The sequence below is a fragment of the Rutilus rutilus genome, assembly GCF_951802725.1.
Source record: "Rutilus rutilus genome assembly, chromosome: 21".
Classification (NCBI taxonomy): Eukaryota; Metazoa; Chordata; class Actinopteri; order Cypriniformes; family Leuciscidae; genus Rutilus; species Rutilus rutilus.
Window position 1 is genome coordinate 6,945,604 of NC_140226.1, and position 288,358 is coordinate 7,233,961.

Consider the following 288,358-nt stretch of genomic DNA (forward strand, 5'->3'; position numbering starts at 1 on the left):
GACTCTTCTAGCAGGCCCTCTGTGGCAAATCCCGATCAGGAGGGACCTTCTTTCTCAGGCTGAGGGCACAATATTTCACCCTCGGCAGGAGCTGTGGAAGCTGTGGGTCTGGCCCCTGAGGGGGACCAACCCGTAAATGCTGGTCTCTCAAGTGAGGTTGTTGAGACCATCCTAAACTCTAGAGCCCCCTCCACGAGGAAACTGTATGCATTAAAATGGAATGTATTCAACTTATGGTGCAGAGAACATCAGTTGGACCCAGTTAACTGCCCAGTGGCTTCAGTACTGGAGTTCCTCCAGAGTCGTTTCTCTGACGGGCTCTCCCCATCCACGCTTAAGGTCTATGTGGCGGCCATAGCTGCCTTCCACACGCCTTTAGGGGTGGGCACCCTGGGGATGACCCTGGGGAACTTATAGTACGTTTCCTTCGTGGAGCTAGGAGGATGAGGCCTGTCGTCCAATACAGGGTCCCCACGTGGGACCTGGCTGTGGTTCTTGAGGGGTTATCCCTGGCACCCTTCGAACCTTTGGACGAGGTGTCTGAGAAGTTTTTATCTTTAAAAGTAGCTTTCTTGCTCGCTATTACTACCCTGAAAAAAGGGTGTCCCTCTTGCCTCGAGTTCGCTCCTGGCAGAGTGAGAGCCATTCTCCACCCTAGACCCGGCTATGTGCCTAAGGTGCCTACAAATGTGGCACGGTCTATAATTCTTCAGGCATTTCACCCTCCACCGCATGTGTCGGATGAGCAAGCTAAGCTATATCTATGATGCCCAGTCCGAGCCCAGTCTACGTTCAAAGAACCTCGGGCTGGAGGAAGTCGGATTTGTGTGCTTTAGGTCACCTAAGAAGGGTTTCCCTGTTTCTAAGCAAACTATCAGCAGGTGGATAGTAGAAGCTATTTCTTCAGCTTACGAGCCACGCAGTTTGCCTTCGCCTCTTCTAATAAGAGCCCACTCAACCAGAGGAGTGGTATCCTCTAAAGCTCTCTTAGCAGGAGTTTCCCTTCAAGAGGTCTGTGATGCCGCAGGCTGGGCCTCCCCACACACAATAAGACATTACAGTCTGGATCTGCCCTCTACACCAGGTTCACAAGTTCTCTCGTCTTGAGTGTGCCAGATTGCTTCACACCAGGGCGTATATCTCTCAGTGTGGCGCAGTGGGCATTTCGTTCCCCAGTGTGTCGATTCTCGACGCAGCGCAAGTTCCCTCGAAAGGGAACGTCTCGGGTTACGACTGTAAACCTCGTTCCCTGAGAAGGGAACGCTGCGTCCCTCGGCCACACTTCTCATGCTCCGGAGAACGACTTGCTTCGACCAATCAGAAGTTGACGATGTTATGTTCCGGCGTCCTTTTATAGCTTCCGAATCACCGTCACGAGTGACATCATTACGCAACACCAATCAAGATCAGACTTCAGACACGTCACGCTGAAGGCGTTCCCCAATGTGTCGATTCTCGACGCAGCGTCTCGTTCCCATCTCAGGGAACGAGGGTTACAGTCGTAACCCGAGACGTTTACAAGCAAATCTCAGTTTACAAGCAAATGTGCAAACAAAGGTTTCCAAAATCTCCACTCTGGCCGGAGTTTTTGAAAAGAAACTTTTTCAGAGGTGAATTCTCCGTTTGCGTGTAAAGGGCACAAACGAAGGGAAATGTCTCCGGTTTTCTAAATAACCATGTACGTGTAAACGGGGCCTGAAGACAGAGTCACCATATTTAGGTGTTTGCTTTAGTTGGACCCTTGACTTTTTAACATTACTTTTTTTTGGCTGCTTTAATTGTGTGTTTAGAAAACACATTTGTAATGGCCAAAGAAGCACAGAGAAAAATATTTTTACATGTTTTGTTTTCATAGTAACAATCACCACGTAGTTTCCTGATGAACTGACATCATTCTGAGTCCAATCTCTGATTTTACGGGTGATGCTGATTTTACATTTTTGATTACAGCAGCCCTGTGATGTTACATCATGAGATTCTGCACAATAAAAGATTGCAGCTACTTTATTTTTAGAGACACAAACACACACACACGTGACACAAACACACACACACGTCACACAAACACACACACGTCACACACACACACACACACACACACATCAAGATTCAGCGTATGAATCTCAACAACGGTCACAAACAGCATATTCAGAAAAACAGATCAACTCTGAACATAAAATAAGCTACTAGAAAATCACATAAAACAGCAAAAATAAAAGGAAATAGTAAGAATAAAAGAAATTACTAAGACAGTTCAGCTCACAATTTATTCATGCCGGAATGCATTTTGGGAGCCATGGAAGAGTTTTGATTGGTACAACCAGAATACACTGCATCATGCTTTTTGTTGGTCACTGTTGTTGAGATTCATACGCTGATTCATGATGGCTGTGTGTGTCTAAATGACAGAGAGATTCAAACCTTTTTGATTAGACCAACTTTTAAAAATTCCTCTGATTACTTTGAAAATGGCAGATCTTATGCTGTAGATTCACAGTGCTGCTGTACTCAATAAAGTAAATTTAACTCAGAGATTAGGTCTCTAATTGAGTTTAGCGATTCAGCTCATGATGATTACATCAAAACATAATCAACAACATCTGATCACAGTTTTTCTTGTCTTGTCTTACTTGGTTAACTTGGTTACAGCAGCCAGATAAAATATAATGTTATAAAATCAAGGGTGGAAGAGCCCAACAAAAAAACAAACACCGACCACCATAATGGTGACTTGATACTGTGGCACTTAAAAAATGGTTACTCTTTCCTTCAGTGATTCTGCTCGTTATCATCAGGCGTCTTCACTGATGGTCAATCACCACTCAATTAATCACTTAATTATATAATTAACTTTAATGCTGCTTCAGCGTTAATTTGAACACTCTTGAGTGTGGACTCTGAGGAGAGTTATTTTAACACTGGGGTAGGTCTGAGGGTTTGGTTAAGGGATCTTACATTTATCTATAATTATTTATTTTTTATTTTTTTTCATTTTAAGGCTGTTAACATCTAGACATAGAATACAATCGAATTATATTTTATATAATATCATACAATTATACTGATATATCTTTATGATATGAAAGATTCATAAATATTTAACGTTTTGTAGCTGTAAAAAACTTAATAATGCTACATTTAGATGTTGCAGATACGTCCATATTATATGTTTCAGCATCTATCCAAACATACAAAAAAGTATGTTTTGTGTCTTTGAAAGTTACATATTAATACCTACATATTAACAATGAGAACAGGCTGCCTTTTCATGATGGGCAATACATTTTCAATAAGAGACAGATCTGGACAGCAGTCAGGCACATCAGCTCTACAGTGCAGAGTGTCTAGAAACCACTCTGTTGTAGCACGTGCAGAATGAGGCCTGGTAATGTCCTGCTTCCCAGGAAATTTGTCATCTTGATGGCAGTTTATGACTTCCCACATGACTTTGGTACAATCCCAATATACACCTCCACATCAATGATACCTTCACACATATGCAAGTCACCCATGCCGTTTGCACTGATTCACCCCAATACCATGACAGATGTTTGCTTTTGCACCTGTCGCTGATTAAAGTTTGGATGGTCCTTTTCCTGTCTGGGACTGAGAACTTAAGGTCAGTTTTTCCCCAAAACATGCTGAAACATGGACTCATCTGACCACAGCACACATTTCAACTGTCTTTTAGACCATCTGAGATGAGCTCGGACCCAGAGAACTCGGCAGCATCTCTGCATTGAACTGATGTATAGCTTTCTCCTTCCATAACAGAGATGCAAGTGGCATTTCTTGATGCAGCAGCACACAGTCTGTGTTAAGTGGCAACAGTTTTGCAAAGTACTCCCGAGCATATGTGGCTGTATTTAACACTGTATGTTAACACATTCAACTGAGGTCTCCTGCCTTGCCTTACATGTACTGAGATTTATCTGGATTCCCTGAATCTTTTCACAATATAATATATGGTATGTACTTTGCAAGCTTGCATTTAGAAATGTGATTATTGAATTATTTGACAATTGTCATGAAATTTGGTTCAAAATGGTGAACCATGACCCATCTTTGCAAAGACAGAGTGAATGCTTGATGAATGCTCCTTTTATACCCAAACACGATACCTTCCCCTTTTATCAGTTCACCTGCTAATTGTGGATTGTTTCAAAACAGTTTAACTTGGATGTTCTATAGTCTTTTCACTTTTATTTTACAAAATACAATTTGGCTAGTGAAATCATAGTTTTTTTTTTTTTTTGTCAGTTAAATAAAGGTTAAAGAGAATTTTGGAGGTTGGGGTTGTACAAATTTAACCCAAATCGGGGCTTCAATAATAACCAGAAGACATTTTAATGACACAAATAATTGTAATACTTATTATTCAACAATAGTATTGATCTGACTGCACTGAAACTATTGTATGAGACCTGAATTGAGCTGGATGATGACATCATTCTCATTTCATAATTGATGAACTTTACACAGTTACCAAAATGAATCAACACTAAATAATGACTGTTTACTATTGTCTTTTCTGCTTTACAGCAGAGCTGAATTATTTTTGCGTCATTGAATCATCATATTTTTTTGTTCATTTAAAACTACTTTGAAACAATCTGTATTGTATAACGGCCTTGAAATAAGGGTGACTTGATAAACATTTTTATAAAATCAGGCTTCTGGAACACTTATACTTTTGTTCTGATTTGGGAAAATAAAATTTGGTTAAATTTCTGTTAACCTTATTTTAATAAATGCTCAAATTCTTGCTGAGGAAATGTTGAAGGAACAAATGCCCTTATTATCAACTCACTCTTCCTGTAATGTGATGTTTCTATGCATGATGTTTCTGTGAGTTGAATGCATAAACCAGGTAAAAAAAAATCTCTTCAGGTGTCTTGGATCTGTTTCTCATTCACAAACCAGTGAGGGCAGAGACTCAGAAATGCAGTGAGTGTGTTTGTGTAGACTCTGATACGCGATTGAAGGATGCAGTCGAATCACTGGGTGCTTAAGCTGGTCTGTCAGGAGGAATTAAAGCCTGATGTTCAGGAGCAGGACAGGTGGAATGCAAGAATGGTGATATCTTAATCTGTCTCTTTGAGAAACAGCCACTCTGCTGAACGGTCAGAGGGATCGCAGGTTACACAGGTGACCCGTAACCTCCGCATATACGAGTGTGTGGCAGACATTCAGGACAGGTCCAGACTCCTCACCCTCCTTTTCTGCTGTTTGCAGTGTTTTTAAAAGCAAGCCCGGAGCCATCATCATCATTACGCTGAGAGCTTGAGGTGGGCCAGCGTAATGTGTGTGCAGAGTTGCTCCGTCTGTTTGTAAGGCCCTCAGCAGAAGTGTGGCGGCTGTTGACATACTCCATATAATATTGTTTGAATTTTTCATCAAGATCCCGGTCTGCGTTACAAGAGCCCTTTTGTTTCCATGTTATTTGTACATTCTTTGTATGTGTGTACCTAGCTCTTCCTTCGTTTGTTTGTCTATGTGTCTTATTTTGAACTCCCAGTCCATTTTTTATCGTGCCCTGCTCAGTCCGGGTGGCGTTTGTGGGGTCATGAGCAGCGGTCAGCCTCACACCCCCATCCGCCGGCACCTTTTGTGCAGGGGACCCTGACGTGACTGTGAATGCAGGTCACCACAGGTTACTGACAAAGGCCTGTGAAAGGCTGTTCTGTGCTCCGCTGAATGGGCCGATGTGCACCGTTAAATACGGCCTGCCTCCTGTCAATGTTGCTGCCATTAAAAAGGGCTTGGCTTGATACCCTCTCCTTTTCATACACGTGAAAGTTAGTTTTCTCTTTGTTTCTCCCGTTGTGTCGGGGCGTTCGGCGGCTTTGTCACACTGTCAATGTCGTGGCAGTAAAATGAGTTCATCTTAGATTCAGAGCCTGTTCTGTTGTGTGTTTGCATCCATAAATAAAGCAGTAATTATTGTCCTCGCTGGTCACTTCTGCTCTTAAATCTGGACCTCAGTTTAAATCCCTCTTCATTGGTAAAGACGTTAAATACTCAAAAAGACAATGGTAATACCATGTTTTTTAGACATGTACCACACTGAAAAAAAGGCAGCATCTAAAATACCTGGTTTTATTCAAGTTAAAAAATAGTACGAACCAATCAGTTTATACCAACAATACAAATATCGGATAAATCAGGTAGAAAAAGCTATTTATGGTAATAATTACAGTACATTTAAAAATAATGGTTCACTGATGTAATTATTCAGCTGTAATTTCTTGCGTATTTGTTTTCATTTTAAAAGCACTGCTAAGCCACGTTGACATATCCACTGCACCGGTATGTTGGCATTATCAGGCACAGCCGTCTCACTTTGTGTGTTAATGAATTTGTAGTGTGCGTGCACTCAATGAGGTTAATGGAAGGGATCTCTGAGGCTCATCTTGCCGGCCCAGCCCACTCTTTCAAGCCTGCTCTCCATGCATGTTTCCGGAAACGATTCTTTAGTCAGCTCGTTGCCTCTCCGCCTCCCCCTATTGTTCTCTGCCCTCTAGGGGCCCTTCTCGCTTTATCTGATGCCAATTCTGCATCGCACTCCTCCTGCCCCCTATCTGAATGTCTCCTATATGGCTGTGTTATCTTATCCGCAGTGTCATCTCTTTATCAGCCCTATCCCGACCCCCGGCCGATCAGGCAGACTGCATCAGAACCGGCACATGAGCACAGCTCTGCTTACACATAATCCGCTTGCAGGATTCTTCAATTTGCTCTATCGAGACAGACAAATCCCTTCAGAACGGGAGAAATAAAAAGCAGCAGACTTTATTTTTTCAAGTATATAATATTATATAATATAATATCCCATGACCCTACAGAAGATTTAGAATAGAATAGAATAGAATAGAATAGAATAGAATAGAATAGAATAGAATAGAATAGAATAGAATAGAATAGAATAGAATTAAGCATGTGTAAAAAAACCTTTAGAAAAAAAATCGGATGTAAATAGAAAATAAAATTGAGGTAAATAATGAGCAATAACTATTTTACAGTGTCTGTGTTACACATTACTTGTACTTACTATTGTAATAACAGTAAATTATGCATTTACGTGTGTATAATATAATAGAATATAATTAACATAATAGAATATAATTAACATAATAGAATAGAATAGAATAGAATAGAATAGAATAGAATAGAATAGAATAGAATAGAATTTAATTTATAAGCTTGTGTAAAAAAAACGTACAAAACAAAATCTGATTTAAATGGAAAAATAAAATTGAGGTAAAATAATGAGTAGTAACTATTTATTTTACAGTGTCTGTCACACGTTACTTGTACTTACTATAGTAATAACAGTAAATTATGCATTTGCATGTGTATAATATAATGTAATATAATATAAACTCATGTGAAAATATCTGATTTAAATATAAAATTAAAACAGGTCAAATGAAGGTTAAATGTCATTTTTTTCATATGGTGCTAACCCTAAACCTAATACTGTAAAAAAAAAACACACACACAAAAACACACATTTAATTCAAGTTGTTTCTTTGTGTATTTTTTTTATTTATTATTATTTACTTCTGAGTGAAAATTGTAAAAGTAAGGTGTCCTACACCACATTGTTTCGCAGAGCATGGTAATATTACTGTTACTATTATTACAATTACTATTACTGGGTTCTTACTTGTATAATTACACTATAACAAACCACATTGAAATAAAATGTAATATAATACAATATAATAAAGTCATGTGAATAACCTTACAAAAAAGTCTGAAATAGAAAAAAAAAATTAAGCCACATTCAGCTGCTGATATTAAATTAATAACTTGGTAATAATAAATGAATAATAATGTAACTAAACAACCTTAATTAGATATCCCTGGAATCTTTCTGTTTCCGTTAAATGTCTTTATAGGACAGCATGTGTGGTGGTCGATAAAATGGATAACAGTCTAGAGTTTTTCTTCTCTTCCTCTGTCATTCATGGTAACTGCCTTCTACCTTTGTTTCTGTTTCTTTCTCGGATCCCCGCTGAATGAACACAAGGCTTTTCCTCGTGGTCGGCGCTGATGGACGGGATTGGATCTGCGTGACAGGTGAGTCGGCCCAGCTGCTACCTGTAGCAGACAGCAGCTGTCTCACACTCACTCACACTCGCTCGCAAACAGTCAGTCACGCATCCAGTCACACTCATTCAAAAACATAAATGCATACACTCCCACACAGCCATTCACCCTAAACAATCAGCTCTGCTCAGATGCCCAGCTAAAGGAGCAGCTCTGACACACAGTCTTAGAGCTATTCTTTTATCACTGGACTCAACCAAAACACATTTTACTGTGTGTATTTACTTTCAGTGCATTTTTAATTAAGATTCATCAAACCAAAAATGATTCAGACACCAATTTAGAATTTTTTATATTGTTTTAACTAGTGGGTGCAGGACACTATAGTTCATTTATGTAAGTGAGGATAGCAAAATAAAGTAAACGGTGACATATTATACCCAAAAATTCTTCATACAGTGACTACCAGTAACTACCAGTGGACTACCACTACTACAGTGTTTTTTTCTTTCATTGCTAATGCAACCTTTTTACACCACAGACTGAACAAATTTAAGCATTGCTTTTGCTTGGTAATTTGTTGACCTAAATTGGTATTTTCTAATTGTGTACTTAAATTTAACAACTGACAGCTATTATTCAACCTAATTCATTTGTGAGACAGTCTAACAGAAGGATGGCCAAAACCAGTGAAATATCAACTGATTTAATAACTTTATTTTTTTTATTTAAAATAAATGAGTTCTTGTCATATTGTATTACCATTTTCTAAACTATAGCAAATAAACTGTGATAATGTGATAAATGTTGAAGGTGTATAATGTATAAATTTTGGTTTGACTGTATTTTCTGTTGTTCTAATTTATTGATTGATTAAAAACGAACCAGACACAGAATTCAAAACTATACACTCCTAAAAATAAAGGTTCCAAATATGATTTTATTTATTTATTTATTTATTTATTTATTTATTTATTTATTTATTTATTTATTTATTTATTTATTTATTTATTTATTTATTTATTTATTTATTTATTTATTTATTTATTTATTTTTTGCATTGCCATAAAAGAAAAATGTTTGGTTCCAAAAATAAATATTTGATTTCCTTTGATGTTAAAATAATTTACTTTTAAGAGTGTTCATCGATTCAATATACACTGGGCAACATTACGATGCAACTGACAAGCTGAATGAGCATTTAAGAGGTTTTTGTTTGTGTCGTCCCTGTAGTCCCATCCAGCCTTGACAGCATCACACACTCTTTGTCTCAGTATTATGATGGCAATGAATGTACTCTAATGGCCTCTGTCTGTTCCCTTTACATGCGTCTGAGAGAGGGCAAAAGCTTCCAGCTTTCCACACTTCCGCTCAGATACACCTGTCACCAGTCGGCCACCTCTCCTCTCCTCTCCTCTCCTCTCCTCTCCTCTCCTCTCCTCTCCTCTCCTCTCCTCTCCTCTCCTCTCCTCTCCTCTCCTCTCCTCTCCTCTCCTCTCCCATCCCCCTCTCTTTCCTCTGTAGTTGAATAAAGGAGATCAAACAGTGGTCACATTGTCAAAGCCCACATCACATGCTCTCCATCATACAGTTAAGCCACCTGGACTAAAACTGTACCTAATCATTTGTATTGCTGTGACAAATCTATGTAAAAGTGAAATTTCTTTTCTTGAGGAGTTTTGAGGGAAATTTAGGTTAAAAACCGTCATCTGGGATTGCCCGAACTTTTGAAAAATACAGCGAAATTTTTTTTTTTTTACCGAACTGATCTTAAATTTACTCTGTTTTGTACTTTATACTGATAACTATAATAATGTATTAAAAGAGACACATGAGTATCACCAGTAGCTTTTCAACAAGCTGAGGTAAATGCTAATATATATACAAGGTGCAGTGTCATGCACACAAACACAAAACACCATCATCATAACACACATGCCACTAAAATAATGCAATAAACATTACTTAAACAGCATAAGATATAACATAAACCCAAATGTACATAAATGATAACAAAAACTAACACAAAGCAATTGTTTAAACAAATACCATTATATGCAAAGTCTCGTGCAGGGAACTGTGGGAATATATGTGGGAATGTTTTCTCTGCAAATTATAAAATGACTGCGTTTTCTTCTGTACATTTCACAAATTCGTTTTTTACTGTAAAATGACTTAAAATGTTTTCACTGTATACAGTAAGGGAACTTGCCGTGCTCTGAACCTTTGTAAAAAAAAATGAAGGATTGCATTATCAAAATATAAAAGTGAAACAGGAATAAAGCAGATGCTACAAAAACAAGAGGACTTGATGATGTCAGCCATAAAGAGGAGCAATTGTTATGACTCATTCCAAAGACAAACATTTTGTAATTTCCACCCCCGGGGTAATTAAAAAAGATCCTACTTCAACGTTGCTTTGTCTAATGCTGTTATATTAATTCTGCACTTCTGTAGTGAAGGCTGCAGGTTAATATGAGAAGTTCACTGGTTCAACTCCTTAAGAGCTTCTCTGGATAGTGGGCTTGTGGTGACCCATGCATCACGCACCTGGCCTCTGCATTGCTACCTGAAGAGCATTGCAATTAAGCTTTTACCACCCTTAATTAAAACACAAACACACTCTCACACACACACACGCATGCTTGAATCGTCCCAGAACCTTTGAGGCCTAAATCTTGTCTAAAAAGACTTTAGTGGAAAACGCTCTTTCTGGTCTCTCTTTAGTTATGGGATTTAGCAGGTAAGATTTTCACTGAACAGACTTAAATTCCCCCTTTTTTCTAAGTTTGTGTATTAGTGGCATCTTTTAACGTGGGAATGAATACACTAGACAGCTTTACCGCAGGCTGCCGTGTGACCTCATTATAGGTGTGGAGCCAGACAAAAAAAGCTTCTTAGGACACTTGCTCTTTTCACATGTTGCATTGTGTCTGCAACATCAAAAGCTCAATTGAGCAAAGCGCCGTTCATCTTCAGCTTATCGCTGCCGGCTCACTTTGATTAGCTCACTTTCAGCTCACAATGGACACATATCTTGGTGGAGTGAGACAATGCCTACAAAGCTGATGCTTCAAATCCTGGTTTAGCATGTGTGCCTTCATCTGCTTCAAAATACAGTACAGATTGGCCCATGGTTGAATATTTGTACCTAGCATTATTTTACTGCATAGAGGACTATTAGGCAGTTCCAAAGATATCTTAAAAAGTTCAATTATGTGTTGTATATGTTTTGACAATCATAACCCCCAAAAAAAGCATTTTGACAAGTCCATAAACTAAAAGTCTGAGACCACATTGAAGATCTGGGATTCAAAACCTAATTTAAAACTTGATTTTTTTTTATTTTTTGGGGGGGATTTAGTCACTGATAAAATGTAAGCAAATTAGTGACATGTTATCCACAAAAACTGGCCTATATTTATTTAGATTAAAGTTAATCATTATTTTCTGTTAGAGTGTCTCAGAATTTGCCCATTTAAAATAGATATCTCATTTAAATACCCAGTTATATTTCTCATATATCGAAAATCCATTAGTCTTTTGTAATCTTTCTTACTGGTTTTGTCTGTCTTTTACACCCCATCCACTTTCAAGTGTTTACTTGACTGACAAATGTTAATAGTATTAATCTACGCAAAACAGTCTGCCATATAAAGCAGCATGCAGAAAATGAAAAATGAAGTGAAGTGTAACCACAATAGTGACGTTCTATGCCCCAAGAGCCACGTATTCAGCCACTTACTGCACTGGATCCTGAGCACCGGGGTCGGGGTGGGGGTTGGTTGGTGGCATACACAGTAAAGCTATAGTTCACTGCTCCCTAAACATATCTGTTTAAGTGCACTTCACTTGACAAATTGCAAAATGCATTCATTGAAACTTAATATCAATTTCATTAATATAATCTGTCATATTTAAAAGCCCTAAACTGAGTGATAAATGTATGTTTGTAATGTTTAACATGAAAATAAAGGGAATTTTGAGATTTTAGATGTGTCTTATTTTAACTGTAACCCTTAATCATTAGTTAAGTTTCCATCCACTTGTCAATCCAATTATCTGAAGTTCGGTAAAAAAAAACTCGTGCGAATAAAGCTGGTGAAAGTGTGTTTCCATCCAACGGCTTTAAAGCGAATAAAAACCTGTTCGTAATGACGTCACATGCTGTTTTGCGATCAAATTGGTATATCGAATTGATTTGAGACATTTTAAGGTGTTTCCATTCATTTTCACACTGAATCGCACAACATTCAAGCAAACATTTGCGAACAAAGTTTTGCTAGACAGAATGGATCGCGCCAACTACCAACAAATGATCAATATTGCACAAGTTGTAATAGTGCTTGCCAGCTGATAGCGACATATATAATATGTCTATAATAAGATATAATACGTCCCACGGCTTGTCGTAACCTTTGTTGGCCATCTCCTTCGCGAGTTCCTGATAAATTATGGCATTTCTTAGATTTTGCTATCTAAAATAGCCGTTATATTTTTCTGGTAAATTAAATTCAAAAAGTATCTCGTCTCCTCGTTTGTCCACTTACATCTGTCTTTGTTGACACCCGCCATGTGTGCAAACCATAGACAGTATATAAGAGGTGCAAACAGAGCGGAAATACTGGGCGGAAATGAACAAAATTTCTTCTTCTTCTATGTTTTGTGGCGGGTTGCAACCATAAAATGACCTAAAACTTAATCGCAATTCATTATTTATTCGGCAAATAACGTCAGCGTTTATCGCATAAGCCGTATATCGATCAAGATAAAATCCGATGAGACCGAACGTATTTCATTTGAGTCGATATTCATTCAATTCAATCGAATTTTACTGTTTCCATAAGGCATTTTTCATTCGATATCACTTAATTCGGATAAAAACGTGTGGATGGAAACATAGCTATTGGCTTTAATCTGACTAATAGTAACGGCAGAGCCTCATTTTCCCTGCTTTTATTCTAGTCAAACTTGCAGTACTGTGGCCATGCGCAATGACAAGTAAGTAGCATACATTTCCCTCTCCACATCCTGTGAAGTGATGGAATTGCACTTAAGGGGCAAATTACAAACGGAAGTGAGCATCCCTGTGCCCTACTCCCTTCGAAGGGCAGAGCCCTTGAAGTGGGGACTTTGGAGTGAGCAGGGCACTTGCGTGCCATTATGAAGCCATTTGGAACGCACTTGGCAAAGGGAGCAACGAAAGACGACGTAATTTCCTCATTATCTTCACTTGACAACGCAGCTGATTAGCTGTTCTTACAACAGGAATTTCTTATTATTATTGTTGTTAGCATAACTGTTGCAAATAAATATACATTTTATATAAAAAAAAAAAATTGTTATATATGTGTGTGTGTGAGTGTATTTCTCTGCTCTCAACTTTAAAATTTGCCGTCTCATCTTTGGACCCTGCATTACCAAAGACATTTCTTACCTTTGAAACTTATTTAAACATAACATGACAAAAATGTGTGAAATATAACACAAACAAAACAAAACAACTTGAATTGCTCTGTCAACTTGAACTCTCCCGCCATCTAGCTTAAAAACGGATCACGAGTATTCGCTGGCTCACATGACCATACATAATAAAATTACTTCCTTGGAGTGACTACATTGCATGTACCCATTGCTAATGGCCTTGTGGAAGGGCCCTTCGTGAAGGGATCCAGTTATTCATTTTCGTTTGGAACACCCCAATGGCATCCCGTTCCCGAAGTGCCTTACAAGGGTTCAAAAACGCTGTTTGGAATTTGCCCCAGATACGGAATACACTGTGAAGTTCACTTTGTAGCGCACTTCCGGTCGATCGGAAAATATTAATAAAATCATTACAAATCACACTGTACGACATGGATCTAATAAACTTGGGTACGACATGTATGTAGACTGTACAATGATTACCCCTATTGAATCGTAGGGTACGACACAAGTTAGTATAGAAGAATACTATTAGCAATTAATTTGCTTTAGCAAATTGTGGTTTAAATGTGCGCTGAAAAAAAGAGGAGGAAGCGAAAGAGGAGAATATGGACTAGGGAAAATAGGCCAACTTGGCATGTCAATTTTGCAAATGGAGCTTGAGGAAAGTAGTTTTAAGTTTTAGCGCATGTCGCGTTGATCAATACGCCATTTCATGTAGCATTTTTATTGGCTAGTCAGTAGACATCGTGAATTATCACTGGCTATCTTTGGTCACAAGACCGTGACAACGGCCATCTTTAAGCTTCTCTCCCTGTATGATGTAGACCACCGTTCAGGAGCCACGACAACAGAAGTCGCCACGATCGGACATCTTTCATCTAGGACAGACCAAAAACATACAATGTATACAGCGAGCATTAGTTCATTCATGGGCCCTGTCGACATTCATCAAAGACTACGATCATTATGCTAAGTAAGTCTGCTCAATTTTCAAGTAAAATTCATAGGTGGTCTTCCCCTGACCACATGAATTCCATTACCAGCTCCGAATAATGCTGGTCTCGGATCGTTTTAACACCTCAAGTCCAAAATAATTAAGCTACTATTAGAAAGGAAATGCTGCATGCTGCCTCAGCTTCATTACTGCACCCGCAGCGAACATGTCAACTTCCATTCTAAACAAAAAAAAAAAAAAAAAAATTAAATCCAAATTATAATTTTGGGGATTTCAACGTATTTATTATTTCGTTAACAACAAGTTCATCCAAGTAAATTACAACCATATATTAACATTTAAAACAACAAGCGACCGCCATTCTCAATCAACTCTAAACTATACGAGTTGACCTTTTAGATTAACTTATCTCTTGTAAACAATGCACTTTTCACTTGATTCTATATGAATTTCAAAACGATGACATTATCAGTGGTGACCTCATACCAGGTTTAGTCTCTTTTTTTCCATATTTTGCTGCATCATTTTTACAGTAGCCTATGTTAGCAGCCATGGCAATGGCAAAACAAATCACACATAGGCCTACTTGATTTTGAGTCCCTTTATTAATATAGGTTTTTATTGCTACTGGTATATGTGCTCATGTGTGAATGACAAAATTAAATCAACAAATTATTATTATTATGTTTTAATGGTTTTAGATGGCTGAACATCTTTTTTATAAAAGCATTGTATTTTTCCATTTATGTTTATGCCTATTTATGATGCTTAATTAAGAATCCATAGCTCCTTAGGTCAAACTGTAATAAAACAGCAGACTTTAATAGGCCAATGAAGAGCCTTAATTGTGAAGCGAACAGTCAGGCAGAGGCCGTCAGCGTTGAGTCAGTGACTCCGGTTGGCTGTCTTGTTGGTGTGGGCGGGCGTCACTTCTCCAGGCATGGCAGCCTGTGTTTGCAGTTGTCCCTAACAGCACCGACCAGCTCCAGCCCAAACACCTGTGTTTGCTTTTGCGCTCACTCCCCAATCTTCTCGGTGCAGGTCACATGATCGGCAGATAGCCCCGGCACCATGGGAATACAAAAGCAGGGGCTTTTAGCGCTGTTAATCATTAACGTCAGGCTTCCTTGTGCCCCTCTCTCTTGACGTTGCAGATGTGAATGTTATCTTGCTCATGCATCCAGGTCAGACGTGACTGTGGGTATAGCTGCAGGTGAACGTGGTTGATGGAACGGGCTGAACCAGCAGTTGCCATATAATGAAGAGGCATGGCATGACGGTGAAGACGGCTGCTGATTGGTTCTAAAAAGAAAAACATACTCAACATGATTACAGCGTAAAATGATTGCACACATTGAACACATTGAAATGAAATCTTAAAAATATAACAGCAACCATCGGGGTTATTGTTTGACATGGAGACTGAGAACTTGGAAGTGATAATAAGTGATTAAAAGTGATTTGTGCTAACATGGACCACATTTATCTTTAAAGAATTAAGTTGACAAACACAATCCTGTACTGAAAAATAAATAAATAAATAAAGGCTCCAAAAAAGATGTTATTTTTATTTATTTTTGTGGCAAATGTAGATAAGTGAACAATTCTTATAAGAACCATTTTGTCTTAGTGTAAAGAACCTTTTAATAATCTAAAGAACCTTTTTGTGTTTAAGGTTCTTCATGGAAGCATATAAATAAATAACGTTGTTTTAGGAGTGTAGAAATGGGGTTTATGGGTACAGCTTTGCAGAAATATTTATTCCCAGAAAACGAATGAGCACTTTATCAGCAAGGCTTCAGTTGTAGTATGTCTGTAGTTAATCATTCCTGACAACAAAGTCATATATTGATCAAAAAATTTTAGGAAGAGGCTGAAAAACGAAGTCAGCAAAGTTCAAATACCTTGGCTATATAAATGTAGGTCTGAGGTTCAATTTTGTATCTGTGTTTGCATTGCCATATTCTAGTTATAGCTTTTAAACAAATATCGTTTATTCATTATTTGATATTGCAATATGGGCAATCTAATGAAATAGCAAACCTGTAAAAATACAGGTTGTGTTAAATATAATTTAACTTTAAGAAACATGACTGAACCCACAATGTTCAGACATCCCGCCAGATTTACACCACACACTGTTTGTTTGTTCACCCTGGACGCTAATGATAAGAGCCTGGAACAGGAGTTCACCACGAAAATCACTAGTTGACCAGACGACGTGCCCCTGATGAAACTCCCACCCACACACACACATGCATTACCACACTGCTCCTGTCAGAGAAATAAAAAGCGGATTATAAAGTTGCCTATTTCCTGAGCCCGGGCCAATGGGGAAATAAATAGTTCATCTGTTGAGTCAGAGCAGGCCCTAACCGTAGTGAGCTTTAAACAAAGGTGCCTGTTTACCGGCAGCAGGTAGAAGATGGATAGCTGGTTAAACATTGCTGGCATACCTGGCCGGTGCCATGGGCCGGTCAATGAGACCTACTGAGGGGACATTGTGTGGCCGTGTCTTATCTCTGCTGTTCTCTTTGAGACCAGACCTGTGAGTGAGAGCGAAAGGAACGTTTGAAGAGAAACAGATTATAATCTTTGGCCTTTTTGTTGGTCTTTTTTTTTTTTTAGACTGTTAAAAGTTTGCATTTCTCAAAATAATGACATTTTATTTAAAAAATGTCTTGTAAATATATATATAATTGTAAAGAGAAGTGGGTATATAGTGGGTATAAAACTTTTTTTATTTTTTTTAGTGTTACATTAAGAGGATAACTAGTGGTCTCCTTTTTACCTAGTTTACTTTATATATCTATATAGTGTCTATCTCTCTCTCTCTCTCTCTAATATATATATATAGAGAGAGAGAGACTATATATAAAGTAAACTATAGGTAAAAAGGAGACCACTAGTTAAATATATATATAAAGAGAGAGAGAGAGAATATATATATATATATATATATATTAAATAATCTGAGAAAACATTGCACTTCCATTTAAGATGTATTTATAATATATTTATAATATTGATTTTTCTTTACATGTAAAAGCCTCACAAATGCAATTTAATACATGAATCCATCACCATATCAAATAATTGGCAGAATTCAACAGAAATCATTTTATTAATTTTATACTCTTGTCTTGGGACATACTATTTTTTTCTTCATTTCTCATAGCATAATTCCTAAATAAACTTATTACTCACACCTTTCACAGCTCATGGACTCTCAGTTAATGCATGAACAAAATACTGTATCCCTGCTGCGCTTCACTCCGGTATACGCAACAGCCCTTCAACAGGGTGTGTTTTTATTCGTGTGTGTTCCCATAGCCGTATCCTCGGCATGTTCCGGTACTTGCTAATCACCCAGATTTTGTGTGTTTCATCTTATATGAGTCAGTCATTCTCAGCTATTTCTGTGCAGTGGAGATCTGCGTCATGTTTCAACACAGCGATTCTCAGCACCCATAAATTACACAGTGGTGGCAACTTAAAGAAGTGCTGAAAAGCCATGAACAGAGCTTTACTTTACTATCACTGAAGCGTAAGACTGCACCATCCCACACACGACCTGTTCACACACACTCACACAAATGTGCATGCGTACATACTTGCACTCACATGCTTGCAAATGAAAAAGAAAAAAAAAACACAAAACACAAACAAATCTTTGTACTCTTTCTTTTTTAAGTCACAAACTGTTTTTGGTTCCATGAAAATCCAACATCCTTCTGACAAAGCAGTAAAATCTGTCGATCCCATCTCTTAAACCGCATTATGCATTAGATTAGTCTATGAGTAAAATATGAGAATAAAACTGACTCTTCTTAGAATCAGTTATCTTGCTGCCTAAGATGTCCAAGTTCTGATTTGGTCCTGAACTAAAATAAAACTTATATCAGAGGTCAACTTTAATTTAAACTAACTAAAGGCTGTTTTGTGTGAGGTACAGATGACTTTTTAGGAGAAAACCCAAACCCATATAGTCAAAAAGGTTTCATAATGCATGCAGTGTAAAAATATGTGGTTAGTTAACCTAAAAATGATGCTTTAATTTATGACTAAAACAGACTAGGTGGCTTTTTAAGGGTTAAATCGGACAGAAATGGAGCTTAATGGTAACAGTTATTTGGGTAACACTTTACAATAATGTTAGTTAACATAAAAACACAATGAACAATTCTTCTAGAGCATTTTTTAAATCTTAATTTCAACATTTGCTAATACATTTTGAACCATTATGAGTAACTACTTTTTACACTGTGCAATCAATCCAAGTTCTTTTTCTGATTTGATCATGAACAAAAAACTTATCAGAGGTCAACTTACTTTAATCTAAACTGACTAAAGGCTGTTGTGTGTGAGGTACATACTGCAGTGTAAAAAAAATATATGTGGTTAGTTAACCTAAAAATTATGCCTAAATTTATGACTGAAACAAACTGACTAAGGGTTTAATCAGACAGAAATGGAGCTTAATGGTAACAGTTATTTGGGTAACACTTTACAATAATGTTAGTTAACATGAACTAACAATGACCAATTCTTCTAGAGCATTTTTTAATCTTAATTTCAACATTTGTTAATACATTTTTAACCGTGTAACTACTTTTTGCAGAGTGCAATCACAACAAAGAAACACGTGAAGGCTTTCTCTTTCCGAGTAGCCATTGGATTGTCATCCCTCCTTCTTTTTTACTTTCTGATCAAAGGAGTCATGTAAATTTCATATTGTTTTCTTTTGCCACCACTCATTTGTGAAACAAATTCTAGATCAGAGAGCTGGTGTATCATTAGCACATGGGGTTTGTGATCAGAACCCTTATACTTGACAAGATGAGGCATTGTCCTCAAATCTCAAATCTCTTGACCCCCTTTTAGCCTCAGCCGTCCCGTGCACATGCAGAGGTGAAGCCCAGATATATGCACAACATGTAGCATGAGCGTGTTTGTTCCCGAAATTGTGAAAAGCCACGCTAAAGTATCTAAATGACCATACAGTACAACATACAATGAGAGTTAAACACATGGGGCAGCTGGACTCTTATCTGAACGAAACCCAGCAACAAAGGACCCCTAAGACTAAGAGGCTTGATGCATGGGAAAGCTATGGGCCAGCTATTGTGACTGCCCTTCTGCTGAGCAAATAGTCCAAACTGTTCATTCCCCGTCTTCCATTCTCTCGCCGGCACATTGTTTGTGTCCTTGCATTTCATTCGGCAAGGAAGATTGCTCTCAGGCCCAGTGAGCAAACAGTCCAGAAAAGAGCCGGCTATCTTCTGCTGTTCCCAGGAGAACTAGCATTTTGATTTGGGCTCCAAGCTGTCAGAGGATTGGAGAGTTGATGTCAGGGTGCCTGAATTAATTGCTTTAAGCCGAGGAGGGGGCTGACTACGTTTATCGCCAACTGTTCAGTAAGATGTTTCCTAGCAATTACGCCCTCGACTTCGGCCGTGAGTTCCTCGATTGTCGGCTTTTATATTTTAGAAACATGCCGCAGATGAGGCATGAGCATATTCATACTGTTGGATATTACACTGGCAGAACTGTTTGATTGACATTTCATTATGGGTCAAACTTTTTCCACCCTTTTCCTTTGCAAAGTCTGTTTTGAGTTGCGTGCAACATTTTTCCAAGCCAAACAACAATTCCTAAATGTCACTAAGGACATAGCTGTTTCGTCAAGCACCATTTAACATCTGAAATTAATTGTAAACCCTATTGTTGTTCTTGTCCGTTACCATCAAAGGGCACGGCAAATGCTAAATAATTCATCTTCCCTATTCCCATTTTTCCCTTTTTCTATAGCTTCAACAGAGAGAGCATTTGCATTGTAAAGGCAATATGAGCCTCAGCCTATCGCATGAAAGGCCTCTTATATATGTCTCCCTGCTCATATCCATCATCTGATTTGCTTTAAATGTGGCATCATTGCAAGGCATCCTCCAACAATGCTTTGTTTTGCATGTAAAAATGGCTCTGTGGATGATTTGCATGGGTATAGGTTTGCATTGGTTGTAGAACGGTCTATGGGAAGAGTGACCTCAACGATGGTTGAGCCTTTTAAACTTCCTAATTCACAGTTATGGTAACGGTTGTTGCTAGTGATAGCCTACCAAACAAAGCCTTGTCAAATTTAAAAGCGACAGTTTTCTCTTTGAATTATTTTAGTTTTTTAATTCCATACATTTTTTCATAGGGAAATTGATTTTTAATGATAACTTATTATAAACTTTTTGTGTGCTCAGAGGTTGTTTATCAGTGTTATATGTTTATGTTAAAGCCATCTGTTTGCATTATTTCAACTCATTTTTTAACAATCGTTCAACTGTGGAATTTGTGGTGAAACTGCATTACCCAGCATATTATACAGTATCATGCTGCACAGAAAATTCCACCAATCAGAGAGTTGCGCGAGCAAATAACACCAAAAGAGCTCTGCAGGGAACGCTTTCCCATGAAGCAACGGGAATGATGGAATTGCCTCCCTATATGCTCTCAAAATACTTAATTATATATTTGAATGTATTTTAAACTTAAAATATATTTCTTCTAGGTATCATAATCTACGAGCCCCTAAAGGGACATGCTGCTGGAAAAAAAAGTTGATGGAGGAAAACGTATTTGTCAATGCTTTTACATTCTCTTGCAAATGTTTTGCTTTCCGCCGAGAAACTTTGTGTTCGCTCACAAAGAGCTCAAAGGGTTTTGCAGTGAATGCAAAGTTTCTCGGCGGACGAAAAAAAACATTTGCGAGAGAACGCAAAAGCATTAACTTATTATTTTTCCTCCAATCTCTTATTTTTTTCCACCACCATGTCCCTTTAGAGGCTCTGTAATAAGCCTTTGTAATAAATCTTTCCCTCCCTAAAGACATGAAGTACACAGTCTTGTACATTTGTCTTTTTGTGTGATTTTCAAATATTGTTTTGCTTCAAATAAAAGTGTTGTGATTTAAATAAAATGGTTGTGGCTTCATTCAGTGCTAATAAAAAAATCCCTGTGGGTTGGGAAACCCACAGCCCTGAAAAAGTGGATGAGCAATAATGCACTCTATTTCATGGAAATAGATTTGTACGTGCTTCACAACTACTGATATGCTATTCATGGGAATCATCAATTCACAATTGCTTTTGTATTGCTGTTAAAACATACACTTCAGATGCTTATTATAGCTTTAAATGTGGCTAAGGGGCCTTGTTAACGTTCTCACTAATTGATGCTATTGTCGTCGCTTCTGTAAATCGGAAAACAAAGACATGCTCGCCGATAATAAATCAGCCGCAACAAAGCAGGAAGCTCTTGATCTGACAGGAAATTGAATTAAACTGTCTGCTATGCGGCTGTCAGCGTGAGGAGAGGGGTTAAACATTGTGTGTCAGGGGACCACTACTGTGTAGCATCTGAGAGTAATCTGTTCTAACCTACCAGAGGCTCTTTAACAGCCAACACCCAGACATTAATCTCTTTGTGATAAATGCATTTATACTGGATTAAATTGAAGATTGCCTTTAGTTTGAGAAAGGGTTGGTGAATTATTTAGGCCTGAGTTGGGGGGATTTACTTTAAGAGCTCTTGCTATAGAGTCTCTGGGGACACTGTGGAGTTGTTGCGTATGTATTTACTAGCAGGTTAAATTTGCCCGTGGCCGAGAACAGCATCCAGAGATATTTGATCAAATGAAAGAACATCAGCTGGAATTTGCTCTCCCATCACGTTTGCTCATGTCTGCTTTTGTTAAGTGGCTTACCAGACAAATGATTTGAATGCAGAAGTGAAATAAATGAGCTTTATAGACTGCCATCTTCATCAAGTATCACATTGCAGACGCTGTAATAAACATAAGGAGGCATCACCACAAAACTCATAAATCCAGATTATTTTTGTGTGTGCGTTTCCCATGAATGCTTGAGGGAAAAGATTCTCATGAATGTTGAATGAGTATGTCCATCACCCTCTAAACTACAAGCTTCTCAATGTTGAATTTTTTTTTGTGCAGAAATCACCTTTGTGACATACCACTCTCACGCACAATAAATTGGACAAGCTCTATCTTAGAATAACCTATCGCCTTTACCATTTCGGCACTGGGAACACATGCAGGACACAATCTGATTCGCTTTTGTTATGCAGGGAATCACGCCGGGGCATCTGGGCTTGTTTGCCTTTGGTGAGAAATGGAGATTGGTTTGGAGGTCTGAATGAATTGCTGGCGTCTGTGTTTATTGCTTTCATTAAGATTTAATGAGTCAAGTGTCCTTCCAGTGACTTAGATTTTGTCATTTGACCGCAAGAAACGTCAGGCAAGTCTGTGAACTATTGGCATCCATACCATGTACATATGTATGTTAATGTACGTGAGACGGCTAAGAGCCTCTCGCTGTCATTTCTTATTTAATATCCTACTTATTTTAGCCATAAAACAGATTCTGGCATTTATCCAGGTAATTTTATCCCTAAAAGATGCTTATGTTTAAGCAGTGAATCGGGCGAATGGGTTTGTTGAATGGACATGTGGTTTGGCCTGTACGTCTCAGCAAGAATTTCACACCAAGCTGTTGGATGTGTGTGAACACAGGCCTGACCCGTCACTCTCTTGCACTATTTCCGCTGCATTCGGCCAGATTCTCCGACCACAACACCCTGACAGCATGCAGGCCATTTAACAACAGCTTCCATATGATAACGCTAAAGAATAACAGACAATGTTCCTATTCAGAGTTTGAAGGGTTGGGCATGTACATGACATTAAAAGCAATGTGGCACACACATAAAAGAAAAAAACATCTGGTGATGATTCATATCAAAACAATGCCACCTACTCATCCTTTAATTACCTAATCTGCATGATAGTAAATTGCTCAATAAATGCTCATGAGTGTTTTATTTAGAAAATAAATCAGCTCATATCATATTGATAAAGTAATCTCCAACAATGTATTTATGCACTGCATCAAATGTCAGAAAATATGCATAACTCCAGCCAATGAAATGTGGTGAATTAGAGCTCAAGATTAATGAGATTTTTTTTTTACTCTGTGGAATGAATCTTAAATGTACATTTGATCAGGTTATTGACTTATAGATAATAGATAATATTATTTTATATTTGAAAATATCATTTTATTTATTATCTTAGAATAAATGTATGTAATATATCTATGTAATATAAAAGCATACTCCACATTTTATGATATATATTAAATAAGTTATTTTGGGGGAAGGGGGAGGGGGACATTTCATTTCACTCAGCGGGCTACATAACGTAGAAATATTCATGGAAATATTAGCATACTTTGATATATTATTAGTCTTATTTTTGTTGTGATGACTGTTGTTGTTTATGTGCATTATAACTATTTTTTCATAATCTGTTTTGGGGGGGATATTTTGACTAGTTTTACATGTAATCGCATTGCGCAGCGTTTAAAATGCCTTAAAGACTATTACAAAGACTAATCTAATCCTATTCGGCATATTGCAGTGAAACTGCCTTTCTAACTTTAGGGCGTAGATTAGGCGTCTGTGTTGAGCATTAATGTAGTGTGGGACAGCAGCAGGATTAAGAGTATTTGGTCTTAAATCGGGTAGTGTGAACGGTCCCTCCCCAGCAATGGGTTAAAGCGGCATTACAGCTTGTAAGATGGGTGTCCCGCAGATCTCCCTGGAGACCAGCTCCACTTGGGTGTTCCAGCACTGAGTATAGAGCAAAACACGGGCTAAAACCATTAGATGAACCGATGTACTAATTTAAATGCCACCATATACACGTTCATCCAATTAACTATTTCATTTTATCTATTTGAATTTTTGTTTCCATTCCAAAATTAGCTAGCACTAAATGTATAGTTTATGTAACAATATCAGGAGTTCATGTGTATTCAAATGAGGAAATATAAAGTTTTATTTCCATTGATTTAAGTGTACAATAACTAACGATTTGTTACCCATATTAGGCCTGCGTTATAAAGTATGTTTGTATGTGGCGCACTTAAAAGTTTAGGTGATGATGCCCATTGCTCTCCTTGAGAAACTTCATACTCTTAATGAGAATTTTGAGGATCAGTTGTTTACATTCTGGCTTTCATTTGCAGTATGATATGCAAATTGGACGACTCCAATTAAACAGGGTTACCTAAATGAGAAGGGGAAAACACACTAGGGAAAAAACTGATCTCGCTGCTATAACAACAGACATAGGCTAGTTTGTTTTAATTCTTTTTAAATTATAGCTTTTTAAAAATGCCAAAAAATAAACAAATTATATTTGGTATTACCAATCGAAATAGAACTATTTTTAGATCTCTCTTTTATATTGTATATCCTTGAAAGTATACCCTAAAAGCATCTAGGAGTTTTTCATTCCAGGCCTCCTGTTTTAAATAATCACTAATATAATAATAATAATAATAATTATTATTATTATTATTATTATTATTATTATTATTATATTATTATTAGCGTTGTTGTTAATAATGATGCTTATTTTGTTAGAATTGTGCAGAACCATAAGGTAAACAGTTTGAGTAGCTACCATTGTTTTTTAGCTTTTTATTAAACCTGGGGCCAGTAGCATATAACCATTATATTAAGACTGTGTCTTAAGAACTAGTCTGACCAACTAGCAGTTAGTTAGAGGTAATCGGTCTTACTTTTCTGTTTCAAATTAGACCAATCTACGGTTTTATGTAAATTACTTAAAAAAGTAATGAACAGTATAAAAAATAAAAAAAAATCTGTCACTCATCTGTCTGTAGATTGTCATGTTAACACTTATTTTGTCTTTTGTCAAGCATGAAGTGCACCTAGGGTGTTGCTAAATGTTATCCTCACGTTTATGTCTGCTGTCATTTGTGTCTCTAACGCACCAGAAATTCGTCTGAAAAATTTGCGTCTTGGTTGGCGGAAATAATTGAATACGTCGAACTTTTCTCTTTCGTAAAATGCGAATAAGCGTAAAATCATTTATCCGCGCTGATAATTTCGTGGCATTGCCTGCGCGTTCATCCCGACAGCAAGTTTGCCGGAGGAAAAACATCATTGCTATGTACCTGAACTCCATTTGATGGGCATCAGTTATTGGCACGGCGAAACCAATGCATTTCTTCTCCAGTATCATTGGCATCAATCAGCTGGAATAGGCATCTGACAGTCGGCTGAAAGAGCCCCTTCACATCAGCACTTGAGTTGTGTCTGTTCAAGCGTCCAACGCTATTGCCGTGAAATCGAAGTTGCGCGCAGAAATCCCCATTACGCGAAACACACAGCATGCATCGAAAGCATTCAGCAGCAGCAGAAGCGAGCTGGATTTAATCATGAAAATGTTCGTACCTGTCCTGGAGTCTCTCCCGCTGCCTTCTGCACAGGGCTGGAAGCCTCACGGCATTTATTTGAGCTCAAACTCTGTCACTGTTGACTTTAGCAACAAAGCAAAGATTTCACTGCCCCGCTAGTTTAAAAAAATGATTATTTTACCAAGATATCGATCAGTGCGCTATAAAAATTCAGCCTAGCATTATGTCTAAAACGAGGGGCGCCGAAATTTAATTTCTGTGTAAATTTGCCTAGAAGTGACGTGCTCTTATTCAAAGTTTACACTCGTGTGATTTGATTGCTCATGTACACATCCTATATGTATTAATACCGCCTTTTTCATTGTTTACCAGTTTGTGTTTATTCGCAGATCATGGGGGTTTGAAATACAATGGAATGGACTGAGAACTAAAAACACAGAGGTAACGAAACCAGGCCTTCTTTGACATTATTCAGGTCGAGGGATAATTCTGTCCGCGCGCGCACTCGTGATGATCTGTTTCACACAGGTGACTTCTTGATCTGCAAGTTTACTATTAAATGGGGAAAGCCTGTAACACAGCTTCCTTATTTGTGCTTGTCTAATATATACCCCTCCACTCAAATATGTATTTTTCTATTTTTAATTAATATGGCGTATTTTTCCAGTGTTTACATCAAATGGGTCTCACGTCTTTATTCATATGTTGGAAAGAAACGAGAGACTTCATAACCATGACAGAAGATGTTTCTCAGTTCAGAAGTTTTCAGAGTTTTATTTATGTCTGTTATATGCCTCATTTTGTTAAATGATGCTCATCTTATATTTGTTGCAATTACCGCCATTAGAGATGTGAGAGATAGAGCTTTACAAATACACACACACACACATATATATATATATATATATATATATATATATATATATAATTGCACATATATATATTATAAATTGCATATATATATATATATATATATATATATATATATATATATATATATATATATATATATATATTATAAATTGCTTATATATGTGTGTGTGTGTGTGTGTGTGTGTGTGTGTGTGTGTGTGTGTGTGTGTGTGTGTGTGTGTGTGTAAACGGAACCTCCCTTGTCTGTCGTTATATGTATATATATATATTGTAACGACATATATTGTAACGACAGACAAGGGAGGTTCCGTATATATATGGATTCGCAAATGATTTGCATATAAAATATACAAGAGCTATAATAAACAGTACACATTTATACATAGTCAGTATATATAAAAATGTGTAGGCCATATTATATTTATATTATATGCGAAGCCATATATGATTTTTAAAATGGGTTTATGAACACAACACTATTGTCGTGATGGGGGGAAATATATTTCAAAGGCTAGTTACCGCTTTTTTACGTAAAATGCAACACATCTTTCAAGAACTTAATAGCATAATTTGTAAGTAGTTTACAGCTGAATATTTAGGGCATTGATGAATGTTTCGAAATATTAAACGCATTTCATCTTATTTCATTTATAAAAAAAAAATAATAATTTCATGGTCTATTTTTCTGTTTTTTATTGTTGATATTAATTTAGGTCAGGGTTGAAATGCAAACAAATTCAAAAACAGTTCAATCAAATTAATTCGATCTATATAATTTATCTGTGGCATGATTCGATATAAATGTGTAGCTTCACAAGTAACAAGTGGTTCGTATATGTGCAAATGCATTGATAATCAGTTGAGCAAAATGACACTTATTATTATTATTATTGTCGTTGTTGACAACACAGTAACACAAAAGAGAGAAAATCAGAATTGAGAAAAAAATCCAAATAACACTTTAATATAGATTCTGTTCTTGTCATCAACTACAAGAATACACATTTACAAGCCATAAATAAGTTTACACAAGTGATTGAAGAAGTTCAATCCGTCCGCAGTCCTTCGGTGTGATTTTGGTCCATTTTCAAAAGCCGCCTCGAAGAGTTCGTCACATTGTCAACATTTCTTTTACAAAATAATTACTAATGAACATCTAAATGAACGGGAAACGTCAAAAAATCATCAGAATACATATACACAACCATTTTACAAATGTACAAATTGTCACAAGGTCCGTGCGGGTTTAGGAAGAGTTCAGGATGGGCCTGGAGTACACACCTTGGTAATAGGATGTGTCCGGGGAATCCAGGCCCGCTTTGCTGGCCATGGAGCCCATGGATAGCGCGCCGGCCATCGGAGAGCCGTAACCGTAATGCATCACTTGCTCATATGTCTTTAGGTCCATTTTGTGATGCTGTTGCTCCGAGGACATGAGGTTGTTGATGGAGAAGGGGTGATTGAAGGAATAGTGGTGTTCTGGCTTCAGGTGTCCTTCATGCGCCAAAACAGAGTGATGTTGCGCCAGGAGATGCTGCGCCTGGGAGGTCGGAGAGGCTGTGTGCTCCGGGCTCAGACCCTGACCCGACTTCATGTCAGACAGGGATCTTTTGTGCTCGTTGCTAGACGAGTTGGAATGAGGAGACTCGTTCCCGTTGCAGCTCTCGGAGCTGCTGTTCGATCCGCCCTCCGATGTTTTCCGACCCGGCTCCTTGCTAAGTTTCTTAACGTCGCACTTGAAGCGCTTTTGCCTTCTCAGATAGCAGCCGTTTTCGAACATGTTCCCGGAGTCGGGATGAAGGGTCCAGAACGAACCTTTGCCTGGCTTATCCGGGGAGCGCGGGACTTTCAGGAAACAGTCGTTGAAGGACAGCGAGTGGCGGATAGAGTTCTGCCAGCGCTGCTGGTTCTGTCGGTAAAAAGGGAAAAGGTCCATTATCCACTGGTAGATCTCGCTGAGGGTCAGCATCTTACTGGGGGACTGCTGGATGGCCATGGTTATTAGGGAAATGTACGAGTAGGGTGGCTTGGCGTGCGTGTAGCTCCTCCGGTAGGTCTTCGGGTCCCTCGATCTGTTTATGTTCGACTGGCCGTACATGGGGCTCATAGCGTTCATGTTGCTGTACGAGGTTAAGGCGTTCATGGAGGGTGCTTGCGCTGCCATTGGGCTCATGGTCGGGCTCAGGGCTGCACTCATGCCCGTCATACCCGCACCCATGCCGGCCATCGCTCCCGCACCGGGGGACATGCCTGTCATTGAAGGACTCATACCCGTGTTGACATAGGACATGTTCATGGTGTTTGCTGCTGTCATGTTCGCAGTCGAACTCATTCCAGACATAGTCATGTAAGTGTTCATGGAGTTCATTCCCAGTCCAGTGTTCATGTTGCTGACCGATGTGTAACACTGCGAAGGAAATCAGATAATGCGATTAATTAATGCAACTCCAAGTTGTATACGTTTAAAATTCATTTGGCTTGGCTAACATAAAAATAAAAAACATTAAAGTAACTTAAAAATAACGAGGTTCCCTAATGGTTCTTTAATCATAGTCAAATCAGAACTGTTTTTATTAAATAGCTCGTTTAGTTGGGGTTTTAAAAAACTATAAAACTGCTAGATATTTGGAACCATGCGTAAGGATAAAGTGAAAGTTTGTTTTCAGGAGGATATTTACTTTTCTTTTTTTGGTCAGTTTTAGGTTTCCAACATATTGCAGCAAAACGCTGCTGTTGAGTCGATATTACCGCCGCTCAGTAATTAAAAACCAATAATAGTAGCCTAGATCTGTTCAAAAGTCAAACGCCCGCGGTTATTTTCGCTTCTGGACGCGATGTTGTTGAATAATAAAACCCATGTATTCGTCGGTATCCATAATTGGAAATGAAAAGTTTGCATTGCATGTCAAGCACAACTTTGTTAGGATAGTGCAGGGCGTCGAGATGATGGGGGAGGATTTGGAGGCGCCTCAAGTCAATATTTGATCTCAAAGTTAATATTATCTCAGGGCTAATATTGAGTTGTATAAAACCGGATCGGATTTCGACGAGGAGAAAAAAAATACATATATATTTATTTAGGTGAGTTACCCACCTCGGGCTCTCCGTAGTAAGCGCTCCAGTCTGCTGCGTGTTCGTGTCCCTCCATTTTGACAGCACCGAGCATCCTGGAAAAAACTCCTTCTACTTTTCAAAACGCTTCCCCACACGAGAAATGCTGGTATTGTGTGTCCTTTGGCAGCCAAAGGTGGTACAACCACGGGATACACTCGTGTCGTCGTTGTGCTCTCCTCCTGTCAAGAGCTGGCGCATGTGTGTATGTGTGTGTGTGTGTGTTTCTGGTTGAAATGACGCCTGCTGCTGGCTCTTAGCGCTGTGATATAGCTCTGTGCGCCCGGGCGAGCCTCCAATCCCTACTGCTTCACTCGGCCCCTATTTGAATAATCTGCTCACACCTAGGCGTGAGACTTCTCCATTTGCCCCCCTATTGTACACCTGCGCAGCTTGAAAAGAGCAGCCCCATTTGAAAAGATTCATTATATCCTAATCTTATTGTATTCCAGCGGGAGAAAGGGGGGAATAGAAGTTTGGACTACCGTGAGAGGAGTGGTTTGAAATCACATCCAGATAAAATTGAGGAGAACGCCAAAAGCTCTGGGTTCAAGTATATAGTCTTCATTCAGATGAATCATCTGCCTACATGTCTTGTTTTAGTTTAGTTTTGTTTTTCATAATTCACAAGCAGCGTTTATTATGCACAGCCAATGGTAATTGATGTTAAATGCAAGACATAAGCAAATCAATCTCACTTTGTTTTATTATTATTATTTTCATTTAGTTATTTTTCTTTTAAAGCCCAACCATTTCCATTAAACTAAATGTTTAACTGGTCATTAAATATTTAAAAGTAGCCTAATTGAAAAAGGACAGCTGGCTGTTTTAAAAAATATAGCCTTTAATTCTGTAATAAGATTAAATATGAGAGAAAGGATGGCAATGATACAGGGATAGATCAAAACGCGTAAATGTTTTCGGCTGTTTTGAATTAATTTGTTTGCCTGCGCTCTAGTTTATGTAACTAATAGCGGTACACAGTTTGCTGATGTAAGAGCAGGTCATCGGTGTTGATTCTGCAAAGCTCAGTGGCAAGATTTGATTGCCTTCATTAAACAAAGTATCCTAACATTTATTCACTTTGTTTGACTCTCCACGATATTTAGCTGGTGGTGGCTTGGTGCACAGGCTGAAGACAACGAAATAACAGTTTATACTTTATACAACTTTACTGCTTAGATACTTTTTAAGCCTACATTTCATATCCTTCTTTTGGCCTTTGATGGTATGCGATTTGGTTTAAAAAAAAAAAAAAAAATGAGTGCGCCCTCTCTTGGTATACAAATTGATTTTTCCACAGAAATAGCCTACGTGGATGCGCTCAGGTGTAATCACCTTAAAATAACGTTCATGATTATTTACTTTTTTATCACCGTATTACATTATGTAATGTTTATGAAAAATCCAATATATGCAATATATGCAATTTTTCTAATGAAAAATGCAATATATAAATGATCAAAACCATAAACGTTACAGTTTGGTTTCAATTTATTTGATATATTTAGATCTTAGCTAATTTTGCAGACTGAGCATTCCTTATAGGCAATCATTTTAATCAAACAATTTCTTTAAATAATCAGCGATACATCAACTCTTATTCGACGTGACACGTGCCTCACCAGCATCGTAATGAGATCAGATATAGTGTGTATTTGCTTATAACAGGGATAACCATTTGCAAATATAATCACGGAGTTTATTTGGACCTGTGTGTATTGTGTAAACGGTGTAAGTTTGACGTGCTCACAGACACCGCTAAACGTCGCCGAAGAAAAAAACTTCTGCAAATTCGTCGCAGTTTCTTATTGTGGATTGTCATGTTGTATGGTATTGGCATCTTATAAGATGGTACTGTTATGAAGGCAAACCTTCTTTCACAACGGTCGATGAAATATTGTAACAGTAGGCTAGCCTACAAACTCGTACTCAATTAAAACTGGGTCATTACTGGAAATTTAGGCTTTATATTTGCTGAATACCTTGTTTGGAGAACTCGTTGAGTATTAAGAAACTGTATTCCTTCTGTTTAAATGAAAATGGCCTGTCATTAAAATATTTCTGTTTAGTTGCCGTTAGTTGGCAGTTAAATTATTAGAGGCAGAAAAGTTTGACATTGCTGCCATTAGTCGTCCATTTTATTGATCATTTTCATTAAGTACGTTCATTCTATGTTTCTATAATTTATTTTATGATTTAAAATAAACTAATAAAAACAGCCCTATCATTTCAGCAAGCTGCTACATCTTCAAATAATGACACTGAAGCGTGTGTGTGTCCTGGTAAACCCTACATTATGGGGACAAAACAAAGATGGCAATATCTGAAATCCTTGTCCTTGTGGGGACATTTTTAGGGGTAGTGAAAGGGGACAGAATATACAGTTTGTACAGTATAAAAATCATTGTGTCTATGGAAAGTCCCCATAAAACATAACAACACAAGTGCTAACTATTAATTTAGGTCATAAAATATACAAATAGCATCATAACAGTAATTCCAATAACAGCGATGGCACTTTTTCATTATCAGTCTCTGGTAGAAAGCATAGGTCATCTCACAATTTGAGACAAATGGTCAGACCAGTTGTCTTAATACAAAGAATCCTCATATGACTAGATAAATATCTATACAGTCCCTACAGCATTGTCCAGCTGTCCAAATCTAAATCACACAATTTACATGAATATGCATTGACATTTTTTTATCCAGTTTTGCCAATCCAGACTAAACTAAGTACTAGGGTTACATTTGAGAAAACGATGTAACTACTTTTTAAATTACATGACACAGTGTGCTCCTGGATTATTTTGAAGTTAATTATTAATAGACAAGGGACAGACTGTGAACGCATTCTGTGTAGAAGGTCACTATCTTGTATTTGGTGAAAATGCAAAAGGACCATGTCTTTGAGTAAACACACCACGTTGGAGCATTGGTATAAACTTTGATCGCCTCTGAACTTAGGTTGGCATATGTCACGTTTTTCGAAAGATTGAGCTCTCAACCAATAGATGGCAAAACTTTTTGGTTTTATTGAGGAGCACTGTCTTTCTCTATAGCTTCAGGATTTTCGCTGCTTCTCTGCTCGATCATTCATCATGCGGTTCAGCTCGCTCTATGTGTTGCAATGTACTGTCACTGTGGGTGGCGCCTTGGTGATCCTCCTGAATCTGATACATTAGGGCATGTATTCTCAGTAAATATTGCCACGGAATCTCCAAACACTGACCTCCATTCTCCTTTTTGTCACCAGGAATTCATGTTCGAGATCATAGAGAGGTCAGGATATTTTTACATTTCTAGAACCTGTCTAGATAGATAGATAGATAGATAGATAGATAGATAGATAGATAGATAGATAGATAGATAGATAGATAGATAGATAGATAGATAGATAGATAGATAGATAGATAGATAGATAGATAGATAGATAGATAGATAGAAACTCGGTTGTCAGTAAATGAGGAAGCAGGATTTCAGTTAATTCCCTGCTGCTGTTTGCAGGAATGTGTTACTTGGAACTCCTCTTTCAAAGCTTTTAAACCACAAAAGAGGTCTTTAAACAAAAGTGTGTTTGTTCTAATTTCGTCTTCTTTTTTTGGGGGCATTTGCACTTTTACCCCTTCATTTATCTGCTGAAGTAAAAAAGGGCCAACAGGTTAAGCTTATGACTCATCTGTGTGAAACTGATAACTGGATCTCTTTCTTTCCAAATAAAAGATGCAAAAATGTCTGTGGTGACAGTAAACATTCCGGAGCGAGGCAGGAGTTTGTTCTGGCTATTATCTGGCACAGCTGTGACAACCCCTGTTGGCTGCAGGTTTGCGGCCAACCAAAGCATGTTTACCTGGAAATGAATCTCTAAAGTATTGCGACGGGGAACGCACACAACGCTGGTTGGATGCAGAGGGGGGGTGGGGGGGATGCAGACCCGCCATTGAAATGCCATTCAAAGCCAAAGGGGTGGTACGGAAGATATTGCACAGGGGCCTGGGGCGCAAACAGTGGCGTAAATGGGCTAAAGGACTTCCTCAAATACGCACATTTTGATATTGAGAAGCATTCGCAGAGGGCTGCCCCGTAGTGCACTTCTGTTTGGTCTGTAACCAAGGCCCACTGCAATACACTTCTCTTGTAATGCAAAAAGACCACAGCACAATCATGCATACCTCAAACAAGGTGCCAATCCACGTCCTGCGAGGGTCTGAATGCACAAAATCAAACATCTCTTAATTTCAGCTAAATGGCAGAAGTTAAACGGGGTGACAGAGGGAACAAAACAAAGGCTATCGAAAGGCTTGAGATGGTAAATCTCTTAATTGATCAGATTAATGCATTATAATGCTTTGGCATGTCTGACAAACTATTACCCCGTTGAGGACAAAAAGGTTCGGATTAAATCTGTTATTTTAATCCTTCCATTTTAATGTATGCCACAGCAAAAATGTAATATCACATAACCCTCCATTGCTATTCATCAGTGAGGGAACTGCAAAGTCAACACACGTTTTAATTACAAGCCAAAAGCAATTAAACGTGAGGACAAGCGTCAGTATGCTAATTAAATGGCAGGCTCCCGTGGGAAGAGAAGCTCTTAAATATCACTGCTATCAGTCCAGATTGAGCACTACGAGCTGCCATCGTTCACACTCACCTGACACATTTTCACCTCCGAGCTGCGGTAAAGTAAACTCAGGCTTGACTGAAATCAATTCATTAGGGAAAGTTATTAAAGAGGTGACAGCATGTGTAAAGTGAAGTTAGCAAGAGATTAGAGTTTCCTGTGTTTCCTTGCCATCTCTTTCTCTCGTTTCATTAGTATGCTTTAGTTTAAGACCAGCAGCGGTAGATTTTTAGATATAAGAATGTGTATCTAGAAAGCCCACACAATTTCTTAATTGGTAGATTCAGTAAATCAATGCCAGTCATTACCAGTGTTTCCATTGCTTGAACTGACCGATGCAGGCGTTCAGACCCCCTTAAGAAAACAGACACGTATCTCGTTTTACATCAGTCAGAAGGCATTTGACTGTTCCCATTTTCCATTATTCCCGTGTCTGCCAGAGGACAGTCTTATCTGTATTCCGGGCTGATAGTGAGTTTGGGATTAATGTAGCTGGAATGAAGGCTGACCCAAGACAACCATCACCAAGAGCTTTACTCTCTTTTCAGCTTCACGTATTCATATACTAACTTCTTTAACACATTCTATATGCCTAATAAATATACTGATTGTTGCAAAATTCATTTAAGCTTTATGTAGGTTTTATCCCCAGTATCATAATTTGATACCTACATTTTTAAGACCTCTAAATTATCTCCATAAGAAAAACTGAAAAACCTATTGTACACATGCCTTTTATCATCTGATTGATGGTTTATACTTTTGAAAGGTCTTTTAGTATAATTGTACAAACGTCCCTCTTCATGTCATGGTTCACGTGTCTTTTTTTGCTGTGAAATCTGATTTTATCATTCAAACACATAAGAATAACTTTTACATTGTTTTTAATAATTCAATATGACCATATACACATATGATACGTCAGGCTTTTGATGAAGGTTTGTTTATCTCTCAGTCCTTATTATATTGTATTGCATTATGTTTTAAAACAGCTTTGATTATTAAACTATCTTACTAAGACATATTATTGAAATATATAGAGTGACATCTGATATTTATATGCATTTTATGTAAGTATTCTGCTATAAAGATCTCACTGGTTTACATTATCAGAATTTCATCTTACTTTTTCCTTGAGTACAAGATCCATATTCTCCCATATATGGGCCAAATGTATCAAATATGATACAAAACATAAAAGACAGACCTTTTTTTTATTTTATTTTTTTAAATAATTTCTCTAAAGGTTCAATAAACTGTTCCCTTTCATAAAATTAGATTTTTCTGACTATAATTGCAGGGTAAATCGTAAGTATGAATGCTTAGATTTTGGGCTATAAAAGTGTAAACACTGATGTGTGCTGATATCTACTCAGTCACCTGTCAGACTCATGAGAGAATGTTATTAGAATTCTGCCCTGCCATTCCTTCCTGCCTCACCTGAAGATCCATCCATATGCAGATGGCTAATTTGTAATGTTTACTGAAAAACAGCATGGGGGAACCGGGGAAACTCAATCTTTTTGTCATCCCAGCCGTTCATTCAAAGGTCCTCCAGACACCACCGCCCCAACATCAGTGCCCAATCTGTGTTTGCTTACCCATGAACAGTGGCAGAATTCAGGGAGGGAAGCCCATAAATTCAAGCTCTGTTTTACAGGCCCGGATAGCTAACAAGCTAGCCCGCTAACAAGGAGACTCCAATGGCAAGCCCCTCAACAGATTAGCACCTCATCAGCCTCCCGTGGCTAAGGACAAATATAGCCTTCCCTCCCGTAAAATACAATGGGACTGCCGGCGATAAACAACACCCCAGCGGGGGTCCGATTCCCCCTCACTAAACTTCCTGACCTTCCCCTTCTCTCTGCCTCACAGCTGCCTGAGCCACCAAGCCCTGCTCCAGCCCTGTGGCCCAATTGAAGAGTTGTGTGTATTTCAGGTGAGCAAATATTGCCACTTGCTTGAGAGTTCAATGGTTGCCCCCTTCAGAGGTTGCGTATTGCAGTCACTCGCTTGCAGGAAGTAGGTGTGAAGCTCTGGGAATTCCTCTCAGCACAGCTGGAGTCATCCAATCAGTCCATTCTTGGATTGGCCCTTAGATTTCAGCCTCTTTGTGGATTCTATCGGGCTCATTTAACTCTGACGTATGGACCGCTGGAAAGGGAAAGTGTCATTTCTTTGAAACGGACACTCTTTGGATGGTCGATTCCATAGCTCCCAGTAACAGAGGATTGACCTAATCAAGCACCTGCTGTTTCTGAGACACATTTGTCCTCAGTAAGCATTAATAAAAGTGGCAACTGGCTATTAGCTCCTAACTTAAGACATTTGAAGTGACTGAGCTGAATAGGCACTGAATAAGGAGCTTAATCGTGCGAGTTTTCAGTGAACAGAGAAAAACTTACTTTAGTTCTCTCTTCAAACCAAATCAAGTCACAAATCACAAGCAAAACAATCTACACACTTTTACAGACAGTATACACACACAGAACAGTTTCAAAGAGAACTTAAAACAGTTCCAGTTGCAGTGACGAACAAATGGAATGCATTAGTTCTCTTTAGTTACAACATTATAATGTGAAAGATTATTATTTATTATATTACAACATTATAATGTGAAAGATTATTATTTATTTATTTTTCATATTAGAAAGTCTGGTTGTGACCTCAAGCATTTCCAAAGGCCTTCACACTCACTGTTCCTTGGTGGTGAAACAAACTCCCAACCTTCAACTGAATAATAGTCTTTGATCCCAAACCCTGCTGGGAGAACGTGATAAACTATCTAGCATTTTAGCACAAAAAAAAAACCCTAATAAATTAATAAAGAAATACATTTGCGCTTATACTTCACAGTAGCGCTGTACTACTGGTGCTTGCAGAATCTTGATATGGTAACATTAGCTACTGTATGTTTCCATCCAAAGTTATGAATTTAAACATTATAAACCTAAATAGGAACATAGAAATAAAGTGCTAAAATAATATATATAAATATATATATATATAGGTCATTTTTGCCTTTATCTTTTAGGGTTCAACAGCTTGTCAACTGGGTCCCTTGTAAAAAAATCATTTTAAGTATATTACTATCGATGTACTAGTAGTATACTTGTAAGTGTGCTATTTCAATACTACTTGGGACTAATTTGGTCCAGTTTTTAGTGTATAAAAGTATACTTTTAAATATACTGTAAGTGTAACAGTAGTAAACTTTGAGTACACAACGAGTGTAGGTTTTTTATTTGTACTGCAACTACACTACAAGTGAACTTATAGGTATACTGATAGTTTACTAGATAAATACTTATAGCACATTTTCTTAGTTTATAAAAGTACTCTTTGAAGTATACTCTCAGTAAACTACTAGTTTAGTAGGTTTTTAATGCAAGTTTACATGTAAGTTTTCTTGAAGTGAACTTAACATTGAACTTATATATTTAATTTTTTTTACACTTTACGTAGGCCTATACTACTATGTTTCTATTTAGGTATTCATTTTTATACTTGAAATACCTTTAACTGTACTTTAACTCTTTCCCCGTAAGCGTTTTTTTTTTACGTTTCCAGCCGGCACCAGCATTTTGATCATTTTCACAAAACTTTCTTGGCCCCCAGAATATTTTGTTGTATGAATATCTGACCATGCAATATTACCCACAAAATGACGTGTTTCATATATGCTGTTTCATGTCTGATGATCACATTAGATTACATGCACGTAAGCAATGCTTATATCACTTGTAGTGATGAGGAGTCAATTCCTCAACTCTGAATAGCCCTAGAGAGTCGGAGTCGATTCCAGCACAGGAATCAACTCTCATTGTCGACTCTGTTGCTGTGTCCGAAATCGCTCACTTGTTCACTGCTAATCTAATCCCTATATAACCTATGTATGCGTGGCCGTTGGGTGCACTATATCAGCAAGGAGTGAACGAGGAATTTGGAAACTGATGTATTACACACAGTGCTGTCGCAGAAACAACTTTTTTTTTCACATATTCTATCCTAAAATAGCTTATTTTAGAAATAAATAACAGTCATTGTCATTTTAATTTGTAATTATACATTCCTTCGTAGTTTTATTTATGCTAATGCAATAAATAAATTGAATTGAAATTGAAATTTATACTATGCTAGTATATATACTACTAAATATTGTTCATTTCATTAAAACTAATCATAAATCATTAAAAAATCATATTAAGAATAAACACATCAATACGTGTATTTTTTGTATGTAATTTTTTATGTACAGTATTGTATTAATTTTAAATTTTTAACTCTCCTGTTCAAGCTTTTTTAAGACAATAATCGTGTGCGTTTAGCGTCATCACTTGATCATTATAATGAGATGAATTCATTTAAAAATACCTTCTTTCTAAACCACGTCTGTTTTTCATGACATTTCCCTCTGTAAAATTTGCTATCAGCAACAGCTTGGTAAATGACGTTGATAGCTACTCATCATTTCAAGGAAATGTCATCACTAAATTGGACTAATTTGGACAGTCACGCTAAAAGTATTTTGTTTTAATAAGGGAATTTAAGGCTTAGTGTAAAAAAAAATCATGAAGTGTGTAATAACAACTGCAAAATGAATTACAAATAGCAGATCAATAAAGGTGGAGGGTGGAGGGTTTCTGAAAGCGAGCCCCAACTGCCACAGCAAATGCTTACCAAGAATTTGAAGGTTGAGCAGCAAGCTCATTGGATACTGATACAGCAGGAACCAATCAGCTGTGCCCTAAAGAGAATGATGTGATTGTGAGCACTATCTAGATTTTCACGGCAGAAATTATACACTCAAGGCACTATGACAGTATTTATATTTCTACATACAACACACGTAAAGGTACACATAGTGAAATATTTACAGGACAAGAATGAAATCTGATAAAAGATTACCATAAAAAAACATAAAAGTGCCCATAGTTTACGAAACACCAGTCAGTTGGCTTTATATTCAGCGTTGGACCCTCCAAAATAAAGGCTCTTTATTGGCATTGAGTGTTACATGAAGAACATCTTTCCATTGCACAAAAAGTTCTTTAAGTCAAGTCACCTTCATTTATATATCGCTTTTTACAATACAGATTGTTTCAAAGCAGCTTTACAGTGATAACAGGAAAATAATGCACCAAAGTTTGTTTCAGTTGTACAGCAGATCTAGAAGAAAATAGCGTTATAGTCCAGCTTAAGTAAGTTAAGAGATGGTTCATTTTTGTTGTAAAAAAATTATATATAGAGCCGCTCTGGAGAAAACAGTGATGCCATCATCCAGCTCAGTTCAGTTCTCATATAATGGTGTCAATGCAGGCAGAATATTGTTGAATATTAAGTGTCCCCCCGACTAAGTAAGCCAGAAGACAAAGGCGACAGTGGTATGGAACCAAAACTCAATCAGGTGACAGAATGGAGAAAATAAACTTTCAAGATTATGGCAAGTAAGAATCAATCAATTAACAAAAACAGAATTTATGTTCACATTAGATCCATCTATACCGACATCCACAGCCAAATGTCGACCTGTCAACAAAACCAGCAGCATGTCACGTGAGAACGGCAGCGCTCAGACAATGCATTCCAACAAGACGTAACGTCAAAGACACACAGCTGGAGAGAGCTATACCTCTGTGTTCAATCTAAGACAGGCTACTCTAGAGGGGGTGTCCATGAAAAAGACCGTTCTCTACTGTAATCAGCTCTCTCACACCTCAAATGAATCTGCTCCTGATCCTGTTTACTCTTTGTGTGTTTGCTTGTTTGTTGGTTTGTTTGTTTGCTATAATGCCTGTCGATGCCTTGCATTGTGAAGGCAGACAGCAGCTAGACGACGCTCCACATGGACCACCCTTGGAGTTGGCTGAGGAATGCTGATGCTAGACTGAATTATACTTAGATCATGGTGGTTTATATGCATTTATGCCTGATCAGAAGCAGAGTTCTGGAATGGAAAGAAAGTTATGTTTATCAGCAGATAAAATTAATTGCATACACTGAGAAACTCACAGATCCCATACTTCAAGACAGACATATTTTGTCGGCAAGCTTCCGGTCCCTCTATTGAAGCCGACGCGGAAGTGACTTAAACTGCAATTCATCGATTGGCCAATAGAGACAGGCTCCAAAAGAGAGTCAATGCCATGTTAAAACGGCAACTTTTAACTTTACAGAAAAAAATTGTTTACAGCCTGGTGTGGCTAATGATCTTTGCAACGGAAGTGAATCAATCAATCAAAACTAACTCTAGCTGGACAATAACTTTATTCTAGAGCTGCTGTAAAGCCAAAACAATCTCTGTTACTGTAATTTCCTATTATCACTGTAAAGCTGCTCTGAAACAATCTATATTGTTAAAAGCACTTTATAAATGAAGCTGACTTGACTTGACTTGACTTGGTACAAAAAGTGGTTTTGGTCTATATAGCTAATTTTGCCCTTCATGACAACTGTGGTGATATATACTGGGGTGATTTTTTTATAACTCCTCCGTTTAAATTATATTAAAGTTCTGCATAATTAAGGGCGTGGCCAGTTGAGTGACAGGTGGATTGCCGCTGCTGTCACTACTAGTCGCTTGTCTGCTGTCTGTTAGCGTCACGTCACCTCAGCTAATGGCCTTCAAAAATGCTCTTCAGAAACCTACGGGTGATGTCACGAACACAACGTCCATTGTTACAGTATATACAGTCTATGTTTCAGACTGCAGCTTTAAGCAATCAAGCAATAATTAAACAATTGTTAATTAATCATTTACTGACATAAAATGTACCACTGTGGCTGCGTCCGAAATCGCATACTCTCTTGAGTAGACACTTATTTTGAATAAGTACTTACTTTGCGACTGCTAAAAGAGTATGTTCTATATAATATGAGTGTGTGTAGTAGGCTATGTAATCTGGACGTACTATATTCGCCATGTTGTCATTATCATGTGACTTACGTCGCATCACTGCCATTCACAAATCCTCTCCCGTGCGGCCTCATGGGAAAACAAAGTGTCAATTGTATGCGCACTTCAGAATCTCAGCAGAAGTAGTAGGTCAGTGAATTCAGACAGACTTCTTTTGTCACATACTGTTTTTTTCTTTCTATATAGTAGGGAATTATACAATTTTGGATGCAGCTGGTTTTAACATAGGGGGATTTGTAACACCATCAGTTAAGCTTATGAGAAATGAGCTACAGGGGTGAAAGAACTATCATACAGTACATAACCACATCCGTCCGCAACGATCATTACTTAGGGGCCGCTAACATGACACTGTTCTAACAGAAAACCCTTAAGTTCTCTCTGCGCAAACTTTAAAAACGAGAACCTGTGAGAACGCTGATGGCGTGCATGTGCGTATAATGTGTTTAGTCTATAGCTTTGCACGTTTGAATATAATATATGTGCGCAGGCGTGTAGTCCTTCCCTGCAAATCAACCCTCAACATACTACTTGTCTGGCCTTAAAATTTATAATACAGAATTTTTATCACTTCCGCGTAGCCACGCGAACCAAAATTATCCCAACAACGTCGTATCTGTATAGAGGTAAAGGGAAGGAAAGGAGGCCTTCACAGGGGAGAGACTAGTTGACACTTCAGGACTGCGTTGTCATCGCGTCCAGGCGCAGGTCCTCCATCAGATCTGGATACAGCCTGGATTCGGCGGACTGCGGTAAACCTCGGGATAAACAGAGAGACTAATATTAGCGTAGATGCCATTCTTCTTATGACGTAATGAGTACATCAGGATTTATGGGAAGTGTTCCCGGTTCTGGCTGACCTAATCTATGCAGCCTAACATTGAATTATAGAAGTCTATGTGTTATGTGTATGCTAGGTCAAAGAGATGTGACTTTAGTCTAGATTTGAACTGACAGAGTGTGTCTGCTTCCCGGACAATGTTAGAAAGACTGTTCCAGAGTTTTGGTGCTAAATAGGAAAAGGATCTACCACCAGCAGTCGATTTTGATATTGTAGGTATTATCAACTGGCCGGAATTTTGAGATTGCAATAGACGTGAAGGACTATAATGCGTTAAGAGCTCGCTCAAGTACTGGGGAGCGAAACCATTTAGTACTTTGTGAGTAATCAGCAATATTTAAAAATGTATATGATGTTTAATAGGGAGCCAATACAGTGTTGACAGAACTGGGCTAATATGGTCATACTTCCTGGTTCTGGTAAGAACATCTCGGTTACGTATGTAACCCTCGTTCCCTGAGTAGGGAACGGAGACGTTACGTCAGATGACGACGAATGGGGTTTCGCTTAGAAATCCTATCATCTTCGAGTATATAAAACGAGCCAATGGCAAAGAAATGCCATGGGTCTGCGGAATTTGCATAGCGTAACTCCGCCCCACCCTGGGAGTATATAAGGAAGTACGCTGGCAACATGCAGATATGTCTTCGCTGAGGAGCCGAGACTGAACTCAGGCGTTTCCAGCGGTACAGCGGAAGTGGCAGGGAGACGTAACGTCTCCGTTCCCTACTCAGGGAACGAGGGTTACATACGTAACCGAGACGTTCCCTTTCGTTGTCACTCCGAGTTACGTCGGATGACGACGAATGGGGTTCCCAGTGTAATCACGCCACCTCTCGACTGTCTTCCAGTGCCCTGCGTAAGTCTGAGCTCCCTGTCGTGAGACTAGCACGGACGAAGGAGTCCTACTTAACACAGGAATACCAAGGTACACTGGGAAGCATATCTCAGTGGAAATATGCAATCATGCCCAACCCGAAGGGGGGGACTTGGAATACACATATGACCCCGAAGGGCTGCATACGGAATAACACTGGGGTGTCCAGCCGCAGGTGGAATATTTCAACCCCAGGGGTGGCAAGGTGGCTTGCCAAGGGAAAGACACATGCTCAAAGAGGCTTACAGTGGAATACACATGTGGGGGTCACCCGGAGGGGGAACCATGCACATGGAGGCACCTGGCCAAGCGCGAAAGCTGCCGGTGGCATAACTCTGGCGTTGACGTCGTCAGTGCTGGAGGAGACTCAGGGCTTATTAGGCTCACCTGAGGAGAATATCGTACGTATCCCGTCCGTGGAGAGGAATGGCGAGCAAGCGAAGACACCTGAGCAGAATCTATTACCGGCTAGTTGAAGCGAGTACATGAGAAGAAACTGGCTCCACTCGGAGATTGTAGAATCTCGTGAATGTGTTAGGTGTCGCCCAGCCTGCAGCTCTGCAGATGTCTGTTAGCGAGGCGCCATGCGCTAGAGCCCAAGAGGATGCCACACTCCGAGTGGAGTGGGCCGTCACACCAAGGGGGCACGGTCGACCTTGCTGCTGGTATGCCAAAGCAATGGCGTCCACTATCCAGTGAGACAACCTTTGCTTGGAGAGAGCCTTTCCCTTCAGCTTCCCACCATGACAGACAAAGAGCTGGTCTGAGGTCCTGAAACACTGCGTTCTGTCGACGTAGGCACGGAGTGCGCGTACTGGACAGAGCAGTGCCAAGGCTGGGTCTGCCTCCTCCGAGGGCAGCGCTTGCAGGTTCACCACCTGGTCTCGAAAGGGAGTGGTGGGAACCTTGGGCACATATCCAGGCCGGGGTCTCAGGATCACGTGAGAGTTAGCCGGCCCGAATTCCAGGCACGCTTCGTCAACCGAAAATGCCTGCAGGTCCCTCTACCCTCTTGATGGAGGCCAATGCAACCAGGAGCGCTGTCTTCATTGACAGGAACTTAAGCTCCACTGATTGCAGAGGCTCAAAGGGAGCACTCTGCAGGGCAGTTAAAACCACTGAGAGGTCCCAAGAGGGTACGAGGGGAGGACGAGGAGGATTCAGTCTCCTGGCTCCCCTCAGGAACCTGACGATCAGGTCGTGCTTTCCCAAGGACTTACCATCAACTGCATCGTGATGTGCGGCAATGGCGGCAACATACACTTTCAGGGTGGAGGGAGACAGCCTTCGCTCCAACCTTTCTTGCAGGAAGGAAAGCACGACACTGATGGGGCATTTCGTGGGTTCTAGATTTTTAGAAGAACACCAGTTGACGAAGAGGTTCCACTTCAACGCATAGGCATGTCTCGTGGACGATGCTCTAGCGGAAGTAATGGTAGCCACCACCGCTGGTGGTAGGGTACTCAAACCTGCCTCGTCCCATCCAGGAGCCACACGTGGAGGTTCCAAAGATCGAGACGAGGGTGCCATAAGGTGCCCCGTCCCTGAGAAAGCAGGTCCTTCCTCAGAGGAATTGGCCAGGGAGGTGCTGTCGCGAGGAGAACTAGTTCGGAGAACCAGGTGCGGTTGGGCCAATACGGGGCATCAGAGTCAGAAATGAGAAGACCGCAACCAGAAGTGCACGGGCGAGGCATCTTTAAAAAGACGTGCCGCATGCAAGCTCTTTTAGAAAGGAGATTTCTCCACAAATGCTGAAGCGACCAGGGAGAGAACACACAAACACTGGCAAATCACTGCACAGATAAGCAGGGAATGTGCACTCGCTGGAACTCGCTGTCACACCAACACTTGGAGAGAGGCTCGTCTCGAAGAGAAATGAAGAGATGAATCTCAGGATTGGCTGTGGAGTGAAGTACATCAACTTGGCTCCGAAGCGAAAACATATCTGCATGTTGCCAGCGTACTTCCTTATATACTCCCAGGGTGGGGCGGAGTTACGCTATGCAAATTCCGCAGACCCATGGCATTTCTTTGCCATTGGCTCGTTTTATATACTCGAAGATGATAGGATTTCTAAGCGAAACCCCATTCGTCGTCATCCGACGTAACTCGGAGTGACAACGAAAGGGAACTCGAGCTGCTGTGTTTTGGACCAGCTGTAGTTTGTTTATTAAGCGTGCAGGGCAACCACCCAGTAGAGCATTACAATAATCTAGCCTTGATGTCATGAACGCATGAACTAATTGTTCCGCATTTGTCATTGAGAGCATATGACATCAGATATATATATATTAGATATATTTTTAAGATGCGGTTTTACAGATACTAGACACGTGACTTTCAAATGACAAATTGGTATCAAAGAGCACACCCAATATCCTAACCGATTACGTGAGGAAGTTTTTTGTCCAATAATTAAAATCTTTGTCATTTGTCATTCAAAATGAATGAATCTTTTCAGAGTTAAGTAGGAAATTACTAGTCATCCAATTTTTTATATCAGCTATGCATTCCGTTAATTTTGTGAAATGGTAAGTTTCATCAGGGCGTGAAGAAATATAGAGCTGAGTATCATCAGCATAACAGTGAAAAGTAATGCCATGCTTCCTAATGATATTTCCTAAGAGTAGCATGTACAGAGTGAACAGCAACGGTCCTAGTACTGAGAATTGTGGTACGCCATATACTGAACTTTTGATTGATAAGACATCTCTTAATTTACTGCTACAAACTGATAACTGTCAGCTGATTTAAACCATGCTAATTTAATTCCACTAATGCCAACATAATTTTCGAATCTATTTAAAAGAATGTTGTGGTCAATAGTATCAAGTGCAGCACTTAGATCGAGTAACACTAATAGCGAGATACAACCACGATCGGATGATAAGAGCAAATCATTTGTGACTCTAATGAGAGCTGGTACGGTCTAAATCCTGGCTGAAAATCCTCACTGATATCATTTCTTTCTAAAAAGGAACATAGTTGTGAGGATATTGAATGAATTAATGATAGTAAGAAGAGGATGTATGACCACTGGAAGCATCTCTTTCAATAGCGTAGTCAGTATAGGGTCAAACATACATGTTGTCAATTTAGATTATTTAACGAGTTTAGAAAATTCTTCCTCTCCTATAGCAATGAATGAATGGAATTTCATTGCTATTGGATAGTGATAATAAATGTTGAAATGAAGTGTTATTTTATGTGTTTTAAAGCTGTTATGTTTGACATTTAAAAGAGTTTCCGCTATGCTGAAGTTTACCATTGTGCTGAAGAGTAGAGTTTGTTAGGTTAAGTTGTGGGTGGCTACATGATGGTATGTAGCCACCACTCATGGGGCATCGTCACTTATTAATGACGCAAAGAAAAAAATTTAAATACAGAAATAATATCCAACCAAAATGTTTTTACATGTTAGTATTATCATATGACATCCCCTCCAGCCAATAAAATAAAAATATTTGTGCCATGTACTTGACATTTTTGGCAACAAGAAAGTGAATGAGACATTATAGCACACAGGCTGTTAGGTCACATGCTGCCCAGGCACCACAGGTGAGTTAATTTTAGAGTAAAATATATCATTGTACATGTAAATTTCTAAAGTTTCTGAAGTTTTTGGTAATTTTTCATGCACACTTTGTAAAATCAACAACTCAAAGACCAAAACACCTGTGCATGATGCATAAATGACAAAATCCTTTTAGGGGATACATATTTTCTGTACCTTTTCCAGAGAGTCCACTTCTTGGCAACTTTAAAAAAGGGGCAAAGGTCAGATGTATAAAAAACAAATTTGGAAAATGATTTTAGCCTTAAACTAGCTGTGCATTTTCTAGACCCATAGAGGGTTAAGGTTATTTACAACTTTTTTTTAATAATCTACTTACAAATTTGTGTTTATGCTATTGTCAGTTGAACATGATTTCATTAGAAGTTGTCAGTTCAAAAAGAATGATGCAAACTGCAGTGTTACATTTTTTTTTTTTTTTTTTGTCAAAACATTTGTTTTTAGAGTATATTGTGCAATAATTTGATTTGTGATCATCTTAATGAATATTAAATGAAAGAAACTGCACTAGACAGAACTAATCTAAATCAGCAGGTTATCTTGTTTTAATTTGACCAAAAAATCTGGCTGTTTGACCTAAAATGTTACACTCCAGGAATTCCTCAATTAAGGTGTCTGATCATGGGAACTATTTGAACATATAGTGTTTTTTTTTTTTTTTTTTTTTTTGTGGAAATATAGAACATATAGTGATTTTTAATTTAATTTAATTTTTTGCATCACTAGCCCTAATGTACATTTGTGGGTCATATACATCTTAAATGAAACCAGAGCCAAAAAGCAGATAGAGGGAGAAGGTATAGGATTGCAACATTACAAAGTCCGGATTCTAACCTGAGCACAATGACTTTGGCGAAATGAACATTTTAATGATAGGCATATACACCACAAAGACGCTCTGCCCACAAAAAGTTTTCTCTGAATTCTATGAGCAGAATGCCCTCTAGTGGCGAGAAAATGAAATGAGGTCTGTCCAACCCTTCCAAAAAGAATAGATGAGAGGTTGCAGAAAAACGAGTTTGGTTATATTCCTCTGGGGTTTAACTATATACTGATTGGCTTCATCACTCTGTCTCCTCTCCACCAGTAAGCTGGTGTGTGGTGGGCGTTCTGGCGCAATATGGCTGCCGTCGCATCATCCAAGTGGATGCTGCACATTGGTGGTGGTTGAGGAGATTGCCCCTTCTATGTAAAAGCGCTTTGAGTGCCGAGAAAAGCGCTATATAAATGTAATGAATTATTATTAATTATTATATCCGTATATTTGGTAATTATTAGCTTTATCAACCGCATAAATTATAAATATGATATATATGGTGCATTGGTTCACTTTCAAATGATCAAATTACAGTAAAACGGTTTTTTTTTTAAAGAGTTCATGCACACATGATCACGAATAATTAAAAAAATATATCATTTTATTATATGTTAATATAATATATATGTAATCCTTTTAAAAGATTACTGCAGATCTCAACTCTACATTTACAAAATAATCGTTTCTCGTATGCTAACATAACCAGCACACATATGCCTTCATGTGATGCCATTAATCAAGATTAATGGGCTGTGATTTAACCAGCACACATATGCAAATTTGTTATCATGTTGTCTCATAATTGACTGAATGAGCTTTTAAATCCCTCAATGGCATCTATAACAAATGTGTCTAGAAAGATCTTAGGTAATGCAGATGAGAATGAATAAGACCTCCAGGCTCCCCTTTAACTCTGCTTCCCCTTCTGGAGCAGCATCTGGAGTTCATTAACCCATATTTACACAATATGTGCATTTAAGCACTTTTTGATCTCTACGTTTTCCCTCAATCTTTCCAGCATTTAATGGACTGCCAAGCCTTACATCTAGATTGAGGCTGAATCTACTGCAATAAATCTTTCCTCACGACCGCAAGCGCAGAGCTCTGCTTCTCAGTGCCTCATGGTTTGTGTGGCATTGGATGGGTGTACTTTTCCTAAAGGACTGGTCAAAGCAGCGCTGTCTGGGGCCGTGCCAAGCCCTGTGGCTGCAGTCTGCATGGTAAATATGGTATATTCCAGGCTTTATGGAAAGTGAGACCACATGTGTGTGTGTTCCTGTGCAGTAAAAATGAAGTGAACATTCAATCATTCATGATGACTGTGAGCAGGTTGGGATGGATGAATGATGATGATAGAACCAGGGGCATCGATGGACCTTTTTAAATGGCGAAACTGCTGTGCATGTTGTGAAATGGTACAAAATCTATCCCTGTGGCAGTACCCTTTCGAATGGTACATGTTTATACCTTATATACCCCCTAAGTGCACATATTAGTACCTTAAAGGTATCCTACATTTGTACCTAAAGTTGACATATTAGTACCTCAATGGTATATTATTAGGCTACATTTTAAAAGGGTTTGGCCCCTGTGACAGATTTTGTGCCTTTTTTTTTTTTTTTTAAGGATCAGCACCAAACTATCTCTCTGACCTTCTGAGTGCAAATACACCTGTTAGATGTCTGAGGTCATCTGAGCAGAAATTATTGACTGACTTCAGATCTAGGCTAAAGTTGAGGGGTGACGGTGCTTTTTTCATTGCTGAGCCAAAACTGTGGAATAGTCTTCTGGTTTCCCTCTATTTTAGTTTAACTGTAGCAACAGTACAGCAGTCAACTACTATTACTTTATAAATACCATTTGTTCCCTTTCGATTGGGAACTCACACTGCATCCTCTAGAGGACACTATGGGGGAATGCCTCTGGCATGACCGGTGTCTTAAAGAGGTCATCTGATGCCCATTTTCCACAAGTTGGTATGATTCTTTGGGGTCTTCATGTAAAGTTTGTAACATACTTTAATTCCTCAATGGTTGTGTAAAACAACACCCTTTTTACCTCCTCAAAAACAGCTCTGTTCACAGCGACCCGTTTCGGTGCATGTCTCTTTAAATGATAATGAGCAACTGCTCACCCCACCCCTCTCTTCCATGGGGGGTGTCGACACAAGACACATAAAGTGTTGCCTTGGCGGACAGTATACAAATGGCTGAGGGCAGAAATATGTTAATACGGGACAGTCCTTCAGTGGTCCTGGGCGAAGCATGAGCAATATGACATCATATTGCTCAGAAAATCCAAACAGCTTGATTATTGAGAGTGTTTAGACTTTTTGAGGATAAAAAAAAAGGAGTGAATGTTTTTTTTCCATTGTATGGTGGTTGTGTCCACACACTGCAAAGACACATTTATATGCAAACACCATATAAAAGTGAATTTTGCATCCGATGACCCCTTTAAGCATTTCTCGAAACATGACAATTGTATTGGCCAGTAACAGCCTATGGCGTCATTACCGGTGCGACTGTGAGTATCAAAGGGTGCCTGAGGAACACGTTGTCCTCTTCTTTGTCTTCAGGGATCGTTTGTTGTGATCGATATCAGTTTGTAGCAGTAAATGAAAAGATCACAAGTTCAGTATGGAGTACTGCAAGGCTCAGTACTAGGACCATTGCTGTTCACTCTGTACATGCTACCCTTGGGAGATATAATTAGGAAGCATTGCATTAGCTTTTTCTTTGTGCCCTGACGAAACTTACCAATTCACAAACTTAACGGAATAAAAAAGTGGATGACTAGTAACCAAAATCCTCTGCATGTAATAACCTAGAATACTATTTAAGACTTAATGGCTGCTCTGTCAAGTCGTCGTCATCAGTAAGGAACCTGGGTGTGCTCTTAGATACCAATCTTTCATGTGAAAGTGCACCAGTTTCACCTTCGGAGTTGTTCGGCACATCCACGGTGGTCTGTAAATTCAAGGAGGGAAGGTGCCTTAGCATCTTTTAAACATTCATACCACGCAGTCCATGCACAAACCAGTGGGGAGACCTGGCCCCTCTCAGTTTGCGGATCAGAAACAGGGCCAGAAAGCAGGTGTGGCTACCCGTGGCCCTCCTCCTCCAAGGAGGAGGCGCGAGTCGAGGAAGAAAATACGAGAGCTCATCCAGTGGATCACTTCCCGCAGTCAGCACTCCAGAGCTGGTAGGGGTAAATAACATCCACCCTCTTTCCCTGTTCGAAGACTATAACATCGCTTTCATCCTCCTGCCCCCCTCCCCCTGTTGGCATGACAGTGTTTTAGCAAGGTGGGGTGAAAGATGAGCCTCTTTGAAAAGATTGTCTCTGACATAGAGTGTAGTTAGGCCTCCTCTCTTTGAGCTCTGTTTAGCGAGTATGGTTGAGCACAGTAGGTCTCCCCTCGCTCTTGAGGGTCGTTAAGCAGAGTACTTCGCTCCCAAGAGCTCTGTTCGACGGTTATATCAAGTTGATTGGCTCTGTGAGCCTCATTGATAAGCTGTTCTCCCTCACTTTAGAGGGTAGTTAGGCAGAGTATTCCGCTCCCTAGAGTTCTGCGTACTTACAGTAACAAGTTGTTAGGCTCTCTGAGAGCCTCCTTGATGTATAGATCTCTGGGCAAAATGAAAATGAGTAGAGGCTCTACTTTCCAGGACTGTTGTCTCTGGGTTCTGGTGTGAAGTGGCATTGTCTCTAAAAATGCAATCCCTTTTCATTGGGGTTCTCTGTGAGAATGCTAAATCTAGAGTTTCTGCTTAGGCAGACAGGTCATAAGCTTTTTCTGCCAAGTGGAACTAGCCTCCCTGGTGGTTTCAGGGGTGACGCTGTTATCCCCCTGAGGTGACAGGCTGGTTAATGTAATTTTGGCCCTGACCATATTCCCTGTAAAGTTGCACTGTGTAATATTTAGGAGGATCTGTTGACAGAAATGCAATATCATATACATAACTATGTTTTCAGTGGTGTATAAAGACATTACATAATGAACCGTTATAATGAACCTTAGAATGAGCCATTTCTATCTACATACACAACGGGTCCCCTTACTTTGAAATGCGCCAACATGTTTCTACAGGAGCCCTAAACGGACAAACGCGTATCGTCACTATGTTGTTCTTTGTGCAAAGAAACTAGCTAAAGTCAGCAAATAAAACACTGACACAATGATGAACAAGTAACAATAATATTCGCAATAACATTTAGTTTTACTGAATAATTAAGTAAACATAATTTCTTACTTCATCTTTGTAAAGAAACCTCATTGCTTAACTGGCAACTCTCTGCTGTCTCAGACGACGACATCTTTTCCTGTCGGCCACTGTAACCTTTGTTGGTTGCAAATCGCAATCTCACCTCTAGATGTCGCTAAAAATCACACACTGCACCTTTAAGGAATGTCTTTTTTTAAGTATGATTCCAAGCTTTTGAGCTGCACCCTTGGACCAAGCCTTTTATGGCCCTGCGAGTGAGGGAGCAAGGAACTGTATCTTCCTTGCCGTAGGGAATAGTGTCACTGACAGCTAGCTGGTGCATCCTTTAAGGAAATTTTGACTCCCTCAGGTTGGTACTGTAGATTCAATGTTGAGTGCTTATGTCACAAAGGCATGCAATCCCCTCAGCATGGTGGAGTGGGTATTTGTTCCCCATTGTGTCCTCTAGAGGATGCAGTGCAAGTTCCCATTCGAAAGGGAATGTCTCAGTTACGCATGTAAACATGGTTCCCTGAGAAGGGGAATGAGACACTGCGTCCTCTAGAGGACACTATGGGAATAGCTCCGACATGACATATGTCAGAAGCACGTGTCTAAATGCACGTATCTGAGATGCCTGCTATGTCTCCTTCAGACAAAGTGGATGACTTGTTTCTCAGGCACCCTTTTGTACTTACAGTCGCACCAGTAATGACGTCATAGGCTGTCGCTGGCCAATGCAATTGTCGCATTTAGATACATGCTTCAGACATCGGTCAAGCCGGAGCCATTCCCATAGTATCCTCTAGAGGATGCAGTGTATGACGATATGACTTATCAGTGGTTTAGAATCAGAACTAGTGATTTGTGAATTAATTAATATAATTGGTCCTTCAGGTTTATTAAGACGTTTGCGATTCAATTTGATTCATCCGGACAGTTCAGTTCACTCACGCATTGAATCGTTTGTAGCGGTTTCACACACCCCAGACAGCAACATAGTGTTGGCCCAGGTCCGGCCCACATCTGGGCCATGTGGAATCCACTATGTTGTTGTCTGGGAGCGTAACAGGACACTTTAAGACAGAAAACAAAACTAGCGCTGGATTAGGTGATATTTACTTACAATCCATTGTTTGAAACAAAACTCACAAATGTATTATATCGGTTGTGTGCCTGCGATGAAGCAGCTCTTTAATGAGCGTGCAGCTTCTTAAGTAATAACATGCTCTGTACTGCAGGTAAAGTCAATTTATATCCACATATCCAAACCAGTATCTTAAAGGGGTCATATAATGCCATTTTTGTACAAGCTAATATGATTCTTTAGGGTCTAAATTAAAAGTTTGTAATATACTTTAATTAAAAATTCTCATTAGTATTGTAAGAAAACACTAATTTTACCTGGTCAAAAACAGCTCTGTTTTCAGCACGCCGTTTCAGTGCATGTGTCTTTAAATGATAATGAGCTTTGCTCACCCCGCCCCTCTGTTCTGTGGGTACACCGTATTAGACATTCTCTGACCGTATCTAACACAATAACCACGTGTTATTCGTTATAAACGTGGGATTATGAATTATATTGAGAACGTCGTACATAGAAAACATGCCATAATGTACCCTGAGTGTAAACCTTAGACGCATTCATAGTGAAGCCTGCAGCAAGGTTTGCAAATTTCGCAAAGATTAATATAAATACTAATATAAAGGTTAATAAAACATTACACTCACATCTTCTGGAGGTTCAGCAGGAACACGTTGGTACCGATCCGTTTTTTCTCGTTTGTGAAGCTGTCTGGTGTGAAATGATTCGCGCAAACATGAAAGCACAGATGATCGTGGGGAATCCCCGTGAGGGAATCCCCGCGTCAATCCTTTGGGCATATCCAAAAACAAAACTCAGCCACTGCTTCTTCAACGGCTCGGATTTAGGAACATCCAAATGACTGCTGTGTTCCTTATTACATCTAAGAACAGAACACCACAATCGCTTAGACGCCATTCTACTCCAGCATATCAACAATGGCGGACTACTATGACGACGGCTGTCACAGCTTGCTCAGGGCGGGTCTTGTGTTGAAACACGGCTGTCAATCACAATAGCGGGAGGGGCGTACGATCTTATGACGTCACAATATCGAACGGCTTGATTTCAGAGATGGTCAAACATATAAGGAGATTAAAACAAAACCACTGGATGGATTTTTATCATGATAGGATGGTTGTGTACAGGCACTGCCAACAGACATTTCAGTGCAATCAACTTGTAAAAGTGCATGTACCATTATATGACCCCTTTAAAAAAGGAGTATCAAAATATGTGGAAATGTTTTTTTTATTTATTTTTTATGAGGGCTTGTGGCCCAGTACTTATGAAAGGCTAGAAACGCTCTCTTGGAGTACAGGCAGGTACTGTACGGACCTACTGATTTTCATATGCAGTGTCACAGTCACCCTCATACCATTCCAAACCTGCTTGCCTTTTCTCTTTATCCACAAAAGAAGATATTTTGAAGAATGTTTGTAACCAGACAGTTTTGGTTGACATTGAGCATTGTATTGTAAAAACAAAAAAACAATGAGACATTTCTTGAAATATCTTTATGTTCCATAGAAGAAGAAAAAAAACAAAAAACAAGCATTGTTATTTTACTGTTGTTGAGTCTTTATCAATAAATAAAAAAGTCTAGTTTTATGTTAGCTCATATTATTCTAAGAATGATTGTCTTATTTCCGATCTCAGGCCTGTAGGTCCCTTATCTAAACCAGTTTATGATAAAACCAAATGTATACTTGGTTTGCAAGGTCTGGTCATGAAATAAAATTTATCTGCCCCGTTTTCCTGTCTCTCGAAGATGAACACTTATCAGTCAGCCATGTGGCACGCCGCACATCTTTAAGCCATTTGCGGAGAGAGGAGATAAAGAAGCTCATTCAGGGTCCCTTCATCTCAGGGGAAGTGGATGAGACTCACTCTTAAGAGACTGACTGACAGCAGACCTCTGTGTGCGCTGTCTTCAGTACGCTTTAGTTCTGACTCTTTTAACATGTTTTGATAGATCTTAAATACCTGCATATAGCTGCTGAACCATTCAAGCTTTTTAATTAAAGAAATAGTTGACCCAAAAATTCCCATCCTGTAATTCATGCAATTCCAAAACAGGTCATTCACTAATAGCCAGTGGGGTTCAGTGTTGCTTAGACTGCAATGTTTTTCTACACAGAGGTTTGGAACCACATGGAGTAATTTTTTTTTTTTTTTTTTTTTGGTGAACTATCCCTTTAAATCCTTGTAAAACATCTCTGCATATTACACTACTGTTCAGAAGTTTGGAGTCTCATGCTCAGCAATGCTGCATTTATTTGATAAAGAATAATGATAGTGAAAACAGTAATATTGTGAAATATATTTACAATTTTAAATAGCTGTTTTCTATTTGAATATAATGGAAAATGTAATTTATTCCTGTGATGGAAAAGCTGAATTTTCAGCATCATTACTCCAGTCTTCAGTGTCACATGATCCTTCAGAAATCATTAAATTATCAACACCAAATTATTGTTATCAGTGATGAAAACTGTTTTTACTGCATCTTTTTAGGATTATTTGATGAATAGAAAGTCCAAAAGAATAGCATTTATTTAAAAGAAATGTTCAATCTTTTGTAACATTATAAATGTCTTTACTGTCACTTTTGAACATTCTAATGCATCCTTGCTGAATACAAGTATTAATTTCTTTCTTTCTTTCTTACTGACCACAAGCTTTTGAACGGTATAGTATATGTTCAATATTTGTATTTACTTACAGTGTTTTATTTTCTCATAGTTTAATCAGCATGGCATTATGGATTTCATGCAATATAAACTCAGTCCCTTTCTGTATTTTAAAGATAATTTAGTAAAATCTAAATAAGCGTTACAGATCTTTATTGGAAAGGGGTTCGTGCTTGCAGCTTGTTCAATGAACCATAAACAATTGCATATGCTCCTATGGAACAGTCCTTAAGATACTAACCGTTAACAGGCAGTAGACAATTAAGGTCACAGTTCCAATAACTTAGGACTGCAGATGTAGCAAATGTCCATAACGTAAGATGCCAGACGTGTTCGAGAACTTGCAGTGACTTGATGTAAGAGTGGAATAAAATCTCACAGCAAGAACGGGCAAATCTGTCTCAGTCCATGAAGATGAGATGCACTGTAGTGCTTAAATCAGCCGATGGAACCAGATCCTGACTGCTACTTGCGCCATTGACCCCCACTCCGTTCGGGGACTCATTATTCCATTACTGTTCATTAAATGTCTTTGAAACTTGTTTATGTCTCAGTTGTTGAATCTTGTTATGCCCATACATACACGGTAATACATTTGCTGGAAATAAAAGCAGTTGAAAGTGAGAGGACATTTCTTTTTTTGTTGAGTTTATGTGCTAATCTCTGAGTAACATGAAGACATACCAGCACATTTAAATATGAAAGTAAACTAAGCCAGTCCTCTTCTGTTTCATAAATGTGAGTGTTGTGAGGAAAGCTACAGTGCCTGATCTCAGCGGGTACATAACTGCATCCAGCTGCTGTTGACTGGAGCTGATTTGTGGTGTGGAGAACTGCTATGGAGGACGCACACACTGATAAAGGCTGGCCCGCACTAAAAGATTTTTAAAATCTTATCAGATTTACAAAATGTGAGAGACCACAAACATGACGCTAAAAAAAGAAAAAATCATTCCACGTTTATGGGGTGCTACGATGTGACCGAGACAGCACACCATACACTAACTGTGTCCCTTCACAAACAACCAGAGTCCCGACTGTGAACAAGGGAAATCTGGCAAAATCTCTTGCCTTCAAACGAGACTTTAGACTAGAGTAAACAAACATGGTGGAGGAGAGGCAAGAAGAAATGGTGATAATAGATTTTAGACTGTTTTTTACAGAAAATTCGCGGAAAAAAAGAATAAAGTTTGGATGATGTCGTGTTATGCCTCCGACAGCGTTCCCCCCACACAACAGGATTTCTCATCATAAATATTCAACATGTTGGATATTTACACTTTGAAATAAGTGCGGCCCCAACGTTGTTCTGAGTAGTTTCGGTCACTCTCAACACACCTCACACCACAGGGAAATCTGATTAGATAATCTGTAGAACCGTCAAGATAATCAGGATTTTACCTAGGATTGTTGGAATGGTTGACTTGGGCACGAAATCGGCCTGATTATCTTGAAGTGTGTGGGTGCCTTAAAATCCCCCAGTAGTCAAAAAAAAATTATATATATTTTTTTCCCCTTGAAATAAAATTATTCATGCCTTAAAATAGCTTGAATGTAACTCTACACCCTTGCCTCATTTAGCATACACAGTTCTATAAATATGCAAATGAACCCCGCCTCCACTCACTCAGAGCAGCTCAGAGATCCACTGGTTGACGATCACACGTTGACCTGATTGGTTACAAGGTAGTTTGTGATGTCAGAAACACCAGCGATTTCAAATCGCGTTTTTGAGACTGTCTTTGGTTCACTGCAGTTTTAAGGAGAAAACGCATTTGCACATGCTTAAAGCATATTGAAAACACCACTTTAGCCCTATCCGGATAGTTTCACAGGGGGACGTTAGAGAAATTTCTGTTTCACAGACGTACTTTGAGATTTTAATCCTGTCCGAATCTGCCATGTCTGTCTTTTTCTCACACGACCTCTGTAAAAATTCCAGAGCAAATTACCTACTGGTTTTCGTCAAACTCGGAGAAATCTATTCCTCAGAGAAATCTAATCCTGTCCGAATGCGAATGTCTGTGATTGCCGTGTTTTTCTTGTGTATTTTGGTCAACGTGAACTACCGTACAATCTCTCGCTATCGCGCCGGTATTCAAGTTTCTGCTTTTTGCGCACCGATAATGGATGTAGATGTGTTCGGTACACTGCAAAGAAATAAAAAAATGAAATCAACAAGAAGAGCCAAATCACGTAAACTGTTAAGACTGGCTACTGTAATATCAGTTTCAGGTAAGATTACTTTCATTTCTGCACTTAATTACATAACGTGTAAATTATATAAGTTAAAACTTTTTATTCCAGTGGGTTTATTATAAGAACCCAGTTCTATAAAATCATGATGATAAATGTATGTTTAGTTTTTTTATAGGCTACTACAATTTTAATAAAATGTTTACAAAACACTAAATACGTTAGGACGGTTTACTTTATATTTCAAAGTGCTTAATTTTAAAAGTACTTAATTTCAAAATACATTTGATCAAATTTCATACGCAATCCACGCATTCTGAACACGTGATCTTCTGCAACGCCCACATGTAAAACACAGACACTCCTACCTCGGTAATAAGGTAGACGTAGGCAGTGTTGCCAGATTGGGCGGGTTCCCGCCCAATTGGGCGGTTTTGAATTTGATTGTGCGGGTAAAAAAGGATTTGGGCGGGTGGACAAAATTTGGGCTGGTTTGGGGTCAGTTCGGCGGTTTTCAAACATCTACATTTTAAAGTCTAATTGATTAAAAAACTAAACTAAAGTGTGCATGTAGTCCATAAAATCAGTCATCATTCATGACATTACTGTACACACACGCGCGCCCATGCAGAGTCAGCTGGCGTTAGTGCATGCGTTAGTGTTGACATCACCGACGAGCACGCACTTCTAGCCAATCAGTGATCAGCAGGCAGATGCGATTGAGCGCGATAAGTTGTAGCTGTATATTCAAGTGATCGCTAATGCCAAAGTTTTATCTACACAGTAAAGAGTAAGATAGTGAGCAACTCTAAAAACGTACACCTGGTGGGATAGATGGTGAATATAACTCTGAGGAGAGCACAGTTGAATGACTTGAAATTAAATGAAATATGGGACGTGAAATATGTCCATGGCCATGTGCACACTAACCTAACCTTACCAGAGACATCGGCAACTTTTACACCGTCCAGATTGCACTATACTCGACCCTGACAGCTGCTGAAAAAGGTTTGAATCAACGATGAATGAGTTTGACTGCTAAATTCTGCGTTATGTTCTGCAATGTGTACTTCCGAGGGTTAAAGTAATCGGTTCATTTCTTGATTGCCGTTTTGACAGTGTCCATCTGGACATTTTAGTCATATTGGCTATAATTCTCCTTTATTATTGCCCTGTTTTGATCTGTTTTCCTGGAATTTTATTTTTTATTTTATTTTATCATTGTTATTTTGTTTTAAGAAGATAAAAATTGTGCTTATCAACCTTGAATGACATGGTAATGAATTTATATCATATTATTTTGGCGGCAGTAAAATTTTGGGCGGTTTTTTCTTGTAGTGGGCGGGTTTTGGTGAGCTTTTGGGCTGGAAATCACCGTCCCAATCTGGCAACACTGGACGTAGGTTGATAAGAATTGTAACTCAAACGTCGTTTGGAAAACTAGTCCCGTCCGAATAGGGCTATAGACGTATAAACACCATTACAAACGTGATTTTCACCATGGGGGGACTTTAAGATCACCAACACAGAAGCAGAGACCACCCTCCAAAAACAGGCTCCTTAACAAAGTGTATAAACAGTGATGCCATGATGTTTAAACGTGTGCCCTGGTGGTAAATGTGGTCGGAGATTAGCTCATCTTTCCACTGAACACAGTTCTGTCGTGAACCTCTAGATGGCGCAGTCTGATCGGTCCTTAACTTAATCTGCTTGCTATCACATTGTTCTCTATAGGGCACCGCTGATTTGTACTCCAGTAGCATTCTTTTTATATATTCATATTATTCAGAAACCCTTCAACTTCCCCAGCTCCACCTATATAGATCGTCTACAGATCTGGTAATACAGTTATGTACAACAGCAACATGCGTTACTTGCTCACAGCAGAGTGTCGTATTTATTGGCAATAGCAAGTCCTGTACTAGATCTATTCCACAAAGACTAGGGGAGAGTGGGGTGAGTTGTGCCAGTTTTTACTCAAAGTGACTTTAAAGTGAGGCCATGGTAGTAATGCCTTCAACTTAAGGATGTACATATATTTCAGGATGTGGTGCATCCCTGAGAACAATAACTTTGGATCTGAAATAAATTGTTTCAGAAATATAGCTCTTGGAAAAAAAGTGGTCTCATGGCACAACTTGCCCCTGGTGTGGTGGAAGTTGTGCCTTTGGGGGAATACATTGGGGGTAAATTGTGCCAGTGATTTCTGAAGTAAAACAGAACATTTTAATGTTATGAACCATAATGCTATATGAAAGCAAGATAAATTCAATACAAAATTACTAATTTAAAGTTTATTTTTATTGTCACCCTGGAATACCATAGCATGTGTTTTTCCTATATATGGTCAATTGCATGGATTTTGTATTGAACATAACTCTGGATCACAGTGTCATAGAGACAAGGGGGCAGGCTCATTTTACTCAGACGACCAATCAGTCTCTCAGGATCATTGTGAAGCTATCAAGCTACACCCTAGCAACCATTTAGAGCACCATAGCAACACAATATATGATATTTGTGATATCATTTCAGGCAAAAAGGCTTTGGCAATAGATGCCTGTTGACATAGCGCTGTCTGTCAATTATGTAACATATAAGAATAAAGTGACTAGGCTAATTTCTAAACATCCTGACATAGGCCACTTAAAAACGGAATAAAACTTCTCTTTAATAACATAGAGCAAACTCAAAACTGAAATCAGTGTTAGCTAAATTAAACAAATTTTGGGCAGGCCCAAGTAAAACAATGATGAGGCATGCCCATCTCCTCACTTCTCAAGATTATCCCCTGTGAGAATGTAGGTCTAGGTGGTCTGGATCTGGCACAACTTAACCCAGGCCCTTTGGCACAAATCACCCCAGACCCACAAGTTTGAAAAACTAGCATGATCCAGCAGTTAAGAGCTAACATCATGCTAACTGTATAGACTCATTGTGTAGACTACTAAAGCACTAAAACATGTGTGAAATGTTTTCAAACTTGTCTATAATTGTTCAGACACTACAATCAAAAAACCTTAATCATAGAAATTTTACTTTGAAAGGGAAAAAACAGTTTTTTGCACTAAAATATGCTTAACTCTCATGCCATGTGTCTCCCGTCTTTGGAGGACGAGTAAAAGTGATTGCTTTTCAAAATTATGTGGACACATGACCAATTTCTTCTATGGTTTTCCAGAAAAAAGGGTGGAACTACTTCCCCCCTGGCACAAATCACCCCACTCTCCCCTATATATATCAACATTGTCATACACATTATTACCATGCCAAACACTCATGACAGAAATTTATTTCTATAATACATACACTTCTTGTAAAAAAAGTGGTGCTAGCCCACAGTTGCCAGGGTATTAAAATGAAGTTGCTAATATATTCTAAATGGTTTTAGTGGGTTGCTACATGGTTGTTTGGCACAACTCCAAATAAGTAAGGGTCATGGAGAAAATGCTGTGCTTCTGTGAGGAATGACGCAATGGTCAAAGACGTCCATTTAGCAAATAAAACAATTGAAAAGCTGCATAAAGCACAAAAATGTGTTATTTTGAGCTGCGAGTGCTTGGCCAGTGCTCTCACTTGAATTAGGCTATACTTGAACACAACAACATGCAAAGTGGACATTGCATCGCTAGAAACTAATAACTGAATGCAATTACACAGATTGTCTGAGAACTCACAGCTAGAATCACATAATTATGTTTAAGTATTTCTGGCCTTATGCTTTGTTCACACATGGCAATTTACTGGTAATGTTACAACTCTTCATCCCTGCAAATTTCCATAACTGTTTTACCCGTATTTCTCAAAAGGTCTTGTTCACACAAGATCTGTAAACAGAAATCTTGCGGAAATTTAGCAGAAAGAACTAACTGTGTGAAACTGAGCCTAGTTTCTCCATTCTGTCACCTGATTATGTTTTGGTTCCTTGCTTTTGGCTTGCTTAGTTGGGGACACTTCATATTCAACAATATTACTGATCTGCTTACACTGACACCATTATATGAGAACTGAACTGAGCTGGACGATGACATCACTGTTTTCTCCAGAGCGGCTGTATAGATGAAGTGAACTAAATTAATAACTTTTTTACAACAAAATGAAACATCACTGAACTTACTTAAGTTGGACTATGACTTTGTTGCATTATTTTCATGTTATCACTGTAAAGCTGCTTTGAATCAATCAGTATTGTAAAAAGACAGCTTATGATATTGACTTGACTTGACAGCTTATGATATTCTGGTCCTTAGACATGATATGACCCAGGTCCCTCAAATATTCGTCCACAGTATTTTCCCACCAATTTATGACCTGCCGAGGCTATTTGTAAAATCAATCTCTCCTTAACAAGGGGCAAATCCAAAACCTTCAAACTGAAAAATCACCCCACACTCATGGAGTGTTTTTTTTTAGTTTTTTTTTTTATTGAATCAGGATGTACTAAAATATACAGAACACTGACACTTGCCAATCCAGCGGCAACATAGAGATGCAATGATTTAGAGAAATCCTCAATTCTTTTCTCCCAGATTTCAATGTGTATGGAACAGCTTTCATTTCATGGACGGTGAAAAGAAAAAGCATAGAAATGGCTTATTTTACCCTGATATTCATTAATTCTCGCTAGGGTGTCTGTGTCTGTGTGTGTGTGTAGAGGAATGTGGGTACAATGTACTGCCCACTTTCAGAAACCCAATTTATCCAGCTTTATTTTAATGTTGTAGGCAGTATTTACAACAAAAAGTCCAAAAATATTTTTTTCAGATTTTCCAGTTCTGGGATTCATAGTTAGAAAGGTTCATTCTTTGGTACAGCACATACCACAACAACAACAACAACAACGAAAAGAAAAGAAAAGAAAAGAAAAGAAAAGAAAAGAAAAGAAAAGAAAAGAAAAGAAAAGAAAGAAAGAAAGAAAAAAAAGAAAAGAAAAAAGATAACACTGTTCATCTTCTTTCTCTAATAAAAGTTGTTAGCAGTTATTTTCAATACATAATTTTTTTTTTGTATTAAAAAGAGCTTTGCTAATAGGTCATAAAGCTTTCTCACAGTAGGCGTTTGACCAACACATCTCTCTGCACTGCTTAGCTGTTATTAGGCTTTAAGACTGCAGTATGAGGAATAAATAAAACGAATGGCTCTGTATAGAATGCAGCTGAGGACAACAGCTCTAAAACGATGTAAGAACAAGAGTCACGACAGACACAAATGTCTTTGGTCCGAGGAAGATAATATCTCCCATTCCATCTGACAGATTCAATTCAGACATTTATTCAGAGTTTAAACACACTGTAGCTTAGGTGTAGTTCTCGTTTTATCCGCCGATCTTCTGGGTTCTTGAAGAATGGCGTGCTGTCATCTCACATAATTCATTTAATTGTACCAGCTGCAGTGGTTGTATTGTTTAGTGCAACAACAAAAAAACGACCCTTTTGAAATCATTCAATCTGCCGTAAAAACGATGTTGTAAAATGAATTAGAAAATAATATAACAGGAATTAAAAAATGCACGTTCCAGTTTGATGCATTCAAAATGACAGGCTGTGAACGACCACATCGCTCTCTCTGTTACTATCCTTTGTATGATTGTAACGTGAGTTTCTGACATAGTGAACACACACCTCGATAGGAAACAAACATAACAGCACCTTTTGGAAAAGAACAGTCATTAAGACTTCTGAATGCACTTCCAATGAATACTTCCACGCTCTGAAACAGGATCCACAGTTTCCATGACTCTCGCTGACATCCCGAGAGCGCTCAACCTCGCTGGCCTCGAGACAGTTTGCTCTCCTCATCGTCCGCTTCAGATTGCTGATGTGTTTCAGTCTCCATAGCGACACACCAATAACAGGTTGCTGTCTTCAAATGACCCCGTTCTTAGTTCAGCTCGTATGGCCACTAGGGGTCCTCGTCCATATCGTCCAGGTTTGGAGCCATGATGAAGTGCTTAGGGTACATCAGACTGTGCTCGAAGGCGTACTTTTCCCAGCGTGCGTCATCGCTTTCGTGAGTGATGTAGCGTTCCCCTCTGCGCGTCTCAAACTCTCGCAGATCAAGCCACGTCTGGTAGTCCTGGGACAGCACAGGCATGGACAGGTTGAGGTATAAAGCTATAACAAAACATTCAGAGAAGGGATTTTACAGGTCTCTAGGCTCCTTACCTGTAGCCATGGATGACTGAGAGTCTTATCCACACTGTAACGCTTCCTCATCTTCACTTGGAGAAGATTGTTGATCAGATCTGTAGCTATGGAGTTCAAATACATGATAAAAATGTTACAAAATTACAGATCTGGGCCGCATTTACCAAAAGAGTTATCTGAACACATGACAAAAAGGTGTGCTGTTAGTATACTTCATTTCAATTAAAAATAAGACAGTACGCTTTCAGTCTAGTTTTATGTACATATCAGAGATAATTATAGAAAAATTATAGAAAAAAAAGACAAGAATACTTGGCATATACTGACAGTTACACAGAAAATATATTTGGCCTACTTGAAATGTATAATTAACCCTAGTAAAGCCTGACATATGGAAAAACAGTCCATAGAAAAATCAATATATAAATAAAGATTAAATGCTGATAGCATGTCATGTAAATAAATTAGATCTTTATAGCAGTATAACAGACCACTTAGATACAATGCATATAAATATCAGTTGCCATTCTATATCTGCTAATAATATTTATTAAGTCTTATTAAGATGATATTTAAATATTTAGTTTTATGATCAAAGCTCTGTATTTTTTATTGAGAGATGAACAAATAAACGTTCCTCAAAAGCCTGATGGATCATATTTGATCCTCAAATTTGAACAAGATTTTTCTAAAAAATAATGCATGGATAATCAAGTAAACCAGGTTGCTTCAGTCCAGCAGGTGTTTATTATACCGTAAAATTTGGTCATTTGGTAATACCGTGAAATTTAAATGTAATTAATACATTTAAAATAGAAAACGCACTTTACTCCTGAGATGCAAAGCTGAATTTTCACATGATCCTTCAGAAATCATTGATGCTAATATGCTGCTCAATAAACCTTTCTTATTATTATCAATGTTGAAAACAGTTGTGTCGCTTAATATTTTTGCGGAAACCGTAATACTTTTTTTTTGATGAATAGAAAATTCAGAACAGCATTTGTAAAATGGTACATTCCGGATATGCGCACTACCCGAACCCACCTCCAAAACATTGGATCAAACAGGTAAGATCTAACATGTGCTATAAAATGTAAACACACAATAAATAAATAATTTAAAGCAAACAATGACTCTCTTATCATTCAACACTAACACATTGTAATGTTGATGTTGGTACTGTCCATTCTCATACACATTGTCAACACACCATATATAATAACTTATTTCTAGACTCAACACACCAAGTAAATTCTGAAAAGCATTAGACTGGTACTCTAGTGATGATGTAATTGACCTAGCCCATCATCACAAACACCATAAATGTCTTAATGTCACTTTGATCAAATTAATAAAGCCTTACAGAATAAAAATCAATTATTGACCCCCAAAATTTGGAACAGAACTGCAGTAATATAAATGTAAAACAAATATAGAGCTGTACAGAGGGTTTCTTCACACACAGTTCAACATTAAATCCAACTAATGAAATGTAATGATGAATTTAAGTATAATTGCTCCCACAAAAATAAACCAAGCTATAAAACTAAATTCGTAATGATGTGAAATGTAGAGACAGAGAAATGACATTTATAGAGTTGTAGAGGAGTAGGACAGACTGAAATTGGGAGAGGCTGGTATAATCTCTCAGGTCTCGGGCGGAAAGAACTATTCTAAACACACATGGGGGTGGACAGTCTGCTCGCTGTCTGACACACATCTAGACATCTCCCTCTTTCCACTGCGGCGGAAGATAGAAATCACACAGTATAGCACAGACATGTTCAAATGAAAAACACCTTAGTCATATGTAAAACAAAGTCATACATTATTGCCTTTAATATGCCTGGTTTATATTTGGTTGCAACTGCAACTATTTTATCCCATGGTTTTTGTAACAAAAACCTGGTGGTGCTGAGAAAACAGATTCATTTTTTAGAAAGTAGCTATGTATGAGTTCAGGTGTAAACCAGTAAAGCAGGGGACTTACCATCTGCAGAGATCTCTTTCCAGGGTGTTGAAGGGTACATGAACGCTGCGTTCTGGATTTGGTCATTAATATCCTCGTCCTCATTAAAGGGGAAGGTGCCACTCAAACTGACGTAGATAATGACTCCCACTGACCACATATCGAGGGAACGGTTGTAGCCTTTGCTGCGCAGCACCTCCGGGGCCAAGTACGCTGGTGTTCCCACCACTGAGCGCCGGAAAGACTTCTCCCCGATGATCCGAGCAAACCCAAAGTCACACAGTTTTACCTGGAACATGAGAGCAAGCGGTCGAGTTTGGTCATGTGTTGTTACAGGGAATTTCAAAATTTAGATTACCAGATGTGACCCAAAGCATTTACTCGAATGAGTATTGAAGTTAATACTTCAATATATATATAATATTTTGCAAATAAAGTGGTAAAATATGTATTGCAATCATGTCGCTTCGTTAAATTGAGGTTAAACCACTGGAGTCACATGGATTACTTTAATGATGCCTTTAATACCTTGCTGGGGCTTGAAAGTGGTAGTTGCATAGAGTGTCAATGGAGGGAAGAGAAAGCTCTCAGAATTCATAACAAATATGTGTTCTGAATATGAATGAAAATCTTATGGGTTTGGAATGAAATGAGGGTGAGTAATTAATGACAGAATTTTCATATTTGTGTGAACCATCCCTTTTAAAAACACAACTGCATGTTTACGGTTTTCTGATGTTGTTTAACGGCCACAAGACATGCAGGTAAACAAACTAAAGATTTAATAGTTTCCTGGTAAGTGTTTCATTTTGATTGTTTTCATATTAAATTATTTATTTGTTTTAATTGTACATTTTTTATAAAAAAATTTATTAGCTTTTCCTTTCATCAAGCATGTTCCAGGTACATCCAGCTTTATTACACGGCTCTGTGGAATACTTGATTCTGATTGATCAATCGCACCTTCCAGCGGTGTTATTTCCCGATAACAACCGGTAAAAACAGATAACGCAGGCTCATCCGGGTTACTGAAGTCAGCGCTTATGCTTGCTAGGAAAGTTTTTTCCTTATTGAAGTTTTGCGTTTGGTGAGCTAATAAAATATTAAACTCAAATCAATATTTTGTGTACAGTTGTTTAATTATGTATGGTATCGTGGACTCGCTCTCTCTTGTTTCATACAAACGCAGCAGCTGCCATTTTAAAACGATTGTTGTGTACACTTTAATGGATTCATTTATAAGATAACAAACATTTAAAAACAGTTTAATCTCAACATATCTCTTATCCCCATAATTATTTATGTGGCGAAATGCTGTGTAATAATAAGTGGTATGACTGTACCGTATCCCTTAAATGTCCGTCTAGTTTGAACTTCCCGCTTGCTAGCAACTGCTCTCTCCGTGGAAGCTTTGCGTTTAAAGAGCTAATCAAATATTTAGACTCATATCATTATTTCAACATATCAATATAATGCGTCTAATTATTTACTTATGTGGTAAGTAGCCGTGTAATAAGCGCGATAATGTACATCCAGTCGGTTGTTATCTCAGAATAAACCCCCATCAGAGTGATGCAAGACCGTCCTGATCACCCTGTCAGGGTTTATTCTGAGATAAGGTACATTATCCCATACTTATCCTCATACATACAGTACATTCATGTAAATCAATATAGCAAATATCAGTGATTGTTTATATTGCTGCAAAACATAACTATGTTATCACCCAGCTCTTTATATAAAGTATGTTCAGAACTTTATCTGCCTTCATACAGTATACTCACTAAAGCGATATACACTATAGCAAATCTCAACAGCTTGGTTGTTCGTGTAGTCCCAGAATGAAACTATATTATCGTCTAACTCTAATCTGCTAAATGTGACTATAAGGCATGAAGATAATTATAAACATTAACATCATGATTTTCTGTAAAGCAGCTATGAAACAATGTGTATTGTGAAAAGTGCTTTACAAATAATTTTGACTTCACTTTAAAACCCCCAGAGGATCACCAACTCCGCTTAGGTGTTATTATATAGTAATTCCTCAAGGATAGCATGGTTTATTCACTGTTGTTTACCTGAGGAAACGGCTCCGCAGACGCCAACAGCACATTTTCTGGCTTCAGGTCACAGTGAACAATGTTCTTGAAATGGAGATGTCGCAAAGCCACAAGGATCTATGACAGTAAAGCAGTCACTTAATTCCATGCATTCATCAACTGGATGGTGTTTCTAAAGCTTTAACTGGCCATCAATGTAATATCCACTTTAGATGTCAAGAAAAACCTTTGATTTGTTTCTGATAATCATCAACAGAAACTTTGAAACACTGTCATGTTGCTCTATCTGATTTAATAAAGAATTTAATAGAGAATTTCTAGATGAGCAGCTAAAAGTTTCATATGACAGTTTGACATATGACAAGTTTTCTAGCTTTCTGGACTGACATTGTAGGTAATGCCAGTAACACACAGTAACAATTCATAACATCCCATCCCATGGATATTACACTTAATCATAGTACTGTTCCAGATGTAAAGATTAGATTTTTTTTTTTCAACACAACAGAAGCAGAGAAACAGTGACAACATGACTGGTTGATGGGTGGTTAGACAGATGATTCATGCTGTGCTAGAAAACGGTTAGTTCAACACAGTAAAAGGTAAAACAGGCAAGAGGAAATATAAAAATGTTTTATTAAGATTAAGTACCCAAAACAAAACGCATGTCCATTATCCATTATTGACTTTATCCCATCTCATATTACATTACGTTTAAAAGTTTGGGGTCAATTGCATTTTTATTTTATTTAAAGAAATGAATACCTTTATTCAGCAAGAGGCTACAAGTTGATCAAAAGTGACAGTTGCATTTTTACAAATAAAACAGGTTTCAGTAATAATAAGAAATGTTTCTTGAGCAGCAAATCATCACATTAGAATGATTTCTGAAGGATCATGTGCCACTGAAGACTGGAGTAATGATGCTGAAAATTCAGCTTTGATCACAGGAATAAATTATATTTCAAAATATATTACAATGAAAAGAAATTTTAAATTGTTATAATATTTTACAATATTGTAGTTTTTACTGTATTTTTAAGCAAGTAAATGCAGCCTAGATGAGCAAGAAGAAGTATTTCTCAAAAACATCTCAACAGATCTTTCTGACCCCAAACTTTTGAAAGTAGTGTATGAATGCTTTATTTGATAGGATGACACAGTTGGGTTGTACAGGGTATAAAATAGACAACAATAGCAACAACAATGTTCATTCCTTTCAATGTTTAAACCAAAGTAAAGTCACTGACTATCAGGGTGAAATCACAATCATTCAATGTTTCCATTTACTTTCATAGAAGCACTGGCTCCTGACACCGCAGACAGAAGCATCTTAACCACATGGCAGCAGCTCTGGGGCTTTAGATCCATGGCTAATGGATGAGCTCCCGCGGCCCCCAGGGGCCCCACTGCTCTAATCAACCCACAGACTCGCCGCTCTAATTTAGCTCTAGATGACATCCAGATTACTGCCTCATCTAAACAAAATGCACTTCAGAATAGAAAAACGGAGCAATTTGATTTGAAGGGATAGGAGGAGAAGGAAAGTATCTGCAAACCTGTGTGACCAGAAACTTGGTGTTGCGCTCTGGAAGTTTGCTCTTCTCACTGGACAGGATCATCTCCAGCATGTCACCATGGAGTTTCTCCATGACAACAAACACTCGTTCTGGAGTCTCAAACATACGCTCCAGGTTTACAATACCAGGATGGTGCAAATTCTACAAGAAAAGAACAACCACGTCAAATTCATTAAAGAGAACAGCTCTCTCCACCATAATGCATTAAGGAAGTCATTAACATTTTTGCAGTGGTGTCCACATCCACGACTCTTATCCTGCCATAATCATGTTAAAAAGACTGATTACCTGTAAGATGGCAACCTCGTTTCTCAGCTGGCTCTCCTGTTTGGTGGGAAATCTCATTTTGTCTATTACTTTGATGGCCACATCTCTGCCTGTTTTTCTATGTTTCCCTTGAAACAGAATAGAAAATCATTTGAAACGCAGCACAAACACATTTTAAGGAAAAGATTTAACAAAAAATGCTTTTAGGTTTTAAGTTATAAAACAACAGATCGTTCAAAATTGAGATGAAATGTATTTGGTGTGTAGAGTGTATATTATAAATAGTACATGTAAGGGGACACTGTATAGAAACCCTGATAGAGCAAACTTGTAAGATCCTGAAAGGAGACCGGATAATAATCCAGCTACTTACCAAATAGATAAATAGATTAGGATGAAATTATTTTATAAGAGTTTATATTGTAAGATTTATAATGAGAGAAATGATTTTAGAATGTCAGAAGAATAATATACTGTAAGCAGATATATGTTAACCCTGGTGCTGTGTATTATATATAAATATATATAAAGAACACTTCATTTTCCTCTGTACCTCCATAAACGATGCCAAACTGTCCAGAGCCCAACACTTCATCAGCAAATATCTGATAGATTGAGCTGATGTCCTAAAGACAAAGCAAACAAAGTTGAAGATTGACAAATATCAAAATCAAGTATCATTTTACCAGTACAATCAACCCAATAACAATTTCTCAGTCTAAATATTGATAACCCTAAATTTTCTCTCTCAGCTTTTCATAGTTTTCTTGTGGTGTGACTTGACCGTGGCCATGACCGAACAAGCAGAAGTGTGTATAATAAGGGATGTAATTGTGAAATATTGTCGGTAAACACAGTCAAAACTCACCACATTTTCCTGGATTTGACTGTTAGCTACAGAAATGCTGATGGACAGTTCCTCTGCAATGCACACACACACACACACACAAAACAAAATACAGACATTTCGATTAGCCTTGACATTTCTTAATAGGTAATATGATTTCAAATTTGCATGTGGGAAAATGTGAGGCAGAAAAATATTTAATTTTAATTAGTATCACATTCAACACATGCAACAAATTGTAATGTAACATTTATCAATTTGATTGCCGAGACATATTTTCCACCATCCTTTTTCTGTTTGTCTGTGCAAAATGTGAGAATAATTTAAGCAAATGCTATCTGAAGTATATAATAAATTGCACATTACTAGAATGACAAGAAGGGTGAGCTAGACATAGTAATTGTAAAGGTGTTTATTTTTTTCTGATTATTTTTTGGGTTGGATTTGCACAGGCTTCGCTTGTCTTCAGACAAGCTCTTAATTAAGAATGCCATTCATCTCTGGGCTGAAATCTCCTCTGAATACTGAATTAAAAGTGTGTTTGTTTCATAACTAAACAGCTTTCATTAATCCAGACCTGTCAAACCTCTTTAATCTTCTGTCTCTCAACACAATTAAATGAAGGTGCATCAGGATATTAAAGACTAAAGCTCAGCTGTTTACTCTCCAGAATAGAGCTGCAAATCTGCCTGAGAGTCACAACTCAACCATCAGATTAAAGGCACAGTACATTTCTGTTTTTGTTTCGCTTGCTCTTCTTATTTTCTGTTGTCTTGGGCTTTATACTGACACCTATCAATGTAGATGCACGAATTTTGTTCATTAACTTCTGCCACGTTTAAAAAAAAAATCCATTTCATACAAAACTAAATAAAAATTGCATCCTTGAATCTTCATGAATCATAATCTGTGGTGTGGAAGCCACACTTGTCTCAGTTTGTAACATTGCTTCATCAATGACTGCTTGTTTGAACATGTAAGATTTCCAAACGTATGAATGAATGAATTACCGTTCAAAAGGTTTGGGTTGGTAAGATTTTTTAATGTTTTTGAAAGAAGTCTCTTATGCTCAGCAAGGCTGCCATTAAATACAGTACATGTAGTGAAATATTCTTACAATTTAAAAGAACTGTTTTCTATTTTAAAATATTTTAAAATGTCATTTATTCCTGTGATCAAAGCTGAATTTTCAGCATCATTACTCCAGTCTTCAGTGTCACATGATCCTTCAGAAATCATTCTAATATGCGGATTTAGTGCTCAATAAACATTTCTCATTAATATCAATGTAATATCAAAGCTGCTTTTTTTCAGGATTTTTTGACGAATAGAACATTTAAAAGAACAGACTTAATTAAAAATAGTCCCTTTACTGTCACTTTTGATCAGTTTAATGCATCTTTGCTGAACAAAAGTATGAATGTCATTCAAAAACAAAACACCTTGAACTGTAGATTAAATAATACATTAATGGACACAAGAGATATCTACAGATTTTTTATTTGCCATTTTTATCTTTGTTGGTGTGTAATAGTGCTTTGACAAACAACTGAGAATAATGTCTGCACCAAAATGTTAAACCGAACCTTTTTATTAAACCCCAAAAATGAAGCCATCCTAGGTGTATATGACTTTTTTCTTTCAGCCGAACACAATCGTTATATCAAAAAATATCCTGGGTCTTCCCAGCTTTGTAATGACATTTTGTATGATTTTTGTAAGAAAAATGTCCCCATTTAAAACTTTGTAAACTATAATCACTGACTTCCAGCAACGGCTGTACACGTGTTCACGAGAGAGTCGAGTTCAGGTGGAAGGGTGACCTCTGACCTGACATATGCGTGGGACGTATGAAGTACGTAAGCTGAAGAACGCAGAAGTGCAGAGGATGGAGTAAAACAAAACGCCGGTCACGAATTAGAAGTCATGTTAAACATGTTAAAGTTACTGTTTTTCTAAATAAATACATTTCATTTGTCATAAAGTGCCAGATGCACAAAATATACAATGACAACTTAAATTTTGGTCTCTTCCTCACAAAAAGCTATCGTACGACTTGAAATGTACACATAAAAAAATAAAATAAAATTAAGTTGTAAAGAAAACTAAGATCATTGGAGTACGTTTTAAAAGAAAACCCTATTTCAGCCATTTTTACTCCAAAATTTCACGTTTAATCCATTGTGTTACTTGCCGTATCTTTGCAATAACTTGTGTAATTCATTAGCAATTTCTGAGTGAAAATCGTTTCAAAGTAAATAATGCACCAAATTTTTCATAGAGACTTTTTTTTGGTCCTTTTTGGAGCTTGGTGGTAGAAGCTGGCAACCACTTTAACTTATGGAAAAGAACAGTATGAACAACACTTCACATGTTTTTAAAGACTTTTAAAGACTTTACTACTCACTGTGATCTTTATTCTGTCCCGCAGCGGCGCCCACGCTGGGCTGTGGTGTTACTGGAACGGGCATCAGGGCCTGGCGGATGGCCCTCTCCCAGCTCTGGGCCACCTCCAGCCCCACACCTCCAGCCGCCAGCGCAGGGTTGTGTATGTGGAGGTGGGGGCCGCCGGTGTTCTCCCCAACGTAGTACACCATGGTGGCTGTGATGACCTCAAAGCAGTGTGGATTGCCTCCCAGGGCTAAACTACTGAAGTCACGCGCAACCTCCACCTGCAAGATCTCTGACAGGGGAATCTCCTGTGGGTCAGACAATGAGTCAGAAATTCAGACGCTGACTCACTGACAGTTAGATAAGACTGTTTAAACAATTAAACAACCTTGGATTTTGCTCTTTGAGTCTGGAGATGAGTCATTAAATTAGTCCATGTGATGCTGAATAAAAATCTCCAGTCTAGTTTGAAGTTTGGCTTGAAAATTTCATTAATTCAATGGTGTCTCGCTGATGAAATTTAAAGAGTCCAAGTAGTTCCTCCAAGTTCAAACAGATCTTCCTTATCACGTCAAAAAAAGCACGATCTAGAAACGCAGATAAAGGTTGCCATCCAGAGTTAAGCGTCAATCTTCATTGACGATGCAAAGCCTAATGTGCTAAGTCTGATAAAGACCGTCTCTTAAGAGTCCACCTTCTGCTCAGCCCCCAAACTTGCTCTCAGAAAAACAGTAGCTGTGGCCAATCAGAGAGAATGCTGCGCCTGCGGTCTTCTCTGAATATGAGATGAAGTGCTTGTGGTTTGGTGGGTGAATCATGTGACCCAACCCTATGAAGAGCCCCATGATTACAGGGCCGAGCAGCAGAAGCGCGTGTGTATACGTGTATGAGTGTGTAGGCAAGTCTTACTCTAGCCACTGATACATTATGAAGGAGATGGCCACACTTACGGGGGTGGGCTGCGGTTATCCCAAGAAAGGCCTGAAACCCCCTTACCCAAAAACCAAAAGTAGAGGGCTTCAATCTTCAAAAGAGAACACTATGATTTCCAAATGTGCAAATCTGACTGGTTCTGTTAAGTTATAGATGGACATCAAATGCATGATCATGTCTCACGCTGTACTTTAAGTTATAAGGTTTAAAGCATAAGGTTGTTTTGAGGATCATATACCTTACTCGTTTTGCTGAGAAGTCTGTGTTTCTTTACCTCACAATCAATTTAGCTAAGAAAATTTTTACAATAAAGCCAAATGAGAGCCTTTGTTACCAAATTGATCAAGTTACTCTTTAGGATAATGTACAATAGTGCTTCAATAATGGTGAATCTCTCTTATTTTGCCAAGAGTATGGATTAATGTCAAAACTTAAAAGAAGTAGTATCTCTTTTAGGATTTAAGACCCGAGCAGAGCACCAAGATGATAATAAAGTGGTGTGTAAAACAGTCTTAAACACACCCTGAAGTCTCACACAGGGCGGTGAGGTTTCCAGACTTCAGTTTTACAGCTGGGAATACAGGAACAATCACAGAAACACACAAGTTCTTAAAAAAATCTTCTTTTTTTTCAAATCTATGGCAATAAGACCTTCACATCCACAGATGTGCGCACATTAAAGAAGACGTAACCAAAGCACAATTCCCAGGGGTAGTCATTACACTCGGTTCTGAAGTTTGAGGTTGGTATGATTTTTTTGTGTTTTTGAAAGAAATCTGCATTTTTTTATCAAAGGCAAAGCTGAATTTTAAGCATCAATACTACAGTCTTCAGTGTCACATGATCCATTGGTAATCATTCTAAAATGATGGTTGCTGTTGTGCTGCATTATAAATTATAGATTTATTTGTCAGCATTCTTTGATTAATAGAAAGTTTGGATCCACTTTAAATTAAGTGTCTTTAACTATACAGTGTGTACTAACATTTAAAAAAATATAATTTGATACAGTGCACTTATTGTGCAACTTATTATAATTATTGTACTTTTATTTAAAAAATACCTGCATGTAACTACATCAGTATTTCATTTCTGTAATTACTGTTGACCCTTCCCTTAAACCTTAACCAACCCTAATTGCCCATACCATCAAACCTGTCCCTAACCATACCCGTATCCCACCTCAATAGCGGCAAGGGTTTTGCAATACAACATGAATTCAACATATAATGTATATACCAAAATGTTTTTCAACTTCCAAACAAAGTAGATAGTAGTTAAAGAATATAAAGTTGGACTGGAAGTTTAAAATAACAGCATTCATTTTTGTTATGGATCCTTACTGAATAAAAGTATTATTAAAAGAAATGATCACCACTAGTGCGTTTAAAATATTTTAAGTTGTCCACTTATATTAAAATGCATCTGAAACACGCATTCTGAGCATATACAACCTATACTCACTATATTAATATCTAGCCACACAACTAACTACACATATATCAATGCACATTTAACATCTTATATTATCATACTCAGTATGTGGAGTTCTTTTTTGTTCATTTTTGTGAAGTTAACTTTTCACTGGTCATTTTTTTGGGAATCCAGACTCATTAAATATAATTTAATTGTAATAAAACATGCATACAGGCTATTTAGTAAACATTATTTTCCAAAGTTGTAAATAATAATAATAATTGAAAAAAAAAAAGAGTATTGGGAGTATTTTCAACAAGAAAATGTTTAATAAAAAATAAAAAAAAACTTGCTATTTCTTTGTAATTTTGGTGAAATTGTACAGTAAGTAAAGAAATAAGAAAATCCTACATTCTACATTCAGTTTTTTCAGTGTATTTACTTAATTAAATTGCAGACTTATGAGGTTTAATAATAACATTTGGTCAACTCAGCATTCCAGTTTACTTAAAAGTGAACATACATCCTTTAAAATGCGAAGGAGCATTAACTGATCTATCACCATACTTTCTGTACTACTAGAATGTACAAACACATACTGTATAATGCAATAGAGAAATGCAGTGATGCCATTCAAGTCTCAGAATAAAAGTTATTATATTGGTTTGTTCAATACAGAAGTAAAATAAAGCAATAACCATATCACTACACAGTGTATTTGATGCACGTCCTGTCTCTTTCTAAATGGCTTTTGGCTGTGCTGAAGCAGAGGAGGAGGAGGGGTTATTCTGTGGTACTTACCAGAGACCTCAGTGGTATTTATGTGAGGGGAAAATACTACTGCCTTTAGCTGTCTGCAATGCTCTAGATGAGCAATTAATTATAATGTTCTGACATTACAAAGATCAAAGATGAACTACATCATAATCAGTTTCGTTAGAAGTATATGAGCAATATTATAATTTCCAGTGACATTCTAAAGGTTGTTCTCAATAACATTAAAATATACAAAAAATTCAACCAACAGAGAATATAATTTATACATGAACCCCGACAATTATAACACACATTTTTTTTTGTAATCAAAGTATTTTAGTTAAATATGAGTAAAACTCTTACTTTGTAATATTTGGCTCCTGAGTCATTCTGAAACAGAGTCAGACTCTTGCTGTCCAGTCTCCAGTAGTGTCTCTTTCTCTGAGGACAAAACAGATTTAACTGACTTTAAAACTAAGCAAACAATACAGTACATTTACTCTAATGCAAATTAATTTGACGTACAAGACGATGGTATAAGGTTTATGCTACTTATAATGTGTAACTGCAGACAGGACATTTGCGGGTGGAACAGGTGGGACATGTTCCCACCGCTTTATGCCAGGGTCGATATTGTCCATACCACTTTCTGAAAACTATACTAGGGTGGATTAGAACCCAGAACCTCTGAAACGCTTAACAAAAATTCTACCGCCAATCCATCAGAGCATACTAATATTCATTGTGAATCTATGTATTTATTCACTGATATGAAGAATCTCGGACCTAACAATATATTTTATTATAGTAGATGTAAGAATGAAACTTGTTAAAATGGTTTTCTATGTTGATAAAGTAAACTCAATGTACTAGAAATAGATTTTTGGGCATGGTATTTATTATATTTTTTTTACACATATCTGATAAAGCATTGCATGAGCAACCAGCTGAGCTACTGAAAAATGGCTAACACCGTGTCCTAACTAGACGCGACGCGACTGCAAGATGCGTCAAAATCAATCAAAAACACAGCCAATCAGAACAGCGTGTGGGCGGAGTCTCGTGGCGAGTGCACAGCACCAGAGAGTAATCTTGACAGCATTCACAAGACCATGGATCAAATTCACAAATATTACACCATTTAAACATTATGAAAAATACATAGGCTACTGAGTTACTAAAACAATGCTTGTCAAAGAATACACTTGTTTGTTCACAGTTTGAACGTTCTTGTTTCCATTGGTTTAATTTTAAGATCTGAGGTGAATTATCCAATGTTGCTTTTACAGCTACAAAGCTGGAGCACTAAATTATATTTAAAGTCACATTACACGCTTTTAACATTAAATAAAGCACATAAACAGTCCCTGAGATTATCATTGCCACAGTTTGTGTTTGTTGTTCCAGCGCGACGTCGCAGAAAAATAGAAACCGTTTCTAAAATAGAAACGTCGTGTGTCGCCGTCGCGGCTGGTTAGGACAAAAACTCTGATTAACATGGAAAAGATACCTTTTATCACGCGTCGCGTGTAGTTAGGACCCGGTGTAACACTAACTAGCAGTTTCAGATAGTTATTCATCCACATCGTATTACAGTTATGCCCATAGCAGATGCTTTCTTATTAAAGTGCATTCATCACATAAATAAACAAAACAGCAGCTTTACATGTAAATATGGAATCAAATCTTACAAGATTGTCTCGGCTGGTGTAGTGCACCATCCATCCTTCTTTGACCATAGTGGAGCTCCTCCGTTTGGTGTGTTTGATGGACTGAACTACACGCATCAGTGGGATATTGGTGCTGGTCGAGGGGCTTCAAAGAGACACGAAAAAACATCAGATCAATTGCGTGAATGTGGATCAGTGATCAAGAAAAACTCAGAACTTTGGTGAATTCGCATATTCTCACTTTAATTTGTTAAGGAAGAAGGACTTTGATATGGAAATCTTGTAAACATTTTAGGATTATGTATGTAATCCTGGTTCCCTGACAAGGTAATGAGACGCTGCATCAGTTGCTGATGCTATGGGTATGTGTACCACTGAACCCGGTGTCAGAGGCATGTGTAAAATGACGTCAATCTTAAAATCTTAAAAGTCCACAGGAGAGGAGAGGGCAACAGAGAATAGATCGCTAATCACGATAAAGTCCATCCAGCTCTGCAAAAGGCCCCGCTCTGACCTTCATTTAGCCAGTAATGGGCATCAACCCATCTTCTTTGCAAGTTTCTCCTCCTTTTTTTAACAAAAAATATTTAACCCACAAACGACCATTTGTAGAGGTCGAGAGCCTGAGGAGGATGAGCCAGATCAGGCGAGGGATGAACTTCCTTAAGGCAGTTGGCTGCGCTCTCGCCTCTATTAACTTCACCACCGTCTCAACGGCAGTGCTGAAAAGTCCAGAGGTTGTCAAGGAGGACGGTCTAATCACACCCCTAAATGCTCGACACATGCACAGTTCCTTGACTGCCTCAGGGGACAACCCCTCACCCTGGTCCAGGTCTTCAAGAAGGCCTTCAAGGCATGCCTTGCCCACCAGCCGCAATGTTGTCTGACGTGGCTTAGAGAGCAAGACGGGATGGGGGCTAGCTAGGTTCTCTTCAACCCGGGGCATCCTCACATATCCCTGCATGCATAGTCCCTCCGCATTCGAATAATTCATCTGTGCAGAGGTAACTACACAAGCTGAATAAGGATTCTTCCATGAACCAGTCACCTCAGTGTGCAGGTCCAGGAGAAATGGAAGGCTCAGTGGAGAGGGCCAACCGGCCACAAGCCATTCCTGCTTCACACCAGACCATAAACTATTCCTTTATGCTTTAACTCCAACCTTCACAAGATATTTATTGTCCAAAGCATATACCTGATGGTCTTCACAGGTTCTTCATCTTTCTCACGGTCCATGAAGGGGGAGTCCATAAAGAAGATCTTGTCTTCTGGAGTGGTAGGTTCCTCTGAATCATCCAGACCCCGACTACTATCGCTGTTCACATCACTGCTGTCTACTTCCATCGTGGTATCAGAGTCAGGACCAGGGCTGGCCGGCTCTGAAAGAACATACAGTAGACTTATGTGATGATTTTTAATGTGAGCACATTGTTTCTCATTTTAATTGGATGTGGCTGAAATGACCATACCTCCATTGAAGACTCCAAGGCAGTCTTTTGGGACCTTTGAAGCACACCGCTTATGGCAATTGAATTTACAATCTGTTGAAGAAAACACTTTGTGGTAATTTTTTCCCCTACATTTGACTAGAAATATCTTATTTACTGGAAAGAGTGAAGGAAGACAGCGATACACACCTTTACACTGCATGCCCTGGCGAAAAAGCCCTTTTAGCAGCCGTTTGCAGTACTGGCAGATGGTGGGACGGGTGTAGTTGTGAATCACAAAGGTGTGAGGAACCTTCACACGTCCCAGCACCATCTTCTCCATCCAGATTGGCCGACCGCTCCACGATGGCATCCGCTTACCTGGCTCCTGAAGGAGGCGCTGCTGCAGTGGAGAGCAATGGAAGAAAAAATAAGATTCAGAAAAGAACACTAGCTGCAATTCACATACTGCTGACAGTACACATACACATACTGCATACCACAGAATAATATAAACAGTACGGTATGACGAACATACACTCCGGTTCAAAAGAAAAGATTATATTATTATTATTTCTTTATTTTATAAAGAAATTAAATAAAGGTTTTATTCAGCAAGGATGCATTAAATTGACCAAAAGTCATAGTAAAGTCTTTCACATTGTTGCATTTTTATTTTTATTTTTTTATAAATAGATACTGTTCTTTTGAACTTTCTATTCATCAAAGAATGCAAAAAAAAAAATTTCACAGTTTCCACAAAAATATTAAGCAGCACAACTGTTTTCAACAATGATAATACAAAAAAAAAAATCTTGAGCAGCAAATCAGCATATTAGAATGATATCTGAAGGATCATGTGACACTGAAGACTGGAGTAATGATGCTGAAAAATTTAGCTTTGATCACAGGAATAAATTACATTGTAACAGAAAACCGTTATTTTAAACTAATAATATTTCACAATATTACTGTTTTTTTTGTAATTTTGATCAAATACTAAATGTAGCCTTGATGAGCAGAAGAGACAACTTTCAAAAACATGAAATAAACTGAAACCTTTGAAGTGGCATTTTTTTAGAGTGCTGCAGCAATATGTCTAGATGCATGTGAAAGAGTGGAAATTATCTTTACTGATTTGTTTTTCACATATTACAGTAACAACATTCTGGTATGGCAGCTCAGATTCATTACTGCAAACAAATAGAGAACTGAGAACTTCATTGCGGTCATCTCAAGAATGTTTCGAAACTGACCACTTAGTTAAAATAAAACCTGTTCAACCATAGACGATTTTACAAACATAGATTATTTTTTAGACTGACCAACAAAAAAGTGAGAAATCAGAAATTCTTGATCTGATTTGCCTTAATTCTATAAAAAAAAAAAAAAAAAAAAATTTGTAACTTATGTGGAAAAAGTTTCATTAGGTCTGACCTGCACCCAGCCTGATTTTGTTATATTTCACAATGTACCCATGCTTTAAATACAGCTGCAAGGTTTGGCGGGGACACCAAATACAGTGCCAGGCCTCAAGAGTTGTTTATTTGAAATAAAATGAGCATAAAATTAAAAGGGAAAATAAAGTTTTCAAGGGGGATATTGTGAGACAACTAAAAGGGACATAATGTCCTTGCCATGTTTGGGTTTCGGCTAATGCAAGGCCATCACTTTATCACATGCCTATCTTTTAACCCATTTGTCACAAAACAGTGTTAAATTGAACTAGCATTATGAATTAATGACGGGTGAAAGCATAAAAAAGTATTTGGAAACCTATCCCACATTTAAACAGTATGTATTCCACTTCATAAAATATCAAACCAAGTAGTATCTAAAAGAAATTATACTAGGCATTTTCTAACTAACTTAATATTCTTCACTAATAATTTCTTTGTTAAAATTTGGTAAATCAATTTTAAAAAGCTTGTGTCCAGGTGTCAGTTCCCCTAAGGTTTACACAGGTAACATGTCATATTTTCTATGATAAATTAAATATAATAAATGTATATTTCATATTTTTATTAATAATTTATAGGGGTGTAACAGTATATCATGTCACAATATATCGCAATACAAAAATGTAACAATATGTATCGTGGATAGTACACCCAAAATAAAAATGACTGTTTTCAATTCAAGTTTACAGAGTTTTAGTGTCAGTACTACATTAAACTACTATATATATATATATATAATGTTGAATTTAATGTATAATAATGCAATGGCGGAATATTTGTGGGTCCTGATAATGCCAAATGTCTGATGTTAACAGTAAAAAGTGGCCTACATTATTTTAAATATATATCTAGTCAGTGTCAGAGTGCAAGCATATTCGTCTAAAATAATTCAGTATTTTCAGAATATTTTTATTCTGGTGTCACCATTGTCCTGTGCATTGGGTTCAATGCATCAAGTCCAGGCCTATAAATTTCCACCCACAATGTAATACCTAATAGAGTTCTCAACGGGTCGGGTCGGCCCGACAAACCCGACGGGACCCGCGGGTTCGGGTCGAAAATATAATCAAATGACTCGGGTCGGGTCGGACCTCGGGCTTAATCTTTTCCGCTCAGTGAAAAAAAAAAAAAAAATTTTGAATCATCGCTGCTGTTCAACGTAAAGAAAGTCTGGCTGCTGCGTGCAACGTGCATTATGGAGAGGGGCGGGGGCAGACCTGACGCCGCTGCGTGCACGCCTTTAGCCTGGAGAGAAGAAGATGGAGTTGGTGAAAAGTAAACTTGCTGCAGGTGAATTCACCGTCGCTACTACAGCCTATTTAGATATTTTAAAGTTTATTGTTTCAGTTGTTTGTATTGTTTGTATTATTAAAAGGCGTGAACATTAAAGGTTGGTTTGAATTCCCGTCTGCTGGTCATGATAATACGTGTATGAGAAAAAAAAAATCCGACGCGCGTCGGGCCGCGGGCCGGGTTCGGGCAGATAATTATGTTGATGTGTCGGGTTAGATCGGGTCCGGGCTTTAAAAGCCACGGGCCGGGTCGGGTCGGGTTGTAATTTTCAGGCCCGTTGAGAACTCTAATACCTAAATTTAGCATTTTACCATATGTCTTGGAGTATCGCAATAATATCGTATCGTGAGTTCAGTATCGTGATATGTATCGAATTGTGACAGGAGGGTATCGTTACACCCCTAATAATTTAAAATAACCCTAATAAATGCCACTTGTTTTGATTCCTTGTAGAGTGCTATGGAAAGATTCCTAGATGATTTTGAATTTTCTAAATAAATAAATAGTAAGTAAGTCAGATCTTTCCCCACCTCTTCCAGGCCCACGACAGCATGCTCGGCTGGTGCAGGACGGGGAACAGACAGCGAAGGTCCGGGCAGAGACTGATTGGAAAGGCGTCTTTTCCTTACACCGCTACAGTTGTTAGGGATCTTAAAGGCGCATCGCTTGTGATAGTTCAGGCCACATCCTAAAAATCCACAAAGAAAGCTTTAGTGTTTAGGATTAGAGTCAGAAGAAAGCCTGAGATTTGGTTTAAAACAAGATCAGGAATAGGATTAGGATTAGGGTTCGGGTATAAGGTAAAGAAGATACAAATCGAGTATAAGGTTTAAGGACTCAAGATAAGATTACACAGACACACACAAGGCTAATTTCATCAGACCTCCAGCAGGGGGCTCCGCTTCTCTTTTCAAACTTACAGACCTGTGGCCAGATCCTCCTGAGAAACCAAATGAATCTCCTGAGGACTGGGTGGGGATTTTAGATTTAAACTTCATGAGTCTGAAGCGTAAAGTGTTTTAGCACGCCTCTACATACGAACAGCTTGTATCCATCAGTGCGGCTTCTTACAACTGGAGCCCATAATCTTCATGCAGCTTTTGAATGTCACATCCAGCGCTTGGCAGAAACACTGGGTTCCATTCAAACGGCCCCTGATTTCAGCTTCAAAGACTGATGGCAGCACTGACACATCACACCGCCTGCCTGAATCCATCACAGATCTTTAAAGCAGACTCAATAAGAACACTCTGAACCAGAAGAATCCTTTGATTCAGGTCACTTGTTCTTTTGTTGCTGTCTTTTGAACCATTCAATAGTTCGTTCATCAACTCAAACTGAAATTATTTTAATTGAAAAGTGCAAAATGCAAAAAGCGTTAATCATCCAATTGCTGCTAAAACAGCTTTCCCTCTTCTTTGGGTAGTTTTCCACAAGTTGGAGTATGAATGCAGGGATTCACTCCCATTCAGACACAAGAGCATCAGGGAGATCAGTCACCTAGATCACTCGGCAAACAAAGATCGGATTACATAAATCCTTTCTAAATTTTTCTTCTTTTCATAACAATGGTAGTAATGATTTGTGAGAGCTTCTATTGTGCTATGATGAGCTACTTACCCCTAGCTGGTTTTTACTGAACACCTGGTTTTTATTGAGTTCATTATATTCTGTAAAGTGATTATTATCAATAATAAAGCTGCAGTCACACTAGACTTTGCACTATAATGACTTCAATTCATACAAACATGGACATGGGAGACTGAAAACAAGATGTTTCACGTAAAAACCCAGATAGAATTCAAGCTAAATCAAAGAATGAACTGGTTTCAAACTAAATCAGGCCAAAACAAAGTTCATTTTGGGAATTCTAAGCAGCGTGGCAAAAAAGGTTTTAAAAACTTAATGAGATTCTGACTTTGTTTTAATAAACAGTAAGTTAATATAAACATGCAAAAAAATATGATGGCTTTTTGATAGTGTAAAGAAAACAGTTTTGGAAACATCTTGTAACAAACAAATTTAACATGGATTTGCATATCATCCACCACTCCATGCACGTGTATTTATATCAAATATATGTATACGTTTAAATGTTTGTATTATACCTGTATTGTTCCGAATGGGTCGTCTCATATTCAGGGTCTAGACTTTCACATATCAATAATACACCCGCAACAATAGGGAGCACCAAATACGTGTAAGAAATACGGTGTAACGGTGCTTGTCCACTGGTGCGGAGCAGAGCGAGCGTTTTCAATTCAGCTTAGCTCAACTTCAATAGGACTTAACTGAAAATGCTCGATCCGCTCCGCTCGCTTCGCACCAGTGGACACGCACCGTTAGGGCTGGCCGATATATCGCATGACATTGTTAGGCGCATCTCGTCAGTAAAGCAGGTTCCTAGAGCCGTAGTTCACTTACAAGCTGAGCCATATCGCATTAATTATCACCTGCGATAGTTAATCGCCTCACAATCAGTCATTGTGAAATCTATTGGAAATGAGAACTAGGTTATTTTTATGGTATGCCATAAAGTGTTTAGTTTGGTGATTGTTGGTTCTTTTTACCAATATTAAATATGAATTAATTGTCTTTAATGTTTTAGATTTATATTTTATATATATAAAAACAATTTCCATTAGCATTGTTCTTGCATTCCATGTAAAATGTCTGGCCAGTAAAATAAAATAATTTACTAGCCAATAGCAAATCAAGCTTCACTGTGTCCGTAGAGGTTTGTTATGTTACCCATGGTGGCAATATACTGTATACTAGGATCACAAATTATTATTGCCACACCTGTCAAAGTAAGTGAATTAAGAAAATATATTTACAAAATTAATAATAATAATAATAATACTATAACCTTTTTAATGCACAGAAGGGGCATGAATACAGTATACACTCAGTAATAACAATTGTGGGACATGATGTGTCAAGTGCATGAACGATTGTTGAGATTGTTAATCCTTGTGCAATGATTGTTAATCCTTGTGCAATGATTGTCATGGCAATGGCAAGTATAAAATAGTGGTAGACTGTTGACAGAGATATTAGTTTAGTCATAACTGCAGCATTCTACACACAGTAATACTAAAATCATTACTTAAATTCACAAGCTTAAACAATGATGAAAACCATTGGAGCAAATATTTATTTAGAATATAAATGTTTTTATATGACTGCTACCTTCACATTTGAGGCCCTGCCGGACGAGTCCCCACAGCATCTCTCCACAGTAGTCACAGAACGTGGGCGCTTTGTAGGAGTGGACGTAAAGGGCATGAGGTCGGATCTGGAAATCTTCCACTGTAGCTTGAGCTGGAATCAAAATGCAACTTAAAGGACAACTCAGGCAAAGAATGGATGATTCAAAAATCATCTGGACAAAATAACACAACTGGAGAAAATAATACAAAAAAAAAAAAAAAAAAAAGGAGAACAAAAAAAAAAGAACAAAATGACAAAACATTAGTCGGCATTAGCAGCATATAATTAAAAGTCTAGCAGTCATAATGTTTCATAACATTCCAAAGAACAATGAAACTACTTGTTTTATGTGCTTTTTAACAACTGGTTCAACCTTCTTTCTATCTTTTCTTTTAGTCAGCGGTCTATGGACCAATGGGAGATGAGCAGTTTGATCTCCTGAGGCCAAAATCATAGACAAAACTACACAAGGCTGTCCTTTAGTTTGGTTCAAGGTAAGTGATTAACTGATGTGACTCAGAATGGAATGAATTCATTTAGATAATTCATGATGAGGTATGATTCAGAGGATGATAGAATTGAATATCACTGTAATGTGTGTGATGAGAAAGTGAACATGTAAGCCTGTGGAACAACACTGTGCAACAAATGTGTTTCTACAGTTCCTGTTGAATAGTTTGTGGTTTTATCTTAATATGCCACTACTCTGTGAATCACACACTGACTGTACTGGCAATGCAGTATTACTGTTTTTGGCAGAGCCTGAGGTTTAGTCTGATACACACAAACCATTAGCACTTTCTTGTCAGTCGTTCGGTAAGAAAGCATCTGCCAAGGACATAAAATGAACTCCTAAAATGAAAGTATAAGGTCTGGAAACATTTGCTGCTTGGCAAACAACGTGCAATCTCTTGTTTCTGATAAAACCACACAGTATATCTAATGGGGAGAAAGAAACAGTGTCCTAGATTTCGGTCACAGGTGGATGGTATTCCTCAAAATTGTGAGCAACTAAAAAGCAACTTGGTCTCCATTGTTGAAAACTATAAATACACACCCAGTTTATTTACATGACAGAGTTCCTAAATTTTTTCCTCATTTTGTGACATAATTAGACTAGACAGTAAATAATGACAGGGGAATTTTTGGGATAGCTTTTTAAAATCCCATCCCTAATAAAAAAAATCAGCACACTTTCAAAAACCAACACTGGTCCAATATCATGGCTCTAAAGTACTCTTCACGGCTCTAAAGACATGTCAGATCAACTCACTCCCATTCCATCAAAATCACTATCAAGTGGATTTGGTGCTATATTAGATTGATGTCACATACTAGTTTGTGGATTGCTGGATGTCACGCTGACCTTGCTGAATGTTTCACTCTTACAAGGCGCCTTTCCACTACAAACACACAGAAGTGGCATAGAAAACATAAAACTGCCTTTAAGCAAACCTTGAATTGCCTGAAAAAGTGAATTGCATGCTTGAAAGTTGATGGTTCGTTCTTCTTCAAAGTCAATAGAATGTGAGATGTAAGAATGCCACAGTAGCTATATTTCCATCCACCTGTTTTTCTGCGAATTTTGGGATATCATTTTTTTATCCGATAAGAAGACATGCACATCAACTATGATCGAAACACATTTACAGAATAAATGCCTCAAAAAAATTAAAAATAAATAGCTGACGCCAAAAATCTCCCCCACAACTGTATTCGCCGCATGTGGCCACCCTATACAGAGCAATGGCAATGCATTTTTCTGTAGGAACTGGGGCACGATGGGTCGGCATAACTGGACTACCCAGGGACCAATTTTATTGCATAGCATCTCAAATGTTGGTTTGGTCATTCTGAAATGCCTGAGCCAAAGTCTGTCATCAAATTCCATTTTTTATTTTGATATTTTGCGTCAATTTCCCAGAAAGTGCAGATTTTGTTCTTTTGAACACATGGGAAGAAAACTGCGTTTTGTTCACAAATGTTTTATGTGAAACTCCAATTTTGCTTATAAGCTAAATTCGCAACTTTGGATGGAAGCATAGCTAATGTCTTTTTTTTTTTTAGCCTGTACCCTAAGTGAGGATTCTCACACTTCTTTTCAGTGATGCAACAAACTAGTAACTGAGATCCAGAAAACTATCAACCAAAAACTTCTCTTCACAGACTTCACAGCGAAGTTTAATGCATGCATTTCATAATCAATCTTTGACGAGCAACACAGTTTTTACCTGACTCTTTGCTATCTTTCAAAGTGTTGATTTTTGGTTAATTGCATTAAAACCAATGGGGGTCAATTTGACCCCGAACACAATCGTAGTCACAAATGTTTTTACAGCCTTTGCAAAACACATCTGTGTCAAAACTTTGCATGCACATTTCTGACCCTAAATGGCCACACAATAAAAAAAAAATCAACTAACCAGTGTTTCAAGCAGTTTAAAAAACAAATGTGGGTTGACCCACAACACAAGTAGGTTGTTGAATGAGTATGCATAATAGATTTGCATACTGTGACTGAAAATATACTAAACAAATATCAATTAAGTCTCATGTACAGGGAATAATGAACATCTTTAAATTAAGCATGGTGACATTTATTTACTGTTATAAGCAGAATAATGCAGCTGGTCATTATTGCAGACAGGTGGAGCACATCAAATATTCCAGAATACACCAATAATTGCGACCTATCCCTTATGATAAGGCCAAAGTTTAGGATGGAGTTGATGCATATACTGTATTTTAAGCATATTTTATTTCGCCGCAAAGTTCAAATTGGCGAAAGAATGCAGATGTTCCAGAAGTGTTAAGGAACTAAAAGTCTTGAAAATCATTTAGATCTGAAATTTTTTTCATGTCAGTCTTTTTTTGTGCAATGATGATTCTTCATTTCACTGTTTGTCTCCATTAGAAGGCCACATATTCAAATGTGTTTTTTGACCATGGCCTTCTCTGATGTTAGGATACAAACCCAAGGAACAAAGAATCTAAAACTTGAACAAATCAAACCGGGTAACAAGTACGAAAAAAAAAAAGAGTGCATTCCTTTTTGAACATCAAAGAGAGAAAGTAGAACATTTGAGCTTGCAGTGAATCACATGGCAGGCAGCAGTCCAGAGCACTGGAACACAGGCTCATAATGAGGCATTCATGAAGACAATACACACATTATGACAAATGAGGATCCCGGCATCTCAAAACTCATCTATTAGTCTTCAGGCAAAATATCCAAACACGGTTAATAAACTCTAAACTCTTACTCTAGAAACAATACATGCAGTCTTTTAGAATTCCTTTAAAGTCCTCCTCAGAAACAGTTTCAGGAGTTCCTCAAATAAAGTGTTATCTGTTCCACTGCTGAACTTGAAATCGAACCAAAACACACAGCTAACAGTTTGAAACTCCACTTGAATACACAGCACAAATAAGGACAACAATATCTACTACAGCAGATCCTGTCGACACACTATCTCAGACAAAAGCTCACAGTGATAGGCGTCCTGCTGTTCACTGAACCAGAGCTGCTCTGCACAAACCCCGTTTCTTCTCAGCAGAAGCACGACCATCACCTACTGCAACAAAAACAAGCTTTTGCCTTTGAGCTGACCGCCAACAAAAAGATGCAGAGTGTTTTATTAGCACAGCCGATGGATGCAGGGAGGAGAGAGACAAGACAATATTGAGGGGCAGTGTGTGAAAGCATATTCAGTTGTTTTGACTAAACCAGAGATTATCAACTAACGGACCGTGGTCTAGGTCTGAACCCAAGACTGGTTCCATGCAAATCATTTCTCACAATTGTCATAATATTAAACTATGTTTCAATGAGGCACAGAATACCAGAATCAGAACGAGCTTTATTGGCAAGTATGTTCGCACACACAAGGAATTTGTTTTGGTGACAGAAGAAGCTTCCAGTACACAGAGACAACAACAGCACACAGATAGTAAAATAAAAAAACATATATAATCATTGCACAGTGGGTAGAGCATTTAACTGTTCAAGAGGTAGATTGCCTGGGGGAGATTGCCTTTTCAGTTCAAAGAGAAAGTGACTTGGATGTGAGGGATCCAAAGTGATTTTCTGAGCCCTTTTTCTCATTCTGGATGTAAAATAGGGCTGAACGATTAATCGCACTTTCCATGTAATCGCCCTTAAATCGAGATGGCTTATCGCATCTATTTTTTATGCGCAGTTTGTCATTGATGTACGGCTCTGTAAACGCTGCTCCATATGAAAGCACTGTGAGTTTGAGTCACTTATAACGTGCATTTGAAAAAACAACAAGCGTCAAACATCTTTCCAAAACATGAGAAGCATTTATGAACCTCGTCCAACAACAGACAACATTTAATAACATGCATTTACTCCAAACTCTGAGCTTGATGAGCTTGATGAGCTGAGATGATGAGCTTCTTACACAGAATAAGGCAGTCGTGTATTTATAAGTCATGTTTAATCAAAGCGTTTCAATCTTCTGTTTATTCAGCTACAGCGATAGGGATTTCCTGGAATGATGTGCATTATTGTACTTCTGTGGCAGGGCATATTTATCGTGTTTGCATGAGAGCGCCCTCTGGCGTTCAGATGGGGCAGTATTTACTACCAATCAGCCGCACTCCACTGACAAGCTACGCATAAAATAATCACAAATTCGGTTTTGTTGCGATTAATCGCTCAGCCCTAATGTAAACAGATCTTGGAGGGTGGGCAGGGGAGCACGAATAATCCTCACAGCAGTCCGAAACATCCTCTGTAGTCTTCTGATGTCTGATTTTGTAGCTGAGCCAAACCAGATAATTATAGAAGTGCAGAGGACAGACTCAATGACTGTAGAGTAGAACTGCATCAGCAGCACCTGTGGCAGGTTGAACTCCTTCAGCTGTGAAGGAAGTACAGTCTCTGCTGGGTCTTTTTTGCAATAGAGCAAACATGATTGTCCCCCTTCAAGTCCTGTGAGATGGCGGTGCCCAGGAACCTAAAGGACTCCACTGTTTCCACAGTGCTGTTCATGATGGTGAGTGAGGGTAATGCTGGGGTGTTTCTCCTCTAGTCCACAATCATCCCCACTGTTTTGAGCACGTTCATCTCCAGGTTGTTATGACTGCACCAGACAGCCAGCTGTTCAACTTCCTGCCTGTATGCAGACTCGTCACCACTGTGAATGAGGTCGATGATGGTAGTGTCGTCTGCAAACTTCAGACGTTTGACAGGGAGAAGTGCAGTGGAGAGAGAACACACCCCTGGGGGGCGCCAGTGCTGATTGTACAGGTGTTGGATTTGAATTTCCCCTTTCTCACTAGCTGTTGCCTATCTGTCAGAAAGCTGGTGATCCACTGACAAATAGAGCTAGGAACAGAGAGCTGAGTTAACTTAGGCTGGAGGTGTGCTGGGATGATGGAGTTGAAGGCCGAGCTGAACATCATCTGTCGAGATGTTGCAGGACGTAGTGCACTACCATGTTGACCGCATCATCCACAGACCTCTTTGCTTGATAAGCAAACCGCAGGGGGTCCAGCAAGGGTCCTGTGATGTCCTTCAGGTAGGCCAACTCCAGTGATAAGTCCAGTCCAGTGATTTTGTTTTTTTGGGGGATGGGGATGATGTTGGAGCGATTGAAGCAGGAAGGGACTTCACACAGCTCCTGTGATCTGTTGAAAATCTGCGAGAAGATGAAGGCCAACTGGACAGCACAGGTTTTTAGACGGGTTGGTGAGACACCGTCTGGGCCTAGTGCTTTCCATGTCTTCTGTTTCCTGAAGACCAGACGCACATCCTCTTCACTAATTTGAAGTGCAGGAGGGGGAAAGAGTGGGGTTTGCTGGAGGTGTTGTTGGTTGTGCAGAGAGACCATCAGAGTGGGTGTGAGACTGGGATTTTCAAATCTGCAGTAGAAATCATTCAGGTCGTCGGCCAATTGTTGATTCCCTACAGAACTGAGGGATGGTGTCTCGTAGATTGTGATGTCTTTCAGGTCTTTCCACACTGACGCATGGTCCTTGGCTGAAAACCTATTTTCCAGCTTTTTAGAGTAGCTTCTCTTAGCCACTTGAATCTCTTTATCAGTGTGTTTTTGGCCTTTTGGCCCTATTCCTACAGGTATAGGCATATGCATCTTTTTGACCTGACGAAGCTGTCTGAGTTTCACTAAGAACCATGGTTTGTCGTTGTTGTATGTTAAATAAGTCCTAAAAAATGCACATATCCTCACAGAAACTGATGTATGATGTGACAGAATATGTGAGCTCATCCAAATCAGTGGCAGCAGTTTCAAAATCACTCCAATCAGTGCACTCGAAGCAGGCTTGTAAATCTCGCTCTGCTTCATTAGTCCATCTTTTAACAGTCCTTATTACAGGTTTAGCTGATTTCAGTTTCTGCCTGTAGGTCTGTATAAGATGAACCAGACAATGATCAGAGAGTCCTAAAGCTGTTCTAGGGACAGAGTGATACTGTATGTATTCTTTACTGTGGTGTAGCAGTGGTCCAAAATATTTTTGTCTCAGGTAGGGCAGGTAATGTGTTGTCTGTATTTTGGCAGTTCGAGGGTGAGGTTTGCTTGATTAAAGTCACCAAGAATAATAGTAAGAGAGTCCGGGTGTTGCTGCTCAGCTCTGTTGCAGCACTGCACTCACGCGTGCTTGCGCTGGAATGTAAACACTTACGAGAATGAACGAGGGAACTCCCGCAGAGAATAGAGGGGTTTACAGATAACGAAGAGCGCTTTTAGATCAGGATAGCACATCTTAAACACTGTCACATCTGTACACCACATTTCAGTGATGTGGAAACATGTCCCACCGCCACGCGATTTCCCCACTGATTCTGCGTCGCGATCCGCTCTGAACAGCTGGAAGCCGGCAGATGTCACGCACTATCCGGAATGGCTCCATTCAGCCACGTTTCTGTGAAACACAGAGTAGCAGGTCCTTACTTGTTGGGGAAGTTCATCCGTTTGTTGGGTAGAGAGCGGAGATTCGCCGGATGGATACAAGGCAGCGCAGTTTTAAAGCCGTGCTGTCTGAGCTTGACTAGCGTGCCAGCTCGGTTACCACGCTTGCGCGTCTTGAAGTGCTTGAGCATCATTGCTGCTCCTCCAACTACAACGTTCAACAAAACGTAAGAATAATCAAAAACCAGTAGAAGATTGGGTAGTGTGTTCTGCCGAATGTTCAGCGGTTCATCCCTGGTGAAACTGATTGTATAAGAAAAACAAAAATCAGGACAAACTAACAAATAAACTAACTAAAAAGGCCATACACGTCTTAAATCTTGACTACTCTGATGATAACGTCATAGTGTAAAGACAGCTTAAGAGTTGTTTTTTTTGTCCATTTGGCAATTATTAAGACTCAAAGGAGAAATTGTCAATCTAATCCTGCATATTTTTAATCAAAAAGTCGTTTTATTTATTTCCTTTTTCAATAATTTATGACTCTATACTAGACAAAGCAGCAGTCACAAGCTGCTTTTCCACTGTCGAAACAGGAATAGTTCCTGTTATATTTCCACTTGAGCTTGGTTCAATACAGCACAATTACAAATCATTCTCTGCTGGGAATTCTCAGCACGGTTGTCTAACCGTCAGGAAAACTCTCATGAATAATAATCTGAGTTCTGGGAGACCGCATGGGATTGGAATCAGTCATGCATATTGTGTTGATTTCCAGTGCTGGACAGTGCTGTTTGCCACTGAGGAGTGAGGAGGATGTGAGGAGCAGGTGTGCTGAACAGCTCCCATGTGAACACACCACCGACAGGAAGATAAGTTTTATACAGCAGGCCTACACAGGATGCACAAAGCATTCTGCACAGGAACAGAGATGAGCTCAAACACTCAGTGGTGGAGACCTACTGTACTAAGTGAAAGCAGAACTGGATAGACCTGGTTGCAACATATTTAAATGTATCCGACAAAGTCACTTGTTCTTGTCTTGTAAACAGAACCCTGTGAGCCAACATGATTGACCATAAATCTTTTAACACATGGCTCTGTACACTGAGCATGTCGTAAAATTAGAAAACCGATTGTGATAGGTGGTCTTATGGGAATTGGTCTGCCTGTGTTAACAGGCATTTGAAGGGGAACCACCTGAAGTTCACATTGACTAGATTAACATGGGCCCCTCCATCTGGCACACATGTGCCACAACCGAATACAATCTAATCACAGAGTGAAACGTATCTGCTCTGTCTTGCAGAGATGTGAGAAATATATGGCCATCAGTGTAACTGCAAAGCTATAAATCATTGCATAATTGAGTGAAGATAACCTGTTCTGGCTACACTACAAATTGCTTAAAAAAAATAAAAAAAAAACACTAAGGAAGCTACTGTAAGTATCTGGTTCTTCATGTGTGATTGCCACTTTTGCTATAGAGATATGATTTATTCCCAGAACCTGTTTGTTATACACTCTATACAAAGAGCCCAAAAAAGAAGACAAAATAAGCGTATTAGCTTGTTAATATCTCCCCAGCACTGTATATATACACACTACAGTTCAAAAGTTTGTGTTAAGCAATTTTTTTTTTATATAGGAGAAATCTCTTAAGACTATGGAAGCTTGTTTTCTCAACAGAAAAAATAAAAAGCTAATGCAAGTTTTTAATCTCACAAATCTGACTTTTATTCTCACAATTGCAAGTTTATATATCATAATTAAGACATTGTTTCTTAGAATTGTGAAAAATAACTTAGAAAGAGAAAAAAAATCCAAAAAGGTAATTGCAACTTTATCTCACAATTCAGAGTGGGATAAAGTGTCAATTACCTTTTTTGAGTTTTTTTCTCGGAAGAGTTTTTATTGAGTTGATAAACTTGCAATTGTGAGGGGAAAAAAAGTCAGAATTGTGAGATATAAAAATTCTCAGTATCATTACTCTTCAGTGTCACATGATTCTTCAGAAATAATTTTAATATGCTGATTTGATGCTCAAGAAACATTTATTTTTGTTATCAATGTTGAAAAGAGTTGGACTGCTATATATTTTGTGGAGATCAATTAATCTTTGATGAATAGAAAGTTCAAAAGAACAGTTTTTATTTTGAAATAGAAATCTTTTGTGTTGTAATGTCTTTACTGTTTATTTACTGTTTATTTTGCGTTTTTGCTGAATAAAAGTATTAATTTCTTTTAAGAAAATAACAACAACAACATTGTGCTGATCCCAAACTTTTGAACGGAGGTGTATGATAGATGAAATACATAAGAATGTTATACATGAAATTTATGAGAATGGTAAAGCTGGTGTTAATTTAAAGTGATACTTTTTGCTTATACAATGCATATTATTAAAGGCACAGCTAGCACAACTCACCAGACAGGACGACCTCAATAAGATCTCCCTCATGGATATCCTCTGCCGACATTAGCCGCTGGAGGATGTTGTCTGAGTTCAGATCATGGCGGAAGAGCAAGATCTTATCGTACAAGCCAAAGAATCCACATTCTGGGAACTGAGGAGGGGAGGATGGGATATGTTATTAATAATCAAATCAAACATCAAAGGAGCTTCTTTTCTTCATCAGAACTTTGCATTTTATATTGTAAACTTTTGAGAAGATCTATCATCTATCTATCTATCTATCTATCTATCTATCTATCTATCTATCTATCTATCTATCTATCTATCTATCTATCTATCTATCTATCTATCTATCTGTCTGTCTGTCTGTCTGTCTGTCTGTCTGTCTATCTATCGATCTATCTATTTATATAGAGAGTGTTGATATAAAAAGACTAGCATATGAAGTAGCATTTGTATGTTGCTATGGAAAATTATGGAATATTAGCACTCATTACATAATATCTGAGTACTCAACGCCACCCACAACCAGTAAGAATCAGGTATTCAAGAGATGTGCGATGAATCCTAATACCCTCCCTAGAGCCAAAGACAATATGACAAGAGAGAGAGAGAGACACAAAGAAAGGAACATCCAGGCCCTGTTTTTCAGCAATGGCTCCCCTCTAAGGAGATTACTAAAGCTGGGAGGCATGCAGAGCAGAGCGCCTGGAATATTAGCCCTGCAAAGGGAAGGTCTGTAAAACATCTGTTGAAATCAAGCCCACAGTGATGAGTCACACTACTGTTCTCCACTTCCTCCACCACAGCTCTTCTCCAAATGAAAGAAATGCCAAACACTAAAAAAGAAAACTATTTGCAAGATAGAAAGGACTCATTAACCTTGCTTATATGACCTTTTTTAAAGCAATTTTTTTTTTTTGGGCCTCAAGAGGCGCACAAGCGACTGATGCTAGAGGCTGTGGTCTTTAGCCTCTTTGTTAATGCTCCCGCCTCTCATGCTGGTGAGGCCGGTTCAAATCCAGCTCGGAGCGTGTGTGAGTAGGACCAGTTACATCTAAATTCATCCATAAAGACAGAGTGAAATATTTGCACACACAGCAAGCAGTGTCTCTACAAATAAAATACACAGTAAAATGATTTTTCAAAGTTGTACATAAAACAAAGAGTTTTTAAAAGCAAGTACTATTTCAGACTTTCTTCTCCAAAATTTAATGTTTAATTCAATATGTTACTTCCTGTTACTTTGGAAGTATTTGTTCAAATTTACTAGCAATTTCTGAGTGAAAATTGTTAAATCCTATTTTTCTTTTTTCAAGAATTTGAGCAATTAACCTGATATATTAGATGACACTCGTTAAGTTTAGAGGAAAGCATAAACATTCCAAAGTGGAATAGTCACACAGTCAGAGCGGTGAGAAGTCCTGTCAGGAAATGGTGATCACAGCCAATTCTGAGGTATTTCCTCTTATCAAGAATCACCAAACACCCTCCCATTGAGAATATTTCACACTGATATGTCTCTGGTGTACTCCGGAATCTCTGGGATCTACATCAGGTCTTCTTTAAAGCTAAAGGATTTTTAGAGAAAGAATAATTGAATATGTCAAGTCAAGTCAAGTTGTATTTGTGTCATAATGTACATGCAGCGCTTTTCACAATCCGCATTGTTTCAAAGCAGCTTAACATCAAATTCATCATGATGTTAATGATGATTGATGTTTATATCTTTATGCCTTATAGTGGCATTTAGCAGATTAGAGCCAAGCGATAATATTTTGCGACAATGCAAGCAATCAAACAGTTGAGATTTGCTATTTAGTATATCTTGCCATACGCAATATATTCTGTATGTATGAGGAAAAGCTGGACATACTTTTATATCTAACTTTATATAAAGAGCTGGATGATAATATAGACACAATTTGCAACATTTTGCGAAATTTGTAATATATAGTATATATTGCTATACATGAATGTAATGTATGTATAGGAATATATATATATATATATATATATATATATATATATACATGCATATATACATGCATACATACACAGATAATAATACAATTTACATTTTTGCAATGATATAAACAATCATGCCTAATGTCATTTATTTACCCTCCTTTTTCAAATCTAAGTCAACTTTGTGTGTAATAATTCCCTTTACTAAAGCAAGTATCATTGTAACTTATTTGCGGTTATGGATTCGAATCCTTTGAACTATGAGCATTATGATACCTCAAATTATGTGAACTGAAGGATGATTAGATAAACAAACAAATAAATAAATAAAATACCACAGACTTACAGTACACCGAAGGCGAAAATACCATATAGGGTCAGTGTACCTTCGGATAATTTGTTTTCTAGTTATTGTCTTCAAAAACCAAGAAACTGCTCATTTATCACATATTCCACCCTTCTCGTGATCATAAAAAACAAATCTCATGTCGTGTTTTCTTAGTTTTATTTTTGTTTCATCACACTTTGTGTAAATGCACCATATATAAATACAATAAAACCAAAAATGGATAAACAGCTTGAATATTTGATCTTTACGGGAATGAAACGCCCCTTTCCGCTGATTGGTGAACCAAAGATCAAACCATGCCGTCATCAGTTCTTCCTCAGTTCCGCTAACAGAATAATATCTCATCCGCTGCTACAGTTGGACAGCGCGCAGCGAATGCATTAAAGGGGTCATATAATGGTACATGCACTTTTACAAGTTGATTGTACTGAAATGTGTGTTGGCAGTGCCTGTACACAACCATCATAAAATGATAAAAATCCATCCAGTGTTTTTTTTTTTAATCTTCTTATATGTTTTCCCCTCTCTCAAATCAAGCCGTTCGATTTTGTGACGTCACAAAATCGACGCCCCTCCTACGATTGTTGATTGACAGCAGCGTTTCAAATAAAACTGGTTTTGCTAAGAAGCTGCTCCTGAAAAAAGGATCGGTACCAACTATTCGTGTTCCTGCTGCACCTCCAGAAGAAGAAGTGAGTGTAACGTTTTATTAACCTTTATATGAATATTTATATTAATCTTTGCAAATCGCTTGCACGCTTCACGATGAATGCGGCTGTTTACACTCAGGGTACATTACGGCATGTTTTCTATGTACGCCGTTCTCAATATAATTCATAATCCCACGTTTATAATGAACAACGCGTTATGGTTATTGTGTTATTATTAAAAACGGTGTACGCACAGAACAGAGGGGCGGGGTGAGCAAAGCTCATTATCATTTAAAGACACATGCACTTAAACGGCGTGCTGAAAACAGCTGTTTTTGACCAGGTAAAATTTGTGTTTTCTTACAATACTAATGAGAATTTTTAATTAAAGTATATTACAAACTTTTAATTTAGACCCTAAAGAATCATATTAGCTTGTACAAAAATGGCATTATATGACCCCTTTAAGGCTACATTGTAGTGAAACGCAAACCAGTATCAATTTAAGTTTAAATACACAACAGAACTTTTATTTTAGAAAATACTCTAACTTTTTGACAAGGGATTAAGTAGAAATTATATGACAGATATGAAAATATATACATGACATTATTTCATATCAATGGTCACAGTTTTGTTAGAGACCATATATTTTGAGTTTATTCCATAAAGAAGTTTATACAAATACAGGCTACCATATGTCATTATCCCACTGGCACATTACACATGTACACATGCTACTTGTTCCTCAAAGCAGTAGGCTACTGTTGTTTCAGTGATTGACTTTATTGAATTGTGAATTTAAAGTCATGATTTGATGAAGAAAATGAACCTGTTTGAGATGCAAATTTTAATTAACACACATAAAATAAAATAAAAGTATAATAATGACTTAGAAGGCTGGGGGTCTGCATGGGCTTAAGTCATTGTTTGACACATTTTACACCTATCTCTACAAATGACCTCAACTAGAACATGTCTCATTATATGAAGTTACATTGACATAAACTACACACAATGTGAGGCTGTGGTTCCTAGAAAAAGGAATATGTAGCACACTCAGCCTAACACTTTGAAATTTAAAGATAGAGATGAAGATTTTTTTTTTTATATGTATAGCCATCTATCACTGTCAGAAAATCACATTTTCATAACAGGCAATATATGCCCCCTTAAATTGATTTAATATGTATGAAATCTTTAATGTTAAATTCTTAAATTTAACCAATTAAATTAGAATAATATGACATTATAGGCTGTTACCAATTAAATCAGCATTTGCACTGCAGAGGTGACAAAGATGCTGCATCTCAAGTTGCTTTTAGATGTATTATTTACAGAGTTTAATGATGCTCAAAGGTCAGTAAACACATTTTCACAGCAACTACAATTGCATAATACAATGAGATTAATGTTTTAAAAATAACATTTTGAATACAGAAATATATAAAAAAAACGGAATGACAAAATCTAATATTTATGAAAGTAATATCGCCAGTAAGTGCGGCAAGTCATTGTGTGAATGATTGTGTCATTAATTCAAGCGATTCTTTCAAAACGCTGATTCATTCAGGTATAAAAATCAAGTGTCTGTAATGTACATATTAATGGATCGCTGAATCACACACTCAACCGATTCTTTCAAAGACTCGTATTCATTCAGGAACTAAACACCACTCTATGCTGCGAGTCAGTCGCATAACGGTTCTGTGACTTTGCTTTTGAAGATTAGTTGGCAGAGAAAATAAAACACTGTTTTGTGTAACATCAATTAATACTGAATACTAATGATATAAACTCAGTTTATTATGTATTGTCTAAAACAAGTTATGAATGTTTTTGAAGCGTATTTATACTTGAATTGATACTAGTCTGTAAAAGTATATTCGTTCCGCACTGTTCAGTGTGTCACGCAGCTTTGCCACACAAATTTGAAGAGCTGGTCATTTAAATAAAACAGGCGGTGTGCCAAAGAAGTAGACTAATAGGTAATGTGGGAGCAGATGCAAGGTACATTCATATATCTGAAATAAATACCTATAGGCTAATAGGCTATTAGTAATAGCCTATTTCTCTGGTACGCGTAGACTACAGACAGAAAAAAGCTCTGTCTGCAGTCACAGTACGCTTTGTGTCAAACCTTTCCAAAGTGTGATAAGAAATAAAAATATGAAAAAACGACATGAGATACATTTTTTATGTTCATGAGAAGGGTCGAATATGTGATAAATGACCAGTTTAGTTTAGTAGAGACTAAAGGGTGGGCTCTTTCGACTTGGTCCAGCAACCACCCAAAACACCCTATAGCCGCATAACAACACCATGGCATGTAGGGTAGCATAAAGGTATAATAATCAAATTTTAGAATAAAGAAATAGGACATTGCGATTGGTATTTTTGATTTTAATGTAAATGTAGGACAGACAGAAGAAATCTTCATAAAGAGGAACCGTTATGATTTTTTACATTTTCAACTTTCTTTAGTGTGTAAAGTTTCTGTTTGAGCATGAAAAAGGCCTGCAAAGTTATAAAGCACAAAGTCCCTCCAGCGGGAGTTATATATCAGTGCACTCTGTTTCTGAACTCCCTGAAATCCTCCATTGTAGTCTTGAGTTTTCTTGCAGGAATGAAAAAATGTCACATCATTTAAATGATTCCTGCACAATACATTTACAAAAAAGGGGCGGGGCCTGTTTGAGTTGCGTTGATAGTGTGTTGAATCTCATTAGTAATGCGTTTCCGAAATACACTTGAACCGGATGACCAATCACAACACACTTTTCAGAAGGAGGGGCTTCATAGAGACAGGAACTAAATAGGGCTGCATTTACAAAACTATTATGAGGTAACTTTATTGTAGAGACCATTGGTGGAAATAGTTCTACGATCTACTTTTTGCAGCCCAGAGCGTTACTGCAGACTGGAAAGAGAGGTGCTGTAACAATGTAAAATATGTGAAAAATAAGATTTAAAAAATAATTTATTGAACATTCAAGCATGAAAACCTATTCTAGAAAAAAATCAAGGACATAATATGACCTCTTTAACACTTTTAATGTCAAAAGAGAAGTACAGTAGTCAACATTTGAAGTGGATCAAAACCTTTCATTAAAGTTATACATGAATTTTGAACAATGCCCGTTCTTGTCTTAGGACAACTCTGATGAACTTTTTTGATCCACTTCAAATGTTGACTACTGTATATCTGTTCAGTTTAATACCAGCATTCTGTGTCTAACATATTTTCATGGATATTGCAGGAAACTTTCTTTTTTTTTTTTTAGGGGGGAGTTTGCTAGCTCTGAGGAAATGTTTCTGAAGCCTTTCACAACAGGCCAAATGGAAAAATTGGATATCAGAAACAAGGGGATGAAAGATGGTGGATAGGAAGAGAGGGGGAGACATGAATAGATGGGTGAGGATCAAAGATGCCCCTTGGTGAAGGGTCTGGATGGGGTTACGCCTCACTGAAAAAAATCCATCTGACACAGCTGCTTCCCGGCTGGGTCCCGACACACAATGCACCTAAAACAATACTGCCCATAATGCCAGGGCCAAAGAAACTCACGGCCACTGTTTTTGGCATTGCCCCAATGTCACCTGTGGGCATTAATCCCTGTCTGGCTTTGGAAAAGCTGTGTACTGACTCCAGACCAGGGTCCCACAATTACTCAACACAATGAATTCACCTAAACACACTATCAAGAGACCAACATATCAGAAAGACTATCAGCTGAAATCATGAAAGAAAGGCAAAAATAAAAATAAGAGTGAACTGTTGATTTGTTGTTAGTCCACAACATATCATGAGGAGATGGATGTACACATAAAATGGAAAACAATCACCAACCAATGTGCTGGCAAAACAGCCACATCGTGAGCAACTTTTTTTTCTAATTAGCATACCATCACAGAACTGGTAAGTCCCGCCCCCTTCCGCTAACCCCACTGGACCTCTAGGTTGAAAAATCGTCAATGCAAGTGAATGTGAGAAAATTATTATTTTCTGGTCCCGTTTGAATTTTGCCATGAATGTGAACATATGTTGTCTTTGTGGACTACAACTCTTCGCTGCTTTCGATTACATCAGACAGGAATCTGAAGAAAGAACAGCCCATTTTGTTTGAATGGTGACATTTGGGTACAAAACACACAGGCATCTCGATCTGTCTCCATAGATTATCGCAGCATTAGCACCGTGATTTGACAAGTGGAGGGAAAATGTGTTATGGGGTGACGTCACATAGGCGACATGTAGTCTTTCTCGTTATGTCTTTTCCACAACTGCTAGCCAAAGAATCATACAATATACTGTCAAACTCGTAACATGAAAAATTATATAAAAAATTCACAGACAACATATGTTCACATTCATGGCACTATTCAAACGGGACCAGAAAATTATTATTTTCTCACATTCACTTGCATTGACGATTTTTCAACCTAGAGGTCCACTTGGGGTTTTACGGATGGGCGGGACTTACCAGCTCTATATAACTGTAGTATGAAAATGTTCTATATTGTGTCAATGCTGCTAATATCGTGCACAGAACTTCACTTGATCAGATGCTTTCTTAACTGCTGTTTGTGAGGAGAGTTTACCACTGTAAACCCTAACACTCAAAATAATGAATTGGTTTGAGTAGGACAAACTTAAATTAAACTAATTAGTTCAGTCAAATTAACTTTTATGAGTATTTAGCACTTTCTTTTTCTTTCAAGTTCACAGAAATTATATATTTTAAGCAAACTGAACTGTTGCATTGTTTTGAGTTTTATGAAATTATTTCTTTTAATTTAGACAAACTTAAGTTTAACTTAAACTGTGATTTATATTGCCCATGGCACTCGAAAGGGAGAGTAAATGCTAAAATTAAGTGTAATATAATGTTTGTTTGTTTTTTGTGCAAGATTAATGTTAAGTGGGAAATTTAGTAGTGATTAATGTTTTGTTATGCTAATTTCGAAAAAAATCTGTTAAAGTTGGTTTTATTATAGTTACCATTATGGTGACAAGTGGTGCATGTGGCTTGGTTTTAGAGCAAGTATGTTAAAAACTTTTGCTGCAAAAATAAAATATTGCTGCACTCATAAAGCAAGTGCTATAGCATGCCATTGTTAACATGTTAGCAAATTAGCAAGTTAGCATGTATTGAACTAGCTTGTTATTGCCAAGTTTATACTACCAAAAATGTTCACATCGATGTTACATGCAAATTTTAAGTTAAATTTATGAATTAGTGTACTCAAATATTTCAAGTTAAGTAAAAAAAATAAAATAATCTGGCAGTTATGCTTGCTTAAACTTTGAATTCCTTAACTTAAAAAAATGTAAGGCAATCAGTTGCCTCAAAAATGTAGAGTTTTGCCAACTTATTCGGGTTTATAGTGTGCAGCACATATTTACATATTCATCTTCTGTCTTTGAAAATGTGGCAGATTGTGGAAAGCAAAGTACACATTGGCCATAATGCATGCCCTTCCATGTGATAAATAATAAAGTATCATTAAAATTGTAGAATGTTTATTTATTCTCTGACTCAATATTCGTTTAAACTGCTGAGCGTTAAACATTTTTACATAAAATCAGGTTAAAAATTTTAACGTATTTATTTATGTGATGATAGATCTCTTCAGGTATTTAAAAATATATATATAGTAATGAGTCAAGAAAGGAATGAAATGTTGTGGATATTTATTTTTTAAGGTCAATAGTGTAGTTATCAGCCAAGTGGATAAATTGGCCAATTTATGGCCATTCGAAAGCATTTTATTAATTATACTGAACAGTCATCCTGGTTTCGAGACATTGGTATTGGCATCAAACACTGAAAAGCCCATATAGGCTACACACTGCCTAACACACATTGCATAATAGATACTAGATCCTGCAGAAATAGCAGGAGTAAAAATGGCGATATGCTATCCCGAACATAGCCATTAGTTTCATAATACCTTTTCACTCCTTAAACGACATTAAAATAACTAATCTGCAAAATGCAGCTGAAATCCATAAAATGGCTTGGTCATGTTGAAACCAGCATAATTCCATGCAGCCAGGCTTGCTTTATCCATTAATGTACAAGAAACATGAAAGCCTTAGTCTTTCTGTTGAATTATATAAGCTCATTTCACACAGCTGGACACTGGACCTAATCTGCATCCCATTTCATCCACATACAGTATATGAGCATCCCTCGGCTGTATGAATGCCTCTTTTTTTTTTAAGCTGGAGTTGTCTGTACAACATACAAGATACATACAGACACCAACACAAGATCAGTTGTTAACTCTCTGCTGGATGCTGGCAAAGACAGTCATAGGTTCAATTCCCAGGAATGCATGAACTGATAAACACTGTCCATGATAAAAACAAATCCATGTCATGACTCCTTTAAAAGAGCAAACCTTCTTCCATTTGCAGCTTTTAACTTATGTCATACCGCAGAAGTTTTACAGGCTGCTCCTGACATGCATCCTTCCTGAGAGAAGAGTCACTGAGAGCTTTCCTCTCTGCTCTGTGCCCAAGTCTGGATCTGGACCCTTTAACTTCCTCCGGCTGGCACGGCCCACACACTTTCCACCCAACATTTCCCATTGACTTCCCATTCTTTTGCATAGAACTGAATGAAAAATAATACATTGATATTTAATTTAATTTTAATATATTTTGGTTACTTTAAATAAAGTATTTATTTTATTGGCTTGTATTTTTTAAATTCAGATTCAATAAAATTATTGAATTTAATTAAAAAGTTTAATATAAATACATAAAATAAGAATAATAAGAATGAATAATTATAGAAAAAAAGTTATTTTCGGTTTCGGTTTTCAGCCAAGTGCATCCAGAATTTTCGGTTTCAGTTTCAGCCCAGAATTTTCATTTCGTTGCATCCCCAGTAAAAACAGAATAAATATGCTCTGGTTACAGACTTGCATGATGGGAAAGAATTGTCTTACTTATGCTGTGTGTGTGTGTGTTGTTTATAAAGCTGATTTATAGATGCAGACCCACTCATAAGCACTGTGCAAGTCATGGGATTTAATAATTTAAGTCTCAAGCCATTTGTTGGTTGATTGTCCCAGACAGTGTAAACACTGCAGTGCTTTCAAAACAAGATGTTTGAGCAGCCTAACATGTCAACTTCTGGACTTCTGACCAATAGCATGAGTTTGAGGCAGGACTAAAGTCCCTTTAAGGCAAGTCCTTTCGCTCTTGGCTGTCTTGGCAATGTCTCCTGGCAGGCATACGGTGCCTGATCAGCAATTACATCTGACAAAATTTTTATAATTTTGCTTCTCTAGCCTAGCTCAAATCAGAATAAAAAACTGTACTTTTTGGGTTGGGCCAGATAATGCTCATACATGCTATCGAACCAACAATAGGTAATTTAGTGAAATTACTTAGGTGTTGCTAGCTGGTGAAAAAACAGTGTTACTAGTAGACAGAATCTGGCTTGTACAGTCAGGCTGTTTTATGACTCCAAAAATTTGGTTAAAGGAACTGTATGTAAGATTGTGGCCAAAACTGGTACTGCAATCACTTTCAAATTACTGTAGAGCAGTGCATCCCCTCCCCCTCCCCCCTGACTCGAGGTTGCCAGATAGGCTGCAGGATCCAGCAGGAACGTAGGCTGACACGTTTGTAGCTGCAGCTGTGGTAACTAGAGCAGAGCTGGTAACCTGGATGCTGAAACACAACTGACTTCGTGATTGGTAGATAGGTGGAGGGTGGGGCATCAGGCCAAAACACAGCATGACAACATCAACATCAGTTGAGGGCTGCAACTATAACTTTTAAATGACAATATCCTGGCCGGACTACTGTTGTCAGTGATATAAGTATTTGAAATTAACATGATTTCTTAATGTCTAGTGACATATCAGGGCCATTTTATGATTAATTGAAATACATGTCTTACATACAGCTCCTTTAAGGGAATAGTTCACCCAAAATTTTAATAAAATAATTTATTGAGTGTTATATTGTTCCAAAACCAAATTACATTCTTTCTTTCACTTCACACAAAAAAGAAATATATATCTTTGTCTGTGTAATTACAATCATAAGTTATAATAAAAAAAGCCCCAAAACTGGTCTGGGGTGTTTCCCATACTACAACGTACCTCAAAGATTAACTAGTACGATGCATCATTGGAGAAATGAACTAGCTATTAACTAGCTAATCTGCTTCTCGAAATAATAGTAACATTGTCGCACATTCGTCATTTGAACCATGTTGGTTCAACAGTCATTAATTATGTCATGTAGGTCAAACTATGTTTCAACCCAGATAGCAAATACATCATGAAAACATCAGTTTTCTGAACTTTCAAAACATTCTTTTTTTTTGTTATTTTTTGTTATGCAAATGTTAAGGGAAGATTCCATTTTATCACTTTGCAAACAATATGTGAATGTTACTTTTTTTAAATGTTCTCTGAGTATTCTGAAACATTTGAAAAACAGCAGTTTGAGAACATTATTAAAGACGTATTAACGTTAGTGGAAAGATGTTTGCTCATAGTGTTGGCTACTTTTCTGAGAACGTTCCCTGTTAGCTAGGTTAAAGGCTGTAGTTCCAACCACACAACTTCGCAATGCTGTTTGCAAATGGTAATGACAGAGCTTGCAACCATATTTTGCTAATGATGCTTTTGGTTCCCTCATGAATACAGCTGATCTGAGCTGCAAGCAGTGCGGGGCCGAGAGTAGTGGGAACGGAGCGAGGCCAGTGTGCATAGCTCCTCCATGCGCGTCACTCAGACAATTAGCTGAGGTAACGTGACGGCTAACAGACAGCAGACAAACGGCTAATGATGACTAATGACCACAGCAGAGGGAATCCACCTGTCACTCAATTAAGTGGACACCCTTAATTATGCAGAAATTTAAAGCTTAATATAATTTAAACTGATGAGTTATAAAAAAAATTCACCCCCCTCACAGTTGTCATGAATGGCAAAATTAGCTGTATAGACCAAAGCCACTTTTTGCTCCAGGCTGTAAACATGTTTTTTTCTGCTGTAAAGTTGGGCATTTCAACATGGGGGAGATGCAGATTTGACTCACTTTTGCAGCCAGCCTCAAGCGGCCAGTTGATGAATTGCCGTATAATTCACTTCCGTGTTGGTTTCAAGAGAGAGACAGGGAGGTTGCCGCTTGGTTTATATGCAGCAGTCGTCCATGAGGGGCTGCTGCTTTACTTTTGTTTTGTGTTTTATTTTATGATAATTAAGTTGTTGAAAGTTTGCTGGTTCCCACTTCCCGCCGCCTCCTTCCCTGATCCTTTAACATTGCTACAATCTGGTTCTCGAGTTCCAAGCCATGTGCATGTGAACGCCATCAGCGTTTCTCACAGGTTCGCGTTTAAAGTCTGTGTAGAGAGAATGGTGTCGTCTTAGCGGCCCCTAATTTAATAACAAATGATCGTTGCGACGGAAGTGAATCAATCAAAACTAACTTTAGCTGGAAAATAACTTTATTAAAGAATAAATTATATTATAAAAAGCCAAAACAATCTTACCTTAAATTATACGTTTATCTCTATAAAGCTGCTTTGAAACAATCTACATTGTTAAAAGCGCTATATATAAATGAAGATGACTTGACTTGAAGTTAACAACTTAAGGGAAGATTGTCATTGGATATGGTATGGAGGCACATTTTAGTCTGTTTCCTGCACAAAGATATTGTCTGAAATCAGAAGACTTGGAATACATTGCATGGGACACTTTTATGATGCTTCTATGTTGCATTTGCATTCTTTTTGAAACTTGAAAACTTCAGTCCCAGATCAATGTTAATTACAGCAGTCTTCAATATTTAATCCTTTTGGTTTTTTATAGAAATAAAAAACATTTATTCAGTTGGACAACAGACGCTACAATTAAAAACTTAAAAGTGTCTTAAAAGAACATTCTGTCCTTTTTAGGGTCGCATCTTCCTGTTTTTGGTTCGTTTACATTTCTTTGGTCCGTCTTGCGTTTATATATCATTCGAACTGCACCAGTTTGGTTGGAAGTGGACCATCTTTTCAGCGGTCTTGGTCCACTTGTTTGATGTGCACCAGGGTTCAGATGGCAGTGCTCACACTTATAGAGCCGCACTAACAGAGCAAGCACAGCAGGGTTCGTTTTAATCTAACCAAACACGCCAAGTGTGAACACACCCTTAGAAAACAGTCTGTCCGTTCTCGTCCGTGGATTGCACAACTTCCGGTATTTTACCAGTTACTCGACATTGGTAAATTGCAATTGAGGATTTTTTAAACCGAGTATTCAAATTTAAACGAGCAATCGTGACAGCCCTACTTGTTTTGTTGTTGTTGTTTGTAGAGTTATAAGTCCTTACTTTTAAGTATGTCACTTAGACATGAAATCATTAAAAATGCCTTCAGGGTGTAAAAGGTTAAATACCTGGCTAGCCACATAAACTGTACATTCCTAGTTCTTCAGCCCCCGCTTGTTGTTAATGAGACTGACTCACATGAATGAATGAATGAAGGTTTATTCGGTTACAAAACATAGAACAAAATGTATGTACAGCACATTCATTACAAACAAGGAGGGTAACAGAAAAGGTGTAGGCTGAAGCAATGGCTTATTACGCCTACCCTATTTACAAAACAACATCTACCCATCAAAAATTAAGCATAAACAATATACATGTATAAACATATATATATATATACACATACACACATACATATATATATATACTGTATATATACTCATACGCATACATATATACATACATAATTTTTCTTTTTTTTTAAAGTTATTACAAATGTTTGTTTGTTGCTTGTGTTGTTTCAATTTATGCACAATAATTATACATAAACTTGTCTTAGACAATTTTTCTTAAGCATCCATATATTTGTCAAAAATTAAGATTTTAAACAGTTTTTTAAAATAATGAATGGAATTGCTCCTCTTGAGATCATCGGTGAGACCATTCCACAAGTCGACCCCTTTTACCGAAATAGTGTTCATTTTAAAGTTTGTTCTGACCATTTGTTTTTTAAACATGTTCTCTCCTCTTAGGTTATATTTCTGTTCCCTGTTTTCAAACAAACATAGTATATTTTCAGGCAATATTTTCCTATAGACTTTGAACATAAAGACAACGGTATTCAGACTGACTAGATCAGAACATTTTATTGCTTTAAATTTGCAGAATATTGAGTATGTCGGTTCATTATACGGTGAATGATTGACTGTCATTATGGCTTTTTTTGTAAAATAAAAATAGGTTTTGTGTTTGTGGTGTAGGCATGCCCCCATATTTCAACACAGTAAGAAATGTATGGAACAATAAGAGAACTATACAGAGAGGGCGTATTTAAAAAAATATTTGGTTTTATGTAATATAGCTATTGTTTTGGACAGTTTTGATTGAACATGAGCGATGTGTGGTTTCCAAGATAATTTATGGTCTAATATTATTCCAAGAAATTTGTTTTCATTCACCCTTTCTAGTACCACATCATCAATCTTTAAGCTCATGCTGATTTTAATTTGTCGATTACTGAATATAATATATTTGGTTTTACTTAGATTAAAAGATAGTTTATTTCGGTCAAACCATTGCTTGATTCTCTGGTCACATCAGTAATTAGATGGTGAAGATTATCCCCAGATACATACAGTGTTGTGTCATCTGCGAATAAAACACATTTTAACAAATCGGATACCTTACAGATGTCATTAATATATAAAATAAACAACTTAGGACCAATCAAAGAACCCTGGGGCACCCCACAAGTTACTTTACGCATTTCTGATTGATGATCATTAAAATGTACATACTGGTATCTATTGTCAAGATAGCTTTCTAACCATGAGTAAGCACGGCCTCTAAAACCATACTGCAGTTTTTTCATTAACAATTTATGATCTATGATATCCAAGGCTTTTTTGAGGTCGACAAAAACACCCAAAGTAAAATACTTTTTGTCTAATGCAGATGCTATATAATCAACTAATTTAATAACTGCCACTGAAGTCGATCGACCGCTCCTGAATCCATATTGATCGTCACTTAATATCATGCATTTTTCTATGAAAATATCAAGCCTCTTCAGAAAAAGTTTTTCCAGTATTTTTGGTCTATAATTTGAGTATAAATGACTGTCACCACTCTTATAAATTGGAATAATTTTTGCAATTTTCATCTGATCTGGAAACACACCAGATTTAAAGGACAAATTGAAGATATAAGTCAGAGGTTCTAATATTAAATGGATTATATTTTTAACTAGTTTCATATCAATATCTGTCCAATCGGTTGACCTTTTATTTTTAAAACCATTCACAATCTTCAGTATTTCATTTTTGGTCATGTCAGACACATACATGGAGGAAATGTTCCAACTGATATATTCACAACTCTTTATGTTTCTCTTTATGAGTCAGTAATGCCTTTTGCCAGATTGAAACCAACATTAACAAAATAGTCACTGAATTCGTTTACTATCTCCTTTGGATTTCTAATAAGGACTTCATTGTCATTTTTGAAATAACTTGGACACTCTCGTTTGTTATTTGTTTTTTTAATAATTGTATTTAGTACTTTCCAAATTCCTTGCATATTTTGCTTTTGCTGTTCTAAGAGGGTGTAAAAATATTGCTTTTTACTATTTCTGATAATACTTACCAATTTATTTTTATATTTTTTGTATTTTTCTTCCGACTCAATAGTCCTGTTTTTTTACAAATTTCACATATTGTGTATTCTTCTTTTTGCATGCATTTTCAATGCCTTTAGTTATCCATGGCTTTTTTGCTGATTTATTTTCTTGGTTTTGAATCTTCTTCATGGGACAATTGATATTATACAGCTCAGTAAATCTATACAGGAAAGTATCATATGCCACATTTGCATCACTTTCTGCGTAAACATCACACCAGTTTTGGTTACTAAGCTCCTTTTTGAATTCTTCAATATTTTTTGCCATGCAGCTTCTTATGAATTTATTAATGGTCTAATTTGTTTTCTCGTGTAAAAAAATTTGGAAATATTGCAAACACTGGCATTTATGATCACTAACATCCCTAATAAATAAGCCCCCAACAACTTTTTCCTCAAATCTGTTGGTAAAAATATGATCTATTAGTGTTGCTGTTTCTGTTGTAATTCTGCTTGGCTTGTCAATGAGTGGACATAAATGATTGCTGTACATTATATTTACAAACTCAGAAGTACCTTTGAGGACACGTTGATTAAGTATATCAATGTTGAAGTCTCCACACAAAATTTGTACTTTGTCAGTGGTCATGTTATTAAGCAAATCTGCAATTTTTTCATTAAATGTTGACAAACTTGTTCTTGGTGGTCTGTACACACAGCTAATAATTATGTTTCTGAAGCGTTCTACTTCAATTTCCACTGTTACACAGTCCAGGGGTCTCATTTATAAAACTGTGCGTAGGAACCTTACTAAAAGTGTACGTGCGCCCGAAAGCCAAAAATGGCGTACGCAAAATAATATTCGGATTTATAAAACCGTTCGTACGCCAGAACCTGCGCAGAATTCACTTTATAAATCCCAGTCAGCGGAAGATTGTGCGCACATGCGTCTCCACCCCGAAATAACCATATATGGAGCTTACAACGCCTAGTTTTACTATGCAGATCCTCATCTGCATATCATTTGCATATGATTATTCATCCACGTGATAACGTTTAACGGTACAAGACACATTACATTAATAAAAATCAAGTAGTTGCCTATCCTTGCCTTGTTTTTGAATACATAAATCAAATAGTGTAAAATACATTTCAGAGAAAGTTTTTCTCAATCTTTTCCACTGGCCGAATTGTATTTTTAATTGATACTTTTAATGGAAACAGATAGGCCTTGGGCATTATTTGCACGAAACTATTTTCTCAGACAATCTGGTATTATCATGATAAGCAATTATCTCTGTGGTTAAAACATTAAAACAAAGCATGCCAGAGGAAAAGTGTTCAAAAACACCGCATTAACAACAAATATTTCTATTGACTGAATTTGAATATAAAAATGTTGTAACTTCTCAGTAATGATTTCATGTTTAAGTGCTTAACTCCATTAGTTTAAATCATTATTTTATTTATTTAAACTGTTATTTGCGTCAGTTTCACTAAACGGCCCAACGCGCTCGCTGGCGCGGACATTTAAGAAGGGATGGATATTTGCTTCAAGTGACAGGCTTGGTGAGTGAAATTATATTTGTATTATCTTTCTGTATGTTAAATTTTCTTTAGATTTTCTGTCTAAAAGTGACCAAAAAGACACTTAACTCCAGCTCACCATCGGTGTCGCCAATTCCCTTTGTCTCCAGAATGTGCGTACGCACGGCTCAAAGTTTGCTTAAAGGTGCGCACATTCTCCCGTCAAGTTTGTTTTTTATAGATCACAACCTTTGCGTGGGAACTGGCGTACGTACGTTTCCAGCCCCGTTTTGTGCGTACGCACGCTTTATAAATGAGACCCCAGAACATTGTCTATGCTGTATGAAACATTTTTTACAATTTTACTTCTTAATGATTGATCTATATACAAAGCAACTCCTCCGCCCTTTTTGTTATTCCTATTGGTAGTATACAACTCATATCCCTCAAAACCCACATCACCCACTTTGTCATCATCAAGCCAAGTCTCTGATATAGCTATTATAGTAAATTTTTTAAAGGACTTAAGAAATTCTTTGATAGCGGAGTAATTTTTGCATAGACTTCTGCTGTTGAAATGTATGATGGACAGAGCACCATACATTTCCACACTCTTGTTGAATTCTTGTTCTGTGTAATAATTACAATTTATGTCAAGATTGCTATAATAATGCATATCCGGATCAATTTCATTATCAAAATCATACCTCTTAAGTTCATCCCGGTCAGACATATCATCTATGGTTATATTCCCCAATTTCTTCACATGTTCATCCATAACAATACAAAGTCCTTTATCCGTTGTGTAAGGAGTAACAGTGTTCACATCAGATCCTTGTGCCGCCATGTACACATCTTTTGTTGCAATTTCCAATGACATAGCACACATTTATCTGTCTCTCTCCAATTTTGCCCAAGCATTTCAGCTTTGGTTTCCACATACCTGCTGAAGTGGACCATCACTTGTAGCTGTCCAATTCTTGCAGTTTTCTTAGTATGGTTGGCCTGTTTTGATCTTCTCCATTTGATCGAATGTACCCATTCCTTGTCCATGTTGCTTGTATTTTGTCTTGCTTCCTGAGTATACGGCTCCATTTTGCTATTTCAGCATTTTTCTTTGTTAAATGCTCGTTTATGTAGACTCCGGTACCTTTTAATTTTCTGGTCTGTCGCAGTAGCGCAATCTTGTGCTTTTGTGAAACGAACTGTACAACTATGGATGGCTTCTCTTTGCGATCCTTGTTTGGGATTGCATAGCAGCTAGAGATATTACTCTCATCCAGATCAATATGTTTACTGCTTAGGTACAGCAAAACCTGTTGTTCCAATGTCTGCAATTCTTCTGGTGGAGCATCCTCGCCTTCATTTGCTCCAGCTGCTGCTCTAGCATAGCTGCGATGCTTTGTCTCTAGTCCAGTAATGATGACATCTTTACTCCAAGTTTGTTGTTCCAATACGTCAATCCTTGGTTCAAGTTCGTCAATCTTTTTGTCTCTCAGATTTACTATTTCTCTTAGGTTACGTATCTCCTCCATGAGGGCCAGGATGCTTTGTTGTTGAGTAGCAACTTTGCTGATCTCATCTGCCATAAACTTTAAGGATGTCTTTATTTCTCCCATCTCGGCTGCTTTTCTTGTTGCCATTGACTTTTGTGCACAGATATGTTCTCAAAGATCCAAATATATGGGTAGATTTGTTATACTGCTGAGATCACAGTCACATGAGACATTCAGCAGATACTTGTTCACAAACTAGATGCATCAATCATTCATGAAGGCAGCATTCCAGTTAATTCTGTTTGGTTATTAAAGATGACACAAAACATTCTGTGAAAGGTGTATTCATTCAGGTCCAAACAAAAATGATATGCTCCACCACATCCTGAACTTCAATGCTATTTTCTTGTTCAGTTTTTAAAAGCGGAAAAGCAGTCAAATGCAGTTTTGGAAGCAAGATTTTTGAAAGGGTGTTCACGAGTTTACACCAAAGATCCAGGCAAGACAAGATTAAACATGTAATTACTAGCAAAATAATTTTACAACATTCTAAAATCTGCCAGTTTAATGCGACATATAAGCTATGTATCGTTTCTTTTGCAACGACTTATTTTTCCAGTTATAGACCAGCACGCTCAAGCACTGACTAGAAATCAGCGCTGACAAGAATCAGCATTCACACGCTCAAAAATGTGTTTCGCGCTGACAACAATCCGGTGGTGGCTAGAATCGCGCAGTGGAGGAATGGAAAGTTGACAAGCCATTAAAAAAGTTGACCTAAGAACAATGCACTTAAATAGCTTGCTCTTTTATAGGAGATTTAGTTAAAAAATAACTGACAGTTATGACAAAAATATGACTCAATTGACTATAATCAGTATTAAAATTCTTCAGGAACTTAACTTTCCACACTATCACGCACATTCAAGCTCTGATGATACTCCGTTCTTGGCTTATTTTGACCGAGTCGTTGAATCAGTGAGTTCTTCTTCACTCAAGAGCAGCAGCAAATGAATCAGTCCAATTCGCAAATACATTTTTCAGTGTTATTTGTGAACCAGTTCAGCAGGTAAATTGGAAAGAATCGAATGGAAAGAATTCCATTTTTTTTATGGAATATAGTGGAGTAAAAAGCATGATATTATGCTTTGGAATATAGTATAAAAATACTCTGATAAAGTACAGATGCTTGAACAATGTTCGTTTAATTTTTTTATTGGTTTGATCTCACATGCTGGGATATTTAAAAAAAAAAATGTGTGCAGAAAACTTCTTTGACGTTCTGAGGGAGTTTGATTCATGATTCATGTTAAAGGAGGAACATTGGTCCCACTTTATATTAAGGGTGTTCACACCGGTTCAAATAAATAACTCTGGTGCGATTGCTTTGTTAGTATGGTTAAGTTGAATAAGTGTGAACGCTGCCATCAGAACCCTGGTGTGCACCAAACAAGCGGGCCAAGACCACTAAAAAGATGGGTCTTGGTCCACTTTCAAACTAACTCTAATGCGGTCTGAATGAAATATGCCAAACGCAAAACGGGCCAAAGACATGTAAACGAACCAAAATCAGGACACAATGTCACAAGATGCGACTCTAAAAAGGACAGAATGCTCAAGCATTCCTGTTTTTTCTCATCATAGTTGCGATGTTCCTCTTTAAACTATTTTTTGCCACATAAAACACAAATGTAGTTTTTCTCTATTTTTTAAATCCTATATGGTTTATTATTTCACTAGTTTGCACACTTGAAGTGTCAGTAAATTTACATTTAAGTATTTTAAAGTTTAATGTTTTGATAGTAATATTATGTGGCGTTAATAAAATAAAATAAACTTATTTACTGACTAGTGCTGGCTAGAATAAATATATGGTTCATCAAACAGTACTTTTTACTTTTAATACTTAAGTATGTTTAAAAAACAAATACTTTTGTACTTTTAGTCCCTATTTTAATAAGGTATCTATACTTTTCCTTAAATGCTTGACTTGTGTACTTCGTCCACTGGCATAAAGTTAGACTTTTCTCAATTTTGCTGCGTCACTGAACATGCCCTCGTACCACCAATGGCCTCGGGTCGCTTAGTCACTGCAAAGCACTGTCATTGTGAACGCCCTTTCAGAGAGGACCAGATTGTGTCTGAGCTTCTGAAGGCCTTTTAAACTTCCTTGTAGTGTGATTATCAGCTGTGCAGATCACAGGCAGGAAACACAAACACCTCATAACAGAGTTTAGTCAATCTGTGCAAACTACTCTCATCGATAAAGTTAGCAGCATGTTTCAGGACTCTGAGAAAAGTGAGGCCTCCATATGGTTTTCATTGTATGAACCTGCCACTATTGACATAATAGGAGGAAATCTCCATTTTTTGTGCACTAACAGTGGCTCCATTGTTGTGTCTCCGTGATATGTGGGTATTTTTCTGTTAGAAGTTGTTGTTGTCTTTGGTTCTGAGCCGCAAAAAGACTTTAATGGATCAAAAATCTTGACAGCGGTCTTTCTTTTTGGGCAGAAAGAGTACAAACGTGACAGTGTCACACCATCCCCATACAGAAAAAAAAATAATTTTAAATATATTTTAAAGTGTCAAAAATATATGTGGCATATATTCCAAATACATTGAAATATATTTGCATTGTTGTTCACTTATATTTATCATTTTGAAATATATTCTGAAATATAACAAAAATATATGATGTTAAGTGTGAAATATATTTACATTTATAACATGTAATGTAAAATATATGACAAAGTATATGGTCATAAAATGTTTAACTTGCTAAAGAAGGGTCGAAAATGTATTTTGATCATAGTAATTCCTCTACCTTTTCCCCAATACACAACAGTAGGCTACCATATTTCACTGCTATATTATGACACACAGCTATAATAAATACTGTACTTACATTTAAATGACTGCAATGTAAAATGACAGATAGTTGCTTTCCTAAGACTATTAGGCCATATTAGGTGGCACGTACCTAACACTAAGTGCAATTATTAGATTTATTGTTGTTTTATTGACATCTTTCCTGAAGTCATTTAAATATTGAAAATATGCACAATATTTATGATGCAAATATAACAGTGACACTCCAACAGTGAAGTGCACTTAAACAATAGATAGAACTTAGTGTCTAACACTGCATACACACACTATTAAATAACTGTATTCAATTCTGTAAAAATAGGGAAAAAAACTCTGCATTCTGTGTGTTATTTCCTACATAAAATTGTCATTTTAGGCCAATAAAGTCAGTAAAGTGGCAGCTGTGGCCTACTGGTTAGGGCTTTGGGTTTGTAACCAAAGGGTTGCTGGTTTGATCCCCGACCAGTAGGAAAAATGTGGGAGGGGGAAGTGGTAGAGCACTGCTCTCCCATGCCCACATCCATGTCTGAAGTGGTCTATCTAAAAAATAAATTGAAAATGTGTTGTTTGTGAAAATGTTAACTTTTTAAATTTCTAAATATATTTCAAATGAAACAATTTGGAAAAGTTAAAACATATATGAACATATACTGTATGTAAACATATGAAAATATATTTACATATATTTAACTAAAATATATTTATTGGGCCAATTTCAAATATTTGCATATATTCCAAAAATATATTTTGAAAATATATTTCAAATATATTTCTTTTGTGTATGGGTCTGTATGAGATTTCGAACTATAGCACCATAGCATAGTGTAAATTTGAGATGTACGCAACATTTATCTGCCAATCACAGATAAGATGACTGCATAAACCATGACAACAATTTGAATGGGTAAAAATGAACATGCTGCTTTGTCGGTATCTGGAGGAAAACATCAAAACAAGTCTGAATCCAAGATGTCTTAATATAATACATTTTTGAGGGCAGCATTGCCTATGAAATCTCATAATCGCACACGGCTCCGAATTGGTTGAAAAAAAAAAAATATTTGGTGACAGAATTTTTGCCCACACTTTAATTAAAGCTATTATGTATAAAGTGTTATAAAGGTATTCATAATGTACATTATAACTCATTATATCTTTTCATAAATAATTGTAACCAAAGTTAAAGTGCCTTCTGAAATTGGTTGTTTGTTAAGTGTTTTAATGCATTATATATTTTCTAAAGGTGTAAAAATTTATAGATAAGTATTATAATGTATCATAACTGTGGTTACAATTATTCATGAGACCATAAAATGCATTATAAGGATTATTACAAGGCATAATTAATGCATTAAAATACTTTTATAATGTGTTATATATAAAGGCTTTAAAAAAAAAAAGGTTTAGGCCCTAGTGTTTAATTCTATTTAGACCAAGAAATTATAAATGGCATTACATGTGCACTTGAGTATCTCTAAAAGTTTGGAATTGGATAATACGTGAAAGAGAAAAATGGCCTGAAATTATGACATTAGGCCTATATCATGAAAGCACTTTTAGCTTATTTAGCTTAAAGCAATTTCCCCAAATGGGGGTTTATGAGGGAATTGCAGGGGGTTTGTGATTTGATGAAAAGCTAATAATGATTTAATGCATTATAATATTTTAAATATATTTCTGTCTTCATTTTTTATAATTAGAGTTAAAATTATCATTATTATTAATACTTTTTCGTATTTCTTGCTGTTTTTGTCGCTGTTGTTAAATCTCAGGGAGTACTTATAGGAATAAGAAAATATTAGCTATATTTCAAGAGTCCGGCTGACAAATAAGGATTGGGAATCCCTGGCTTAAATCATGCATCTCAAATAATATCATATTCCAAAACCTGTGATCTGCTTAGCTGACCATCAGTGCATGGCACCCATTGAAGTTCTGCAATATATGGTGCCTTAGAAGCTGTTTTAACTGGTTTCTGGCTCCAAAAACAAACAAAAGTCATTAATTGGCATGCATTTCGCTTCTTTTTCAGACACACATAGTATGTACTTAAAAATGTAAACATCCCAATGTGTCAAAGTTCACAAAATGTCCTATATGTATGCTGGATGCAAGGACATGTCATTTCATCAGAGCATCTTTCAGAGGCGTTTGGACTTGAAATTCCTCTGGAGAACATCCAAAGGAAAGAGTTGATCATACTTTCCATTCTGTAACTGGCCATGACTTTGTGAAGGGTTGAGCTTTTCTGAATTCTTGACACTAATTCTAGAGGATCACAGAACTTAGAGAATAGTCTCCATTTCATTTCATTTATTTTTCATTTATTTATTTAAGGACAGTGCACATTAATCAACATTTCTGTAAATGTGCCAGTGTTAGCCAGCAGGCTAATTTTCAACTGTAGTCCATTGGCAAGATGTTATACTAGGCACATGATGGCTGGGTCCAGAAGTCTCGGACTTCTATCATTGCCATCAGGACGTAAAACAACAAACGCATGGCAGTAGAAGCTTAGTTTTATGGATGCGCAAACTAACATTTTTTTTTTTTTCTGCTAGGCCTGTGTCGAAATGGGACTTTTATTTTGACAGTGTTGAGAAGACCAGCGGATGAGCTCTATTTTACATTTCTATTAGTTTCTTCATTATATCAATGTCCCTTTCAAGGAAAGTCTGTTCACCCGGCAGCCATATTTGCAACGTCTTCAGGCAGCCATTTCGGGCATCCAAGACTAGGGGTGTAACAATATATCGTGTCACAATATATCGCAATACAAAAATGCAACAATATGTATCGTGGAAAGTGACAATATGTATCGTGGATAGTTCACCCAAAATAAAAATTACCCTGTGAGAAAAAAAATAAGTTTTCAGAGTCAGTACTACATTAAACTACAATATATTATGTTGAATATAATAATGGGATTATTTTAAATCATAATTATTACTTTAAATATATCTAGCCAGTGACAGGGTGCAAGCATATTCGTCTAAAATAATTCTGTATTTTCAGGTTCAGAATCATGAATATATTTATTCTGGTGTCACCATTGTCCAAGCCTATTCATTTACACCCACAATGTTATATCAAATTTAGCATTTAATCAACAGTACATTTTTTCTTAAAACTTTTATTATATGTCTTGGAGTATCGCAATAATATCGTATCGTGAGTTCAGTATCGTGATATGTATCGAATCGTGAAATTAGGGTATCGTTACACCCCTATCCAAGACCAAGTCCTATCTATCTGAATGGGGGAATCCTGAAATCTCAAAAACTGCTGGTCAAACTCACAATGACATAACATTTCAAATCAGCAAAAAATCTGACATGAACTGTCTCATAAATGTTTTTTCTTATGCCCACATATCTTTAAAAAAGCGTATTTTTCAGGCCAGACCAGTCAATACGCATGTGCAGTCCTAAGCGAGAGTCTCAGGTTTCTATGGGAACCGGAGCGTCTAACGGCAGCTGCAGTGATGCAATGACTTTCACAATCAGTGATTGGCTCTTTTACTTAGAAGGTGGGACGTATTCAACCATATTGCAGAATTGTGTTGCAGTTTCTCCCAATCGTAAGTAATAGGAGTGAGCAGTCTTTCTAAAGTCTTTGATTATAGGTTGCATCACTTCTCGTTTAGGCAAGGTCTTTTGTATGTGCTTCATTAAAGCTGCAGTCCGTAGTTTTTCCTCTTTGTCGACATCTCTGTTCGAAATCTGCAATTGCAGTTATTCGCGGAATTATCAACTTTATGTGCGTTGTGCCTCGACACGGCACAGCGCGGATGAATCCAATGTTTTGAGGAGAATGTGCGGCTGTCAGTCGGTGTGGATACTGGCATTCGCAATCACAGATTCTACTTTTTGGAAGTACGACCAACTTAAGAATTTTCACCGGAAAATGTCGTCTGAACAAGTAACATCCACTTTTGTTCTGAGCAACTAAGGGGAAAAAAGCATTGCAGTAAATCGCGCTGATTAAATCTAACGATCGCTTATCATCTCACGTCAAACTGTGAAAATTATACTTTGTTCTCAAACTATTAATGTTAACAACATCAGCATTGCGTGACTATAGTACATTTAATGCCCTTCCGATATTACCCTTGTTTTCGCATGGGCCCGTTGCAGAACCTTTCTGGATCCGCCATCAAATTGATAAGTTTAATTATATAAAGTGCTGTGAGAAAAGGCTATAAATCTCCACCTCCAACATCCTCACACTCATAGCCTACCAGCCGAGACTCTTCTTTATGTGTACAGATGTGACGTAATGACGCAAAGACATGCTCGAATTTCCCGCGGAAATCCACCAGTACCACTGGAATTAAAAACATTATTACAAGCTTACTGTTTTGAATCGAGCTAAGACAAGCAGATAGTTTTGAACTCTGGCTGGTTATGTACTTGCTTATTTTAGATCATTTTTAACCCAAAATAGTTACGGAATGCAGCTTTAAATACAGAGCCGTTTTACTCAAGATACCTTCAGAGGAAGGAGAAAATATGAGCTTTTTTTTTCTTCTTCTCTTAACATTTATATATTAAGTCAAATAAAAAACACCAACAGTAAAAATAACTAGCTAGGTTAGCTGATTACTTAAAAGTCCATAGATATCGCTGTCAGTTCGGACTGCAATTAACACTTTCTTCAAAAAGCGGATGCAAGCCTGTTTTCCTGTTTGTTCATGTGATGTTCATCATGTTCGGCATAAAGACTATTAAATAAACAAATTAAACGGTATACAAAATAGTATTATAATGTTAGCTTTTCTATTATTTGTAATAGAAAGGCAAATGCTAAAACACATTTTCACCTACCATCAGAATTCAGCAAATACGCATTCATATAATTTGAACAAGTCTTTGAATTTCTAATAAACATTTCATTTTAGAAACCTTGCAAACTGGTGAAGTTTTGCACATATTTCTAACAATTTATTTATTTGTAAATGCATGAATGCTATAATAGTATTACAGATCTTTTGTTTTTACAGAATTCATTTTTATCTTTTTTTATATAATTTATTTACTTTTTTCTTATAATTCATTATTAAATGATTTATTTCTAATTTTGTAAATATTATGTAAAATAACTATACATTTTAGCAATTATTATACATTTGTATTTTCTATATTAAAGGGGTGGTATAATGCCCCTTTTAACAACATGTAAAACAAGTCTCTGTTGTCCCCAGATTGTGTATTAGAGATGTTCCGATACCCTTTTTCCCTTCCCGATACCGATTCCGATACCTGGACTCAGGGTATCGGCCGATACCGAGTACTGATCCGATACCTGGGTGTGTATACAGCTGCAATTCATACTAGCCCTGTATGAATTGATATAATTATTTTATGGTGTGCTTCAGACTAATCCCTTAATAAAACATGAACAAATACATACAGTGAACTAGAGTATTTTTATTATCTGACATACATTTCACAGCAATATATTATTTATTTTTCTTAAGTGAAAAAGAACTTCAAATGCAGCCACACATCTAATCATATAAACTGAAAAAGGTATTTTAGTTTTATTTAGTTATATAACTATGAATAATATAAGAAAAATAATCTCTTTATAACTTGAAGTCCAGAAACAATTTGCTAAATAAACGGCATTTCATTTTTGAAATACATAAGTAAAAAAAAAAAGAAAAAAAGTACAACAGTAACTTGTACTCAATCTAACGTTAGTCCTTTAAATAAGTGCAGCCACAATGTAGTGAAATAAGAGACTTGAGTAATAGAGTATAAATAAACCTCAACTAAAGATGTCGGTAGTAAAGCTGATTGTTTTCACATCTTTTAGTTTACATGAAATGTGTTTACGCACTAACGTTATCTCGAATAGGGAACGCTGTTTCAGAGATGTATTTGCGACCAGACAAACTGTACCGGGGCTCCAAATGCTCAATTAAGCGGCGAAATCCATTGTTTTCGATGACTGAACAGCGGCTGGTCATCCAGAATAATAAACTCAATAATTTTGTTGGATAAATGTATCGCTCGTTGGCTGTCTTTTGAAAACTTTTCTCTTCGTTTGAATGAAGCTTCCAGAGATTGTTGATTCTGGCGCGGCTCATCCTTCTCTGCCCTTGCGTTTATGTAACCGTCGTGTTCTGCGGGGTGACGCGTCTTCAAATGCTTTATTAAGTTACTCGTGTTGAAGGTGCTTCTTCTTGTGCCACCCCTCGAAATTACAGTATGGCATATGAGACATGTCGCCGTTTTAATGGCTGGTTGGTCCAGTCTGAAATACTGCCAAACAGCGGACATACTGCCAGCGCGCGTTTTCATTTCTTCTTCGCTGCTCTAAACAGTGGTTGCTTGTGGCAACAGCACAACTTCCTGCGTTGCCACAAGCAACCACTGTTTAGAGCAGCGAAGAAGAATCGATCTCCGATTTGCCGCGTTAAGCAAAGCTAGGGTGCTTTACTAGGTAATGTTATTGTTTAAGAAAATGGTATCGGATCGGTACATGGGTACAAGTACTCGCCGATACCGATGCCAGCATTTTGATTGGTATCGGCGGCATTTCCGATACTGGTATCGGAATCGGAACAACTCTAATGTGTATGTGAAGTCTTAGCTCAAAATACCCCACAGATCTTTTTTTACAGACAGTTAAAACTGTCCCTTATTGAGGGTCAGTAAAAACGCGTTGTTTTGTGTGTGTCCCTTTAAATGCAAATGAGCTGCTGCTCCCGGCACAGAGGGCGGAGCTTCAAGAGCTTGTGTGTGTGTGTGTGTGTGTGTGTGTGTGTGTTAGCTGCTCTGATTACCTCACACAGACAAGCACTAATATGTCAGAAACTGTTCTGCCTTTTATGTTTAAACTCGGGCAATGATGGATAGACTCAAGAAGAAGTGACAACATGTAGAATGCAACAGGACGTTTCTGAATGGTTAGTTGATGAATTTATGTTGCTGATGTGGAGTTAACTATCTTCAGTTAGCATATTCTGTCATTATAATCTATAAAGTCGTTCGTGTGGGAACTGTTGTAAGATTCCTACAGTGACATGCTATTGCATTTGTTACGTACTGTATTGCAACTCTTCCTCTTCTCATTGGACTGCATGTTCCTGGGGGCGGGGTTTATGTAAATTTTCGGGTTACTGATGTCAGGAATGTCGTGTAGTCCCTACCAGCCGTTTGTTGTAGTCCTTAAAAAACGATTTCTTTAAGTAAATATCTTCCTTTGCTTTGAACTTTGAGCGTTGTAACTTTGCAGATGTTGTTTATGCTCAAACAGCAACATTACACACTAACTAAAGTTAGAAAAGTGAAATCATAATCAACCATTCCTTTAAAATAAAAAAAATTGTGTGATATCACACATATCTGCTTTACATTGGCCACCCTTCTCCCTAAGATATTGGCATCGGCCATCAAAAAAGTATTCTTAAAATACATATCTGCATGTGTGTTGCTGGAGTGGTGTTGCAAATAATAAGAGCATTTTCATTTTTGGTGAATTATCGCTTTAAAACATCATGAAATCTGCTACTTATGCCTATAGGATTTATGGCTAGTAAGAAACACAAGCATATAAAGTTGCATTTCACTCCATCTATACATCCACATCATACATCATGCACAGGCACATACTGCCTCCAATGTCCCGCTGGGACCTGTTCATACACACACACACACACACACACACACACACTGGGCTGTTCCATCACCTCTGAGTCTTCTACCGCTACATCAGGGGAGAACAGCCGAAAGTGAAAGAACAGATGGAGGAGATTTTGAGAGGTAGCAAATACAAATAAGAACCACGGTCCTGATTTTCTGCATTTTTTTCATTTTTATGCTAAATGTCATCAGATTTTAAACCAGAATCACTGAATGTGCACAGTGCACACTTCATGTTTCAAACAATTGTTAAAGAAAACTATAAAACACTCAGTGCCCCCATGTGAAGTAAGTAAGTCAATAACATGCTGCACCACTTTCAGAAGCGAAAACTGCAAGCAAACACTTCCTGTAATGTTGGCTCCCTCCTCCAAGCAGAACTGCTTCAGCTCATGTGACATCTGTAGGCTTTCAAGCATGAACTCCATGTTTCAGGTAAAAAGCCGGGCCTTTATAAAATGTTACTTTTTCTGTTGTTCAACCATTCTGAGATTTGCTTTCATGTTTTGCTGCAGGACACACCTGTGCTACAGATGACTGAACATTCTCCAGAGAATTCTCTGATTCAGAGAAGATTCCTTCAATAGGCACTTTCACACACAGGGCCCTATTTTAACGATCTGAAACGCAAGTATTAAGCGCGAAACGCAAGTAACTTTGTGGGCGGGTCTTGGGCGCTGTTGCTATTATACCGGCGGGATAAATGACTCTTGCGCCCGACGCAAATCTAAAATGGGTTGGTCTAAAGTAACTTCATTATTCATAGGTTTGGTTTGGGCGTAACGTGAAATAAACCAATCAGAGCGACATCTCACATTCCCTTTAAGAGCAGGCGCGCTTGTTCCATGGCGGTTTGCTATTATAACGGCGGATTTGCCAGGCGCACGCCAGGAGCGGTTCACAGCCGAGGAGACCGACGTTCTTGTCAGGGCCGTAAAGCACAGAGAAATGACATTGTATGGGGATGGGAGAAACCCACCCAAATTAGCTTCGGTTAAACAGGCGTATAAAAATTTGGGAAAATGTGTAAGCTAGATGTATGCTTTTATAATAAACTGTCTATCTATCTATCTATCTATCTATCTATCTATCTATCTATCTATCTATCTATCTATCTATCTATCTATCGTAATAATGTATGATTTGCAAAAATGAAAACTGCTGCTTCTGTGTAGATGAGAGAATCGAAGTGTATGCACGTTGTGCACACGCTACATTGATTATGGCCAACCATACGCCCTTAAAATAGCACATAATAACATGCTTTAACATAACTTTAAACTAGTTTTTTTTTCGGTCAGTGGTGGAATTGTTTTCTAAACCTGCAAAATAGCATGAGGGAACGTTTGCGCTGGAACACGCCTCCTCTTTGTGTTGAACCGCCCCCGGGAGCGCAAGTGTATTTCTTAGTTAACCGACGTGCGTCTGTGGAGGGAAAAGTTCGCTGTGCGGCGTGCGCGGGTGCAAAATAGGAATGATACATGCGTCGGTGTACAATGTCAATTGCGCTGGGTGCAAGATAGGGCACACAGACTTTCCCAGAAAACTAACAGCTCAAAATGAATTCAATCTGATTGTAATCAATGTCTAAACTGGAAGTAGTTTCAGTTACCAATGAAACAGAAACTAGTAGTCAATGATAATAAAAAAAAATGTAGGGTGGGAATTCCCCTCCAGAAGCACAGCTGGCACCCACTTTTGAGGAGGCATTGTGACTTGTACATTTCTTTTTCCAAATTAGGGCTCAATGCTAAGGATTTTTTCAAGCCAGTTGGTCAGATTTTTACTTGCCCTGCCAAAATTCGATATTCAGTATCGGAATTGGATTCAATACTGTGGTTTTTGTACAAATTACAATTTTTTTTTTTTTTTTTTTTTTTTGCTGGCTGGCTGATCCAGTGATGAGGCTTGAAGAGCAGTTTAGTAGCATTTAACAGAAACCAAGAAACAAAGATAATCCAGATTACAAACAAAGATACAATCCAGTTAACATTGTTGACACAAGACAAAGCTAACTGAGGGGCTGTTTACACGACACAACTTTAAAAACGTTTAAAAACGTACAACTTTTTATGCGTTTTGGCCGTTCATTTACACGACAACAGCGTTTTTGGGTGCCTGAAAACACAAACTTTTGAAAACGGGTTTCAAAGTGCAAGTTTTTGAAAACGGTCTCCGTGTAAACAACAAAAATGTGAATCTCTGAAGACGATGACGTCATGTCCATGCGTATTGCGTGCTCACTGCTCAGTCATCTAATGCCCTTCTAATGCGTGTTTCATCTAATGCCCTGGCAGCAGAATACAGCGTTTTTAGTCATTTTCGCAGATCCGTGTGAATGAGGATCGTTTTGACTATGTCGTCTGTTCGCGGAAAACTCAAAGGAAAAACTTCTCAGTTTTAAGCATATCGTTGTCGTGTAAACGCACCCTGAGAGTATAAATACACAGTGGCAATGAGGGACAGGTGACACTCTAATCAATATTATTAAGCCCTATTCGGACGGGATTAACTTTACAAGGGTAGATGGAGTAATGTAATTTTACCACAGGACGTCTGTAATATTAATGGCCAATTCACACGGGATAAAACATCTCAGTAAAACTAGCAGAAGTGGGAGGGGTAACTCGATTTGCACATCGCCGTCACCCTCCTGTTGTCATGTGTGTATTACGTTGCTTTCTGATATCACATGCGCTAACACATATAACCTATATTTATATATATAAAACAGTTATGTCCGGTCGAACGATGTATTAATTAACTTCAGATTGGATTGTGTTGGTAATAGGCACTTACCCAACTAAAAGATGTTCAGTGCCTCTAACAAGTGCTTTCGATCTTCTTTCTGATGTGAATGGTGTGTGTAAAACACTTGAGTTTTGCCACAGACTCGTCCCAGCGTCTAGAACGCAACTGAATGCTTTTTCAAGCGTCTCCATACTTGAAAAAACGCGGAAAACTACTTTTAAACGGGAAATGACGAAATATTTACGTACATATTTACAGCGGGTCTATTCGCACGGGACTAGTATTACCTGAGGTCATTTTTCCGGACCTTTTTACTGAAGGTAAAAGTCGCCGTAATCTTTACTGACATTGTCCGTAATGATTACTGAGATGCACATTCGGACGGGACTAAATTCACAGAGAAGCTCTGGTAATTATTACTTACCATGTTAAACTAGTCCCGTCCGAATAGGGCTTTAGACAATGAAACCATGAATGACCAAGGCAATTATACAAAACAAATTGAAATTCTGCTGTAAAGCAGCTCTAAAAGACAAATTTCATTTTTCAGCTCAAGTCAGTTCAGTGTTGGTTCAATGACTGTGTAAAGTTCATCAATTATGAAATGAGTTCAATTCAGCCGTAAGCAGCTCTACAGAAGACAAGAGTGTCATTGTTTAGGTTAGCTCAACTAGGGTCAATTTTTATTCAATTCAGTTCAATAACAAAGCGATTCAATGATTATGTAAATACGATTTTTATCTGAGAATCATCTGAAAAGCCAGTCAGTGCGATGTCGCCCTAAAATGTCTCAATTCAAATGTTCTTGGCAATTAATAAAACACATTATGTCCATCCGTCATGAAAAGCTCCAAGCATAATCTATTTCCTGAGCTTCCTACAATATATATTACAAAATAAATCAAGAACTTTATATTGGATAACCAAAATAAGACAAGTAGCTTGTAAATGGGATTGAAGAGGTTTGCTCATGTCCTGTAAACATATTCCTTAAGATATGATCACAAAAATGGTCTATTGACAATAACGTAGTGATATATGAAGACCAGCTCCTTTCAAACCAACTTGAACCAGATGTAAATTCCAGATTGCACAGATTCCTACTGTCTGATTTTTACAGTCGAAAATAGAGTAAACAACCGTAAATGTGACTGCACCTTCACACCAGGGTCAGAAATGAACCTTTCCATTAAGGGGCAACCCACTAAACATTGGACGTCGGATAGACGTGCAGATCATGTCTATATTGGGTCCGTCGGTCCATGACCAATTCTGGACATCTATTCGACGTCCAAACTAGGTCCACTATTTGGACGTCCAACCATGACCCAACTTGGACGTCATATAGACGTTCAACATTGGACCTTTGAACTGGGTAATTTTTTTCGACGTCCAAACTAGGTCCACTATTTGGACGTCCAACCATGACCCAACTTGGACGTCATATAGACGTTCAACATTGGACCTTTGAACTGGGTAATTTTTTTCGACGTCCAAACTAGGTCCACTATTTGGACGTCCAACCATGACCCAACTTGGACGTCATATTGACGTTCAACATTGGACCTTTGAACTGGGTAATTTTTTTCGACGTCCAAACTAGGTCCACTATTTGGACGTCCAACCATGACCCAACTTGGACGTCATATTTACGTTCAACATTGGACCTGAACTGGGTAATTTTTTGGACGTCTATGACAGGTGCAGGAAATTTACATGATTATTATAATTTTTTTAATTTACAAATGAAGAGCTCTTTTCCAAAACGCGAGTTTGTCGTGTCATTTTGCTGTGTAATGAACCTATTCACTGCTCCATCCACGTTTCCAAATCGCTATATTTAAAATGTAATATATTTTTAAAATATTTAAAATATTATATTTAAAATATTTTAAATGTACTGCAAGATGCTCGTGATCCAAGCGCCGAACCTATTTTTAGCCTAAACGCGATAAGCATAAATTATATCACTCTCTCTGTAGCTCAAACAGTAGAGCGTTGGCACGTGGAGCAGATGATCACGAGGTCGAATCCCAGGTAAAGCAAGGTGTGTGTGTGTGTGTGTGTGTGTGTGTGTGTGTGTGTGTGTGTGTGTGTGTGTGTGTGTGTGTGTGTGTGTGTGTGTGTGTGTGTGTGTGTGTGTGTGTGTGTGTGTGTGTGTGTGTGTGTGTGTGTGTGTGTAAGAAGCCGCTGTTTTGTTTGAGAGCACTGAGCGCGATTTATTGTAAACAAACTTTTGTGGATGGACGTCGAAAAATGACGTGCGGAAGACGTCGAAAAATGACGTGCGGAAGACGTCGAAAAAAGACGTCGCCTGGCGTTACAAAACAACCCCTTCAATGGACCAAATTTGGACGTCCAAAAATTACATGAAAATGACGTCACTACGACGTCACATTGCGCAGTGGGAATATTTGCCCCCACGAACTTCTTTTTGTTTGGGCCATTTTTATAATTACCTTATGTGTTGTCTTTTATGTCAAATACTTATATTTAATTTAATGTGTTATTTTAATCAACCAAAATACTATAAATTATTACAAATAAGATTATCAACATCAACAAAAGCCTGCGTCTTTACACCGTGTCCTACTACACACGAAGCATGATAAAAGGCTATTTTCCATGTTAATCAGAGTTTTTGTCGATTCTATTTTAGAAACGGTTTCTATTTTTCTGCGATGTCGCGCTGGAACAACAAACACAAAGTGTGGCAATGATGATCTCAGGTACTGTTTATGTGCTTTATTTAATGTTAAAAGCGTGTAATGTGACGTTAAATATAATTTAGTGCTCCAGCTTTGTAGCTGTAAAAGCAACAATGGATAATTCACCTCAGATCTTGAAATTAAACCAATGGAAACAAGAATGTTTAAACTGTGAACAAGTGTATTCTTTAACAAATATTGTTCTAGTAACTCCGTATGCATTTTTCCTAATGTCTAAATGGTATAATATTTGTGAATTTGATTATGTACTTATCCATGTTCTTGTGAGAGCCGTCAAGATTACTGTCTGGTGCTGTGCACTTGCCGCAAGACTCCGCCCGCACGCTGTTCTGATTGGCTGTGGGTTTTGATTGATTTTGACGCATCTCGCAGTCGCGTCGCTTCTGGTGTGGACAGGTTCTGGTAAAGCCGCTTCTGGTAAAGCCGCTTCTGGTGTGGACAGGCAAATTGCTTGTTGCTAGAATCTTATCGCATCGCGTCTGGTTAGGACACGGTGTTACACTGTAAAGGTGGATAAGAAGCTGCATCTGACATGGCATTTGTGTTTATTTACACAGACTGCTTAATGCTGTTCAAATGTGGCATATATATTTACACAACAATTAAATGCAGGAACTCAAAACAAGGTCCAGCAGCAAGGTTATGACAAAATTTGTATTGTCGGTTAATGCTTTTGATATTGTAATAATGATTACATAAAAAAAACATATTCTTATTCTTATTCAGTCATTTTCTTGACAAAACAAGCTAAGAACCATTTATGAATTAGGCCAAGTTTATTGCTTTTTACGCATTTGAAAATCAAGATTTCACTTTTTATTTTTATAGACTATTTTAGGAACATGAAAAGCAAAATGGTTTTGGTCATGACTTCAGTCTAGCAAGAGTTCTGTACTCTCGAAAAAGAAAAAGAAAAATCACTGAAAGTGTTTAGCCTACAATGTGAAATGAATCTCTTACATCATATCTGCACTTTGTTGTTAATCCACAGAGTGTAACATTCAAAAAGAGAACTAAAAGTAAAGCCACAATCAACCCTTTTCATGCCGTCATTGATCTAGTTTAATTGTGCAAGGGCATTTAATGTCCCCTTGATTTTAATATTTTGTTAATTTAGTGGCATTTTTGCCCAGTTATTTTCAGACCTTGCTTTACATGAATTAGGCTTTATTTGCAATAATAAGAATAAGGGTGTGATTGTAAATGGAGACAAAGGAAAGTCAAAAGATCACATTTCCTTAATTCCACTGAAGTGCCCAAGATGCCCTTTGGAAAATTCTCTCATCATGCTGGCATAACATGAATCATCAGCTTTTCATGCCAAGTTCATGCCAACTTGAGTGCATGGCATGCTGTCATTAAAGCAAAAAGGGGACATGCCGAATAAAAAAAGAAATACTGAAATTCATTAACTATTTTAATGTGGATGTTTCCAGGAACTGTATAACAGCCAGGCCAGTAGATGAAAAATGGTTTCTTCCATAGGAGAGAGCAGATGTGTGCTTGCTATATGGGCCACTGGGGTTGGGCTGGGGGAAATTTATTTCCTGCCCATTTTGCAGTTAGTTTTGGCCAGTGGGAACACAGCATACTCCAATTTCCAAGTGCACCCTCTATTTAACAATTTTTTTTCACTATTTGAGTTCTTTTGCAGTCCATGTCCAGGTCTCTGTCACCATGGTAACGCCGTGATATTGTCAACTAACCTCCAATGAACTTATAATGATTAAGTGACTCAAAAAAACACAAGACAGATTTCCCTTTTTTTTCCTGTCAGCTGCTGGTGTTATATATCTGCAAGGATTTTCCATGGAAATTAAAATGACCAGATGTGTTTAAAACTATTAGACTAAGAACCAAATAAACACTCTGCACCAGTAAAGTACGCAAACACTTAAAAAGTGACCATTTTACATAAAAGACGTTCAGCAAAGTCAACTTGAAACAGCATGGCAACGATATGAAATTGCAATTTGCATGAATTTGATTTCTGTAACGCGATGCATTTACAAGTTAAACAAAAATTAGGCTAATAGTCAGCGGAAAAAAGTAGGTCAGGATTTATTGGATTGCGAAAAGACAACGACTTTCCCCTCTGGAAATATATCAAACACACACTTTTGGGTTTTTTTTTTTTTTTACCAGGACATTAACGTCAAGTTTATTTCTTCTTCAACATCTATCATTATTTGAATGATGACTGGGTCACTGACAGGGTTGTAGGGATAGTTCACCCAAAAACAAAAATTCTCACCCTCATGTCGTTCTAAACCCATAAGACTTTAGTTAATCTTCGTAACACAAATTACGAAGATATTTTTTAATGAAACCTGAGAGAGCCTATACATTACCATGCCAAACGCTCCAAGAGTTGTCATGTTAGAACTATATTGTTGTTATATGTATACAGTTATCATGAAATAAAATTACTGTATGGTTTTACTCATTTACTAGCGAACAAGCTCATGAATATTACTGACCAAAATCAAACTAGATAACCCCACATATTCTAATGACATATTCTATTTATTTATTTTTTAAAGAATTTGCCAAAAAGTCTGCACATTTTCTTCCCCTGAGCTTGCTTTATCATTCTCTGATAGGAGAAGATAAATTCTGGGCCAAAGAACACTGTAAACTTACTATTTTATACTGTGAAGCAGAGCAGAGAACTGCAACCCACAATCCAGCAGCCCAACATTTTAAATGCAGTTCAAATCAATAGACTGTCCCTGAAACGAGAGCAGCAGTTGAAAGAAATGACCTAATTCACACTAGGTCAGTTTGAGATGTTTGATTTGACATCAGGCCTCAGGAATGTGAGGAACGCTGATTGCATGCCGGTGTCAGAGCGATGAACTCGTTTTACGATGCCTCCCTCCGTGACTGCAGACAAGAGCCTGGGTGACACCAAAACAGGAAGTGCCTTGCTATCAGATGTTTATTGCACAAGTCATTCTGAACTACACGTCCATCAGCTCAGGAAACAAAAGGGCCACAGCAGTGCAGAAGCATGAACAGTGACCTTTGTGTAGAATTAGTCAAAGTCATTATGAGTCCACTGATTGGTAATGAGAGTATAGGGTGACAGTGAAGCGGAGCGCAGATCACCGTATTCCTACATAATTCATAAGTGATCCTATTGCTCATCCCTCTCCATAGAGAGCCAAGTAGTGTGTGTGGGAGCAGAATCTCATGTGGTATCAAGTGCCCTTCTCATCTAAAACTACAGATCTAAAAATTAATACCCAGCAGTTTTTTTGAAGAGTTGATGACATGTTTTGGTCTGAACAGTGAACACATTAGCCTTTCACCTGTCCCAAATAAATTTTTCAGATTCTGGGCCATTCATTTAATAATCACACATAATGCAGTGGTTTCCAGACTATTTAAAGTGTCGTACCCCCTGAGGCATTTAACATCCTTCTCTTTACCTTTACCTTTACCATTAAGGGACAATATATGCCCCCTTAAATTGATTTCAAAGTGCATTAAACACCTTTGTAAAATGTTTTAAATAAATGAAAATGTTCAATAGAGAAAAATGCTGATACTTGAAAACAAAGTGATACTTTTAAATATTAATCTAAAACAGCCAGTAGGTGGCAGTAAGTCACAGTCTTAATGAGTGAGCCATCAAGTCATTCATTCCTTCATTCAATAACGAAGCAAGTGGCTGTACTTATGAATGGGTCATTTAATCGATTTGTTCACAAACACAGCTGTGTGTTGCAGTTCTGCTGTGGCTTTCGTTGGAACTATTTATTTATTTTTGCAAAATAGAGCAAACAATACTGCCAATACTGTATTTAAAATAAACAATACTTAATATTATCCTTTTGTTTGTTGAACTGTTGTATAAAATAAATGTCACATTTGCAATCGTGTGGATATTTGGGGAAAAAATGTAGGGAAGCCTGATTTTTCTAACTGCACGTATGCACGTATGCAGGTTGCACATACATGGATATCGAATTTAATTTAGTCTACAATGTGCCAGCAGTGCCCCTGGGCCGTTGATTCAAAAGGCAGTCAAAGAAAAAACGGAATAAATGGAAGATTCAGAAATGCATCCAAGCGACAACATCAATGGATGGCATCGTGGAGGAGAGATTAGAAAATACCATTTGATCAACCAGAGGTGATTCTAGGATTTCAACATTAGGGGGCTCAGTCCCAAATTAGGGTATGATTAAAAAATATAAAATATGTTGTTTGTATACTAATAATAGGAAGGAACAATACATACAATAGGTTCAACACTACCTATCAAGTCAACCCCTGAATATTGATTTTATTTCCAATTATTTTTAACTGACCAGATCATATTCATTAATATTCATTTAGAATATAGACAAACACATACTGTAATTGTCTGTAGATTGTTTTGAATCTGTCCTATTTTAAACCATTAATGTTTTGTTTTTCATTCACAAAATAATAACAGCACATGAATCTATCAATTTGCCACTTCTATAATTTCAAAGTGACATCAAAAACTACAAATCTCAAATGCCACAATCGGCAGCTGGGTCATTATTTAGTAGAATGCACATGCACATAGAACTCTACATGATGTGTCTCCGCATCTGTCATTCACTCTGAAAGGCAGTTTAAATAAGTGCATTGACTGAGTGCTGTCTGTCACTGCACTGAAAAAAAAAAAAAAAAATCATGATTTATCAGAACTTTTCACAAATCTTTAGGCAAATAAATGTTGTTCAGATAAATCAAATAAATCAGAACAAAAATTCTTTAAAGCATGCAATTCTTATTTTAGAATTTGCTATTGCGAGTTTATATCACGCAATTGACGCAAGTCAGAATTGCAAGATAAAAAGTTGAAATTACTTTTTTACATTTTTATTCAGTGGTGAAAACAAGCTTTTTTACTCTTGTATCGCTCAACACGTGTACACGTGTACACGTCAAATGGAGTATACTTTGAAAGTCTATGCGCACTGTGTGAAAAATTAAGCATATTTTGGGCTTAATGGAAGAACTACAAACCAGGCGTTTAAGGCTGGTCTTCTCTGCTAGAGAGATTAAGTCCTTTTGGAATGACTTTGTGCTTTTTAACTCTGCAGATCGTTTCCATGCACAAACAGGTCAATCAATCAATTAAGATTTATTTCTAAAGCACATTTAAAAACAACACAAGTTGACTAAGGTCTTTGTGTATCTGTTTTGGTCATTTTGGGAGTGTAAAGCACTTAAGACACAATACCCATCACTATTCAGTCTCCATACACCTCAGGACAGTTATATGCAAAAGAGTAGAGATGTGTTTTCAACACAGATTTAAAACATTCAAATGAGTCACAGGATCTAATATAGAGAGAGGCAATTCCAGAGGAGTGGCTCTGCCACTGAGAAGGCACAATCTCCTTTACTTTTAAACTGTTCAACTTTAATGTTGTTTATATGTCTATAGTGTTTTTAATATGCTTTAAGACAAACTGTGTGTTTCATGTTTGAAATTGCTGGTGTTTCTGACGTCACTAACTACCTTGTAACCAATCAGATCAACGTGTAATCGTCAACGAGTGGATCTCTGAGCTGCTGTGAGTGAGTGGAGGCGGGGCTAATTTGCATATTCATAGAACCGCATATAATAAATGAGTTACATTCAAGCTATTTTAAGGGGGAAAAAAACTTTTAAATATGTCATTTTGGTGATCAAAGATTAAGGGATACAATTGACTACAGGGGGACTTTAAAAGGAAACTCTGAGATGATCTTAAGGGGTCTAGCAGCACAATGATATTACACAATAAAGTGTAGATGGATGGATAATGTGGATAAATGGATAAAGTGTGGATGGTTAGAATAAAAAATAAAAAAACACAATAGGTGCCCTTTAATGATTTGAGTATCATTTTGGCCGCAAATGTCCTGACCAGACTTGAATATTACTATAAGAAGTTGGAATGGACAGCACATCTGCCTTGCTGTATTTGTGAATAAATGTATTGTGTAAAGGCTTCCATGAGTGTCCTCCATTCGTGTAAATAATAGCCACCAGAGACTGAGTTCATCCAAAAGCATATCTAATGAGGCATCAGCATATAAAACACTTTCCTGTCTGCTCCCTGTTGACTGTGGCAGCGTTACGTTCTGCTGAGTGCTAGAATTCATGCTTTCCCAAGTCAGGTCAAATTCCTCCAGCAGAGCACTGGGGAGGCTGAGTGACTGTATTAGTAACAGCACACAGTGTGTGTGTGTGTGTGTGTGTGTGTGTGTGTGTGTGTGTGTGTGTGTGTGTGAGAGAGTAAAGATGGCCAGGATGATGGGAGAAACCAGAGTCATATTTTCCACCGATATCAAAGCCATATGATCCTGCACAACTGGATCTCAGCAGATGGCGTTTGCTGTTCATCCCTTGGGTTTGGAGAGAGTGATGCAGAACAGCTCTGAAAAACGTTCCTGGCCTGCATTCTCTTCAGCATTTCCAAGATTGTATCAGAAAATGGATTTATTGTTGTAGAGACCAAGGTGCAAATTAACAGAAATCTACACCTAGGGAACAACATAAATAAAACAACCTTCTCTTGGTTTTATTTATTGTTCTGCTTACTGAAACAATGACACATACCTTGAATATGAAGTTTTAGACTCCTTACTATGCTGATAAAAGCTGATGCTGCCTTCGAGTAATATCTGAATGACTGCTTTAAAAAAAAAAAAAAATTAATTACCCTTAATATTTTTTACAATTGTTGTTTTTATGCACTCATTGTCATGATATTTTGTGAAAATAGTACTTTATCAGAGAAAATTCACAATATACACTGCCAGTCAAAAGTTTGGAATAATTAAGATTTTCTTCTTTTATGTTTTTGATGAAAATGAAAGTGTCTTGTACTCACCAAGCCTGCTGGAAATTCTGCTTTGCCATTACAGGAATAAATTTGATTTTAACATACATATAATAATTATAAAACAGCTATTTTAAATTATAATAATATTTCACAATATTACTGTTTTTACTGTATTTTTATCAAACAAAGGCAGCCTTGGTGAGAGGAAGAGACTTATTTTAAAATCATAGAAAAATCTGAATTATTCCAAACTTTTGACCGGTAGTGTAATACAACTTCTCATATTAGGGATGCCGTGGAAAAGCCATAAAATGAACAGAAATTAACATTACTTTAAAATCTGATAAAATGAACAACACTGACACAGCAGTGAAAAAGCAGTGTTAATGTGAAATAATCCTGCTTTAAATTCATTTCATGTAAACAGCTTCTGATGATTGGATAATATATTGGCAGTACCAAGGTTGCACAGTTACAGCACTACCTGTGTGTGTGGTAGAGAAATTCAAACAAACGTGCAAACATGCACAACAGCATAAATAAATAAAAAATCACTTCAGCTTTCCTATTGAAACAAAAAATTCAATAGCGACTGCAACTTAATTTAGTATTTGCGCTTCCTAGATGCACACTATAGTCCCAACTGCAGTGAAGCGATCGCTCTCTTGATTTTCTCACATGTGAAAACTCTAAAAATCTTTCCTTTAGAATTATTAAGCATTTCAGAAAGTAAAAATGTTTTATATATATATATATTAACCAAGTTATTAGAGCTTATATGTGATGGTAATAATGCCACCAAAATGAAGAGCAAGTGTATTCATACAATATTTAGAATTTGTTAAGTTATTCCTAATAGTGCAAACAAACTTAAAATATTTTTGGCCCAGTGTGTCCAGAGTTTTTGATTTTGGTCAAGAATTCTCATACATTTTTGCGTTAAGTGGAATTTGGTAGGGGTGTCAATCACAAAAAAAAAGAGTCAAAGCACAACTGCACCCTCACAAGTGACCGAGACTGTTTTCAGGTCAGATGTTTGCTCAGAATGCCTGTACTAGGACTTTGTCCAACATTCTTTTGTCTTTTTGCCAACATCTTACAAGATTCCATAAAATATCAGTGCAGTATTTTCCCCTCTGAATAATTACTTTGCAGCACCTATAAACTTCATAAATAACAGCAGCAGCAGCAGCAGTGCACTGGCCTGAAGGAATGTGAACTTGACCCCTGGAAACTTCACTGGACAGACTGTACCAAGCCAGATGAAGCATGTCATTAACACACTGTGCTGCTCTTATGTGGCATATATTCAGTGGCTTTTACCAGAGTGTAATGGCATAACTCTGGTCAACTCATTCACAGGTCACCTGACCGTATAGATGCTCTCAGAACAAGAGCATGATTTGATGCCACTGCTTTCACGCTTCAAATGGATATCTTTTATTTACACAGTTTTTAAGCGTTGGTGGAAAAGCCAAAGCCTGAGATTTAGGTTTAAAACTGCCCAAACAAGCCAGTGTGAAAAAAAATAAACAGAAAAAAAACCATCACAATAAAAAAAAAAAAAAAAAAAAAAATGTATCCTACAGTTTTTAAAGTCTAATATAATAATTCTAATATTTTTTTATATAATATAGCGGTATTTATAATGATTGATCCATTCACATATTTTTTTTATTTTTTATTATTGTGGCTTCTTAATCTTTAATCAAAATGACTCTTCCAGCAACATCTCTTCTTTTCCGTGATGACGTGTTTACTCCCCCACGAGGGCGGGACAACCTGTCACTCACACGACTGACCAATAGAAAACTATCCAATCAATTCCCCCATGGACAAAATCAAGTCCTGCCCTACATTTTTTCTTGTTTGAGAAACCGTTTTACACGAATATACATCACAATAGGAAAGACTAAAGCAACTTACATTCCATGCGGCTTTAAAGTGCCCCTATTATGCTATTTTAAAGGCTCCTAATGTTGTTTTGGAGTCTCCTACAACAGCTTTACATACATCAAATGTCAATAAACACTTTCATAATTGAAATTACATAACTGAACTTCAGCTCCGTCCGGAAACTTCCTTAAGCTCAGCGATTGTTCACACTGTAAAGACAGTAACGATGGCGTCGATTTTACCACTCACGAGCGCGAGTCCGATGATGAAACATTGGAAGAACTGTTATTCAACCCAAACCGCCATCGCAAGGATGACTCAAGCAGGACGTTTCTCAGAGATACTCTACTCAGTTTGATGTATACAGTTTTCAGTTGAAAACGGTGTTGTGTAAGCGGCCCCTAAGTTAATAACTAGGCCTAATGATTTTTACAATAGAAATTAATCAATCAAAAACCTAATTAAGCTGTACAATTACTTTTTTCTAGAGCTGCTGTACAACCAATACAGTCTTTGTTGCATTAATTTCCAATTATCACTAAAAAGCTGCTTTGAAACAATCTGTATTTTTAAAAGCGCTATATAAATGAAGGTGACTTGACTTGACATTATGAGATTTTGCAACTGTAATTCCTCACCCTCAAGCAAGGTGTATGACTTGATTCTTTCAGCCAAACACAGTCAGAGTTATATTAAAAAATATCCTGGCTCTTCCAAGCTTTATAATGGGAGTGAAAGGTAAAAAAATAAATAAAAAAAAACAGAAAAGCGCATTCATCCATCATAAAAGTAATCTAAATGCTCCAGGGGGTTAATAAAGGCCATCTGAAGCAAAGCGATGCGTTTTTGTAAGAAAAATATCCATATTTATAACTTTAGAAACTGTAATCACTGGCTTCTGGTAACAGCCAAGCGCAGACAATAAAGCAAAACAAAACACCGGTCACGAATTAGAGTTTGTTACTTCCTACGTCATACGCCGGAACTCAACTCTCTTGTGAATGCATGGATCGCATTACCGTAAGCTAGTGATTTACAGTTTATAAAGTTCAAATTATGGATATTTTTCTTACAAAAATGCTTCGCTTCAGAAGGCCTTTTTAACCCCCTGGAGACGTATGGACTACTTTTACGATGGATGGATGCACTATTTTGGGCTTAAAAAAAATGTTTACCCTTTCACTCCAATTATAAAGCTGGGAAGAGCCAGTATTTGTGTTTGGCTGAAGGAAGCAAGTCATACACCTAGGATTGCTTGAGGGTGAGTAAATTATGGGATCATTTTCATTTTTGGGTCAACCAACCCTTTAACAAGTGTATGTCCACAACAAACCAATATATTTCTACATATAATCATGTATACTTCTAATTTATTGTGGTGCACACATGTGGGAACATATCATTAACTGTATCAATAACAGCACATACTTTAGCCGAGCACTAATGTTAATGACTGATGTGTAACATTAAAGTTTGTAAAACAAATCTTGCTCTATCCTTTATCATTCCTCAAAGTAGTAAGAACAACAGACAATCTGCATTTATGGGCGCAATTTTAAGTTAAATTGGCCCACAGCTGATTAGCTGTTAGCCGGAGACCTACACAATATAAAACACAAATTGGGTGTAACGACACATGGATATAACGTCTAACGATACGATGCATCGATTCCACACGTAAAATATTGATATACAGCTTTATTTTGACACTCTCCACATTCTCACGTAACATCCTTCCACCAAAGCGCTCATTTTCGTTTACTCACCAACCATACTGTCTGCCGGTGTCTTTATAACGTTAATCTCCTCATTTGAAATTGGCGTCTATGTCAGCTGAGGAGATTAACGTTACAAAGATTAACCGAGTGTTGTATTATTTATCATAGCAATTATTTGGTTTTGTTTGACTCAGAAGGATGAAATGTGAATGTATCTGCTCTGCTAAAAAAAAAAAAAAAAAGAAACATATTACCATAACATATTAAAGCATAGGCCTACTTTCAATTAACTTTAATTTTTTAATTTACCTGTATTTTTTAAGTTATTATTATTATTAATCAAAACAACCCAGCTGCAGTTTGATTGATATTACTTGGAATGCACAATAATAATAAAAAAACATGATTTATGAAAATGAACAAGAACGGAGTACTTGCAAATGACCTCTTCTGTTGTAAATGTCCCAATTGGGAGAGGGTGTGCAATTTTCAAAGAGTTTAATTAAACGTTCATGTTATATATTTTGGTTGCATTTGTGAGTTAATAAAAACGTAACTGGTTGTGTGAACATAATATCTAAATATCGATGAATCGATCGATATAGCCCTGAATCGAATCGAATCGTAATCGTATCGCAGAATTTTTTGAGGTATCGGCAAATATCGTATCGCTGGCTGAGAGAATCGATATCGTATCGTATTGTGATGAACTGTCCGATTTACACCCCTAACACAAAACTACATATTTTGAACACCCGGTAGAAAATATATACATCAATAATTAATCATATTTACAGATTGTGATTCTGAGGGTTGGTCCAATTGGTGGCTACTGACCCATCTTTAATGGATAAGTGTTTTGTAAATCTCATTTAGACACCATGGAAATTTGAGAAGCAATTATCAAAAGATTATACTGCTGTTGTATCGCTGTGGTAATTTTAACCACTGACTCTTCACATCCTCATACTTTGGAAGTGTTTACAAAGATAGTTTACTTTTGCAGCGCAGAAAACAGTGTCCTCTCGACATGTACACAACACCAGGCACAGTGTTTGAGGGCAGGCCAGAGTAGATGTTGTTCACGGGCAGCCATAGCCGCGGGAACATATTTTATCAGGGGGGTGCTGGGGGCGGGGCTTAATGGGGCGGGGCTTGATATTGCAGGGTGGTGCTGGTAGAGCATTTTAAACAAAATCCTAAAATTAAACAGCCCAAACAAAAAGATGAACATGCAAATGAATGAGGACAGAGTTATGTGAGAACGCTCAGAACTCATGATCAATTTTAAAAACACAGCACAAAAATCTGCATCTTAACTTATGATAGACGCTCAGGAGTTGGTTCACACAGAATGCATAATTTTTCAAAGCGCAAATGTGTTACCGTGTTACGTATCATGGAAGCGAGACTGGAATTCTGGAAGTTGATTCTTTCTTTAGGGAGAGTAGAACTATATTTATTGTGCACGTTCGACTTTGCAGACCGTTTAGCATTGACATTCACAGACAGCTAAACACATTTTGCAGGCTTCAGCCTGTTCTGACACAAAGTGTTGATCAGTCTAATGTTTTTTTGTTTGTTTTTCATATCTGACCAAATTAAAATGACCCAGGCCAGAATAGACCTTCTAGATTTTCTGAATCATGTGATATATATATATATATATATATATATATATATATATATATATAAAATTGTATATAATATAATTTTTATATAATTTTATTTAAAATTTCACAGTATATATATAAAATATGAAAATGCACCTAAATGAACTGATAAGAATGTAAAATGTATACCTTGAAATGCAATGTAAGTCACTTTGGATAAAAGCGTCTGCCAAATGCATAAATGTAAATGTAAATGTTTTAAATATGCACCTAGCCTAACTGTTGGACACACAAAAACAAACAAAAAATAAATAAATGATATATATACACGTGTGTGTGTGTGTGTGTGTGTGTATACATAGGCCTATTTATCTTCTTTTTTTTTTTTTTTATATTTTAATGTCAATGATGACATCTTTGAAGAAAGAGCATGTTTACACAATGTGTGACATTATTTCAAGAAACACTTAAAACCTCTTGGTTACTGTCTGAAAGTGTGTTTCCGTTCTAACAGATTTTTACACGCATGCACTTATCTGCCTCATGCATCACACAGACAGAGACACTGAGACATGATGTTGCACATCGTAGGGTAAAGATGTGCTTGTACTATCCAAAAATCAGTTCGAGAGTCACTGTGTTCTATTTGTCCACATCATAATAGTGTTTCCAAAACACTAGACCTCTGTTTGAAATATCAATATTAAATTGATCAACAATAACACATGCATGCCTATATGTAACTATAACGTCAAAACAATTGAAGACATTTAATGCAAACAACACTAAAACATATTATAGGTCAATGACAAATAAGACCTTTTAAATCTAATCAACTATCAACATTTAACATCAGTATCAGTATCTCTCTCTCTCGTCTAAACTACTTAGAATTGTCCTAGAAACCACTAACACACCATGGAAATGGCCTAGCAATACCCTAGTAACCACACAGCTTTCAACATTCTAAAGTAACCATTTCATTCCAGTAAGATGTTTACTGTAATACTACGTAATAATACTATTACGACTGAGGTTAAAAATTCCCAGCCATTGCCCTAACCATCTGACCAGCGGATATGTGCTGCACAACACACACATCCCACCTCGTCTGCCGTGTTTGTGGATCAAAGCAGATTTAGATGAGATTGAATGAAAATGTGTTCTTTAATCAATCACTAATGCTCCTCATGCTCATCCACCTAAATCAACTTCCTGACGATTACAGGAATAAACTCACATCGGTCAATTAGTCTCACCCTTTTAGAAAAATTAAGAGAATTCAATTTCATAAATAATCATGTGCTCAAAATAAAACACAGTAGGCTATGTGTAGAGATTTGATAGGGACACTCTTTCAAATGATGTTGTGATGTGTGACCAGGCAAGATTCAGTAGGACTCTTGATGAAAGTGAGAGATCATCACACAGATAAAACGTTATTACCTTTTGATCGACTATGGAGCAGACCAAATCCTTGACAGAATTGATTGACAGATCGTGAGGCTCCAGGGTGACCATCTCCCTGGTGAGTCCGATCTGAAGGAGGAAGGACACTCCTCCGTGAAGGGAGCTGGTGGGGCTCGGGACACTGTGATTCCCATTGGAGAGGCGGGCGTAGAGTGGCACCGGAGGGCTGGGGGATGGAGAGGGGGTCGGGGGGGCAGTCTGATGCTGAGAGTGGACGAAGGGTTTAGGTAAGGTCAGAGGAGAGGTGCTACTACTGGCAGACATTAGTTACCTCCACAGGTTGAGAGTAAACTGTGTAAAACGGACAAGCTTGGAAACCGTGGCCGATATCCGATGAGGGAACAGGTTGTGTTTTCAATCAAACACAATGTTATTCTGTCCTAAGGCAGGTGAACAGAACTGGCACAGTCATGTGCAACCCGTGGTGTACGAGGCAGCAGAATTGGAGCTAGGAATGAGGTGCCTATTTTTCACTACGTCGCCCTCTCATATATGAATATAGCATATTCATGGCCGTCTGTGCATTATCCAGCACATGTTGACTTGACAGTGTCACTCCACGGCTGAGCGATCAGGATGCCAGCATGATGCTTGACAAAGTGCTTTCCGTTGTAATCCAGCTCCTCATATCTGTTCGAAACAAAAAAAAGGATTCATTTCAGTCTTTCTTCCACAAGTCCCTGACTGGGAGCTACAGAACTCATTCATTCAGCCATTATCTATAAGAATAGCAAGTTATTGAATATCCAAATCAGAGTGTAAATTCAAACTCCTTGTTTTCTGGAGGAGTTTTGCACATTTTTGTCTTTTGCTATGAAGAACTCCAGCTCACATCTGGAAACACATCTGGAGACCCTCCCACTCTAGATCGCATAACTGGCACAAGACCACAAATACCAGCAAAACAAGTTATACAATGTCTTTGTTCGAGCTTTATTACCATGCATCATTAACAACTGATTCTCAAGACGAAATAAACACACTGAACAGAGGAGGGAAAGAGAGGAACACATACCTTTAATGCTGGAAAGGCGTTTCCCTGACAAGTGAAGAGATTAAGCTTACTATCAATGGAAAACGAGGACTTGAGAGCTTCGGGGTTTCTTTTTTAAAGCTTCTGGTGTTTCATTTAGCCAGTTAACCATCGCTCGGTTACAGGCTCCGTTACATGAGCTCGATTTGAAAACTTTCTAACCTCTTCTCATGTCACGTTACACGCGTCTTAATATGCGCTCTCCATCTCCGCGGGCAAATAACGAACGCCGCACAGACCGAGAAAGTAAAGGCTGAAGGAAATGGCAGGTCTGTCGAGCTGAAGAAGTGAAGTTGAGCTTCAAAAGTGCAGAAATGTTTTTCTTTCTCTCACTGGCGTACGCGCATGTCTCTCACGCGCAGTTTCCGTTATGTGAGTATTCCGCGTGTGCGCGCCCTCTAGCGGCGTCATTCCACGGGCTCTATGACGCAATATAGCATTATAGAGTCCTGAATGATACATTGTAGCGGCCTTTATCTGCGATTGTCCACAAAGCTCAAGCTGTTCTTGTTCATCATAATTATAGCATTGATCACAAATATATTACTATTATGTAAACGGAAGGGTTTAGTAGTTCATTGAAATATAAAAATGAGGGAGGGAGGGAGGGAGGGAGGGAGGGGAGGGGGGATGTATTAAATTTCTAATAATTTCAATACACATTAACTAATGACCTGTATAGTCATATACCTGTATGACTGCACTGTATAATGTTTGTAATGACGTAATGATAGCTACAATTAAGTAGTCATTATAGCTAAAAGTTTACATACACTTAATATGTGACCTTGGACCACAAAACCAGTCACAACACAACTTGAGATTTATACATCATCTGAAAGCTGAACAAATAAGCTTTCCATTGATGTATGGTTTGTTAGGACAATATTTGGCCGAGATACAGCTATTTAAAAATCTGGAATCTGAGGGTGCAAAAAAATCGAAACATTGAGAAAATCGCCTTTAAAGTTTTCCATTTATGTTCACGATTGTGCTGCATCCACTCACAAAAATATTTTTTATATATATTTAAGGTAGGAAATTTACAAAATATCTTCATGGAATATGATCTTTACTTTATATCCTTAATGTATGTTAATATAACATTTTTAGTATATTCCGCAACTGCAAGGTGTATGTAAACTCCTTATCACAATTATATTATAAATGATCACTACAGGTGTACTGTATAAAATGTACCATGGGATAATGATAACTATAATGAATGTTTATTTGAGAACCATAATTAAAAATCAAAGGTGCAGAGTAAACTTACTAGAATCATTATAAATGGAGAAATCAGTCTGATTATATTACACACATTAAAAGATGCATTGAAACACAAAAATGCAGGGGAGTGATGAGGTGCCATAAAAAAATCTAACCAATTATAGCATAAATGAAATAAATAGACAAACTGAAAATCATTCGAACTTTATTGCTTTCGTTCATTAATGAGTCAGTATTGAGGGAACGAGTGGTCTATGTTCTTGGCCCAGGCCATCAATCCTCCACTGATGTCCTTCACAGTGATCTGCTCAGTTTCAAGGCCAGACATGTTCTCCAGGAGCTGAACTGCCTTCTGGGAGTCATTGCCAAGTTTGCACACCACAAACACTACAAGACAATAAAGGTAAACACACAGATAAAGTTAGTTGATTCACTCTATTCAAGCTCATTTACTCCAATCAAACAAATAATCTTCTTTTACCAATTATATATATATAGCACCAGTTCAGTTGTGATAGAAGATTATAATTTTCAACAAGTCTGCATTTATTTCATCACAAATAGACAAAAACAGTAATATTGTAAAATATTACAATTTAAAATAACTAAAATCATTTAAAATTAAATAATTTATATATTATTTGATATAGAAATCTTATGTAACTTTATAAATGTCTTTATTGCCATATTTATCAATTTAATGCATCCTTGCTCAATAAAAGTATAATTTTCTTTAATTATCAAACGTGTGTGTGTGTGTGCGCGCGTAAATAGATACATATAAATAATAAATACATGCATACATAAACTGGAATTTTTTTTGCTTATGCTCACAAAGGATGCATTTATGTGATGAAAAAATGTGTATGTAAACCCCTCATCACAATTATTTTATAAATGATCACAACAGAAGTACTATATACATTTTACCATGGGATAATAATAACTATAATGAATATTTATGAATATGTAAAAATATATTTTAAAATGTAATTGGCTGAACTGGTTCTGTTATCAATTTTTATTGATGTTTAATTACTAATAATGGTTATTATTAACAATGTTCAAAACTGGTTTTACTTCTTAATTATTTTCTGAAAAACGTGGCATTATTTGGAAAGAAAGTTAAAAAAATGTTTTATTTGAAATAGAAATATTTAGTAACATTATGACTATCTTTAATATCACTCATGATCAATTTATTGTGTACTTGCTGGATAAGTGTTATCTCTTTCTTCAATTCTATTCTTCTATTTCTTCTTATAACCTTTTCCTTGAGATGTTGGTGTGGAATATTCCAGTAACATAATTTTAGGCTGTTTCTTTTCTAAGGCAGTTAGCATCTATCTCAAGTGAAATGAAGGCTTATCGAATTAGTTTAAATAGATTCACATCTCATTAAAAAAATCTAAATCTAAAAAAATACTTGATTATTCACCACGAGGCCAGCTGTTTCTGATGACTTTCTTGAGAAAACCGATGGCATTTGGCATTCAAACGAGTGATTATTGTGGATAAAGATAGGATCATTATGTATGGCTCAACACCATCAATGTTCATTCCTGCGCAAAGTGACGTTTAGTGTTTCTGCACCACGTTTATTTGAGCAGAAAGAACTGAGGTGCAGGAGAAGGGAGTGTTAAACATTAATCACAAAAAACAGCATATAACAAAAAAAGATTCTTACCTGGGACTTGAGATTTGGTTTGTTGTTTGAGATTACTAATTGTATCTTTTAAAAGTGTGATGTGCTCAGCCTTTTTATCCTCTAAACTAGCAAGTGGAATGTATGTCATGCAAGGTAAGAAAATTAAACTGAAGGAATTAACTTGATTTTTACTAAATCTCACACTAAATATGAAGAATGAAGAAACGTCAGCAGCAGTGAGACGAGTGTTAGTGCCTCCAAACCAGAGCACGAGAAATGAACAAGTGTTTATTCTGACCTGTAACGCTGCCTGAATCATAATCATACACTGTTCGTTCGTTGGCCAGAGGAGAACTGAGCGACTGAGCCTGGTTTCTCCCAAGGTTTTTTCTCCATCCTGCCACCTGATGGAGTTCTGGTTCATTGCCACTGTCGCCTTTTTCGCCTTTGTTGCCATTGGCTTTCGGCTTGCTTAGTTGGGGTCATTAAATTTAACATTTAATTTAATATTCAACAATATTATTGATCTGCCTGCACTGACACCATTATATGAGAACTGAACTGAGCTGGATGATGACATCACTGTTTTCTCCAGAGCTGCTATATATATATATATATATAAATTAACTAAATTAATATATATTTTTTTACAACAAAATGAAACATCACTGAACTTACTTAAGCTGGACTATGACGCTATTTTCTTCTGGAAACAAACTTTGTTGCATTATTTTCCTGTTATCACTGTGAAGCTGCTTTGAAACAATCTGTATTGTAAAAAGCGCTATATAAATAAAAGTGACTCTAAATGTTCTATTTGGTCACCTGGGGCCTGATGTATAAACATTGCTAATCTAAATTAATCTAAATGTGTATATCAAATGGAAAACAGAGTTTAAAATCATTTAGTTTGCTTCATTACTTCGCTAAGGATACTGATTTTAAAAAGGTAGACTGAGACGGCGAACAGGAACATGGTTTGTGTAACACATTATTAGATGTTTGATTACATAGTCAAGCAAAACACTAATCATATTGTGTAATCACACGTTGTGAGCGATACAACTATGCAGCGTTTGCTTCAGTAAAGTGGATCCATCGAGTGGATCTCTGAGCTGGTGTGAGTGAGTGGAGGCGGGGCTAATTTGCATATTCATGGATCCACATATACTAAATGAAACAAGGGTATAGAGCTATTTTAAGGCATGAAAAAAACTTTTAAATATGTAATTTTGGTGATCAAAAATGAGTTTTACAATTATTGACAACTGTAGTGTAGCTAACGAGAGTAGATATTATGAAAAGCTTCTAAAAAACAAAAAGTTAATCCACTACAACATTAATCATAAAGGTAATTTAGGCAAATTTGAAACTCCATAGTGCACTGACTGACTCGTAGAGTAGAGACATGTAGAGTTTCTGTTGTATATTTTAATGAAGCAAATGTCCAATACTAAACTGTTAAAGAGAGATCATGGGAAAGGATACTGATTGAGGTTGACAGATGGCAAATGTCCACCTCTACTTTGGGTCGAACGTCAAGGAGGAGATGAGGGGTTGAGCTGTCCAAAATGGCTCTATACTCCTGCAATGAAAGACAAATATTATATATGTGCAATATTTGAGGAAGGAAGCTGCACAGAAATGCAAGCTGACAGATCAGATCTGCTTTATATAATGACCAGCTGCACACTTCCACAATGCTCAGTAATGAACTGGCTAACATAGAGCGGTTCTGCTAAAGATATAATCTAAACTACCAAGTGGAAATTTAAACACCCCTTATTACATTCCTCTGCATGCCCAGAATTATGACAAATCACTGTACTACCTGCACAGAGACTCTCTGTTCTTTGGTTAGAAGATTCAGTCTCCGACACTGTGAATGAAATAAAACAGAAAGAACGGGAGAATAAATCAGCACTGGTTTTCATCACACAACCTTTAAACCAAAACCACCACAAATAAATGCTGATGTAGGCCATGTCTGATCAGGTGACCTAAAACCTTTTTGGTTTTGGAGTTGATTTTTGACTGAATGTATTTGCCATGGCTGAAAGGAGTTTTCTTTCCCTAAGTTTAATAATACAGTTACACTGAATGTGTATGAATTGAATAACTGCATGCTTTTCAAAGCTGGTCTCTGCAAAACACACTCTACATAATAAGTGTGTGACAGTGACGCCTTGTGGACGTTTAACCACAGCTGATTAGTTTGCATCATTGACACACACACACACACAAGGGTGACTATAGGAAGGAAAGTGTGAGATTTCCTCATGCTCAGACCTTATCCGTAGCAGCAGAGCCACAGAACTGCTCATAGTCCTGGAGCTCAGTGAGCGTGGGCTTCTCTCCACACACCACACACTCGATCTGCCTGGCCCGCAGACGTATGGACCGGAAACGCCCCTCCTGGCCATCAAACATCAGCAGCTGCTGCTCAAATGAGGCTGAACAGACCAGTTAAGGAGTTCCTTCATTACGTTCTGCCTACAGTATGGTAATAAGTGAGCTTAAAGCATAATTGTTTCAGTTTAGGATGTCATTAAGGGTAGAAAGGATACATCCTTGACCGGACGCAATTTTCAGAACTTCTAATGCTTGAAGGCAACCCATTATACCAGGCACTGCAAGTATCAAAGCAAGTCACTTCACAGTCATATCCACAATGCAGAACACTGCAACATGAACTTATAATTATGGGATTATGGGATCGTTGCAGAAGAAGAATTCATATTCACTTTTTTTAAAGTCAGAAATAACTTAAAAAATAGTTTTTTGAGGTAAGATCTGCAGTAAAAAAGAAACAGTATTGTTGTTTTAGACAAGCAAAGAACTTAGGATTCAGTTTTAAGTAAATGAGAGAGATGGTCTTTGTCAAGACACTCATGTTCAAAACATGTTCATATTTCTTTAGTGTGTAATGTTGCTGTTTGAGGATGAAAAAGCTCTGAAAGTTACAAAGCACAAAGTTATTAAGAGTTATTCTCTATATCAGTGTCACTGAAGTCTCGAGTTTTCTTCCAGGAACGTAAATGTCACATCATTTAAATGATTCCTGCACAAGGCATATACAAAAAAGGGCCGGGGCCTGGTTGAGTTGCGTTAGTAGTGTGTTGAATCTCATTAGTATTGTGTTTCCGAAATACACTCGAACCGGTTGACCAATCACAACACACTGGTCCAGCCGACCAATCAGATCACAGAAGGAGGGGCTTCATAGAGACATGCAGGAAACTAAAAGTGTTACTGACAGACTGGGAAGAGAGAAGATGCAATAATGTAAAATATGTGAAAATTAAGACATTTTTTCACGCATGAAAACCTATTCTAGTAGAGCCCAAAAACAAAATCAAGTCTTTGTAAAAAGGGCATAGGTCCTCTTTAAATTGAACAAACCACTACAAAAGACTGAAACTATCTACAAAACGAAGTTTGAATGGACATTGTACAATAAGCAAGTAGTTCTGGCTGAAAGAAATATAGAACATTGTGGATAAGAATGATGAGAAGAAGATGATGATGAAGAGGAAGAAGCTATGGAGTATAATCAGGTCAAGTAGAGTCAGACTGACCCACTCCCAGAACGCCTCCATCAGAGCAGTTGGTGACAGTCTCAGGAGGAGGTGGAGAGGGGAACAAACACCGGTAACACGGCCCTCCTCTGTAGTTGTACACCGTGAGCTACAAGAGAAAACACTGAAATAATCAAAATCTCCCAATTAACTCAAAAGACACACTACATCAAACTGCATATATACTCTCGGTCAAAAGTTTGGGGTGAGTACGATTTTTTTCATTTTTTGAAAGAAATTCATACTTTTATTCAGAAAGGCTGCATTAAATTTATCAAAAGTGACAGTGTTATTCAAAACAATTCACAATAAAATTAGGTCTTCTAAATAACAATAAAAAAGCTGCCCCTTTATTCTTGTGAAAAGTCAGTGGATGAACAAATGCGGATCTTTTTTATTGAACCGGGTCTCAGTCAGACGGGAACAATCCAAATCCAACCCTGTGCATTATGGTTGTTACTGTTAATACCAAAAGGTATTATAAATGCACCATAAACTATATAGTTTTCATGCACTATATTCCTGGTTTTCTGAAGATAAACAGCAACTTAATTTTAGGAACAGACAGTATATTAGGATGTTAAACTTAAGTTAAAATGGAAACTCTTCCCTTCACTGCGGCAGAATGCCACATTCAGCTGAGACAGCAAAACTCTGAAAGATGTTACAAAGTTCCCATTATTATCTATAATCTGAACATAAAGGTCTGTGATATGTTGAAAAGAACTGTATTTTTCTGGAGTTTGCTGGCGATTCTGAATGGCGTTATACTCACTATTGGGTGTCTGTAAGATGAGCGTGCTGGAGAATTAATGAATCTCATGATCGAATGACTCAAAAACGTAAGGTTACTTTAAAGCGCATCATCATGCACATCATTATGCGCCGATAGGTGCTTTTGTGTTGCGCTGCTCTGAAAACTTTCACACCATTTTTTGTAATCAAGAGATAATTAATGTTCAACCTATACATTTTTCTATCGTATCTATCATGTCTGTTTGACCTATTTAAAATCTGCACCATACATTACAAAGAAATGCTGTTTATAGTGTGTATATTCATGTAGTAATAACTATCATAAATGTATTGTTCATAAGATTGCTGATTTTTTTTTTTTTTAAATAAGAGGTCTACACTCACATTCACTTGTTGTTTTTATTATTTATTAATATTGTTGATGGATATGATTTTCAAAATATGATTATTCATATTTTAATATATTTGAGAAATATTTTAAAATAAGCAAATCAAATACAGCTTTAGGGTTTATTACAACTGTGCTAAACACAACATTAGTATAGAAACCTGTTTCCACCTCAGAGTAAAAATGGTAATTTGTGGCTCATCAAGGCTGAATTTATTTGATCAAAAATACAGAAAAAATTAAATAAAAATTGAATATTGTGAAATATTGTTAAAATTTAAAATAATGTTTATTTTTTTTATTTTTTTTAATATACTTTTAAATATAATTTATTTATGTGATGTAAAGCTGAATTTTCATCAGCCTTTACTCCAGTCTTACAAATAAAGATATTTTAAAGAACGTTGATGTCAAAAAAGCATTGCATCCTGTATAGATGACTGTCCCTTTAAAAGAATGTGTAAAAGAATCCAAATACTTGCGACCACTGTCATTCAATCAACATTCAGATATCAATGTACAGCTCACTGTCTGCAGGTTTGATTGAGATATTGAATAAATGAGCTCACCTGTCCTTCCATTCGTAGAGCACTCGCTGACACTAAAGGCTTGCCGGCCAGAACACAGGCATCGTTCACTAGGTACCGTGTAGGAACGTTGTCTGAACAGTCTGCCACAATGTCATACATGAAGATGCAAAGTCAAGGAGACAAATATTAAATGGGTTTCGCACTGTACAGAACTGTGGAAAAGCTCAAGATTAACTTCTCAATAGCATTTCATGAGTGGATATTGCTGAATGAGTTGAATGGCGTTCTCTCTGGAGAGCTGGAGGTGATAGGGAACACACTGAACTGTGGAGTTCAACCTGGAAGAGATCACAAGCAGTCAACTCTCCGTCGTTCAGTCGTTCACCTGTGCTGGTTTTCGTGAGGTAGGATGGTACCTGCTGATGGCCTGGGCGGCAGACAGGGCTTTAGGCTGACCTTGAGTCACTTCTGAATGAAGCACCTGTCGGTGCAAGTTACTCAGTTCCACCACATCATAGTCCAACAGACCCAAACGTCCTGAAAACACAAAGTACATTAACAACTGCCGACTAGTGCCATAGTACAATTACATCTGTGTCTTCATGCAAGCGTTTGCTTTGGGACACAATCTAAAATGAGATATGAAGGTTTTCACGGGACCCATTATGAACAGCGGATTCATCTCTTCTACTTTAGTATTTAGACTGGTAACTATGGTAACTTCTGTTTTGTGTGCATTTCTCTTAAATTAAAAAGTTAATTTAAAAAAAAAGACTCTCTCTAACTATTACAGCTGAATATGTTTGTTATACACTACCGTCCAAAAGTTCCCGGTCAGTAAGATTTTTTTAATGCTTTTGAAAGAAGTCTCTTCTGCTCAGCAAGGCTGCATTTATTTGATCTAAAAACAGTAATATTGTCAAATATTATTATAATTTAAAGGTGCTGTATGTAGTTTTCATCGACCTCTAGCGGTGATGTTTCAGATTGCAACCAAAAAGTTTACAAGCGCATGCTCTTGCGCGTGCTCGAATTTATGAGCGAGCACTGTGGGTGCCGAGACGCAACACACCGGAGAAAGCATCACACAATGCTGGAAACTAAGGTAAACTCCCACTGCAACGTTACAATTTTATCAGCTTGACGTTGAACTAATGCTCCACCACTTCACATTTTCTTCAGGAAATGTACATTCTAGGTTTGTAGATAAGGTTTCTCCATTATTCAAATGCCCTGCCGATGTTGAGCCGTGTTTTTTCACCCGAAGTTCATCCGATTCACGTCTGGCCATAGGAGCTTCAGCAGAACTTTTTTTTTATTTTTTTTTTATCAATATGTGGAGTTTGTGTTGGAGTCTGTGTTGTGCTGGGAGCAGGTCGTTTCTTAGTGTTATCAGACATGTCATAAGTTGCATAAGTCATAAGTCCATGTCATAAGTTGCAGTGTCGTCGCTGTTGAGTGCAAAGTCAGTAGGCTAGATGAGGCGAGAGGCTCGGGAGCGCGCGTGCAGGTCACGTCACTGGTTTTCGCGGTAAATCCGACCCGGCACCTTCACATAAAAATAAGAATACTTGCTTTCCGAGGTAATAGCAAAACCCGCCAAGTGGATCATTTTAATGTGAGATTACAACCCCTTCACACACAGGCAATAAAAAAAGGATTCATTTTAGTAGAAAAGTTACATACAGCACCTTTAATAATGCTTATTATTATTTTTGTGGTATCATTATTTTCAGGATTCTTTGATGAATAGAAAGTTCAAAAGAACAGTGTTTATTTGAAATAGAAATCTTTTGTAACAATGTAAAAGTTTGCATGTTTTTGATCCATTTAATGCATCATAGGGTATTATTGTTATTTTTACTATATTATTTGTATTATTAATTACTTGGTAGTGTATATATAATTTAAACTATACAAACTATAAAGTTTAATTTGTTAACATTGGTTTATTTAGTTAACATGAATTAATAATATTACAACAGCACTTATTAGTCTTACTCAATGGTAATTACAACATTTGTATGTTATTCTAATGCATTTTTAAAATCAAAAGTTGTGTTTGTTAATTTGTTAAAGTCCCCCTGCGGTGAAAATCAAGTTTTTAATGTTGTTTATATGTCTATGTGGTGTTTTTAATATGCTTTAAGACAAACCATGTGCAAACTCATAAATCAACACCATTGCTGAGTATTTTCTCCTTAAAACTGCAGTGAACCAAAGACTCAAAAAGTCTCAAAAGCAGGGTTTGAAATCACTTTCTGATGTCACAAACTACCTTGTATGATTCAACCACATGAGCATCTACACTACCAATGCAATAACTCTGGAAGTGGTCGAATGTGGACAAGCTCAAAATGTTTTAGGCCCTGTTTACACCTGGTTTTAAGATGCGTTTTGGTCGATCACAAGACACATACCCCTTTAAACCTGGTGTTTTAATCCATCCCGGAGAAGGCGTTTTTTTGTGGCTGTTCAAACGCATTTAGCATTTTCGACTACCTCTGGAAGTGGTCAATTTAAACCCCGTTTACATCTGCATTTAGCGTCGTCCACTTGTGATCGGATTGACGAAAACGCTTTAAAGGACGAAAAAGGGATAGTTCACCCAAAAATGAAAATTAGCCACCCTCAAGTCATCCTAGCACTAGGTGTATATGACATTCTTCTTTCAGACAAATACAATCAGAGTTATGTAAAAAAAATGTCCTGACTCGTCCAAGCTTTATAATGGCAGTGAATGGCCGTATATTTTAAGTCCATCAAAGTGAATCCATCCATCAAAAAAGTACTCAACGTGGCTCTGGTGGGTTAATAAAGGCCTTCTGAAGTGAAGCGATTTGTTAGTGTAAGAAAAATATCCATATTTAAAACATTATCGACTAAAATAACTAGCTTCTGGTAGACGGCAGTACGCATCGATTTACGGTGAAAGAGTAACACTTGAACTTGACGCACAACGTAATGACAACCGCGGAAGCACAGAGGATAGAGCAAAACAAAACACCAGTCACGAATTAGAAGTCTAAAACGTCATTTTTTAAAGAAAAAATGGAGCCGTGTTGAGCACTTTTATGGACTTCAAAACAGAAACAGCCATTCACTGCCATTATATAGCTTGGAAGGGCCAGGACATTATTTATATAACTCCAATTGTGTTTGTCTAAAAGAAGAATGTCATATACACCTAGGATGACTTGAGGGTGAGTAAATCATGGGGTAAATTTCATTTTTGGGTGAACAATCCCTTTAATATCGGGTGTCAACAGGACCTTACTTGTACAAATACAGATACAAACAAACTCCTATACTTATACAGCATTATGAACATAGTAAACACACATGGCCACTTTACCTATTCCAGCTGCAGCCAGATACTGCGCAAGAGGACATCCTAAACCTCCACATCCCACAACCAGAACAGATACATTACTTATGGCAACCTGGCCTGTGGAGAAAAGAAGATTGTTTATGAAAAGAAAAGAAAAGAAAAGAAAAGAAAAGAAAAGAAAAGAAAAGAAAAGAAAAGGGTTATATTATAAAGGTTAAAGTCAAAATATTGTTTAACCTTTAACACCAAGTTCTGGTAGGATAAGCTGCCTGCTGTATCTCATGATGTCATCATTGCTCAGCATTACATTTGATTTCAGTGGTGAAAGATTGGTAACCTTCTCCTGTAACTCTGTTAATATTGAGTTTCCCTAAAAAAAAGGGGCGAGACGACCTTTCAGTTTTCAGACAAGAAAATGCTCAGCTCTGAGAAGGCTTCTTATATATTTCACCATAATTATCTGTCATATGACAAGGGTGCCTTTCAAAAGATTATTCTGTCCAACAATTAATTAATGATTTGAGCTGTTCTATCAATCCATGCCTTTAAATCTTTATCTTCAGAAAGATAATTGTAATAGAGTTTAAGTGTCTGACCTAACCTAAACCTTAAAATACATTTGTGATACTGTTTTCACTCCATACAACAACACATATACATTGGCATTAAATATTCTTTGTTAAAATCATTACATACGATACGCATAACGGTACAGAATCAAACAAAGGCTTTGTTATCTGAATATCTGCAGAGTTAACAGAATAACTATTGCAGACCTTTTCCATTTGATGAAGTTTCTTCTTCAAAGCTGCAATCTCTCTCTCTCTTTCCAAGAGCTGTGTCTTCAAACTTAAAATTGTATCATCCATCACGAACAATCACCTCGATATCAAATTGTTATTAAGAAGCAGTTATTATGACGAGCAATTATGTGTATATAGAAATCACACTGCACAGGACTTCCGGGTTTCCGCGCGTGTGCGACCACGTGTAGCGCACGTAACACGTGATTACAACAGATTAATAATACGCGCTCCCCAGAGATTAATGTAGATATAACCAACTCAATGTTATTACATTTATTTTGAAAAGACTACTTGAGTATTAGAGGGATAGAACAATCTGAAACATTAAGTAACACGAGGGTGCAGCTGAACAAAAGTTACTGAGATAACAATAGCTCTTATAGCTGTATTTAGCTGTAATCCCCTGCTAAATGGACATGTCACCAGATCACTGCCATTATTTTTAACATCACTAATATGCAGTTTAGAGTTTTCGTAAATAGTATTGTTTGTAATTTAATATGTATGGTACTAAAATAAAGAACAGTTAAGCTTTGAATTATTTTACTCTGCTTTATTGTGGCGTAGAAATGCGCCAATTTATAATATTATCTTTATAATTCTTAATTTTTTTTTATTTTATAATGTTGTTTTTTATCTTTAAATATTGTTGGTAACCAGACGGCTGGCTAAAGACAGATACCTGATTCCATAGTAGGAAAAAATACTATGGAAATACTATGGAAGTCAATGGGTGCCGTTACTGTCTGGTTACCAACATTCTTTAAAATATATCCTGTGTTCAACAGAAGAAAGAAACTCATAGATGTTTGGAACAACTTGAGGGTGAGTAAGTGATGACAATATTTTCATTTTTGAGTGAACTATCCATTAAATGGAACCTGTAATATACAGAACCCATTAGCTGTAGGGGTAAAATCTTTGCGTGGCAGGGGGAGCTGCCACTCGACCAGTCACGGATATATGCGCCTGCCACTGCTTTATATGCGCCGGCCACTCGACCAGTCACGGATGTACGCGCCTGCCACTGCATATATGCGCCTGCCACTGCTTTATATGCGCCGGCCACTCGACCAGTCACGGATATACGCGCCTGCCACTGCTTTATATGCGCCGGCCACTCGACCAGTCACGGATATATGCGCCGGCCACTCGAACTTACACAATATGTAAGGTTTAAAAAAACAATCAAATGCAGCGCGTGTCTCGTGGATCGCGCCGGCCAGACCAGCCACACAATCTCTCACTGTTTACATCTATCAGATACACAAAAGCACACATACAGTGCAATACATATCTTATTTACCTATTTCTCATCTTATCTGTTTTTTTATTTGCTCTTTTTACTCGTATGGGAGCGCGCTCGTGGCGAAGCGTCGCACCAGCCACACGATCTCTCGCTGTTTACGGCCACTACCAGCCACACGATCTCTCACTGTTTACATCTTTCAGACACTCCTAATGATACAACACGAGAGCACAAAGACAGCGCAATACATATCTTATTTACCTATTTCTCATCTTATCTGTTTTTTTTTTTATTTGCTCTTTTTACCCGTAAGGGAGCGCGCTCGTGGCTATAAGCGAAGCGATCGCACCAGCCACACGATCTCTCGCTGTTTACGGCCACTACCAGCCACACGATCTCTCACTGTGTTTACATCTTTCAGACACCCCTAATGATACACAAAAGCACACATACAGTGCAATACATATCTTATTTACCTATTTCTCATCTTATCTGTTTTTTTATTTGCTCTTTTTACCCGTATGGGAGCGCGCTCGTGGCTAAGCGCACCAGCCACACGATCTCTCGCTGTTTACGTCCACTACCACCAGATGGGTACATACGCGTAGGCTACCCACCAGATTTCGTCATGAGTCATTTTGTACCCACCACTTTTTTCACCGTTTTCAGTGGTTATGTGGAGCAATATGAGAGAGAAATTTGGTAATCATTGTCTGACCCAACAAAAAAACACTATAATATTCATTTTATTTTATTTTCCATGTTCGCATTTATGAGGGAAAAAACAACGTGTCAGTTTATGGTTACTGACGTGCAGCGCTCTGAAAGCGGCACTAAAAGACTGCTTTAAAACTTTCACAGAGACCTCAAACCAGGGGCGGTTCTAGAGGCGGGGCCACAGGGGCCCTGGCCCCTGCTGAAATCTGATTGGCCCCTGATTGGCCCCCGTTCCTAGCGGTGGGGGAAAAAATCGATTCTTAGATGCATCGCGATGCGGACGTGGACGATTCTGAATCGATTCACAAATGTAAAAAATCGATTTTCTAAAAAAAAAATATATATATATATTTTCCTAATAACGTAATATTGACGGAACGCAAAAGGCGGAACTCTAAAGCGGACGTGTAGTGCGCGGACAGTCTGTGGCGTGCACATAACAGAGACGCGCACATAACAGACGCATGATGGCTGAGCGCCAAATTCGAACGGCACCCTCTTCGTTAAAAGCTAACGTATGGAAAATTGGCAATTTCATTGTTACCTATTTAGTATTTTTTGTATGAGAGCTGCTTTCTGTATTGTTTAGTTTTCACATCAATATGCTGTAAACCGATCTGTTATACGTTATACTGCTCTGCAATATGTGCAATGCCAGTCACAAAAAGTTACATTTTGACTGTGCTCTCTGCAGATGTTCATTCACTTTTTTTGTATAAGCTGTTTTTGATTGTGGTATACAGCAAACATTTCAAGTCATAACTCTTTATTATTTAGTTGTGAATAAGAGCGGCTTTGTATGTTACTAATTATTCAGAATATGCATCCACAAGCATTATGTTTGTATGAGAGCTGCTGGTACATCATTCTATATTTTTTAACGAAAACTGTTTGTGGATTTGCTACAGCAAAATGTTGTTTTTTTGTCTGAAGGATTCTATTGCTCATTGGAAATAACAAGAGGATGTTGGTTAGAAGTCTATTATTAAATGCTAGAGATTCAGAATATGCTGAATTTTGTATTAATTTATTACAAGTATGCTGCCAGTACAGGCACACATTTATTTTCCTGTTGGTTCTTTGCAATGTTGGGACAAATGCTGGCAAATGTAACCTTACAGTTGACTTGCCAAATCACTTCCATTTGTTTTAATAATAAAATGAATATAGGAAGTATTGGAAGTAAGTTCGTTATAGGTCATCATAAATACTTTGCTTTAAAAGTACCAAGTAGTAAAAAAAAAAAAAAAGAAATCGTTAATAATCGATAATCGTTACCCTCTGAATCGTAATCGAATCGAATCATGAGGTGCCTAGAGATTCCCACCCATCAATCGTCGACGAGAAGAGCAACCGCAGAATTCTTCACAACGATCACAGATGCAATTCCACCCCCAAACAATTAACAATAATTTACTGTTTATAAGCGACGACATGATTATGAAACTTAAAAGGTGGAATTCAGAAAGAAGTGCATTATTGTGTCCTTTATGCACAGTATAAATAAATGAAAAAAAATCATTAAGAACTTTACTGGCTCATAATTTTTTATTAGAGCGTTTGAAAAAGGAATGACTGCTGAAATGTATTTGCACCGTACTGAATAAATTATTTTGTGTGCTTGAATGTACCCTGTATTTGGCCCCTGAATGTAACATGTGGCCCCTTAATGGCCCCTGTTACAGAAAAATCCTAGAACCGCCACTGCCTCAAACAGAACAGCTGCCTTTCTTTAAAGTGAATTTCGTTTTGTATTAATTATATCTTAATTTTAATCAATGTTTCATGAACCAATTGCCTGGATTTAATATAGCTATAAAAAGTAGGCTAAATATAGCAGAATCATACGGTGACGCATTGCTGCCACATACATATTATTTTTTCACCTCAATTATGTCTAATAACGAGATCTTATGTCGTTTTAAAATAACGATGCATTTTAATTGTTTATTAATGAACTAGTCTTTTCTAAATCAGTGTAGGCTGCCTGCATACATATCTCCACATCTCTGCTGTAATGTAGCCTAGATGCGCCTTTCATACGGACAGGATTACATAATCAGATGGTAGCTACCGTATTTGCTTTCGATTGGATTTTTTTCTTTGGTGGACATTTTTTTTCAGTAACTTTATAGTTATATTTCTCATGTCTGTGAGGCTTGTCTATACACTGTTTGTCAGTTCATTTTTGAGGCGCGCTCCAATTCGGAGCAGTTCGTTTTTTTTTATTTTACAGAAGGCACACCGTTTTCTTGTTGTTGTGAGTTTACACAAATACAAGTAGTTGCGACTGATGTATTATTATATTCTGTATGATCAGAAATGGAGTATTTTAAGTTGTTTCCACTGTTGATAGGAAAATGCGAGTGATGGCACCGGCGCCTCTATCCATGTCATAGTGCGCGCTCCACACTCCGCACAAACACTTGGATATGCGCTTCATAATAGCAAACATTTATCTAGGTTAACGTTAGAGCGAGCGGCCATGCCAGACGGATAATCCTCTTCATGTTTAACTAATCAAATTCTGTTGCATTTTATTGCGGCAGTTTGAAAAGGGCGGCTGAAACACTTAGCCTATACAGATAAACGCCAAACGCTGGTGTTTTTCTTTAAACAAATTTGTTTAGGCTTTAAAATAAATATTGTTTATGGGCTAATTAATGCCACAATAATTTATTTATTTTATTTGTTTCTTTGAATACCATTGAATATTTTCATTGAATGCATTGAATATTTGCTATGCACCGCTATGCCATCCTCCCATAGAAAGACACGTTAAGAGCCACCTATTTTCTTTATAATAAAGGGTTTCTATGAAAGGAAAACGCTTAATGTATAATTAAATGCATTGCGTTCATATTCTTTATCACTGAAGCTTTTTCTTTATTATAAGGGTGTATTATTCCATTAAAAAAGGACTGTTTATAAGGTGACAATCCGTTATACATCTTGAATATTTTTGTATTGTATTGTATCTTCTGTTATAAACACGAAGATTGACATTTCGTTAAACAAAATAAGAACACAAGGTGTAAAAAAAATAAACAAATTAGGCTATGTTCTGTTAGATGTTCTGTATATCTCTAGTTAATGAAGATATAGCCTATTAACAATCATTCATAATCATTACTTTTACGAAGTGGACGAGCGGAGCGGAATACAGAAATGCGCTCTCCACTCAGGAGCTCTGATCGGAACAAACCCGAACCTCACTGTCTGCTGAACTTGCACAGAAACATCAAAATATAACCAGCTTTTTTAAATGGTTTTTAAAACTAAACACTATTTTAGCACAAATTATGAGCTTATTGGCGATTTTTTATAGCTAATTATTGACAAAATTAGAATATAGTAAAAGTTTTTTTTTTTTTGAAACTTTTGGGTGGGCTTGTTAAATGAGGCCGTGCCTGAGCTACAGGACATCGTCTTCCAAAACATAACCTGCGCGAAAGAGAGAAAAAAAATGAATGCGTCATTGTACCCAGCACTTCTGAAAATGCACTTCCGAATGCGTCTCTGTCCCCAGCACATTTCAAACCAAACTGACGCCCATGACTGTATGTGTGCTTTTGTGTATCATTAGGAGTGTCTGAAAGATGTAAACAGTGAGAGATCGTGTGGCTGGTAGTGGCCGCAAACATGCAGCGAGAGATCGTGTGGCTGGTGCGACGCTTCGCTTAGCCACGAGCGCGCTCCCATATGGGTAAAAAGAGCAAATAAAAAAACAGATAAGATGAGAAATGGACAAATAAGATATGTATTGCACTGTATGTGTGCTTTTGTGTATAATTAGAAGTGTCTGATAGATGTAAACAACAGTGAGAGATTGTGTGACTGGTATGGCTGGCGCAAAGCTAATAGAGCAACGAGCGCGCACTCCCATATACGGGTAAAAAGAGCGAATAAAAAATAAGATTTAGTTGAGAAATAGGTAAATAAGATATGTATTGCACTGTCTTTGTGCTCTCGTGTATCATTAGGAGTGTCTGAAAGATGTAAACAGTGAGAGATCGCGTGGCTGGTAGTGGCCGTAAACAGCGAGAGATCGTGTGGCTGGTGCGACGCTTCGCTTAGCCACGAGCGCGCTCCCTTACGGGGAAAAAGAGCAAATAAAAAAACAAATAAGATGAGAAATAGGTAAATAAGATATGTATTGCACTGTATGTGTGCTTTTGTGTATCATTAGGGGTGTCTGATAGATGTAAACAGTGAGAGATTGTGTGGCTGGTGTGGCTGGTATGGCCGGCGCGACGCTAACAGAGCCACGACCGCGCACTCCCATATACGGGTAAAAAGAGCGAATAAAAAATAAGATTTAGTTGAGAAATAGGTAAATAAGATATGTATTGCACTGTCTTTGTGCTCTCGTGTATCATTAGGAGTGCCTGAAAGATGTTAAACAGTGAGAGATCGCGTGGCTGGTAGTGGCCGTAAACAGCGAGAGATAGTGTGGCTGGTGCGACGCTTCGTTGAATCGCTTAGCCACGAGCGCGCTCCCATACGGGAAAAAGTAAAAAAAAAAAAAAAAAAACGGATAAGATGAGAAATAGGTAAATAAGATATGTATTGCACTGTATGTGTGCTTTTGTGTATCATTAGGAGTGTCTGATAGATGTAAACAGTGAGAGATTGTGTGGCTGGTCTGGCCGGCGCGATCCACGAGACGCGCGCTGCATTTGATTGTTTTTTTAAACCTTACATATTGTGTAAGTTCGAGTGGCCGGCGCATATATCCGTGACTGGTCGAGTGGCCGGCGCATATAAAGCAGTGGCAGGCGCATATATCCGTGACTGGTCGAGTGGCCGGCGCATATAAAGCAGTGGCAGGCGCATATATCTGTGACTGGTCGAGTGGCAGGCGCATATATCCGTGACTGGTCGAGTGGCAGCTCCCCCTGCCACGCAAAGATTTTACCCCCTCTCCCCATTAGTACAAAGAAAACAAATCAATATTATATAAATTATTTCTTTATTTAAGAACAGGGAAAGAAGGCGAAGTAACAAAACAAAACTCCAGCGCTCGACAACAGCTGGCTCTTTGTGCCGAATCGAAGTGGTAACTCATGAATATTAATAAAGCCTCGCTGACGTTGGTTGGTTGCCTTTGGTTAATATTCATGAGCTAAGCCTTCAACACGCCAGCAATGTCTGTCTTTCAGCCAATCAGTTTGCCGAGCGTCACGGAACGTTATTAATATTCATAAGCAAGTCGTTCGCCATAGTAGGGTTTGTAAAGTGTTCTCTCACATGATCGGAGTTGTGTGGAGTGTGTATGTGAGTGTGTGAGAGAGCGTCGTGAGGACAGAACTGAGGAGATGAGATGGCCGAACGACGCTGGACCGCGAGACTGTTGGCTTTCATTGGCATCATAGCGACTCTGACGAGCTGCGACACCGTTCCCTGGCAGGAGGAGAAGGTAGCAATCTTTACACAACTGCAATCTTTACTTGGTTCCTTTTAAGAGAATTGACATAGAATAGATATCTAAGCAATGTTGAGTTAGAATTTTTCATGAATTCTATGTATTTTTCTCATGAAGGGAGGGTGTTTTCCTTTGGGAATATCTGTCTGTTTTTAATGCATACCAAAAAGAAAAACTGTTTTATTCATGCATTCGTTTTTTGTTGTTGCATGTCTTCTTTTTAATTTCAAATATCCAATAGAATCGTGAGAGTGATCACTTAAACTGACTGAGGAAAGTAAGGTTAATTTGCTTCATGTCTTTACAAGGTCTGGTCACTTGCATCTTTAGACTTCAGTTCATGTTGCTCAGTCTGTCTCCCATTGTCTAGTTGCTATGGGAGCAAGATCCCCATCATTGATCCATCAGCAGGATATCTAAATATAGACTTTCAAACTCTTTTGAATTAATTCTGATCAGTATTTGGGGTAAAATTCAGTCAAATTTCTTTGAATGATGCTTTTGTTGCAATATTGCTTTTGAGCATGTGATCAGGTCATTGAAAAGGGCAAAAAAAAATACTTTTTTGTATAAAACATATCTGATCTGCCAGATGTCTTTTACTTCTGTGTTGTTCATAACAAGCTACTTTCATTAAGAGGCTCAAATAAAACATGCAGAATCAATAATCGCAGCACAAGATTAATTGGACTTTGAGACCAAACAAAACGAAATGTCGTCAGAAGATCGATTACATGTTTAAAGCAGAAGTAGTTTAATTGGGTGTTTCTATCCATCTTAACATTATTATTCAAGAAAGATCATATGATCAGAAGCCTTTCAGACTCTGTGAATGTCCTCCAGCTGTGTCGACTCATTTCAGAACCCTTCTGTTGCCATGTATAGTGTAGTTTGAACACATAATTATCCTCTAGACATATGCAGTGTATAATTTATCCTACAAACAAGACTGTACTAGTTTGGTTGCAACATTACCATTAAGCAAGAGTATTATCATCATGTTTTTTTTGTTGTTTTTTCTGACTGTAATGGGAGTCACTGAATTAGGTTGTATTGTAAGGTGTGTTTTTTTTTTTTTTTTTTTTGTGTGTGTGTTTTTTTCAGCTTTGTAGATTGAGAAAGAGTAGACTTTTTAATATATGATTCATTATCAATAAAGAACATTCTAGATTAATTTCATGGAAGATGTCTCAACCACCTTAAAGGGTGCAGCCCAACAAATCATCTTTTACTCACCCTCATGTCATACCAGATGTATATGACTTTCTTTCTTAAGGTGAACACAAATAAAGATTTTTAGAAAAAGAATCCAGTAATGCAAGAGAATGTTGATGCTTCAAAAAACACATACAGCCATCATGATGGTAATCCATACTATCCCAATGGATGAACCTATGACTTTTAAAACAAAATGATAGTTGTATGTATGAAATTGAAAAATTCTAATATTTTAAACTTTTAACTGTAAACCATCGCTTCTGGCCAACTGTACACATTCACAAGAAATTTTGAGTTTATGTATGAGATAAATGTAAGCATGTTGTGAATTTACCACAATTGAAGTGACACAGAAGCGCGCAAAGGACGTCACTAGTTGCACAAGCTTTATAATGTTAAAAATATCTACTTTACGTTTGTTTTTGAAGAAAATGAAGAAGAAAATGTTTCATTCATTGTAAGCCAATGAGATTTTATAGTTTGTCATGCATACATTTAAGAATTCTAATTAGAATAAGTGGAGGTATTCATTTTGGCATTTGAAGTTACGTGCGAAAATTGGTTTCCCCACACTATTTATTCCACTCTGCCCATTGTCTTCCATTGTTCAAACAAACTGTACATATATAGTTGTCTGCACATTTAACTGGTATAGGAGAAAGTATTACAGCCAGGGCTCTCAATCGATTATAACATTTAATGACACATTTTTGTAATAGTTAATGCATTAACAATAAATAATTAAAACTACATAATTGGTCTTATGTAGTTTTTAGGTTCATCAGTTTGCATTAATGGGATTTATTGCAGCAGAGCTCCTTAATCACAATTATTATGTCAAATTACATGAATGTGTTAGTTAGCTCCGGCCTTTAAATGTGATTGGCAGAGCAATGTCTTTACCATTTAATCCTGTGAAGTAGTAGTAGGGATTTTACGCCTGTAGATGGCAGCAAGTGACTTTATGAATGAGTCATTGAATGATTCACTCAGCCGATTTCTTCAAAATACTGTGCTCAGGGATGCAGCGGTTGGTTCTGCTTTGGAACGATTTTGCCAATGCAAAAGTATATCAATAAAAGAAGTTACTTTACGCTTACTGAAGTGTTATAAAAGCAATATCAGGCTCAAAATTATGCTGTTGCTCTGAATATCAGCACGACTATGATTACCTGCAGCCGAATCACAGCTGTGCTGATATTCGGAACAACAGTAGGTATTGTTAACTTTACATGGACTAATTTTCATCAATCCGAAGGAATCCAGTTTGACTTCTTGAGTTCTGTTGATTTCAATGAACCCTAAATGTTGCAATCTGATTGACATTTTCATTTACATGTGCATTTGTGTATTCTGAAAAAAACTTCAGCGCATGTGTTGTTCCCCAGTCACAGCATTAAGAACTAAAGAAAGCCACCGCTATAATATCACTGGAGCTACTGTGAGTATAATTGTCGTTTTGTCTTGATGACGTACCTAAAAGGAAAGCTGACAAATATGTCGGAAGAGCTTGATTGAGGTGTTTACATGAAGGCTTTTCAATCGGTTGAGCCATCAATCCAATTACTAACAAATTATTTAGGTGTCTGTAAACCTGGCTAGTGTGATATTGCTTAATTATATTAGATTTGATCAGATTTTTTTTTTAGGCAGAGGATGTTTGCATTAAATACTATTTACTCCCAAGTGAAAATAGCAATTTTTTTTCTTTGCACTAAGTGTAAATAGTTGTTAGATACAGATACTTTGCATCTCAGTGTTGTCACCATTATGTTCGGTTACATTTAGTTCATGGACTTTTAGTTTGCTTTCATTCCTCACATTTGTTTCCTTGTCTGTGTTTCCCGCAATAGATCTGTCACCATGGATACTAATCACGTTCATCACAACTGCTAGTCGTTTAGTTAATCGCCACTGTGTATTCAAGTTCCTGCCTGTGTTCTGTCTAGTGTCCGGTATTGTTTGTTTGTGTCTTGCCCGCTGGCTATGATTCTGAGTTATTTATTAAACAAACTTGTTACCTTTCAATCATCTTCGTCTTCCTTGGTGTAACGGTTACCAGCTGGAGTGCCCTTGAGAGCCACCAGAGGGCACTCCACACCAGACTATTATCACTCCCTCACAAACTACATTTCCCATAACTCACTGCCCAGACTCATCATCACTGATTGCATGCACCTGTGTCTCATTACCCTGTTAGTCTCAGCCTATTTATACCATGTTCACTCATTCACTCACTGCAAAGTTTTGTATGTTGTTACACTGCATTTCTGAGTGTTTTCCCTGGTTTCATATCTCTTGGTTTTTGGCTTTTTTGCCTGTTCCGTGGATTACTCTTTTGCCTCTGACCCCTGCCTGTTTTGTTTGTTTGGACGGCCTACCTGTGTTTTGACCTATTGCCTGTATATTGGATTACGTGTCTGGATTGCTCCTTAATTAAAGCTGCATTTGGATCTCAACCTTCGTGTCTCGGAGCAGTTCGTAACACTTGGATCTAATCGTGACAAGTGTATTGTAGTACGTTATAAAATAGTATGCAATAATAACATATTCAGTGTATATGATTACATTGATTGAAATCATAAATGAATGCTGTCTTATTAGGACATTACTTGTCCCTGTCCCTAAAGCCCTCTCCTACACCTACCCCTACCCCTAACCCTACCCGCTAAACACTCTATTCCCACTATTAATTAGGCACTTTTTTATTTATTTTATATAATTGCCTTTCTGAGTTGATATGCAAAGGGAAAAAGGGAGAAGAATGAGTTAAGAAATGGCCAGATTCAAACTTGAGTTGGTCTCGTCAAAAGCTAACGCCACCAACCTTACACTATACTACGCCACTGATATCGGGTTTCTTTTGTAATTCTGTCTCAACCTGACACTCCCCATTTTTCCATGTATTATAATGTGCTGTTGAGAGAGGCATGTCAGATGTAAAAGAGAGGGAAGATTACATCTGTACAGATAATCTTGAAGAATACAGTGAATGCAGTGTTGTAGTTGAGACCCGCTCATTTGAGTTCAAGTCAAGACCGAGACCAGAAGAGGGTTGAGTCAAGACCAAGAACACATGCTCCCAAGTCCATGGCAATACAGAGACCATGAAAATATGGACCATATTTCAATGATCTTGGTCTTGTCATGGACTCGGGAGCATGTGGATTCAGACTTGTAACTCAAACTCGACCGTCTTCTGGTGCCAATTACATAAACACAGTCGATATGTGACTGTCGCTGCATCCAAAATCAGTACTGTCTGTGTAGGTTCTACATTTGAATTTACTTTGCGACCGCTAAAAAAGTAGTATATAATATGAATATGGGTAGTATGAATGAAATTTGCCATGTTGTTACTGTCATGTGACCTACCAGCGTCAGTTGCGTCGCTTCACTGCCATTCATCAATCCTCTCCCGTGTCCTCATGAGATAGTAATGTGTCCATCGAATGCACACTTCAGAATTTCGGCAGAAGTAGAAGGTCATCCATGGACTGGATTTTCAAATACTATTCGGACATACCACTCACAATTGTGTCTTTACCATTTAATCCTGTGAAGTAGTAGTAGGGATTTTACGCCAGTAGATGGCAGCAAGTGACTTTATGAATGAGTCATTGAATGATTCACTCAGCCGATTTCTTCAAAATACTGTGCTCAGGGATGCAGCGGTTGGTTTTGCTTTGGAACGATTTTGCCAGTGCAAAAGTATATCAATAAAAGAAGTTACTTTACGCTGACTGAAGTGTTATAAAAGCAATATCAGGCTCAAAATTATGCTGTTGCTCCGAATATCAGCACGACTATGATTACCTGCAGCCGAATCACAGCTGTGCTGATATTCGGAACAACAGTAGGTATGTTAACTTTACATGGACTAATTTTCATCAATCCGAAGGAATCCAGTTCGACTTCTTGAGGTCTGTTGATTTCAATGAACCCTAAATGTTGCAATCTGATTGACATTTTCATTTACATGTGCATTTGTGTATTCTGAAAAAAACTTCAGCGCATGTGTTGTTCCCCAGTCACAGCATTAAGAACTAAAGAAAGCCACCGCTATAATATCACTGGAGCTACTGTGAGTATAATTGTCGTTTTGTCTTGATGACATACCTAAAAGGAAAGCTTACCACTCTTTTGGCGTACTGTTTTTCACAAACTGTACTGTAGGGAAGTAATCGATTTGCAGTGTGTATCTTAAAAACCAGTCTGACAAAATACTCTTCTAGTCTGAAACTTCACTCAGACTCGAATATGCTGCTCAAAGGTATAAATGCACACAGAAACAGTGAAAGTGGATACACATCACAAGCTCATTTGAAGATTAATAAGCAGCATCTGCAAAAACCCACTGTGTAATAAATAAATGAATACAATTTGTAATTCCTTTTCTCTCCAGCTAAAACATGTAGCAACCACACTGAACTCCAGTGAACTGAGCAGTGTCATATCTCATACCGATCTGGACCGAATGTGGCAGAAAGACCTGAAGACTATGCTTGTTGTGCGGTACCCTGGTTCAACTGGAAGCCAACACGTTCGGGAGGTCAGTATGTATGTGTGTGTGTGTGAGTGTGTGTATGAAAGCTCATGTTTAAATGTGACAGTGTAATCAGTGTGCGAGTTTCTCTCTCTTCAGCATATTAAATCAACCCTCGGCTCGATGAACGCAGGGTGGGAAGTGACAGAGGACGCCTTCTATTCTCATACTCCTTACGGCCAACTTCCCTTTACCAACATAATTGCTACTCTCAACCCTGCTGCAAAACGTCAGTTGGTGCTGGCCTGCCACTTTGACTCCAAATACTACCCACCACAATGGGACGGCCGTGAGTTTCTCGGAGCAACGGATTCTGCTGTCCCCTGCTCAATGATTTTGGAATTGGCAAGAGCCCAAGATGACGAACTAAAGACCCTGAAGGTATGGCAATGTACACAGAAAATAGGGATGGGTCACCATGGTTGAACAACTGACTAGTCGATTAGTAAGGTCATCATCTAATGTATATCTAGATTTTTTGTTTTAATATTTTTTAGCAAATAAGTTTTGTTGACAGCAAAAAATACTGTCACTTGTTTTTATAGACCCCTTTTCAGCAAGTAAACATTGTGATGTTTTTTGTGGGCGGAGCTTAGGTGGAGGCAAAACAATTCCCCTGGCTAGTAAGTTTTGATAGCTTGTTTTTTAACAATGACTAGAGAAAATCTTAATATGTAAAGTCAGGAACGCAATTGTTATTTAAAAAAGTTAACTTTAACAGGCAGAACCAGATCGACCAACCCGTACACACTCACTCAATGGATGGACGATCTGACAGGATTAGCTCCGGTTGAGTGGCCTGACATCCACACCTACCTGAAAGAGAAAACGAGCGTAAAGAGAAACTGAGGGCGTATAAATCTTTAGATGCCAATAACTATTTGCTGAATGGTCACGTTCACGACTTGTGTGGTACGATCCAAAGTTCTGGTCCAAAGCGCCAAGGTCCGATTACGACCATGCAAAGAGTGACATTACAGTACAATTTTAAAGATGTGAATATTTTCTAGAAATAAAAATTCCAGATACAGCTAATTAATTTTTGACCTTTATGTATTTGATTATGCTTTTGTGGTAGATTTTCCCTACGCACCTGACATAAGTTTACCTGGCATCTCCAGTCGACACCCAAGCGTCTACAGTCGACACTTAAAAATATTTATACTCTAGCACTGCATCTACAGTCTTCAGGTCGGACATCGTCTCGTCCCTTTTTACACTAGTACTTGAGAATAAGATCTCTAGTGTCCTATAAACTTCTGCGCAGCAATAACTAAACAGACTCCAGACAATGCCTTCAAATATGCTTTAATCACGGCCGGAGGATCTCAGACCTATTTCAGAGAGAATCCCACCAGCAAAAAGAATACAACAGTTTTTATAGAATAGGAGCATAGCAAAGGTGACATGATTCATCACATCATTTTCCTACAATATGATTGGTTCTTATTCAGCAAACCCTTCTGTTACTATAAGCTTTGTTATTCAAAGTCATGAGTTATTCAAAATCATGAGTTTATATATTTAAACATTTGTCTAGTTTCACTTCCCCTTTTGTTATATTCGGACATGATTCAGACACTGACTGACTTTGACCAAAATGTTTGGAAACATTTCAGGTTTCAAAAGCATATAATTGTTAATCCTGCAAGAAAAATAAATGTTAGTGATGATTAATTAAAAAATCCATCACACTTTCTTAACAGGTTCTTCAAAAAGTTTAGTCACAATCAATCACAGCAATGTATATGCAATCACAGATGATTCACAAATAATCACAATAGTTTAGAAAACATTATGTGAAACATTTTCAAATTGGAGCCTGTACTCGATTCTGGCACCCAACAACACAACAAGATGACATTTGAAGCTCCTTGTGTAGCTGAATTGTGCTGGTTTGAATTTAATTTAATTTCCCTTTTTTTTTGCCTCCAGCTAACGCTGTGACGTAATTGTGAAGTTGGCGCAAAAAGGGTCTATAGTAAAAGAAATTTGGAAAAGTTTTATACATCCATCCCCCTTTAAAGCACTGCCACTACAAACATAACCATGAGCATTGACATTAAAGAGATTGTGATGAATAAATGGAGCAACGCAAGCTCATTGGATGGAAATACGTCTCTACCTACATTTTTGCAAAACTTCAAAAATGTTCCTATACATACAATTCACTTTAGTTCCTTGCATTGTTGCTTCAGCATATGCTTTTTATCTCACATTTGCTTTTGTTAACTCTATCGGTTTGAGTAGGTGGAACGTTATTTTGCTATATAACGCTATAGAGCATTAACCTTCAGTAAAGAACTCTCTTTGACAGTGGGTAGGGTATAGCTTTATTTTGTGCCAACTTCCTTATTAATTCGATTGGAATTCATGAGATTGATTATGAATTTACATATTAAATGTTTTTTCATTTGTGTGTATTCTGTAGTGTCACAAGTAGATGGCAGTATGTATATGTTTTTTCCCTCACAGGACTCTGGGTCAGATCTGTCTCTGCAGCTGTTCTTCTTTGATGGAGAGGAGGCTCTGTATCAGTGGACCTCTGAAGACTCTCTGTACGGATCTCGTCACCTAGCCCACAAAATGGCGACGACACCACATCCACCAGAAGCCACCAACACCAGCCAGCTCGACAGCATTGTACAGTTCTCTCATAAACAATGATTAATACAAAGAAAAGTTGACATACAGCCAAACCTACATTCCTCCATGGATTACAAAATGAGATATTTTGACATTTAGCTTGTACAAATACAAAAAGTACCATTAAAGTGGTCTTATGTGATGTTATAAGATTTCCTAAACTTTGTGTGAGGAACAGAACAATATTTAAGTTGTTATTCACTGATAAATCGTACATTCATACTTCCTCGTTCACTGTATCAGAATATATATATATATATATATAACTGGACAATCATATATTGTGAATGTACGGCTAAAGAAAATGAATGCAAGCAAACTGGTTAAAGTCCTTAATTCATTCAATTTCTCCCCAGGATCTGTTTGTTCTACTGGACTTGATTGGAGGTCCTAATCCTCGCTTTGGTAATCAGTTCTCTAGCACGACCCGATGGCTTTCCAAACTTCAAAAAATTGGTTAGTAACTGTTCTGCTCTGTTTTCTTGAGTCACATCTTTTCTCCCTTTCTTTTCCTCTGTTCTTTTCTTTTCGTTTTCTCTTTCTTTTCCTCTGAGAAATTTAGTTAGGTTTGGTTATGGATGACAATAAGTCTAAACAAATGTCCATATGAAAGTAATTGTTTCAAATACTTGAATGGTTCAGTTCAAATGTTCCTCATATATGTGAGTCAGTTAATCATTCATTCAGTTGTTGTTGTTTTTAGTTTTTTTTTTGACCAAAAACACTGATTCGTTTAAAAACTAAACACTGCTGCAATGTGTTGCTTTTGTGCAGTTGATTTTCATTTGCTTTCATTCAGAGCTACTTTCATTAGCATACCCTTGTGGAAAAAGTACATTTTAGCATACTTTTAAAAAGAAATATAAAATATACTTATGTGCAAACTTATAGACAATATCTGACACTTATTTGAATTTACATGTATAATGGATTACATTTAAATTAAATGCAGTTATATTAAATGCAGACCCACCTAAATGGGGCTTATTATGTGTAATTTCATATTGAATTCTATTGTTTAGTTGGAGGATACTGCCGATGTACTGACCATTAGTTATGCTAACTGAAATCGATTAATTAAAAGAAGTCTCCATGGGTTTTACAAATGATAGAAACGGAGTGTCTCCAACTTGAGCCCACCCTCAGAGAGACTATGGGTTGAGGCGGCACTCGCAGCTGAAGCCTTCTCAGGGGCTGATGGAACGGAATGATTTAAAATATACTTAATGGTAAAAAATTATAATTTGACATTATTACATGTTTTTTCTTAGTCTCAAAAGTATATTCTCTTCAAGTGCACTTAAGTGGCTTTTTTATTCCAGTAATATTTTATAGTAGAGTTTAAAATATATACATATACATACAGTCATGGTCAAAATTGATGGCACCCCTGATAAATATGATAAAAAATGGCTGTAAAAAATAAATCTGCATTGTTTATCCTTTTGATCTTTCCTTCAAAAAATTTCCTTTCATTGAAGTAAAAGAATTGAAATTGGGGGGTAAATCACATTATGGAATAAATGTTTTTCTCCAAAACACGCTGGCCATAATTGTTGGCACCCCTAGAATTTTTTATGAGAAAAATATCTCTGAAGTATATTCCCATTAATATTTACATTTTTAAGTAACCAGGGTGACTAGGAACATGAAATTGTCCAGCTATGACTTCTTGTTTCACAGGAGTTTAAATATGAGGAAACACAAAGGCCAAATTCCCTTGCTCATCCATCACAATGAGTAAAACCAAAGAATATAGTTCTGCTGTGCAGCAAAAGATTGTTGAGCTTCACAAAATAGAAAGTGGCTGCAAGAAAATAGATAAAGAATTGAAAATCCCCATTTTGACCATCAGGGCAATAATTAAGAAGTTATAATCAACTAAAGATGTTACGAATCTGCCAGGAAGAGGACGTGTGTCTATATTGTCTTAATGCACGGCGAGGATGAAAGTTTGAGTGGCCAAAGACTCTTCAAGGATCACAGATGGAGAATTGCAGAGACTTGGGGGTCAGAAAGCCTAAAAAAAATGATCAAACAACCCCTACATCCCCACATGTTGTTTGGGAGGGTTTCAAGAAAAATGCTCCTCGCTCCTCCAAAAATAAACTCATATTCACTGAACATATTCAGTGGTCAGACATGACTGGAACTTCAAAAGGGACCAGATTCTATGGTCAGATAAAACAAAAAAAAGGGCTTTTTGGCAGCAAACCCACCAGATGTGTTTGGTGCAAACAGGGATGAAGAGTACCCCATGCCTACGGTTAAATATACTGCTGGATCTTATATGTTCTGGGCCTATTTATTTGCTGGAGGTCCTGGACATCTTGTTCAGATACATGGTATTATGGATTCTAGCAAATACAAACAGATAAAAAATCAAAACCTGACTGCCTCTGCTAGAAATCTTATAATGGGCCGTGGTTGGATCTTTCATCAGGACAACGGTCCAAAACAAACATCAAAATCAACACAAAAATGGGTAACTGAGCACAAAATGAAGCTTCTGCCATGACCGTCCCAGTCCCCTAAACCATATAGAAAATGAGTGGGGTGAACTGAAGAGAAGAAGCACCAACATGAACTTCTTGAAAAGAGATTCTGTATGGAGGAATGGTCTCTGATCTCTTGTCAGTTGTTCTCCAAACTCATAAGGCATTATAGGAGAAGACTCAGATCTTGGCAAAATGAGGTTGCAGAAAGTATTTAATAACAGGGTGCCAACAATTATGGCCAGCGTGTTTTTGGAGAAAAACATTTATTTCATAATGTGATTTACCCCCACTTTCAGTTCTTTTACTTCAATGAAAGGTTAGATTTTTGTGAATTTTTTGAATGAAAGATCAAAAGGATAAACAATGCAGATTTATTTTTTACAGCCATTTTATATCATATTTATCAGGGGTGCCATCAATTTTGACCATGACTGTATACTTCAAAGTACACTATAAGTGCAAATTCCATACAATGAAGCACACTCACAAGGGGAGCAAAATATAATGTAACTGGTAATATTATACATAATTTCTTAGTTACTCAGTATACACCACTAGGTGTCAGTATAATCAAAGCTGGCTGCCATATTGACAAGCACAACATAAACAAAAACACTATTGAATGCACCTATAACCTTTATAAAATAATAAATGTTATACTCTAAATGAGCTGATATTGAGAGGAAAACTCTTTTACTGTTGTCTAGAGCGTCGGCTGCATGCGCTCGGTCACCTACAGAATCACCCTAATGAGGTTCAGTACTTCTGGCCTGGCCTACATGTGGGTCTAATTCTGGATGACCACATACCATTTCTCAACCAAGGTAAAAGACTTCCTGAGATTAATATGAATGTTTATATAAAAAGGCATTTAAGCCTTATGTATGTATTCCTCTGCAGTCGCTGCGATTTTGCATGCAAGACAAAATATTTTGTCGATCCTGGAACAACATTTCTGTCTGAAAATTTAGTCCTAATCTTATCCCTACCCCTAAACCCAACCCTACCAATAACTTACCCTAAAATCAGAGGGAAATGAGAGGTGAATAACACTGATGTAGAAGCACATAACCCTTGTTGTAAGCCTAAACTTGACATAAACTGTGAACTTGTCCCTCAAATCTGAGTGGTTGATGGAAATGTTGTTCCAGGATCAATAAAGATGTTGAGGTTGTACTTGGTGGAATCACGTTCACCATTTCTCTGCCCTCGCAGGGGTCCGGATTCTTCATCTCATTACGACTCCTTTCCCTGCGGTGTGGCACACTTTTGATGACAATGAGGATAACTTGGATCGTACCTCCATCGGCAATCTCAACAAGATCCTGCAGGTGTTTGTTCTTGAGTACCTCAACAAGAAAAGTCAGAACCCTATTGCTGAAAGCACTTAATCTTTCCAAACTAGACCATCAGTCCCCAATGACATTTCTCTGACAAGCATTGCGAGTTAGCCAGTTTCACCTATTCCAGGTTGTTTTTTGACAATTTATTTGTCACACAATCAGTAAGTTCTTCTGTAGCATGTGAGTTCCAACCAGATGCACATTACTACAACAGGGGTTGCAAATGTCTTCGGATTGTTAAAAATCAGAAGACGTTTAGGGCCAGATTTACTAAACAGGGCAAATTAGCGTGAGAGCGCAATTCCAAAACAGCGCTGATGGGAGTGGAAAGTTCTGCGCGTGATCTACAGACGACGTATAAATTAAAGAACAGACACTCCTGGATCATTTCCATAATGACCAACGCAATCTACCAAGAGCAGCACAAATCAGCGTCTGGTTTAAGACATGCTTATTTTGGGCAGTACTGTAAATAATGGAGCAAATACAAGTAAATTGACTAGCGCAAACATTAGTAAATCACCTTGCATGATTCATTTAAATACTTTCCTCCCATAAATACTGCGTCTGAAAGGGAAACTCCTACAAATGCATATGCAATAAGGTCAGACACAAAAATAACCCTGTCCACACCTTTTCAGGACAAATTCAGTGTCCTTAGAAGATCCTGACAGTAGTTTTTTAATGCCAAAAGAGGGTTTGTTAGTAAATCTGGCTCTTGATTCAGGATCTGACTCGGTATACAGGGTTTACTGTGTTTTTTTTTCTTTCGTCACCTGTTCATGCCCCTGTCCCTGTGCAACAGAAGACCAGGACATGACGGCAAAACGAAATACTTACAAATATTGGTACTCAATATATCTTATTTTTGCTGGTTACAGGCATAAATAATATAATTTATTATAGCCTTATACTGTGTAGCCTTTTTGACTTTAGTGTAAATTGTTTTATGAATCAACAAACATGAAGTGTAAAGTGTACTGTGTCAAGAATCACAGTGTTTCATGATGCCTGTGTGATTCTGCGAGCTGCTGCTATTGTCATGTGTCCAGGTGTCAATGTGTTCCTCACTGTCCAGTGAGATCTGAAATGTTACTTTAAACATGTATCCATTTTAAATAGCTGATTATAAAGCAAAACAGCTAATAAACAGTTTACAAAGCAGTGGTAAAACCATTCTTGGCTTCTGAGTGTTCATTCATAGCTTTAGTTTCAGTACAGATTAGTTGAGGATTTGTGGAGGGTTACATTCTTTCATTTATGTCAATCTTAAAGCTCATAAAATGAAATTTCTGTCATCAATACTCACCCTCATGTCGTTCCAAACGCGTAAGATCTTCGTTCATCTTCGGAACACAAATTAAGATTATATTAAGTGTATAAAGATTTTGGATTAAAATAGTTATTTTGGGGGGGTTGCGCACAAACACTATTCGTGTCGCTTCATAACATTAAGGTTGAACCACTGTAGTCACATGGACTATTTTACCGATGTCTTTACTACCTTTCTGGTCCTTGAAAGTCGCAGTGACGTTGCAGTCTATGTGGGGTCAGGAACCTCTCGGATTTCGTCAAAATGTGTTCTAAAGATGAACTAAGGTCTTACGGGTTTGGAACGACATCAGGGGGAGTAAATAATGACAGAAATTTGATTTAAGGGTGAACTAACCCTTTAATAGATTTTTGTCCTAAAATTGTATTGTTAAAGCATACAATATATTACTCAACATTATTATGTCTTCATAGCGAAGACATAGTTTTTTTTTTTTTTTTTTTTTTTTTTTTACATTTATCTAAATTAGAAATGTTGCCTTGAAATAAGTTGATGAAAATTAATTTGATGAAAAATACGTTCATTTTAACTAGAAAAATAAAATAAACTGGAATATCACTATTTGAAAAATAAATAAAACAATAGCACATGAAATTACTCAAAATGTAACTACAATGAAAACTGAAAATAAAAACAAATTCAAAATATTAATAAACACTATAATAGTAGTATATAACTAATTCTAAAATAACACTGATCTTGAGCAAGTTGATTTATGTTCACTTCCAGTTCTGATCTGTTTTTAGGGAAGGACTGATTGTAATTATTTTGAACGTTTTAGTGGTTCATTTAGAAGGAAGTGTGTGTCTCCATCTAGAAACGTCTTTAAGCAGGAAGCTCTTAGTGTCTATGTTTGTCTATAAACTGTAGCATAGACTGGTTTCATCCCCCTAGAACTGGGTGTTCCCATGCAATAAGAACTTACAGACCACATGATCATGATGCTGCCATGAATTCCAGTGTCAAAAGTCCCCTGAATTATTGCATTCTCACACATAAATATGGGTTTTCGTGCACTGGGTGTATTTCTGGTATATTCATTTAAAAAATGTAGTCACTGCAGTAATGTACAATTAAAAATGTACTTGAGAGGTACCATACTACCACAAGTTTACAATGTTCAGTCCAGTGTTATTTTAGCATTAATCATATACTGCTATAGTATGTATTAATATTTTAAAGTAGCTTTTTATTTTAATTAAACATTTTAGTAATTTTTTATGAGCTTTTGTCATTTTTATTAGTTTTTTTTGTATATTTCTATTTAGCTTTATTTTCATTTATTTTTATTTCAGTTTTAGTTTTAGTATTTTTAGTACTTCAGCTTAAACTAATTTTATTACTGCCAAGACAACATTTCAGATTTTAGTTTAATTTTTCAAAGCTTCATTTTTTTTTATTTCAATAAACCAAAACGATTTTAATATTTTTAGATTATTAACAATAACTACACTGGTTCAGTCAGACAACTGGAATTATATGTCGGGAATATTCATTATGAAGTTAACATGTTAACATTTCATTGCATTACATAACAACATATAAAACTAAGGGTCATCTGAGAACAATTGAAGCTATGGCTTTTTTCAGACCTAACTACTTTTCTGAGCCATTTTTTTATATATTTTTTTATTTTTAGCAATTCGACCTTAAGTAATACATCAAAATCATTCTTTGTAATTAGTATGGACCCATTTTAACTAACTAAACACTGAATCAGAAAATTTATGCTATGGGAACTCTCTTGCGTGACTACGTCGGAAGAGCATGGAAAATTACCATATTGTTCCGAATATAAGACAACCCCCCTTTTTCCAAGATGTACCTTTTGGAAAAAGTCTTTTTGATAAAGAGAATTATTTTCATACTGCATATTTTTAAAAGTTTAATTTTTGTATTGAAAGTATAGTAAATACTGGTAAAATGTAGGCTACCAACAATCACATTTAAAAATACGCTTTTTGCATACCACAAAAATAACCTGTAGTCCATCTGAATTATATAACAATTAGACTCTCCATCTCATAGTGAAAACCATGTAGTCTACTAACATTTCTGGGAACTGTCTTACGTTTTAAAATCGTGTACGGGGAAGTTTGGTCCCGTCAGCAAGGCATGCAAACATGACAGTCACGTGACTCTTAGACGGCAAGCTTTTCTGTGACTGTTTGCATTTTTAAGACTGTCTTTTTGAGCTTGCGATATTCTAACATTACTGATTTTCTGGGCACACTCGTTTTACACGTGTTTGGCGCAACCACTTGTTGCAGGGGTATTATTGACATGTAAACGTTCAGACCCAGAATATAAGACAAACCAGTTTTTTCAGATGTATTTCTAAAAAAAACAAAAAAACATTGTCTTACATTTAGAACAATACATTACTCCAATCTCATTTGTGATACGTAGTCCATTGCCAGATGACGGCACACCAGGAAGCTATAAAGGACACCCAGACCAAACATCGTCAGCTACTGTGTCTTCAGTAAGTGCTATGTGTGAATCGTTTGTCTAATTTGGTGTTGTTTGTCCCTTATATTATCCTGAAGAGAACAACATAAGCAGAGTGTCGCTACTCGAACCCCCCCTCAGAGAGACCGGGAGTCGAGGCAGCATTCCCAGCCAAAGTTCTCCCAGGGGCGGACGGATCTGAGGACCATCATCCTCTCGATGAAGGCTTCCGACCTGTTGTTGCTGAGCTCAGGACTTCGAGGGCTGGCACCTCTGAAGAGAAGTGGCCCACATCTAGTTTTAGTGTGCCCACTTCTCCTCACTGCCCTCGGGAGGCCGGTTCGCCAACCTCACCACCTTTGGTGTTTCGGGGCGCAGCGGTTTCCAATGAGTTATTGGCCCAGTCTCCACCCGGGAATGTTGCAGAACTGAGAAGCTCACTCCCTCCAAGGAGGGAGTTGGAGAAGTATGTTCGGTTGTCCGCTGCCGGCAAGTCATTCAAGTCAGGCACTCGCAGCTGAAGCCTTCTCAGGGGCTGATGGATCTGAGGACTGTCACCCTCTCAAGGAAGGCTTCTTGCAATAAGTCCTGACACCTCAGGGCTCAGGACTTTGAGGACAGACCCCTCTAAGAAGAAGCCCACAGCAAGATTTTAGTGTGGCAACTTTTCGGTGCCTTCGTGAGGCCGGTCTACTAACCCCGCCACCTTTCCGTTTGGTCTAGCCTTGCCACCTTGCACCTTTGCAAAATGCATGAATGTAATCAATTACATTTATGACTGATTTATTAGGTCAGTCTGGAAAGATGGCGGTTCAGCATCAAAGTGTCACCCTCGCTCACATAGATGCTTGGAGTTAAACTAAACTCCAAGAAGAACTTTCTCCATTACACTTTAAGGAGTGATATGGGACTTGACTATGATGTAGGCACAGAAGCTAAGCCATCATGGTAAAGCAGTTTCAGAAACTGTTGGGAGTGGGACATGAGACCATTTCAGTGGTGACTTAAGACCATGGGGTTTTCCCTAAGGGGCAACCCATTTCACATCATCTGGGTGACGTGCAGATGCCTTCACACCCTAGAGATGTGGAAGAAACCTTGGATCTTGGCCCAGGTTTCTGTGCTGGAGGCCCCCTGTCTGTGGAGATGTCACCATCCTTTATTGCATTTAAATTCCCTGGAGATGATGACTATATTTCTAGCACTAATACCCCTTTTCCACCAACAAGAACCGGGTGCTGGTTCAGAGCCAGAGCCAGAGCTGGTTCAGAGTTGGTTTGACTGACGAGCTTACTAAGAACCGGTTTGCCTTTCCACCGGCTAGAGAGCCACAACAGAGCCAGATCTTACGTAACTGTATACGTCTCATGTTGCCCAGCAACCGCTAGTGCGGTAGCGCCAAACACAAACACGCCAGGCTTGTTCGAGATGCATCGGCTTCTCGCAGATCGATCGCCGCATGACATAAAAGCACTGCGATAGCGATCTAAAAGCACAAGGAGTCGTATGCTCTCCAAACACTCCCGCAGCTCCGATCGGTGCTCGCCGCTCCGATGCATCTCGAACAAGCCATCAACAATAACGGACGTTGCAATACTATGGACGCTCATGGGTTTGCAAAAATACATCGGAATCCAACGCGTTCGTGCAGCTCGCCGTAACTTACATAGACGGATATTATAATCGAGCTGCTATTAGCTCGACTAGCTGCTATTTAAAAATGGCGGTCACAAGTTTCTATTCGTCTTGTTGGTCACGGTAACCCCGCCCCCAGCCCCTGACGCAAGCGGTTCTTTCTTGGCTCCGTTCTAGACCCTGCAATGATTTGGTGCTACTTAAGAACCAGTTTTACTGGTTCGGAGCTGGTGCTTTGGCGGTGGAAAAACAAAGAACCGATTTGAAACTAGGCTCTGGCTCCGAACCAGCACCAGCTCTGCCTTGGTGGAAAAGGGGTATGAGAGACATGCTCCCGGATCTCATAGGCTTCCATGTCCGTGTCCACTCCGACAACACATTGGTAGTTTCATTCATAAATCACAAGGGAGGTCTGCGGTCTTGCACTCTCTGCAGATTGGCACACCAGAGACTCCTCTGGGCCCAGGGCAAACTACTCTCAGCAAGGGCAGTTTACATCCCTGGGCACCTGACTCAGGGAGCAGACATCCTTTCGAGGCAGGGGATATGGCCTAGGGAAGTGTTCGCATCAGAGGAGACGTACCTGGTTCTCCCACATGAATCCAGTTCCATTGGGGCTGGATGCCATGGTTCGGCCGTGACCGAGGCTATACCTGTACTCTTTTCCCCTGATCGCTCTGCTCCTGGGAGATCTAGAGACGGTTTGGCCCCTGTGGGGGATCAACTCATGAACTCTGGTCTCTCAACTGAGGTTGTTGAGGCCATCCTTAACTTCCTTAAAAAGTTCCTTCAGGATCGCCTTTGTGCTGGGTTTAACCGCATAAAGATGCAATCTGCGTAAGAGGTACAGTCTCTGTTGTAGACGAGTGCAAACCCATTCAGTGTGTGTTTTCCATGTAAGTGAGCTGTCTATATTAACACCCTGTGTACACGTGTAAGTCTGCGTTTGAGTAATGTGTTGGTCATGTATAACCACTTCTCAAACTAGGAAAGAAAATAGGATGGGACTTCATTTTTTCCATGGGGAATTGATTGGATGGTTGTGGTTTGCTGCTGGTCAGTCTGATGTGAGTGCGTTAGTAAACACGTCATCATGAGAAGAGATATCGCTGCAAGAGGGAGGGAAAGTTATTTTGAGTAAGATTACGAAGCACATGATTTTTTAAAACATAATGATGTGCAGAGATCTAAAGCGTTAATAAATAGTGTAATATTCCATAAAAAATAAGAATTGGCTATTTTGATTTCATGGTGACTTTAAAGACACCTAAGTTGGACAATTAATTTAAATTAAATTGTGTCTTAATACAATAAGTATTCTAATACTTTTAAAGAAAAAGTTAAAGTAAAAAGTGAGTTCCTGCCTCCACAAACATTTGATGGAAGGTTTTTTTGTTTTGTTTTTCTGAATATTTTGTACTGCTTTAAAGTATGTATGCAAATTTGATCTAATGAGTTCAACAATAATTAAATAAGCTTGGTACTTTACAAAGGAATCTCCCAAATAAATTCCTTTGGTCTGATCACTATAATGATGACTCATGTGACTCATGCATTCCTAATTTAAAAGCTAACGATTAACTGAAAGGTTATATTGCCTATTTATAAAAGCAAACTCTGGAGACATAGGAATAACAGTGGGCCTCCTCGGCAGTAGCAAATCTCCCTGCTGCTCCTCCTCCGTTCGGATGAGGGGAGGATCACTCTCTGAAATCTGATACATGTGCTTCCTCGTGAGTTTATCCCGATTCCCGATCGCTCAGTCCATGTGAGAGAATCGGCTGGTTCAAATGGAGATATCTTGCGAGCCGTGCTTACTACTGGATTTCTAGAGGACAGACTGAAAGAATGATCTCATTTCACAGTGCCGATCACACACTGGTGCTTCACGTACTTTATTATTAATCTCCAGCTCTTGAGAAGGACTCTACCGGCTGGACCCAAAATTTAAAGCAATGGATCCAGTAACGAGGTGGACACCAAAACAGGTTGTTGACTGGATGAGAGGTGAGTTTAATAATATGTATGCTGGTGGTCGTTTAATTTTAAATGGTCTCTCTCTCTCTAGATAGCCAGTGTTAGAATCTAGGACGTGTGCTTTGTTTACCTGTAGTACTTTCGACGAAACCAAGATCAGTGTGTCAGCAATGTTCGAGCACCAACAAAACAAACTCCTATGTTTAAAGAAACTCATGGTTCTATCGCGTGGCAGAAAAAAACAAATACATTAATTGAAATAGCATCCCGCTGTACTGCGTGTTTTTGATTGTTATGCACGCATGTTATGCTGGAGTATTTTACTCCCACAGTTCTTATTGTTTTAGACAGATTTATCAAACCGTTCATTTTTTTTCCAGAAGATAATTATACCCTGCCATTTGTGTAAATGATTGACACATAAAAGCCTATTCTTCAGTGTTGAGAACTTGTTCATGTGTAGCTGTGAATTACAGACGAATTGGAATTGAAATTAATGCTTTGTCAAATTCAAATCTGATCAGTCATTTGTGAATTCGAGTCGAGTACCAGTTGTGTTATTTGTCCATGTGTAATCATGAAAGATTAATGTAATAATAATTGTGTGAAGTCATAATAATGTAAGATTCAAATGTGAATTGGACCACCTGTCCTTGCATGAATTGGAGTAAAAATCCACTTGTAAAGTTTATTGTCTGTTAGGGTCAATTTGGAATCTGTGTGGACAGTTGATGTGACGCATTCAAATATTTAATCTCAAATTAAATGGTAAATTATAATGTATATTTGTATTATAAATTCCCAGCTTTCTTAATGTCTCAATTAATCATGCAATTTTAAGAGACATATGCATAACTACTAATACTGTTACTTATGTTTTGGTGAATTGGTTGCAAACTTATTTGTATGCTAGCCTACATCCCAGTACATCACACTTACAGTATGCTTACATTAAACTGGTCATGCTGGGTTGAGGTGTGTTTTTTTTTTTTTTTTTTTTTTTTTTTTTTTTTTTCTTAAAATGTTTTGTTGTTTGTAGGCTACTAATCAAATTAGTACTTGCCACTTATACGGCTCAGTAAAAAATAATATATATATATGTGTGTGTGTGTGTGTGTGTGTGTGTGTGTGTGTGTTGCCTCTCAAAGTACTTAAAAACAATCATACTGGAGCATTACTTTATCATTAATGTTACTGTCCTAATTAATGACTTAATTTGAGGGACACAAGTTAATTTGTCCTTTATCTGACAGTACTGACTCAGCATCCTGGAGTTGTAACTTGCTAAAGGCACAATGGTGACAGTTAAAGGATCAACCGTTGCAGGGTTTGAACCAACAACAATTAGTTACCAGGTGTGTTTAACTGCTATGCCACATGACTCTGAAATAAATGTAAATAGACTTTGAGCACATACAATGATATAGTGTAAACGGTACTACTACATTGCAAACAGAAAAAAAAAAGAACAAGAGCATCAGTTCTCTGTTGAATAAAATGCCTAAGGCTTTAAAGGTTTGTAGTGGTTCATGTGGGGGCTCTTGTTTCTCAGCGCTGCTTCATTTATAAATTATTAGATTTCTTTGTGATCACGAGAGTCAGTTGCATTAAATAAATAAAAAATTCAGGGAAAAGTAGCCTACCTTCTCACACATTCTTGCAAACAAACATGCATGAACAGACAGTAAAAGTTTACTGGCAAGTCTTTAAAACTTGTTTGGAGTACATGGAATGCTATGCAAAAACTGCAGTGAATAATTTCACACTTACAAAACTGAGTTTCATTCCTCCCCTTCTACTCCCACACTTGTTGAGGGACAGCTGGGTGCTTTACATTCTTTTTCAAAACTTCAGAAGCATCCAAATGATGAATGAGTTACAAAACCTAAATAAAGTAAAAGTTCTCGATGAGCTGAATTCGAAAACCTGATCCATTTTCTTTATTTGTGAATATTTTTTGCAATCCAGTTTAGCTAATTCATTGCAATGATTCTACTGAAAGCAATTAATCTACAAATTGGGCTTCACCGCTTTTCTTGCAATTATTTTTATAAATGCACAAGGAGAGCTATAAAGTATAATGTTTTACTTATAATATTTAAAGCGTTGAGTCATATTGACTTGATTTATGGTGTTCTTGCATCATTTTTGAAGATTGAAAGGTCCAAACCGCATTCATTTAATTGCATGAAAAAACATCCATCAGAAATTCTGTTTTGAAATTTTCGGTTTTGACATGACATGGGTGTGTAAATGAGAACAGACTTCTAATTTTTTAGGAACTAGTCCTAACTAGTCATTCAAGGTCTACACTGATTTTGACCAGTTATCCAAGATGCTGATTATTGTATTGTATTGTCCCTAACTAGGGCTGTATATTGGCAACAAAGTCACAATACGATATGTAACCCAATACAGAGGCCACGATATGATGGATATCAAGAAATTTCACCTTTTTGATTATAACAGCTGTTATTAAACACTGCACAGGGCCATTGCAAACTATAGGAAGAGCAGGCAGTTCCCCTCCTCATTATGAAGAGCACTGTAACAATATAGTTGATGGCGTATAGGTTTCATATTAACATTGGGCAATCCCCACCAGATAATTAATAATAATAATAAAATTTAGATACATAAGCTTTCTTCACTGTAGCTCACGCACACACATTCAGTCACTCACACAGATCGTGCTGCACACACAGAAACATTCAGCAACACAGAAACTTCTCAACGCGGCCATGCAATTTGTATCACTAAAATAGCTTCACAACTGAACTCAAGGAGTTGATGCTGAAATGATACACTGCAATGATGCTAAACGCTAAACGTAGAAAATCTTTTTCTATTTTGTTTTGTTTTTCTGTTGTAGCAGAAATGCAATCATGTGACTGCATAAACTTCTAAAAGTTTCTGAACCATATGTTTGTATTGTGTGTTGTTGTTTGTATGGATATCATTACTAAAGGGGAACTTCTGACAATGATCTCATTGTCAAAAAAGCCTCTGTGTGGTAAAATGTTTGTGGATTTCCACCAAGGCATGACATCTAATAGATGTGTCAGTCATATTCTTTTAACAGTTAAGATACTTCAACCTGGTCATGGTTGAATTTTTTAAATATTTTCTTTGCTGTAAGTATGATTACTTTTTCACAGACTACACAGTTATCATGCTAACCATGCAACAGCACATACAGTGACTATTTCAAATATTGCCAGGTCTGTAAGCTTGAACGACAACAATAGGCCAATATTAGCTGAAGAAAATGTTGTTCCAGGGCTACCTGTGATGAGGAGCCACTGAACCAACAAGTGTACCTTTTCCATAGGTTCTGTTAATTATATTGATGTTTTAATTCAATGGTTTCCATCCATGTAACCACAACACCATATGTCAACCCTTAGATCTTGTTATCGCCATATGGCATCTTCATGAGATTCTCATAAATATTTAATGGAGACTCTCTGTTGAAGTTTAAATGGAAAAGGTGCCTGGTATTTCCTGTTCTCTTCTTTAATTTTATGGGACTGCATTTTTGTAGCGTGCAGTATAGAAGTGTTTTGTTTTTCTTAAAGACAACGCAGAGTTGCAGACACAAATAATACAATACAAAATTGTATGGCATTAATCTTTTCTGAGACATTTCAGTGCACTCTACATTTCCACAAGAGACCTTTGATCCCACTTTGACAATCCGTTGATATTTGCATGAATCCATGCTCCGTTTATAACAACTGAGGTGACAAGGCGTGATCCTGCTGGCTTTTGCATTCAGAACTGAGCAACCCAATGTAAATCTCCCAGATCACAGTAGCTTAGTAGAGCCAGAATAAGAGCAGTGATCTCTACAAACACATAGCTTAACTCAACGTGGGAAATGCAACCTCAGGTAGCACATCACACACAGTTCACTGCCCCTCCATAAGTGCTTAGCCAGGCAGAAAGTTGGACGGGACACTGTGGGCTCGTTGCTGCAAAAGGCCTAATCCTCAGGAACAAAGGGAATGCCTATTAAAAACACACACAAGTTCGTCAATGAAAGGCATAGAAATAAGCTCTAGGCAAAGTTAGATTTTGATGATCTTATGTTCTTGTTTAGGGAATCTCTTTATTTTGTGGAAACCAGGTGTTCATGAACATGTGTCATCAATTATTCATCCTCATGTAATTTCAAATCCTAAAGACTTTTGTTCATCTTTGAAACACAAATTAAGATATTTTAAGGAAACCTGAGAGATTGCAGTCCTTCCATTGGAAGTCCATTCTACCAAAGCTTTGGGTTTCACTTTATTTTGCTAGTCCCTTTAACACATTCTATTGACAATAAGTAACGTTGCACCTGCATGTCTACTAACTCTCATTAGAGTATTAGTAGAGTATTAGAAGACTGGTAGGGTTAGGGTTAGAATAAGTTGACATGTACTTGCAAAGTTACTTATAGTCAGTAGAAAGTCTGTTGGAGGAGCATCACAATAAAGAGTTAGCAGATATTAAGCAGACAATGTACTAATACTGTAATGAGAGTTAGTAGGCATGTAGTTGCAAAGTTACTTATAGGCCCCGTTCACACTGCAGGCAAAAGTGGCCCAAATCTGATTTTTTTGGGGTCAAGTGACCAGGTCAGACTTCTTCATAGGTAGTGTGAACACTCAAATCTAGCCCAGATCTGATTCTTTCAAATCAGATTTAGACCACATACATATGTGGTACTGAATCAGAACCATATCTGATTTTTTTCAATGCGACCGCAGTGTGAACAACCAAGGCGGATTTGATGCGACTTTTACGTCAATCTACGTCGACATTTGTCACAATTATGCGCCGGCGAAGCCTTAGACACAACAGACACAGACAGCCTGACATTAAAAACTTGACTAGATAATATGGAGAACAGCGATGGAGCGAGTCAATGGAGGGAGAGTGAGGTGTTAGACCTAATTAGTATATGGGGAGATACTTCAATTCAAGCTAAACTAGAAGGATCCTACCGTAACAGCCATAAACCCGCAAAAGGCAAAAATTGCCAATTTTGCTCTCTTTCTCTTTCTTCTCCTCCTCAGCACCTGCTCATTAATGTTACGGCTTCCATTACACAAACATTTTGAAATAAATGCGAATATGCTTACTTCCTCCATAATCTCCCGAACTTTAGTGCAACCGCGTGCTGCGTCTGACGTCATTGTTATTGTTCTTTTGCGCATGCGTGTTAGTTTGAAACCTCAAACAGTTCACACTGCAATCAGATATAGGTCACATTGTAAAAGGTAATGTGAACAGCCAATCAAAAAATCGGATCTGAGCAAAAAATCAGAATTGAGCATCAAGACTTGCGGTGTGAACGCATTCATAGTCAACAGAATGTTCAAAAGGGACCATCAAAATAAAGTGTTACCAAACTTGAGTCCATATGAATCTAGCAGTTTAATCCAAGACACTGTCATTTTATATGATAACCTTTCATTTAGGATTTCATATAAACATTGATAAATGCACACTATTAATATGCTAAGAGAAGATTGGCTTGTGAGAACAAACCTTGGACCAATCAAGCACGTTTGAGCTTCCACAAGAACTAATGTGGCTTGTTCTTGCATTTCTATAGTTAGAATGGTTGCCTCCAAAGGGTTGCACAGTGTCAGTTCTCCTTGAAGAGGAGTTTGCATGTGCACAGCTATAGAACAATAGCAGTGAAAACAACAGTTAAGAAAGCATCTGATCATAGCGATGTGGATATGTTTGTACAAGCTCTGCAATTCGACACTCCAGTCAGTCACGTTAAATTAAATAGCACTTTATACAATAGATTGCTTTAAACCATCATCAATTTACAGTATTAAACATGCAATATCAGTGTCAGTGTTTCATTCATTTCGAATTACTTTAATTACTACTATTATTGCTACTGCTGCTATATAACGTCTGACCTCGACAGACTGAACAGAAGAAAAGAACCTGGAAAGATTTCCACATCAAAGAAGGCGGAGCCTTAGAGCCACACCTACATATTACGTAATCACTACGGACCAATGGTAGTTCAAAGGTGATTACCAGCTGGAGTAAACTTTTCCGGAAAGTTTTCTTTGCTGTTTCAAACTCCCAGAACAAACTCAAAACGAACTTCGTTTCATCCTGATTTTTTTTCGAAAGGACGTGTCACTAGTTTCCTCAGAAAGTCACACAATTTGTGGTATCATTCATGTCTGTAGCACAAATGGCATGAGCAATAGAAATATTATGCAAAAGTGTATGTTCATAAATATTAAATTAGTAGATTATAACAATTATATTAGTATAATTATACTAATATAACAATTATACTAATCTAAATATACAAATTATTTTATTTTTTTTACTTCAGTTCAGATTTACAGTGCTTATGTTCCTCTGGTGTGTTTCCACTGCTCGCAATAACACAAAAGAATTGGGCCTCCTATTGCACGGTGTAAAGGTCACATTATAATACCCCTCATCCAGCACCTACAATTGGGTAAACAGAGGAAGGGTGTTACTGCATGCACAGACAAAGAGCCTGAACTATATCAGGGCATCATGGGAAATCCTGCTCTCGCCTTCTCTAAAAAACATACCTTTATTTATAGGGTCTTTGTTCATTGCACACTTGCATATAATCATTCTAATGCCAGGATCATGACATGGTTAGAATTGATTTGCTTTTTATTTAAACAGCTTTTATTAAGGAACAATCAACATGCATATTGCAGAAAGACCAGTCCAACATGTCATATTCACAATAAATGCATGTACATGCTTGACATCAGTCTCCTGTGCGTCAGTCAGAGGGATTTGTGTTTGTGTGAGATCTGAGAGTAACAGCATCACAGGGTTTAGTCATTGACTGGGAACAGGTTGGTGCATGTGACTCATCTACATCAGTAACTTTCACATGCTTTCAAAGACATCAGCCATAATATCATTTGTCCCTTCTCTCAGTATTCATTCAGGATCTATTCAGACTTCCATACCGTATTGATTTACTGTATTTTCATACTTAAGTACAAGGAATTAACTTCACAACTTCAGTGAATTTGAATATGTCCCCAGAGTGCTTTATTTATGCACTACAATTGATTAGTAAATGAAGACATCTTTCCTTTGTTACATTGTTGTGTCTAAAGACATTTTTGTATCATTTTTTTCATGGGAGAGAGCTAAAATAACAGACATACATCAGATCAAAGCACCTAAAGAGGACCATATGCTTTTTTACATTTTCAACATTCTGTGTGTAATGTTTGCGTCTGAGCATGGCCTGCAAAGTTACAAAGCCCAAAGTCCCTCCAAATGGAGTTTTTCTCTATATCAGTGTGTCTGTTTCTGAACTAGGGCTGGGCGATACAGTGGGTACGGAAAGTATTCAGACCCCCTTAAATGTTTTCACTCTTTGTTATATTGCAGCCATTTGCTAAAATCATTTAAGTCCATTTTTCCCCTCATTATTGTATACACAGCACCCCATATTGACAGAAAAACACAGAATTGTTGACATTTTTGCACATTTATTAAAAAAGAAAAACTGAAATATCACATGGTCCTAAGTATTCAGACCCTTTGCTCAGTATTTAGTAGAAGCACCCTTTTGATCTAATACAGCCATGAGTCTTTTTGGGAAAGATGCAACAAGTTTTTCACACCTGGATTTGGGTATCCTCTGCCATTCCTCCTTGCAGATCCTCTCCAGTTCTGTCAGGTTGGATGGTAAACGTAGGTGGACAGCCATTTTCAGGTCTCTCCAGAGACACACATGCGCACTCTTCAAAAACGACGCTTTAAATCTCTTGACAAGCTAAAAGACGTAAATTACATTTGTATGTATTCTAAATAAGAGATATAGATTGTACTGAATGTCATCTTGCTTATTTTGCTCAAGATAAGGATTCATTGAGTCCACATTTCATGCAAACAAGAAACTCTGCTTCTAACCACAGCTCGAGGGCTGTCGTTCCAGCCACACAACTTTGCGATGTTGTTTGCGGATGTTCTTTGAAACTCTGGTTTCGGAAAACACTGAGTCGTTGAACTATGATGATAAAGACGGAACTTGCGAACAGTTGGTTAACGATGCTTTTGAGAAAACGCACACCAGAGCGTTACTGACAGACTGGGAAGACAGGTGCTACAACACTGTAAAATATGTGATTTTCTTTTTTCTTTTTTTTACATTCAAGCATGAAAATAGTGGTGTCAAATCGATTAATAGCATCTAACATAAAAGTTTGCTTACATAATATATGTGTGTGTATATATATTATTACACACATAAATATATATATATATATATATATACACTGTATATAGTATACTGTATGTCTGTGTTTGTTATACAAAATAATAATAATAATAAATGTAAGAATATATATACACGCATATATTATGTAAACACAAACTTTTATGTTAGATGTGATTAATCATTTTGACAGCACTGCATTACAAATAATTCTAGTAGAGCCCAAAAACAAAATCAAGACTCTGTGAAAGTCCAGAATATTGCCTCTTTAATTAGCACACTCACATACATATTAATATAATATGATAATATAATATAGATTTTATTTTGGTCATATTGCCCACCCCTAGTGACCTTTTTATAAATCAGTGTGATGTGTCTAAGAAGAATGAAAATGCTGCTGGCAAAACTGTAGAGATGTAGCGTGAGAAAACTGTAATGATCCATCTACATTCAAACCATTTAACAAAAAAAAAAAGTTACACAAATATTTGCAAGGGGAATATGAAAATCTTAAGTGCTTGAAATATGCTGAAAATGGAAACCGGCAATCTGGGAAGGTTAATAAGTCTGTATTTTGTTAAAGCACTTGATGAATTCTCCTTTATTTTGTTAGCTACACATTTCCTGTGGATCGAATTTGCAGAAGGTCAACAAATGGACGTGTGGTCACATGCACATTCAGTTATGACGTGTCCCATCCTGGTATCTTGTGCAGATAGTCCCAAGCATAGGTGACAGGCTTTACTTTTTAGCTGGTTATGACATGAGCTGAGAGATTGAATATAACTTTACTTTGACAGGGATGATAACCAGTCTCATGCAAACATGTTTTAATGTGGTATACTTCCTGTCTTCCTGTCCTAAATTATTGTTGTTGTTGTTGTTTTTTTGCAGTACTCAACAATACGAAACCCTTTTTTCAAACCCATATTATATTAAAAGTACTTTAATACTGTGGAGTGGAGTCACCAAATAGGCTAGTAGGCTACAGCTGTTGTTTTGGGCTTGTAGTAGTAACACTAATTTTTGAGTCATGTACAGTAACTGTTACGACACGCTAATTAATTTTGTTTTGCTAAATACAACTAAACAGAAGAGCAGAGCATCCTACAGGAAGTCTCTCGCCATAATGTCGTCGCCCATGGATTAGCACAAAGAAATTTAAGTATTCCTTTAAGATTCATTACTGCGTCTTGGCCCCTTTCAGCAGGAAGATCTACAACACATTCCTCTCTCCTCAGAGGAGAGGTTTAGGTTGTCTTCTGTCTCTGATTACAGCCTATATTGGATCTGTTTGCAACAAGCAAGTTGAAATATGATGCAGGAATTTCATAATTACGATCTTTTCCATTGGTCCAGTGCATGTTTTATGCTAAAATAAGGGTGTGATAAAGTAGTTGTTAAGATATGGGAAGGTTTGTCCCAGTAATTATGGTTTGGCAGAAGATGATGTGGCAGAGTTTGGTAAGGGTAGATCCAGTCACAGATGCCTTTTTGTTTTCAAAGCTGCTTCTGATTACAGGTCTCTCAGACTGACTTTCATCCCCTAGTGTCTGCACTGTTCAGCCACAACAATTACTGTATAAGGAGTTAATGAGGAGATTTTGGCAAGTGTGAGATCCCTGAGCGGCTCTTACAGGCCTGTCTATGAATGGCTGGCAGGCAGAAACCTAGTTTCTGTGTGCAGACAAGTGGAATGTGTGAAACCACCTGCATTGTATTATTATGTTAATTCATAGAATAATTTTTAAAGAAGTGATGAATTGAAATCAGGAAATACTGTTCTCAAAATGTATAGACATACAGCCAAATGCAAAGCCTTTCAAAGTATACTCCATTTGAACGCATGCACAATGGACGTTGTGACCGTGACGTCACCCGTAGGTTTCTGAAGAGCATTTTTGAAGCCCAAAGTGGGCGGAGTCGGTCGTCGCCATCTTGGCAGCACGTCACCGAGCGCCACTCCCGGATAACTGAAAATGGGCAAAGAGGCGGGATTAGCTGAGGTGACGTGACGCTAACAGACAGCGGACAAACGACTAGTAGTGACAGCAGCGGCAATCCACCTGTCACTCAAGTGGCCACGCCCTTAATTATGCAGAACTTTAAGGCTTAATATAATTTAGACGGATGAGTTATAAAATAATTCACCCCCCTCACCGGCAAGATTAGCTATATAGATCAAAACAACTTTTTGTACCAGGCTGTAAATATTTTATTTCTGCTGTAAAGTTGGGCATTTTAACATGGGGAGTTTATGGGATTGACTCTCATTTGGAGCCTGTCTCTAGCGGCCAGTCGATGAATTGCAGTTTAAGTCACTTCCGTGTTGGATTCAAGAGAGCGACCGGAAGCTTGCCGTTTGGTAGTGATCGACATTAATCTTGCACGAAGAAGAAAGCGACACAGTAAACAACAATGGAGGACATACAGCAGATCTTGTTCTTGCTTCTCGGCATGTGGCTGTTTGTCACAAGAAGACGACAAGCTTTGTTTGAGCAAAGGCTGTATAGGCTGCAAAGAAAAAAACGTGCAAGTGGCGATTCTCTGTCAACCAATCAGCGTTCTGCAGTGAGTCTAGCTCCAGCCTTTAGGTACCGGACGACTGTGCTAGGTACCCCAACGGAAGGGTCCCAAAAAAGTGGTACGGTGTGGTTTGGGATTTTGGTAACATTCACAACTTATGACAATCGAAACGGAAATAATTGCGTACCATACTGTACAGTACTGTAAACACTTGGTAGAAACAAGCCATTAAAGTTGCGAGAATTTCTTTACCCATAACACAATTTTTTGGCACCTGGGGATCTGGTTGTTGCTTCCAGAGTAGATTGTTGTTGTTCCATTTCATCAGTTTTTTTAGACTTTGAAACAACAGGATGGACAGGCTTGCACCCTTGTGGGAAAATTCAAGGCACGTGGACGAATTGAGTGTATTGGATGTGCATACTATGCTGATGAGAAAATTTATAACAGGCACTGTACAAAGAGTGTTTCAGATTAATCGCTTTCCAGTGAGGATCTATTTCCAAGCCAGGCACATTGAAAAAAAAAATTCTGTGGCAACAATTATACAAAATAATATTCGCTGCTTGCACATTCTGCAACACATTCAAAGTGAAATGAATCTGATGAACATGAATCTGGCAATGTTTTTTACATTGCTTGTTGTCAGTATCATACCAGTTCGGAAATAAAATGTCCGGTGAGTGGCGCTGAAAGGTTCATGATCTATCGCATTTGAAAATAATGTACCACCTACACTAAACCCTCCCCTAAACCTAGTGTAAACAAAAGCAAACATGAGATAAAAAGCATTTGCTGAAGCAACCATGCCATTTTAGGTCGCTTCTGTAAGTCTTTGATCTCTTTTATTGTGACTCATGTTTCACGAAACTCGTATCCAAGCGCTCTGCATCACAAGTGCAATTCTGCATCAGGTAAGTTACGGAGCAAGTTCACTACATAAATATGGTGCTGATTATGTGATGCAAATGTCAAAATGTATTCGTTTTCAAGTCTATAGAATGGTCGAAGTGTTTTGAGGTCATAACATAATATTAAGCAAGGAACTGCATGAAAATATGTATTTATTGATACTTTCATAATACATATGTGGATTCTTAAACTCACTGACCCACAACTAGCCCTCCTCCTTGTCAGATAATCCTGAGAGAGGTGATGTTTGTAACCCTCAGAAAACCTGTCTGTTTGTCCTTAAGGTCTTTTTTGTCCACCCTGTCTTTTCATCTAAAATGACAAACATGAGCGCAAAAGCCCCAGAGCATCTTCTTTATGCCTGGCTGTCATTCTAAAAGCTTTTTGTCTCTTTATCTCTTTTATCTCTCATTTCAAGAATGAGGGGTTTAAAAAACCTATCCAATTGCCTTTCTTTCTGTTGGGATTTGGATTTTGGGGAATTTGCAAATCAGATTAACAGTATTGATTGTTATATGAGCTGCTGTATTCCAATCAATACAAGTGACTATTTGTTAGATCAAATCTCCATGGCAGGAATATTGGATCCAGTCTCTTTACCAAATCCCGTCAGAAGATATCCATTTTTCTAATATTAGCAAATAGTAAATAGGACACCAAATCTTTTTTCAGTGTAAAAGTCTTCCATCATCCTGAGAGGTTGACAGAGGAAGCCATAGGAACAGCAGAAAGCAGGAGATGAAATGATGATTATAAAAAATTAGCAGGGTTTATTGAATAATCCTGTACTGAGAATTTCTAGGTCCTTCCATTTTTCAGGAGGTAACAAATCTTGACAAATAAAACCACACAGCACTTGCCTGTTTTATTTGATTTATTATTTTTTTTACACTAAGCATATCTCTGCTGTGCTCGGTTTACTCATGAATGTTGCGTCTAATGAGAGGTTTTGCACACAAAGGATTTTTTTTTCTAATTATTGCCTTCACAATAACACATGTCTATCGAGATAGCATCATTGTGGAATTCCCACAAAGGGTCAGCGCCCCAAAACAATGGGCATTCCTTCATTCCCCTCAGGTTTACTGGAAATCTCAATAGAACGAGAGAGAGTTCCAGTGGCAGTGGCTATTGTACATGCTGCGTATGAAAGCACAGAGTTTGTGAGGAGAGGGAGGTCACACTCCCACTGGGAGGCCCTTCATTCTGGATGGTGGAAGGGCTTTCTCTCTCATGTAATCAAACCCCTGAGAACCCCAGCCTGTGTGAGCGAGTCTTACACCATGAGACTCTCAGAGAAGGGTTGGCTCTGGGGGCACATCCCGTCAGAACAGATGTGCAGGTTTAAGTTTCAGAGCACAAGGTGTTGGGTTTATCAGTGATCACATCAAAGTCTCTTAGCAAGAACGAGATTGGCAAAAACATGACTTTAGACCGATCCAACTGTGTAATTATCCAATTTTGATCAGAAACATGATACTTTAACAAGACTCAGACAAAAGAAACAGTTGGGGGGAAAACATGGTGTAGTTGAGGTACGTGGTTTTTAGTAAAAGGCTAAGGCAAAAAAAACCACCCATGCCCTCATTTGCTCTGCAGTGTGATTCTCACCACGATTATGATTACAGAAATGTTTCAGTTTTTTTTTTTTTTTTTTAAAGTCATAACTTTTCTGGTTCTGGTGCACCGTGCGGGCCAAGCAATGGGAGCATATCCATTAATAGTAGAGCTCTGTGATTTCTGTGACACAGAAAACATGGATGGAAACACAGAATCCAGTCATAAAAAAATGGAATTGACTGTTTAATGCGGAATGTTGAATGATTAATAAATCAAAAGTAGTGCTGTACAATTAATATCGTCATTTAATCAATTCAAGATATGGACAGGCATCGGCAACCTATGGCTGGCGTGGAGGGGTAATCGCTGACACATGAACAAAAGCGAGAGAGGTGTATGTATTTCATTTAGGTAAAGAACCTCGCACCTGCCTACAGTTCTACATTTAGAGATAGTCATTCCTCAAAAGGGGCTTTCGCACTGGAGGAACCTTTTCATAGTTCTTAGAACTATTGGCGGCCGTACTCGGATTTTGGCGTTCTAGGTGTTTTCTGAGTTTGATCATATTGTTTATTTCTTTTAATATCAGTCTAATGCATTAAGCCATGTTAGCGTTTCAGTGCACGCGGGTTTCATGACATCATCGCGTACAATAGAAGTCAAATTTCATTGGCTAGGCGCCAACCAATAAAACGGCTCCTTTGAACCCCCGCTCCCGCCCCCCTTTCTCTCTCGCCTCCACTGAGTTGCAAGTGCACAAGTTAGTTTTGCACCTAATATATCGCGAAAAGAGTAGCAAAAGTCAAGGCGCGAAATTTGAAATTGCAGTGACAGATTTGAGAAGTTGCAAGTGCCTAATTGAGGTTGTACTGCAAATTTCAACATTCAACTTCAGATTTTTTATTTTACAGGTTTTCACATTGGAGCTGTGAATGTAAATGTTCACGTACAAGTATGAATATTTATTGTACAAGTTCTCAAATTCACATCTACGTGCTCTCAAATTTTGCTACTCTTTTACCTTCATACCAAACCAGCAGTATATCCATGACGTTAGTGAACGCACGCAAAACACCAGCAACCTCCATTTTTAAAAAGCTGTGTAAACACACAGATTATAGCCTATATATTTACTCCACAAACTAACTCTACGAACATGGAAAACAGTGATGGATGGATTTTTCTTAACCTTTACGCTGTGGAGAAAATCCAACGCAACTTTGAGGGGACCAAGTCAAACATAATGATGCATTTCTGCTCAGCTAGCAACACTGGACATCAACCACACGGCATACGCTAATACCTTTTCATATACTGTCTACTTTCCATGTATAACAGTTCTATCTAATAACATGTTAGACAGATCGTAAACGAATGAAATCGGAGAATGTGAGCACGGTGTGCTCAGGCTCTGGTTTTCTCAGTGCCATCAAAATAAAAGTCACAACAACAAGTGTGTCTTACGTCACTTCAGAGTTCCTACTGGCGGTGCAGACAATTTTTCCTATGGGAACCATTAGTTCTTAGAACCAAGTTCCTAGAACTACCCAATGCGAAAGCCCCTATAGTAACACAGCTTGTTTTATTCACTAGCTAGGACCTATACGTACTCTTAACATGAGAATAAACTGCACAAGTCAATGAAAGCACACAGCTCTGAATAACCATTAGCGCTACCACTGCATCAAGCAAGTCTGTTTGGCTAACAGCATACAGTTTGTTCTGCTGTATTTGCTGCACTTAGCCTTGGGAAAAAAAAGTAAATGTTTTAAATTCTGGTAACACTTTAGTTTAGGGTCCAATTCTCACTATCAACTAGTTGCTTTTTAGCATTAATATGGATATTGGCTGTTTAATAGTACTTATAAAGCACATATTAATTCCTTATTCTGCATGACCATATTTAACATCCCTTAACCCTACCCAATACCTACTTAACAATTACCTTACTAACTATTAATAAACTGTAATTAGGAGTTTATTAAGGCAAAAGTCGTAGTTAATAGTTAATTATGTGTGACCTACATTCTTCAAAGATATTCAACTTAGTGTATATGCCTGGTTTCACAGACAAGACTTAAACCTAGTCCGAGACTAAAATACATGTTATCTCAAAATATGTCACTGCCATTGTTTTGTCTCAAGATGCTCACCAGTAAGGTTTTTTTTTTTCTTAGGCATGTTTCTAAAGGCTATCAATGGCTAATTTAACTAAGGCCTAATCCTGGCTTAATATAAGCCCTGTCTGTGAAACCAGGCCCTAGAGTCCTATCAAACATTCCACACACATTACAATGACGGTGATGTGCAAACTCCGTTCATGCGTCACTTTGTGCGTTTTCTGATCAGATAGCGTTCAGATCGTAAAAACATCAGGTGCTTTCACATTCCAGACAAAACTGGAAAAAATGTAAATGCACTGGGTTGTTGAAGGCACATAGGCTATGTAAATCTTACTCCTCTCAAAATGGTAAAAAAAAACAAAAAAAACCACTGCAACACTCATCACCACAGATCAACACGTAATTTGCCGCAAAAAAAATTTTGTGTCGCATCCTGAAGCTCAACACACAGTCGTCTTCATTCAGAATAGTGGGACATTTAATTTGCATATAGCGCAGGAATTGAAGAACAGATATTCATTTTGCATTGACACATTTGTGTGGCCAAGTGTAAATAGAACCGTTTTAACAGATAGCTATCAGATCAGTAAAAACACATTAATAAATAATTTCCCATTGGAAATTTGTATTATATTATATTATATAATATGTATTATAAACCTGAAGGCAAACCAACAAAAGGATTTTGACCAATTTAAAACAAATTGGCACAGTGGTTAACTCAGAAACTTTAAAGTCTTCAAACTTCATGACAAAAAGGTTGACAAATAATACTGCCATTTAAACACTGAGTCTGCATGTTTTGTGTGTCTGTGAATGAGCAGCATAGGTTTGTCTGCCTCACACGCTCACTGCGTTTTTCAGCTTCTTCCATCTAACTACATGAGGTCACAGACACATAAACATTCTCATTATACATTTTTTATTAAATCATAAATCACAGAATCAACACTATTGCACATTGCATGTGCCCATCACTATAGGAATTCATACATGGTTTAGATAGGTTAGATGTTGATTTTTCTTTTTGATGTTATGGTTCTTTTAAAATCATTTGACAAAAAGTAATAAAGACAGAAATCAAACAGACACACAGAACATGCAGACTTCAAAATGAAACAGCAGTATTTTTGCACTTCACAGACACTATTCCATATTGCCTATGCTACTTTTGATTTATTCATTCAAAATTAAAAAGTAAACTCCACTTTTATGACTCTACGATTCTGAATCAATAATGAACTTTTACGTAGAGGCAAAATGAAGCAAAACTAACCCCTTTAAAATATATTGATTATAGAACAAGAAGAACAACCTCCCAGCTCTAGGATTTGTCATTGCTGCGCTCAGGTTTAACTATTGAAATAGCAGTATTGAGTTACATGCATTTTAGGATGGATCATCAGTTATGTTAGTAACAGCTTTTATAACGACGTGACTTCATTCTTTGAGGAAATTCCACACTCTCTTTGTTCACCTGACGCTCTATTTTGTATTTTATTTTCTCGTAATGAAATTCTTTTGAGGTCTATGGGTGTATATAAATGTACAATGTACACTCTGGTATTATAGGTCTGCATTGTAGAGATCATACCATATTTTTACCACTCTTAAGTGAATGTAATCAGGTAGAAACTGAATGTGTAGAAATCTGTACATATCACACATTCCTTACAGTGTAATGCAGCCTATAGACCTGCTATTGTATGTAATGTAGTTAGACAAGTACAAGAACCAATTCTTAATTTGTAATTTAGCTTTTTTGTTCTTTATTACTGTTGAAAAACGTGCCTAGATGTGTTAGCTTAATTGACTGTACCATTTTTTTTTATTTCATTTGTTAATATTTACCTTTTTTATTTTAAAATGTTTGCTATGAAATTTCATTGGTATTGGCATCATCAGTCCTGGAACGCTGACAGTTCATTTCTGTTGTCAGTGTTAACTCTTATGACAAAGGAGTGTGCTTAATTGTATTGAATATCCACTTGTATTGTGCTTCCAGTCTTAAAAGTATATTTAAAAAAACTGCCCTTACAGATAATATTACTGAAATACTTAAGAGTACAATTTCATGACTGTGTTTCTTAACATCTTCCATTACGCAGCACTCTGTATGTTGTTAGGATGACAAAAAGGTTTGAAAGTTACATTAACAGCGCTCGTCAATGTCAAAATGATTGAGATGGCCAATCAAATGTTGTCAAAGTAGGCAAGGTTTACTGTTCACAGAAGCAGAGTGTGAATTCCAGCATGAAGCGTCAGTTTAATGTTGAAAGAGTGAGGTAAGAAATAGAGAAACATTTAAAACATGTCAACTGTTTATATTACAGCATTAACATTTTGTTAATGCTACTTACATTTTTATGTTTGTTCACAGTGCATTAACTTTTGATCTTACAAATGTATTAGCACGTTAAGATTAACATTAACTAATATTAATAAATACTGTAGAAGTATTGTTCATTGTTAGATCATGTTAACTTCTGAAAAGTTGTAACACTTGTAAAGTGATACCAAATACAGTTTAAAGTAAATTTTATATGAAGTGCAACTTTATTATTACAAAAGTATATTTTAATTGATCATAAATGCTTCTCATTCAGCAGCATGTTTTAACCATATTTCAAAGACAGTATAAGTAATTATGAAATGGCATGTAAATGTACTGAAGTCCTACTTAATTGTGTCAAAAAATGCTCTAAAGTCCAACTATTTACATATACATACATACATACATACATACATACATATATATATATAAGTCATAAGTCGCACGGGTATATTTGTGGCAATAGCCAACAATACATTGTATGGTTTAAAATTATACATTTTTCTTTTATGCCAAAAATCATTAAGATATTAAGTAAAGATCATGTTCCATGAAGATATTTGTACATTTCCTACCGTAAATATATAAAACATTTATTTTTTTGAGTGAATGCAGCACAATTGCGAACATAAATGGACAACTTTAGAGGCCATTTTCTCAATGTTTCGCTTTTTTTGCACTCTCAGATTCCAGATTTTCAATAGTTGTATCTCGGCCAAATATTGTCCTATCCTAACAAACCAAAGTGTCTGAAAACATTTACAAGTACATTCTTTTCAAAGTATATTATTTCCGCAATGAGTTCTCATTTTAGAAGTATAGGCCTACTTTTTTTTCTTTTTTTACAAGGGAACATTCACTGATATAGCAGAGCCTCAACTTTGTTTGAGATTTCCAGAGATAAATGAAGGTGGACTGTGTATTGAATATTAAGGTCAGTGATTTTGTCTGGGCTGTCAAGCCGTCGAGTCCGAGGGCATCGGGCCAGACCTTTGCAGCTGCTCTCTCTGTAGTGCCTTTGACTGGGTGAACAGTGAACACCCTTCCCCCTCTCGTCCCACAGGAACATCCTTCACCGTCCTTCACTGGTGCTGCAGCCCGGGTGACTGAGGGCTTTGTGTGTCCGTGGGGGGTGTTGGATGCTCTTGTCAACATGTCAAGAATCAGACATAAGCTCCTTTGCTAAGTCAGCAAATCCTACTTGTAACCGAATTTCATGTGATTCACATCTAAAGGAAACGGAAGCAGGAAATACACCAACATTTCCAAACAGATCTACGCGTAAAGAAACTGAACAAGGCATTACGAAGCCCTGAAGAATCCAACTAAACCAGTCTGCTGACATTAGTTTCCTTCGAGCTGTTAGTAGGCTTGCTGTAATTAGGTGACCATTTGCAAAAACAACTAACTGTCAATTGTTTAACCAGCTTGACACACATACACACATGTATAAACTCTAGCAGGTGGAAACAACGTGATGTTTATAGTCTGAAAGCTCTATACACACCTGTTGCAGCGTCAATGAAGGAAGCATGTTTCTAGAGAAAACCTTATGTTTCTAGATACCTTATGTAGCTATCTATCTTACTTTAGAAGTCTCTTGTACTCACCAAGGCTGCATTTATATGATCGACAATACAGTAAAAATTTCAAACAAACAAATGACTTCATAATTATATGAAAACACTACTGTATACATACCATTTCACTGTCTGTTTTAAATCTGTATTTGAATTGTCCCGCTCTGAGCAGCTCAAAACAAACGAGGCGTCAGTGATAGTTTTTATTTCGCCTTAAGAAGCTGTTCTCGTACTGTGTGATGACAGCACAACCCTTCTCAGCCGCTCCAGCAACAGACGCAACCCGGAAAAACTATCTGTATGGATTTTTGCCGATAACCCCATTGTTCCAGCAATCGGTTATCAGTGCCTATTAATCGGCAAAACCGGTCAGTTGGTTGACCTCTAATGATATGTTTGTAAAAAGCATTTAAACATTAAATATTTTTAACAATATGTTTCTACTGTCGCTTTTGATCGATTTAATGCCTCCTTTCTGAAAAATGTAAATATTTCTTTCAAAAAAACTTTCTTGACCCCAAATTAGTTTTTTCAACTCTGAAAAGGTTTAACAGTGCTTTAAAGGTTTACAGGTTTTATCACTGTTCCCCCATAACTTTTTTTAGCAGTCCTTACAGCCCATAACAGGACTTAAAGGCACAATATGTACGATTTTTGGATCAAAATATTCAAAAACCACTAGAACAATGTTATTGTTACGAAACTGCTCCGAGACACGAGGGTTAAGATCCAAACGCAGCTTTATTGTGGGTAATCCAGAGGCGTAATCCAGTGTACAGGCAAAAGGTCAAAACACAGGTAGGCAGTCCAAACAAACCAACAAAGAAACAAACAAAACAGGCAGGGACCAGAGGCAAAAGAGTAATCCAGGGAACAGGGCAAGAAATCCAAATAAACCAAAAGACAAGAAACCAGGGAAAATGCTCGGAATTGCAGTGTAACACTTAAACAAGACTTCGCGGTGAGTGAATGAATGAACATGGTATAAATAGACTGAGACTAACAGGATGATGAGACACAGGTGAATGCAATCAGTGAATGAGGTACAGGTGAATGTGATCAGTGATAAGTGATGATGAGTCTGGGCAGTGAGTTATTGGAAATGTAGTTTGTGAGTGATAATAGTCTTATGTGGAGTGCCCTCTGGTGGCTCTCAAGGGCACTCCAGCTGATGACCGTTACAGTTATATATTTTGTTGACTTGTGTACTTACATTATCCCAAATGTTTCTAAGAATGTTTAAATCCAGAGAAATAAGCAGTTTTAACCAGGACACGGACCGTGTCCGTGCGTCGCCTGTCAATGGCATCATCTCCGCGTTACCCTCGATTTCCGGTTATACTGTATTTTGTAGAAACCATGGAAACACCAAAGACACTTTAATATATTGTGTGCTTAATTAGACAGATGAGCAACGGTTTGGATACACTCATCGACAGAAAACTAATCACTGTTAAATAGCTCAACACAATTAGTCTTTTTGTTTAAATCTCGTTTTCTTGATTTACCACGAGTATCATATTTGCCATGATTAATATCGATCTAGCTCACTGCATTGTGCAACAAGTGTCTAATATAGTAGCCGCCGAGCAAACGCACAGAGTAGAATTATAACAACTTTTAACACTCTCAAATGTATCTAATATGATAGAACAGCGCTGCATTACCCCACATACGCAACGTTTACACAACACCAATTTTAACTAAAAACCGAAAACCTTTTATGCGTTTTGACTGTTCATTTACACGACAACAGTGTTTTTGGGGCCTGAAAACGTAAGCTTTTGAAAATGGGTTTCAAAGTGCAAGTTTTTGAAAACGATACTGTTATTGTCTCCTTGTAAACAACAAAAACGCAAATTTGTGAAAGCGGTGACGTCATGCACATATGTATTATGTGTTCAGTTCACAAAACCATTTGTAGGCTGGTTCTCCAAAAAGTGTGTAAAAGTGTGGCACTGTCAGAACATTGATCTGTTTGTTTGTGATGCAGAAATGTTTCTAAAAAAATGTTTTCTTTCTCTTTCCTCTTCTTCTTGTGAAGGTCTGGATGACAGCCTACAACAGTATGTGCACAACTTTGAGAGAGAGAAGATTAATGGAGAGCAGCTACTGAAGATCTCCCATCAGGACCTTGAGGAACTGGCTGTTTCCCGCATTGGCCATCAGGAACTGGTTTTAGAGGCCGTAGATCTCCTCTGTGCTCTGGTTAGTCTTATTCACCTTTGTTGTGCCTCTAAATTGTTACCTATTTGTTACATACTGTGTGTGTGTGTATATATATATATATATATATATATATATATATATATATATATATATATATATATATATATATATATATATATATATATATATATATATATATATATATATATATATACACCTGTATATATATATATATACACACACACTGTATATACATTTGCACTCGTGATATCGCTTATCTATATCACATTATATAAATAATAGACAAAAATCATGCATTTTTGAGATATTTTTAACTGCATTCGATAGGATTCATCACGCAGTGAGCTGTTGCCCTGTTTCATGTTCATCACCAATCAAGTGTATGAAATATAAGATGACCTACGTAGGTCTGGGGCGGGCGAGTGTGTTAACTGTGTTAAATCTTTTTATTTGCATTATTTTTCCATAAGTAATTAATTAAATGTATGCCTTAAATCGACAGCCCTAAAATATTCAGTATTTATATTGGCTAATGTGATTACTATATTCACTAAAGGCCTTTCCCGGCCTACAAATATTGATTAGTCAGTAGTATTATTGTCTCCCATTCATCTACTAACTTAAAAGAAATTGGTAGTTAGTCACATAACATTTGAGCATTCATGCAGAAAACAGCTTAAAGGGATAGTTCAACCAAAAATGAAAATGTTGTCATCATTTACTCACCCTCAAGTTGTTCCAAACCTGTATGAGTTTCTTCCTTCTGTTGAACACAAAAGAAGATATTTTGAAGAATGCTGGTAACCAGACAGTTTACGGTAGCCACTGACTTCCATGTTTGTTTGTTTTTCTTCCTACTATGGAATCCAATGGCTACCGTCAACTGTTTGATTACCAAACATTATTTAAAATACCTTTGTTTGTGTTCAACAGAAGAAATAAACTCTGTTTAGAACAACTTGAGGTTGAGTAAGTGATGACAGGAATTCAAGATTTAAGGATTCAAGAAAGATATGTAATGTGCACTGACTTTGGAATAATAATGCTGTTTACCACACAGAACAGTATGATTTTGAAAAAAGGAAACCAGGAAATCATTACACGAGGAATGACCACGGCTCAGAAAGACTTTGGTTTCTGTGGATGCGTGTTCTGTGGGGAAGAAAATTCAAGGACATGATATGAACACATGGAAATGCTTAGGTAGAATGTCTTGGTGGCTTTGACTGATGGTCATGCCAGTGCTTGTAAAAGATACCGTACATCGCAGTGTCCAGCACTGAAAGCTATAATTGTGCCCAGACCCCTAGCATCAAACGCAGACAATGGCCACAAATCTATTTTGGGTTCCCCATTTTTTTCTTAATAATCTAAAGAATCTTTTTCCACTTTAAATAATCTTTTGTTGCAATGGGAAGATTCCATTGATGTTAAAGGTTCTCCTAGAAACACAGATGCCAATAAAGAACCTTTATTTTTGCATATGTGTATGTAATTTCACACCCATTATTCCAAATACTTGACCACAGAATGCCTGATTGACCAATTATAATCAAGCATCCCAGAGAGCCATGTAATAAATCCTCAGATAAAATAATGCACTAATATACAGACAGAATCTCAGGTATTTCCTAAAATGTCAATTAACACATTTTGTGAAATGCATCATTGTCTAAGAAGAATTAATGATTTAGAATGAGACTCATAATGATTTTTCCAGATCATCTCCCCAAACCTCATACATCTGTTTTGTCCCTAAATCACAGCAGCGTCCTCGATGGAAAGAGTCTCCTATTGTCTCATAGCACTGGAAATGATATTAAAGGCACTCAGGCCAAGTATTGGATGCAGAAAGTGCTATGTGTTAGTGTTAGCAGTGCTCCAGATCTCTCCCTGATGGAGTGTCCTTAAGTCTATTTCATGCTGAACAGGAAACACATTCCCACCTCCATCTGTGAGAGCGTCTATGAACTTTGCCCTGATGGAGGAAACCAATCTCTCATTTCTTCAAACCATATCAGGTGTATTTAACCCTATCATTTGATAAATATAAACCCTCAAAGCGCATTGGGGAGTTATAACACAGTCTCATTTCAGGCCTTATATAATTTCTGATCATTCAATTGTCTGGAATGAATATTAATGTGTGTACCAGTGTAATATTGTCGTGCTGATATTAATGTTGAATCAAGTGCCTCTAGCAGACAAGAATTGAACAGGAAGCTAATTACGCTGTCTAGCTTTGTCTTGCATTATGGGTCTGTGAATTTCAGAGGATCCATGAAACAATAAAAACTGCATATGTTCTCAAATGAACATACTCGACAACAATTGGCAATGTGAGCAGTTTAAAATGCAAAGACTGCAGTGCTGCCATCACCAACGGTCAGAAGGCAATACTTTTATCCTTTAGGAGTATTAGACTTTCTGGAAATGTCACATTCAAATCTTTACAATCAGGGCAACTATTTAAGCTGCTGAAAAGGTTCTTATGGAGTCACAGAAGAAACCTGTTTCTCAATGGAAAGCCTCTGAGATTCACAGGACAGTTATTATTAAATGCACATTTACACTGCTAATTAAAAGTTTGGACCAATTAAGGTTTTTTTTGTTTGTTTTTTTTTTTTTTTAAAGTAGTCTCTTATGCTCACCATGGCTGCATTTATTTGATCAAAAATACAGTAAAAACAGTAATATTGTGCAATATTATTACAATAAAAAAACTTTTTTCTATTTAAATATATTTAAAAATGTAATTTATTCCTGTGATCAAAGCTGAATATTCAGCATCATTACTCCACTATTACTATTACTCCCAAACTGTTTTTGGTGTGTTTTTTTTTTTTTTTTTTTATGATACATGATAAAAAAAAAGAAAAATAATACTTTTCTTTTTCTTTTATTTAACGCATTAAATTGATCAAAAGTGACAGTAAATACATTTATAATCTTACAAAAGAATGTCCAAAAATATTGTTTTGGACATTCTATTCATCAAAGTATCCTAAAAAAATCACGGGTTCCACAAAAACTTTACATTGATCAGAAACATTAAAAATAATTATTATAAATTGATTATTCTAAACTTTTGACTGGTAGTGTAATAGCTTGCTGCTTAAAGGAATAGTTCACCTAATATAGATCAGCATTTACTATCAACATTTATTAGTGAAAGCAGGCAGAGACCAGTGGTTGTCCAGAGCTATAGCACTATAATGCCCGGTTTCACACGAGGCTTAAATCTAGTCCCAGACTAAAATGCATGTTTGAGTCTTAACTGAAAGCAACTTGCACTGAAATGTTAAAATATGTCAGTACCATTGTTTTGTCTCGCACATCAGAAATGTTGTTTTTTTTCTTCTAAGGCACATTTATAAAAGCTACTTAAATGTCCTAATTTAACTAAGGCCTAATCCTGGCTTAATCTAAGCCCTGTGTGTGAAACTAGCCCTACATGTCATTAAAGGGATACTTCACTGATTAGCATTAAGCTTTGTATCAGTAGAAACCCGGTAGTATTTTCGAATGACCGTGCTTCCCTCCCTCATGTCCCCCTGAGACGAGAGATTTCTGTATTGTGCGTCTGGAAAAAAAACTCAGATGACGCAAAAATCGTCTTTTAGCGTCATCGGAGGCTTTTCTGGCCAGAGGCTAGAGACTACAGCCAGTAGTAGGAGCTAGTTCCGCGTGTTTTCAGCCCGCCCATAGGAGGTGGGATCTCACGATAAAACGCTGTCTTTTCAGTTTCGAGTCAACTAATAGCGTAGTTGTATCATTTCTTCCAATACTGCCCTCTAACCGGTTGGCGTGGCGTGGGAGTGGCTTCGTAGGGCAGCGAAGCAAGTGCATTCTGGGAGTTGTTGTCTTTCATCCACATGAGCCAAAAATACATTTTCTGGCTTTTCTCAGTCTAGAAGGCACCAACTTCTAAATTAATTTCACATTTCTACTAGCCTGACAAGCCAGACCCACATCAAGATGTTGGATCTGGGAACACACCATTGGCAGGGCTCAATCCGAGGGGCGGGATAAACGGCTGGCTTTCAAATTCCCTCTGCACGCAATAGGACAGCGCTACAACCAACCAGAGCGTTTTCCCACCAGTGGAGCTAGTTGATAGATTCAACTTTTGCCGTATCCGGTCGGCAAAACTCCGAAAACATCTTCCTTTTTTAAGAATGACTTCAGTGCCGTTCTTTGTTCTTTTCTCAAAGAAAAGCTTAACTCCAAGTCTTCCAGAGTCGCGGCCAAAGCCGATTCGAATGGCCGCTGTTCGCCAGCAGCAGCTCTTCTTTGTTTTCAAGTAGCAGGGAATTCACATGGAACCGTCACAACTCTGCCATAATTGTTAAGCCCGCCCACCGACTCTATACATGATGTGATTGGCCTGACTAGAGTTTTTCTTTTCCAGCTCGCAAGCCAACGGAGAGTTGCTAGACGACCCTGGCTGCAAAATAAAATTTGCTGCCGCTAGGGTACATCTAGATTTCTAGGCTACATTTCTACTACATAAATGACCCAATTTAAATACACATTCATCTTTCCAGTGGTGAAATATCCCTTTAAATGAGAAGCCATATGACCCAAATTGGTTTGTTATTATACCTCAAAAAAGCCTTGCTTTAGTTTTTACATCCATAATGATGGGATGCAAGACATGTGAACCAATTACATTTGATGTTATTGACATCAAACCTGACACTTTCTGAGGCGCTGCTACATATGAATGTGCAAGCAAAATTGATCACAAACTGGTTTGCAATTTGATGAGGGTGAGGAAACGATGATATCATTTTTTATTTATGAGTGAAATATCCTTTCTAGACCACAGCAGATCAAGCTGAAGTACTTTTTTTTTTTTCAGAGATGAGCAGTTTTGGCTTAGATGCAGTACTTTTGCAAACTGAGATTTGCCAGACCAGGAGGAATGCTCTTGTCCTTTCCAAGATTTTAAAAGTAGAGCACGGGGGATGCCAGGTTTAGCAGCTAAATCAAGCACCACACATTTTGCCAAACAATTTTTAGAGTCTAAATAGGGCTGTGACATTTTAAGCAGTCCAATTGCTTTACATCATGTAACAGTTGAGCATGGGGTGTTGAATTTAATACACCAAGAATGATGCCTTCTAAGTGTGGATTAAATTTCAATGTATGTAATACAGTCTCTTTGCTTTTTGCTGCATCTGCTGAACAAGCCTACATTCATTGCATTCCAGAAGTGGATAGAAATTGTCTACTAAATACATAGTATTGGGCATATCAAGCATCAAGTTTTTATTTACAACTCAAGCAAGTGTTTTAAATCCATGGCGTAAAAGGACACCATAAAAAAACAGAAGTGAAATGTAAATTTGTTTGGTTGTGTAATGTGCAAATCTAATTGGTGTGGATTGCAACCTGAAGAATCTTTCACTGCTGATGAAGCAATTGGATTAATAGCTCTCTCAGTCAATGCCATGCAGGAATCACCAACTCTTTAAACTAAACTAAAATAAATAGTGAATAAAAAATTCAATCTGGATAAAGAAGGCAAATGTGCTTCTAGTATAGCTGCTTACTGAATGCATTTGGAACAGGAGAATATGGATTTGAAGTCATTTTAACTGCTCGAGTACTCAACAGATAAATCAGCTAAATACTTGTGTTGGGAAGATGGTGATGAAGCTGGTCAATGTGTCAGACTTAGACAGCTTCTTTGTGCCTTGCTGTTTTTTCAGCTTCTCAAGTTCTCACACCATGAGCACTGCATTTAAAATAGAGTGTCAAGTGAAAAAGCTTTCAAAAACATCTCAAGACCTGTTTCATTCTGTCAGTTGTGTTGTGTCAACTGGTTTTGAATGCATGATCACATTCTGTGTACCTAATCCTCAACAGTGTTGCACTTCCACATGCAGTCCTCGACTCTTATCCCGGCGAACTATAAGGCATCACCCAATATGCCATTGTAACAGTAATGAAAATGAAAAGGTTTGGTCAAATGCCCATACCTGTATAGCTGAAAGCATATGCGTTCAGCCGAATATAAACTCTTTCAAAGTATACTCCGTTTCTAGACACATGCGCACTAGAAAGCTTTACCTTTGTCCAGTGTCTTTGCTATTTCTCTCCATAAACAATAAAAATCACTTTGTATTCGTTTAAACTGGAGTTGCATGTATCTCTTAACTCCCCTCACACAAGTTCTCACCATAGACAGTAAAAGAAATGGACACAGCGACCCCATTGGATTCAACGGAGAAAAGTGAAGTCAATTAGAAGCACTCACTTCCTGATGGTCGAGCGTACTGCGCAGACTCAAACTGAGCTTGACAACGTAGATGTGACGTGAGCAACCTGTCTGTCTTCTAGTAGCTGTGCCAAGAGAAATCTGAATCATTCCCTTCCGAAACTTGCAGAGACGGAGAGTGTGAGTAGGAGGTATCCATGAGCTAGGAGCAGGAGAAACTTTTGCTAAGTATTCTGATTAATTATTTTGTCATTTTGCCTCCACGTCCCCTTGATTGCCTGCGAGCTTCTCCTCCTGTCCATACGGTAATTCTCTACTGTGCGACAGAGAGTCGCGTGGTTATGACGCAATCGTTAGCCTATTTTTACAAAAACTGCTTCTACGGGGCCATAACGTAAGATACAAGGTAATGGAGCCTTTTATACATTTTCGTGTTTCTTTAGAAATAAATAATGGACAAATGGAGTCTTTAAACGCCTCAGATGTAAAGTTATTCGCTGTCAAAGTGACGCCAAAATGAACGGGAGTCAATGGAATGCTAACAGCAGGTGGGGGTCGCTAATCGGCGGCGCCCGGGAAGCTTCAGTGTTTTCTGAAACATTTACCCCCTGGTTCTCACCAATGTGGACATCTTTTTTGTTGTTGTTCTGTCTCCGTTTCTTTTCAAATGTAACACAAAGGCTAGTGCCGCCTTGTGGTTAAACTAATTACTACAACAACAACAACAACAAAAGATGGATGTGCGAGCAGAGTGTACATTCAGTAGGGCTTGCACGATTTAGGAAAAAATCTAATATGCATGGCTGTCTTATCTTCATCATGTTCTTACATTAAAGAAAAGATTCTCTTTTGTTGATAAGCACTTCTCATTACAAATATGGGATTCACAGAGGCAGAGATGGAGTTCATGTGGTGCAGCGTTTACTGTGAACCAAGCCTCTCTGAGACACTGAAAACAGTGAGCTGCTTCACTCTAAAACACGCAAGCGCATACATTTAATTAAATCTTTGTGTTTTCATAATCGCACTAAGTCAAATCGTGATTTAGATTTTATTTTGATTAACATGCGGTTAGAAAAATCATGCTGTGGGTAAGCATGTACTATACTGATGACGATATTTACATCATGCACACTGTACGCATGTCCTAGCATACGCGTAAAAAACAAGTATACTTTGGGCTTTACGGTAATATATATAATTTTGTGCCTCTTCCTCAGAACTATGGTGTGGAAACGGATAACTTGAAGAATCTGGTGGTGAAGATGAGAGCTGTGACCAACAGCCTTCACAATGCAACATCAGAACGCAGGAAGAGTCCTACGTATGAAAGCAACACATCTAGCAAGCTCCCAAATGAATTCCTCTCCTCTGTGGTTGAACTTATTGGAGCAGCCAAAAGCCTCCTGGCATGGCTGGACAGGTACAATCATCCCTAGTCATCATTTCTTTACATATTATTTATGTTGTTTATTTCTGTTTCTATCGCTCCTTTATTTATGTATGGAGACATTCATTGGGAATTTAAGCATGTAAAAGGTTGCGCACTGATGATTTATAAGGAGCTTTTACTCTGAAGAAACTGATGGTAAACCTCTGGAAGCTCATATAATTCACTGCAGAGTCTGAACTTAGACTTGCATGAGCAGCACTTACAGATTTTTCCAGACAGGGCAGACAGTTGTAACCAGATACAATCCTCCTTTCTTTCCTTACCAGTCTGTGCACAGCTAACCACATCTTTCCCATGAAGGGTGAGATTTTTGTGAAGCTTTGTTCAAAATGCCAGTTAGCTATCTTGCTATATCCTCCCTACATAGGCAGCATCCGTACTGAAGTGGACCCTGATAAGTGACTGATTTACAACACTCTACATACACTCAGAAATTGCTAGTAAATTTCACAAATAATTATGGAATTTTGAAGTAGGAATGCTGAAATAGTATAATCTCTGTTTTATTACCTTTACAGTGCAGCTACTCCAGAAACCACAAAAAATGTTCCTTTCATGTTTCCAATAGACATGATCCATGCATATAGGCTTTTTACAATACAGATTGTTTTAAAGCAGCTTTAGAGTGATAACAGGAAAATAATGCAACAAAGTTTGTTTCGGCTGTACAGCAGATCTAGAAGAAAAATAGCGTCATAGTCCAGCTTAAGTAAATTCAGTGATGGTTCATTTCTGTTGTAAAAAAAGTTATTAATTTAGTTCATTTATATATATAGCAGCTCTAGAGAAAACAGTGATGTCATCGTCCAGCTCAGTTCAGTTCTCATATAATGGTGTCAATGCAGGCAGATCAAAAATATTGTTCAATATTACGTGTCCCCAACTAAGCAAGCCAAAGGTGGCAAGGAACCAAAATTGCGGTTGTTTTCCCACCTTAAAGTTAAAAGAGTCAATTGTGTTTTTCATAGAAGCATGGCTCAACACGGCTGTAGTGCAGTGCATTAAGAGTTCATTTGGTGTGGAGATGCAAAATGCTGCAGAAATGGAATTCAATCAACAGACAAAATGTAGCATTGCTTTTTCCCATTTCGACAGACAGTTAACAGAGTCAGGGTCTCCATTCAAGTAAATAGTTGTAGTACTTGCATGACTAGAAAGTGTGGCCCAAGGACGATATGGAGTGAGCTGTGTGACAGAGTGAGCTGACTTGTCTTAAAGGATTTCTTTTTTTTTTTTTGGTTTGACGTAGCATGTCGTTAAACTAACTAAGATACTAAACATAAAATACATTGAACATTTGAATTTAATGTAATTACTTATCCGCTGTCTTTATTTATTTATTTATTTATTTATTTATTGTTGCTACTTAATCTGACAAAAAGAGAAAAATTCCCTACACAGAAATTATGCTTGATATGAGTTACAATTTGTTTAGTCTAGTTTCATTCTAGTAGTTCATCCACCAAAAAAAAATTCTGAAAAATATTTAAGAAAGAATTCATGCAAGCGTTTTAACAAAAATGCAAGCTTTATGTTTCTGCTTTTAAACCCTTGAAGTGCAAGGCCGTTTACTTTGATTTTCAAGTGCCTTACTCTAACCACAATTTTGTGTGGATATTATGGCACAAAAGAACATTCCTTTAAAGTCAAAGCCACTGGTACTATTATTATGATGTTTTAACCACAGAAATTCAGTGATATTTTCTCAAGTTATATGGTGTCATTCTTCTGATCTGTCTGGATAAAAGAAATGGAAACTGTTTGACTGCACTTAATGGAGCTGACATGGTAATGTGTTTTATCCCAGCTCCAGTTTTTATGACCACCGATTCAGAAAATCCAGACACACAGTGATGGAAATAAAGTTCTTTGCTATTGTACAGCCACATCAGAAAATCCTATGCAAGAAGTTTGTTGTCCTGTGTTTTTAAGTCTTTAACCTTAATTTCCTCTGTCTGCAGAACTCCATTGACGGGAATCAGTGATTTCACCAGCACCAAGAACAAGATCATTCAGTTGTGTCTGGAACTGACCACTACAGTTCAACAGGTCAGTATGGCTTTTTAGGACAGACACACATGTTCATTTTTTAAGCTCTCATGCATTTCACAGTGGGGGATTTAGAGCTGAAAAGCTGAAGTCTGAAAGTCTGAAGCTAGTTATCTGACCATGTGCTGTCTTGCTGTGTTTGCTTTGGGGGATTTACTTCAGACAGAAATAAGCAGACCCCCCAACACATCAGTCACAGCTTCTGAGTTTACAGTTTCTTTAACACAAGCCAGGATGCTCTTTAACATGGCTGCCAACATTCCTCCATGTTATCTTCCTTGCTTGTGGTTGCCTTCTGCAAGAGCGCTTTCATAGCTGTCATAATCAGAGATACTTCAAGATGGATATTGGTTTGATAAGTACATACTCTCTCCTGTCTCGTTCTTCCTTGGCTAGAATTCATGTTTAGATTGTTTAATAGTATGTTTCAATGTTAAGTTTGAGTTTTTGACATTGGCAGATTGATCAGTACCAGTTTTCAATGTAGAAATTCCAAATTTCTTTCATGAATTTGGTTTGGTGTTTTCACACAGTAGGATGTCTTTTGAGAGACTTTTAACATTATGACAGCCCTGCATAGATTTTTGTTTGGGAAATGAAATATTGATATATTTCAACGCATCCGAAGCTCAAATCGGATCCGAAATCTCTGCATATGCATATGATCGGAACTCCACACAGCTCCCATACTAATGATGACTTCCGGTCCAACGGCTGTCGTTTGTTTTGTGCAGTGGAAAGGCGGCTTTAGAAGAGATGGAGCAAGAATAGTTGATGGCGTAGGAAGAGGAGAAGAGGGAGAAGAGATGGTAGAGTGGAGGGCAATGGTATTAGTGGAAAGAGCAAGAGAAGAAAATATAAAGAAGATATGAACAGAGGGAAAGGGGAGAGCAAGGTGTAAGAGGAAGGAGGAGAGATAGAAGGATAGGGAGGAGAGATAGATACACAATGCTGTCTTGGGGCCGCACAACACAGAAAGGCTTCTACATTTTTAAACTACCTCAATGAAATCCACTTTCCTCAAGGGTGATCAGGAGCAAATTGTGTAGTTGCGTGGGATAATGTCCAAGTTCACCGTTCAGCTCCGGTGCAAGAGTGGTTTGAACATCACCTACATTTCAGGATGGTGTTCCTTTCAGCTTATTCTCCTCTTGGAGATGGAAATTATATAATCACAGCCCCTACAACCAAGTACGTCTTTAAGTGATGGAAGAGGCCTGTGGAGAAGTTGAGGGACAAGGATGGATCCAGCATTCACAGCTTTTTTCCCCCCATGATCCATGACTCATGAAAATATATGCTGTGATGTTGATGAAATTCTTTGACCAGATGTAAATGAGAGGCAAGATCTATAAAGTTCAATGATTCTATGATTGCAGTACATTTATTTATTTATTTTGTTTTGTTTTTTGGGGCGAAAACTCATCATTATACAACTAAACTCATCAATCTTTGAAGAACACGATTAAAGAATATGAAAAACACGTATTTTCATTCCTGTATTTGTGTATCTACAGCTGAATTTATCATCAAATCAACAGAGAACACACTTTTGTAATTTTTGATAAATGCATTACTTGAATGAAATGCAGTGCTTCATTATGCAGTGAATACTGAACTGTTTTGCCAACATAAGAGTGTGTTTAGTTTTCTGTGTTCATTATTATGAGAGCAACTACATTCATTTGGAGAAATGTGTCAAATCGATTGAGAAAAACTGTAATGTTGAGTTTCCAGCCCAGTCAGAAGTTTAATGATGTGGGATACAAATGCAATTAAAATATCCCTTTAAAGCTGTCATATTGTCTCATGTGAAGAATCTGGGCAATATGTAAGTGACCTTCTTTACATAAAACCAATTTTAAAAAAGTTGATCACCAAAAAAAAAAAAGCCTTCATTGAAGGTTTCTTCCCCTTCTACCCTTAATGCACCAGATGCTGGTTTTCCTTGTCTTGTTTTGTCTCTCTCTTCCTCACATTGGTGTATTCCCGCAATGTGTTGTGTAATTATCTTGTCTCGGAGTGGACATGGAGATGTGATTCAAGGCTGAAAGCTGTTTTTTTGAGGCTGGAGGTCATTCACTGTTGCTCTGTAATTATACAACATTCCTGAATCTGAACTTTTTGTTTTTATTATTCACAGTGGTTTTAAACATGCTCTGCAATTTTTCTTTCTTCCCTGCACAGGACTGCACTGTGTATGACATGGAAGAGAAGGTTTTGGATGTTGTAAGTATCTTTTGCATTTCCATTATTCATTTCATATATAAAGTTATTTGTTATTTCTTTCACTTGTGTAACTGGTGATAAGGTGTCTCGTTTTAGTTAGTTTTATGTGTCTCAGATTCTCAGGCATGGGGTAAAATGCGAAAGTCTCATTACCTTTTATCATTGATCATTACCTGTAACACAAAAATCCTGTCTCAACCCCCAATAAACACCCCAAATACTGGGGCAAAGATGATTAAAAATTTATTTTTTATTAATAATAATAATAATAATATGTATGTACAGTATATACGCACACACGCATACAGGGTACATCTCAGTTTCCACAAAATAACATAGATAAGTTTAGTTTAGTTTATTTATTTTTTATAAAGCACATTTCTACTGCCTCAAGTGCAGCCCAAAGTGCTGTACAAAGCCATCGATAAAACCAAACACAGAGAATACAAATCGCAACAACATAAAATTAATATTTAGTTCTCTCCTGGGTCAGAGTCAAACGCCAAGCTATAAAAGTGCTTCTTCAAAGCCGTTTTAAAAGAGGGCAAAGTGGGGACAGAGCGGATGGCAAGCGGCAAGTTATTCCATAACCTAGGACCGGCTATCGGAAAGGCGCGATCACCTTTTTCGCTTGAGTCGGGACCGCGGTACTTGGAGCAATAATTTATCTGTCGATCTCAGATTCTTTACTGGCTGGTGCGGAATAATAAGATCTGACAGATAGGAGTGCGCGAGACCATTTGAAATTTTATAAATTATTAACCGGGCCTTGAGGTCGATCTGAAATCTGATAGGTAGCCATTGAAGAGATGTTAGAATCGGGGTGATTCTGTCCCTCTTTCTCATGCCAGTCAATGGTCTTAACGGCGGCATTTTGAACCAGCTGCAATCGATTCACCAATGACTGAGAGAGTCCTAAATACACCACATTACAATAGTCCAGTCTGGATGATATAAAAGCATGGATGATCGTCTCCAAATCTCTAAATGAGAGCATAGGTTTCATTTTAGCTAAGTAGTAGAAACTAGTTTTCACCACAGCACTAACTTGTTTTGCAAAATTCAACTCAGAGTCAAAAAATATACCCAGATTTTTTTGCGCATGGGTGAACATTTCTGGAGAGTGGCCCCGAGTAGCTAGAGATAAGTGGCGAAGAGCTAAGAGGGACAAAAACAACATCAGTTTTGCTCTCATTTAAGTGGAGAAAATTCTCAGGCATTTTACATCATCGAGACTTTTGATGTAAAATAACGCGATCATCAACTTTATAAAGCATATAAAGCAAATCTGCCTAATGTTACTGAATGAAATGCCGGCCCAGGACGAACTCTAGGACTGTGAAGCTTTGGGGGTGTTGATGGACTCGATCTACTCCATCTAGGTTTTGATCATCGTTCTGAATCTGATCCAGACGTAGGGCCCTATCTTGCACCCAGCGCAATTGACTTTGTACACTGACGCATGTATCATTCCTATTTTGCACCCGCGCACGCCGCACAGCGGACTTTTCCCTCCACAGACGCACGTCGGTTAACTAGCAAATACACTTGCGCTCCCCGGGGCGGTTCAGCGCAAAGAGGAGGCGTGTTCCGGCGCAAACGTTCCCTCATGCTATTTTGCAGGTTTAGAAAACAATTCCGCCAGTGACCAGGAAAAACCTAGTCTAAAGTCAGTGGCGCGTTGGGCATGTTATTCATGCTATTTTAAGGGCGCATGCTTGGCCATAATCAATGTAGCGTGTGCACAACGCGCATTACAATTTGATGCTCTCATCTACACAGAAGCAGCCGTTTTCATTTTTGCAAATCATACATTATTACTAGGAAAAATATTAGGTCTTGTAGGTCTTGATAAGCCTAGGGCTTCTACGTATCCCTTTACGAACAGTGTGATTATTATGCAAAAAAAAAAGGTTTTGTTTTTCTTGATTTTGTTTTATTTTTATTGATGGATATTTAATGTGTTGCTGTCTTTGGTTTAATTTATTTTTTAATTGTTCGAAATAAAGATTTCATTCATTTATTCATATTAATACACGAGGGAAATCATTGTTGTGTCCATGAAGATGTGAAAATAAAATAGGCATAAATCTAGCTTACACATTTAATCATATGCCCAAATTATCATACGCCTGTTTAACCGAAGCTAATTTGGGTGTGTTTGTTTCTCCATCCCCAATGTTACTTCTCTGTGTTTTACGGCCGTGACGAGGACGTCGGTCTCCTCGGCTGTGATCCGCTCCTGGCGTGCGCCTGGCAAATCCGCCGTTATAATAGGAATCCGCTTAGAAAAAGCGCGCCTGCTCTTAAAGGGAATGTGAGATGTCGCTCTGATTGGTTTATTTCACGTTACGCCCAAACCACACCTATGAATAATGAAGCTACGTCAGACCAACCCCTTTTAGATTTGCGTCGGACGCAAGAGTCATTTATCCCGCCGGGAAAATAGCAACAGCGCCGAGACCCGCCCACAAAGTTACTTGCGCTTTGCGCTTTGACACTTGCGTTTCAGATCGTTAAAATAGGGCCCGTAGTCTTTGACAAAAACATGATTTTCTCAGCTTTTAGCTCAAAATGTTGCTTTTTTAATAAACAAACACACAATCAAGTGTTGATAAAAAATTGCATTAAGCTGGAAAATTGTTATCTTTTTTTTTTTTTTTTTTTGTCTAAAAGCAGAGGGACTTGCTCAAGTGCAGTGAAATGTAAACACATGCATATTGGGAAGGGTGAAGGAAGTTTAGAATTGACATGCAAGCACACGCTCTTGCATTAAGTCTAGGCATAATAGGTTGACAAAATCACACACACAAAGCTTGAATAGGTTGAGTCCTGTTTTCCTTCCCTGTCAAGCATCTGCGGAATAAAGAAAGGCAGCCCATTCATGTGAAGTTGATAGTATAATTGGGCTGTCTGCAATACAAGACAAATACAGGTCAAAAGTTTTTGAATTTTTTTTTTTTTACATTGAAACATTAATATTGTTAAATATTGTTACAATTTAAAATAATTGTTTTCTTTTTTTATATTTTTTTTTTATGTATTTTATTCCTGTGATGGCAAAGCTGAATTTTCAGTATTACTCCAGTGAAGTTCACATGAAACAAGTTATTGTTATTGTTGAAAAAAGTGGTAACTTAAAAATGTTTTTAGTAGTCAAAAATATTATTTAACATCACTGAACCAACCTATACATAAACCTGAACATATCAATTTATACCAGCTAAATAATTTTTTATAGGTTAATAGGTTAGCTCTTTACTATATTAAGGTTATACTTTGCACAGTTTACCATTCAAAAGTTTGGGGTAAGTAAAAGTAAAAAAAATACAAACAATTATACTTTTATTTAGAAAGGATGCATTCAATTGATCAAAAGTGCCAATAAAGACATTTATAAAGTTACAAAATATTTCTATTTAAAATAAATACTGTTTTATTGAACTTTCTATTCATCAAAGTATCTTGAAAAAAATGTGTCACGGTTTTCACAAAAATATTAAGAAGCAAAATGTTTTTAACATTGATGATAATAGAAGCCATTATTACTAATAATTAGTGATCACCAACTGCACATTTCAGCATAATAACAACAAATCAGCATATTAGAATGATTCCTGAAGGATCATGTGACACTGAAGACTGGAGTAATGATGCTGTTGCCATCACAGGAATACATTACATTTAAAAATATATGAAAATAGAGAACCGTGATTTTAAATTGTAATGATATTTCACAATATTACTGTTTTTACTGTATTTTGATCAAATAAATGCAGCCTTGGTATAAGAGACTTATATAAGAGTATATATAAGACTTATATAATACTTGGTATAAGAGAGAGGTAATAAGAGACTTCTTAATTATTCCAAACTTTTGACCGGTAGTGTAGATTATTTGTATCTTTTGTTATGTTGTACTCTAGCTATATTTATACAGAAAGGATAAAGTGATACTCGACAGGACATTCAACTCTTCAAATTGCAACCTAGGTTAAATTTTGAAACAATTCCAACAGCGACTTATTAATAAATCAAATGAAACCATGTTGTTTAATGCTGTTCTCTCCAGTGTTTCATCCAGAATATACTGTTCAGTTTGTTGACACTCCTGTCCTTGTGCACTGAGCGGAAAATTAAATCAAAGCTCGGATAGCATTCACTTTGTTTATGCATGGCCTGTGGTTTATTTATGTGCTTGGCTTGGGTGGATTCATGTGGAATTTTAAAGTATATCTGTTTTTCTAGGCACGGATTAAAGATTGCATTAGATTAAATTAAAATAAGTGTTTATATTATTGTCACAATCAACATGTCAGTCCATTTAGACTCTGGAAAACGAAAATGCACAGAAAACATCCTGAGTGACAGAATTTGAAGATGTAATTCATGCAGGACTATTTTTCTAAACACTCTGTTCTCCTGAATTACAGTCAAAGGTGTTGAACGGTATTTGTGACCAGACTGTGAGAACCACGTCTGATCCTCTCATGAGCCAGTCAGCATGTCTGGAGGAAGTTCAGCTGACCAACATCAAACCAGGAGAGGGATTGGTGAGAATTATTATTTATATTCATAATGTTTTTATGTTATTCCTAAAAAGGACATCTCAAACCGGGTCATAACGACAAAAATTAAAATTCTCTCAACATTTACTCACACCCATGCCATTCAAACACAAAAGGAGAACATTTAAAGAAAGTATTAGGGTTGTGCATTTTAGCCAGTTTTCCTTTCAAGTACTCAATAGATCAATAAAATGAGTACTCAATTTTGACTAAAACATATTTATGTATAATATATTAAATATCATCAGTTTTCTTTTTTATGAGAAACATCTATCAGGATCGTTTAAAATGAAGTACATTTTTAAATAGTTCAATAATATATACTGGTAAATTTCCTTTAATTCAATCAAACTAATAATTTTAGATTATCTATTTAGATATATATTCAAAACATAATATTACAAATTCTATATATCCACACAAAATGACATAAATCCATAAGTGAACTTGAACTGTTGCATTCTTGTCAAATACATACATGTAACTTAACTTAAAGGGATAGTTTACCAAAAAAAAAAAAATTCCGATCAACTGTTTGGTTACTGAAACACTTAAAAATATCTTCTTATTCAGCAGAAGAAAGAACTTGTTTGGAACAAATTGAGGGTCAGTAAATGATGACAGAATTGTCATTTTTGGGTGAACTATCCCATTAAACTCAATATTAGGACTTTAATCTGCACAAAAGCACACTAGTGTCATGGACTTGACGTTGATAGTTGTGAATGCACTCTTCTAGCAACAGCACACTAAAACAAGGGCAACTAAAGCACAAATAAAATTGTATTACTGTATCGCTCTCATTATAATGTCATGTTTGCTCTGTACATCTTGCACTTTACCATATTTTCATTATCAAAGTGATTCCAGGCATCACTGAACTTTCGAAGGCATAGTTTCACTTTAGTTGTCTGGTCTGGACAGCATGTCGTCCCAACACTATCAATGAATAAAATTATGAATTCAGAAGTCTTTGATTATAGTTATGTGGACTGCTTTTATGACTCTTTTTAATGGTGCTTTTGCATCAGTGCAATCAAATCCTTCAGTATGTTTCCTTTTGTGTTCCATGTAACGAAAAAAAAAAAAGGTGTCAAACAGGGCCTGAATTTAATGAGGGCTTGGGGCAAAAAAGCTACCAAAACGTAGAGAAAAAAATGCACCTGCACAGTTAAACTAAGACTATTATGGCTGTTCCAATTAAAGTGAAATGTGAAAAAGAAATTAAAAGTGTTGATTGCTGCATTTCATTAGAGCTGCTCATGTTGTATCAGATTTATTTTTAACGTTTTTGCACTGTGGACCATTCTAACCAATCACACACGTTTATATTGAGCTCATGAACGCAATGGCCAATCAGAGGGATTCAGATTAGTCAATTTTTGGTGTTTTTGTTTTATTGTTGGTCCAAGATGGTCTACCAGCATAACTGAGATGGTGTTCCTTGTCGACTTTGTCCCTAACGGTTTGATTACAAATGACCAGCTTGGACCAGCTAAGTAAAACCAGTTGTCGTCAGAAAATGAAACTAGCGCATAGAATATGAATCAGACTTCTATTTTCTCTGTATGTTTGCAGGATCCTGTCTGCCAATTGTATATAGTGCTGTTCTCTCTCTATTTCTGTTGTTTTTCATGTTTTCTCTCCCTGTCTTCCTGTTGCTCAGGGCATGTACATCAAATCCACCTACGATGGACTTCACGTCATCACTGGCACCACTGAACATGTGAGTAAAGGCTCTGATGACATAAGCATTTGATTCATCTCTGTTCGCTTTTTGATGCCAACGGCTGAGATAAATTTAGCCTCTGTGTGCACGTAATGTTCAGTCTAAATGAACAAACGCAGAAATAGATAGGGCTTCTTTTAGATTGAAACTGAACAGTGTTTGTTAGGGTTCCAGATGGCGCACAGGAATTGTACTTTCTCAGTAAGAATGTTGCCATACATGTCAAGTTAAATTAGATTGCATTCCTTGGAATGCATGAACTGATTCTGTAAAATCTATATCTTGAATGCAATACAAGCCACTTTAATCTTAGTCTTCCGTATGCATAAATGTCATTTCAGAGGTTTGTAAAAAAAAAATCAACATGTCCATGGATTCTTAAAGTATTTAGATTAAATTCACAAAATATAAAGCTGTTAATTTTTTTTAAATAGCATAGAAGAAAAGATGGGAGATGCTTCTGTTATTTGGATAGTGTTATCAATATATTCATCGATGCAAAGAAAAGATGGTTGTATGGATTTACATAGCCGTCATTGAAGATCACAAGTATTGAGCATGATGATGTTTAAAGGAGAACTCCGGTCAATTTTAACATTGAGCTCATTTTTTTGTACATTTGGAGTGCTGTCAATACAGAGAACAACGACAAAAATCGGTGTTGCCTACACCGAGTTATTCTATTTTAAAAATTTGCACCCTATTGACTTCAATGGGGCAAGTAGTAAGCCTGCTTTTTAGCCTCTTAACATCCTTTAAGTGTCATTACAAGTGCACAGAAAATGTGAGTGATTCCTTCCGAGTGAACACGGGTGGATCTGACTGCAGTAGATGTTAGAGATATTAATAAAAATGAAGTTAATTCAGCCAGCGCTCATACCTTTGTTTACATCCTGTTTTCGGTGGAAGTCCACAGTAGTCGATTGTCGAGTTCACGCGCGTGATCATAGGTACTAAACCTATGCGCGTGAACTCGACAATCGATTACTATGGCCTTCCACCGAAAACAGGATGTAAACAAAGGTATGAGCGCTGGCTGAATTAACTTCATTTTTATTAATATCTCTAACATCTACTGCAGTCAGATCCACTCGTGTTCACTCGGAAGGAATCACTCACATTTTCTGTGCACTTGTAATGACACTTAAAGGATGTTAAGAGGCTAAAAAGCAGGCTTACTACTTGCCCCATTGAAGTCAATAGGGTGCAAATTTTAAAAATAGAATAACTCGGTGTAGGCAACACCGATTTTTGTCGTTGTTCTCTGTATTGACAGCACTCCAAATGTACAAAAAAATGAGCTCAATGTTAAAATTGACCGGAGTTCTCCTTTAAGGGTTAGTTCACCCAAAAATGAAAATTCTGTCATTAATTATCGTGTCGTTCCAAACCCGTAAGAATTTCGTTCATCTTCGGAACTCAAATGAAGATCTTTTAGATCATAGAATATGAGATTATTCTGTCTCTCCATTGACATCGACGCAACTACCACTTTGACACTTCAGAAAGTTCATAAAGAGATTGTAAAACTGATCCATACGAATTGAGGAGTTTAAGTCCACATTTTCATGAATTTTTTATTTTTGGGTGAACTGTCGCTTTAATTTTTTTTTTTTTTAAATGTATTTATTTTAATTTTTTTCATTGTCTTTAACATGCACATCCCCTGACTTTTTGTGACCTGTTTAATAACGGACATTCTTGACAGTGTCAAAATTGCACAACGCTTCTGCTCGAAGCTAAATTCCCACTGCTCAAGTGATGATTCATGCACCCCAATTGATGATTAATTTCAGATTGTTAATCACACTGACATTTGCTTTATTGTCATGGTATCGTTTATTTTTATTACAAAACAACAAAAGCTTGACTGAGTCAAACCTGTTCTCAAAACCTTTTGGATAATTCATTAAAAACAACAGCTCATACAAGTCATTTGTTAGTGAATTATACTACAAAGGTGTGTTGTTTGTTTTTGCGTGCAGCCCTTTAACAGCGACGCCACTGAAAACACAGCTGTAATGTGTGATGCATCTAGTATTCATTTTGTCAGCTATTTTATTATTAAATGTCTGAGCATTTTAGTCTAGTTTTAGTCAATGAAAACTTTGTCACATTTTTCGTCATGCTGCATTTAAACTGTTAAACTGGTAATAAAGATTATTTTGCACAAAATAAGGTACAATAAACATGATTTATTGTACCTCATCATTGACTATTTATCATATCAATTAACAATCTCTGTCTACCTTATAAAAACTGGTAAAACAAGAAACTACTCTAAAAAATTTAAACCTAATAGTAATTCCAATAACTCCATATTCAGCAAAAGAAAAAAAAAAAATCATAATTGACACTAGGTTGATCATTTTAGAAATATGTAAAAACAAGTTATGCCCAGCAACAGTTTTGATAATTGAATTTGAGAACTTTGTATAGCATGTGTTCATATAATGTACACTGTTCTTAAAGGGATAGTTCGGCCAAAAATGATATTAAACCCATGATTTACTCACCCTCAAGCCGTTCGAGATGCATATGTCAATCATTTTTTCAGACGAACACATTTTCAGTTATTTTAGAAAATGTCTTCGAACTTTCAGTGGTTATAATGTCAAGTTATGGGGTCCACCTCCTTCAAGACCCAAAAATGTGCATGCATCCTTCACAAAAGTAATCCATCCGGCTCCAGGGGGATAAACGAAGGCCTTCTGAGGGTAATCCGTGCGGTTTTGTCGTAAAAAAGTTTTTTTATCTGGATGGATTACTTTTGTGAAGGATGCATGCACATTTTTGGGACTTGAAGGAGGTGGACCCCATAACTTGACATTATAACCACTGAAAAGATCGAAGACATTTTCTAAAATAACTGAAAATGTGTTCGTCTGAAAAATGATTGACATATGCATCTCGAACGGCTTGAGGGTGAGTAAATCATGGGTTTAATATCATTTTTGGCCGAACTATCCCTTTAAGAAGACATGCTCTTACTTTGTATTTCATGTTTTGATTTATGTGCATGCATATATGTTGTGCCTTTATTTCTGTTTGTGGTGATGCTTATTTATGAACCCACAACATGAACTCAACAAATCTGGCCAGCACTAACAATTTAGATTTAATTCATTAGTAATAAAAAAAGGGGCAATCTTTTTTTCTTATTTAATTATGTATATATTTAGTGAGGGGGCTAGGGATTGCATCTTGTTCACAACAATTACAAATGGTTTTGACAGAATGTGAATATTTAAAGTAAAACAAATACTTATAGAATGTCCCCTCTAGTCTCCAGCAGATTTGACACACAAGATCCACGCTGGAGATGAGGTCATCCAGGTCAACCAGCAGACAGTGGTAAGCATTTCTTTATTCGCATATAGTTTTTTGTATTGTACAATGGTATTTTCTATTAAAATAAACCCTTTTTGTTTTTCATCTATACCGTTTTAGTACTGAATGAAATGCGTGTTTACGTAATTTCTCTCCACCCCGTCTGCTATATTGGATCAATTTCTTCACGATTAGTCATATTTGTGCAGACTCATGTTCAGAAGTGCGTTCTCTGTGCCATGATTGTGCCTGTGATAATCTGAAAAGCCTGAGCAGAATTCTTTTCAGTAGTGCTTAAGGGCTTGTGCTTGTTTGCTCCAGGTGGGCTGGCAGCTGAAGAACCTGGTGGCCAAGCTCAGAGAGGACCCTAAACGTGTAGTTCTTATTTTAAAGAAAAGACCCACAGGAACCTCAGGATTTACCCCAGCACCTCTCAAAAACATGCGCTGGAAACCGCCCGTGCCTCAGGTGTGTCATTCATAACGCATTAACAGTCATCAACTCTCACATGAACATAGAAGTGAACTGAATTGTGTTTTCTGATGGAAGAAAACATGCATGAAATATAAATGTTATACTATATGACCAAATATACACTTCTGGTCAAAAAGTTCAATGTTTTTTTTTAAGTCTCTTATGCTCACAAAGACTGCATTTATTTGATCAAAAATACAGTAAAAACAGTAATATTGTGAAATATTATTACAATTAAAAGGAACTGCTTTCTATTTGAATATATTTTAAAACGTAATGTATTGTGAACAACACCGATCTTCAGTGTCACATGATCCTTCAGAAATCATTTTAATCATTAAAGGGCTCTAGTTACACCAAGGGAATGTCAGCAGTATTATTTGAACAAAGTGCTGTGGTTTATTATGGAGGCCCGCACATGACATGCAGGGAAAAAAAAATGCATATCATGGCCTCGTTTTACTAAATCGTTCACTTGAATTAGTTAAATCAAATAGTTCAACGTGGCCATGATTTTGCGAATGAATTCTTAATTCATGGCCATGATTTAACTAAAACAAGTGATTGATTTAGTAAATTGTGGCCACGCTATATATTTTTTGTTTGCATGTCATGTGCGGGGCTCTGTAGTTTATAAATCTTCAAATAAAATAAAAGAATTGTGTGTATGTGCCATGTTTCGGTTTATACAGTGGTCCCAAAAAGATTTTGGAGTCACGCTTAAATGTCTAATATTGTTTGAACAGTTGATCTATTGTTGTATCATTTGAAAAAATATAATTAATCATTATATTATACTGTATACATATAATCAATTTATTTCCTAACACATCATATTAGGTATTTTGTTTGAACAAATGTTGCTACATTGATATATCAGTTTATTATTTGTTACTCCATTTAGTGATGTCTTGATGATATGTGCCTTTTAATTTGTGAAGAGATGTTTTACAAAAGGTTTTCCTCATGTTCTACAGAGCTCCACCTCTCCCAGTAAGAGTCAGTCACCAGACGAATCTGCCAAACTGTGCAGTAGAAAGGACAAGCCTGCCATACTGGACCTGTACATCCCTCCACCTCCCTCAGTGCCTTACACTCCACGGTGAGCCTGAAGCGAAAACCTCCGTCAATGTTCTCTTGTAACATGTAGCATTCAAATACCTTGTGAATATCATGGTGTTTTGATTATAGTAAACATTCCAGAGTATAATGGTATTTAGGGCTGTCACTAACGATTATTTTGGTAATCAAGTAATCGGTTGATTATTTTGAAGATTAATCGAGTAATAGGTATATTTTTATTACAACCCAAAAAATATAAATAAATATCCAGTGAACAATAGCCTTTACATATACATATATAAAATACATATACATATATAAAATGACTTAATATATAAACTCGATTACTAACGTAACCTCGGTTCTCTCTAGAAGAGGGAACGAGTACTGCGTAAGTATCTTACGCTAGGGGAAAATCCCTTTTCCACGAGATACTGAAGCCAAGAAAATTATCCTTAATTTTGTATTATTGTAAAACGCGTTGCGGCAGCATGCAGACATAGGCAAGACGGCTTGTGTGCCTATTGGCTGCTCTGCGGCAACTGCAGCAGCCTATCGAGCGAGGCCTAGCGTGACGTCAGACCCAATGGGGTGCTTCGCGCCCACTGCGTCACGTCCCGCCGAAACGGGCGTGGCCTAGGCCTATAAATCCAGCTCGCAGGCAGCTATTTCTGGTTTTTCATCGCCGAAGCTTAACCAGAGCGTGTGCATGCACGGCAAGATACGCAGTACTCGTTCCCTCTTCTAGAGAGAACCGAGGTTACGTTAGTAACCGAGTACGTTCTCTTATGAGAGGTCTCTCGTACTGCGTAAGTATCTTACGCTAGGGGACCCAATGTAAAACGCCGTGCGTGCTGAGATCCAACACCAAAGACCCAAGGGCGAAGCCCGGGGTTCAAATAGTGCATAATCACCAGGGGAACTCACAGGGAGTCCGGGAAGAGGCAGGGGCGGAGCCGCGCTCTTCCACATGCAGTAGCGTCCTTAAGACGCAAATGTCATGATACAGCCAGGGCAGAGTGCGGCCTGAGCTGATGGGAAATCGTGGGTCTTAACAATGCCCATAACCATTTATACGTCGATCGGTGAGCATTGCTGTTGAGCCGAGCCGTCTTGCCTATGTCTGCATGCTGCCGCAACGCGTTTTACAATAATACAAAATTAAGGATAATTTTCTTGGCTTCAGTATCTCGTGGAAAAGGGATTTTCCCCTAGCGTAAGATACTTACGCAGTACGAGAGACCTCTCGTAAGAGAACAAATATTCAACAATATTATTGATCTGTCTGCATTGACAGCATTATATGAGAACTGAACTGAGCTGAATGATGACATCACGGTTTTCTCCAGAGCGGCTATATATATATATATATATATAAACTAAATTAATAACTTTTTTACAATAAAAATTAACCATCACTGAACTTAAACTAGACTGTGACGCAATTTTCTTCTTTCCTGTTATCACTGTAAACTGCTTTGAAACAATCTGTATTGTAAAAAAACGTTATATAAATAAAGGTGACCTGACTTGACAAATAATTGGTTCAAATAAAATATCAAAAGCAAATAATCATATGGTTTTATTGAACAAGACTGTTAAAATGCTTGTATTATGTAATATTACACTTTAATATTAGTCAACCTTGTCTTGTTTTTGTTTAGTCAAGTTTTAGTCGACTAAATGTCTGAGCATTTTAGTCTAGTTTTAGTCAATGAAAACTTAGTCATATTTTTCGTCATGCTGCATAATGGTTAAACCGGTAATAAAGATTATTTAAACTGGTAATAAACAAAAGTTACACTTTACAGCAGGAATGAGCAACATCGGTCCCTGAGTGCCGCTGTCCTGCAGAGTTTAGCCCCAAGTTTTCATTGAGCTAAAGGTGTGTATACGCCATGTCGTAATTACCATAACTATTCTGACTTGTAAAAAGTATTCATGTGATCGTAGAACTTAATTTGCGTAGAAAAGTAATTTTCAGAGAGCTAAGCCTTGACCACTGCAGATTTATTTTGGAGTTAATAATGCAAGAGAAACATTTAAATCTGAATCCAAGGATGTGAACAGCTCCAAGTACAGCATCATGTGTTGTCATCTCTTATTTACTGTAATTACGACATGGCGTGAACGCAGCATAAACTCTTCAGGGCAGTGGCCCTCCAGGACCGAAGTTGCCCATCCCTGCATTACAGCATGATCAAATCCTTGTTTAAAATTGGCCAAACAACATTTAATTCAAATGTCCAACTAATCTTGAATATTCTTTACGATAGAAATGCTACGGCCACTGTCATTTCTTGAACAAGAACATGTGGACACCAAAACATGTAAACTCAGAGAGAGGGTTTAACTTTTATTTTGAAATTGCAATGAACAACAGTTCACATATTTAGAAACATTAATGTATTCTCCTGTGTTGGCAGAGGTTTATAAATGATTTACGTTACAAATATGGTGGAATGGCTCACGTTGCTTTCCCAGATGAATATTACAAACAACCCAAACTCACAGCATATGCAGAGATGGAGTTTAACCGAGTTGCTGAGACGCTCTCCACACACATAAATGATAACAGTGCAACATTTCACTATGAAACAAAGCACGTCAGACGTTATATGCGTTCCCAAATGCAGTTCATGACTGTGGAGCAGCATTTACTGTGAATGGAGCCGCTCTGAGAATAATGAAAGCGTTGCGCTTCACTCTGAAAACCGCAGTGCATATATTTATTTAATTGAATCACAGCCTTTGTGATTTCACAATAGCACAATGCTATATTAGAATTCATAAATGGTTTTAAATATATTATGCAGCCTTAGAAAACGGTCTAATAATGTGGTTCATGGATTCTCATCTGTGGAATGTGCCACTTCCAGTATTTTGCCGGTTAATCGACACAGGTGAGGATTTTTTTTTTTTTTTTAAATCAAGTATACTTGACGATTCTCGATTCATGTATACTTGACGAACTCACGATTCCTCGGTTAAATTTGAGTATACTCGAATTTAACTGAGGAATCGTGACAGCCCTAAAGTAACATCAGATACCATCACTTGGTACCAATGAATTACTTTTATGTAGATTTCTGACTTTTCCAGGCTCTGTATTTCTGAATTCAGAGTAACTACATTATTTAATTGTTCCTGCTGATTAAATAAACGTTTGTCCGCTGTTATAGGGAAGTACGGAATGGCTCATACAGCAGCGTCAGTGCCAGACCTAAAGGCTCCGAGTCCCCAAACTCCTTCCTGGACCTGGAGAGCCACCGGCGCTTCACAATTGCAGACTATGACAAAATGTCTGTTCACCCGGTTGAGGTCAACGTGCAGATGCGTCCAAGAGGAAGATCCTCATCACATGGTCAGTATTTCAGATTTACAGTAAACCATTGTTTTATGATTTTCATCATTGTCAAATGTCAAATTTTATTTATATAGCACCATATAAGGTGCTGACCAAGGTGCTTTATTGGACTAAGACACAGCACTACTTCATCACACTGTATTATAATATACTGAGAAGTTGTTTAACGTAAAATCACTAGAGTGGATGCTGTTCTAATAGAAAATGGGAATGGGATCATTGCAGTGTATCTTAAATTAAAGAATTCCATTGGCATGCCAGGTCCTCTTGTATGTTTTCATTGAGTGTGACTGTAATTGTCTTTTTTTCATGAATATACACACAGGTAAACAGCGCCCTCTGTCTATGCCAGTGGATGCAAGTTTGAGCGTGGCAGACCTGTATGCGAAGCCCTGGACTCAAGGACGGAAAGGTACAGAACACCTTCACAAACGCATTAACTAATCCAGTTAAGCCACTTCACAGGCCTCTGTGACAGACACAGAGAATTTGATGGGTTTTTTTTACTGGAGAACATGTGTGTGTTCACACTTGGCAGGTTTGGTTGAATTAAAATGAACTCTGATGCAATTGCTCTGTTAGTGCAGTTCATTTAAATAAGTCTGAACGCTGCCATCCGAACCTAAAAACAGGATGTGATGTCACAAGATAAGAACCTAAAAAGGACCGAATGTTCAAGCATACCTGGTTCTTCTCATCATTGGAGCGATGTTGCCCATTACTGTTCGGTACAGGCATCAGAATCGCATCTTCTTGCATCAGATCTTCATTTGTGTGTTTAATGGAGGAATTCATGGTGCTGGTTTGATTCCTTTACACATTTTATAAGTTCTTAGCTGGTAAAAAGATGACAAATGGGACAAAGAGAACCAAGAAAAAAAGAGGAAAAAAAGAACCACGAGAAGCAAACTACAAGTGTGAACACACCATAAGAATCAATATTATTGTTGCTCCAAAAACTAATTTAGACTTGTCCCATCAGTTTGTAAAAAACAAGAAAAAAGGTGCACAATAATGTTCTTATACCCTAGTGTATATAACACTTGTATGTGTTTTTTAACATTTAACGTGTTCTAACCCAAAATCTAAAATTATAATCCAGTCTTTTAACATTGTACAGTGACTATATAAAGCCAGTAACCTTCACATGATATACAGTATGTAAGGATACCAAGAAGGCACACGATGAAACTGTGCAAAGTAACATAGCATAATGTTCCTGTAGCTCAACTTGTAGCACATGCCATTAGCAGCACCAAGGTCATAGGTTTGATTCGAAAGCATCCGACACATCTGCAGTGGTCAGGTGGCACAGCGCCCAAGTTGTAGCTCTCAGAAAATTACGAGTTTACACGTTGTAATTACAAGTTCTACAAGTACATGAAGGCTTTTTACAGTTTACGTTACGGTAATTACTACATGGCATGAATGTACCTAGAAAACACTCAACTGGGTAAATCCAGCCTGATCTGCTGGCGATTTGATTTCGCCCTACAGCTCAGGCTGGAAACCTGTACATTTGGTGCTTCCTTTACAAATTTGCGGGAACCAATCACAAACTTACTTATTTTACTTAAACTGGCTTATCCACCTGGCGCACTATTGGCGGGTTTAATCCAATCCAATTCCAGTGCCGTTACGGCTCTGTTCAATTCCTTTTAACTTCTCGGCGATGCTCAGTGGCTTCTTTTTAGCAAACTAATCGCTCGAGTGGGTGTAAATACCACTAACTTTCATGTTGTTGTTTTTTTTTTTTTTCACAACCTGCAAAAATCGCTTGATTCCATTGCTGCTTCTGCAAACCGCTGATCAACACGTTTGGTTACACATTTCCTGCCTTGAGTTTTCGCGTCACTCTGCAAAGTACGTCACCCGGATCGTTGGTCTGATTGGTTGAAGGACTATCCAATTGCGTACAGAGTCATTTGAACTATGCACGTTGATCACGCCTCGCAATAGCAAATACAGAGCAGACTCCCCAGACCAATATTCAATCTTAAAGGGGCATTTCACCCATTTGAACATTGTTTTTTATTTAAAGTGGGTCATATATGTAGTCGAAATGTAAAAGAAATTTTGAATTTGGTGCCTTTGTGACCGAGAAAAGACAAAAAATAACTTCAGGACGCATTTGTATGAAAGACAACAACTCCCACAATGCACCACATTGCACAGCTCTGCAAGCCACTCCCACTAATCCAGAAAGCGCATATCTGCCTATAAGAGAAATCACTCTTCCGTCTACAAGTCTAGCTACCACCAGAGCTTGAAATTAATTTCACATTCACACAAAATGTCTAGTTAGTTGGCGAACTCATTAGTGCATTACTCCTCGTTTGTATTTCTTTCGAAAAGGTGAATTATTGCATGGTACCTGGATGTTCAGTCAGAACATATGCGGTGCGAAACTAGGAAACTAGTTCACAACACAAACGTCCGTGTTCTCGTCTGATTCAGAGATTTCGTCCAGGAGAAATTGTCATCGTTGAAAATCTTTGCCACAGACGGACTCTATCTCTGTGTTCGTAGCGGTTCGTAGTTGCATAGTGAGATCACCGGCGCCACCAGTCCGCCCTAACCCGAGCCAGTCCGGGCTCCTCGTCCGCGGCAGGCAGGTCTTCTGCCTCGGCTGCTCTTCGTTACAATGCGGCTTGTAAAGGTAGCCACAAACACCTGATTCAAGCATCAGACTTCCGAAATCCTCTTCCTCTAGTCTATATCATATTGAGTACTCTCCTCCGCTATTGTCATAACTTTACATCTGTCTCCACAGCGCCTGTTAGCTTAGCTTCAAACAAGATGGAGGATATTGCTTTCAGTTTCAGAGAGTAAAGTCCCACCCACTGATCTGTAATAGGTCTGTAGCGTGAGCGGGTCCCGCCCCCTGGGAAAGATGAGGAACTAGTGCTTGTAGTCTCAACAGAAATCCCCCCCTCTTACACTTCCTCCTACAATGACGCAAAATGACGATTTTTGCGTCATTGTAGGAGGAAGTGTAAGAGGTAAATAACGGATTTCTCCCGTCTCAGGGGAAAATGAGAGAGTGTTGCACAACCATTCAATAGTATGACTGGGTTTCTAACAATGCAAAGCTTAATGCAAATGGGTGAAGTGTCCCTTTAAAAGATTGAGCTTGGTCTGGTGATAGCCAGACTAAGAAAACACTGGAATAATGAGCAAAAGCTAACCGATACAGCTTAATAGCTTAAGTACTAAGACTATAACCAACCAGGAGTGAAAACAGAAGAAGGCTTAAATACACAAAAGGTAAAAAGATCATTAACAAGACACAGGTAAAACATATGATGGCTAATCAAACACCATAGCAACTAATACATTCCTACAACACATAGACTGTAACATCTGTTAGCTGCTTAAGAAAAACATCTACGAAATATGTATATAAAAAAAAAAAAAAATTGACACTTTTATTCAGCAAGATGCATTAAATTGTTCAAAAGTGACAGTAAAGGCTTTTATATTGTTACAAAAAAAATCTTAATAAATGCTGTTCTTTGGAACTTTCTATAGTTGTTTCTTAGTCATTTTTACTGTATATTTATAAAATAAATGCAGCTTTTGTGAGCCTAAGAGACTTCTTTCAAAAAATGTACAAAAATCATACTAACCCCACATTTTGATTTTCATAGTGTATATGAAAACCACTTTTCATAAAAGCAAAACTCTACTTACAGGAATCTATATTTATAATCTATAAATAAATATTTCAATCTGTTTGAAAGATTGAAGATTGAAAAGAAAAATATCCCCAATGCAAATAGTGGAATTACACATTTGCAGATAAAATAGTAAACATTTTTACATACCATGATTGTTGAAACATGAATTTGTTACATTTGTAAATGACTTGGATTTTTTAACCTTCTGTTGTAGGTGAAGATCTTCCGTACAGATACCTTAGCAACGAGCGAATACCAACTATCGCTGAGGAGGCCTCGGGCCCGGGCTCGTCGTACAAGTTCACAGCCGAAAGACCCGCTTACGGGATGGACTACTCGCGGAACAGCCGATTCCTTGGCAGTGCAGATCTACACAACAGCGCCACCATTCCTTATCAGGAGGACTTAGTCAAAAAGACCCCCATGACGTCCTCCCCCAAACGGCCTCCCGCGGAGCCCTCGCTACTGGTCAGTTGGATCACACGGCTTAAGCTATTGACTCACTAACGCCAGCTTGCCCTTCTCCCTTTGTCCAGCTGCGTGCGGTGACTCTTTTCTCATGTCCTTTTTCATGCTTTCTCTCTCTCCTTTTCTCGGGATATTTCTTTGTGCCTCTTATTTGCCTATATTGCTACTTGACTAGATTGCCTTAATGTGTCTAAAACAACTAGAATTTAACCTCAGAAATGTATGTTTGGAAACACGTGTGGGGAGAAATGAGATACATTATCTCTGGTCTGCTTAGTTGTCTTTTCAGAAAAATGTACTAGTATTAATTTGTATATGATGCCATTTGAAAATGTATATCTACCTCAGCTATTTCCACAGTGGTATCTATGAAATTCAAAGTGTTTATGTAACAGTGGTACTTTTACATAGCTTATGGTTGGTAAAAATTAATCTGGAAAAGAAAAGAAAAGAAAAGAAAAGAAAAGAAAAGAAAAGAAAAGAAAAAGTGCTTTCCAGTCATTTTTTCCAGTTCTGCTAAACCCACATGTTTTTCCAAACACTTTAGTCAACTAATATCTAATCAGAGAAACAAATGCATCATGTTGTTTCTCTTGTCTATTTGCTTTGGATGTGTAACCTTCAATAGATGTAATTGGAGGGTTGATCAACCTTTTTTTCCCCAAAGTTTCTATGAGTTTCATCATGGTTAAATTGTGTTTTCTCCTTTATGTGTTAGGAGTATGAGTTGTGAGTAAATTATTTAGAGATTTTTTTTTAATTATTATTATTATTATATTACACCAAAGTAAAAATCAGTTTTTGATCTTTTTTGAATTTGTGGTGTTGTGCCTTGCTTTTGGGGAACATAACATGGGTATGCTATATTGACAGTATTTTTTTATTATTTTTTTCAAATGCTTATTGCATGTTGAAAAAGTTTTTTGTAAAAACATTTTTCTTATTTTTCATTAAAATTCTGATGTCATTTACTCACCCTGTGTCATTAGAAATCTGTATTATTTTCTTTCTTCCATGGTAAACAAAAATGAACGTTTTGCAGGTTGTTTAAACTTTTCTGTACCACGAAAGTGGATGCTGTGTACCTGTTAAGCTCCAAAAATCTTTGGCTTTAGAAGACATGGAATATGACAATATTTTTTTTTTAGTATTGAAAAGAGCAGCTCAGACATTATTTTTTAAAAAAACTCCTTTTGTGTTCCACAGAATACAGAAAATAATAAGGGTAATAATAATGTTTTGAATTAAAAGTATAGTTCAACCAAAAATGAAAATTCTGTCATCATTGACTCACCCTCAAGTTGTTCCAAACATGTACGAATTTCTTTCTTCTGCTGAACACAAAAGAAGATATTTTGAAGAATATGGGTAATCAGAACAGTTTTTTAATAGTGAATCAGTTGAATCAGGGTGAATCAGTTATGACAGCTGTCCTAGCTTGTCGCTGTAAAATCCATGCTTTTTAGCAATGCAGATATTAAATTGTATTTGCTAAGGAAAAATAGCACAGCTTAAAAAATAGAGAAAGAATGAACCAAATAAAACAAAACTTTTATAAACACAATATAAATCACAATTTTTCTCAGCGGTAATTGTTTTTTTGAATGCTGAGTTTTATATCGGTATTTTGCCATATCTGGATCATGCACTATTAACTATCCAATCTATTGTTATTCACAAGTTTTGAACCACATTTACATTTTGTACCACATTAGTTGCTTCTGCCCATTAAAGCTGCTATTCCAGATATTTTTGTATTGTCTTCATTGAATTATTTAGTTGTCTTCATTTCTTTTTTAATTGCATCATTTGTCTGTTACGTTAGTAACAGGTAATACTTTGGCATTTACTACAGATTTAACTCCATAATAAAAGAAGATCTAAGCAGTGTCAACGTCAGTTGCAAATAAATATGAGAAACGGATCTAATCACAGCAGTTTAAAGATTTATTAACAAAACTCAAAACAAAACACACTTGACTGAAACCTCGAACAGAATAACCATATAAACCTGACGAGAACAGGACAGTGAACTGAAAGAAACTTTAAATACAAACAAACCAATCAACGAAATGAATGACAGGTGTACATGATAATTAAATCAACAAGAAACCATAGAAACGAACTAAAAACTAGGAAAGGGAACTAAAACACATAACAACCCCACCCAAAACAAACACAGATTACCCGTAACAAGCAGAAGGTTTTTCATTAGTGACGTATGATGTAATATAGTATTGTAAAGATTTATGAAATCAGCCCAAATTATGTTCCTGACAAAACACATAACGCATTTTTTCTGATATTTGTCCAAGACTTACAACTTCATGCACACTTTCTCTGCTCCTTTCCTTTTACATTAAGGTTTTACAGTCTGTCTAACTTGTTTTGTTCTCTGCCTTTATCTATCAATCAAAATTACCCTAATATTTTCACCTAATTATTCATTCATACTGACCTTTTCAATTTTCCCATATTTACTGCATTACCCTTTTTCGCAAAACTAAAACTGCTTGTTGGCAAAACACTCAATGAAATGTACTTTTATTGAAGAAATGCATTGATGCACAATCAATTTCCTCTAGCTTTGCATGGAATGTGAATTCACTCTTTGAATTCTTATATTATATTATGTTGTTATATATTATATTATATTATATTATATTATATTATATTATATTATATTATATTATGCACAAATAAATATGAGGCATGTTTTGTGAGTGATGCATGTGAATATAACACTTTTTGCCTAGAACCTTGTCTTAAACTTTTTTAAATCTGATATATATATATATATATATATATATATATATATATATATACATACATAATTAGTCAGCAAAAAACTGTAACATCCGCTTCTACAAGAACTCATTGTTCAGCAAAAACTGGATGTTCAAAATGCACAGAAAAGTCAGTAATGATCAGTGGCCTTGTCCATGTTGAAGCATATATTAACTGTTCTTTATGTCCTGCCACAGGATCCTGAGTGGGTCTCCAACAACGCATTAATCAACAGGTGGGTGCAGAACTAAATGAGCATTGTCTATACCAGCTTCACAGTCACTGTGAGCCAGAACAAAAGTGCTAGAGGAATCTTAGCTCAAATAGTGTATGCTCAGTTATCAGCTCTTCCTGTCAGGATGCGAGATGCTCTTTGGCCTTGCTGCTCCGTCATGTATATTTTTAGCATGCAATAGTGTGGTGACATGGTTTCAATTCCCCATGGACCGAAAGAAAGAGACAACCCCAAGATATGGAACAGTAACCATTATATGTGAAGGTTGATTATTATACATTTTCTCAGACAGTATATGATATCTTTCATAATTTAAAATTGTCTCTAGGCCACAAATCTCTAGGCCAATGATAAAACCCAGTAGTACAATGTTAAACACTATACAATAAAATCATTGAACTTACCTTAGATAAATGGATGCAAGTAAAAATTCTATTTTATTCATTTAATTAAACATTTTAAGCAGCAAACAATATTTTGATGAGTTCTGTTGACATAATAATGTTGATCGTGACAGCAACTTAATATTGTGTGTATTTGTGAAGTTTCTGAGTTTACTGACTGATTTTTTTAAAAAAATTTTAAGAAAATAAGTTGTAGTAACTTATTCAGAAATTGTCTAGATAATATTTCGAAATTGGGCAGTGGATTTTAATTGGTTTTTGCGGTTATTGTGCTGAAGACTATGCTCAAGGTTAGGTTGTGGATGATTACATGGTAATCCAGGTATTCACTAGATAGAGACACTCACCTAAATGATTATTAGGAACACCTGTTCAATTTCTCATTAATGCAATTATCTAATCAACCAATCACATGGTAGTTGCTTCAATGCATTTAGGGGTGTGGTCCTGGTCAAGACAATCTCCTGAACTCCAAACTGAATGTCAGAATGGGAAGGAAAAGTGATTTAAGCAATTTTGAGCGTGGCATGGTTGTTGGTGCCAGACGGGCCGGTCTGAGTATTTCACAATCTGCTCAGTTACTGGGATTTTCACGCACAACCATTTCTAGGGTTTACAAAGAATGGTGTGAAAAGGGAAAAACATCCAGTATGCGGCAGTCCTGTGGGCGAAAATGCCTTGTTGATGCTAGAGGTCAGAGGAGAATGGGCCGACTGATTCAAGCTGATAGAAGAGCAACTTTGACTGAAATAACCACTTGTTACAACCGAGGTATGCAGCAAAGCATTTGTGAAGCCACAACACGCACAACCTTGAGGCGGATGGGCTACAACAGCAGAAGACCCCACCGGGTACCACTCATCTCCACTACAAATAGGAAAAAGAGGCTACAATTTGCACGAGCTCACCAAAATTGGACAGTTGAAGACTGGAAAAATGTTGCCTGGTCTGATGAGTCTCGATTTCTATTGAGACATTCAGATGGTAGAGTCAGAATTTGGCGTAAACAGAATGAGAACATGGATCCATCATGCCTTGTTACCACTGTGCAGGCTGGTGGTGGTGGTGTAATGGTGTGGGGGATGTTTTCTTGGCACACTTTAGGCCCCTTAGTGCCAATTGGGCATCGTTTAAATGCCACAGCCTACCTGAGCATTGTTTCTGACCATGTCCATCCCTTTATGACCACCATGTACCCATCCTCTGACGGCTACTTCCAGCAGGATAATGCACCATGTCACAAAGCTCGAACCATTTCAAATTGGTTTCTTGAACATGACAATGAGTTCACTGTACTAAAATGGCCCCCACAGTCACCAGATCTCAACCCAATAGAGCATCTTTGGGATGTGGTGGAACGGGAGCTTCGTGCCCTGGATGTGCATCCCACAAATCTCCATCAACTGCAAGATGCTATCCTATCAATATGGGCCAACATTTCTACAGAATGCTTTCAGCACCTTGTTGAATCAATGCCACGTAGAATTAAGGCAGTTCTGAAGGCGAAAGGGGGTCAAACACAGTATTAGTATGGTGTTCCTAATAATCCTTTAGGTGAGTGTACACTGACTGTAGTAATGCCACTTATAGTAATATTTTTCTTGTTCATTAAATGTATATTCCAAGTAAGTTAATTTATCAAGCATATGCTAGTAGGTAATTTAGGTTGAAATAGATAAGAATAGTTGACTTTAAGGCTACCTATAGTTATGTTCAATTTAACATTTATTAATACATTTTTGACGTTACGTTATTGAACGTATATTATCATACGTTATTGAACCAACATGAGCAAACAAACAATTGTGTTTATTAACATTAACAAAATTACTGTAAATAAATGGTGTATATATATATATATATATATATATATATATAGGGCAGGTGGTGCTGGGGAAGGTGGAGAGCTAGGAAAATTCCCATGGCATGCTGCACTGAATTGTGCTAGTTTTGGACAGAAATAAATAGGTTACATAGATAAAACAAACAGATCGATTGGCCAAAGTGGTCAGCTTTAAGAGAACCAACCAACTACACTGCTCATTGTTAGTTCATGATAGATATTACATTAATTAATGTTAATGAATGGGACAATATTGTTACAAATATTTCTCTGTCATAAATTGTTCTTGGATGCAAAGCAAGCACAGTGATCTAATGCTTGGTTAAAAAAAATATATATTTTTTAAAGGAATGATAGTTCCTGATGATAGATGGGATAGTTCAATTTGAAAAAAAAAAAAAAAAGGGGTGAGGTAAACAATGTTGGTCAGATTTTCCTAATGGTGTGATTTTCCTAATTAGAGATGGTTAACCCTTTCATTGTTTCTGCTGTTTAATAAGCTTTTGTCTCATTATTATTATCTTTTTGTGAAACCATAAAACCATTATAGACTTTTAATACTTTCAGTCATTTATCGCTAGTTTGTGTCTATTAATCACACCCCTGACCCATACATAAATACAGGGGATTTCAATTTCATTGAAGCTATGAGAATTTGAAGTAGCACCTAAGTAAAAGGAAATGCAGTGGTTTCAAGGTGCCTTTTTAAAAGTCAAACTCTTAAAAATGCTGCATTCGTGGTGTGAGATACTGAAAAAACAGCGAGACACAATGCAATCATCAGTGAGATGCATGTCTTCATAGACCACATATTAGAAATAACACAGACACAGTGCAAGAATGTGTGATGGACCCCAAGGTAAAATAACTCAATATGGTAATAATAATTAAAAAAAACTTCTAAAGCTACTTGTAATATCTAGTCAATTATTTATTCTGCCTCATAAGATAATGCCTTTGAATTGTATAAATGTGTGGGCTTTTTTATGTAATCAATTGTTGCACTTATGTAACCTGTGTAGCCTATGTAAAGCAATAGATAGTTTGAAAATGCTTGCATAATGCATTAATCTCTAGAAAACAGAGAAGAGACAACCATATATACAGATGAGGTTCATAGATACATGATTGACTCTTATCTCTTGTCTCTGCAAGACTGAAATTGTATGTATTTTATGTTTATAATGAGAATGTGCTCTTGGAGTTCATTGAGTAAATCTGTTTACACAGACACAAAAGATAATCTCATAAACCACAGTGTATGTAGAAACATACGAAAATATATGAGGTTAAGGAAACTCTATGAGCAAATGGATTTCATACACCAAGTCATTTTTACTTGACGGCTCTCTTCTTCAGACATAGAGTTTATTTTGCCATGCCTGTTCCTGTATTAAATCCCTCATCGTCTCCCCAGCAGGTACAGCAACAGTGCCATGCGATCCTGGTCGTTCTCTCAAGCGGTAAGAACCACTTCTGCACATGCTTCTCTTTTTAGTGTAACCTTACCAGTTTGCCAGAATCTGTTTAGTTTACAGATAGAAAGCTGAAAATCTGTGCAGACAAGTGAATTATTTTGACTTCCTCTTATGTGGGAATATCTGAACACTACAGCTTTCAAAATATTTGTATCTGGGTTTATATTAAACATGTCCAAACTCACTCAGGCTAATATAAACTCATGCAGTCATGGTATTCCAAATATCCACGCACAATGCATGTTTATCCAAACTGTGCATACAAAACACAGTGTTGGACAGCCATTATTATTTCATTTTCCTTCTCCAACCCATATTTTATCTTGAACCTACAAAGTGAACTTTAATTTTTCTGAACTCTGACAGATATTCATCTGTTGTACATTCACACTTAAAAATAAAGGGGGATTTTGCAGTGATGTCATAGAAGAACATTTTGGTTCCCCAGAGAACCTTTCAGTGAGTGAACAGTTCATTGTTTTCTTTTTGGTGTGAAGAATATTTTAATAATCTAAATAATCTCTTTCCACTACAAAGAACATTTTGTGCAATGGAAAAATTCTGTGAACGCAATCATACTAAATGAGTGAACCGCTATTGATATGAAGTATGATATGATATGTTTGTGTGTGTTCTCAATGTCTTTCCTGAAAAGCCTGACACACTGCAAGCAGAGAGAATGTATAGCCTAACTTATTTCTGCTTGCCTTCATAAGAAATGGACTCCTGCTTTCTTTAGAAAATTTGCTGTACATTCTTCGGTAAATAGATACAAGTACTATTAATTATCCGCTGGGTGCAGAGATTTCACCAAGTAGCCTACAACATGTTCCTGGATCAACATCTTTGTTAATCCTGGAACAACATTCCAATCAACCAATCAGATTTAAGGGAAGTTTACAGTTTATGTCAAGTTTAGGCTTACAACCAGGGTTAGGTGCTTCTACATCAGAGTTATTCACCTCTCATTTCCCTCTGATTTTAGGGGTAAGTTATGGGTAGGGTTAGGTTTAGGGGATATGGTTAGGACTAAATCTTCGGACAGGAATGTTGTTCCAGGATCAGCAAAATATGTTGATCCAGGAACATGTCTTACTTGGCAAAATCACGGTGACCCAAGCAATATCCATTTTGGCGCCTTCTCCTTCATAGCCGTTACCTAAGCCCCTTTCACACAGAGCGTTGATCTCAGAAAATTGCCATTATATTGCTATAGTACCTTTTGTGTGAATGCAAACACATCCCGGGATTGATATCAGGATCGATCCCGGGATGGGGACCTTGTAACATTGCTGAGATCAGTCCCGGAGCACGCCCTGCGTGAACAAAAGGCAGGACCAATGGCGTAAGGGGTGTGTTGTTGTGATGGCGCTGAAGCTGAGATTGTTCGGCAGCTTAGTGGAACGGTACGTGATGCACTAGTTTATGATCGAATAAAAAAAAAAAAAATGCACAAGCGTGATTTCTCAAGAGAGAAATCACAGATCATACGCAAACTTAAGATGCAGCAGAGACATTACACATCATATTCTGATGTCCAGTGTCTTTACGGGATCTTTACGTGATGTGTGTGAACGCACGCACAGATTCCTGAAAATCACTGGCAGTGTGAATGAACCCAAATAACATAATGTGAACAGAGACCAGCTGGGAAAAGGGAGCAGTCAAACTCTGGTTCGAACTGAGCAATCAAGTGTGCAACAAGTGGGGGGGGGGGGTCAGATCATTTTTCTGATATTGTGAAAAAATATAATTACAGTTACAATACAAGTCAACTCCTATTTTCACTGTAGGAACATTTTAATGTAAAGCGATTTCAGACACCCCTATTGTGGACCGTACCATTTTTAACCACCGTGGCTAGAAGCAACGGAGATAGAGAACGACTTCAACTTCTCAAGCAAGTGTCAACGTTGAATGACAAAACACTTGTTTCATAAAGTATCATTTTTTCAACATTCCTTCAAAAATATTTAAAATAATCTAATTTAATACAGTTATAATTTTTCAATGTAAATTATTTAATTTTATTGGTAACAGCCTACTGTCTAATTATTTTAATTGAATATATTTATCAAATTTAAGAATTTGAAATGAAAGATGGAGCATACATTTAATAAAATTAGGGGAAAATGCCCTTTATAAAGGTACAAAAAATTATTCTGAGTGTTTTCAAACAGTGATGTAATGAAACATTGACAATTTAAGCTTGAAGGGAGTAAAGCCTCTGTTTAGGCTATTAAGGAAATGTAATTTTGCCAAAAGAAGAACTTTTATTTGAAATAAATGTTCATTTTAAATCAGCCTACTGAAGTAGATGTAGTAGTGTGATATGTTACCATATTATCATGCTTAACACTAAGAATTTAAATAACTGTAATGTGATGATCAGCGGCAGATATCTAAATCAAAGAATATGGGCGGTTTGCGGGTGGATTATTTATTTTTAATAGTGGATTCGGGTGTCGTCTTAGCGGCCCCTAATTTAATAACAAATGATCGTTGCGACGGAAGCAAATCAATCAAAACTATCTTTAGATGGAAAATAACTTAACTCTGCTATAAAGCCAAAACAATATCTGTTACCTTAAATTATACGCTTATCTCTGTGAAGCTGCTTTGAAACAATCTACGTTGTTAAAAGCGCTATATAAATGAAGATGACTTGACTTGACTTGACTCAAAGTGCACCAGATTAATGAATTTATCTTTAAAATGTACAAAATTTTCTTTTTTTGGTGGGGCCAAAAAAAGAAAATTTTGTACATTTTAAAGATAAATTCATTAATCTGGTGCACTTTGAGTCACCCGAATCCACTATTAAAAATAAATAATCCGGGGTCCGGACCCCCCTAGAGATACCAAGCTCCACCAAAAAAAAAATGTGGGAAACAAATTAAGCGATATGATGATCTACAAAAAAATACACATTTAATTATCTTATTATTAAAATACATTATTATGATTTTACCACCTCCGCCTCGTTTTGAGTCAGGAAAAACTCTGAAATAGGCAATAGGCTTCTTGTAAAGATATTACTTTTACTAGTAATTAGAAAGGTATTTCAGTGCACTTAACTTCTAACTTTTTAGAGTTGATCAAAACAGTTCTCTTTTGGATATATAATAACAATGAGATATTCTGTAGCCTACTGATTATCAGTTTGTCGCATGTTTAGACCTTGTATGTGTGTTGCACAACACATGTTGCACTTGCCGATCACAGTGGGGATTGATATGGTAGTGGACCATGATGGTCATAGAAGAAGTGAAGGAGCAGTACCCCCCAATTATGGTGGGGTAATTCGCACTCTGTGTGAAAGCACCCTTAGATTACTAGAGTTAAGGGCTAAGTTTTTCTAGTTGTCAAAATATCAAATGTATTTTGAGTGTGAATGTGTGTATATTTCTCCAAAGTTCTTAAAGTGGGCATATAAAGTAAACAAGGCTTTTTCTACAATGACTTTTGGTCATGCTGGTGCCAGCCTCCTATTGAATACTCAGTGAGAAACACTGTTGTAGAAGCAGCTCTTGCTTTGAGAGAGAGAGGGAGAGGAGAGAGAGAGAGAGAGAGAGAGAGAGAGAGAGAGAGAGAGAGAGAGAGAGAGAGAGAGAGAGAGAGAGAGAGAGAGAGAGAGAGCAGAAGAATGGACCCTCTGTGTCGGGCAGCGACAACATGGCTTTCCCTCAGGGGGATATTTATTTAAGTGGTGTGACAATCATCTGAACAGAACATTGTGAGAAATTATCCTCTGAGTTAATCCCATGAAGTCAGAGACAGCAGAGATAGGGGTTTCTCAATCACATGGACACCATTTCAGCTGAGACATAAATGTTAATAATTACAAAAACACAGAAAAATGGACTTTGTGGGAGAAAGAAATTTGGTTGTAAACATTCCACATTTCACCAATATCTTTCAAAGCACAGACAATATCACAATATTATTAGTAATATTGTGTCCCTGGTACATTAAAAGAATCTGAACCTCTGCAGTTTGCGGACTTGGTGAACCTCTTGTGGTTAGTTCTGGTAACTGAACTCTTCATTGTCTAATTATTTTAATTTGACAATATATATATATATATATATATACACTCACCTAAAGGATTATTAGGAACACCTGTTCAATTTCTCATTAATGCGATTATCTAATCAACCAATCACATGGCAGTTGCTTCAATGCATTTAGGGGTGTGGTCCTGGTCAAGACAATCTCCTGAACTCCAAACTGAATGTCAGAATGGGAAAGAAAGGTGATTTAAGCAATTTTGAGCGTGGTATGGTTGTTGGTGCCAGACGGGCCGGTCTGAGTATTTCACAATCTGCTCAGTTACTGGGATTTTCACGCACAACCATTTCTAGGGTTTACAAAGAATGGTGTGAAAAGGGAAAAACATCCAGTATGCGGCAGTCCTGTGGGCGAAAATGCCTTGTTGATGCTAGAGGTCAGAGGAGAATGGGCCGACTGATTCAAGCTGATAGAAGAGCAACTTTGACTGAAATAACCACTCGTTACAACCGAGGTATGCAGCAAAGCATTTGTGAAGCCACAACACGCACAACCTTGAGGCGGATGGACTACAACAGCAGAAGACCCCACCGGGTACCACTCATCTCCACTACAAATAGGAAAAAGAGGCTACAATTTGCACGAGCTCACCAAAATTGGACAGTTGAAGACTGGAAAAATGTTGCCTGGTCTGATGAGTCTCGATTTCTGTTGAGACATTCAGATGGTAGAGTCAGAATTTGGCGTAAACAGAATGAGAACATGGATCCATCATGCCTTGTTACCACTGTGCAGGCTGGTGGTGGTGGTGTAATGGTGTGGGGGATGTTTTCTTGGCACACTTTAGGCCCCTTAGTGCCAATTGGGCATCATTTAAATGCCACGGCCTACCTGAGCATTGTTTCTGACCATGTCCATCCCTTTATGACCACCATGTACCATGAATCATTTCAAATTGTTTTCTTGAACATGACAATGAGTTCACTGTACTAAAATGGCCCCCACAGTCACCAGATCTCAACCCAATAGAGCATCTTTGGGATGTGGTGGAACGGGAGCTTCGTGCCCTGGATGTGCATCCCACAAATCTCCATCAACTGCAAGATGCTATCCTATCAATATGGGCCAACATTTCTAAAGAATGCTTTCAGCACCTTGTTGAATCAATGCCACGTAGAATTAAGGCAGTTCTGAAGGCGAAAGGGGGTCAAACACAGTATTAGTATGGTGTTCCTAATAATCCTTTAGGTGAGTGTATATATATATATATATATATATATATATATATATATATATATATATGAATTAGTGAATATTTATGACATTGTTTTAATTATTTGTTATAGTTTGGCCAATTTCTCTTTTCTGACTGGTTGATTTACCTCTTATTATTTATTATTTGTATCTACTTATTATTTATTTCCTCTGTTGGAAAGATGTGGGTTTTTGTTGTTGGAGCCAGTATAGGAATGCAAAGACTTTACTTCTGAAGACCCTGGAAATAAACAGTCACTGTTTATGTTTTTGCTGTTTGTTCAGTTTGCTTAAGTTTTGCCAAGGCAAAACAGTTGTTGAACATTCAGTTTGAAATTGTAAAATGGTATTGGCTTGGTAATGGTTTTGCACTTGAGAGAGTAAATGTTGAAATTGTCTATTTTTGTGTTTTTAGGCAAGATGAATGAATGAGGGACCTTATTAATGATTCACGAGTTCACATCTACATATAATTAATACAATAAGTTTATGCGTATTTGGCGTGCTGTCCGGGGGGAGGGCTCCGAGCTCGGAGTTAGGCCCGAACCCAAAGTACTCCCCCCAGTTGGTAAGAGTAGATGGAAATGGAAGTGTAGATGGAACTGGAAGTGAGGAGATGGGGTGGAGGAGGGATGCTGACAAACTTTCAATGAACAGAGACAGGTCTGCTGTGAATTTATACTCTGTCATTGAGTTGATTACTGATTAATCAACAGCTGTGCATGATTTGGTTAATTATCTGAACCTGCTCCTCCCGAACTTTGTTAAATAAAACCTCATTTAATGGTCTGTTAAGTGGGATTTAAAAGAGTTTCTGTTGTTGAAGTTTTAGGGTTACCATGTGTAGCTTGAGCTTAGGTTGAGAACACTTAGATGAAGATCATGATAGGCATTGCTTTTTTCAACGAACAATTACTGCACAGTAATTGCAAGAACACAGACTTTGTTTACTGTGTTGATATAAGTATCAACACAGTAAACAAAGTCTGTGTTCTTGCATTTTTGCAATGTGTTCTTGGTTGTTACATAAGGTGATGAATGATTTTCACATGTCATACTAATGTACACTCATGTGAACAATGCAAATAATTACATAATCAGCTTTCATGTGATTGTGTTTACTGCCCTTATTTGTGTATAGAATAAGAAGTGGAGAATGTTTTGAAATGTTTCTTGCGCAAGCAGAAGTTCTTTTTTCTCTGAAGTGATCCGGCTGTGTGCTCGACCTCTTTATATTAATCGTGGTGGGAGGACAGTTACATGTCATTTCAGAGTGTAAAAACAGGACGGTCAGACACTCCACCTGGTCGAGTCTGGTGAACGGGTAAAACAGATAATGTATTAATATATTATATACTGTAACATTATTATTGTCAACTGCAGGCTCGAGAGCTTAAAATGTCTCTTCTAAATGCTAGACAGCAGATTTTGGCACTTGAATCATATTGTGTCACTTATAAGACCCACTATTGTAGCCTATAGTCTTGTTTATTATGGTTACAATATAGGCAAATTGAATAGGTAAATTGTATGCGTGTTCTATGGCAGAAAACCTTTTTTGGATAATTACCAGGTGTGAAACATGTCTAAAACCTAATGATATATTTGAATGTGAAGAAAATGCTCTTTCAAGTTGTCTGCTATTCTGTTATACCTTAAAGAGGAACTTGTGAAGTTTGAGGAAATTGAGCAATAGGTTTCATTTTGCTTGCATCTTTTTCCCCCCTCGGTTCTACTCTTTTTCATTTTTATTCTTTATTGTGAATATTTTTTTTCAAGTTGATAAAGGAGAGATCATTTGCTTATTAATGAAATAATATTTATAAAGGTTGTGACATTCTGTGACAGTTTTTCATGTCAGTTTTTTAAATGATGTTAGGTCTTTTAGTGGCCATATATTGATGTAGCTTTCCTAACGGATGTGCACAATTTGTATTACATATCAGTTAAGTATTGTCATTTTCATTGTGCCAATGTGCTTTTCTATATCAGCTCAGAACATTTTAATCACAATTAAGTCCTGTGACAATGCTACACGATGCAGATGCCACATCAATCTACACTCCATACACCATAATGACAAAGCAAAATCCATTTTTGTAAAGTTGCATTTTTTATTATAAAGAAAGACATCACATTAAACATATCACCAAAAATATGAGAACTGAAAATATCACATTGACATAAGTATTCGGAAACTTTGCTATGACACCTAGAATTCATCTCAGGTGCATTACATTTCTCTAGATCATCTTCTAGTTGTTTTTACACTTTGACGGGAGTTCATCTGTGGCAAACCAACTGACTGGACAATATCTGGATAGACACACACCTGGAAATATCAAGTGTAGCTTCAGTTCTGGCAGGTCACGTTAGTCAAGCTCGCATCAGCTGACTCTCAGCTGATCCACGTCTACCAATAGGAATACGACGCCTATCACCGTATACATATATAAGCTCCTTCAGTATTACCAGCAGCTATTGTGTTTCTCAGGAGCGAATTACCCTCCTCCATGCATCCCCAGCTCCTCCTGTCGTCAGTCAGGATTTGGCATTCTGATTCCCCTTGAATCAGAATAAATTCTCGAATTATGTTGTACTTTAAAATCTTGAATTAATGATCTGCATACATTCATGTTGGTTCTGTTCTGTTTACCCTAAGGGGGGGTTATTGCTGCTCTCCTGCTCTTATCCATGCTAGGCTGCATGGATGCGCAGGGAGTTCTCGCCCAGAACGAAACCATACCGCCAATCCAAACTGTATGCTAATTGTCAATCGTATTTGACGATAGTGGTCCTGAAAGAAATAAGGTCTAACAGCTGAAAATACATCAAAGTATAAACTAAACCATGTGGTCAACGAAACTGCCTGCAGAGCTCAGAGACAGGACTGTGTCGAGACATAGATCTGGGGAAAGATACAAAGAATTCTGCTGCATTAAAGGTTCCCAAGAGCACAGTGGCCTCTACAATTCTTAAATGGAAGAAATTTGGCACAACAAAGATTCTTCCTAAAGCTGGCTGTCTGGCCAAACTGAGCAAACCGGGAAGATGGGCCTTGGTAAGAGAAGCTTGCAGAAAGACAATCATCACTGCAACAGTCCACGGATCTTGGTTTTATGGTAGAGTGGCCAGACGGAAGCCTCTCCTCGATGAAGAGGCATGACAGCCCACTTGGAATTTGCGAAAAAGCACCTAAAGGACTCTCAGGCCATGTCCACAATAATATGTTTTCATTTGAAAACAAGTCAAGTCACATTTATTTATATAGCGCTTTTTACAATACAGATTGTTTCATACGGCCCGGATCCAGCTAATTACAGTAAACCCCTGAATAAGCAGAAAGACTAACATTAGCGTAGATGCCGTTCTTCTTATGATGTAACGAGTACATTGGGTGTTATAGGAAGTGTTCCCGGTACTGGCTGATCTAATTTATGCAGCCTAATAATCATTAATAATCATCAACTGGTTTGAATAATAGGAATGTATAATTTTCTGTGTATGCCAGGTTAAAGAGTGTTTTTAGTCTAGATTTAAACTGACAGAGTTTGTCTGCTTCCCGGACAATATTAGGAAGACTGTTCCAAAAGTTAGGTGCTAAATAGGAAAAGGATCTACCGCCAGCAGTCAATTTTGATATTCTAGGTATTATCAACTGGCCAGAATCTTTATATTGCAATAGACGTGAAGGACTATAATGCGTTAAGAGCTCGCTCAAGTACTGGGGAACGAAACCATTTAGTACTTTGTAAGTAATCAGCAATATTTTAAAATTTGTATGATGTTTAATAGGCAGCCAATGCAGTGTTGACAGAACCGAGCTAATATGGTCATACTTCCTGGTTCTGGTAAGACTCTAGGTGCTACGTTTTGGACCAGCTGTAGTTTGTTTATTATGCGTGCAGGGCAGCCACCCATAAGAGCATTACAATAATCTAGCCTTGAGGTCATGAACACATGAACTAACTTTTCCACATTTTTCATTGAAAGCATATGTCATAATTTTTAGATATATTTTTAAGATGGAAGAATGCGGTTTTACAGATGCTAGAAACGTGGCTTTCAAATGAAAGATTGGTATCAAAGAGCACACCCAATATCCTAACCGACGACGAAGACTTGACAGAGCAGCCATCAAGTGTTAGACAGTATTCTAGGTTAGTACGTGCAGAGGTTTTTGGTCGAATTATTAGAAACTTTTCTTTTTTCAGAATTAAGTTATAGGAAATTACGAGTCATCCAAATTTTTATATCAGCTATGCATTCCGTTAATTTCTTGAATTGGCAAGTTTCGTCAGGGCATGAAGAGATATAGAGCTGAGTATCATCAGCATAACAGTGAAAACTAATCCCATGCTTCCTAATGATGATGTATATCCCAAGGGTAGCATGTACAGAGGGAACAGCAACGGTCCTAGTACTGAGCCTTGTGGTACTCCATACTAAACTTGTGATAGACAAGTATGATTTAAACCATGCTATATGCAATTCCACTAATGCCAACATTAGTCGAGTCTATTTAAAAGATTGTTGTGGTCAATGGTATCAAATGCAGCACTAAGATCAAGTAACGCTAATAGAGAGATACAACCACGATCAGATGATAAGAGCAAATCATTTGTAACTCTAATGAGATTAGTCTCAGTACTATGGTACGGTATAAATCCTGACTGGAAGTCCTCGCAGATACCATTTCTTTCTAAAAAAGGAACATAGTTGTGAGGATACTCCTTTTTCTAGTATTTTTGACAAAAATGGTAGATTTGAGATTGGCCTGTAATTGACTAAGGATCAAGTTACGTTTTTTTACATTTACATTTTACATTTACATTTATTCATTTAGCTGACGCTTTTATCCAAAGCGACTTACAATTGCTATATATGTCAGAGGTCGCACGCCTCTGGAGCAACTAGGGGTTAAGTGTCTTGCTCAGGGACACATTGGTGTCTCACAGTGGATTCGAACCCGGGTCTCTCACACCAAAGGCATGTGTCTTATCCATTGCGCCACACCACCCCAAATAAGAGGTTTAATAAGAGGTTTTTTAATAAGAGGTTTAATAAGAGGTTTTTTAATAAGAGGTTTAATAATAGCCAGCTTAAAAGTTTTCGGTACATATCCTAGTGACAAAGATGAATTAATGATATTAAGAAGAGGATCTACTATGACCTCTGGAAGCATATCTTTCAATAGCTTAGTCAGTATAGGTCTAACATACATGTTGCTGATTTAGATGATTTAACGAGTTTAGACAATTCTTCCTTTCCTATTGCAACGAATGAATGGAATTTTTCCTCAGGGACACTACAATGCACTGTCTGATGCGATACTGTAGTAGATGGTTGCATAGTTATAATTTTCACTCTAATATTTTCAATCTTGTAAGTAAAGAAGTTCATAAAGTCATTACTGCTATGCTCTTTGGAAACTTCAGAAGTAAAAGCTTTATTTCATGTTAATTTAGCCACTGTGTCAAATAAATACCTAGGGTTGTGTTTGTTTTCTTTTAAGAGAGTCGAAAAATAAGCAGATCTAGCCATTTTTAAGGCTTTTCTGTACGCAATCGTGCTCTCTCTCCACAAAATTCGAAAAACGTCTAGTTTTGTTTTCTTCCAGTAGTGCTCCATTTTTCTGGCAGCTCTCTTAAGGGCCCGAGTGTGCTCGTTGTACCACGGCATTGGACTATTTTCTTTAATCTTCTTTAAGCGCAAAGGAGCAACTGTGTCTAAAGTGCTAGAAAAGAGAGAGTCAAAAGTTTCTGTCGCAATATCGAGTTCTTCTAAGCTATCTGGGATGCTGAGGAGATTAAACTGATTAGGAATATTATTAATAAAGCAATCTTTAGTGGCAGAAGTGATAGTTGTAACATATTTGTAACACGGAGTCGGCTTTGCAACCTTGGCTAAATGAAATATGCACAAGACTAGATAATGATCTGAGATGTCATCGCTCTGCTGCAGAATTTCAACGGCATCAACATTGATTCCATGTGACACTATTAGATCTAAAGTATGATTATGACAATGAGTGGGTCCTGACACGTTTTGTCTAACTCCAATAGAGTTCAGAATGTCTCTAAATCCCAATGCATCTTTTTCGTTATCTGCATGTATATTAAAATCACCAACAATTAGGACTTTATCTGCAGCCAGTACTAATTCTGATAAAAAATCTGCAAATTCTTTGATAAAGTCTGTATGGTGCCCTGGTGGCCTGTATACAGTAGCTAGCACAAATGTCAAGCACGATTTATCATTTACACTAGACAGTGTTACATTAAGCACCAACACTTCAGAAGAATTATATTTGAAACTAGACTTCTCAGTAATTCTGAATATATTACTATAGATTACAGCAACACCACCCCCTTTTCCTTTCAGACGTAGCTCGTTTTTATAACAGTAATCTTGGGGGGTGGACTCATTTAAAGTAATGTAATCTTCTGGTTTCTCTCAAACACAGCACATCTAGGTTATAATCTGTAATCATATCATTAACAATAAGTGCTTTTGAAGTAAGGGATTGATTATTCAGCAACCCGAGCTTTATCATTTGTTCATCTGTATTATATATTGTTTTTATTTGTTGAACATCAATAAAAAATGTACCCTTACATGGGTTTGGGAGTTTTTTGTATTTCCTAATTCGGGGAACAAACACAGTCTCTAAATTATGATATCTAGGTGAAAGAGTCTCTATGTGATGGGATTTATCTGACCTCAGTGACGTGAGACTGCTAGCATACGGTCGGTTTAGCCAGTCTGTCTGCTTCCTGACCTGAGCCCCACATCGTCATGTTTGAGCTCTAAGACTATGTGCCAAATGACTAGAGAGAAGAGCAGCACCATCCCAGGAGGGATGAATACCATCTCTTTTCAACAGGTCAGGTCTGCCCCCAAAAACCTTTCCAATTGTCTATGAACCCTATATTATTTTGCGGACACCACTTAGACAGCCAGCCATTGAGTGAGGACAGTCTACTAAGTATCTCATCACTCCGGCGTACAGGAAGGGGTCCAGAGCAAATTACAGTGCCTGACATCGTACTTGCGAGTTCACACACCTCTTTAACGTTAATTTTAGTGATCTCCGAGTGGCAAAGTCGAACATCATTAGTGCCGACTTGAATAATAATCTTAGAGAATTTACGATTAGCATTAGCCAGCACTTTTAAATTTGCTTTGATGTCAGGCGCTCTGGCTCCAGGCAAACATGTGACTATGGTGGCTGGTGTCTCTATTTTCACGTTCCGTGTAATAGAATCGCCAATAACTAGGGCACATTCAGCAGGATTCTCAGTTGGTGTTTCACTGAGTGGGGAGAACCTGTTTAATGTCGTAATCGGAATGGAAGAGCGGCGTTTTGTTCCGCGACACTACAGCGTCTCAAGGTCACCCAGTTGCCCTGATGCACGGGCTCTACAGCCGGAACCGAACAATGTACAGAGTTCACTAAGCTAGTCGGATCCAAAGCAGTATCTAAAGCCCTTGCATTCTTACTATCCACGATTAAAGTTTGGATGCGTGTCTCTAGTTCTGAAATCTTCTCCATCAGCCTGACTATCTCCCTGCATTTATTACATGTGAAGCCCTCAACGCTGACAGAGAAGGCTATACTATACATGTGACACGGAGTGCAAGTGACTTACCACAGTAGTTTAATAGACTTGTAAAAGGGGCGAGAGAGAAAAAGACGGCAAGCACGGATGGCAGGTTAACAGGCTAGCAAGATACTAGCGTGTTGTGCTAGCGATAACGATTTAGATAAAAGCTAGTGATGTCAGATTAATGTGATAGGCAATATTAGACAATATCTAATATATGTTGATGAGTAAGTTATATTTAGCAATATAAACAACAAGGATTGATAATAAATAGAGACTGAAAGCAGAAAGCTATATGGAGCTTACAGATGCAAACCAGCAGCAAAGCAGACAGGAGCAATCGATCCCCGAATGGTTAAAAAAAAAAAAAACACATCTTTTTCTCTCCATTTTGGCCTTCCATCCACACTTAAGATGACGTTTTTTTCCTGCAGAAAAAAACAAGCTATTTTTAAAACAATGACGCATGATGAGTCATGTGGTGCATATTTAATATGTTTATACTGCTATTGTGCCTGTTATGTGCTATTCACTTTCACACTGTTGCTAAAGATGTTACGTTGTGCATTCTTCAAATCGCAGTCCTGCAAAGATGACAGAAAATTCACTTGCATTTGCTGTCCTGTGGCAAACATATAATGGTGACTGAGTGCGACCTTGACACATCAGTGAATCGTGAGATATTTTGCAAATAAAATGATCCTGACAGAAGAATAGTATGAGAACTTTATTATGTCTGTTCCATCTGTATAATCCAAGTAAGCGTTTAGGAGAGTGTTTTGAAATGAAAACGCCGTTTTCAAATCTGTATGGAATCTGGAATAATGTGGAAAAAGCCTCAGACTGTGACAAACAAGGTTTTCTGTCATGTCTAGGTAACTAGGCACTGTTTGTCACCTGTGAAATATCTGGACTGATCATGAAGGAAAGGTGAATGAAAACCTGGTTCAAAGGGCTCAGGAATTCAGACTGGGCTGAAGGTTTACCTTCCAACAGCCAAGACAATGCGAGAGTGATTTAGAGACAAACTTGAGTGGCCCTTTTAAACTCAATGAACATCTCTGAACATCTCCACCAACAATCCCATCTGACAGAGCTTGAAAACATCTGCAGAGAAAGTTGTCTGAAAATACCCAAATCCAGATGTGCAAAGCATCACAAATCTGCTGTGGATTTTTTAAAAGCATTTTAGTATAAGGCTGCCACATAACAAAATAGCAAAAAATTAGTTGGATGCTATAGATATAGCCTGAATACTTTCTGAATGCACTGTTGCACTTAATTTTAAAGTATGTACAGTGTACAGTGTACTTACCCAAAAAAGTACTGAGTAATATAAGGTAAATACTTGGACTTAAAATGGCTTAAGGTTAGGTTTAGGGATCAGGTTCAGGGTTAATACTTAGTTATTAGCAGTTATTGTAATGACTTTAGTAAATACATAGTATGTACATGCCGAACAGGACTGTAAAATAAAGTGCTATCGAGGGCCCTGACTGAAACTGACCCTAATGATCACCGAATGTGTCTGCTTTGGTCTCTTCCCAGGCATCTTTCCCCATTTCTCTGGCTCCCCATATTGCTGCTGATGAGTACAATCCGGTAATTCTTGTGAACCTATTGTACATTCATATTTTTGTCTGCATTGTGATAGTGTGGAAGTGCCAGAAATCATGATTACATGATTGTGGTCATTATAATATCAAAATATTTCAAATGCATTTGTCTTCAGGTGTCTCTCAGACAGAAGTCAAAAAAGAAGAATTGTGGAGGTATGTGTTGCTCTGCACAAACAACTCAAAGTTGTGAACAAATATGATGTGTTTTGTTTTTTCCTGTGTCACCATTTCTGTTTTATTGTGGCATTTAAACATTTGTTCTAATAGGCAGTCTAAGAATGAGCAGAAGGAGAGTTTCAGTAAAAGTTCTGGAGCCAGTGGACTATCAGGGCTGGCTCTATAGGAAAAAAGAGGGGAAGGGATTTCTTGGTATTAAGTGGAAAAAGTATTGGTTTGTGCTAAAGAAAACCTCTCTATACTGGTACACAAATCAAGTGGTGAGTATCTGAATGCCATTTATGTGCCTACATCTTATCATGATATTGTTTTTTCTAATAATTGAATATTATTTATAAAGGTCAGCACAACATATTATCTTAGATATTTTAGCATTAATCTTGGTAAAAAAAAAAAAAAGGTATATACAGTTTCATGTTAGATGATGAAAATAGGATTTAAATGTAATCGTTTTTTCTCTGCCTTGATAATAATGAAAAAAGGGATATATTACAAAAAACTTTTGTTTTGTGTTTTTTTCCCAGGCTGAAAAAGCAGAAGGCTTCATAAATTTGACTGATTTTGTAATTGACAGAGCAATGGAATGTAAGAAAAAATAGTAAGTGGCGTTGTCATTTCTGTTAATTTTCTCTTTAATTGCTAAAAAAATAATTGTTTTCAATTAGAATATAACATGGTTATTTCCTCTACTGTTTTTTTTTATTTATTTTTATTATCATGATGATTATAAAATATATTTCAATTGAACAACCCTTCACACATTTTTTTTTGTGTTTCTCACAGTGCGATCAAAGCTTGCCATCCCAAAGTCATGATGTTTTACTTTGCAGCTGACAGCAACGAGGACATGAACTTGTAAGCCCATTGACACATCAGTTTGAACAAAAAACATATTCTTTTTAGTAACATCCATGGTTGTATTTACAGTAGTTACAGTAATGTTTTGTATAAACTACTGATATAGATAGTTAAGTCATGTCAAGTCATTAGGCCCGGATGGCACCCATAAGCGGCCCTGGTACCCCATACTCCCTTATTGCCCCCCCCAGAAAACACCCTGGGGAACATGGTCGTAAGCCTTCTCCAAGTCCAAAAAACACATTTAGTGTCAATAAGCAAACTTCCATGCCCCCTCCAGGATCCTTGCTGGGGTAAAATGTTGATCCATGGTTCCATGTCCAGGATGGAATCCGCATTGTTCCTCCTCCAGATGAGGTTTGAAGATTGGACGGATTCTCCTTTCTAGCATTCTGCTTGCAACCAGGCTTTCCCAGGTTGGCTGAGAAGTGGGATCCCTCTTAATTAGAACACACCCTCTGGTCTCATTATTTTAATATGGGAACCACCACACCTGTCTTCCTATCTCCAGGTGCTATCCTGACCACATCCAAGGCCTTCAATTTCTTCAGTATATTGAATCTCGGCCACTTGCCCCTTCTGAACCTTTTAACTTCCTCAGTGACTTCCAACAGAAAATGCGAGAGCAGCCTATCCCGCAATGGAAGTTTTAAACAGAACCCACTCAGACTCTATGTATGCAGCCTTCCTCGGGATGAAGGAATAACATAACGTAAAGTCAAGTCAAGTCAAGTCACCTTCATTTATATAGCGCTTTTAACAATATGGACTGTTTCAAAGCAGCTTTACAGTGATAATAGGAAATTACAGTAACAGAGATTGTTTTGGCTTTACAGCAGCACTAGAATAAAATTATTGTCCAGCTAAAGTTAGTTTTGATCGATTCAATTCTGTTGCAAAGATCATTTGTTATTAACTTAGGGGCCGCTTACACGACAATGTTCTAACATAAAACCCTTAATGCGCTCCGGCCCGCTCATTCGCAGAATTATTTATCACTTCCGAGTAGCCATGTGAAATGAAAGATTGGTATCAAAGAGCACACCCAGGTTCCTAACCGACGACGAAGGTTTGACAGAGCAGCAAACCAGCGTTACACAGTATTCTAGGTTATTATGTGAGGACGTTTTTTGTCCAATAATCAGAATCTCTGTTTTTTCAGAGTTAAGTAGTAGGAAATTACTAGTCATCCAGTTTTTTATATCACCTATGCATTCCGTTAATTTTGTGAATTGGCAAGTTTCGTCGGGGACTGAAGAAATATAGAGCTGAGCATCATCAGCATAACAGTGAAAACTAATGCCGTGCTTCCAAGTGATATCTCCCACGGGTAGCATGTACAGAGTGAACCGCAATGGTCCTAGTACTGAGCCGTGTGGTACTCCATACTGAACTTGTGATCGATAAGACATGTCTTCATTTACTGCTACAAACTGATAACGGTCAGATAAGTATGATTTAAACCATTCTAATGTAATTCCACTAATGCCAACATAATTTTTGAGTCTATTTAAAAGAATGTTGTGGTCAATAGTATCAAATGCAGCACTAAGATCAAGGAACACTAATAGAGAGATACAACCACGATCAGATGATAATTGAAAATCATTTGTGACTCTAATGAGAGCTGTCTCAGTACTATGGTACAGTCTAAAACCTGACTGGAAATCCTCGCAGATATCATTTCTTTCTAAAAAGGAACACAGTTGTGAGGATATAGCCTTCTCTAGTATCTTTGACAGAAAAGGTAGATTCGAGATAGGCCTGTAATTGACTAATTCTGTAGAATCAAGTTGCGTTTTTTTAACAAGCGGTTTAATCATAGCCAGCTTAAAAGTTTTTGGTCCGTATCCTAATGACAAAGATGAATTAATGATATTAAGAAGAGGATCTATAACCTCTGGAAGCATCTCTTTCAATACCTTAGTCGGTATAGGGTCTAACATACATGTTGTCGATTTAGATGATTTAACGAGTTTAGAAAATTCTTCCTCTCCTATAGCAATGAATGAATCGAATTTTGCAATGCACTGTCTGATGCGATACTGTAATAGATGGTTGCATAGTTATAATTTTCTCCCTGATATTATCAATCTTGTAAGTAAAGAAGTCATTACTGCTGTGCTGTTTGGAAACGTCTGGGGTTGAAGCTTTATTTTTCATTAGTTTAGCCACTGTTTCAAATAAATACCTAGGGTTTTGTTTATTTTCTTCTAATAGGGTTGAAAAATAAGCAGATCTAGCTGTTTTTAAGGCCTCTCTGTACGCAGTCGTGCTCTCTTTCCATGAAATGTGAAAAAGCTCTAGTTATGTTTTCTTCCAGTTGTGCTCCATTTTTCTGGCAGCTCTCTTAAGGGCCTGAGTGTGCTCGTTGTTCCACGGCGTTGGACTATTTTCTTTAATCTTCTTTAAGCACAAAGGAGCAACTGTGTCTAAAGTGCTGTAAAAGAGAGAGTCAAAAGTTTCTGTCGCAATATCTAGTTCTTCTAAGCTATATGGGATGCTGAGGAGATTAAACTGATCAGGAATGTTATTAATAAAGCAACCTTTAGTAGCAGAAGTGAAAGGTCTAACATATTTCTAACACGGAGTCGGCTTTGAAGCCTTGGCTAAATGAAGTATACACGAGACTAGCTAATGATCTGAGATGTCATCGCTCTACTGCAGAATTTCAACGGCATCAACACTGATTTCATGTGATAATATTAGATCTAGAGTATGATTACGACAATGAGTAGGTCCTGACACGTGTTGTCTAACTCCAATATAGTTCAGAATGTCTTTAAATGCCAATCCCAATGCATCTTTTTCGTTATCTATATGTATATTAAAATCACCAACAATTAGGACTTTATCTGCAGCCTAGCCTATTCTAACTCTGATAGAAAATTAGCAAATTCTTTGATAAAGTCTGTATGGTGCCCTGGTGGCCTGTATACATTAGCCAGCACAAATCTCAAACGTGATTTATCATTTACACTAGATAGTGTAACATTAAGCACCAACACTTCAAAATAATTATATTTGAAACAAGACTTCTCAGTAATTCTGAAGATATTACTATAAATTACAGCAACATCTCCCCCTTTGGCTTTCAGACGAGCAAACACAGCACATCCAGGTTATAATCTGTGATCATATCATTAACAATAAGTGCTTTTGAAGTAAGGGATCGAATATTCAGCAACCCAAGCTTTATCATTTGTTCATTTGTATTATATCTGTTTTTTATGTGTTGAACATCAATTACATTTTTACCCTTAAATGAGTTTGGGAGTTTTTTGTATTTTCTAAATCGGGGAACAGACACAATCTCTATATGATGATATCTACGTGAAAGAGGCTCTATGTGATGGGATTTATCTGACCTCAGTGACATGAGACAGCTAGCAGAAGGTCGGTGTAGCCAGTCCGTCTGCTTCCTGACCTGAGCCCCAATTCATGTGTAAACAGAACACAGTCAGAGTCTTTCCCGCACATGAAACCATGGCGCAGAGTCAGGGAATTTGTTTCTCACCCTGGGTGACTCTATTGTCCAAACTCTATCCAGGAGTTTGGCTCCAGCGCCCGAGCTGTGTGGAGGTGAGGCCAACTATATCTAGCTGGTGCCACAGTATCCTGTATGTGTGGGCCCCCCTCAGCATCTCCTTGCAGGTGGTGAGCCCACAAGGAAAAGGCCCCACCTAATTCTTTCAGGCTGAGCCCGACTGGGCCAGAGCCTGGCCATCAGGTGCTCACCTGTGAGCTCCTCTCCCAGACCTGGCTCCAGGAGAGGGCCCTGGTGTCCTTCTACCGGTCATGGTCTTTCACTCTTTTATCAAATCACTTTCAAATCACATATTAATGTTTCTATAGGGGATGTATTGAATCACTCTTTGTCTGGCCTCTCACCTGGGACCAATTTGCCAAGGGAGACCCTACCATGAGCTGAAGCTACTCTCATTCATTTTGCGTGTTTGGGTTTCCTGACATTGAGTTGGCTGACCTGTCTTTGGTATTTGTTTGCATGTGTGACGTGGTTAAAGGTAAAGGAAGATGAATGAGGTTAAAACTGAAGGAAACTTGAATGAATTTATAAAAATAATTTTAATTAATCACTTGTATAAACATTCATTTTGACAGTCCTGTGTCATTGTTGGTAACTTGTTATGTTTTGTTATTTCAGATGGTTAAATAAACTTGGTCTGGCATCTATTCAGTATGAACCCACAGAGGGTCATACAGCTGGTAAGTTTTTAAGTCTACTAGTGTTACAAGCATTCCTTAGAATTTTTTGGCATCTTTGTTTTTCTACTGCACAGAATGCTACAGTGAGGCCAGTGATCACGAGGAGTCCACTGACACACCTCCTCCACCCTATTCTGAGCATCACACCCAAACTGTAGAAATTGTGAATAGTCCATCAGCTGCTGCACACCAGGCAAGTTCACAGTTGCACAATATATGTGTCCTTGACCTCCTGCCAAAGATGAATACATTATCTACAAACTTTAAGTTTCACTGTTTTCACATTGTATGCATTCACACAGCAGAAGAAAATGGTTGACAGTTTAAAGGTGTTAAATTAACACTGAATTTAAACCTTGATTGGACTTGTTCAATAAATAACGCCATGTCACTTTTGATAAGTCTTGTGTAATAATACAAGACTTATCAATAAAAGTCAATAAAATTTGCCATCTTTAATATTTACTTTAGTCACCATCACTGTGTCACGTATCCAGTCACCACACTAGTAGGGCTGTAATCTCCCAGTCGATTAGTCGATTATTTGGTCGATACGTTCTAGCTCGACCAAAATTCTGATTGCCGCGTTCATTTCATCAGGTGGAAAGCACTAATTGCTAATGGGGGTGTTTTCAGAGCACCCCTGTTTCACAGGTAACAGTCTGTCTTCAGAACACCCTCCTTGTTTTCACTTCTTTTGGATTAGCCCAACCCACTGGAGAAGAGAGACAGATTGAAGAAAGTAGGCTACTAGAAGGTTTGCTGAATATTATTTATTTAATTGTGAGAGCGTTTAATTCATAGTCAGTCCTCTTCTACAATGTCAACAAAGACATCGGCGGTGTGGCAGCATTTTTTAAAAAGTTAATAGTCTATTCGTGTCTCAGCCGCGAAGCTGAGCTCCACAGAGCGGCTGAAATGACAGTGTCTGTCAGTTATTATAATACATACAGCGGGGGAAATAAGTATTGAACACGTCATAATTTTTCTCAGTAAATATATTAAAAAGGTGCTATTGACATGAAATTTTCACCAGATGTTGGTAACAACCCAAGTAAGCCATACATACAAAGAAACAAACAAAAATAAGTTCAGAAATTAAGTTATGTGTAATAATGTGAAATGACACAGGGAAAAAGTATTGAACACATGAAGAAAGGGAGGCGCAAAAAGGCATGGAAAGCCAAGACAACTGCTGAAAACTTACAGTAATTAAAAAGCAATCCAGCCCCCTGTCAGTGGAAATTAATAACAGCTGGTTCAGTCCCAAATGATGGCCTACAAAAAGGTCTCATTGCCAAGGTGTCACACAAGACACATCTCATGATGGGTAAAAGCGAAGAGCTGTCTCAAGACCTTCGCAACCTAATTGTTGCAAAACATAATGATGGCATTGGTTATAGGCACCATTCTAAGCTTCTGAATGGTCCAGTGAGCACTTTTGGGGCCATAATACGGAAGTGGAAAGACAATCATTTCACCATAAATTTGCCTCAACCAGGCGCTCCTCGCAAGATTTCTGACAGAGGAGTGAAAAGAATAATCAGAAGAGTTGTCCAAGAGCCAACACCAAGTTGTATGGTGTTTTTAGGGTAATGTGCACTGCCATTTCTCCTCCAAATATGGTGTGTATTATGGCATCCAAACAGTTCAATTTTGCTCTCATGTGACCACACTATATTCTCCCAGTATTTCACTGGCTTTTCCAAATGTTGTGCAGCAAACTTTAAATGAGCTTCAACATGCTTTTTTTTCAGTAATGGAGTCTTGCGTGGTGAGCGTGCATACAGGCCATGGCGGTGGAGTGCATTACTTACTGTTTTCTTTGAGACAACAGTACCTGCTATCTGCAGGTCTTTTTGAAGCTCTCCACAAGTGGTCCTTGGCACTTGAACAACTCTTCTGATTATTCTTTTCACTCCTCTATCAGAAATCTTGCGAGGAGCACTGGTCGAGGCAAATTTATGGTGAAATTATTGTCTTTCCACTTCCGTATTATGGCACCAAAAGTGCTCACTGGACCATTCAGAAGCTTAGAATGGCGCCTATAACCAATGCCATCATTATGTTTTGCAACAATTAGGTTGCAAAGGTCTTGAGACAGCTCTTCGCTTTTACCCATCATGAGATGTGTCTTGTGTGACACCTTGGCAATGAGACCTTTTTGTAGGCCATCATTTGGGACTGAACCAGCTGTTATTAATTTCCACTGACAGGGGGCTGGATTGCTTTTTAATTACTGTAAGTTTTCAGCAGTTGTCTTGGCTTTCCATGCCTTTTTGCGCCTCCCTTTCTTCATGTGTTCAATACTTTTTCCCTGTGTCATTTCACATTATTACACATAACTTAATTTCTGAACTTATTTTTGTTTGTTTCTTTGTATGTATGGCTTACTTGGGTTGTTACCAACATCTGGTGAAAATTCCATGTCAATAGCACCTTTGGAAATATATTTACTGAGAAAAATGATGACGTGTTCAATACTTATTTCCCCCGCTGTATGACAAAAACAATTGTCTAAATTATGTTACATATTCCTCAAAAGTTCTTGTGATGATATCACTAGTTGACAACATAGTACTATTTTCGGAAATCATAGGCTATGATATTGCGCAGGTGCACGTGATGCAACGCTGTCAGAGCCGACAGACTCGTGTGTCAGACTCATTTCAGTGCAAAATAATTAGGTCAAAAACGATTTAATATACTGCAAATAGCCTACTATTTTTTTATGTTTATTTATAATTCATTTAGGCGGACAACAAGGCTACCAAGTACTGTGCACAGTGCGCAGCTAATTAATTTAACGTTTTTTTTCCTAACGTAATTTTTAGTCGAAAATTTCAGGACTTCAGTCGACCAAGATTTTCTTTGGTTGATTACAGCCCTACACACTAGCTCTGTCATCTCTACCGCACTACACTTCCCAGCATCCCTCATGTTTCCCTCCTGCACACCATCAGCCATCACCTCATTCCTCACTTCTTCGTGGTCGAATTAGAGAATAGATATGTCCTTCAAGATAGCTGAGTTTAATCGGTTTCTGGGTCACAGTCTGGAGGACGTAGGAGCGAGGAAACGAGGAAGCATTAAGGCTGATTTATACTTCTGCGTTGGACCTATGCCGTAGCCTCTGCACTGTAGGCTACGCGTCGGTTTTCATTTATACATGAAAGCATGTGAAACCCTAGTGAAGGGTCCTAGCAGACCAATCACAGCACTTGCAGTCCACATAGAATTGACGGCATTGTTAAATTTTTGGAGAGGTGCAAGTCAGGGTACGCCGGGTAAGTTCGATGCAGAAGTATAAATTGTGCTTTAATTTGAATATCAAGAAGCAACCACAGAGCTTAGCTATAGCCCTAATTAAACACACCTGGAATCTTTAGGATCTTTAGGGTCACCAAAATCTTCCAGGCAGGTGTGTTGGAGCTAAACTCTGCAGTAAAGTGGCCCTCCAGTAGCAGGACTGGACACCCTTGATATAGAAGAACTACATTTGCACCAGACATATATTATAATAGAGAATGCCATTGTACCTCACTCTGATGTATCTTTCCCATTTAGGAAAGCCTTCCTCCTCCATATTCCTCCCCTGTTCCTAGTGAAACCACTGGAACCCTATCCTCCCCCGTCAGTACGATGACCTCCCACAGCTCTGCCTCCTCTCTGGCGAAGCATAGACGGTCTTGGCTAGACCTTGTCTCACAGGCAACACCTACTGCTGGGGAAACAGTGGTCTGCTCTGCTGTGGTCCATACAATGAACCCCACAATAAAGGAAACCTCACAATGCAGTGAAATCACTGCTACGTCTCAAGGCCCCTTTGAATGTTCATCAAGAACAACACCTATGGCAGTATCCACAGAGCCAGGGGAACCAGAACCGCTGCTGACCTCAAATGACACCAGACCTGAAAGTAAGCAAGTTGGAGAACCAATTAAACATCATAAACAGATTTATGATAGGAAATGACATTGTTCAGCCAGTGACATGACTACTGATCAATTTGGAGGAAATTAGAAATGCTTGTTATTATCAAAAATAAAAACTTTCATAGAAGTTCGATTGCTTAGGTTTAAACATAACTCTTATGAGTTATGTTTTATATAACTCGCTATAAAAGTTATATTTGTTTTAATAGCTCTAGATGGACAGGAAGGAACTGATGATGAGATGAAAAGATTGTACTTGCATTTGAAAAGAGCAAGCCTGTCTCCAACGGGCGAGCGGAAACCATCATCAAAATGGGAATTACGAACCTCCTTTATAAAGCGTTGCAAAAACCAGATGCTCAATGAGAAGATACATCTCATCAGAACCCTCAACAGCACTCTAAAGGTTAGACGTTCAGATAAACCTTTTCTAACATATGAAAAAGTTTCTTCCTCAAATCTTACAATTTTGTCTGTAAGTATTAAGGCCTATTTACATCAACTGTGAAATAAGTTTGGGGAAAAAATAGTACCAAGCGTGTGTACTAAGCATGGGGTCGCATTATATTTGGTGATTTGATTACCTTGACCTGATCTGTAGCAGTATTATCATCCATCAAACATTACACGCTCCACACTAAGACAACAAACTCCAACAAACTCATTTGTTGGGTGAATGGGTTAACCCAGTACGAAGTACGTTCCAGTACGAAGCAGCAAAAACTGATTTTAACATTTATACTATTATTAATAATTGAGCAACAATAATAATTGAGCACCAATTTAAGATATTATGATTTCTGAAGGATCATGTGACACTGATACTGGAGTAATGATGCTGAAAATTCAACTTTGATCACAGGAATAAATTACATTTTAAAATAAATTAAAGTCCACCTGTGGTGAAAATCAAGCTTTTAATGTTGTTTAAATGTCTATGTGGTGTTTTTAATATGCTTTAAGACAACCCATGTGCAAATTCATGTCAACACCACTGCTGAGCACTTTCTCCTTAAAACTGTAGTGAACCAAAGAGAGGTAAGAAACTCTCCTACCGTCACAAACTGGTAACCAACCCTTTCAATGTGTGGAGTGGGGCTTTTCCTATCATTATTTTTAAGGATGCAGATTTTTAGAAGGTAGCCTACTGACAGGGTTTGTGTAACATTAGCAAAACTGCAATTAGCAATTAGCTGTTTGATAACGTAGTCAAGCCAAAGGCTAATCATATCAATTAACGTTATGTGTCAACTTTTATTAAAATTCTGAATGGATTATATATACCCTATAAAGCACACAAAGACAGCTCCCTTTATAACAGGGGTGTCCAAACTTGGGCCATTGTCCTGCAGAGTTGGACTCCAACTTGCCTCAACACACCTGCCTGGAAGTTCCTAGTATGCCTAGTAAGACATTGATTAGCTGGTTCAGGTGTGTTTATTTGGGGTTGGAGCTAAACTCTGCTGGACAATGGCCCTCCAGGAGCGGGATTGGACACCCCTGCTTTATAACCACTACAAAGCTGTCACTCATCTCAGTTCGCGATCTTACAAAATTCTGTTATAAATAATGAAGTTGTCTACGCACAATGAATCTCTTATTTACATAGTGTCTACACTTAATGTGAGGATTCGCGAGCATGCAGAACTCCCATCGAAAAACTCCAGCGTTTTGACCGGAGAGTGGATTCTGACCAAATTAAACACCCCTGATTGGTCACTGTGTTCAACAAACATGTCTGTGATTGGTTACATTGCTCACTGTTGCAAAAACACATACTGTAGTAAATAGAGACATTTGATGTTCTCCAGAGTGGAAACACAAATATACACTGGTGCGTTTACCAAATCTGTTTCATATGATATTGTTATAGTCTCAATTGAGGGTGCTCTTGCTTTCATTTGATGGTGCTTAGCCTCGGCACCCCCGTAGAACCGGGCCTGCCTGTATAATTCGCTCTTCCTCTTTTTTTACTGAATCAGTTTCTGGTTCAAACATATATGGCTGAATTAAACCAATATTTTCTCAGGAAAAAAAAAACATTTAAATGTGTCATTTTGATTATCAAAGATGAGTTTTAAGGGATAAAAGTATTGACTATAGGGGACTTTAGAAAACTTTTAAATTGTAATAATATTTCACAATATTACTGTATTTTTATCAAATAAAATGCACTTTGGTCAGCATAAGAGACTAAAAAAAATTATTTAAAAAATCGTAATTATTCCAGACTTTTAACCGGGAGTGAATATAAATGGAAAAATATGAGGTTATGCATATTATAATACAAAATACAACATATGATGTATCAGCTAATTACAAAAATGTTATAAAAAGAAAGCATTGGAATTTGTAATTAGTAAAGTGCAGGGAAAGTTGTTCTATAGACTAATTAATGCAGATTTCCTTCAGAATGTAGTGTTCAGAATTCAGTGTTTGCATTTCTTATGCACCATGATGCAATTTGAGAAATATTTTTGAGCATGGGACAAATATAAGATCACTGTTGCAGGAATAAACCTCTGTCTGCCTTTATGTTTAAGGAGTGATTATTTGGACATATAGCGATTATATTCATGCATGTTTATATGAATATATATTATTAGACGTCTCTAAAAATGTATGCCTGTAGTAAAAAGGGATAATGAACTGCAACTATTTGTATACATCGTTTTCAGGCTTGTGAAAGACAACAGCAGCTCCATCTTCAGGACCAGTCGAGATTTTTGCTGGTTCTTTCATTTCTTTTACAATTAAACTTGATCTGAATAGGTTTTATTTAAAAATGTATGCTTGGTGTGGACAGGCCTTTAGAGTGAAAAAAGTTTAGTTGCTGACACCATATCTTTGCTGTTTACGGAGCTGTCTTATGCGTTAGTTTCTACAGTTTTTAGTGTTGGTAGAAAATGAATCAGATATCATTTGAAATTTGAGGTTACTGACACTTGGCAGAACTATGTCAATTCCTAAATCTACCAGCATAGTTGGATGGATAAAGCATATTTTAGTATTTTTTAGTAAATATTTTATAAAATGAAATTAATATTAATTTAATTTCACCAATTTTGTGTTCATCCAATTTGCTATCAATAGACTGTGTTATATCATAAGTTATTTTTAACCCAAAAAAAATTGTCTTTGATTTAGGCTAAAGAAGCAGATCTACTGACTTTGGAGCAGGTACTGGCTGACTCCACTCTCACTGCAAGTAAATTCAGGGAGTGGAAAGAGACCAACACTCTTCTGCTGCAGGACATTATTTTAAACCACCCCCTACAGACTGAACCCCTGAACACCCCTAGTGCCTCAGCTATGCCTCCCTCAACATAACCGTCTCCCATTTCTTTCACTTGCCATCATTTTTCTATTTATTTTTTACTGATGTCAAATCAGCCTGTTACAAATGTAAAGTTGTTGTAAAATCCTTGTTGTTTCTAAACCTTTTCCAAACCTGTAATGTCTCACTGATGTTAAGATACATTCTTTTAAATAATTTTAGATGTCATGGAAAACCAAACATGTTCAGTCCAAAAGTGATTTTTATTGCTGATATTTGTAGTCTGCATTCATTGCAAACAAGGAGTTAACCTGGTAGTAATTTAAAGTGCCTATCACAGTCTGTATAGTTTTTTTTTCTTTCTTTTTTTTCTTATTGTAAATACTTCTGTTTAGATATATTTATTGATTAAAAATATGATGCCAAAGTTTTAGTAAGCAGTTTCATATTTCCGAATTACAAATATCTGGGTGCTGTTCAGCATAAATAATCTTATCGTACATCCACATTATTGTGTTATTGTCACGACTGTTGAATAACCAAATCTCGTGTTTTAAAAAAAAGTAATTTAAAATATCTATTTCTGTAAATTTTTTGATAATTCACAGCTTAATCATACATTTTCATTTTTTTTTTTTTTTTTTTTTGCTTTTCACAATGCATACCATTTCAAAGTAGCTTTACAGATAAATGTATGTTTCTACATTACAATTTAGAGTAATCTGTTATCAATTCAATTCAAATTGATTTGTATAGCGCTTTTCACAATATCATTTCAAAGCAGCTTTACAGAAAATGCATGTGTCTACAATTTAGAGTGATCTGTTTTCAGAGGTGACTGTGTCCAAGTTATGTATTTCAGAAATGTATATATACAAATCACGCAGTCAATGTATTAATTTAAACAATGTATTAATTTAAGGCAGAAACAATGAGCTCATTTAAGTAATACATGAATACATGTTTGTTAGGAAATGGTTAGGATATATAGACAAATGTAGCATTGGTGCATGATGATTCAGAGTTTGCATCATCTGAAGTCTTCGCAGAAGTTGGAGTCTTATTTTCACAGGTGTTGGGACATCTACAGTCTTCATGAGAGGCTGGATTCAAACTGGAGCTGATTTACTCTCTAGTTACCCCAGGATGGGCATAATGGGCAAAATAACTAGCATAGCTGCTTTTCATAACATTAAGCAAAGATAATCATGTGCATTTAATCTGATATGACTGGAGTACAAGGTTATGCATGATGTCAATGCTTGGCTAAGAGTCTTTAATCTACATCTAGACTGGGAGAGTGAGTCTGAGCCCCGAACATTATCAGGAAGGCTATTCCAGAGTTAATGAGCCAAATGCGAAAACGCTATCCCTCCTTTAGTGGACTTATCCTAGGTACTACCAGAAGCCCTGAGTTTTGTGATCTTAAAGAGCATGATGCATGCATGTAGGGCGATACAAGTTTGGTTAAATACACAAGAGGTAAACCATTTAGGGCCTTATAGGTCAGTAGCAATACTTTTGCTTAAATTGATACGGAACTTAATAGGTAACCAGTGTAGAGATGATAAAATTGGTGTTATGTGATCATATTTTATTGACCTGGTAATAACTCTAGTCTAGCAGCTTCATTTTGGACTAATTGTAGCTTGTTTATTGAGGATGCAGGACAGCCAGCTAGTATTGCATTACAGTAATCTAGTCTAGAGGTGATGAATGCATGAACTAACTTTTTTGCATCAGAAACAGATAACATGTTCCCTAGCATAGCAATGTTTCTGAGGTGGAAGAAGGCTGTTTTTGTAACATTAAATATGATTTTCAAAAGACAAGTTGCTTTATAATAAAATACACAGGTCTTTAACTGTAGAGGATGAAGTAACAGTACATCCTTCTAAATGCAAATTGTATTCTGAGATTCCGTGTACAGTTTTTTGGTCCAATAAGTAACAACTCAGTCTTATCTAAATAGAAGAAAATTACAGGTCATCCAGTATTTTATATCTTTAACACACTCTTCCAACATAAATGGAAGATTTGAAATGGGTCTGTAATTTGCTTATTCATTTGGATTTAATTGTGATTTCTTTATGAGAGGCTTAATAACTGCCAGCTTTAATGGTCTTGGGACATGACCTAGAGATAAAGACGAGTTAATAATATTGAGAAGAGGCTCTTCTGCAACAGGTAACAACTCTTTCAGAAGTCCAGTGGGTAACCAGTGATTAAAAGCTGGAACCTGCGAGGGTTCTCTGGACCAGGGGAAGAGAGGAGGTTGGTAGCCGAGGATACATTGGAACGGTGTGGTGGATGTATGGATGCGGCAGGGATCCCAGTGGTGGATTGGAGCAGGGAATTCTGGGCATACTCTGCCCAGGGGAGGTAGCGGCTCCAGCTGTCTTGGTGTTGGTGGCAGTATGACCGCAGGTATCTCCCGATCTCCTGGATCTTGCGCTCAGTCTGGCTGTTGGTTTGCGGATGGTAACCTGATGATAGATTCACTGAGACGCCGAGTTTGAAGGCCTTCCACAACCGGGGGATGAACTGGGGACCTCTATCCGATACAATGTCTTCTGGTAGACCATAATGACGGAATACTTGATGGTCTGGTCTTCTGTCACAAACACAGGAGGAGACAGACAGGTTTAGGTGCACACCAGGGGCGTAATTTGTGGGGGGGTTGTGGGGGAGATAACCCCCCCAATAGCCCTTGGTTCACACAGTGTTTATTAAAAGCAGAGTGGTGGTACAACGGCAACCAGATGATGCTGAGAGGATGGTGACTTGTAGAATGATGATTGTGACAGCTGGCGATGACTGAAGTGGATTTCTCTGTGCAGGTGACGAGTGAACACAAAGCAATTTAATTTAAAGGGGTCATATAATGGTACATGCACTTTTACAAGTTGATTGTACTGAAATGTGTGTTGGCAGTGCCTGTACACAACCATCATAAAATGATAAAAAACCATCCAGTGTTTTTTTTTTTTATCTCCTTATATGTTTTCCCCTGTCTCAAATCAAGTCGTTCGACCGTGTGACGTCACACGGTCGGACGCCCCTCCCACGATTGTTAATTGACAGCAGCGTTTCAACACAGACCCGCCCTGAGCGAGCTGTCATCATAGTCCGCATTGTTGATACGCTGGAGCAGAATGGCGTCTAAGCGATTGTGGTGTTCTGTTCTTGGGTGCAATAAGGAACACAGCAGTCATTTTGATGTTCCTATATCCGAACCGCTGAAGACGCAGGCTGAGGTTTTGCAGGCTGGTGGCTGAGGTTTTTTTCCGAAGGGAATATTCCCAATGGTCAACAGCAATGCTTTCATGTTTGCGCGAATCATTTCTCACCAGACTGCTTTACAAACGAGGGTCAGTATAAAGCTGGATTTGCTAAAAAGCTGCTCCTGAAAAAAGGATCGGTACCAACTATTCGTGTTCCTGCTGCACCTCCAGAAGAAGAAGTGAGTGTAACGTTTTATTACCTTTATATTAATCTCTATATTAATCTTTGCAAATCACTAGCACGCTTCACAATGAATGCGGCTAAGGTTTACACTCAGGGTACATTACGGCATGTTTTCTATGTACGACGTTCTCAATATAATTCATAATACCACGTTTATAATGAACAATGCGTTATGGTTATTGTGTTATTACAAACTGTGTACGCAGGTGTTAAAGTTAACGTGGTAATACTACACTAAGCTTACTTTTGTCGATGGTTTATAACGGTGTCTGTTACAGATTAAGAAGTAATGTAAAAAAAAAAAACAGTTATAACTGCATGAAGATGAATGGTAACACAAAATTCTTAGGTGTCCTTCAACTACTGTTAGAAACATTCCTGCCGTGACCTCATGTCAGTGCTTCAGCCCAGACAGTTGTACCTAATACTGCATAGATAACGTTACGCATCACTGACAAGCCTACATTTACCGAAAACAAATTTTTCATGACCATTAGCTGTAACATCAATCTGTCAATGAACTAACGTATACATCAGTAAATACATAGTGTTCGTATCTCACTACTCTACCCTGCCAGTACACACAAAGATAGATCAAAGTGACATTACGTTAACCAACCATTCAGAAATGTCCTGTTCGAGCCTTAATTGTCGAACTTCTTCGGGGCCGTCATTATGTTCCGGGTCCGACTCCGGTTCAAATTGATACGGTTGCACAGTGTCCTCAGAGACTCCCGCTGCCATTCTTCAAAATATACCCTCAACTGTTCTCAAGGCAACACTCCACGTGTGTTGTGTCAGGTCAAAACCATAGACAGTATATAAACTGGACACAGCGACCCCATAGGTTTCAACGGAGAAAAGTGAAGTCAATTAGAAGCACTCACTTCCTGATGGCTGAGCGTACTGCGCAGACTCAAACTGAGCTTGACGACGTAGATGTGACGTGAGCAACCTGTCTGTCTTCTAGTAGCTGTGCCAAGAGAAATCTGAATCATTCCCTTCCGAAACTTGCAGAGACGGAGAGTGTGAGTAGGAGGTATCCATGAGCTAGGAGCAGGAGAAACTTTTGCTAAGTATTCTGATTAATTATTTTGTAATTTTGTCTCCAAGTCAAGTCAAGTCAAGTATATTTGTATAGCGCTTTTCACAATACAGATTGTATCAAAGCAGCTTCACAGTATTAAAATAATACAACAAGGTTTGTTTCTAGTGGAATTTATTGATTGATAAAATCAAATTAAATATCCCCAGAATATCCCCAAGAATATCTCCACGTCCCCCCGATTGCCCGTGAGCTTCTCCTCCTGTCCATACGCTAATCTCTCTACTGTGCGACAGAGAGTCGCGTGGTTATGACGCAATTGTTAGCCTATTTTTACAAAAACGGCTTCTACGGGGCCATAACGTAAGATACAAGGTAATTGCCTTTTATACATTTTCGTGTTTCTTTAGAAATAAATAATGGACAAATGGAGTCTTTAAACGCCTCAGATGTAAAGTTATTCGCTGTCAAAGTGACGCCAAAATGAATGGGAGTCAATGGAATGCTAACAGCAGGTGATGGTCTGCTAATCAATGGCGGCGCCCGGGAAGCTTCAGTGTTTTCCGGAACATTGTCCCCCTGGTCAAAACGCCCACAGAACAGAGGGGCGGGGTGAGCAAAGCTCATTATCATTTAAAGACACATGCACTTAAACGGCGTGCTGAAAACAGAGCTGTTTTTGACCAGGTAAAATTAGTGTTTTCTTACAATACTAATGAGAATTTTTAATTAAAGTATATTACAAACTTTTAATTTAGACCCTAAAGAATCATATTAGCTTGTACAAAAATGGCATTATATGACCCCTTTAAGAGATACTTAGTAGACTGTCCTCACTCAATGGCTGGCTGTCAAAGTTGTGTCCGCAAAATAATATAGAATTCATAGACAATTGGAAAAGTTTTTGGGTCAGACCTGGCCTGTTGAAAAGAAATGATATTTATCCCTCCTGGGATGGTGCTGCTCTTCTTTCTAGTAATATGGCACATAGTCTTAGAGCTCAAACATGACAGTCTGGGCCTCAGGTCAGGAAGCAGACAGACTGGCTAAACCGACCGTCTGCTAGCTGTCCCACGTCACTGAGGTCAGATAAATCCCATCACATAGAGACTCTTTCACCTTGATATCATCGTATAGTGACTTTGTCTGTTCCCCGAATTAGGAAATACAAAAAACTCCTAAACTCATTCAAGGGGAAAAATTTAATTGATGTTCAACAAATAAAAAACAGATATAATACAAATGAACAAATGATACAGCTCGGGTTGCTGAATCTTCGATCCCTTACTTCAAAAGAACTTATTGTTAATGATATGATTAAAGATTATAACCTAGATGTGCTGTGTTTGACAGAAACCAGATGATTACATTACTTTAAATGAGTCCACCCCCCAAGATTATTGTTATAAATATGAGCCTCGTCTGAAAGGCAAAGGGGGAGGTGTTGTTGTAATTTATAGTAATATCTTCAGAATTACTGAGAAGTCTTGTTTCAAATATAATTATTTTGAAGTGTTGGTGCTTAATGTAACACTATCTAATGTAAATGATCAATCACGTGTGAGATTTGTGCTGGCAACTGTATACAGGCCACCAGGGCATCATACAGACTTTATCAAAAAATTTACTGACTTTCTATCAGAGTTAGTACTGGCTGCAGATAAAGTCCTAATTGTTGTTGATTTTAATATACATTTAGATAACGAAAAAGATGCACTGGGCATTTAAAGACATTCTGAACTCTACTGGCGTTAGATAACACGTGTCAGGACCTACTCATTGTCGTAATCATACTTTAGATCTAATATTATCACATGAAATCAGTGTTGATGCTATTGAAATTCTGCAGCAGAGCGATGACATCTCAGATCATTATCTAGTCTCGTGTATACTTCATTTAGCCAAGGCTTCAAAGCCGACTCCGTGTTACAAATATGTTAGACCTATCACTTCTGCTACTAAGGATTGCTTTATTAATAACTTTCCTGATCAGTTTAATTTCCTCAGCATCCCAGATAGCTTAGAAGAACTCGATATTGCGACAGAAACTTTTGACTCTCTCTGCTGGAAAAGCACTTTTGACACAGTTGCTCCTTTGTGCTTTAAGAAGATTAAAGAAAATAGTCCAACGCCGTGGTACAACGAGCAGGCCCTTAAGAGAGCAGCCACAAGAATGGAGCGAAACTGGAAGAAAACAAAACTTCCAGACAGTTTTTTCACATTTCATGGAAAGAGAGGACGATTGCATACAGAGAGGCTTTAAAAACAGCTAGATCTGCTTATTTTTCAACCCTATTAGAAGAAAATAAACAAAACCTTAGGTATTTATTTGAAACAGTGGCTAAATTAACGAAAAATAAAGCTTCAACCACAGACGTTTCCAAGTAGCACAGCAGTAATGACTTTATGCACTTCTTTACTTACGAGATTGATAATATCAGGGAGAAAATTATAACTATGCAACCATCTATTACAGTATCGCATCAGACAGTGCATTGTAGTCTCCCTGGGGAAAAATTTTATTCATTCATTGCTATAGGAGAGGAAGAATTTCTAGTCAAGTCAAGTCACCTTCATTTATATAGCGCTTTCAAAAATATGGATTGTTTCAAAGCAGCTTTACAGTGTTAATAGGAAATTACTGTAACAGATTGTTTAGGCTTTACAACAGCTCTAAGATAAAGTTATTGTCCAGCTAAAGTTAGTTTTGATTGATTGATTCACTTTCGTTGTGAAGATCATTAGTTATTAACTTAGGGGCCACTCACACAACACCGTTGAACTTGATCCTACAGAATTAGTCAACTACAGGCCGATCTCAAATCTTTTCTGTCAAAGATACTAGAAAAGGCAGTATCCTCACAACTATGTTCTTTTTTAGAAAGAAATGATATCTGAGAGGATTTCCAGTCAGGATTTAGACCGTACCATAGTACTGAGACAGCTCTCATTAGTCACAAATGATTTACTCTTATCATCCGATCGTGGTTGTATCTCTCTATTAAAGTGACTCGATCTTAGTACTGCATTTGATATTACTGACCACAACATTCTTTTAAATAGACTTGAAAATTCTGTTGGCATTAGTGGAATTGCATTAGCATGGTTTAAATCATACTTATCTGACCGTTATCAGTTTGTAGCAGTAAATGAGGAGATGTCTTATCGATCACAAGTTCAGTATGGAGTACCACAAGGCTCAGTACTAGGACCATTGCTGTTCACTCTGTACATGCTACCCTTGGGAGATATCATTAGGAAGCATGGCATTAGATTCTAATTATTGGACAAAAAACGTCCTCACATAATAACCTAGAATACTGTCTAACACTTGATGGCTGCTCTGTCAAACCTTCGTCATCGGTTAGGAACCTGAGTGTGCTCTTTGATACCAATCTTTCATTTGAAAGTCACGTTTCTAGTATCTGTAAAACCGCATTCTTCCATCTTAAAACTATCTAAATTACGTCATATGCTCTCAAAGACAAATGCAGAACAATTAGTTCATGTGTACATGACATCAAGGCTAGATTATTGTAATGCTCTTATGGATGGTTGACCTGCACACTTAATAAATAAATTACAGCTGGTCAAAAACACAGCAGCTAGAGTTGTTACCAGAACCAGGAATATGACCATATTAGCCCTGTTCTGTCAACACTGCATTGGCTCCCTATTAAACATCATATACATTTTTAAATATTGCTGATTACAAAGCACTAAATGGTTTAGCTCTGCAGTACTTGAGCGAGCTCTTAACGCATTATAGTCCGTCATGTCTATTGCAATCTCAAAATTCTGGCCAGTTGATAATACCTAGAATATCAAAATCGACTGCTGGCGGTAGATCCTTTTCCTATTTAGCACCAAAACTCTGGAACAGTCTTCCTAACATTGTCCCGGAAGCAGACACACTCTGTCAGTTTAAATCTAGACTCAAAACACATCTCTTTGGCCTAGCATACACATAACACATTATAAACTTATAATTCAATGTTAGGCTGCATAGATTAGGTCAGCCGGAACCGGGAACACTTCCCATAAATCCTGATGTACTCGTTACATCATAAGAAGTATGGCGTCTACGCTAATATTAGTCTCTCTGTTTATCCCGAGGTTTACCGCAGTCCGCCGGATCCAGGCCGTATCCAGATCTGATGAAGGATGTGACTGGATGCGACTGGACACGACGACAACGCAGTCCTGAAGTGTCAACTAGTCTCTCCCCTGTTATGGCCCCCTTCTGCTTCCCTTTACCTCTGTACAGATAAAAAGTTGTCAAAATAGTTCCGGTTCATATGGCTACGCGGAAGTGATAAATAAATCTCGCCCTTAACACACTCCAGCCACTCATCTGCACAACAACAGTGCCTGGTGGCTTGAGAACGCAAACCTTGAAATAGGTGCAAGCCTTGAAAAAAAAAAATATATATATATATATATATACAGTATATATATATATATATACTTTTGTTTTGTTATCTCTGCGCAAGCTTTAAAAACGCAAACCTGTGAAAACGCTGATGGCGTGCACTTGCGTATTACGTGTTCAGTCTATAGGCGTGTAGTCTTTTTTTACAAATTGACCTAAACAAATTACTTGTCTGGCCTTAAAAATGTATAATACAGAATTATTTATTGCTTCCGAGTGAACGGTGTTGTGTAAGTGGCGCCTAAATTAATAACTAATGATCTTTGCAACGGAAGTGAATCAATCAAAACTATTATCACCGTAAATCTGCTTTGAAACAGTCTTGTACATATTGTTAAAAGCGCTACATAAATGAAGGTGACTTGAATAAACAACCTGCACAATGTTTATTCAATACCTCTCAATGTTCCAATTTTTATATGTAACATTTAGATTATGGAGTAAAAATTTTGATAATTGAGTTTACCGTGTTAATGTATTGGTGTTCAGTGACCTTTCTTGACCGTTGTCACTGCGGTCTCAAACAGTAGCCTACTGTAGATGCAAAACAAGGAACAGAGACAATCAATATTCATAGAGATTTTTCAGAAATATATTTTTATGTATATTAATTTCATCATAAGTTCATGATTATCTTATGTATTTCTATAGAGATTTACCTTCACAGGGAGACAGATACTGTACCTTGTTCGAGACTAAAGACAGCGCTACTGTGTTGTGACGTCATGTTTAGAATGATCAGTTACAGATCAATTAACATTCCTAATTGATCAAACAATAAAAACAAAAAAAATTCAAGTTCATACTCTACACATGTTTCTTTATTACATCCAGCTGAGACTTTCTGTGGTAAGATCTGTTTTTGACAAGCAAAAACAATAATAAGGCTATACATTCTCTATTTTACAAAGAAGAAAGTTAGCAAACCATATGTCATTTCCTATTGGTCTAGGTTTATTGGAACTGTTAATTGGAGAAAGGTTTGGTTGTTACCTAATACATATCTAATTACAAATAAGATCAAGGATATTTAATTTAAGATATTGCACACATTTTACCCTGCTAAGCATTTTATCTCCAAGTTTAACTAAGACATAAATGTAAACTGCACATTTTGTTTATTGCAAACAGAATCTGCACCTCTTATTTTCTGGCATTGTCAATAAAGAGGTTATGGTGGGAGGTTTCCAAACTTATAAATGACAAATTGTTGTGCAATTTTTCTTTGCTATATGAACATGCAATATTTTGTATTATTATTATTATTATTATTATTATTATTATGAAAAGAGTCTGGAAAATGAGGCACATTATTAATCTTTATAAACCGCTTTTTTCTGTGGTACTGAAATAATTAGAGAACTACATATAGTTACTATTATGAAGAGCACAAACAAAATTAGCTGTTAAAACTGTTTCTTTATTTAATAAATTTAAGATTTTGTGAAATGGCCTTTTATTCTTTTAATTATTTGTATTATTATTTAGAATTTTTAATTTATTTATTTATATTTTTTGTAGTTCTATATATGCCTTTTTATATTTTTATTTGTACACCCTTGGCAGAATTGTTGTTCAAGCATTCATGATATTTAAAAAAATAAAAATAATTAACATTCGTATAGTGTCCATTGTTCTAAAAAAACTCTCTAATAAAATACAAAGCACGCTGACAGAAAACCTTTGATTTTATTTTATTTTAAAACAGCATCGACGGTTTTATGTCAGTTTTCACTTTAGTTATTTACTTTATAAAGGTTTAATCCAAACGCAAGAGGGCAGAATAGCATCACTTACATAGTTGAAACTTGTAAGTGACTTGTTAGCAACACTTTTCATAGTTGAAAAAAAATGGAAGACTCAAAAAACTCAAAAAGTCGTATATTTTTTGCAGTAATACTCTTAATAACAGTAGCCTACGAGTTCAAGATAAAACGCGCGCATATAAATCAATTAATTATTAAAAATAATAAATAAATAAACAAACAAACTAACTAATTACATTGACTCATATTTAATTGGACTGTAATATATTCATGTCTGGCAACTAACACATTTGTTTACAATACCAGTATAACAATTAGGTAACGTTAATCATTTCCACTCACAGTGCCTCACTGTAACCTTGACTTTTGCAGTTCTCTTTCTTTCTTTCTTTCTTTCTTTCTTTCTAAGGAAGAAAGAAAGGACGTCTAACAAAAGACGAGTCGACTTTTAATTTCTTTTTTTCTTAGTTACGCAACGGTATGGCACAAATGCTGTGAACTGAGTTCAAATTTAAAGCGAGAAGGTTTTTTTTTTTTTTACCTGGGCTGTTTCTCTTCAGCTGCAGCTCGGGACGTGTGTCAGTGCGGTCCGTCATGTGTAAAGGTTATGCTGCTGCTGCTGCTGCTGGTGTTCTTCTTTAAATATCTCTCTATGGACTTAGACTCTCGCTTACGGCCATACCACCCTGAACACGCCCGATCTCGTCCGATCTCGGAAGCTAAGCAGGGTCGGGCCTGGTTAGTACTTGGATGGGAGACCGCCTGGGAATACCAGGTGCTGTAAGCTTTTTCTTCACTACTCAGATAATTTACTTCAACAAGGCTTTTTTCTTTATCCTTTCAAATTCTATTTATTTTCTTACATTTTGTTTCTCTCTGGCTTTTATCTGCTATTAGTGCGGCAAAGGAAAAGCACAGCTCAGCCTCATCATTCTTCCTTTCTCCTCCAGGAGGCGATCGACTTGTTTTCTTTCTCTCTCTCAGCAACACCAAGCGCTACACTTTCTTTTGTAACTGCTCCAAGTAAATAGATGAAATTTTTATTTACATTTAAAAAAAATAAATTATTACTTACTTTTAATTTATATATAAATATAATTAGTTTCAACTCACAAACCACCAGTTCCCCAACATTTGGAAAACCTGTGAAAAAAATCTTACAAGAAATAGCTAATATGAGCTAATATGACCCATGATTACACCATTAAATATCCAGCACATTGTGCACAAGGTAAATAAATGCCTTTTAACACTCCAGTTAGGTCTTTACAGCTTATGTTAAAGCAACAGCAATGTTTGTTACGCCCCGTCTAGGGGAAAGGGTGCAACATGAAAGACTCGTTGGAAGGTGGCTGGAGCGTTTTTGAGGCCAAAAGAGCGTAAAAAAAAAATTAAAAAGGCGTTATATTGCAGAAAGGTGTCTGGTGTGTCAAAGGCTGAGATCTCAGAAGAACGCTATGTAAGCGGCATCAGCTTTACGACCCTTTAAGCAAGTCCAATTTAGTCACAAACTTAGCGCTTCCATTGCGATCAATACAATCCTCCATTCTGGAAAGAGGGTAGGAATCTGATTTAGTTAACTGACTGATCTTCCGGTAATCACTGCAAAAATGTGATGTTCCATCAGATGTTGGAACAAACATGGGGAACACCATGGACTAGAGCTTGGCACAGCAAAACCATTTTCAATGAGATACTGGGCAAACGTTTCGGTCACATGCAACCTTTCTCAATGATAAACTTTTTTTTTCTCAGTAAAAGCACTTGAAATTATCTCACTTTTTGACGTTTCTTCGTCTTTTGTGGAGTGTGCGGACTCTTTTGAAGTGAATAAATAAATAAACAAATATAAAACGAAAGTAAAAGACAGCAGCCCCTCACGGATGACTGCTGTCACATATAATAAAACATAAAACACAACATAAATCCAGGCCTGGCCTCTCTCGTCCTTCACTGTCGTCGCTCCACCTTTTATGCTTCTGCTCCTCCGTGAGAGATACGAGACCGGTGTGTCGCCCAGGAGTCGCTCATCAGTAATCCCGCCACCAATAATATTCATTCCCAGGCGGTCTCCCATCCAAGTACTAACCAGGCCCGACCCTGCTTAGCCCTGCTTTTTTATTATCAAAATAATTTTTACATTTCACAAACAAACTATATCATTACAATCATTAGCATGTTATATTAAGTACATAGATAACTGCTTAAAAGTTTAAATACATGTTCTTTCCATCATCCACATTTATAAGATTGCAATCCATTAAAAAAGCTTTTTCAAAAACATCTTTATCCAAATATTTCCACATAAGACAAGCATTTTTCCTCAGCACGTTTTTGAACATTGTACAGATTTCCACATTTTTCCCTTCATAAAACGCTAAGTTCCTCCTTGCCCATACTGCGTATCTTGCATGACTCAGTACATACACAATCATATATGGCTCTATTAGGTAAGAACCCTCTTACAAATTCATATGCTATATCCTTAACTTGTCTCACTCCTGCTTTCATATACAATTTGTCATAAAACACTCTCTCTTTCATTCTAATTTGTGGATTTAAAATATTTGGATAAAAAAATGTTGTTTTAAAAATTGATTTATATTTTCACACTCATACTGTATATGGGTAATTCTTCATTAGTAGTGGCAAGTGGTGTCCCTCTACTTTACAACAGTTGAGATAAACTTTAAATACCAATATATATATATATATATATATATATATATATATATATATATATAAAATTATATATACTTTATATTTATTTATTTATTTTATTTTTTGCATTTTTGTATTCTGTAGGATAAACACAATTTGTGCACTATTAATAATTACATTTTTGTTTTAAAATACATATTTAATTAAGTTTGAGAGATTGCATTTGTAACAAAAGAGAGGTATCATGGAATGTAATTGTAACAATATAACATTTTTAACACAAATAAAGTGGTTATATTGTGATTATAGATTTGATTTAACATGAACAATTTTATTAAATTGTTTTTAAAAATGCATATTTTGTAATATTTAAGAAAAAAGTAGTGTCCCCCAAATTCATGTCTGTGGTGTTACATTAAATGGATGTTGTCCCTTTAAGAAAAGGGGGAAATCTATTTCGACTACTTCCTGTGTGTAAAGGTCATTGCAGGTGCTGGTTGATCTGAGGGGTGCATGGTGAGTACATTCTTTCTTATTAATTTTCTTAAAGTTAGCTAAATTCCTGACAATTTCATGTGTCACACTTTTATTAGTGTCTGTGGTGTTATGTTGATAACTTGCCGATTTTACATATTTTAATCAAAATTTTGATAAATACATACTTATTCATATTTCCAAAATGTCCCTTGAACTTTAAATCATCATGATGGCAGCCTCCATTTTAGAAAAGTCTGGATTTAGGCTAATTTGTCTGTGGTGTTCCTGTCTTTCCTGGTAACACCACAGACTCTATAGTAACTCCACAGACAATATACAACCAGAAATGTTGTATTTTTAATAAAACACATAGGACAGCCAAAATCATATAATTGTATATCTCTTGTCAGGTATGGCAAGATTAACTGCTGCTGAAAAGCAGAGTCTTTATAGACAGCGCAGAGATGCAGACCCAGTTCGAAGAGCAGAGTTCCTTCAAAAGAAACAGCAGACCTATTTAAAAAATATTCAGTGCAAAAAAAGACTGAGAATAGGAGATCTCCCAGAGAGGGGAAAGAGAGCAGCAAGAAAGCACTGGAGAATATATAAGGCAGAATACAGGGCAAGAAAGCACAGAGAGTCACAACAGGGCACCTTGACTCCACCAGACACACCATTAAGTTCAGATAGTCCAAGGAGGATACCCAGCACATCCAGGTTAGGTTTTAGGACGAATAAAAGGGATTGTAACTGTAAATCATATTTTGTATGTAAATAATTCAAATTATACTTAACCATTTGTAAGTGATGGCTTGTGGCTTAATCGTATTTTGATGTATTTCAGGCAAAAAATCCATGGAAAAAAGAAAATGCACAGAGAGAGAAGGCAATGTTACCGACAACTGAAAAAAGCTGCAACATAAACTTGAAATGGAGAAAAAAAATCTGCAAAGTACAAATCAATATAAAGAAGAAAATGCCGAAAAAGAATGCTCAGAGACCCACAACCAAAACAATATACATTCTTAAGGGAATCAATGCCTCATCACTGGTCAAAAAAACCCTTAGGTTTCACTTCTCTCTTTTAAGTGAAATAAAGGCAAGATATTCTGCAGCAAAAAAAAGAGAGGGTCAAACTAATTTATGCACGGCTGATTTGTGGAAAATTGATCAAGAAGTATAAATTACAGGCTTTCTGCCAAAAACAGATTGGCTTTTCATATAAAAGGTTGAAAACGTGAGAAAGAACTTGTTTTCATAAGACTTAAGAATATAATCTTTCAAGGCCTAAGGAGCTCTGTCAAACAATTCTTTTTGAGAGATGATGTGAGTAGGGTTGTCACTGGAAAGAAGAACACAGTCACTGTAAGAAAAATAAAAAAGCAAAGAAGAATTCTCTGTGACACAATGGTCAATCTCCACAAGAAGTTCAGTGCAGAGCATAAGCATGTGTCTTACTCTTCTTTTTTTTTTGTGCCCAGAGACCATTTTGGGTTACACAGCCAAAAGAGGCTGACCGGGATACTTGCCTCTACAAAACACATGAGAACTTGCAGTATATGGCAGACAAGCTGTTTTCACTTGGCATCCTTACTTCCAAAAATCTGGAGGAAATAGCTGATGCCATTGTGTGCGATATGACAAAAAAGGAGTGCGCATATGGCCAATGCAAGGAATGCAAGATGACCACGTGTTCACTCTTCAGATCCCCTCAGAACAAAGAGGTAAATCTGACTCAGTGCTCCCTTGAAAAGATAAGTCATGAGAATGGTTGTGATAGCTCCACTGTTACAATCAAAAAAGAAAATGCTATAACAGAGGATGAACTTGTGACTCAGTTTCAGGACAGATTGTTTAACTTCCGTGGACACATCTTTAACATCAGATGGCAGTATTCCATGTACAGGAAACTGCGTGAAAGGGGCCATAGAACAGGTGCATCCTTCTCTGAGCGAGTCGGGCTTTTACAACCGTTATTTCCTCGTTCCCAAGAAGGAGGGAGCGTTAAGACCAAATTTAGGTCTGAGACATTTGAACAAAGCCCTCATGAGACGGCCGTTCAAAAATGATCACAACCAGACAAATCCTTGCGCAAATTCGCCCAGGAGACTGGTTTATTTCTCTAGATCTGAAGGACGCATATTTCCAGATCCAGATAACTCCCCGTCACAGGCCATTCTTGAGATTCGCCTTCGACGGTCGGGTATATCAGTATACCGTCCTGTCGTTCGGTCTATCTTTGGCACCCCTTACATTTACGAAGTGCATGGACGCGGCTCTCGCTCCCCTGAGGAGACAGGAAATGCGGATACTGAACTATCTGGACGACTGGCTAATTCTAGCGCAGTCAGAGACAGAGCTTTTGTCTCACAGAACAGCGCTTCTCAGCCATCTGGAAAACTTGGGTCTCTCGGTCAACTGGACCAAGAGCTCATTACTGCCCCGCCAGTCAACTTCCTTTCTCGGAGTAGAACTGGATTCGTTGGCTATGACGGCCAGGTTGTCGGAACAGCGCGCGCGCCGTATTCGACGCCTCGCCGCATCCTTTCAGACGGGCAGTCAGATTCCGCTGAAAACATTTCAGCGAATCCTGGGGCATATGGCCTCAGCTGCAGCAGTGCTCCAGCTGGGCTTACTGCGTATGCGCCCGCTTCAACGCTGGCTGAAAGCACGAGTGCCTCACCGAGCCTGGACGGTCGGCGGCTTACGAGTCAAGGTGAATCATGGCTGTGTTTCAGCCCTGCAGCCCTGGCTGGAAGCCGAATGGTATCACACAGGAGTGACGATGGGAGTTGTCTCGCACCGGAAGGTTATCTCGACAGACGCCTCCAACCGAGGTTGGGGAGCGCTCTTCGAAGGCAGACCGGTCTATGGCCTCTGGTCAGACCAGGAGAGTCGCCTTCATATAAACTGTCTAGAGATGCTCGCGGTCGAGAATGCGCTCAAGCATTTCCTCCCATATGTACGGGGCCACCATGTACTAGTCCGCACGGACAATACGTCAGTGGTGGCCTATGTGAATCGTCAGGGCGGTGTCAGATCCAAGAGGCTCTGCACCCTGGCGGAACGCCTCCTTGTGTGGGCTCAGCACTCACTGCGCTCGCTGAGAGCCGCGCATGTGCCGGGTCGCCTGAACGAAGGTCCAGACAGACTGTCCAGGGACAATGTTCTCCCGGGGGAGTGGTCTTTACATCCCCAAACAGTCCAGTCACTGTGGCGCCGTTTCGGCAGAGCGAAAGTCGACCTCTTTGCGTCAAAAGACAACGCGCACTGCCCAATGTTCTTTTCAAAGAGCGAGGATGCGCTGGCCCAAACCTGGCCCAGCGGCCCGCTTTATGCCTTTCCCCCGGTCTCTCTGTTGCCACAAGTCATCGGGAGAATCAGGGAAGCGCGCCACACGGTGCTCCTCATAGCCCCGTATTGGGAGAATCAGACATGGTTCCCGGAATTAATAGGGCTGGCAGACACAGCCCCTTGGCCGATACCGATGAAGAGAGATCTTCTCTCTCAAGCCTGCGGCTCGATCTTGCATCCTCATCCAGAGCGCTGGTCTCTGCATGCATGGATTCTCAACGGATACCCGTTTACTTGCCAGCAGGGGTTGTGAACACGATCACACAGTCTAGAGCTCCCTCCACGAGACGGCTCTACATGTCTAAATGGTCTGTGTTTAAAAAATGGTGCACCGCTAATGGGCTGGACCCACAGGCATGTGGGGTGTCGTGTGTGCTTTGTTTCCTCCAAGAGCTGCTGGACATGGGCAGGTCCCCCTTGTTACGACCAGCTCAAGCCGCAACACAAAAGAGGGATCAGACAGAAACGTTTAAATCAAAATAGGATTTATTGAATTAAACATATCACAAACAATAATAATGAACATAAGTCTAGGGATAAGGGAAAACAAAATCTTGACAACATGTGTAAGAAAACACAATGAGCCACTCATGAGGAGAGTTTTCCCCATGGAGTGCCTGCCCCAAACAAGGCACAGCACTCTTATATACTCTAACTAATCATCAATTAGGATGAGTAGAACCAATCAGGAACTCCCACGTCCAGGACCAATAGGATCAGGAGACTCAGGGACGTCACACCTCCCACTCCAAAAGGAGGTTCTCTAAAGAACCGACAAAAAAGAAAAACAAACAACAAAAAAAATGGTACGAATGCAAAAACAATCATTTAAATGTGAATGTACAATAACTTTAATACTCATCTCCATAAATCTCACTCCATTTCAATCCTGGAATCCTGGGCCCTAGGACGTCAGAGAGAAAAACGGAGAAAGGAGAAGAGAGAGAGAAGAGATACCAGACACTACTGGGACAGCTTATATACGCGAGAGAGCATCCGCAATTAGGTTATCCTTGCCACGTATGTGTTTAATCTGTAAGTGGAAAGGTTGAAGAATAAGGCTCCACCTCATTATTCTCTGATTCTTACCGCGCATGCGATCTAAGAAAGTCAACGGATTATGGTCAGTGTATACCGTAATAGGACCACATACAGAGCTCAAATAGACCTCGAAATGTTGAACGGCTAAAATAAGGGCTAATGCTTCTTTTTCCACCGTAGAGTACACTTGTTGGTGACGATTGAACTTTTTCGAAAAATAACTGACTGGATGTTCAATTCCATTAGAATCCTCTTGTAAAAGAACAGCGCCAGCACCATAAGCGCTTGCATCAACTGCAAGTAGAAAATGCTTCTCAAAATTAGGAGTAGCCAACACCGGAGCATTTGCCAATAAAGATTTGGCATTCTCAAAGGAACACTGGCATTGCTCTGACCACTGAAAGGGTCTTTTAGGGCTTAACAGATCAGTCAGAGGGGCAACTACACTTGCAAAATTAGGACAAAACCCCCTGTAGTAACCCACCATCCCAAGAAATCGTCGTAACTCACGACGGGTAGCTGGTTTGGGAAAACTACAGATTGCATTCACTTTAGCGTGAATCGGCTTCACACAACCCCTGCCAACTACCTTTCCTAAGTATGTCACAGTGGCCTTTCCAAATTCGCACTTGGCAAGGTTGACAGTTAAGTTGGCTTTGGCCAGACGTACAAAGAGCTCTCTAATTTGATCAAGATGTTCAGACCAAGACGAACTATACAGAACAACATCGTCCAGGTAGGCCTCACAACCGGTCATCCCAGACAACACGTGATTTATCAACCGCTGAAATGTAGCGGGAGCATTCCGGACCCCGAAAGGCATAACTGTGTACTGCAGAAACCTATCAGGTGTAACAAAAGCAGATAGTTCTTTAGCACGTGATGTCAACGGCACTTGCCAATAACCTTTCAGGAGGTCAAATTTACTAACGAATTGCGCAGAGCCAACACGGTCAACACAGTCATCGATTCTTGGTAGAGGGTAACAGTCGGGCTTTGTCAAAGAATTGAGTTTTCTATAATCAGTGCAAAAACGAAATGAATTATCAGGTTTACTCACTAAGATACATGGGGAGCTCCAGGAACTGAAACTTGGTTCTGCTAAGTTATGATCAAGTAAATAATCCACCTCTCTCTGAAGTAACTTCCTTTTAATAGGGTTGACACGATATGCATGTTGTTTCACTGACTGAGCCGTACCAACATCAATATCATGCTCAACAATGGAAGTTCGAGTAGGAACATCAGAAAAGAGACAGTGAAACGAGCTTACCAACTCACTGATATCAGCCTTCTCCGACTCAGACAAGTGATACAAATGGTGAGCCAAGTTAGCAAGAACTTCAGAATTATTCAACCGCCCTTCTACTTCTCCTCGAGAAGGACCTTTCAGCTCTTCTAGATGGTCATCCATCTCTACAGAGGTTTCCGAAACACTTGGATCTGCAGTTTCAGTAGTTGTCACAACATCAACAGGCATAGAAGGAACAGGAGTCACATAAGATTTTAGTAA

The 288,358-nt window shown here is 37.6% G+C and overlaps 5 protein-coding genes and 1 long non-coding RNA gene across 9 annotated transcripts; 2 read left to right on the top strand and 4 right to left on the bottom strand.

The window, feature by feature from the left end:
* Nucleotides 1-27,543: 27,543 nt before the first annotated feature.
* On the bottom strand, nt 27,544-30,110 carry foxa2 (forkhead box A2). 2 transcript variants are annotated; one of them, XM_084394044.1, is made up of 2 exons: nt 29,702-30,110; nt 27,544-29,014 (listed from the first exon to the last, which is right to left on the bottom strand). In XM_084394044.1, the coding sequence occupies exons 1-2, from the start codon at nt 29,771-29,773 to the stop codon at nt 27,854-27,856; spliced, it is 1,233 nt and encodes a 410-aa protein (XP_084250170.1). In that variant the 5' UTR covers nt 29,774-30,110; the 3' UTR covers nt 27,544-27,853. The 2 variants fall into 2 exon arrangements, with proteins under 2 accessions (XP_084250170.1, XP_084250171.1); XM_084394045.1 differs by lacking the exon at nt 29,702-30,110 and adding an exon at nt 29,286-29,493.
* Nucleotides 30,111-62,236: 32,126 nt separating this feature from the next.
* prkd3 (protein kinase D3) lies at nt 62,237-143,849 on the bottom strand. The gene is made up of 19 exons (XM_084393717.1): nt 143,458-143,849; nt 142,419-143,072; nt 94,313-94,451; nt 84,968-85,099; nt 82,306-82,463; nt 79,233-79,425; nt 79,065-79,136; nt 78,791-78,974; nt 77,617-77,740; nt 76,289-76,366; nt 72,837-73,128; nt 70,451-70,503; nt 70,136-70,208; nt 69,604-69,710; nt 69,295-69,456; nt 67,754-67,852; nt 65,694-65,961; nt 63,719-63,804; nt 62,237-63,629 (listed from the first exon to the last, which is right to left on the bottom strand). The coding sequence occupies exons 2-19, from the start codon at nt 142,704-142,706 to the stop codon at nt 63,456-63,458; spliced, it is 2,682 nt and encodes an 893-aa protein (XP_084249843.1). The 5' UTR covers nt 142,707-143,072; nt 143,458-143,849; the 3' UTR covers nt 62,237-63,455.
* A 1,044-nt stretch (nt 143,850-144,893) lies between these two features.
* On the bottom strand, nt 144,894-155,921 carry mocs3 (molybdenum cofactor synthesis 3). The gene is made up of 13 exons (XM_084394048.1): nt 155,713-155,921; nt 155,174-155,306; nt 154,961-155,053; nt 152,022-152,142; nt 151,869-151,943; nt 151,645-151,762; nt 149,932-150,040; nt 148,921-148,983; nt 148,643-148,806; nt 148,185-148,232; nt 147,842-147,938; nt 146,393-146,494; nt 144,894-145,092 (listed from the first exon to the last, which is right to left on the bottom strand). The coding sequence occupies exons 1-13, from the start codon at nt 155,803-155,805 to the stop codon at nt 144,935-144,937; spliced, it is 1,374 nt and encodes a 457-aa protein (XP_084250174.1). The 5' UTR covers nt 155,806-155,921; the 3' UTR covers nt 144,894-144,934.
* A 7,008-nt stretch (nt 155,922-162,929) lies between these two features.
* On the top strand, nt 162,930-176,560 carry qpct (glutaminyl-peptide cyclotransferase). Its single transcript, XM_084393455.1, has 7 exons — nt 162,930-163,127; nt 168,757-168,903; nt 168,997-169,278; nt 171,373-171,540; nt 171,900-171,999; nt 174,749-174,865; nt 175,257-176,560. Exons 1-7 carry the CDS (start codon nt 163,032-163,034, stop codon nt 175,430-175,432), a joined length of 1,086 nt encoding a protein of 361 aa, XP_084249581.1. The 5' UTR covers nt 162,930-163,031; the 3' UTR covers nt 175,433-176,560.
* Nucleotides 176,561-182,505: 5,945 nt separating this feature from the next.
* Nucleotides 182,506-269,028, top strand: LOC311281152 (connector enhancer of kinase suppressor of ras 3-like). 3 transcript variants are annotated; one of them, XM_084393885.1, is made up of 25 exons: nt 182,506-182,810; nt 204,109-204,272; nt 211,701-211,903; nt 213,895-213,982; nt 216,170-216,211; nt 220,645-220,764; nt 222,446-222,505; nt 225,794-225,862; nt 226,160-226,306; nt 227,290-227,414; nt 230,557-230,738; nt 231,067-231,153; nt 234,636-234,889; nt 237,874-237,911; nt 241,576-241,621; nt 256,057-256,110; nt 256,241-256,280; nt 256,395-256,564; nt 256,829-256,902; nt 257,088-257,159; nt 261,328-261,389; nt 261,464-261,582; nt 264,957-265,308; nt 265,534-265,730; nt 268,472-269,028. In XM_084393885.1, exons 1-25 carry the CDS (start codon nt 182,759-182,761, stop codon nt 268,652-268,654), a joined length of 3,000 nt encoding a protein of 999 aa, XP_084250011.1. In that variant the 5' UTR covers nt 182,506-182,758; the 3' UTR covers nt 268,655-269,028. The 3 variants fall into 3 exon arrangements, with proteins under 3 accessions (XP_084250011.1, XP_084250012.1, XP_084250013.1); XM_084393886.1 differs by having other exon boundaries at nt 241,579-241,621; XM_084393887.1 differs by lacking the exon at nt 265,534-265,730 and having other exon boundaries at nt 268,472-268,611.
* A 2,069-nt stretch (nt 269,029-271,097) lies between these two features.
* On the bottom strand, nt 271,098-279,907 carry LOC311281153. The gene is made up of 4 exons (XR_014625773.1): nt 279,854-279,907; nt 278,231-278,308; nt 278,013-278,080; nt 271,098-271,215 (listed from the first exon to the last, which is right to left on the bottom strand). It is a non-coding gene; the product is annotated as an uncharacterized lncRNA (long non-coding RNA).
* Nucleotides 279,908-288,358: the final 8,451 nt, after the last annotated feature.

What these genes read in the sequence shown, in the direction of transcription:
- foxa2 (XM_084394044.1), bottom strand. Translation starts at nt 29,773, where the DNA reads ATGCTCGGTGCTGTCAAAATGGAGGGACACGAACACGCAGCAGACTGG. An exon ending in CTTACTACGGAGAGCCCGAG is followed by an intron (nt 29,015 to 29,701) that starts GTGGGTAACTCA and finishes TTTCCTTCGCAG; the next exon opens with TGTTACACATCGGTCAGCAA.
- prkd3 (XM_084393717.1), bottom strand. Translation starts at nt 142,706, where the DNA reads ATGTCTGCCAGTAGTAGCACCTCTCCTCTGACCTTACCTAAACCCTTC. An exon ending in GCAGGGCCTCAAATGTGAAG is followed by an intron (nt 82,464 to 84,967) that starts GTAGCAGTCATA and finishes GTGGATTTTTAG; the next exon opens with GATGTGGCCTGAACTATCAC. An exon ending in ACACCAGCCGAGACAATCTT is followed by an intron (nt 76,367 to 77,616) that starts GTAAGATTTGAT and finishes TTTTGTCCTCAG; the next exon opens with AGAAAGAGACACTACTGGAG.
- mocs3 (XM_084394048.1), bottom strand. Translation starts at nt 155,805, where the DNA reads ATGGATGATACAATTTTAAGTTTGAAGACACAGCTCTTGGAAAGAGAG. An exon ending in GCCATTCAACTCATTCAGCA is followed by an intron (nt 151,763 to 151,868) that starts ATATCCACTCAT and finishes TTGCATCTTCAT; the next exon opens with GTATGACATTGTGGCAGACT. An exon ending in AACCAAATCTCAAGTCCCAG is followed by an intron (nt 145,093 to 146,392) that starts GTAAGAATCTTT and finishes ATTGTCTTGTAG; the next exon opens with TGTTTGTGGTGTGCAAACTT.
- qpct (XM_084393455.1), top strand. Translation starts at nt 163,032, where the DNA reads ATGGCCGAACGACGCTGGACCGCGAGACTGTTGGCTTTCATTGGCATC. An exon ending in TTCCCTGGCAGGAGGAGAAG is followed by an intron (nt 163,128 to 168,756) that starts GTAGCAATCTTT and finishes TTTTCTCTCCAG; the next exon opens with CTAAAACATGTAGCAACCAC. An exon ending in TTCCAAACTTCAAAAAATTG is followed by an intron (nt 172,000 to 174,748) that starts GTTAGTAACTGT and finishes ACTGTTGTCTAG; the next exon opens with AGCGTCGGCTGCATGCGCTC.
- LOC311281152 (XM_084393885.1), top strand. Translation starts at nt 182,759, where the DNA reads ATGGATCCAGTAACGAGGTGGACACCAAAACAGGTTGTTGACTGGATG. An exon ending in TCAAACCAGGAGAGGGATTG is followed by an intron (nt 220,765 to 222,445) that starts GTGAGAATTATT and finishes CCTGTTGCTCAG; the next exon opens with GGCATGTACATCAAATCCAC. An exon ending in CCCTCAACAGCACTCTAAAG is followed by an intron (nt 265,731 to 268,471) that starts GTTAGACGTTCA and finishes TCTTTGATTTAG; the next exon opens with GCTAAAGAAGCAGATCTACT.